This window comes from Xyrauchen texanus, chromosome 40 (assembly GCF_025860055.1).
Source record: "Xyrauchen texanus isolate HMW12.3.18 chromosome 40, RBS_HiC_50CHRs, whole genome shotgun sequence".
NCBI lineage: Eukaryota > Metazoa > Chordata > Actinopteri > Cypriniformes > Catostomidae > Xyrauchen > Xyrauchen texanus.
Window position 1 is genome coordinate 28,070,454 of NC_068315.1, and position 288,358 is coordinate 28,358,811.

General features: G+C 39.7%; 5 protein-coding genes across 8 annotated transcripts; 2 read left to right on the forward strand and 3 right to left on the reverse strand.

Annotated features, from left to right (window-relative positions):
• Positions 1-7,688: 7,688 nt before the first annotated feature.
• LOC127633341 (ABI gene family member 3-like) lies at positions 7,689-32,889 on the reverse strand. Its single transcript, XM_052112378.1, has 6 exons — positions 32,869-32,889; positions 31,526-31,699; positions 14,022-14,189; positions 12,005-12,182; positions 7,940-8,305; positions 7,689-7,795 (listed from the first exon to the last, which is right to left on the reverse strand). The coding sequence occupies exons 1-6, from the start codon at positions 32,887-32,889 to the stop codon at positions 7,689-7,691; spliced, it is 1,014 nt and encodes a 337-aa protein (XP_051968338.1).
• A 12,875-nt stretch (positions 32,890-45,764) lies between these two features.
• Positions 45,765-116,428, forward strand: LOC127633668 (angiotensin-converting enzyme-like). 4 transcript variants are annotated; one of them, XM_052112909.1, is made up of 27 exons: positions 45,765-45,910; positions 48,576-48,797; positions 66,480-66,650; positions 66,733-66,820; positions 69,003-69,146; positions 69,235-69,426; positions 70,089-70,186; positions 70,268-70,440; positions 71,527-71,750; positions 71,847-71,991; positions 82,246-82,344; positions 82,596-82,718; positions 82,841-83,052; positions 83,288-83,424; positions 83,501-83,659; positions 87,137-87,224; positions 87,525-87,668; positions 88,265-88,456; positions 95,782-95,879; positions 96,364-96,536; positions 96,979-97,202; positions 97,750-97,894; positions 100,305-100,403; positions 103,767-103,889; positions 103,983-104,170; positions 109,955-110,101; positions 115,915-116,055. In XM_052112909.1, the coding sequence occupies exons 1-26, from the start codon at positions 45,827-45,829 to the stop codon at positions 110,056-110,058; spliced, it is 3,849 nt and encodes a 1,282-aa protein (XP_051968869.1). In that variant the 5' UTR covers positions 45,765-45,826; the 3' UTR covers positions 110,059-110,101; positions 115,915-116,055. The 4 variants fall into 4 exon arrangements, with proteins under 4 accessions (XP_051968869.1, XP_051968865.1, XP_051968866.1 ...); XM_052112905.1 differs by lacking the exon at positions 109,955-110,101 and having other exon boundaries at positions 115,915-116,428; XM_052112906.1 differs by lacking the exon at positions 109,955-110,101 and having other exon boundaries at positions 70,334-70,440; positions 115,915-116,428.
• A 595-nt stretch (positions 116,429-117,023) lies between these two features.
• On the reverse strand, positions 117,024-194,888 carry itga3b (integrin, alpha 3b). The gene is made up of 26 exons (XM_052112910.1): positions 194,513-194,888; positions 157,864-158,000; positions 146,898-146,974; positions 146,367-146,613; positions 144,030-144,134; positions 143,731-143,932; positions 133,858-134,051; positions 132,021-132,109; positions 131,488-131,624; positions 131,082-131,162; positions 126,863-126,930; positions 126,638-126,774; positions 126,110-126,256; positions 125,908-126,005; positions 124,760-124,928; positions 124,353-124,430; positions 124,080-124,159; positions 123,841-123,918; positions 123,640-123,742; positions 123,190-123,366; positions 122,971-123,078; positions 122,342-122,455; positions 120,641-120,739; positions 120,419-120,544; positions 119,439-119,598; positions 117,024-118,755 (listed from the first exon to the last, which is right to left on the reverse strand). Exons 1-25 carry the CDS (start codon positions 194,683-194,685, stop codon positions 119,488-119,490), a joined length of 3,135 nt encoding a protein of 1,044 aa, XP_051968870.1. The 5' UTR covers positions 194,686-194,888; the 3' UTR covers positions 117,024-118,755; positions 119,439-119,487.
• Positions 194,889-234,434: 39,546 nt separating this feature from the next.
• Positions 234,435-237,138, forward strand: dlx3b (distal-less homeobox 3b). The gene is made up of 3 exons (XM_052112940.1): positions 234,435-234,907; positions 235,845-236,029; positions 236,260-237,138. Exons 1-3 carry the CDS (start codon positions 234,586-234,588, stop codon positions 236,563-236,565), a joined length of 813 nt encoding a protein of 270 aa, XP_051968900.1. The 5' UTR covers positions 234,435-234,585; the 3' UTR covers positions 236,566-237,138.
• A 7,379-nt stretch (positions 237,139-244,517) lies between these two features.
• On the reverse strand, positions 244,518-250,909 carry dlx4b (distal-less homeobox 4b). The gene is made up of 3 exons (XM_052112916.1): positions 250,314-250,909; positions 248,921-249,114; positions 244,518-245,766 (listed from the first exon to the last, which is right to left on the reverse strand). Exons 1-3 carry the CDS (start codon positions 250,633-250,635, stop codon positions 245,515-245,517), a joined length of 768 nt encoding a protein of 255 aa, XP_051968876.1. The 5' UTR covers positions 250,636-250,909; the 3' UTR covers positions 244,518-245,514.
• Between the last annotated feature and the right edge of the window lie 37,449 nt (positions 250,910-288,358).

The window sequence follows — 288,358 nt, forward strand, 5'->3', positions numbered from 1 at the left end:
TGAGCTTATCATTGCCAGTACTCCTTTTGATGCTTTAAGAAATGACCTATACAGCAAGCCAAAAGGTCACCCCATTGCCAATGTACTAGCAGAGGGGCGAAAGTATGAAGCCTTAGCAGCTGGTAATGAACAGATACAACAGCTTGGAATATCACACACTGAAAATGTCCATGCTGTAACAAGAGGACGAACATGTCAGAACTTTGACAGAAACCACAAGCCAAGACAGTGCCCTGCATACAATGATACATGCTCAATGTGTTAACAGAGGCCACTGGGGAAAGTGCTGTAAAAAGAGCAGGTGACAGAGACAGCTATCCAGCCAATGCAGAAGTCAGTCATGAACACGCAACAGATAACAAAGCCATGCTAACCCAAGGAAAGACTACAAACACAACGATGAGCCCAGCATTAATGTTGTAAACAGCATTAAAGATGACAAGTACCAAAAACACTTTTACTCCATCACTATCAGTGCAAAATGCATGCATAGCATCCATGTGAACCGAGATAAGGTATATACAACTCTGAATATTAAACCACCTCTCCTGCAAGGACATGGGCTTTGCCTTAAAATAGATACTTGGGCATCTGGAAACACACTTCATTACGTACATTTAAACAGATGTATGGTGTATCACCACAAAGCAGGGAATGTATAAAACCAGCATCAAATGTAAAACTAACTTCATTCACTGGTGATGTTATCCCCTGCTTTGGAACTATCAACATGCCACGCCAGTACAAAAAGTCCAGATGGATAGATGCTAAGTTCTATGTCGTTGATGTACCTGGACCAGCTGTAGTCAGACAACCCACAAGTGAGCTCCTCAGCCTTGTGACAGTAAATGTTGATGTGATGGCTGAAAAAGAAAGCAATGAACATGAGGGAAGACAAATAAAAGAGAGTACCCAACAACACATAAAAAGCATCAAAGAACTAAAAGAGAAATACCCAGACCAATTTGATACAATAGTTTCAATGGCACAGCAAATCTCATACTAAAGAAAGGTGCCAATCCATTAATTGACCCACCATGCAAATGCTGTATCCACATCAAAGACAAATTTCAAAATGAGTTGAACAACCTTGTCGATCAAGGAGTCCTGCGAAAAATAGATGAGCACACGGATTGGTGTTCTAGTCTTGCCTTCAGCACAAAGAAAGACGGATCACTTTGAATCTGCCTAGACCCACAGAAACTAAATGCAAGCCTGAAGAGGTGCACTCACAAAATTCCAACTGTGGAAGAACTTAACCCAAAATTTGCAAGTGCAAAAGTGTTCAGCAAGCTAGACGCAAAAGCCAGATACTGGTCGATACATCTTGAAGAGGAGTCACAAATCCTAACTACTGTTCCGCCTCCTTTTGGTAGATACTGCCGGAGATGATTACCATTTGGTCTCAGTGTGTCCCAAGACTTTTTCCAAGCCAGAATGGACTACATATTTGAAGGTCTTCATGGTGTAATCAGCATAGCAGATGACATTGCAGTATGTGGAGATGATGAAGAGGATCACAACAGGAATCTAATAAGCCTAATGGATAGAACTGTGGAAACAGGTTTGGTATTTAACAGTGACAAGTGTATCATCAAGCAACAGAGCATATGCTTCTTTGGTAACTTGTACACAGACAAAGGCATCAGACCAGACCCAGCCAAAGTCCGCAATATACAAAAAATGCCAAAACTACAAAGCAAAGATGAACTTCATCGATTCATGGGCATGGTAAACTACCAGTCTCCCTACATACCAAAGTTTGCAGACAAAGTCCACAATCTGAGAGGATTGCTGAAAAGTGACTTACAATGGATATGGGACACTGATTATCAGAAATACTTTGATGACCTGAAGACAACAGTGACTGTTGATGCTTGCTTAAAGTACTACAATCTAGCAGCCACCCTCACACTGGAGGTAGATACATCACAGAAAGGCATTGGTGTAGCACTGGTGCAAGACCACAGGCCCATTGCTTTTGGTTCAAAGACTCTAACTGAATGTCAGTCAAGATATAGCAACATCGAAAGAGAAATGCTTGCTATTGTGTAATGGTATGCAGCATTATCACACATACTTGTATGGCAAATCATTCATCGTAGTAACTGACCACAAACCTCTCATCACCATATGCACAAAGCCTCCCATATGCTGCTCCCCCCCCAGGCTTCAAAGTATGCTGATCAAAACACAGGGATATAATTACAGCATCATTTATTGTCCTGGAAGACAAATGATTCTAGCAGACACTCTCAGCCGCCTGCCAATCAACTCAATGAGCGCATTGATGGGCTGAATACAGAATTTCAAGAACCTGAGCATCATACATATTTATATATTATATTTATGCATTTGGCAGACACTTTTATCCAAAGCGACTTACAGTGCACTTATTTCAGGGACAATCCCCCCGAAGCAACCTGGAGTTAAGGGCCTTGCTCAAGGGCCCAACAGTGGCAACTTGGTGGTACTGGGGCTTGAACACCCGACCTTCTGGTCAGTAACCCTGAGCCTCAACCACTGAGCCACCACTGCCTCATACTATTGCAATTGTAAACTTCTCCTGTAAACTGAGACTGCAAAGAACACCAAGCTCAGTGCATTAAAATAAATCATCCATCAGGGATGGCCAGACAGAATTCAAGACCTGCCAAAAGACCTACGCAGCTATTAACCTTTCCGTGAGGAACTTGCCATATAAGCAGGAGTTGTATTTAAGGGCAGACAAGTGCTTATTCCAGAATCTATGACCGATGACATTCTGACTCTACTCACAAGCAGCCCACCAAGGTATCAAAAAAACACTCGAGGTTATCTTGAGAAAGTGTATATTGAACAAAGATAAACACAGACATTGAAAACATTTGTAGATCTTGCTGTACCTGTGCAGAACATCAAGACGCACAACCAAAAGAACCTCTCATTCCACACAAACCATAAAGCAATCTTGTTGTTGTCTTAGTTGTCTGAGATGTTTATACACTTATGTTAAACGGGGGGGATGGTGTGATACGTAATACACTGTGTATTTAATACGCTATATGTGCATGTATCAGAAATGTATGCCATATGGTTGATCATGTTGAATCCCCAGTAAAGATGTTCTTATCCATCAAGGATGCTGTCCAGTAATACTTCGTGTTGTAAGGGACTGTCTGAAAAGTCCACAAAGAAAAGTTTTTTCTATATAAATGTTCAATAAGATCAAATAATGTATGAATACAATCATAAAAACAAGTACTGGTGAAGGAAAAAAATAAAATAAAAAATTAAAAATATTTTAGTGACACTTATTTTAAAACTTCAATATTGGCATCCTTAATCACATCAGTAACGCTTGAGTTGCAGCTAGCGATTTGTAACCTGTCAGCAACTGTCAGCCAATGGTTCAAAATATATATATATATGAATGAAGTCATGATGGTGAGGATCAGAAGCATCAGTGAAGTTTGTGAGTGAAGTTGTCCTGAGGGAAGTTTGAATTACACTTTTTTTAGGGTGAAAAATGCATTTTTTTATTTTTATGGATTTTCACGGTTCATGCTGGTCAAATTTTTAGGTCAGGAAAAAAAACAGAATTCCGGATTAATCTGGAAGATATACATCCCTGCATAATTTTGATAACCTAAAAATATTATTTTGACTCATCCATCAGTTTTCTTTTGAAAAAACAAAAATCGTTGCTACAGTAAGGCATTTACAATGGAAGTAAATGGGGCCAATACATAAATGCTATAATAGGCTACACACTGTTTCAAAAGCATAGTCACAAGACGTCAACATTATACATGTTACAGTTTCTCAGTCGATTTGGCACATTTACTGAAACAAACTTTTTTCAATTTTCAAAACTCTAAGTACAATCCTCACATCATGTGGTAAATTCAGCACACCAATCTATGTGACCTGCAAAAGATGAATACTTAAAAGAATTAACTCAAAGTTTCAAATGTAAATAAATCCATCAATGACTAAATCATTGTCAAAAGGTCAAAAGGTTCCTTTATCATTGCTTAGACCAAGACAGCTTACATACAAAATACAAAGACATCTTGTCAAATGACAGTGTACTCTGAAAGTGAGATAGTTACCCACTATGTAATATTGCCCAATCGCTAACATTGTATATGTAGGCAGCTGAATAGTATTGATGTCAAAAAGTCATGGCACACACTATACTTTCAACAAAACATTTATTCAAACATTTCTCATCAGTGTATGTACACACTTTAAAATACTAACAAAAAAAAAAATACAACAACAAAAATTCAGGAACTACAATATGTGCAAGAAAATGTAAAATATACTTCAAGTTCATCAACCTCATGGGTCTTCCGATCTCTCCTCTCTGTCTGGCCACAACATTACATTTACATCCCACCTGATATCCTCCCTTGCCAAAAGATTTTTCTCTCATTGCATTGCATGACGCAGCCACCCCCTACAACAATCTGCTGAGATATCTTCACAACCAGCATCCATTGCACCCAGTAAGAACAACTGGTCATGTGGACGTTGATCAAAGACCTTCCATCTCCATGCAGAAAATAACTCCTCAATGGGATTTAGGAATGGGAAGTATGGTGGGAAATCTCCATCAAAAAACGTGGGTGGGCAACAAACCATTCCCTGACTGTATTTGAATGATGGAAACTTACGTTGTCCTAAACCATAAAATACGCTGGCAAGTAATTTCTTACCAACCTCCTCTCATTTTCAGGAATGAGATCCCTGTAAAAAGTTTCAACGAAATTGAGACGTTGTGTGTTTTAGGGCCCAGTGATGGGAATGTGGCAGGGTACACCATTCCCACATGCGGCAGCACACATTGTAATGTTCCCTCCAACTGGCCTGGCACATCAACAGTGGCTTGTGACCAATAATATTACGGCCACGTCTCCTGACTTCTGTCAAGTTGAATCTTGCCTCATCAACATACACAAAAATGTGTGGGGATTCATCAGCCTCCAGCTCCAATCACTCTCTATAAAAGATAGTGGGGCCACCACAATGGGGAAGATGCTCAATCCTATACAGAAAATACGGCACAATAAAGTCAGTGTATTCTACATAAATTCTGGCTAAACATGTGAAGGAACATTGCAGTACAATTTTTGATTATACACCTGTTTTCTCTCCTGAATGTCTGGACTATTGATGACACCGTGGACGGCCCAGATTAGGCGGCACTCTCCAACCAGCCTCTGTCATACTTAGGCCATGGTTGATGACATGGTCTATAATTGGTGCCCGTATCGCATCCATCTATCATCTATCCATCTGTCTATCCATCTGTCCGTCTGTCACAGTCACACACTTTGGCTGTTGTCACTCTAAGGCTTTTGGTTTGTTGAGGAACACACCAGTTTACCCCACCCGAGTCCTCTTCAAAAGAAGCTCTGGAGTTAATGTCTGGAGACATTTAGTACCATTAGGTATGGATAACTTTATGATGGCTATGTTTGCTTTTTGGAGCTTCAAAAACGTGGCACCCATTCACTTGCATTGTATGGACCTACAGAGCTGAAAAAAAAGCTAGTGGGCTTAAAGGTGTAACAATTCTAGGGGCCCAAAGGTCCAGGAGGGCCCACAACAAATTTGTAACTGTAATTGTTTTATTTTACAGTTTTTCTTAATTGCTTTGTCTAATTTTTTTACTACACAGTCTTAACATTCTGTTATTGAAATTGTCACAACTGTTTTATGGGACTCTATTGCATGTCTGCAAAATGTAGCAACTCACCCAAAACATTTAATTCACGCTTCAAAACCTAGTTATTGTGTCAGTAAATTGGCTAATTGCACCAACATGAAAAAAACAAAAACAAAACATTTTGTCATCATGTGAGCCATACTGGTCAAAATGTTTAGATGTTTTTAGATAATGATTTCAACAGTATGTAAAAGTTTACTGGGAAAGGTCAATACTGTACAATACTATAGTACACAGAAAAAGGATATGCACGTCTGTACATAATACAGTACATTTATTTTTGCAGCAATGTGTTACATGTAAAAATTCACATTTGCATCTCCATTTCTACACATTGCTTACATGTAAAGTCGTATATAGTAAACAGAAAATTACCACAAAATGACATCCACGTTTCCATTCATTTTCTGTACCCTTCCCCAGACAAGGGCCTTGACACAATCCTGTCCTGGAGGTCTACAGACAACTCCTTGGACTTCATGGCTTGGTTTGTGTTCTGACATGCACTGTTAACTGTGGGACCTTATATAGACAGGTGTGTGCCTTTCCAAATATCCAATATCCAATCAACTGAATTTACCACAGGTGGACTCCAATCAAGTTGTAGAAACAACTCAAGGATGATCAGAGGAAACAGGATGCACCTGAGCTCAATTTTGAGTGTCATGGCAAAGGCTGTGAATACTTATGTACATGCGTTTTTTATTTTTAATAAATTTGTAAAGATTTCAAACAAATTTCTTTCATGTTGTCATTATTGGATATTGTTTGTAGAATTGTGAGGAAAATAATGAATTTAATCAATTTTGGAATAAGGCACACATAACAAAATGTGGAAAAAGTGAAGCGCTGTGAATACTTTCCGGATGCTCTGTAAATGTACTGTATACACTGACAGCCAAAGGTTTGGAATAATGTACAGATTTTGCTCTTATGGAAAAAAAATTGTACTTTTATTCACCAAAGTGAAATTCAACTGATCATAATGTATAGTCAGGACATTAATAACATGAACAATTATTATTTCAATTTGAAAAAAACTTGATACACCAATAAAATAGATACACCAATTCTGATGTTATACTTAAATATGCTTAATAATATAAAACATTTAAAGCAATAGTTCACCCAAAATGAAAATTCTCTCATCGTTTACTCACCCTCATGCCACCCCAGATGTGTATATCTTTATTTCTTCTGCAGAACACAAAGATTTTAGAAGAATATCTCAGCTCTGTAGATCCATATAAAGAAAGTGAATGGTGACCAAACTTTGAATCTCCAAAAAGCATATAAAGGAAGCATAAAAGTAATCCATATGACTCCAGTGTTTAAATCCATATCTTTAGAAGTGATATGATATGTGTGGGTAAGAAACAGATAATATTTAAGTATTTTTTGCTATGAATATCCACTTTAACTTTCACATTCTTATTCTTTTGGCGATTCACTTTCTTCTTGCATATCACCACCTAATGGTCAGGGCTGGTCAAATGAGTGTAAGGTATTAACTCTCCACGGGCTGGAGATTTATAGTAAAAAAGGACTTAAATATTGATCTGTTTCTCACACACACTTATCATATCACTTCAGAAGACATGGATTTAACAACTGGAGAATTAATTTTATGCTGCCTTTATGTGCTTTTTGAAGATTCAAAGTTCTGGCTACCTTTCACTTGCATTATATGGACCTACAGAGCTGAAATATTCTTATAAAAATATTTGTTTATGTTCTGCAGAAGAAAGAAAGTCATACACATCTGGAATGGCATGAGGATGAGTAAATGATGAGAGCATTTTCATTTTTGGGTGAACTATCCCTCAAACTTTGTTTAAAAGCTTTATACCATAACAATTTATACTTGTAAATGTGAGTTGCATAGTATTTAATATAAAACACATCAATACAATTCTTATCAAGTAAATTGTTTTATAGTCTTCCAAATAAAGTCAACATTAAAATTCAACATTCAAAATGGGAGAGGAGGAGGAGGTGGAACAAATTTTCCACCAATATTTGGAGGTGGAGAAGGGGGACGTGGCACCATGGAGGTATTTTGGGGAGATGGCAGTGGGGCTAATGATGAACAACTGTACCCAGAGCTAGGAGCAGGAGGAGCTGGTGCAACAGCCATCTTGCCCTGAAGTGGAGGTGGAGGAGGAGTGTTGGCATTTTGGGGAGGTGGAGGTGGCGGAGGAGGTACAGTTTTGCCTCAAGGACTAGTTGGAGGAGGTGGTGGAATAGAAAATGGCATGTTGTCCTGAGGAGGAGAGGGAGGAGGTGGAGGGGGTGGAGCATCGTCCATCTCATCATCTGGAGGAGGTGGAGGAGGCAGCATAGATAACTCTGGATAGACATATGGCGGTAGAGATGGGGAGCAGGCAGATATGGGTAAAGGAGACGGTGAAGCTGAAGAGAGATCAGGAGGAGCTGTGACATTAGAACCCACCCAGTCAGGTACTGACGGAGGAGGAACAGCAATACCCAAAAAAGACCTGGAACCACAATAAATACTCGCATTAAACAGGATCTTTACACAGTTCTTTTTCATACAACAACAGTTCATGATGACCATGACTGTGTAGCCTTAAGGACAAAAAAACACCATAAAAGTAGCATATAAAAGTAGACCATAAGAGCCATATGAGAAGAAGTCCAACATTTATCCAGGTGGATGCTGCACCCTGGTGGTGGTTGAGGAGAGTCCCCTCTCCTCTATGTAAACAGCTTTGAGTGTAGGGTCAGAAAAGCGCTATACAAGTGTAAAATGCATTCATTAATTTAATACTGTTGGCGGACAGTTATTCTAAGAGCACGCGCTACATGGACGGCTTTCCATACTGATCACAGTCTCTGTTTTATATCAGCGTATTCCTCTGAGCGCGTTCAGATGCACTCCTCCCATCGTCAATGGCCACCCGTGCATAACTTTAATGTGTGATGTGTTACATTCATAATTTTTTCTAGTAAGACCTTTGATATTAGGGCATAAATCGCATTCTTGATAATCATTTTTGATTTGTTTTCCTTAAAAATATATATTTTTTAAAATCCTTAAAACAAGATAAATTTGATCGATCTTGATTTAGAAACAACACTGCATAAGATATTTATGTTTTTCAGAGAATGTATTTTTAACATGTGTATTTTGTCTTTGGTAGTTTTTATAGTCAAAACAAGTGAAAAAAATCTACCAGTGCTGAAGAAGTAATCCAAAGTATTTAGAATACATTGCTGACCTTGAGTAATCTAACAAAATATATTACATGTATTCTGTAATCTGTAGTGGAAAACATTTCAAAAGTAACCCGACGAAGGTTAATGCCCGACGAGGTGTCCATTGTCAGGTTTTAATGGACGACGGCGAGGTGTGAACCGGCCGACGCGCAGCGGATGACGGTTGCCTCCACCGTCGTCCATTAAAACCTGACAATGGACACCTCGGAGGGCATTAACCCGCTTATACCATGGTCACTTGCCAAATAAAACATTTTTAAAACATTAGTTTATATTTTAATTAGGCTAAATCTAGTTTTTACAAATAATAACTTGCCTGTAAAACTCCCGCAGGGTCTCATTCAGAGCAGCAGCGGTGTAATTTTCAAAGCTGGAGTCCATTTCTTTTTGAACAATAAAGTCTCTGAGTGTATTTACTGCCCATTTCAGTATTTTTTTTCGTGTTGATCTCATCTTTTTCGTCTTCTATTTGATTCAATTCTCCGGTGTTATCTCTTTGTGTCGTTTCTCCGTTTTATTTACATTTTTTCTTTCTTCAGCAGCATCCCAGTCGTCAAAGTTGTCATATTCTCCTAAATGTTAAAAGAAATAACGAAGTCAGCTCATTGTTGTATTAGTAGGCTATGTAATATCTAACTAACGTTAGATGTTGTTTTGATAGAGCAAATTGTTAACGGATACTTTGACTGCCTGTTGCTATGGTTACTCACAGCTGTTGTAGGCAGCGCATTTATTTATTAATTTCGAATGGTAAACAGGCAGTTTCACCAGAACTACTTTACTAGGTGTCCTCTATCACTTTTTAACGGACACCCTGCAGCCAATCAGAATCGAGTATTCACCCAGACCATGGTATAATACAACATAAGCGATTCATCTAAAGGAGACGTGCTGCATTACAAAGTTTAAATTGCATCAGAAAAATACAATTCAAGACAGATTAGTGTGGAACAAGCTTCATAATTGTATTATTATTATTATTATTATTATTATTATTATAATTGTTATGAGTGAATGGTCAGTTGTATTCATTAGGCTATAGGGATTAATTAACTTCTAACCGGTTCATCAAAACCGGTCAATTTGACATAAGATGCTGATTTAAATAATTTTGGATGAAATGAACTAAATACATTTAAGAAAATACTGTTTAATGTGTCTCCACAGACCCCTTTGGGTACCTTCAGGGATACCTGAATGAAAACTCTTGATGTGTTTTTCAGAATAGTCAGCTTAAACAATGTCTAGTACTTACAAGTTGAAGGTGCTGGTCTCCAGTATACCGAATTGTTGGAAAGAGTCAATGTTGTTGGTTTCCTCTTTTGGCTCCACCTTGAAGTCCACAGATCAACATAATAAGATCAAATTAATGCCTCAATCGCCAGTAAGAGTTTTAGATCAAACATACAGTGCAAGATGTGTATAAAGTATGTAATTAAGAAGCATATCAAAATAGCAAACATCATTCATTTGTTAGGATGGTCAGTTTTTCCCAGGACAGTCCTGTATTTAAGCACTTTTTCTAGTGTCCTATTTTTCTCTATCGCCTATGCGGCTTTCACAGTCACGTGAGTATTCTAATCAAAGGTAGCCAAGGATACGGCCTGTGAAACCAATAACATCACACTATGTTATTTGAAGTACATGATTGGATTAAACTATCCAATCACAATTCCCTATCAATAGACATCCAGTTAGTGAACTGATTGAAGAGTCAGTTTGAAAGAGCACACAGATGAAATTGCGGCTGGAAAAATGTCAAGGAAGCATGCATGTACATTTAATGAGGAGGTTCAAAAAGAGCTTACATTTCTAAAAAAGAAGTCACAGGCCAAGTAAAGTGAAGTGTGAGATTTGTGGAAACTTCTTTTCTATTGCCCATGGAGGCCGCAAAGACATCGCACAACTTATTGATTTGAAAATGCCCACGGCCATAGCTTTGCACATTCATGACCTGAGAAAAGTCTTGCAGGCCAGGCTGGAGGAATCATTCATGCCCTCTGACATTAAAAAGCAGTTGGATCAGTGGCGGATTTAGGCATGGGCAACATGGGCCCAGGGCGGCAACTTGCTGGGGTGCGGCAACTTTGGGGGCATTCTCATTTCTCATTTAGAATCACCCTCACTCCCTGGTCAACAAATATGGGGGCGTGTTGAAGCGGGTGTCACCCAGGGCGCCAAACCATCTAGAACCGCTACTGAGTTGGATGCCCTGGTTGAAGCTGGTGACATGTTAGCGGATTATTTATTTTGTGCAGTGAGAAAGTTTTGTTCAGCATCGGTGGATTACGTCCAAAATTGGAACCGCTCATTGGAGAACACAGAAAAACTTGAATGGACCCTACTGAGAGACATCCCAGAGTGGAAAGACATTCAGAGCAGCCTCGAGCACTTGTACTCCAGAATCCCCGCTCCCAGTTTGACTGACGAAACCATGCTCTTTGATGAGTGGGCTTGAGCAAAAAACATTGTCACTTGTCGCATCACTGAGTGGAACATGAACAAATGGCTGTGTCTGAGAGATGGACAGATGTTTTTCGTGAGCTGGAGAGCAAGACCATCAACTTTGGAGTCTTAGCCAAGGTTGTGGAGTTTGTTTTATGCCTGCCTAGGACATCTGCATTTGTTGAGTGTGTATTCTCATTAATGAATCAGTGTAATAGTCATGAAGACAATGCTTTTTTTACATCTTAATATTGGACTTGACTGCTCAGCATTTTATGATAAACTCTTGAAAGACAAGAACACACAGAGAAAAATGGCTCCCAACGAAAATACAAGGTGACAACAGTTACTGATGTGGATGCACCATCTACTTCGCATTGATCTGTGCCTAGGTAAGGATACATCAATTTCGTTTTTTGCTGGGTGGGGTCTGTCCTGTTTTCCACAAGCAGGAATCTTGCCACCCTACTCATTATAGTATCAAACATATCTGAGTAATTTCTGGGCCACAAGTGGCACAAAATATAAATGTAATTTTTTTTTTCAAATATGTTTCCCAAACACCTATCATAAAAGGTTATAAATGTTTTGAGATATATTTGCTTAAAGTTTTGTTGGTTTCCCAGTGGCCATGTCCCAGTTTGTCTAAGCAGGTGTAGCGATATAACAGCTCCAGTCCACTTGCTGGTGGAATCATCTTTTGAGTCCGGGGAATTTTGGTCTGTTTGGTCAGCACTCCAATCTCTCTCCATGCAATATTCTCCTTATGTATGCCAACTGTCTGAAAGTGAATATTAAGATTAACTGGCAATTTTTGGAATCTTTGCAACTTTGACAACATTATTCAACATCAAACATTATGTTACACATATGCAACATATGCAACATAGTGCGTACTCCAGGTAGGGAAGGAGGTATTGCCCCAAGTGAAGGAGTTCAAGTACCTCAGGGTCTTGTTCACGATTGAGGGGACAGTGGAGCGGGAGGTTGGCCGGAGAATCGGGGCAGCGGGGGCAGTATTGCACTCGCTCTATTGCACCGTTGTCACGAAAAGAGAGCTGAGCCGAAAGGCAAAGCTCTCGATCTACCGGTCAATTTTTGTACCTACCCTCACCTATGGTCAGGAAGGCTGGGTCATGACTGAAAGAACTAGGTCACGAGTACAAGCGGCCGAAATGGGCTTCCTCAGAAGGGTGGCGGGCTTCTCCCGTAGAGATAGGTTGAGGAGCTCAGTCATCCGTGAGGAGCTCGGAGTAGAGCCGCTGCTCCTTTGCGTCGAAAGGAGTCAGTTGAGGTGGTTTGGGCATCTGGTAAGGATGCCCCCTGGCCGCCTCCCTAGGGAGGTGTTTCAGGCACGTCCAGCTGGGAGGAGGCCTCGGGGAAGACCCAGGATTAGGTGGAGAGATTACATCTCCACACTGGCCTGGGAACGCCTCGGGGTCCCCCAGTCAGAGCTGGATAATGTGGCTCGGGATAGGGAAGTTTGGGGCCCCCTGCTGGAGCAGCTGCCCCCGCGACCCGACTTCGGATAAGCGGTTGAAGATGAATGGATATGCAACTTGTACATAATGCAAGATGAACAGTAACATGTAATGTACAGCCATCATCACAAAATACACAGAAAAGGTGATTATTATGTGATAATGACTGACAGACTGTCTCCAGTTTATTACACAGTTACTTACCAAATATATAAATAAATGGACATAAAATATTGTTTTGCATTGAAATTATTTTATTAGCTTACTTTTAGAGACAAAACAGAAGCACAACTACAGTTTCCTAGATGAGCCATCAGTTATATATTGTTACGATAAGGACAAAAAAGCTGCATGCTGTGATTGAAAGATCTGAATCAAGTTTCATCAAGAATCAATTTCACTGAGATGTGCTCTAAAATGTTATATTAGTACAGTATTTCTAGTGTTGTTCTAACTTGCCCATTATAATGACTGCCATTGTTTTTCAAGAGATTCTGTTGCTTTCCATGAAACGGTAACCTCATGTAGCGGGGTACGGCCGGTCGAGGATAGATAGGGCGGCGGCACCGGCCGAGGGGGGAAGCTCGCCGCCGATGCCATCACGAAAGCGACAATAAAATGAGCAGACTACGCCACCCTGTATTTAACAGGGAAATAATAACCCAAATCGAAAAGGCACACAGGTTCGTTGTTTCAAGACAAGAGGGCAAGAGACGTGAATACCAAGGTACAAAATATTTTATTCATCTATACAGATTAATCATAATGGGCACTGAATGCTCATTTCGTGCTTTAAAAGTGTATTAAAATTATGACTACCACAATCAGCTGTGTGGTTTGTAGTAGGCTTCACACACCCATAAACTTATACACTGACGCGCATCTAGGCGGCACATAGCCGCCCTAATATACCCCACGAATGCACGCTGATAGGCTATAAACGAAACCACCGAATAAGGGGCGGGATATAATAAAACAGACAGATGCGCTGTTCTTATGCACGCCGCAGAATACAAAATCGCATTAAAAAGTTATTATGCATAACCGGGAAAATCATGGTTACACCCAAATTACAACATTAGGAAGGGGGAAACTGCTACAAGACATTAGTCTGTCTCACTACACTCAGACAGACTTACCAGCGTCAAAATGTTGATGGAGGACTCCATCTGTTTGAGCTGAACAGTCTGAGCATCAAAAAGCTTCAGTACAGAGGTGGCCAGATTGTTTATCTGGTATGTGACACTGGCCAGGGCCTGCGTGGTGAGAGCCTTGGACTCTTCAATGACACTTTTGGTGTCCACCACCTAAAAATAATAAAGGAACCATTTGAAATTCATTTAAACTTTAAACTGTTTTAAGGACAACTCCAGATGATCCATCCTGTTCTTGTTGATCTACCACCAGAGATGTATAAAGTACTAGAGTCCCAGACTTGAGTAAAAGTACAAGTGCTCTATCAAAAAAGTGACTTGAGTAGAAGTTGAAGTGCTCTTTAAGCACCATACTTAAGTGGAAGTACTAAAGTATTCAACAATTTTTGTAATTAAGTATTGCAAGTAGTTTATTTTAAAATGTACTACTCAAGTACTAAAAGTGAAAGTACAAGTATTGTGTTATGTAGTTATTAAAGAAAGCAGTCAAAAGTTTGAACATCATATTGTTTATTTAAAATGTTTAGCCAGTAGGCCAAAGTGGCCACATTCAAGTATTTCTTATGTAAAAACAAAAGTGATTAGAGCACCTAAAAACGCTGAGCTTAACTCTTTGAATACAAAAACAGATCAAGTATGCCCTTCCCCCTTTAAAGCATCCCTCCCCTCTCTTCCCTGCTTGTGCTTTATTTTATCCACAGCTTATTCCCTTCTTAAACTAGTGTGCATAAAGCAATCATTTTTTGGAAGTTACACATTTACTTTTCATCCTCAACTTGTTAGGGCAACTAAATATCTCAAAGGCCAGTAGGCCACATTCAAGTATTTCTTATGTAAAAACAAAAGTGATTAGAGCACCTAACACTGAGATTAACTCTTTGTAAACAAAAACAGATTAAGTATGCCCTTCCCCCTTTAAAGCATCCCTCCCCTCTCTTCCCTGCTTGTGTTTTTTTTTATGCACAGCTTATTCCCTTCTTAAAATGGTATGCATAAAGCAGTCATATTTAGGAAGTTAGAAACCTTTTGTTTATCCTCAAAAGTAGTTGGTTTTCAAAATTTAATGTATTCAGTCTCGCTCTTCTAGGGCTAAAGACTAATCCTGCGATACTAAAAAGCCTCTCGCAGGCTGCTGATGCTGGAAGGGGTGTGTTTAACTTAACAGACAACTTGCACACAGCTGGAAAAGACTTGAGCAAGTCCATGTTATCTGCTGAACAGGACAAGTACGCATCTAGCTGTTTGATGCCGTCTTGTGCCTTCGAACCCTGCATGCCAGAAAAGAAGTCGTCCTCATCGGATGAGCTGGACCTGTTGACCTCACCGGACTGCAACGAGGGGTCTTCAATGCATCGTTTGATATAGTCCATGCCTGAAATATAAGAGTGTTCTATAAACAATAATAGTTTCAACCCATCATGACAGTAACCACAGATTTGACATGATGACATTATCAGTAAGAGAATGATTTTAATGGAAATGACGACTCTATACTTTAAATAATTCCCTTAAACAAAAAGCCAGCATTTACAGCCTGGCAGACCTTAGACAGGAAGGCTTGGCTGCCACACTACTAGGCTAAGGAGGAAGGCTCCCATACCCACACAATACTTTGTGGACAGCACTTGATTGGGGGATAGGAAACTGGCCCCAACCGAGTGCTGTCCGCAGGGTATGGCATGAAGTGGGTTTAGTAGCCTACCTTCAAGACCCCTTTTCACTCTATACAGATCTACAATTTCACCACCTCAGACGCAAGACCAATGCTTTAAGCTGTCTATCAAGCATGGTGGAGATAGTCTGGGGTACCATCAGGTCATCTAGAAAAATTGAAAATTATAATGTCTATGGGTCTGCCAGGCTGTAAATGCGGCAAAAGGTGGCTTTTTTGATGAAGGCAGTGTTTGAAATATAAAGACATAATTTCCATTAAAATCATAATTTCATACTCTAACATCATAATGCCCTGTTTATAGTTATGTTTGCTATATTTTCTATGCAGGACAAGCTCGTGTGTGTTTCCATTAAAAAAAAGAAAATTCAAAGCAATCCCAAACTTTTGAGCGGTAACATGTGTGACTCGTGATTGCAAATTGGTAAAATACACACATAATGCACCCATACACTATTATTTCTTACCTATTTTGATTGTCTCATCTTCCTGTGTCCAATTTGTCTTGAATTTTGGAAGCAGAATAGCAGCGGCCACCAGCTCTGGGTCTTCCAACATAGGGCCAAAGCGATCCTCAATGCCCACCTGCAAGGCATCCACAAGCGGCTTGCAGTACTTCAGTGGTAGCTTGATCCTGTTCAGCTTGATTTTCAGGAGCTTGACGGTTGGAAGCAGCCACCCCATCTGGACATTGGTTTCAGCTTGCAAAATGTTAGTTGCTTGGGCGACTGGAGTCATAACAGCAGCATACTCTGCCAGGAATGCAAGTTCAGCTGGATTAAACCTGTGATGAAGACAAGAATAAGAGACAATAATATATATAACAGCAAGAGACAAAAAAAACAGCATTGCTAAATGATCGGATCATTATCATGCAATGATAATGCATGATATCATGCAATAATAATGCATTTTGGATATCATGTAATGATAGTGAGTTCATCATTCAATGTTAATCATTCAATTCAATGTTTTACAAGTAGACAATATGGACCAGAATTGAGTTTGACAGAAAGAGTGCCATATGAAACATTTTTAAACTTACATTGGAACCTTCAAATCTGTGCAGAAAACTCTCATTGTTGCCTCTCCCTTTTCTTTCACTATCCTGAGCAGTCTCTCCACAGCCATGAACACAGAGTTCCACCTTGTTGCATTTGGTCGCACAAGCTGGAGGGAGCAAGCATCTTCCACAGTTTCAGCAGCTATTGAGGATCTTGAACACTTATTCCAAAGTGCATTGCACTTGCCAAATGTTGAGTAGCATAAGTTCTTGTACGCGTCATTGGACACTGCCTTGCTGGCATCAGCAGTGGCTATTAGGTTTAGAATGTGGCATGCACAACGCTGGTGTTTCGGGAGCTGGAACTCAAAACCATCATCCTCATCCAAAAGTGAAGATACATCGACAAACTCTACCTCCTCCTCATCTTTGTCTGCTTCTTCTTCGTCCTCCTCTTCCTCCTGAACTAGAGCACCAGCATTATTATTTCCATCTTCACCAAAGACTTTGAAGGCTTTGATGAAGTTGGAGCCATTGTCCGTTGTTGTTCTGACTATCTTCCCCCGAATTTCATACTCAGCATGGATATCATTAAGTGCATTTGCCAGAAGGTCGAAAGTGTGAGAGCCTCTTAATCTTTTACAGGCCAGGGCCACTGAGCACCTTTTTAAACTTTAGGGGTCAATCCAGTGAGCCGTGACCCCAATGAAACTACGGCGCCTGGCTGACCAGCAGTCAGTGGTTGTTGCGATGTGGTCAACAGTTTTCATGGCCTCAGTAATCTTGATCTTCATCTGTTTGGCAGCATCATCAATCATAGATGTGAGTGTGATTCTTGTCATTATTTTGTTATTTGGGACCAGGTCTAACACAAAGTCGCGGAAAGCTTCTTTCTCTACAATGTTGAAAGGCTGAAGTCCTTGGACAACAAACTTCATGATTGCCTTGTCGATAAATCTCTGGGGCATCGTGGTCCAGCTACCCATTAATGTGGGCTGCTTGATGGAGGGGGAGGGAATCGCAGCCTTCTTCTTTCGCTTTGCAGATGTGAGTTCCTCGTATCTACTCAAGTGGCAGTTATGCTTACTCTGAAAAGAGACAAAAAATATATAGTTTTACCTTCACAGAATTATACCATGAGCAACATTATAGGTGAGTGTAATAACTGCTGACACACTATTGATAAAAGCTAAATTAATTCAATTAAAGTCAGTTATCCACCATAATTTGTCAGCACTTTGGTTTCATTACCAAAAAGTCAGAAGAGAAATGTGGTCACAAATTGGCCTAGTCTACATGTATCACAAAAAGCATGTAGCCAACACAGCTCTAACAAGCCATTAGCAACTTATAGTGGATTAACAGAATGTAAGGTTCAAGGTTGACATTCACTAAGACATGTTGGGGCATGCTGGTAGCTTGAACGGATAACTCACTTGATGCTACATTACACTAAAAAATCGGTAACACTTTACAATAAGGTTCATTAGTTAACATTAGTTAATGTATTAACTTACATGAACTAACCATGAGCAATACATTTGTTACTGCATTTGTTTATCTTTGTTAACGTTATTTAATAAAAATACAGCTGTTCATTGTTAGTTCATGTTAGTTCACAGTGCATTAACTAATGTTAACAACATTTTAATAAAGTATTAGTAAATGTTGAAATTAACATTAACTAAGATTAATAAATGCTGTATAAGTGCAGTTCATTATTAATTGTTGTGGCAGCGGGGGCGTGGTCAAGCGCCCGTCCGGGAGAGAAAAGCGGTAAGGGCGCTCACACCTGAGCTAAATGATGACTAACACCTGTCTCTGATTGCAGTAACATGAGGAGAGCGGCATAAAAAGGGCAGGAGCGACGGAGCACAGGAGGGAAAAAGAAGCAAAGACTGTCTCTGCAGACCCTTTAAAGAAAAGATTAAAAAAGACTTACCCTTTAAGTTGACGCTGGTTTCCTTGTCTTGTGTTACATTGGTGCAGAAACCCGGGATCATTTTTTTCTTTATGATGGAACAAGGTCGCCCCATAGAGTCCTCCCAGCTGGCGGAAATCCTCCAGTCCCTCGCTAATCTCCATCAAGGCCACCAACAATCCCTGCTTGAGCTCCGGCAGGATCAAGATCGGCGGTTCTTCGAGATCATGCGGGCTCAGGCGGAGGACCGACTCGCTATCCGGAGCCTCCTCAGCCAGGAGGCTGCGTCAGCCCCGGACACCCACGCTACGCTGCCCCCGCCCATGTTACAAAAGATGGGGGTGGCAGATGATCCTGAGGCCTTCCTCGACCTGTTTGAGAGGATGGCTGAAATCTGGGGCTGGCCGCCCGAACAGTGGGCAGCCCGTCTAATTCCTCTCCTGTCCGGGGAAGCACAGCTCGCGGCACAACAACTGCCAGCGACGAACCTCCTGGCTTACTCTGACCTGAAGAGGGCCATTCTGCAGCGGGTTGGTCGGAGCCCGGAAGAGAATCGCCAGCTCTTCCGAAGCATGAAGCTGGAGAAGTCCGACCGCCCGTTTGCGTTTGTTCAACGGCTCCGGGACGCTTGTCGGCGGTGGCTGCTCATGGGGGACCGCGACGTCGAGGGAGTCATCGATCAGGTGGTACTGGAGCAATTTACGCAAAGACTGCCCAGGAGAACTGCGGAATGGGTCCAGTGCCACCGCCCGGCGTCGCTGGAGGCAGCTGTTCAGCTCATGCGGAGGACCACCTGGCGGCGATGCCGAGGGCAGATGAGCCCTCCCCTTTCTCTCTCTCCCTTCCCTGTGTCTTCCCCTGTTTCCCCCTGTTCCCTCTCGCTCTGCTCTCTCCCCAGGGCCCGTTCCTGCCCCCGTAGGCGTGGAGGATACATCAGGCCAACTTCCCGGCCGTGGGAGAACCCGCCTAACCCTTCCCCGTCCTTCAGCCGCTCTCCTCCTCAGGTGGTGGCGCCCGCCAGCACGGGTGCGGCCGTGGCGCCTGGGCCGGTCTGTTGGAGGTGCGGAGACCCGGACCACTTCCGGGATCAGTGTCCGCTGATGGAGGTGGGGACGGTGGTGCAGGTCTCCGATGTCCCGCAGGCTGCCCCCGGTCGGGCTGGAGCGTACCGGGTCCCGGTAAGGATCCAGGGGGGTACATACCAAGCATTGATGGATACCGGCTGTAATCAGACCACCATCCACCAACGCTTGGTTCAACCCGAGGCTTTGGGCACAGCTAAACGGGTGAGGGTGAGGTGTGTGCATGGGGATATTCACAAGTACCCCATGGTGACTTTAGCAATCAAATTCGGGGAGAAAAACATAGTGTGGAGGCAGCGGTTAGTTCCGCCTCACCCATCCGCTAATCTTGGGTACTGATTGGCTGAATTTTAGAAATGTATTAGAGGGAGTTTGTGCGGATGGGTCCTGCATGAAAGTGAAGAGGTGTGTGATGTGCGATGCTTTGGCAGGGAGGCGGAGCCGGGGCCGCCCTCGGCTGCTCCGAGTGACGAGGGAAGGGGCGAGGGGTCACCCCTCCTCTCAGGGAGTTCCCTGAGGGGACTTCCCCTTGGAGCAGTCGCGGGATGAAACCCTTAAGCACGCCTTTGACCAAGTGAGAGTAATCGATGGTCAACAACTCCGGCCGGTGTCGCCATTTCATATCCGTATTTTTCGCTTATTAAAGATCGGTTATATAGAGTGACGCAGGACGCTCAAACAAAGGAGGAAGTGACACAATTGTTGATCCCACGGAGCCGCCGGAAATGGTTTTCCAGGCGGCTCACTATAATCCTATGGCCGGTCACCTAGGGGAACGGAAAACACTTTTCCGTCTAATAGCCCGTTTCTATTGGCCGGGCATTGGCGGCGACGTCCGCAGGTGGTGTCGCGGCGTGCGCGAATGTCAGCTGGTAAACCCACCGGCCACCCCAAAAGCGCCTTTGCGCCCCTTCCGTTGATCGAGGTTCCTTCGAGAGAATTGGAATGGACCTCGTCGGGCCATTAGAACGGACGCCACGCGGACATCGCTTTGTGTTAGTCCTGGTGGATTACGCAACGCGATATCCGGAAGCAGTGCCTCTGAGCAACATCTCAGCACGCAGTGTTGCCGGGGCACTCTTCAAGATAATCTCCGGGTGGGGGTTCGAAAGAAATCCTCACCGACCAAGGCACTACGTTTATGTCACGAACACTTCGCGAACTTTACGAATTATTGGGCGTTAAGTCGATTCGCACTAGCGTGTACCATCCGCAGACGGATGGGCTGGTGGAACGATTTAATAAAACACTCAAAAATATGATTCGTAAATTCGTGCACGAAGATGCTAGGAATTGGGATAAGACCCCCTGTTATTCGCAGTACGAGAGGTCCCGCAAGCCTCCACGGGATTTTCCCCATTTGAGCTGCTGTACGGACGACGCCCACGCGGGGTCCTCGACGTCATCCGTGAAACTTGGGGGAGGGACCTTCTAGTGCCAAAAATGAAATTCAATACGTTCTTGATCTTCGAGCAAAACTCCACACACTGGGGCAATTAACACAGGAGAATTTGCTCCAGGCTCAAGAACGCCAACGCCGGCTGTATGACAGGGGTGCTCAGCTACGGGAATTTGCACCGGGAGATAAAGTGCTTGTATTACTCCCAACATCGAGCTCTAAATTACTCGCCAAGTGGCAAGGACCCTTTGAGGTCACACGACGAGTTAAACGTACCGATAGAGGGGGCGCGCGTCAAATATATCACCTCAACCTCCTGAAATTGTGGAGGGAAGAGGCGGCCTCTGTGACGTTGGCAACGGTAGTTCCGGAGAGGGCGGAGCTCGGACCGGAGGTAAACAAAGCCTGCGATCCTAACACCCCGGTTCCTTGTGGAGACCACCTCTCACCACGCCAACTCGCAGAGGTTTCCGAACTACAAAAGGAGTTTGCAGACGTGTTCTCTCCTCTACCGGGCCGTACAGACATCATACAACACCACATCGAGACCGAGCCGGGCGTAGTGGTACGTTGTCGCCCTTATCGCTTGCCCGAGCATAAAAAGAAAATAGTTCGGAAGAATTGGACGCGATGCTGGACATGGGAGTAATAGAAGAATCTCACAGCGATTGGTCCAGCCCGGTCGTCCTTGTTCCCAAGAGTGACGGGTCTGTACGTTTCTGTGTGGATTATAGAAAAGTCAATGCGGTGTCTAAATTTGACGCGTACCCAATGCCCCGTGTTGATGAACTGCTCGATCGGTTAGGTTCTGCTCGGTTTTATTCGACCTTGGATCTAACGAAGGGTTATTGGCAGATCCCTTGACACCAATATCCCGTGAAAAACGGCCTTCACCACGCCGTTCGGATTACACCAATTCGTGGCGCTTCCTTTCGGTTTGTTCGGGGCACCAGCCACGTTTCAGCGCCTCATGGATAGGATCCTCAGACCGCATACTGCTTACGCCGCTGCTTATCTAGATGATATCATCATTTATACTTGCAACATCTGAGGGCCGTCCTGAGATCGCTGCGGCGGGCGGGGCTCACGGCAAACCCGAAAAAGTGCGCGGTTGGGCGTGTGGAGGTACGGTATCTGGGGTTCCACTTGGGTCATGGCCAGGTGCGACCCCAAATTGACAAGACCGCGGCGATTGCGACTTGCCCTAGACCCAAGACCAAAAAGGAGGTGAGGCAGTTCCTGGGGCTGGCTGGCTATTACAGACGGTTTGTACCTAATTATTCGGATGTCACCAGCCCGCTGACTGACCTTACTAAAAGGGGGCTCCAGATCCGGTCCAGTGGTCAGAGCAGTGCCAACAGGCGTTTACAGAGATTAAAGCTGCACTTTGTGGGGGCCGCTTTTGCATGCACCTGACTTCTCTCTCCTTTTGTTTTGCAGACGGACGCTTCAGACGGAGGGTTGGGCGCCGTGCTCTCGCAGTTGGTGGAGGGAGAGACGCCCGGTGCTGTACATTAGCCGGAAGCTCTCCTTGAGGGAGACTAAGTACAGCACCGTAGAGAAGGAGTGTTTGGCCATCAAGTGGGCGGTCCTCACCCTCCGATACTACCTGCTGGGGCGGGCCTTCACCCTCTGCTCGGATCACGCCCCACTGCAGTGGCTCCACCGCATGAAGGATACGAACGCCCGGATCACCCGTTGGTATCTGGCCCTCCAGCCTTTTAAGTTCAAGGTGGTCCACAGACCGGGGGTGCAGATGGCTGCCGCTGACTTCCTCTCCAGAAATGGGGGGGGGGAGTGGTAGGCAGGCCGGATGACGCCCCGGCCTGAGTCGGGCGGTGGGGGTATGTGGCAGCGGGGGCATGGTCAAGCGCCCGTCCGGGAGAGAAAAGTGGTAAGGGCGCTCACACCTGAGCTAAATGATGACTAACACCTGTCTCTGATTGCAGTAACATGAGGAGAGCGGCATAAAAAGGGCAGGAGCGACGGAGCACAGGAGGGAAAAAGAAGCAAAGACTGTCTCTGCAGACCCTTTAAAGAAAAGATTAAAAAAGACTTACCCTTTAAGTTGACGCTGGTTTCCTTGTCTTGTGTTACAGATATATTATATTATATTATAAGTATATATTTAGTAAGTATATTATATAACTTACCTTGATATGTTTCTTGAAATTCGACGGTGAATTTTTGAAGGCCATTATTTCGCAATCTTTCGGGAGGCAGAGTAAGCACTTCATTCGATATGAATTGTCTTTCACTCCGATAAATGAAAACATTGACTCTAAGTAGGGCCAGGGGTGGTCTCCTTCCTCACCGCCATGATCACTCGAAGTGGAAGGTGTTGAAGGTGGTGTTTCTTTTTCTTCCATCACGAAACAAAAAGCTTCTCTATGGATGCAAGCAGCAGAGCGAAAGGCAGAACGGGAGCGTGCGCGGTATCCTTGATCGCTTGATTCGCTCAATGATGAGCCAGCTTCATGATCAAACCTGGTGACAGAGCCATCTACTGCTCTGGCAGTGATAATGTGGGTTTGTAATGATTGATTCGTAACATTTTATAATAACGAGTAAAGATGCAGCACATAAAAAATGTATCGGAGTAAAAGTATTAAACTCATCGAAAATATGTACTGAAGTAAAAGTGGAAGTAGGAGAAAAAAATAATACTCTAGTAGAGTACAGATACAGCCTTTTAGTACTTAAGTACAGTAGTGAAGTAGTTCGACTTCGTTACTATACATCTCTGTCTACCACATCTAGAGCATCTAATCCAGGCCTTCAGCTTTATTTTTCATTCATATTGAATCATTTAGCAGATGCTTTTATCCAAAAAATTTTTATATTGAGCATAGCAAGCAATTTGTCATATAAAGGTCAACCGTATCTGCAGAATCACACTGCTAAGTTCTTACAGTTGCTAGAGTTGTAAAGAAGCTAGCGCAGAAGGAGACAGACAAGTTTTTCTTTTCTTTACTTTTTAAATTATTTTCTATTTTTAAAGGAAGAACAATTAGTATGAATTTTATAAGTGCTTGCGGAACAAATGTGTTTTCAGTTGGTCTTTGAATGTTGAGATATTTTCAGTAGATCATGTGAAGGTTGGAAGCTCATTTCACCATAGAGGGACAGAGAAAGTGAGTGATCGTGAAATGGACTTTGAGCCTCTTTCTGACAGGACCAACAGCAGTGCTAATTCATTGACTGCAGAGAGTGAGTTGGGACATGAAGGAGTGAATTGAAGTAAAAGGGTGCTGTTCCATTGGATGTCCTGAAGGCCAGAGTCAAAGCCTTGAATATGATGTGGGCAGCTTCATGTAACCAGTGGAGTGAAATTAAGATTGGGGTGATGTGAGCCCTCTTTGACTGATTGAAGACCAGATGCACTGCAGCGTTCTGAACCATCTGTAGCGGCTTAATTGTACTAGCTGGTAGGCTGATCAACAGAGCATTGCAGTAGTCCAGCCTTGAAATGGCCAAAGGTTGGACCAGGAGCTGTGCAGCATATTCAGACAGGAAAGGTCTGATTTTCTTGATGATGTAAAGTGTGAACCATCAGAACCAGGTGGTTGAAGAGATGTGGGAGGTGAAGTTAAGCTGGTCATCCACCACTACTCCAGAGTTCTGGTCTCTCCTGGTTGGTGTTAGTGTTGTTGAACCAAGATGAATAGAGAGAGATTGTGATAACAGATGGGTTGGCTGGGATCACGAGGAGTTCTGTCTTGGCATGGTTGAGTTAAATCTGACGTCCCTTCATCTAGGCCGAGATTTTCAAGAGGCATGCAGAGACACGATCTAAGATGGAGGGGTCTTCAGGCTGGAACGACAGGTGAAGCTGCGTATCATCAGCATAGCATTGGTAGGGAAAGCCATGTGCTTTAATGATTGGTCTGATCATTCATTTTAATTGATAATTATAGGTGTACATATATGTGTGTCAGAGCAGCACTCCAAAATAGATTTTTGCTCCTTGTTGACTTAAGTGTGATACAAATAATTTTTTAGGTTCAGTACAAGCTAAATGTGGCAGGGCGGAGGGCGGGGCCGGGTCTTGATCATACACACCCGGTCCCGTATTAGGCTAATTATGCCTCTGTGAGGGGTAAAGGCTGACTGCAGGGGATCGTGCGGGAGAGAGAGATCGTTAACGGACATGTCCGTCATGTGTGTGTTTTTGATGTCTTTTGAGTTTATCATTAAACTATTATTTATATCGTCAAGCCGGTTCTTGCCTCCTCCTTTCCATTGATCACTTTACACTAACCTTCTTGACAGCATTTGTAACAAAGTTGATTAACACTATTGTGGAGCGGAGAGGGGCGGAGCCGGGCTAGAATGTCGCAGGCTCGGTCCCCAATCGGCCTGATGGGGCACGCGAGGGATAAAGGCGGCTGGTGATGACGGTTCGAGAGAGAGAGAATTACGGGCATGTCCGTCATGTGTGTTTATGTGTTTTGGTTTAAGTTTTCATTAAATTATTATTTATATTTATTATTATTCGCAGAGTCCTCGACACTGCCGTCCACCCAGGGGAGCGCTGCTGCCATCTGCCGGGCGACTGAGTAGCCCGACCGCCCGTACGCGGGTGAGTGGGGACTGGATTCCCCGACCGCCTGGAGTGAGGGAGCCGCTGCCGGGGGCGGAGGAGTGCCCTGCTGTCCCCAGAGACGTGGAGGGGTCGAGAGAAGACCGCCATCCACGAGGGGAGGAGGGAAACAACTCCCCGACTGCCTGGAGTGGTAGGGCCGCTGCCAGGGGCGGAGGAGTGTCCCCACGTGTCGCCAGAAAAGCGGAGGGGCGTTCTGTCCGCTGGGGGTCAGAGGTTTGACTCCGGTTCGCCCGGAGAGGAGCGGCTGTCATCCGCCAGAGAGTGTGGAGCAGTGTTCGAGGACCACGCGATGGTACATCAGAGAACCGGTGAGTGAGCTTTTCTCTCTCCTCTCTCTCTCTCTTTCGCACCGTGTTGGCCTTTTCCCTCGCCTATTTTATTTTTTTTTGTTGCTGTTTTCCCCTCCTGTCTCCTCCCAGGTCGAGGAAGGCAGGGATGACCTGACGGGGCGCAAAGCACACTCCTCTCCAGGGAGCGGAGGGGGGCGGAATGTCGCATGCCCGGTCCCCAATCAGCCTGATGGGGCGCGCGAGGGATAAAGGCAGCCGGTGACGGCGGTTCGAGAGAGAGTGAATTACGGGTATGTCCGTCATGTGTGTTTATGTTTGTGTGTTTTGGTTTAAGTTTTCATTAAATTATTATTTATATTGACAAGCTGGTTCTCGCCTCCTCCTTGCCCATCTTAACCCCCTTACAACTATTTTTTTATTTAAAAGAAGCAAAAATTCGGGGATACGGTGAGGCACTTACAATGAAAGTGAATGGGGTAAGTTTGTAAACATTACAATACTCACTGTTTTGAAAATATAGCCACAAGATGTAAACAATATGTGCAATTGCATGTTATTATTAAATACAAATTAAATACAAATTATTTTGAGGTGAAGTAAACAGAAGAAAGACTAAGTACATTCTACATTGAACAAGTTAGTTTAAGCCTGAACTTGAAAATATTAAGTAAATTCTACATTTGTACTCAATTCAAACATGTATCAAATAATGCTCTAGCTTAGAAGAAAATATTATTCATGATTTTTTGTTATCTTTTACAAATTTACAGTAAGTACATTTCACAAGTAAATATAATAAGTAAATGTTACTTAACTTTTTGAAGCTGGTGTTCCCAGTATGCACCGGGCTTGAATAATTAATGAGCTTGCATGGTTTCACTGTTTGTAAGTTGCTTTAAACTGTTTTTATTATTGATTTTGTTTTTAGGTTCTGTGTAAAGTCTGAAGACCAAATTACCCATTCATGATCAGAAAAATTATTTGTTGATTGTTACGTCATCCTGTTTTTGTGCGAGTGTTCGAGTCTCTGGAACTTATTTTTATCCTCATTAAAGCAAGGTGATGTTTTCTATTAGATCACACCCTCCCTGTGGAAGGCTTCTTTGTGTCATGTAGTACATGTAGTAATAAGCATTGAAAAGCTAGTACTACACTTTTAAAAGTATGGCTTAATTTTACGGAGCCCTTAAAGGGACATGGTGGTGCAAAAATTATGAGATGGGAGGAAAAATATTTTTTAAATCTTTTGCGTTCTCTCGCAAAACTTTTGCGTTCCCCCGAGAAACTTTGCGTTCTCTCGCAAACATATTTGCATGCTCTCGCAAAATGTTTGTGTTCTCTCGCAAAACCTGTTGTGAATTCAGAAAACAGTACTTCTGGTTTAATTTCACGCTGGCAGCCGAGCAGTGGTTCAGAGATCACACGTTCACAATGGAGCGGTTCATAGAGTTTTACTTTGAGCTTGGACTCAAGTATAAAGAAATAAGGTCAGTGCTAAGTTCAAGGCATGGTTTTCACTTAAGTGAAAGACACCTAAAAAGGATACGCGATAGAGGATTATGTCGACGGAAAAATTACTCGGATTTAGTGGACCTTGTTGAGTTCATCTGTAATCAGCTGCAGTACTCTGGACAACTTCATGGGTACCGATGGATGTACGCCAAATGTAGAGAAAAGGGTCTGCGTGTGAGAAAAGAGGATGTGCGCTTGGTGCTGAAGGAATTGGACCCAAGAGGAGTTTTCGTGAGGAGAACCAGACGTCTCAGACGGCGCAACTACTTTGCTAAAGGACCCAACTTTATTTGGCACTTGGACTCGTACGATAAATTAAAACCATATGGTATTTGTTTTAATGGTTGCATTGATGGCTTTTCGAGGAAAATGATCTGGCTTAATACCTACACAACTAGTAGCGATCCGAAGGTGATAGGAAGTTACTATATTGAAGCGGTGCAGCGTTTGGGGGGATGCCCTAGAGTTGTTAGGGGGGATCTTGGAACTGAAAATGGTCATGTTAGAGACTTTCAGCGTTTTCTTCACTTACATCACGCAGATGAAAGTCTTGACAGCTATTTGGAAGGTGCAAGTACTGCCAACCAAAGGATAGAATACTGGTGGGGGTTTCTGCGAAAGGAATGCATGGAATTTTGGATTTCCATGTTTGCTGACCTCAAGGACGGCGGATTCTTGGACAAAAGTCTGCTCCAATTCTGCTGCATGGGACTCATCCAAGTGAGTTCGTCTGAAATTATGTTTTGCTGTTTGCGTGTAGAGAGAGAGAGAGAGAGAGAGTTCAAGATGTTTGGATCAATGAGGCATTGAGAAATGACGACAGGATTTCATTTTTAAGTAAACTTTTCCTTTGAATTTATTAAAGGTTTTGCGTAATTTTATTGTTACGTTTTGCAGGATGTGCTGGATGACACTGCACGGGTTTGGAATGCACACACCATTAGGCCATCAAAGAACATCAGCAGCCCCAGTGGACGGCCCAGTGTGATGTATGGACTGCCTGAACTCTACCTCACCAGAGACTTCCTCACCTCAGCTGACACTGAAAGTGTTCAATTGTGCAAGAATGAATGCACGTTCCGACACCCATACCATGTGATCCAGATGTAAATGAACTGTGCAACGTTATCATTTCTGAGTCTCAGTTGAATCTTCCAAGAGACCCATATCAAGCTGTGAACTTATACATGCATTTAAGAGATGTGATCAGGGCATTACTGTAACAACTGTTTTTTATCATCTGAAATGTGCTTACATAGCTAGTAGACAACACTCCTGCAGAAATCCTGCAATACTGTACAATGTTTTAAAGAAGAATTAGAATTTACAAACCTCGACATTGATACATGAAGAATTAGAACTTACCACATTACAATATTGATACATAAAACTCATTAAAGATGGAAACCATAATTTGCTAAATTGTTTATTGTTCACAAAGTTTTGTATAACTATGACTATTTGTATAACATTTATCTTTTGTCTGTTTAAATAAAAATAAATAAAATGTAAACAACATAAATAAAATCAAATAACAAAAATAAGAATCATATAACAATGTATCAGTATTAATGGCTGCAGCAATGTGTTTTTAATGAAAACAACCTGACCACTTATTGTTTGTGGTTCAATGTTACATTTTATGGAATTAAAGGGATAGTTCACACAAAAACTAAAATTCTGTCATCATTTACTCACCCTCAAAATGTTTCAAACCTGTATGAGTTTCATTCTTCTGTGGAAGATAAATGAAGGTATTTTGAAGAATGTTGGTAATCAAAAAGTTGCTGGTCCCCATTTACTTCCATAGTATTTTTTTCCATACTATGGAAGTAAATGGGGACCAACAACTGTTTGGTTACCAACATTCTTCAAAATATATTTATGTTCCACAGAAGAATGAAACTCATACTGGTTGGAAACATTTTGAGGGTGAGTAAATTATGACAGAATTTTCATTTTTGGGTGAACTATCCCTTTAATTCCATAAAATTAAAGGGATGTGCCAATATTCCATATTATAATTCCCAAAAAATTTAATCTTTACTTGTAATTACAGTTAAGTGCATTGTGTGGTCCCCAACCTGCAGACTACATGAGTTCAGGTATCAAAATAATTTTATTTAGAACTGCCCTATATCACACAACATATATTTACATCTATTCCATAAGCATAATAAAAATAAAATTATACAATGGTTCAAAATGTTTGTTATTTTGATGTTGATGGATTGATGATGATTAATTACTGTTTTTTTCTTTCTGTTACACACGTCAAACCCCTACTTGTATCTGTCCACTAGTTACTTGTAGTTGCTTACATCAAATTTAAAGCTTTTAAGATGACCTTCAGGTCTGCCAATGGCACCCTCTTACCTAAATACACTCCTATAAGTGTATGAAACCTCTGAACATCTATGGTCAGTGAACGAGCAGTGCCTGGTTGTTCCTCCAGAACAAGGGACAATATCACTTTCAAGAACCTTTACTCTCACTATTCCTTTATGGTTTCCAAACTGCACCCGATTTGCTGTGATTAACACAACTTTCAAAACAGTTTTTAGACACACCTTTTAAACAATCACTTAACTGATTCTTTAAACCACTATTATTCGTTCTCATTTCTGCATTTTTAATTGTGCTCTAGCCTAGTCTAATTTGCTGCTACACAAACTTGTACTGCAGATATTGTTAATAGCTCTTATGATAAATGTATTCATTGTCACTTCTGCTGAATTAATAAATGTACATTTATAGTGGTGCACGAGTCTTTCAAGTAGTGCCTATATGAGGTTGAGATGCAGCTTTCACACTTTAAGGGACACATGCACAACTATTATAAAAGGTGCAAACATTCATTGATGCTCAAGAAGGCAACACATTATATAAAACTATGGTCAAATAAAACTTTTCAGTATATGATCTGTGTAATTAATGTATGAGATAAATTATTATATTTAGTACTGTCCTTCATATTTCTTAGGAACAGTAAGCATTTTTACTTCTCAGGACAAATAAATAAATAAAATCACAAAAAATACTGTACACTGATTATCTAAAAAGCCAAACATAACAATAACCAGGAGGATGCAAAGTTTTGAACAGGCTCATTGTCTCATTTAGGTTATTGTGAATTAAATGTAAGTATCTCATGTAAAACAGCTTCATCAGGACAGTACTAAATAAAAATAATGCAATTTTAATGACCCCTCTTATTAGATTTTGCAAGGACACCATAATGACAACATTATTAGTGAACTAGCAAAGTATATAAGGTATCCATTCTGATTTAAAAACAAAGATGAGACTTAAGAAGTAGTATGGATACACGCAAGCTTTGGTTTCCTTGGTTAGTTATTACAATGCAAACGTGTATAAATGTGATCATGGTTTTTAACGATAATATTAAAACCTTTACACACATAGGGATACACGTCAACACATTTGGTTACATAATTATCATTAACATATAAGCAAAATGTAGGCCCATTGAACTATAATGACACATTATCAACCTTGTCCCTTTTCATGTGAATGGTGTCCTCTTCGGGAACATGTCGTTACCATAAAAACTGTTGAAGATCCTCCTCCATCGTTGAGCTACAACAATTGTTACAGTGTGTGAGTATAATCATATGGAAGTTTGGTTTATTCCTCTATATATGACTTAAATATATATTCATTTAACCGTGAAAGATGGACAACGTCTTTCACCAGTGCGGGAACCACCAGACAGGAATGTGATTATCATTCAGGTGATGCTATGCAAATAGAGGAGTAAAGTACCGCGTAAAAGTCTCTCGCGATGACACACATTTCGCGAGAGAACATGACAGGTTTTGCGAGAGAACGCAAATATATTTGCGAGAGAACGCAAACTTTTTGCGAGAGAACGCAAAAGATTCCAAAAAATTTTTTCCTCCCATCTCATAATTTTTGCACCACCATGTCCCTTTAAGGGCTCCGTAGAAAGCAATGATGTATGGAAAAAATGCATAGCTCACATTTAGGTATTTGTTCTGACAGTAATCGGCCACCTTGTGCAGATTGCTGTAGTTGTCTAGAAGAGCTTTTCTTGCAGTCGGAGCCTCTTGAAGGATTTTTTCTATGCGCTCTTTGTAACTGTTGTCTCTCATTATGAAGGTCTCTAGAGATATTTGAGAATAAGATGGAGAATGCTGCTGATAATGGTTTCTTTTCACTCACTCTGGTCAGACAAAACTAAGGTGGACTATTGAGAGACGGAAATGAACATGACAGGTGCAAACATTTTGAGAGAGGGGGTTGTGTTTGTAATGCATATCTGTGCATACCTGCAGATCTCAAAGTGCCTTTAGTGCAGACTTAAGTTTCACAAGTGCTTTTACAGGATATGATGTTTGTATAAAATATGTCCATCCGTCTGTCCATCCATCCATCTTTCTGTCCGTTTCTTCAAAGTCAGGCCATTGGATGTGTCATAGGTTGATTTTCATCACAACCAACAGATTTCAACCTTTTCCTTTTAATTATATGATGATCTTATTAAAACTGACTTTGAAACCTTTTACAAAGTCTAATTTTTGTACATTTTTAAAATGCATTTTACAAATAGATTAGACTATGTCAGCCTTGACCATGACTTTTAATATTAAACTATAAAAGTTGTTTATAAAAATATTTATCAATAATTTAAAATTATTATACATGCAGAAGAATTTAAACAACGTCATAAATGGAAAGACGTTGGTGCCAGTGAGTCGCACATCTGGCCAATAAAACTAACAAAGAGACTTGTCTTGATCCCATATGACTCGAAAACTTCTCTGCAAAGAGGCCCTAAGTTCAAAGGTCAAAGCAATAAAAGACAGAACACACACTCTTGGAGTTCCAGAGAGACTCTTTGAACGTTGGTAACATGTATAACTGACAAATGAATGATCATAGACTGATATACCTTTTTAAAATGTGTGTAATGTTTTATCCAGGTTGTATAACCAATGAATTAACCAGTACAATTTGTAATCAGGGATTTTCATTTGTTACCTACATGTATAATATCCATGAAAAAAATGTCATGTTTAGTATGTAAGCGTTCACTGGCTTATGCAGAGAAAGCTGATGACAACGAATATCATGTCTCTTGTACATTCTCAAAATATAAAAGTTCATGATTAAATATGCACTATTTTTGGGAAGGAGATTTGTAAGAATCTGAAACAAAGGACCATAAATCAACTGTCAGAAAAGACATCCCAGTTGACCACGTGACTCTGAAAAGTCACTTCTGATTGGCATAGGACACCTTCGGGGATGTGGCCAATTTCAGTTCTAATGTTTCCAAACAGGAAGAACACTCTTTCTTTACTCTCTTCTCTTCTGCCTCCATGCTTAACTCCTGCACCGCTGACTGCTCAGACTTCGCTCTGACTCTTGCCTCATGGTCTTCTCTGGATCTCGTCGGAACCAGATCCATGCCATGTGAGGTCCAAGGAAGCTCGGGACTTTAAGTCCCGAGTAAGCCTCTCACTCTCTATTGTCCATGAGAAGGCCCTGCTTCAAAGCCAACCTCATCATCATACAGACAATAACTTCGATCTTACAGCGGTCCAAAACATCGACGGAACAAACTTTTGACCAAGAACCAAGCAACACAAAGAACACAAGGAAACACCACTACACGCAAGTACATCTCCAATTTTGTGCTCAAAGTGCTGGTGTATTTGTTAAAATACTTTGGGTAATCCGATAGCAAATCGATGTAGACTCAAATAAGGTTAAATGGTTTTTAAGGCATTGTCAACAGAGTCCAAAAAGTTCATTTTCACTGTACTGATCATTTATTTCACATTCTGTCACTCTTTTCACCAACCTGTCTTATGTATATATGTGTTAGATTAGATTTATGTTTAGAATAGCAATAAAGTTTGTTTGTATTCAAAGATGAATGACTGTGGTATATTTTGATAAATAATCTCATCCCTGTTTCTAAAAGATTATACTTCAAAGCTGTACCTAAATATGTGTGATATTATTTTCAATAAGCCATGAGAATAATATCACTCCAATAAGTGAATTAATCATAATTCACTTATTAAAGCTAATTCCTTACAGTAGAAATTGGGAGCAATACGTTGTATTATGATATTAATGGTGGAGAATTTATTTAGACAAATAATCTTGTTCCCCGTCTGTCGCTCACTTCGACATTGTGTCGAAGAAGCAACACTAGGGGTCTCTCTTGAGCGCCGAATATACCTCTGATCTATGAAAAAAGGCCATTGAGATGTTGGCAGACAGAATTTGCATGTCCCACACCTGGACATCTACCCTGTACTGGAATAGGTGCTCCACAGGTCAGGGCTCCTACGTGGACTTCCCCCCTGTGTGTATTTTCCGCGGTACGGTCCCCTTACGAGCGGACCCGCGTCTCCCTTGGGCAGTTCCCACTGCCCCCTTGTCGCCGTGTCTGTAGCAACTCCTCCCTCAGAAGAGGTGGGATCTACCACCGCGCCACTTCCCACATGTGACCTAAAGCCCATGTGGTGTATTTCACCATTCTTACCTCCCCCTCTCTGGGCAGGTGTGGTCTCTGCAGGGTCTTTTCCCCCTGAAAGAATAGGAAACTGGGTAAGACCCCCTTCACCGATGCGGAAACTATAAGGATTCCGGTGACTTTATGGGGCACTGGGGAAGGGTACGTGCAGTCTGATACAGCTGGTCGTTTTGGCACGTCAAGTACCTGCCCGCTCCTGTGTCAGCAGTACACGTACACGGCTCAGCACATGGCGTGATTTAAATTGGACCCCTAGTGTCTCTTCTTCGACACAACGTCGAAGTGAGCGACAGACGGGGAACGTCTAGGTTACGGATGTAACCTCCGTTCCCTGATGGAGGAACGAGACGTTGTGTCCTCCTGGCCACGTCGCTGAGCCGAGCCACTGTTTTGGCTGGACCCTTTCTAGCTCCTCAGAAAAATCCTGAATGAAACAGACGTATTTCCCCGCCTTTATACCCATATGTCCAGGGGTGGGACATGCAAATTCTGTCTGCCAACTTCTCATTGGCCTTTTTTCATAGATCAGAGGTATATTCGGCACTCAAAAGAGACCCCTAGTGTCGCTTCTTTGACACAACATCTCGTTCCCTCCATCAGACTTTATTTGTCATTTATCTAATTTGTAATGGTTGTCGAACACGACTAATTCCATTATACATTTCATGACCTCATAATGTACAATAAGGACAGTTTCATTTAGTTCATAGCTCACATATTTCGAGACCCGAAATTCCCTTCTAAATTTAGCATACCAAATATCCTTAAATATAATGGTATGAGAATGAGAGCATTTTAAAAGTTCCCTTCTAAATGTTGCATACCAAATATCTTACAATATATATATATAAATATACATATATATATATATATATATATTGGGGCAAAATCATTAAATATTACCGCAAAGAACACATGCGATGCACATATTTCTCTGAAGGCACATTTCATGATCATGTTCACAAAAAAAAAAAACAATCATTCACATTTGAGAGACATGTAATGAATTAGTAGTTATTTTAAATTAGCAATAGTTAGTTAATAGTTCTCAATGAGGCTAATTATTGTCTGTAATTATTGAATCCATAACAGTGAACAACCTCAGTCATCAGTTCACTATTACTTACTGATTGGTTAATCATGTTTCCATATTAGTTAATAGTAGATACATGTTTATGTAGTACTACTCATATGTCCTACATTAATTCCTGCATAGTTACCTATTAATGATGGAGCATTATTATAAAGTGCTACCCCATGCAGGCAGGATTTATGATATTTTCAATTCAAAATTAATTGATTTAACTCAATTAAATCAATTGTACTCACAGTGTCTTATCAGAGAGCATGTTATTTTATCTGGTGTAGACGAGAGAGTAAAACTGCTCTGCACTGTTCCAGAGGAAGACCGTCCAGCATGGACAGCTGCTGGAATACTTAGCAGAAAAAGAAAAAGAAAACCCTTCAAAAAATTATTCTGAAACTATATTGCCATTGCTGGCAAAAGGCCCTTCAAAGGTGCTGCGAAACAATCCATCTGACCTTTAAACGTAATTACATTTGGAGGTTGAATTCAGCAATTTAAACAGTAGAGCAGAACAATAAAGGTAAATCTCAGCATGTAACCAGTTAAAAACAAAGAAAAAAAGGGCAGTCCCCTGAATGTTTGACTCAGTTTACTGCCATAGTAATTCTTTGTCTATCTATCTATCTATCTATCTATCTATCTATCTATCTATCTATCTATCTATCTATCTATCTGTCTGTCTGTCTGTCTGTCTGTCTGTCTGTCTGTCTGTCATCTAATTTTGTATTTTATTGTTATATTTATTCTGCTATCTGTTCATGAGGAATTTGCTGAGAAATAGCACTTGGGTAATTTAAAATTGGCGCTCATAAAATATGACATCATCCATAGTAACAAGGTCAACTCCGTCTTACTCTTCAATTAAGATTTCCTTTGTAAAACTTGCTCTCAGCAGATTTGTGAATAGTTGTTTCACCCCTTTTCTCCCCAATTTGGAATGCCCAAATCCCAATGCGCTCTAAGTCCTCGTGGTGGCATAGTGACTTGCCTCAATCCGGGTGGCGGAGAATGAATCTCCATTGCCTCCGTATCCGAGACCTTCAATCCACACATCTTATCTTGTGGCTTGTTGAGCGCGTTACTGCGGAGACCTAGCACGTTTGGAGGCTTCACACTATTCTCCACGCCATCCACACACAACCCACCCACGCCCCACCGAGAGCGAGAATCACATTAGAGCGACCACGAGGTGGGTACCCCATGTGACTCTACCCTTCCTAGCAACCAGGCCAATTTGGTTGCTTAGGAGACCTAGCTGGAGTCACTCAGCATGCCCTGGATTTGAACGTCTGCCAACCATTTTAAAATGAAATTTTGCATGAAACATTATGAACCTGATTAGCATTGTCCCATGTCTGCCAAACATGTTGAGTGGTACAAACATCATCTGCAGCCTGAAACTGAACTTTTGACTGGATGTTAGGAGTGAATGCACTTGGCTGCATAGGAAAGATATAGGATGCTCCCTTGCTCCATTGCTGCATAATTAGGGAATTACTTAACATCCAGTGTGCTGTCTGTCTGCACTGTTCTCAGAACAGTTTATAATGCATCTTATTTTCATACAAACTCTAAAAAAAACAACTTTTAATAAAAGTTTTTTACTACTGTTTGGTCACCACTTGAACATGTTCAATGTAAATTCTAGGGTGTGAAACAAAACCAGTTGAGAACCACTGCTATAAGTAGCTTTGAATTTATGTTCAATTGATGAAAATAAGATACAGGGTTGTACAGTTATGACATTGCAATCCCCCTCCTGACATAACATATATTTGATGAATATAATTAAAACACATTCCAAGTAATGTCAGTGAGAACCCCGGTGTTTTATGATTGATAACATACCAGAAAATGCTGGTGTGCAGTGCCAACCATTGGTCTGAGATGACTTCATTTTACAAGAATATGAACAGCATGTATTTGTGCCAGGCTTGCAACAGTTCTTCCACAGTTGCAGGTTTTCCAAAAGCACTCCAAGAAGAAGCAATGAGCATTTATGTTTTCACTCAGGAAATCTGCAGGGGAGTTTCAGCCAAGTGGTTCCCTCTGTTTCTTTCTTCATATGCCCAGTTCACTACAATTTCTAACTAATACACCATAAACAACCCTAAATCTCCCCATTATACCTTCACATTATAAACATTCCTGCTCCAAGACAATAAATAATTATTTGCAAAAACAGGAGCCTGAAACAATCTATATCAATAGTGTTTATCTTTATTATTTCACCTAGACAGCATACATTAGAGAGAAAGCAAACAGAGACTTTGGCTTCACAAATGTACTGTATCTTGTTTGAAAACAGTCTTTATTTTTGCAATTCGGTTTCGTGCAGTCAAGAGCATCAAGGGAGATTAGTGAAGAAGAAGAAGAAAAGAAGAAGAAAATGAAAAAGAAAGGTGAACTAAAGAATTCAGTCTGCGATAAAATGTATAATACCAATACACAATTCTGTCAACATCACAGGATGGCGGAATCAAAGAATGTTTTTGTGCATGAGTTCATAATAAAGCTGGTCAGATTCACTCTGTATGGATTGTCCCCACTATACCTCTAACACATTGACAGTGTTGTGCTGGCCAAAGCTACCTCTAACCTTATCTCTGCAGATTGGATGTTGTGAGCAATCACAGCTCTGACACACTTCACAAAGTTCCATTACAGCTGCAGGATTGAATTACTCAGCTGAAGTCTTTGTGAGCGAGACACAGCTGTGTATGTGTCCATGTGAGGGGATAAGTGTAAAGTTCATTCAGTTCACATGGCCAGGCATCACTGACTTTAGTTTTATTTCCAAATCAGAATGTTACGGCATCGATTGAGAGAAAACTGGCAACCAATATAACAATTATAAAATGAAATCTACATATGCACTGTAGTTGCACTCATATGCATATGCACTCGACGTTGTGTTGATAAAGTGACACTAGGGGTCGATCTTGAGAGCCCAAAACACCTTCAGATCTTTGAGAAAAGGCCAATGAGAATTGGCGAGTTGAATTTGTTATGCCACTCCCCCAGACATACGGGTATAAAAGGGAGGCCAGCAGGCAAGTTCATTCAGATTTCTTCTTCAGAGCCAAGCTGTCGCACTACACCAAGCTGAAGTCGTCTGCTCACCCTAACCATTAGTGGGGGAAAAATTTAATGTAAGAGGTGAAAATGCAACGTCTGAATCACGCTCATCACTGATTATGCGAACGCGATTACTCCCTGTCTCGACATGGGATCCGAACCCTGATCTGTTCCGCTGCTAATGCAATGTGCTTCTGGACATGACACGTTTCCAGGTACAACACAGGGTAAGCAATCTGCCTTGAACTGATGCAAACATATCTGATAGGAGATGACAGCGGTCCATGAGTTGGCATAATGATGCTGATCCTAGTGTACCAGAACTGTTGGAAACAACATGCCAACCTCCCGTGTGATCATGTTGACGCCCAACAACACTTTCTGCTTTGGCCACAGGGGGCAGTGTTATGAATTTCGGTAAGTATAGGCAAATTTTAGCTAAAAGAAAGTCAACCTAATCTTTCCCATCTCACTGAGTGATCAGTCTGGATTGATCAGTATCCCATATGCATATTACATACAGTTCATACATATTATACATGCTATTTGTTACTCAATGTGGCACTGGTGTTTCAGTCAATGACAAAAAGGAAGCAGCAATGCGAAATTAAACTATAGCAAGAGCAACACATGAACAGTATGGGTGTACTACTAAAATTAAGTTGGATGTCTATTTAGACTCAACAAGTGCCTGAGAAAATAAATATGCTTACTGTAGCTTTTGTGCAGATTACAGTATGTGTTAAGTGTAGCTCAACATGTGTTTGTATGTATTTTTTTATATAGTTTTATTTTCAGTTATGATACATGAAACAAAACATATATACATAACATTACAATTGTCATTTTTCTTTTACATAATCAGACTACATAACAACCCTCCCAGCTTCCCGAAAAAAAACAACAACAAAAAACAACAACAACAACAACACGCAATTCAGACCTCACTTATTTGGCTGTACTAATCATTAATATAAAATCTAAAATGTAAGGAATGTAATTGCAATTAATTTGCAATAAGAGAAGGTAAATGCTCCAGAAAAGGTCCACAATTTTTTCAAAAGTTTTCAGGACTCAGGGGTGCAATATGAAATGAGTTCATTGATCCATTGTTTTCTTGATGGAGAATGAGTCGACTTCCAGTTCACTAATATACATTTTTCCCCCGCAGTTCCTGCCAATAGTGTGAAATACTTTTTATGATAAGAGGAACCTAATAAATCAGTATCCTCTAATATCCAAATTATAGGATCATTACTAATTGGGATACCTATAACCTTTGAAGATATATCAATTATATATTCCCAAAAGTCATTCAAAATAGGACAATTCCAAAGCATATGGAGTAAGTCGCCTTCAGACCTTTTACACCTTTGACATTTTGCAGATATTTCAGTATTTAACATGTGAAGTTTCTGAGGAGTATAATATGTTCGATGCAGAATATTAAATTGGATTTGTCTATGTTTATATTAAAATAGTTTGCATTCTTTCCATAACACATTCCCACTCTACCAGATCATATGCACAGTCAAGATCTCTTTCCCACCTCTGCTTCAAGATTACGTTGTCAAATGGTTTAAAATTATCTGTTAATGTGCTGTATCCTACAGAAGCAATACCTTTTGGGGAGGACACAATCTTGTTAAACATAACATTTTCAAACAGCGACAGTGTTGGAATTTTAGGAAATGTCTGGGGGGTGACCTCTTTGATCCAATGCCTGACTTGCAAATATTTGAAGAAATTATGTTTGGGGATTATATATTTCTGGGATGACAATTCAAAGCTCATTAAAGAGTTATTGGCATACAAGTCGTCCAGTGTCTTTATACCATTACTCGCCCATGCTTTTAGGCTCCTATCAGCAATACCAAGAGGTATAATAGGGTTTTCACAAAGGGGTAAATGCCTAAGTGGAGCAATACTAAGGCTGCATAGATTATGCGATTCCATCCATGCAGAAAATGTATGAAGTATTAACGGATTTTTAGTGAATGTAGACAAACATTTTTTTGACCCCAAAAAAGGAATTACCTTTAGTGGGATGGAACCCATCTCCCACTGTTCTATCACTGTCCAGTTAGTATCAACCTTATCAGGTGCAACCAGATCCATATAGGCCGAAACTGCGAAGTTAGGTAGTAGTGTCTAAAATTGGGAAGGTTTAGCCCACCTTTCTTATACGGTGCTTGAAGTTTAAGAAGTTTTACTCTAGGGTTTTTGCCTTTCCACAGAAAGCCAGAAAGCGCTTTATCTAGTTCCTTAAAATAAGACTTGGGGATATTCAAGGGGAGACACTGAAATGTATACATATATTTAGGTAAAATTATCGTTTTTATAACATTGACTCTGCCAATTAATGATAAGGGTAATTCTTTCCATTTTAGCATATCATCCTTCACTCTTTCCAGAAGTATGGAGTAATTTTTTTTTAACATGTCGTCATGTGTTAAATCAATCTGAATACCTAAATATTTAAACCCATTAGTGCACAGTGTTAGTGGTGTAACCATATATTTTAACTCATCTGGTATATTAATAGGAAATGCTTCACTCTTGTCATAATTCAATTTATAGCCATATATATCACTGTATTCCTCAAATCCACGTAATAAGGGGGAAATAGAGAATTGTGGATTGGTCAGGTATATCAACAGGTCATCAGCATAAAGAGATAATTTGTGTTCATTAGTACCAATTTTAATTCCCTTTATTACAGTATGGGACCTTATTGCAATACCGAGAGGTTCAGCAGCCAGGGCAAATAATAAGGGAGATATAGGGCAGCCTTGCCTACAACCTCTAGATAATGCAAAGGTGCTTTAGGGGAATTCAAAATAGTTTTTAAATATCCAATGAACTTAGACCCAAAGCCCATAGTTTCTATGGTTGCAAAAAGAAAAGTAGGCTCAATTCTGTCAAAAGCCTTTTCGGCATCCATAGACAGAATAAACATTGATAATTTCTGCTTTTGAGCGATATTAATTATATGTAAAAGCCTTCTAATATTATCGGAGCCTTGTCTATTCTTAACGAATCCTGTCTGATCTGGATGTATTATTTTTGTTATAACAGTTTCTAGTCTTAGGGCAAGCAATTTGGTCAAAACTTTATAATCAGCATTAAGAAGACTTAACGGCCTATAAGACCCACATTTTTGCCTATCTTTCCCTGGTTTAGGAAGTAGTGTTATTATTGCCAATTCCAGGGAGTGTGAAAGTGAGCCTCTCTCAAGTGATTCTTTAATCATGTTTGTAAAAGGGGTTAATAATATATTTGAAAACGATTTAAAATACTCAATCGGGAAACCGTCTGGTCCAGGGGCCTTGTTATTTTCCAAAGCATTAATGGCTTTAAGTACCTCATTCTCAGTTATGTCTGAATTCAATAGTTTATTATCTTCATCATCAATCTTAGGTACCTGTATTTTATTTAAAAAAGATTTACCATCAACATTTCCCTGACCGTGATCAGTTTTGTACAAAGTTTCATAAAAGTCCTTAAATAAAGTATTAATTTCTTTAGCGACTTTTATATATCTTCCGTCATTTGATTGTATCATGTGAATATACCGATCTGATTCTTCTTTTTTAATTTGCCATGACAATAATCTGCTAGTCTTATTTCCAAATTCGTAGTAATGATATTTTGTTCTTGCCATAATAGACTCAACCTTCTGGGTGCACATGTTATAATATATTACCCGTTTTTGAGTAAGTTGTGTCAAACATTCTTCGTTATTAGTCAATGAATGCTCTAATTCCAATGATCTTATGTCTTTTTCTAACTCTGTTAAAACAGCTCTCTTTTCTTTTTGTTTGTATGCCCGTATGAGAGAATATGTCCTCTCATAAATGCTTTAAGTGCCTCCCATATAATTGAATGTGAGGCTGAATTAGCATTAGCCTTAAGAAAAATTTGAATTTGAGTTGTCATAAACTGGATAAAGTCTGGGTCTTTCAGCATATAAGTTCTAAATCTCCAGTTTTTAGAGTAGGGTAAAGCCATTGTTGGTTCCCACGTAAGCTTGACAGGGTTGTGGTCAGAGATGGATGCAGGAAGGAAAATACAGTCCTTCACTTGGTAAGCTATTGATTGTGATGCTAAGAAGAAATCTATTCTTGAGTAAACATTATGTACATTTGAATAAAATGAGTAGTCAGTTTGGTCTGGATAGAGATTGCGCCATACATCATACAGCCCCACGTCAGTCATTCCCTGACTCAAAATAGCTGCTGCTTTTGATTTAGGAGATTTTTTTGAGGATCTATGCTTAAGAGGATCTAGAACTAGATTAAAGTCACCTCCAAGAATACAGTTGCCCTTAACAGTAGCTAATCTTAATAGTAATTTACTAAAGACTGGATCATCATGGTTTGGACCATAGACATTTACCAAGGTTATATGTTCCCTGTTTAACTCACATTCAACAATTACATATCTCCCAGTATTATCAGAGTGTGTATTAATCAAGTTTAATTGTATTTTTTGTGAATTAATAATGCTACACCTCCACTACTAGATGAGAATGATGAGTAATAGACCTGACCAACCCATTCTCTCCTAAGTTTTCTATGCTCCTGATCTGTAAGATGAGTCTCCTGAATAAAAGCTATATCAGTGTTTACCCTTTTCAAATATGAAAGCACCTTCTTTCTTTTAACTGGATTATTTAAACCCCTAACATTCCATGATACACAATTTAAAGTACTAGCCAATCGACGTGAGCTTTAAAGTAACCGTGTCGGTCTCCATTAACATAATGTGAAATGTAGTACATCTTGCTGCGTAAAAAATAAAAAACAAAACAAAAGTCACCCAAGCTAAACTTTTACTCAAAAAACAAACAAAAAAAAAACAAAAGGCAAATTAGATAGCCTTATTAAAACCCTTTGCTTTGCTACTGAACTTGTAGCTGACACTGACGAGCCATATATTCACCTATGACGTATCAACACTCCACCTCCAAAAATAAATGAATAAAATAGAAGTGTATATCGTTCAGTATCCTCTATTATCATTATACTTATTGAATCAATTAACAAACTTAAATTCAAAGGACTTATTACACTAGACTAGCTGAGCAGTCAACACAACAGAGGTAAAATTGTAATCTAGCAACACTGAGTGATGTTATTTGTTATGACCTTCTGTCGACGAAATTAAAGAAGAAAAAAAAAGTCTATTTTCTTAACTCACATGGCATGGGATTTTTATATGAAGGCCATTAGAGAATAGCATCTCAGTTCTCACTCAGGAGTAGAAGCTTCTGTGTCCTTGGTTTGTGAATCAATAAAGTTCTTAACCTCAGATGGCGTGGAGAAGATCTTAGCTTTACCCTTGTGCAGGATCCGAAGCTTGGAAGGGTATACGAAGGAGTACTCGATTTCCCGATCTCTCAACATTCGCTTCACCTCCGTGTAAGCTTTCCGATCATTCTGCAGCTCCGCACTAAAATCAGGGAAGAAGTGAATGCGCCGGTTTTCAAAGTATACCTCTTTACGTTCTCTCGCCAATTGAAGGATTCTCTGCTTCTCTCTGAAGTTCAGGAGTTTTGCCACGATTATCCTTGGAGTCGTTCTGTTCGACGAAATATTTCCCGTTCTGTGCGCCCTCTCAATTGTCGGAGAAGATGGAAAGTTTTTGGCGCCAAGTATCTCTGGAATAATGCGTTCCAGAAACGAAACCATATTGCCTCCCTCGGACTTTTCCGGCAAGTTAACAATACGAATGTTAGATCTCCTGCTTCTGTTCTCCAGGTCTTGCACTTTATCTTTAAGGTAGGAGACATCTTTCTCCAAGCAACTGACTGTCGAACGAGTGTCTCTCAAATCGTCCTCTGTGGCGCTTACTCTAGCTTCGACCTCGACCATCTGTTCAGATAATGTTGTCATAGAGGTTTCGATACGGGTCAATTTGACCTGAATGTCAATGGACATCCTGTCAATTTTTTTTGCTAATGTCCTCTTTGCTGGCTTTGATCTCCTTCCACAGAGTCTGTAGTGATATTTCACCTTCCACATCTTCGGCCATGGTTAACGTGTCGAGATCGCTAGTTTCGGCAGTGTTGCTAATTGTTCGTGTTTTACATCCTTTTTGGCGTATATTGTGTTCTGCCATAAACAATAATGGTTCTCCAGATACTTAATAGCCTCAAATTTCTTCCAGTTAGGGAGATTAATGAAGGATTTTCGATTAATAGTATAGCTAATCAGAGGAGCTCACTAAAGCACGTCTATCCTCACCGCCTGCATCACGTGGCCCCTGTTTGTATGTATTTTTTGTGAATTTATGTGTGGAAGTAATGACTCTTGCACACACCATCTTTCCTTCGTGGCCAATGAGGATGTTTTTGTACAAGAACTTGAGAGGAAATCCCTAATTGCAGGGTTGTTATGTTTTTCTGCAGCAGGTTATCTATGATTTGTGAAAATGTTGCTAATTTTAATGTCTGTGCATTGGCTGTCATGTAACAACAACAGTAGGTTTTGCAAATCAGACTAGTTCATTCTAGTCAATTCTAGTTAATGAAAGTTAGAAGTGGAGCTGGATGTCATATGCTGTAATCTATTGAACTATATCAGTCTCAACTTTGCATTAAATAGTTAACAGATACAGTTGACCATAGCAACAGAATGTTTTTGGTCAATAAACAACGCCTGGGCATCAATTATCTGAATCGCTCTCTGTCAGCGGGTTCAAAGCATTTTATGTCTAGGACTAGAAGGGAATACGGAAATCATGTCAGCAAATTCACTGAAAGTTCTTCCCATAGTTCTTCCCAGCATGGTGTGTTTTTTAGGAATGCAGATGTCTGCAAACACTTGCTCTGGGAGAATCAAAAGATTTGAACCACCATTTACAATCAAGTATATATGCAACTCATTGAGACTGTAAATGTACAATTTGGAAAACAGCTTAAGAAGATACAACCAATGGAATTATTAAGGGATAAGCAAGCATTTATGGTTATGTGCATGTGAGTTAGGCCTTTGTTAGTCTCAAGTAGCCAGACCTTTCACTATTGGTATATAGTCTGGTCAACTTTGTAACTTATTCTGGCAAGAATCATTTAGACAGGACCAACCATGGTTTGTTTTGTTTTTATATGCCATTTAGGAAATGGTTTATCTAAAATTGTTGTTACGACAATAACAAATCAGCATGGAAAAACTAATTCAAATAATTGCATAGCAGTTTCGGCCAGTGACAGACTGTATAGAAAACACTAAAATGATACACTAAAATAGTGAAAATGTTTGAGTTTGAGTTTGTGTAATCCAAATTTTGGTCCATTCATAAGAAATATGTGCTGATTATTTGACATAAACTCAGAAAACTAAGCAGAATATACAAAGTTATACTTGCAATGAAGTATCTCCAACAAAACTTTGAAAAATTTAAAGTGTACAAAAAGTGCAAACATGCTTATTGTATCAGCGTAGGCTATTTCCCATGTTCCCCATTGTGTATACAAAAAAGTCATGAAGCATGTTTTACCGATGAGCAACCTGCTGACTCATAAGTCAGAGAGAATGGAGGCGGATACAGAAAGCCAGAGACCATTTTACTTTTAAATTCAACAAATGATGCAACATAATAATGCAATGCAATCTGTTTTTGCCAGCAAGCAAACTTCTATCTGCATCAAAAGATTCAACTTCTAACCTGAAGAAGCACCTTGAGGTAAGTCTTTCTCAGTTTACAATATTTTAACTATAAATGAAAATTCTGTCATCATGTACTCACTCTCATGTGGTTCCGTATGACTTTATTTCTTCCGTGGAACACAACAGGAGACATTTTAAACAGTATTCTGGTTGTTCAGTTCCATCCACTTGCAAAGGCTTGAGCTTTCAAGCTTCAAAAATGATGTAAAAGGACAATTAAAGTCTAAACATCAGATTGATGTGATTCTTAAGTTCAGCAGCCGTCGGAAGCTGCAACTATGCTGTAAAGAAATGAACTACTTTTGTTTGTTTTTTTGTAAAGAAAATGACATGAGGGTCTCTAATCAGTTAACAATAAACTACACTTTCATCAAACTTTCTGTTGTTTTCCCCTTAGACAATGTAAGAATTTAGATCAAACTTGTGACATATACAAGCTCGCGGAATAGAGTTGGTGTGTTTTTCAGAAGCATGAGATTCGACTTTTGATTCATGTGCAATGAAGTTTAACTTGCCAAGTGTCCTTGGCACAAGATGTTACTGTGGATATTTCACTATGGCCACTTCAGAGGACCATGCTGTTTTCTTATTTTCTCACAGCTTTTTTTTAAAAAAAGAGGATAACTGCAGGTCATGCAGTGCAGATCTTCCAGGAGTAGACGATCAGTGATTAGATCAGTCACTGATGCACCTTGGACATGGTCATGACACCATAAGCTGCTACCTCAAAAAAAAAAAAAGCACATAAATTCCAGGAGGACGACATTGTTTGCTCAAGGATTAGGGATAGATTCTCCAACACATGCTCAGCTGGATTTGCCATTACGGCGACTGTGAGTCATGTGCAGGAATGGACTGTTCATTTTGACACGACTGGCAACACACTCATTGTGTAATACAAACCCCCTTTTCCACATTCTCTGTACTGGAAGGAAATAGCAACATCTTCCTCACTAATTTAGCCTGTTTGTAGTGCAATAAAACTCTTTAAATTCTATCAAATCCAACTTTCTTTTAACTGTTTCAATGATGAAAAACAATTAAAAAAGAATTACAATGTTACTGTGCATGTCTGGTCCTGAAGCATATTAGCTGCATTTTTTAAAAATTTAAATGACTAGCACATACTTTTTAAGTAGTTAACAGAATAAATAAGATATATACAAAAATAAATAATTAATTAAATACATAATGAGGTGTCATCATTAGATGCAGTGGAAACAATTCAAAGAACATCAAACCAACCTGAAGTGACTTATACAGATGTGTTCCATTTAGGCCAAAGTGCTGTATTCATCTTACAGTATGCATACAGGATGAGTGAGTTCAAATTGTCATTAATATAATACTCAAGCACTGAATGTATGCAGCCTGATTTTTCTAACTGGCATACTCTGAACGCACAGTATGTGCATGCGCCTGGAAATATTAGCACTAATCATTGAGTCCACAAGGGGGCAACATTCATAATTGACCCACTGCTTTTAAAAAGAAGTGCAAGAAGATGTAATCACTGGTAAAAAAAATAAAAAAATAACAGGAGACAAGGTGGAAACAATAACAGTGGATGTACAGTTCAAGGAGGAGGAAGTCAAGACATTTGTATAACTCGTATAACTTTTATAAGGGATTATAAAAGACATCTTCATGGGTCTAAACTCCTGAAGAGAAAAAGGAACCAAACCGCCTGTGTCAAATTAAGTATACTTTGAACGGCTGAGCATTTGACTGTATGCATACGATAAGCTTTCGCGTCAAAGTCGAAGTCTACTTTGAGCTTGATCTTGTTGACACTCAGCGTGTCTTCACGAGAGAAGGAGATGAAAGCGAAATTGTAGTTTAGAGATACTTGCAATTAATTCCTTAGGGGAAAGGTCAGGAAAATTAGATCACTCTCATCATAATCGATGAAGCTGTTAACACTGCAAGCTTCTTTCCTTATAATGGGAGTGATCTATAAGGCCACCAGATCAATGCATTTTCTTTCAAATTGATTTACTTAGCAAACAGAAGGAAATATTCTCCCTCTCCAAAGAATTTCTGATTGTGATGATTAAAGAGGAATGGCAATGACTTAATTTAAACATTCAAGACCTATTTCATCACTGATTGCACCTGCTTAAACTAGATTGTGAGTGGTTAGTGAACAAGATGCAATTTTTCTAGGCTGAAATACACATACAAAAATTGTGCAACTGCTTAGTGAATTCACCCCTTGCTGGCCAGTTGCTAATGTTGTGTTTTGTGTGTTGGTCCCCCAGCATTGGTTGCTGAGAAAATGGAGACTCTCCAAATTAATTTTGTTTAATTTGTTTGACTTCAAAAGAGAAACCACGGCGATATTATATAATTTATGATTTGTTTCTTTCATAAGGGTCACCAGAATAAGATAGGAAAGGCTCACAGGTGAAGACAGATCATGGGAGAGAGAAGGAAGGGGAGATTAGCAGGGACAGGGAGAGAGAGGAAATGTGTGTATCCTTCAGGAGAGGGTTGGGTTAAACTGACACTTAAAAAGAACTGGCTGTGATTGTTCGGTGCCTGATATACAGGGGAAAGTGTGAGAGAAAAGCAGCCAGAGAGAGGAATCCACTGTACTTACAGCAGTGAGTGTGGCATCCATTGCAAGACAGCACCTCTGTTAAGTTTTATTAGGTCTTTTTCTGTCCTTCATACTGCAGATGTGGTCCATTATGCATTGGACAGTGGTGCTGCTGGCTTTCATCAGCACAATCACAGCTCTGAAACCAGAGTGGAGCCCTGGGGAATACCCTATGACAGAGATCGGGGCTGAGATGTTTGTGAACAAGTACAACTCAACCGCTGAGGAGGTCTTCTACTTCAGCACAGAGGCCAGCTGGAACTACAACACCAACCTGACAGAACACAATTCCAAGCTGCAGGTAGAAGTTCATTTAAACTGGCTAATAATGTATAATAATGTAGCTTCCTTTTGAGATATTGTCTATTTTGTGCCATAATGTTACTGAAATGTATGGATCTACAACAAACATGAGGTACAATACATGTTTTTGATTTTCTGTACACTTTGTTGCAAATGAACAAATTGTAGTGTCATATAATTTGTGCTTTGCCTCCATATGGTACCATTGGTGTTAGGTTGTGGGACCCTATTGGAAAGCTCATTTTGGAAATGCCACAGAAATACTTTATAAATTCAACGGCTGTTTGTGCAGCCTGTACTAATTTAACAGCTTGCTAGGATGCCTCCATAATGTTGTTTTCCAATGGAGTTTTATTATCGTTATGATTTATAGTTTTAGGACTCCAGTAATATTTCAGTGAGGTGAGGGAATAAGGATTGTGGGATTATTCAGTAAATTTGTCTAAACATTCTACAAGTGTAAAAGTATTGACAGACAAGACAAATCATTAAAAGACTCACATGTGTGATTGTTTTGCTCAGACTCTACTCTTGCAGAGACCAGGGGATTTAAAAGAGTTCCCAGCTGTGTTTAATTTAAGTATCAACTTTGTCTCAGAAAAAATACATAATGAAACCATTAGCATACTGTCAGAGAACAAATCCATGAAATTAATGTGGATAGCATAGCTCAGATAATTTGGTTTTGAATAATTTGACGAGTTCATATTGCAATCTCTGACATTTGATTGCAGACTTCACAGATCTTGGCAAATCTTAGCACAGTTCGAGACTGTTGAGATCTCTTCTGAAACTCTAGAGGAGACACATGTGAGATCACTGGGGTCTTTTTCTCAGGATACAAATCTGTGAAGTTGAGGATTTGCAAAAAAGTCTCCATATGCTATTCATTTGATCTCATTGGGTGAAACAATCTCACATGAGATTTCTCTTTCTGATGGGATGCCAGGTCTTCTGTGGAAAATCATACCTACATTATGTGATATCAGAATCTTAGTAAGGAATTTTTGGCCCCTTATCTTTAAAAAATCATTTTTTTTCTCCCATTTTCTCCCAATATAGAATGTCCTGTTCCCACTACTTAGGCATTCCTTGTGATGGTGTGGTTACTCACCTCAAGACAGGTGATGGAGGACAAGTCTCATTTGCCTCCGCTTCTGAGACAGTCAATCAGTGCATCTTATCAAATGGCTTGTTGTGCATGACACCGTGGAGACTCCGCATGTGGAGGCTCATGCTACTCTCTGTGATCCACACACAAATTACCATGTGCCACATTGAGAGCAAAAACCACTAATCGTGACCACGAGGAGGTTACCCCATGTGACTCTACCCTCTCTAGCAACCGGGCCAATTTGTTTGCTTAGGAGACCTGGCTGATGTCACTCAGCACACCCTGGATTAAAACTTGTGACTCCAGGGGTGTTAGTCAGCGTCAATACTCGCTGAGCTACCCAGACCACCTAAAATCTAGTTTAGAAATTTTGGACCTGTAGCCACATCCCTGTGCAATACTATAAGTTACTGGTGGAAAACAAAAGCCATCCAAGCGTGGAGAAACAATGCTGATTCTCTATATAGTATGTATAAGTAAAGGACATACCAGATAGTTCAGCATTTACATACAGTAACTCTGGCAGATGTTTCCAAAGAGACTTACAGTGCATTGAATGGAAGGTATACATTTGTCATTTCCAGTTTATTAAGACCCCAAACCGTAGAGTTCCTAGTGGAAAGCTCTACCAGTTGAGATACAGGTTCAGCAAAAGTAATATTCGGATGGCATTAGTTTACCGGACATATGTCTATAAAGTAATTGTTACTGTGGACGTCTGTAATGTTTACTGTTAATTTGCATGGTATAAGCAACGTCTGTATAAATTTCAGAGATGGGCGTATCTTTTGCATTTAAGCATTGTCATCCTTTTGAAATGCATTTAGTTTATTAACTATTTAAGCTATTATGGGTCATTTATGTATTGGGAGATGCATATGCTAGGCTAGGCTAGCTAATGTAGAATACATCTTACCTAAAGTTGCCACATGTCTCAATCCTCTGATGAGTGGTTTGCATTCTCATGTTGCAACTTCAGGCTCTGCGTCACCACACTATACTACCACACTTCAGAAACAAGGTAAAAAGAAAACCAGCATCCAGGAGCACCTCATACTTAAAACAAAAATACTGGGGAAACTCCTTTCTTACAGGAGATTGGTTAATATTTAGCCTTTATGCAGGATTAGTATAACCTGAGGTTAATTCGTATGAAATTAAAATCATGGAGAAGCTCTCTTAATTATTACCCCACCTCCCCATATAAAACTAATCCCATGAAAAACAATGAAAGTGAAGGTGATATAGATTGTGAAAGAAACATATACCAGCTGACAGTGTGATCAATGCAAAAGCAAAGTGGTCACCATTGGACACCTCCTTTTCCACTGTGGCACACACACCCACATACCTCTTTCAGACAGCTGTCTCAACACTGTTTCACAGCTGTCTCAACTCTCTATCAGAACTTTGAGCATCTGAGCGGACCCTGAAAATAGCCTTTGAAAGAGTAATAGAAAGCTGGGCAGAACCTGAGCGATGCCTGGCGCGATGGCTATTATTTCAGACACATCAAACAAGGTTGATCAAAGAGCCTCCGTTTTTGGCATCTTGATTAGACGCGGCGGGCATAGGGCCAAGTTATTGCTGGGAGCAGGGCTCACCCTCACTCTATACAATGACAGAGCACCATTGTATCAAAGCAACATACTCCAGCGGACTCATTCCACAGAGACTGTGGTCACTGGGCATCAGTTATGGTAGCTGGAGCAGGAATTTTTGATTTGCAGTGGAGTTTTATTAAGAGGGCAGACGTCTTAGGGGATTGTAAATGCAACAGATGGCTTACAGAAGTTATGCTAATGTAGCATATGCTAATGTGCCTGCAGTGCATAAAATGTTCCATGCACTGTTGATAAGAGCAGCGATTTAGAACAATGTTGGTGAAAAGTCGGTGTATTGAACAATATATGCATTGTTTTTTTCAATTTGCTTTTTTGCATACTTTACAGTCCATGTTGGTCAAGTTACTTACAAAATGGCGCTAGCTAAGCAACCAACTACTGTACCGAAAATCTTTTTTTTAGATGTGTTTTAAAGTAATAAAATAACATAAGCATATTACAGAGTGAGAAATGTATGCAGATGATTCAGTGCATGCATGAGCAGTGATGTTGTTGTAGTCAGTTACATGAGTAATTTAGATTTATTCACTAACTGATTCAGACCGTTATGCAATCACGTGTGTCCAATTCATTGTAAAGAACCAACTTAAAAGTTTGATTAATTTGTGAATCGGATAGGCCTACCTTTAGTTAACTAGAAATAGCATGATGCTAGCATGTTTAACCACTTCGCTAGACATTGCTAGCAAAAGTTAGCATGATGTTAGCATGTTGCTATCATATTTTAGCACTTTGCTAGGCATTGCTAGCAATAGTTATCATGATGCCAGCATGTTGCAAGCATTTTTTAGCACTTAGCTAGGCATTGTTACCATGTGTTAACATGTTGATAGCATGTTTCTAGCATGTTTTAACAATTCACTGATGCTATATTGTTTCTAACATGTTTAAAATGTTGTTAGCATGTTGCTTTGCTAGGCTAAGCTTTTGCATTTGGTTGCTAGGCAGTAACCAGGGATATCCTAATAAGGCTCCTTGCTAGCCTGGGTCAAATTAATGAACCAGGAAGTCTCTATGATGTTCTGGTGCAGAGATATATGTTTTGCTACTTGGTTGCTAGGCAGTTACCAATGTGATACTCAAAAGGCTCCTGGCCACACTGATTCAAATGAATGAATCAGGAAGTATCTATGATTTTCTGGTGCAGCGATATGTGATTTATAGCTTGTTTGCTAGGGTAACCCCATGTGGTTGCTAGGCAGTTACCAAGGTGATAATAAAAAGGCTCCTTGATACCATGAGACAAATGAATGAAACTGGAAGTCTCTTCGATGTTCTGGAGCAGAGATATGTGATTTACTTGGTTGCTAGGGTAACCCCATCTTGTTGCTAGGCATTTATCAAGGTGATACCCAAAAGGCTTCTTGCTAAATGAATGAAACCGGAAGTCTCTACTATGTTCTGATGGAGAGATATGTGATTTGTCACTTGGTTGTTAGGGTAATCCCATCTGGTTGCTAGACAGTTACCAAGGTGATACTCAAAAGGCTCCTTGCTTCCCGGGATCAAATGAAAGAGACCGGAAGTTTATACGATGTTCTGGTGCAGAATTGTGTGATTTGTAACATGGTTGCAAAGGTGCACTTAATGGTTGCTAGTGTGTGACTAAGAATTTTACATCATGATATTTAAAGACTACTTACTAGTGTATGTCAAATAAGCCAAAAGTTGAAGTCTCTACGATGTTGTGGTGCAGAGATAGATGTTTTGCTATATGGTAGCTAGGCAGTTGCCAGGCTGATACTAAAAAGGCTGCTTGCTGGACTGAGTGTAATGAGTCAAACTGAAGTCTCTATGAAATTCTGATCAGGTGATATCCATCTAAGCCATTTTTAATGGAAGTCAAGAGGTTTTGGTTGCTAGGATGCATTCAATGGTTGCTAGGGTGTGGCTATGTATTTTATAGCATGATATTTAAAGACTCCTTGCTGGTCTGAATCAAATGAGCCAAGTTAAAGTCTTTACAATGTTGTGGTGCAGATATAGATGTTTTGCTGTATGGTTGCGAGGGTAAGTCCATCTGGTTGTTAGGCAGTTTCCAGGGTGATACTAAAAAGGCTGCTTGCTGGACTGAGTGCAATGAGTAAAACCTGAAGACTCTATGACATTCTGATCAGGAGATATTCATCTCAGCCATTTTCAATGGCAGGCAATGGGTTTTGGTTGCTAGGGTGCACTAAATGGTTGCTAGGTTGTATGCAGTTGCTAGGGTGTTAAAGTGAAAGAATAAAAAGAGTGGCGTGATGGCAAGATAGAAAAGAAAGTGATGCAGTGATTCGGAGTCGAGTCAGCATCCGAATGAATCTGTTCATGAATCTGAAATCAAATTGTAACCGTAAACTCAACTTCAATATTTTCAGCTTATTTTAAACTTGTTTGAAAAATTGTTTATCAATGTAAAACAAAAACACCTCTGTTTCCTATATATATATATATATATATATATATATATATATATATATATATAGGAAACAGACCAGAGTGGAGAGCACTATATAAGCCACCATTAACAAAACAATAGGCTGATATTCAGTAGGAGGGTTTTACATGTAATAATTTCTGCAAACGCTTTTATTTCTGTATTAAATCCTGGTTTAAGAATGTTAATTTTGTTTTGAAAAAGAGACTGCTTTCCATTGTTTTATGGAATGTTTTAGGTCAATGCCTTTGTTTGACATTTTAAAGAGTCTTTTTTATTGTTTTAATTACGATTTTTCAGTACAGATTTTTATTTGGGGTTTTAAATATGTTCAAAGCAGATGTGATGAATGTCAATTGTTGAAATTCCTTTTGGGAAAAGAAAAACATTTTCATAATATATCAGTAGAAAGAGCCTGATTGAACAGAGAGGTGATAGTGATTTTGTAACAGTAGGCCTATTCACAGTTATGATAAAATCCAGATTTTTTTTAAAATTAAAACAATGAATAATGATTTCTTTTGTCACTGAGGAGCTCTGCTGTGAATGATGAACTCATTTTTGCACATTATTTGTAATATTTTAACTATTTTGTAGTTATTTTTAACTGTTTATAGAATGATTGTGTTTAAATCTATCTTAATAAAGGTTTTTGAAAATTCTAAATTCGCTCTCTCTCTCTCTCTCTCTCGCTCTCTCTCTCTCTCTCTCTCTCTCTCTCTCTCTCTCTCTCTCTGCTTTTTTCTATGGTAAAGTGGGCAAGTATAATTTAATGTAGTGTAGTGAGTGGGACCAGTCATTGCACCAGATCAAACAGCAAAAGCTGCTGGAATCAGTAGAGTTATTTTAATTAGACTCCAAATATAAAGCTCTAAAAAAAGAGAAAGAGATCTAAAAAGTCCACTGGTCCCTTAAAAACACTAACAGTTTGTAGGAAAACTGGTACAATCTGCTCTGAAGGTTCACATTCCATACCCATCAAATGTCTGCTGATTAGAAAAATAGAAATGAATGTTTAGGGAGTTCATTTTTCAGAGAGCTGATAGCTTAGTTTCATTGTGTCATTCTATAAAACGGGTGCCAGATTTGGGAAAGGAGGCTTTTAAAGAAAGAAAAAAACGAATTAAATTCCAAACTAATTGTGGAGCGGAGGGGGGCGGGGCCGGGTCGGAATATCGCGCGGCCGGTCCCCAACGATGAGGCGCGCGAGGGATAAAGGCGGCCGGTGACGATTGTTCGAGAGAGAGAGAATTACGGGCATGTCCGTCATGTGTGTGTTTGTTTATGTGTTTTTGAGTTTTCATTAAATTATTATTTATATTGACAAGCCGGTTCTCGCCTCCTCCTTGCCCATGCTTTAACTGTGTTACATTGGTGCCAAAACCCGGGAAGGAGGAGGGATGGCCGTCGCAGAGTCCTCGACACTGCCGTCCACCCAGGGGAGCGCCGCTGCCATCTGCCGGGTGACGGAGTAGCCCGACAGCCCGGATGCGGGGTACGGCCGTCGTCCGCGGGGCAAGTGGGGACTGGATACCCCGACCGCCTGGAGCGAGGGAGCCGCTGCCGGGGGCGGAGAAGTGCCCTGCCGTCCCCAGAGACGCGGACGGGTCGAGGGAAGACCGCCGTCCGCGAAGGGAGGAGGGAAGAAACTCTTCGACCGCCCGGAGCGGTAGAGCCGCTGCCAGGGGCGGAGGAGTGTCCCCATTTGCCGCCAGAAAAGCGGAGGCGCGTTCTGCCCGCTGGGGGTCGATGGTTTCACTCCGGTTCGCCCGGGGGTGGAGCGGCTGTCGTCCGCCTGAGTGTGGAGGAGTGTTCGAGGACTACGCGACGGTACATCAGAGAACCGGTGAGTGAGCTTTTTCTCTCTCTCCTCTCTCTCTCCCTTTCGCACCGTGTTGGCCTTTTTCCTCGCCTATTTTGTTGTTGTTTTTCCCCTCCTGTCTCCTCCCAGGGCGAGGAAGGCGGGGATGACCACGCGGGACGCGAGATACACCCCGCCCCAGGGATGGGGGGGGGGGGGCTGTACGTCATGCCGGTGGCACCCCGGCCTGAGATAACGTCGGGAGGAATGTGGAGCGGAGGGGGGCGGGGCCGGGTCGGAATATCGCGCGCCTGGTCCCCAATCGGCCTGATGAGGCGCGCAAGGGATAAAGGCGGCCGGTGACGATTGTTCGAGTGAGAGACAATTACGGGCATGTCCGTCATGTGTGTGTTTGTTTATGTGTTTTTGAGTTTTCATTAAATTATTATTTATATTGACAAGCCGGTTCTCGCCTCCTCCTTGCCCATCCTTTAACTGTGTTACACTAATTTAAAAAGAAAGAAACAGAAGCAGATGTTGCCAACTTTCAGTTAAATTGTCTTGTTTAAATTCAAGTTTAAATCTAATTCAAATAGGACACATAATCTTTTTTCCATGGCAAGATTTGGTGTTGAAATCTTTTTTATTTTTATTTTTTTATGTATAGGTATTGTAAATTAAATGTCTATGACTGGCAATAGGGACAAATGCATATATGCTGCTTTATTTTAAATATTTTTTTCATATTTTAAGAAATTACACTATCATCAAGAATTTTTTTTTAATTATATTTAAGCTTTCAAATAATTTGAAAATTCAAGATCCTGTCATATTATTTACTCAGCCTCATGTTGTTCCAAATAATTTTCTTCCGTGGAACACAAGAGAAGAACTTTTGAAAAATGGTGATACTGCTTTTTTTTCCTACAATAAAAGTGAATGGGGACTGAGGCTGTAAGATCGTTTCACCAAACATATTTTGGGTTTGGAAAGAGTCATAATATGTTCTGGACTCATGTGATACTTTTTTACATGGACTGACTAACCTCACCAAATTTTAAATATATATATTTTTTTCATTCCATACTTTGAACTTTTCTCCCTATTATGACTTTAACACATATCATAATACAATTCTTGCATAAGCATGACACGATGAATTAGACCTTAAAATCAAGAGGTGAAAAAACAAGAAACTAGATATATTTATCTCTGCTGTTAAGGAAAACTGTGAAGATTGAGAACAGAAAAATAAATCCACGTCACCACCATGTTATATCAGTAATACATTAAGTAATTCATCACAGCACACGTCAACAAAGGCATCATCTCACCAACTAATGAGTGCAACTGTTGTGACAGAGGCAAAGCTCCCTGCAGTTATCATTACAGAGGAGGGGTGCTGGGGTCAAAGGGTCCAAAGCAGGACACTTCAAGAATTAAACAAACTGTGACCCACCCAAGACCAGGATACAAAGAACTTCCTGCAGGAATGTGTGATATTTTGTTAACATGATGGAGATTTAAGCATTTTGACAGCCGTCTTTTTTTTGTAATATTGATTACATTTACTGCTGTTAAACAGTGCATTATGCAAATTGGACAGCCTGATTTCAAGAAAATTACTTGACAGTGGCAACTTTTTTTGCAAAAAGAAATTACGTGCTTCATTACATGTTAGGCTGCAGTTTTCTACTGAAATTCCAGCGGGGGGCGCAAAAAGTGTTTTTAAGTTGAACACACCGATCAGCCACAACATTTAAACCTCCTGCCTAATATTGTGTATGTCCCCATCATACCGCCAAAACAGCGCCAATCCGCATCTCAGAGTAGCATTCTGAATGCTATTCTTTTCACCACAATTGTGCAGAGCTGTTATCTGATTTACCGTAGACACTGTCAGTTCAAACCAGTCTGGCCATTCTCTGTTAACCTCTCTCATCAACAAGGCATTACCATCAGCAGAACTGCCAATCACTGGATATTATTTGTTTTTGGCACCATTCTGAGTAAATTCTAGAGACTGTTGTCTGTGAAAATCCCAGGAGATCAGCAGCTACAGAAATACTCAAACCAGTCCATCTGGCACCAAAAACCATGTCATAGTCCAAATCAATGAGATCACATTGTTCCCCATTCTGATGGTTGATGTGAACATTAACTGAAGCTCGTGACCTGTATCTAAATAATTTTATGCACTGCTGCCACAAGATTGGCTGATTAGATAATCGCATGGATGATTGTTGGTGCCAATAGGGTTCAGCAACGTCTATGGTGCTTGGACTTATTTTATGACACATATGGGTGCCTTTTAAGCTTTAATGTGAGTCACTATCAGTTGCTATTGTATTGAAATCAGCTAACAGATCATACTTAAAATCTCCTATTGTGTTCTGCAGAAGAAAATCATATGGCTTTGGAACAACATAAGGATGTCAGAAATGTCATTTTTGGGTGAACTATATCCCTTTGAAAGACACTTCATTCAGTTCATCCTACAAAGCTTAGAAATATCCAACTCCACCTACAGTATACACTACATTGTGTACACACAAGTATTTTCAAGTGTACACAGCATGGGGGAAAGAGAAAAAAAAGTATCATGGTCCCTGACCACTGGTCCATAGCCACTTTCTCAGCTCTGTGATGTGTAACATGGCTAAAATCCCTCCACTACAGGCACAGAATACTGCTTTTATGATGTTTGAGCTAGCATGTGGTTTATACCCCAGCCTGGATTGTTTCAGGTGCTGTTCACATTTCATAAAACATGAAATCCTGGCATGATTGGAAGGAGAAAATAATGGATGATGCTAAGGCATCCACATCTATTTTATACAGTATTCCATGTTGCTGCAAAAGCAATCCAAGCTCTTATTAAAAACATAACAAGAGAGAAAATAAAAATCAGAGATGCTAGAAATGATGGACATAATCAGAATGGACTTGAATATAGAACACTTGAATATTGTAACACACTGGTCTCAAATGTGTAACAAATATATGTATATTTCAACAAGCGGTTATTAATGTACACATGATCAACCATCCATATAACTATTTTTAGCGTGCACATTTCTAAATATTCCTCAGCTGCCTAATCTCTTCTGCCACTGAATTCAGGGCACCTTATCTGTGTGGAAACATTGAACAGATGCCCCAGAGGTCCGCAGGTCGATCACCTCATATTATTGAAGCGATTACTCATGTAATCTCATGTAACCACACCCCATAGTCCTTTGCGACCCGAAATCTTGAATCGAGTACCTTACTCGTAGTCTTAAAAAAACTCCCATCTGTGTTGTTCAAATGTTTCCACCAGATATTCCTAATGAAATAATTAAACTACCAACCATAGTTCAATAAGTTTGATTAAAGGCTTCATCAAATTTGCCCACATTCTCCACCATTTAAATGGAAATACAGTTATACCCAGTAAAGAGACCAGTGTGTTCAATGAAGACCCGGAGTCTGTTTTAGGTTAGAAGAGAGTTTACTGAAGACAAAGTTCTCCACATTTCCAAAGGCAAAAGTCAGAAAGATAAAATTAGTTCTAACCTCGAACTAATAACAGTAATTATAGGCATATGCAAATAAATTGTGTATCCCAGATTACCAAGGGCTGGTAGATACAGAAAACTCAAAAGTGAACAATGAAAAATAAGAGTGAAAATAATATAAAAGTGAGAGATGTAATCATAGTGATGATGTGACTGATGAAATTCAAATGAAAAATATATATATATATATATTTAAGACGAAAGGAGAAATAATAAATGTGAGTTTTAATTTAGTGAACCATCAATAATAATGAGTTGCATATCTGCAGTGTTCAATGAGATTATAGAGCAGTGTGGGACTTCTGCCATTGCGCAACCCTTACAGAGTGGTAGTTGCATGGGCTCACTCTTTTCGCGATTACCCGATGAGAGCGGGTGTCTTTTTGTGCTCCTGGGAATTAACTTTCCAGTGTTTGACCATGGATGCAATGATAACTTTAAAATATGATTTTGACTGCTTAAATTATATTTGTGCTTGAGAAAAGTTGGAATGATTAATCCGATGATACCAATTATATATTTTGGTTAAAATTCCAAAATGCAGATGAAATGCAGATCTTCTTTGCATTAATGTAATGCTAACATGCTTTATGGCATATATTTCTGTAAAAGGAATGAAAGAGAAGGGAAGCACACCAAAGAGAGCCAATTTACCAATGTGTGATCAAGCCGAAGCATTCCTTGGATTTTCTGTATTGGATGAGACTGAAACTCACACTGATTTTTGTCTTGCAACTGGTAGGATCAAACTGAAAGACATTCTCAACTCTTCTTCCTTCAACACAAGTGGTTTCAATTATAGTGAAATTGAACAACAGATACTCATAATATAGAAAATAGAGTGATCTGGTGCTTTTGAGAAGACAACATCTTTTGAGTATTTGAAGAACTGACAAAACATTGTGAAACTGAACTATTTTGGTGATACTTCAGTGAGGTTTCATTGAACTCATTAACATTTAGCTGGTTTACAGAGTGAGTTTATGTGTATTTTATTTTGTTTATTCTGTTTTGTGTTCGCAACTGAATGTTCATCCTATGCAAAGAGTTTGTGGGTTTTGTTTTTTTGTGGCATTGCAGGGAAATAAATTTCATAAATAAGATCAAACCATAACAGTAATCCTCTAAAGAGATGGTGTCAAAAGACTTGGTAGCTAAAATATACTTTTGAAAAATAGAACGAGTCAACAACTTGCCATATTAAGAGCAAGAAAAATATCGAAATAACCTGTAAAGAAACAAAAGCAGAGTGAAATTGAATGTTCAAAATCAAAACCAAAATGATGAGGTTGTTGTCATATTTTTATTTTATTTTTTATAAAACACTGGTGGACAAAAGTTTGGAATAACGTACAGATTTTGCTCTTATGGAAAGAAATTGGTACTTTTATTCACCAAAGTGGCATTCAACTGATCACAATGTATAGTCAGGACATTAATAACATGAATAATTACTATTACAATTTGAATTGTTTTTTCAGAATTACTTCAAAAGAGTTCTCATCAAAAAATCATCCACATGCAGCTATGACAGCTTTGCAGATCCTTGACATTCCAGCTGCCAGTTTGTCCAGATACTCAATGCCATTTTACCCCACACTTCCTGTAGCACTTGCCTTAGATGTGACTTGTCGGGCACTTCTCACACACCTTACAGTCTAACTGATCCCACAAAACCTCAATGCGGTGAAGATCCAAAACACTCTTTTCCAATTATCTGTTGTCCAATGTCTGTGTTTCTTTGCCCATTCTAACCTTTTCTTTTTGTTTTTCTGTTTCAAAAGTTTTTTTTTCTTTGCAATTCTTCCCATAAGGCCTGCACCCCTGAGTCTTCTCTTTACTGTTGTACATGAAACTGGTAATGAGCGGGTAGAATTCAATGAAGCTGTCAGCTGAGGACATGTGATGCATCTATTTCTCAAACTAGACACTCTGGTGTACTGATCCTCTTGTTTAGTTGTACATCTGGCCTTCCACATCTCTTTCTGTCCTTGTTAGAGCCAGTTGTTCTTTGTCTTTGAAGACTGTAGTGTACACCTTTCTATGAAATCTTCCGATTTCTGGTAATTTCACACATTGTATAGCCTTCATTCCTCAAATCAATGATTGACTGATGAGTTTCTAGAGGAAGACATTTTTTTTTTTGCCATTTTTGACCTAATATTGACCTTAAGACATGCAAGTCTATTGCAGACTGTGGCAACTCAATACCAAACATAAAGACTATGTTAAACTTCATTTAACGAACCAAATAGCTTTCAGCTGTGTTTGATATAATGGCAAGTGATTTTTTTAGTACCAAATTAGCAATTTAGCATGATTATTCAACGATAATGTGTTGGAGTGATGGCTTCTGGAAATGGGGCCTGTCTAGATTTGATAAAAAAAAATTAAAAAAAATAGTGATGGTGCTATTTTTTACATCAGTCATGTCCTGACTATATTTTGTGATCAGCTGAAGGCCACTTTGCTCAATTAAAATACAAATTTCCTTCTAAAACAGCTACATTTGTACATTATTCCTAACTTTTGGCCACTAGTGTATATCATACCTGTTCTTACTTTAAACAATGTCTCTGCCTGAGTTTGTTCACTGTTGTTGCTGACTGCCTTCTACAAAATTTGATCTGGTCTTCTGAGAGAACTGGTCTATAAATTAAGGTTTTGTGTCAAACTGATTCACCACAGTAAGTAAGTGGTGTATAAGCTACATCATTCCTTATGAGTACAGAGATATAATAGATGAACAGTAAATATTATTCTAGAAATCTTATAAACATGACGTTCTGTTAAACTACTTTAATGCAATCATTCAAAGATTGTTTTCTTAAAACACTAAGTTGGAAAGAAGAAATGGGACAGAGGTCATTCTTCTCTTTAGATAAACTGGCATCCAGTTCCTCTGACTTAATCACATGATTCTCAAAACTACAAACAATCTCTGCAATGACATCATTAGACAGAACACAAATTTTTCTCAAGGTTGAGAGCCTCACTGGGACACAGGCCTTATCAGCTGGAACAAATAAGTACAATACATTCAAACGCAACAGAAAACTTAGGCAGAAATATACTTTTAGTGATGAATGCTAAGAATATATTTTTGTCAGTAATTAATTACCTAAAATTAAATACAATAAAACTATCAGAGATAAAATACAAAAATGACCTGTAACATAAACGGAATAAATCCTCATGACTAAAAATGCTTTGATTACATTTTGATTATAACAATTGCTAGTAAGTGTATTCAACTCATTAATTGGCTGAAGAGACTCAATTGCTTTTTATTATTTTGGTTCTGGAAACTTTTATTTACAGAGTTGGGCTTAATCCCACATCTCCCACAGCTCAATGTGTCAGAGCACATGCATGAACCGATATAGGGCATGTCTTCAGAAATCTACTGATGATTATATCCATGATATTCAGAGGCGTCATGGTCATTCAAATCTAAAAGGTTGTTGCAGAAATCAGTCCTGTCGAGTTTGCTTTGAAGGAGAACTTAATCCAGTAATTTTTGGAACATGGAACAGTTATTTAGCAAAATGACCTAGTTGTTCTGTTCTATTCACCAAGTTTTTACATTTTATAAATTGTAATTTTTTTATAACTTTGCTTTAGCTGTAATTGGTCTGTGCTTACCGAAATGCATAACACTGCTCCCAGTGGCCAAAGTGGTAACTGTTGTTGGGTGTATGGGCACGTGTGAGCTCCGTTTTCTGGGTGAAATGTTCACAGAGGGACACCATAAGAGAGTTGTAAAGCAAGTTTTTTTAAGCTGTACAGGATTTAAAACAGTGAAGGGGAATACATATTTAATAAACTGAACCCTAAACCCTGAACTTAAACCTAAACCTGTCCATAAGTGCAGTAAAACAGTAACAGTAGAGGGAAAAATGCAACGTAACTAGCATAGGAGCAGGCCGCGCCAGCCGGGGTACTCTCTCTATGTTTTCTCTCCATACAGTGTTAGATGCGGCTGGGCCATCTAACACTATAACATGCACCGAGGCAGGTGTTCTTTTCCTATCCTATTCTTTCAGGGGGAAAATACCCTGCAGAGACCACATTCTGCCCAGCAGGGGAGGTTAAAGTGTGGCAAATATGTCACATGGGCTTACCAGCCACATATGGAAGTGGTGCGGTGGTAGGTCCTGCCTCGATGGGGAGGAGCTCTACAAACACAGCAGCCAGGGGGCAGAGGGAACATTGCCCAAGGGAGATGGGGTCCGCCAACAGGGGGACCGTACGGCAGAAAATGCATTACAGGGGGTTACCGGAGTAATCATTACCTGTGGAGCACCTGTTCCAGTACAGGTAACCCGGTGCCAGTGACTTGTGGACTTGACTGGGGGAGTAGAGCGCACGTCTTCACCTCAGGAGAGGGGAAAAGCGCTATGCTCAAGTGATACACCTGGCCAGCTGTTCCGTATTACCAAATTCTACGTGTTCGGACCTGAGAAAGCACAGGACGAGACCACAGAGTCAAGAGATTGTAAAATCTTGCAAAGGTATTGGGTGTTGTCCTGCCCACAGCTCTGCAGATGTCTGCTAGAGAGGTGCCATTGGCCAGTGTCCGCGAGGATGCCACACTCCTCGTAGAGTGTGCTCGAACCCGCAAGGGGGCGGGCACAGCCTGGGTCTGGTAGGCCAATGCAATGGCGTACACAATCCAGTGGGAACGCCTCTGTTTGGAGACATTCCCTTTCCACTGTCCACCAAAGAATGCACTGGACACACCACAGCTAAGGCTGGGTCTGCCTATTCCTATGCAGCACTTGCTGTTTCACTACCTGACACCTGAAAGGGGTGGTAGGAACCTTGGGCACATAGCCCGGTAGGGGTCTCAGGATGATGTGAGAATCTGCCGGACCAAACTCTAGGCAAGTGTCGCTGACAGAGAATGCTTGCACATCCCCAACCCTCTTGTTGAAAGTGATCGCAATCAGGAGTGCCATTTCAAGGAGAGGGCCTTTAGTTCAACTGACTCTACCAGCTCAAATGTGGCTCTCTGAAGGCCCGAGAGGACCATGGGAACAGGCATGGCCTAGGAGGGTTCAGCCTCCGGGTGCCTCTACGGAACCTGATAATCAGGTCGTGCTTCCCTAACGACTTACCACCCACTGTGTAATGGTTAGCCGCTGTGGCAGCTACATAAACCTTCAAGGTGAAGGGGGACAGCCACCCCTCCAGCCTCTACTGCAGGAATGAGAGCACTGATCTGACCGTGCACCTCTGTGGGTCTTCAGATTAGGAAGAACACCAATTTTCGAATAAGCGCCATGGCGATATATATATATATGCTACTGTCGCTGTTGTCTGAGAAGATCAATACGTGCTTGCCACGGATCAGCAGCAGGAATCTGCACAGGGCAAGTAATACAGCCAGCAACTCTAGGCAGTCGATGTGCCAACCCAGCCTTTCCAGGAGCCAACGCCCAATGTGCCCATTGCACATTGTGCCCCAGCCCAATTGGGAGGCGTCTATAGTAACATCAACACATCTGAACACCTGCTGTAGGGGGATTCCTACCTGTAGAAAACAGAGGTCTGTCCAAGGGCTGAATAATGGTGGCAGGAAGGGGTGAGGGTCACACGGTATGTGCCCATCTCGGGACTCGAGTCTGAAGCCAGTGCTAAAGTGGTCTCATATGTATCAATCCGAGTGGCGCAACCGGCGCTGAGGATGCCATATGCCCCAGGAGCCTCTGAAATTGTTTCAGTGGAACCGCTGTGCCCAGTCTGAATGTATTCAGGCAGTTCAGCACCGACTGTACATGCTCGCTTGTGAGTCTAACGAGTCTAACTCCATCACGAGCAAAGAGATGGTCTGAACCGAGGAGAGCTTGCTCTTTTACCAGTTGACCCAAAGCCCTAAACGGTTGAGGTGCCCGAGCACAAGGTCTCTGTGTGCACAGAGCAACTCTCGTGAATGTGCTAGGATTAGCCAGTCATCGAGGTAGTTGAGTATGCAAATTCCCACTAACCTTAAGGGGCCAAGAGCTGCCTCTGCGACTTTCGTGAAGACACGAGGGGACATGGACAGACTGAAGGGGAGGACCTTGTACTGATACGCCTGGCCGTCAAAAGTGAACCGTTGAAAGGGTCTGTGACAGGGTAATATTGAGACATGAATGTATGCGTCCTTCAGGTCTACCACCGTGAACCAATCTTGATGCCGAACGCATGTCAAAATAAGTTTCTGCAGGAACGGGAGTCTGTGTAAGGCCCGGTTCAGAACTCGTAGGTCCAAGATTGTCCACAACCCACCGCTTTTGTTTGGTACGATAAAGTAGGGGCTGTAGAACCCCTTCTCCATCTTGGCTGGAGGGACAGGCTCTATCGTGTCCTTGCTCAGAAGGGTTGCGATCTCCGCATGCGTTTTCACCCTGCACCAAGATGAAGCGGATGCCACTGAAGCGGGGCGGGCGCCTGACGAATTGAATCGTGTAGCCGAGTTGGATGGTCCTGGCCAGCCACCACAACGGGTTGGAAAGCGTAAGCCATGCGTCCAAGCTCCGGGCGAGGGGCACTAAGGGGACGATCACGTGCGATGTACCTGGAGTTGTGGCCTTGCGGCTGGGGGGAGCAGGCGGCATCAAGTCGGGGAGTGTTGCTTCGTCCTGAGGTGGTTGTGCCGAGGAGAAGCTCAAAGCACTCACCTTGCTCCGTGGACCCGGCCCGGGGTGGGTAGGCGACTGAGGAGGAGAAACATCTTGAGAAAGATACGTCTTTAAAAAGACATTCTACATCAATCTGTACTCTTTTAGAGAAATATACTCTTTTAGAGGGCTGTCAAAGGGGGCGTAGTCTGCACTGGCGTGCAGAAGAAGAGATAAGCCGTATATAAATGCACCGTATCTCCAATAGTCTTATAGAGGTGAGTGGAACAGCAGTGAAAAAAATCTGTCTGAACAGATGAACACTTCCCTCCTTTTATACCCATATGTCCGGGGGAGGGGCATGCAAATTCTGTTCACCAATTCTCATTGGCCTTTTCTCAAAGATAAGAGGTAACTGAGGCTCTCAAGAAAGATCCTTAGTGTCACTACATCGACACAACGTCGAGTGAGTGACAGAAGGGGAACCAACTTTTTTAAATGCTGAGATTTAAAGCTTGAGGAGGAAATAATAAGCCTTTTCTCACTTTCCTGTCAGGTGTCTGCATCTTTGGAGGAGCAGGCTTTCACAGAGGCATGGGGTCTCAAAGCAAAGGCTACCTTCAGTGATTTAGTTGTGGACACATTTGTTAACCCTGAACTGAAGAAAATCATCAAAAAAATCAAAGTTCTGGGACCCGCCAACCTCCCCACCACAGAGAGAGAGAGGGTTAGTGCACATACACTGTTAAAACTGTGGAAAGAGAGCTATTTGATGTCTTTATTCATTATCTTTCTCTTTGTTTTTTCAGTATAACACCATTCTGAGCCAGATGGATAGCATCTACTCAACGGCAAAGGTGTGCCCAAGTCTTGACGAATGCTGGTCTTTGGAGCCTGGTGAGAAACCATCCCAGCACTTTGTAATACGTGTCAGTAAGGGACAACATTAATGTGGAAAGTTTAGGAATTTGTTTGAAACCGATTTGTTTGAAATTGATCATATCAAATAAAGTAGATTTTCTTTTCCTGAAGGAACATCAGTGCATGCAGTACAGCAGGAGAAGGGTGTTTAAGTTTTAAGAAAGCTAACAATGAAGCAATACTTAAGTAAAAGGAAGGAGATGACAATCTATGTGTATGAATGTGACAGATTGTAATGCCAAACATGGTGGCTGTAGTTCCACCTTTTGGTTAAAAGAGCAAATCGAATTTATAGCTGTATTGCAACACTCAATATACAATATGGTGGCTGTATAAATAGAAGTTCCATCTTACAATAGAAAATAAAGCCAATTACCTGTTTTTTGTGTTTTTTATTTTTATTTTTTTACCTCAAGAATGCACATCATATATAGACCAGCATGAAAAATATTTTGAGCTAAAGAAGCACAATATTCTATGTCAGATTTTATTTCTGATTTCCAAATATTTTATTGGAATGTAATCTTGAACAACAGTTTTAGAAATGTCAGTCTTTCCCACTGCATGTAGATAGGAGCTGTACTGCATGAGTGGAAATAGCTGCACCTATCCCTAACCTAACCCTGACCTGGCTTGCCTTGAATGGACTTTGTCGGCCATGCAAATATCATGGTTTATGCATATACTTTGGAGCATAAATCAGCTATTATGGTGAAATATATTTCAGTAAAGACCAGTCACAATTTAAAATTAAAATACCTGTAGATACAAGAAATAAGACCAATCGCAATTCAGTATACATTTAACACAATTATATAATTACAGACAGTTACATGTTGAATGGTGAACATTCAGTGGGAGATTTTTTTACATTTAAATATAAATTTTCTTAAAAAGTTTATTGAAACCAACAATGGATAGCACTCCTTAGGCTAAGATCTGAATGAAAATTGTGTGTTTACCTGTTGCTATATCTCAAATAGTAACATGGTACTAGTACCACACGAATTGATGAAAATTGTTCCTTGAATGCACTTAAAGTTAATTTGGATAGAAGTATCTGCCAAAATGCACAAATGTTGATGAAGAAAAAGTAGTTTGAGAATAAAATAAATGGAGAAGCATGGAACTGAAAGTGCTGCTTTGCAAGCACAATTATACATCTAGAGAAAACAACATCAGGAAAAGAGACAGTAGTCTAAAGTGGTCTTAAATGCAGACCATTGGAAATCTAAACTAAATTCCACACATACCTTATTTTAAAACATTTCACAAAACACTTTAGGTAACATTGGTAACACTTGATTTATGTTTGTTTGCCTAATGATTGGAACTATGCATTTGAAGTGTTCTGCGTATCTTTAGCTTTATTGCAACATGTTGCTCTGATATATGAAGTTTGGACCGTTAATCCTCTGTCACATTCAACACAACATGAAATAATCAAACAATTGTTAATGACATAATTCATCTCACTATAATGGTTAAATATTAATTCATAATATCCATAAAAATCTCATTAATGCCTCTTTAAGATGCACGTTTGTAGATTGTTTTGCCATGGTTTGGTTGTTTGGGCGTACTTGTTTACAACTGAAATGGATGTGTATGGCAATAAATCTGACTGAGCAACAGCACACACTAAACAAACACTGAATTGCTAGTCACTAGCATTTAAATGAGAGTGAATGTCCTTCAGTGTAGTTGGTGCATACCCTATTAGTATAATATATTTTGTTCAAGTAATGAATTACTTGACTGAGCAAACTTATGAGCTTGGGCATGTTTACATTTTCTATGGAATTGTCACAACAGACAGGTACACACACAACTGGGTCTGTCCCAGGTAAAGCAGGATGTCTGATCACCCTACTCTCCCACTCTCCATCTCACAGATCAAGATATCAAGATCTAAGTTCCAAAGCATATGTCAACATCTACTGTATTCTGTGCTCCTAAAAGCTTCCATTCAAGCTTTTTTTTCTCTAAGATACAAAATGCATTATGCCTCTGTGAGTCTAACCAAGAAACTAATTTGTTCATTTGGGGTTTCAGGCTTGTTTGCAAGACTCAGTATAAACAATTCCTGTAGAGTCAGTTTGAAATATAATGCATTTTGTTCAGTGCTTTGTTAAGTGTTATTTTGGTGTCTTCTCAGAACTTACAGAGATCATGGCTACCTCAAGAAGCTATAATAGACTTCTGTATGCTTGGGAAGGTTGGCACAATATCTCAGGAGTTCCACTCAGAGCCCTCTACCCTGAGTTTGTAGAGGTTAGCAACAAGGCATCTAGGATGGATGGTGAGCAAGTAATTCTTTGGAAGAATGGATGGGAGGAAAGAGATACAGGGAGAAAGATTTGGCACTACCTTTTGTCTGTTTTCTTAAGGCTTTGAAGATACAGGCGAATACTGGCGGTCCTGGTATGAATCTCCAACCTTTGAGAAAGACCTGGAGAATCTGTATACACAGTTGGAACCCCTTTACCAAAATCTGCATGCATTTGTCCGCCGCAAGCTCTTTGACTTCTATGGTCCTAAATACATCAACCTCAAGGGTCCCATCCCTGCCCACCTTCTGGGTAAGTCAGCCAGATTGTGAAAATCTTTACTTTCTGCTATTACTGTAATCAAGCAACTAGTCTCACACAACCAGGCTTTTGACTTGTTGCTAAAAGCCTGGTTCACATTGCATTCTGGCCAAAAACTGCTCAAGAAGCAACATGATCACATAAGAAGTCGACATGCTGCTTCCGAATGATCATGAAATTGACTATATATCTGATCGACATATACTTTTTGATTTGAAATGCCATTTAGGACTGGCAGTGGAAGGACACAGTGGACTATTATTCTATGAACATGAGCTAGTTGGATGGCTTTCTCTGTTGTGCAACGTCGCCACTTATATTGCAGTATCTCCCACCGAACATGTTTCACGCGTTCCAGGACAGTGGACAGTGGATGGGGGAGAATAGGGTGGCGAGGGAGCCCTGGCAGTTGGGGGCCCTAGGCTTACGTGAGCCAATTTAAGCCCATGCATTAATTCGGCCCTGCTCCCAGAAGCTGCGTAAAGCCAGCCAATCAAATTTTAACTCGTGATTTCAACTAGATCTTGCCATTTTTTGTGCAGTATGCATCAATTGGCCAGTGAATGGATTCTGGGTGGTTTGTGGGCATGCCATCTGTGGCTGAGTCTAATATGTCCTGTCCTAAAGATGTTAGTTTGCTTGGTTTCAATTAGGAAACATGTGGTCACAGACTTGGAACAATATCTACAATATGATGATCCCTTTTCCTGGCAAACCCAATGTAGATGTGACTGACACCATGGTTGCTCAAGTAAGCTAACAGTCCAATTTCTCAATTTCTGAATAATATCCTAATGACTCCAGAAAGTGATAAAGTCATTTGTATCCATAGGGCTACAATGCCACTCACATGTTCCATATTGCTGAAGAGTTCTTTACCTCTCTGAATTTGAAAAAGATGCCTGATGAGTTTTGGAACAAGTCCATGCTGGAGAAACCTGCTGATGGAACGGAGGTGGTCTGCCATGCCTCTGCCTGGGACTTTTTCAACCGCAAAGATTTCAGGTACATGTCTCATATCACTGTAATGGGCATTCACACATACAGTGATTTTTATGGAGGTCACAGAGGGGCTGTATTGTTGGTCGTAGTTGGCATTTCAAATACTGTGCAGCAAAACTGGTCATTGGTTTTTTAAAATCTGAGCACAAATGTGATGTATTTCTGGTATGAAACAAGACGTTCGATTTTCAATTAAAACTCAAATAACTTTTTCTTAAAATTAACACTCTGAAGGGGGACAGCCAACAACTTCTGACACAGTTTACACCACATTTGTATTATTTTTACAAATGTATACAAATTATATAAAGCTCACAGTGAAATTGCTCACAGCGACATTATCGATCCATCTTGCTGCATTTGAAAACAATCTGTTAGATTGGACAGCAAAACTCTCTTTTGTGTCTTTAAATTCATCTTCTTTAAATCACCACCTCAACAAAATGGTTGGTTTCTGATTTTGAAAGTGTGTCTTGTGGTAAATGCCCTCAAATATATTGTACCTTTGTGACAGAATAAAAATGTGTATTTCTTCTAAATACTTAAGAGCCCCTAAATTCATATGGATTTTCATTTCCTCAAGAAAAAATCCTGACACTTAAACGTTTTTGAAAAACCTACTTTCTTAAACCTGTCACTGGCATAAGGCCAGTTTACATGGAATTTGGTATGAATCAAATAGATATGCTCTATGCACATTTTTTGGATTCACTAAGTCCTTCAAAAGACATGAGCCAATACATTTTTCAGGTATGGCCCATAGTGACTAATTGGCCTGTCTCTAGTGATCGCAATATCCAAAATTAACAAAAATTGGTACACATGAACAACAGGACATTCTGATGACATGTGCCAAATTTAATGCCCCTGATTGTGCAAATCTATTGAGCAAGTTAAAATTTGACACCAAAACAACTATCTTCACAGGATGTATTCTTTCAAATTTAACTACTTTGGTCATGTACTTCTCCTTGTGCTACATGTGCTTGGACCCTGATAATTGCTGCTTGCAGCTATTTTTACATTTGCACTTTTATTCAAAATGATGATTGTCTTATTAAAAGCTAAATCTGTGTTTGTCTTGGTCAGAATCAAACAATGCACCACGGTGACAATGGAACAGATTTTTACTGTGCACCATGAGATGGGCCATATTCAATATTATCTTCAGTACAAAGACCAGCCGGTTAGCTTCAGGGCAGGAGCCAATCCTGGCTTCCACGAGGCCATAGGAGATGTTCTGTCTCTTTCTGTGTCCACACCTAAACATCTCAACACCATTGGCCTCCTAGACCAAGTGACCAATGATACTGGTAGGTAGAAGAATTTCAGAATGATTCTTAGCATTGAACTTGTAAACCTCCAACATTAGATTAATATGGACAACTAATGCATTTGTAATTCTGTAGAGAGCGACATAAACTACTTATTGAAAATGGCTTTGGAGAAGATTGCCTTCCTTCCCTTTGGATACCTTATTGATCAGTGGCGCTGGGGTGTGTTTAGTGGACGCACACCACCTGAGCGTTACACTGCAGAATGGTGGTACCTCAGGTAAATACCAGTGTCTGATACTCCCAGAGAAAATTATTCATAGCTCAAGAGAAATAATTGATTTCTCAGTTATGTTTCTTTTAGTTATAATGTTTGAGATGTATCTTCTAAAGTTCTATGAAGAAGTAAAAAATTGAAGAAAAAAATTGATGAATTTGTTGAGAGAATGATTTAATACAATAAACATCTCTGACTTTTGATTGCAGAGGTGACACTGTTAAGATATCTTTTAAAAATCGTATATTGGATTAAGGGCCTGGCATAATTCATACGAAATTGAAGAATGAACGGGTGTGATGTCATTTTGAGCAAAATCTGGCCATAACTAAGGTTTTTGAGTTAGTTAAGGTGGTTCGTAACCACTCGTCAGTGCAAACTTTCAGGAACACTTCTTACTGCCATTGGTTCACCTAATTACTAGTTGTGACCTAGAGCTCCACCTACTTTTGAGGCCAACAACTAATTCCAGTTATGTTGTTAAATCAGTTTAGATCAGTCAACATGAACACATCAGCATGCAGAGTAATTAGTGAGCTGGTGCCAACTTACCTACATCTGTCCGATCGTTCACGTACAGAAATTGTCCAAGAACATGTCATACGATTGTTTTTTAAATTAGTCTACTAAAGGAATCAAATCTATACTCACTCTGTTGTTTGATATGCTGCTTCACTCATGTGTCATCTGCAGCCGAAAGCCATTCACGCATCTATCTAAAGTGAGATATACCTTTCTTATCATCATTATTTTATCTGTATTCTACCTACTAACACACTTTTATACACCCATCTTAGCAGTAGGATCAGTGTCATCATAAATGAAAATAACAAACTTGATCGGTGAATATTATGGCCGAATACAGCATGTTAGCACATTAGCAGAATGCAAAATGTAAACATAGCATGACCCATTATCTAATGCATGTACTGTATATATTACTTCAAAGAGAAATAAGAGGTTAAAACAACATGACATATTACACATTATCTACTGCAAAAACTGTATTACTTCAAAACATCATTGAGAAGTTAAAACAGCTTATTTTACTGGTCTCTAGTGAATTCTTCTAATACAATGAGGCATGAAGTCAGAAGTTTACATACACCATAGCCAAATACATTTAAACTCAGTTTTTCACAATTCCTGTCATTTAATCTTAGAAAACATTCCCTGTCTTAGGTCAGATAGTGTCACGAATGGTGTGGAAGCAGGACAAGACAGACGAGAGGTGCGGATCCAAACGCAGTTTTATTAAATAAGAGGAACACAAAACACTGGAACAAAAATAAACGGTCCACGATGGGAAAAGTAACTCAAACACAAACTAACACACAGGTGAAAAGAACACTAACACTGGAACAAATTAAAGGTCCACGATGGGAAAATGAAATAAACACACGAACACGAAACATCCACGAACGATCAAACAAACAAGGGAACAAGAGAAGGCATTAAACATTGGAAACATGGAACATCACATACAACGACCGACAAGGGAATGGAGGAACAAACAGGGTTTAAATACACAAGGACACAATAAAGACTAAACGAGACACAGGTGAGAACAATGATGAGTGCAGGCAGTGAGGGAGGCCGGGAATTGTGGGAATTGTAGTTTTCTACAAGGACAGTGAGACTCGGGCGGACAACAAGGAAAACATGACATGGAATGTGATCAGTGAAGGGTGAAATGGAAAACACGGGGCAGACAACAAGGAATCGTGACAGAATCCCCCCTCAAAAGGACAGGATTCCAGACGGTCCTAAGAAACAAAAAGATAGCAAAAATAAACAAATGTTCAAGGAGAGAGGGGCTAGAAAAGGGGAAAAACAGACAGACCAAAGGGGGCACAAGGGACACAGAGAAAGAACAAGGAGGCACAGGGGGCACTGAGACAGTCCAAGGGGGCACAAGGGAAAATTTGGCAGTCCACGGAGGCACAAGGGGTGGACAGGCAGACCAGGGAGGCCAAGAGGGCAGACAGGCAGTCCACGGAGGTGCAAAGGGCAGACAGGTAGACCAGGGAGGCTAAGGGGGCAGGCAGGCAGTCTATGGGGGTGTGAGACGGGGTCAGGGTCAGGTGGCCTGGGGGGCGTCCACTGGGTAGGGACAGGTTTAGGAGACCAGGGAGGTGGCCTCAAGGCAAGGCCCGGTTCAGGGTGCCTGGGAGGAGGAGTGGCCACTGGGGAAGTTGGCGGAGCCAAGGAGGACTTCTGAGGCGGAGCAGTCGAAGACTTGGGTGGCGGCGTCGTGGAAGGCGTAGGCGGTGAACGCACGGAAGGCGGAGCTGAGGGAGCCACTGGAGGCGGAGCCGAGGGAGGTTCAGGAGGTGGAGCCGGGAGAGGCTCGGGAGACTCCAGAGGCGGAGCCGTGGTTGGCAGAGCCGTGGGAGGCTCAGGGGGCGGGGCTGAGGGAGACTCAGGAGGCAGAACTGAGGGAGGCTCAGGAGGCGGAGCCGAGGGAGGCAGAACCATGGAACCGTAGGAGGCTCGGGAGTCTCTGGGGGCGGAGCCGTAGGAGGCTCGGGAGGCGGAGCCGAAGGAGGCTTGGGGAGAAGAGCCGTAGGACGCTCGGGAGGAGGAGCCCTGGAAGGCTCGAGAGGCTTGAGAGGCGGAGCCCTGGAAGGCCCGAGAGGCGGAGCCCTGGAAGGCCCGAGAGGCTTGAGGGGCGGATCCCTAGAAGACTCAAGTGACTTGAGGGGCAGAGCCCTGGGAGGCTCGAGAGACTTGAGGGGCGGAGCCCTGGAAGGCTCGAGAGACTTGAGGGGCGGAGCCCTGGAAGGCTCGAGAGGCAGAGCCCTGGGAGGTTCGGGAAGCTCGAGAGGCAGAGCCCTGGAAGACTCAAGTGACTTGAGAGGCGGAGCCCTAGGAGGCTCGAGAGGCGGAGCCCTGGGAGGCTCGAGAGACTCGAGAGGCAGAGCCCTGGGAGGCTCGAGAGGAGGAGCCCTGGAAGGCTCGAGAGGAGGAGCCCTGGGAGGCTCGGGAGATTGAGAGGCGGAGCCCTGGGAGGCTCGAGAGGAGGAGCCCTGGAAGACTCGAGGGACTTGAGAGGCGGAGCCCTGGGTGGCTCGGGAGGCGAAGCCCTAGAAGGCTCGAGGGCCGCTGGCTCTGGGACGGTCATGGCTACTGGCGCTGGCCCTTGGACGGCCGAGGCTACTGGCGCTGGCCCTTGGATGGCCGAGGCTACAGGCGCTGGCTCAGGGACGGTTGAGGCTACAGGCGCTGGCTCAGGGACGGTCGAGGCTACAGGCGCTGGCTCGCTGACCGGGGCTGACGAGAGCTCAGGCTCGTTGACCATGGCTGACGTGGGCGCAGGCTCGCTCACAGTGACAGGCGTGGGCGCAGGCTCGCTCATCGTGACAGACGTGGGCTCTGGCTCGCAGACCGAGGCAGGCGTGGGCCGGGAGATGGAAGCCTGTCTTCTCTTCCTCCTCCGGGCAGACGAAGTGGACCGTGCAGGCTCATTGACGGCGACAGGCATGGGGGTTGGCTCGCTGACTGGTGGGGCAGGCATGATGGGAAGGGCCATAGGCGAGTGGAAGGTCACCACTGTGGGAGGTGAGGTTGGGTCCTCCTCTGCCATGCCCACAGTGAGTGGCGAGCCGCTGACCAGCAAAGTCTCTTCCACAAAATCGCGGAGCTTCCAGCCACGCGTCGCCGGTGGCAACAGCTCCGTGAGCGAATCGGTCAGATTAGCCCAGAAGAACACCACCAGGGAGGAGTCTGGGAAGTCGGTAGCCCACGCTAGGTCCAGGAAGTCTCTAATGTGATCCTCCACCGGGCGGCTTCCTTGCCTCAGGTTCAGGAGGCGGCAGCTTGCCTGAAGAACCGCTGGATCCATTGGGGTCGGTCGTTCTGTCACGAATGGTGTGGAAGCAGGACAAGACAGATGAGAGGTGCGGATCCAAATGCAGTTTTATTAAATAATAAGAGGAACACAAAACACTGGAACAAAAATAAACAGTCCACGATGGGAAAAGTAACTCAAACACAAACTAACACACGGGTGAAAAGAACACTAACACTGGAACAAATTAAAGGTCCACGATGGGAAAATGAAATAAACACATGAACACGAAACATCCACGAAACATCCACGAACGATCAAACAAGGGAACAAGAGCAGGCATTAAACATTGGAAACATGGACCATCACATACAACGACCGACAAGGGAATGGAGGAACAAACAGGGTTTAAATACACAAGGACACAATAAAGACTAAACGAGACGCAGGTGAGAACAATGATGAGTGCAGGCAGTGAGGGAGGCCGGGAATTGTGGGAATTGTAGTTTTCTACAAGGACAGTGAGACTCGGGGCGGACAACAAGGAAAACATGACATGGAATGTGATCAGTGAAGGGTGAAATGGAAAACACGTGGCAGACAACAAGGAATCGTGACAGATAGGATCACTACTGTATTTTAAGAATTTGAAATGTCAGAATAATAGAACCGAGAATGATATATTCCAGCTTTCTTTCATCACATTCCCAGTGGATCAGAAGTTTACAAACACTTTAGTATTTGGTAGCATTGCCTTTAAATTCTTTAACTAGGGTCAAATATTTTAGGGAGCCTTCCACAAGCTTCTCACAATAAGTTGCTGGAATTTTGGCCAATTCCTCCAGACAGAACTGGTGTAACTGTGTCAAGATTGTAGGTCTCCTTGCTCGCACACACGCTTTCAGTTCTGCCCACAAATTTTCTGTTTGATTGGGGTCAGTGCTTTGAGATGGCTATTCCAATACCTTGACTTTGTTGTCCTTAAGCCATCTTGCCACAACTTTATAGGCATGCTTGGGGTCATCGTTCATTTGGAAGACCCATTTGCAACCAAGCTTTAACTTCCTAACTGATGTCTTGATTTTGTTTCAATATATCCACATAATTTTCCTTCCTCATGATGCCATCTATTTTGTGACGTGCACCAGTCCCTCCTGCAGCAAATGGTAAATGGTAAATGGTCTGCACTTATATAGCGCTTTTTTTAACCTTAGAGGTTACCAAAGCGCTTTACACTGTTTCCCAATCACCCATTCACACACACATTCTTACACCAATGGCGGCAGAGCTGCCATGCAAGGTGCTAGCCTGCCATTGGGAGCACATAGGCACTGAGTTTGAAAGCAGGCCTTAAAATACAACCACTTGTACACATCCAATTCAGTACATCTCCTTTCCCAAGGCGAGCCGTCGAGGAGAGATATTAGCTCCGAGAACCATACCCTGTTCAGCCAGCACGGCGCTATCAGTAAGAGGCAAGACCCTTGCAGGCGAACTCTGGCCAAGACTCCCGGGGGCAGAGAAACCGGGGAAAAACGCATACAGACGCATTCAGGGCCATGTATGTGCCATCACGTCCAGACCCAGGGGGGCTGGGTGACTCAGGGAGAAGTAGAGGAGACATTGCGCTGTTCATAGAGGCGAAAAGGTCCTCTTCTACCCTGTAAAATCTCACCCAGATTTGTTCCACTACCTAGGGGTGGAGTTTCCACTCACCCGTCGGTATTTTCTGTCTGGACAGTAAATCTGCTCCCACATATCTGCCAGAAATTTAGCTGACGTGAACGTGGACCTCCTTGATGGTTTATGAAAGAGACTACTGCTGTATTGGCACCAAGACATGGTAGCCTCTGGAGGAAGCATTTCAGGGCCAGAAATACCGCCATCAACTCGAGACAGTTACTGTGACAACCGAGCTGACGACCCTCCCATCACCTTGAGCTGGATGACCACCTAAGACCGCTACCCAGCCCATCAGGGAGGCGTCTGTCGTTAGCAGCCTGCGATGACGAGACGCACCTAGAGTGGGACCCAAGGTAAGAAACCAGGGTCTGAACCACATAGCAAGGGAACGAATCACGCGGCGCGTAACCCTTATTAGCCCTAAGGGACTGGCCCTTGGATGAAATCCTCTGGCTTTTAGCCACAGCTCAAATGGTCTCATATGGAGCAGGCCCAAAGGGATCACCTTGGGCGCAGACACCATGAGACCTAGTATTTGTTGATACTGGTGAACAGTGCAACCTTGACCTAGCCTGAGTTTGCTCAGGGTGTTCTGAATGGACGTGATACAAGCGGGAGACAACTGTGCCTTCATCATGATCGAATTCATATAACCCCCAGATAGGTGATTCCCCGGGTGGGAGAGAGAACGCTCTTTGACGTTGAGTCTCAGACCCGGAGAAACCAGATGAGCTAAGACAATATCCCTGTGCTGAACTGCCAGTTCTTGGAGCTGCGCTAAGATCAGCCAGTCGTCTATGTAATTCAGAATGCGGATGCCGCGAAGGAGCCAGTGCTGCATCCATGCATTTCGTGAATGTGCGGGGTGATAGGGCTAGGTCGAATGGAAGAACCCGATACTGGAAGGCTTCATCCCCGAAAGCGAACCTCAGGAACTTCCTGTGCTGTGGCAGGATTCCAATATGGAAATATGTGTCCATGAGATCAATCGTGATCAGCCATTTGTAATTTTGGATCTGAGACACGACCGTCTTGACAGTTAGCATCTTGAACTTGAACACCCTGACCGAGTGGTTCAAGCCTCAAAGATCTAAAATCGGATGCAACCCCCCCCCCTCTTGGGGACCAGGAAGTATCTGCTGTAATAGCCTGACTCTTTCTCTGGAAGGGGAACACGTTCATGGCTCCTTTGACCAAGAGATTTTGCAGCTCTTTCCACAGTAGACGTGTCTGCTCCGGTTTCACGGTAGTGTGAAACATGCCTTTGAAACACGGATGGCGGCAAGCAAATTTAATTCTGTAGCCTCTTTCTACTGTGTTCAGAACCCACATAGAAATGCCTGGCAGAAGTTTCCACGCTGCCAAGTTCTCTGAGATGGGTATCAATTTTGACACTTTTTATTGAGGGGATGTTGAGTGTTCCACGTCCTGGATAAAGGCAGGAAGCAACGGTACACCCAACTCTTTGTTGGAAGCCTCTGTCACCCGAAACACCAAAGGCAGCGGGAGTGAAGAGGTTTCGTGAGGGTATCGGGAGGGCTGAAGTGGATGGTACACGCGCCCCGTCCCGAGAGGAACCACCCCCATAAGGCTGGGTACAAGACCGTCAGGGTTTCTTTCTTTTAGAAATCACGACCCTGAGGTGCTGCTTCGGGGGCTGCTGAGGGCGACGAGCCTGTCCCCAGTCTTTACGAGGGGGAGCACGACTCGCCACGCTCTGCCTAGCAGAGTCGGGGCGGGACTGGGTGGCCGACGGCCCCGCCCCCCTGAGTGCGGCGAGGAAAAAACTGCCCGAAGGCTTCCTCGTGGCTTTTCGCCTTCTGGAATCTGGAGATAACCGTATTCATGTCGTTTCCTAAGGCGAAAACGGGGCATTGAGTGGGAAAACTCTGTCCTTATCCTTGATGCCTGAAAGGTTAAGCCATAAATGCATCTCCGTGCTGACTAAAGCGGACATAGACCGACCAATGGCACGGGCAGTCTGCTTGTTCGCATGGCCAGTCTAGCTGTATTCTGGCCACAGCCCGAGTAACCACCTGAAGTAATTTCACAGACGCTTTATTATTATGTACAGAGGGTCAGCGCCCCCTCGTGAAATGAAGAGGTGCCGAGGCGCGCTTCAGCTTACGAGAAGGATCAGCTGGATCTGGGGAGAGAGCGAGCGATTGGGACGGACCCGTCTCTTGCTCCTCAGCCAGATATATGCGAGAGCCCCACGATGAAAGAGTGGGCGCTGACTCCCGGAAGTAAGCGAGGCGAGCGCAAAGCATTTCACCCGAATGTAGGTCGCAATGCGCGCACTCGCCCTGCCCCAACGCGAGAGCAGCATTCTCTTCCCCCAAACAAACAAAACAAAACTGATGCGTGTCCCTGACATTCATAGGACGTTGTCAGGGAAACACGCATCGTTTGCTTTGCTTCACTGACATTTTTCCACCTTTTTCTTTTCTATTTTATATATATATATATATAGAAAGAGGGAAAGGAGAAAAGATTCACTGCGCACTGCCTAACAAATTCTAAATCCTAGCAAAGGAAAGAAAGTTTCTGACAGGCTTGTGAGACACACAGCACAGTGGGCTCTGAAGAAAACGGATCTGACGACAGGCTGGTGACGCATCTATTTATAGCCTGGCCACAGGTGATCTAATGATCTCACCAGCTGAGGCTATAAATTCCGGTCAATGTTCATTGACGTGTTACACACATATTCACAGCTGGTCACAATGCAGGATTATTCCCAAAAGCGCTTAGCAAAGCGCAGCATCATAGTGAAGCTTTTTCTAAAGGGAACTATAGTTTGCTAGTTTTAAATCTGTGGAGTGGTTAAATTAATTTTTTTTTAATGACTTCAACCTAAATTTACTGTATGCAAACTTCTGACTTCAACTGTAAATGTCACATTAGTTAAGGTTTTAAACATTTTCTTGTGCGTCCTCATATTTAAAAGCTCCTTTAAATGCCTCCTCCAACAGAGTAATGATGAGTAATGCTTAACAGTTTCAAACTTTTTTGTTGTTGTTGTCTCTGAGCAATGAAAGAAGTAGGTTTTCGCTATGAGTATGCCAGGATCTTTACTAAGGTCTTTTCTTAATGGAAAATTTTGAAAAGAAGGAGACTTCCATTTTCAGAAGTATCCATTTGGTATCCTTTTATTAATTGAGATGAATTTCATTTAGATCAGTAGTTCTCAACATTTTTTGGATGAACGTCCCCCTCCTTCATTTCCTTACCCTTATGCCTCCCCAACACCCCCCCATAACATACTGACATAATTTGAAATTGGAGACTTTGTGTTATCAAAAAACCAAAACAAAAAAACTAAATATATGTGTTTTTTATTTGCTTGATGCAACTTTTATACATTGCATAATTTAAGAGTTTTGTTAATAAATTCAGTAGGCTAATGTGTCATGAATGTGAGACCAAACCTTGCATTTCTTTTAATTCAAGCAGATGGAGGGCTATAATCTGGGGCCTATAAAATTAAAATGTGATGATAGAAACTAATAATACAAGTGATGTTTTCATTATATTTCAAAAATAAGAGAAAAGACCAATAATATTGTATAATTTCTTGCACTGAAATGCTCATTCTACAGAACAGCATTGATTTTGAGTTGGATGCAGATGTAAATGTCCTGGTATTAACAACAGTAAGGCTATCTATAGCATATACTGTATAAAAAGTACAAAGTTAATACCTAATTTTTATTATTCTGACAGTGACAGTATTGGAACTCCTTTCATCAGGTTCTTATTGATTCAAATTCTGTAATCTCTTGGAATTTCTGAAGGCAAACAAACCAGTTATACTGTATTTTCTTAAACTCAAACAAAATGTATTTTAGCAGTTTTTTAGGAATTAGTATATAGATTTCATCTTTAAAAAATTGTGTGTTTCGCATATGCCCTTTATGAAAATTTTAACTTATTAATTAATTAATTTTGTTATAGTTATAACAGTGGTATTTGTAACAAGACAGTACGCATATGGAAGCATGGATTTTCACTACCATGGTTAGATGTAACATGACTCCTATAAAACAAACTATGGAATTTCTGTAATTATTAACAGTAGGCCTACTCTAAATACATTTTAAAACAAATAATACAAAATATAAAAATGTATAAGTTGTAACATAAATTAATGATATTCCCTCACTCCCCTAATGTACCCTATTACAAATTGTATACAGCAAAACTGAAGAAGTGATATGATGATATATATTCTGAATCGATTTCTGCTTAAAGTACAATTTGTTAAAAAAGTAATTTCAAGGGTGGTGATGCAGAATTCTGTGCCGAATTCAAATGGTTTCACGTGATGCTGCTCACTGGTCCTGGCAGCGCTGTACTGATAAACGGTGCTCGAGACCGCTCTGCGAGTAAAAACGCACACACTTTGCATGCGCGCTGCTCTGTTCATTGTGCCGTATCCAACTACGGAGCCATACAGGTGTATTAACGGAGGTTGTGTCTCCGGTGCTTAACCAGATACTTCAGATGTGTCGCTAGAATTCAGAATCAGATGAACCGTGGTACAAATGCGTACCAACCCGTATAACAGAGAACTGATATATTGCAAGTGTAGATAAACGTTTTCATGCGAAGAGGAACTGCACAACAGATTTGAGTAATATGACTGACCCCCCCCCCCCCCATTTGTAACCTAACACCCCATGGCATCCTTTGAACACCCCTAGTTTAGATGGTACTTTTTGAATATAGTTTTTTAATACCTCTTCTTAGTATGCATTCATATTTATTGTTCTTTGTATTAGGGTAAAGTACCAGGGAATCTGTCCTCCAGTTAGACGTACAGAGGAACATTTTGATGCTGGAGCAAAATATCACATTCCAGGAAATACTCCATACATTAGGTGGGATTTTGATCATGAACTGCTGCAAAACTGTGATGTAATGTACATTAAATTTGCAGATGCTTTCCTCTCCAAAACAACTGGGTGCTTACAAGTTATACATTTTTACCAGTTTGTTTGTTCCCTAGGAATCAAACCCATTACTTTGGTATTGGTATTGCTAGTGCATTGCTCTATCAGTTAAGCTTCAGGAACATAAGAGACAATAATAATTCTTGTCTTATTCCTTGTCTTTGTTTAATCTCTTGCAGATACTTTGTGAGCTTCATTCTTCAGTTCCAGTTCCATGAGAAATTGTGTCAGGAAGCCGGACAAATTGGACCTCTCCACAAATGTGACATTTACAGATCAACAGAGGCTGGGGCTGTTTTACAGTATGCATTTATTGGGGCTCAGATTGTATCACTGTACCATCATGTGCCATCAAGTCTCTATAGACACTAGAGTGGCAGTGTTTTTGGAAATACAGTAAGTGTTGTTTTATTCTGTTTTGAAGGAAAGTCTTGCAGGCTGGCTCTTCAAAGCCTTGGACAGAAGTACTACAAGAAGCTATTGGCACTAACAAAATGGATGCCAGCTCCTTGATTAAATACTTTGAGCCAGTTATTGAATGGCTGCGGCAACAGAATAATAAAACAGGAGAGATTCTGGGCTGGTCCGATTTTAATTGGGTGCCACCAGTACCAGAGGGCTACCCTGAAGACATTGGTAAGACTGCATGCAGAGGAGGTTACCAACTACATTTGATCATTTTGTTTAACACTCAGAACATCCCTACTGGTACAAATGGGCCCTAAAACTAAGCTGCAAAATGACTATATTTGAAATTCCAAATTTGTGACTCAACATGGATGTATATATTTGAACATACTACCATTTATGTTGACCATTCATGATTAAAGGTAAGAAGAAAACTCATTCTTATGCCTTTTGAATCCCACAGGTAAAATAACAGATGAGATTCAGGCAAAAAAGTTCTTAGATGAATACAACAGCACAGCTGAGGAGTTCTGGAATGCTTACACTGAGGCCTCCTGGAGCTACAGCACTAACATCACCGAGGCCAACAAGGAGATCATGGTGAGTTTCTAAGACTGCTCTGTATTTTACAACACAGCTCATTCTCAGTGTCTCATTTAGCATTTTCTGGCTTTAGCTTAAAAAGAACTTGGAGATGGCCAGTCACACAAAGATGTTTGGACTCGAGGCACGTACGTTTGACACCAGTGACTTCCAGGATGAATCAGTGAAGAGAATCCTGAATAAACTGAGTGACCTTGAGAGAGCTGCACTTCCTGAAGAACAACTCATAGAGGTAATAAATATAGAAAGAAAGAAAAAAAAAGGGAATGAAATGTTTTTATTGATAGAACTACTTTAACTCTTTTGTTTATGGTAAGAAACTGAAAGCAGTGAAACGTTTATACTTGAATGTTCCGAGTTCAATATAACTGAAGATCAATCGACAGATGTAACCAGATGTTCATACAACTGGAATAGTAGTCCCACCAATTTTAGCCAAATTACTTTTATGTGCCAAACACTGTTTCACTGCAGTTTCCTGTGGAAATTAACACTAGAGACGCCGACTGAGCATTTTATTCACTTTCACACAAATCACGATGTGGTGATGGAGGTGTGGCCGAGCGACATTTGCAGAGAGTGAGGCTGGGAGAAACAAAATGTTAAGGATTGACACATGTGGGAAATCAACTCTAACAGCTGTTTTTTGTTTGCAGTGAGAGTAGAGAGGGATAAAAAGGGCATTTGTGCATTTAATGTTATGCTGAAAAGCAGGTCTTTGTGTGTGCAATAAAGTATTTACGTTGGACATTTTATCCGGCCCATGCTTCGTCCTTCAAAAGAAAGCTAGAGACATATCACTGTGGTGCTGAAACCCGGGATGAGGAGGAAGTAAACGTCATCATGGAGTCCGCGCCGCTGGCCGAAGTGTTCAAGTTCCTCGCTGGCATCCACCAAGCATAACATCAGGCTCTGCTTGACCTGTGCATGGAACAGAAGCAGTGGTTCCAAGCTACAGAGCTTGGTACACAAGGAGGGGTCATCAGCCATGGCATTGGACCGACCTATGGACATGCTGCAAGTCACGCTCATGCTTGGCAAGTACGGCCACCGGTTCTCATTCACTGGTGCTACTGGCTGTGGAACACGACACTGAGGGAGTGCTTGATCTGGTGGTACTGGAGCAGTTCATCAGCCGGCTACTGAAAGGACCACATGGTGGCATGCTTGGTGGCCGACGAGCCCGCTTCTTCTCTCTCTCTCACTCTCTCTCTCTCTCGCTCTCTCTCTCTCCTCCCTCCCCCTCTCCTTCCCCTCATCCTGTTCCTGTTCCCTGGAAATGGGAAATTCCTACCCCAAACCGGTTCCCTGGTCCTGTCAACCCTATCCCTCTCCGCGGTTGTGAAGTTTGGTCTTGTCTGCTGGAGCTGGGGAACCTGGGCATTTCCAGGACCGATGCCCCTTGTATTACTCCCCACATCGAGCTCTAAATTACTCACCAAGTGACTAGGGCCATTTGAGGTCACATGGCGAATCGGGGAAATCGATTATGAGGTTAAACGAACAGATAGAGGCGGAGAATGTCAGATTTACCACATCAATCTCCTAAAACCGTGGAGAGAGGTGGTCCCCTAGCTATTGGCGATGGTGGTTCTGGAGAGGGAGAAGCTCCAACCGGAGATTAATTTAAAAGCCACCAAATGAGTCACCCTGGTCACTCTCACCATTACAAGTCACGGAGGTTGCCAGGTTGCAAGGATAATTCTCCGACGTGTTCTCACCCCTTCTCGGTCGTACAAATCTCAAAGTGCACCATATCGAAATGACCCCAGGGGAAGTGGTACGCAGTCATCCCTACTGATTACCCCAACACAAAAAAAGTGTTTCGGGAACAATTAAAGGCCATGCTACATATGGGGGTAATAGAAGAATTCCACAGTGACTGGGCCAGCCTGGTGGTGCTGGTTCCGAAGAGTGATGGCTCGGTCCACTTCTGTGTGGATTATAGAAAAGTTAATGCGGTGTCTAAATTTGATGCATACCCAACTGCTCGATCGGTTAGGTGTGGCTAATTTTTATTTCACATAGGATTTGACAAAGGTATTTAGGCAGATCCCCTTAACTCCAATGCCCCTTGAAAAAATGCATTTTCCATACCGTTTGGCTTACATCAATTTGTCACCCTTCCTTTTGGTTTGTTCGGGTCCCCGGCTACATATAAGTGGCTCATGAACAGATCCTCAGACCGCATGCCACAGCAAGTCGGGCAAGACTCATGGCAATCCATAAGAAGTGTGCAATTGGGTGGGTGGAAGGATACCAATGTGCGAATCACCCGTTGGTATCTAGCTCTCCAGCTTTTTAAGTTTGAGGTGGTCCACAGGCCGGGGATCATATATGGCTGCATTTCCTCTCCAGAAATGGGGGAATTAAGTTACAGGCAGGATGGCTCCTCGGACTGAGACAGGCGATGGGGGTATGTGGTGATGGGGGCTTGGCTGAGCGACATTTGCAGAGAGTGAGGCCGGGAGAGACAGAACGGTAAGGATTGACACCTGTGGAAAATCACCTCTAACAGCTGTTTTGTGTTAGCAGTAAAAGTGGAGAGGGATAAAAAGGGCAATCCAGACCGCCGGAGGAAGAAAGACGTACACAGCAGTGATCGTGTGCGCATTTAATGTTATGCTGAAAAGCAGGTCTGTGTGCAATAAAGTATTTACTGTACGCTGGACATTTTACTTGGCCCTCACTTCCTCTGTCAAAAGAAAGATAGAGACATATCACACAAGTCTACACCGGCTGATTATAACTTTATAAACACTTTTTTTTTGCTCTATTACTCACACACCATTATGTTATGCTATTGAAACACTTTTACTTGAATGTATTATTTAAAAAATAAGATACATTCTAACATAATCTCTCGCTCAGAAATATGCTTGCAAGGGAAGAGACTCAAAATTTACATCAAAGCATCTTAAAAAGTTTATTGACAATCAAACATATTTATACCAGAAAAGTGCATCAAGGAAAATCATCATGCGTCAATAACAGACATCTCTATCTGTGTACCAGTCTAAGAGGCGCTCTCTACTATCGGAATACAATTTTGTACTAAAAGACGAGCTCGAGAAAACCTTGAGCTTCAGATAAGGAGAGCAGAAGGAACAGAAAAACAAGTGCTACGTGTCAGTAAAGACTAGTGACAATGGAGGCCCAAAATGAAAAAGTAGGCCTGTAACTGAGAGCAAATCTATATTTCTCACACTATTGGTTCCAACTAATATTCTCCTTAAAAACCTTGTCTTATTATGATACTATTTCACTCACTTTTTGGCGTCCAAACCTGTTGGACATTTCACTAAGAAACTACAGCCAAACATGTCAACACATGCAGTTTTGTTTTGTAATAATATTCATGAGATCAGGCTGAAAGAAATCCATAAATTTGTATTGAGCAACTTTTATTAATTTAATTTTGTTAATTTTGTTACATAATTCAGTTTGATGGAATTTTGTTGTGAAATTCAAATGCATAAAATCTTAAAAATAGGGTAAAAGATTTTTTGTGTGCATTTTTGTATGAAACAAGAGTTTTTAATTTTAAATGCTCAGTAATGCCTGTCCATAATAAACCAGGGATGAGTCTAAATATTTTTTAAAGACACTTTCGACAAAGCTTAACTTGTTTTGAACCTGAAACTTTACTTTAAAAGAGAGTCTATTGAAAGATTGAAAAATGACTTATTGAAATTTTTCATATTTATAGTACAACAATTTAATAGCATCCATGGAGACCCTTTACAGTGTTGCGACAGTCTGCAAGGATGAATCAAACCACCTGTCTTTGGATCCAGGTAAGTTCAGTATGCCTGCTTTTACAATACATGTGTTTGCATATACAAGCAAATGATTTCTGACAACTTATAATTGACCATGTAGCATGTTATTAAAATATGTTAAAGTAAAGTAATGTGTAGAAGACTAAAAAGAGCTAAAGATAACTCAAATAACTCAATAAACTCACTGTCTTTTACCCATTCTTTTGTTAGTTAAGCTATCTGCAAGCTGTTTGTAAGTGCACATTGAATAAAGAGAGTCTGATTAGACGTTTTTCATACTGTTGCTGCATAATTGATTGCTGTTTTGTTTTCCAGATCTAAATAAGATTATGGCTGAGTCCAGGGACTATGACGAGCTGCTGTTTGCCTGGCAAGGTTGGCGTAATGCCTCGGGCAGAGAGCTCCGCAACAGTTACAAGAGATATGTGGTGCTCGCAAACTTAGCTGCACAGAGCAATGGTGAATGCCATATAACAGCACTTTTTGAATGAAGGTTTCATCCAACACAATGCAGTTCAGTGAGGCAAATATTTAATATCTGAGGAGGATTTGAGCAGTTCATTGTTAAATCTAATAGAGGCCAGCACAACATGAAAAAAATCTGTCATTATTTACTTTTTTCGAACCCATATAACTTTATATTTTTTGTGGAACACAAAAGGAGATGTTATGCAGCAGAATGTTCACGCTGCTTTTTTTCCCCATAAAATGAGAGTGAATAGTGACCAGGGACTGTCAAGCTCAAATGTCATTTGTGCAACTTGAATATGTGCATATTCAATTTGGTGCATCATGATTGGTTATGAGGCACATGAGAACCAGTTACATTTGGTATCATTGATGTCAAACCTGGCATAACACATCTTGACATATCTCACAAAAGGGGGAGAAAACGATGAAAACATTTTAAATTTTTAAGGGGAACTACAGTATTTGAGGGCAAATATCGAAAGTGTACAAACGTTTTGTAAGTGGCAGTGGACATTAATTGTGAGTGACTCATGGGGAGAGTCATGTGAATAAAGCTTTAATACTGATTGTTCGTTCGATATCAGGTCACGCAGATAATGGGGCATTCTGGCGTTCTCTATATGAGACCCCCACGTTTGAACAGGATCTGGAAGCCTTGTGGAAAGATCTAGAGCCACTCTACCTCAACATTCATGCCTATGTGCGCAGATTCCTGTACAAGACATATGGACCCGAACGCATCAACCTTAAAGGACCAATTCCAGCTCATCTACTTGGTAAGATTATATACATTATACTTGTTTAAATTAGGGCTGTCAATCGGTTAAAATTTTTATTCGAATGAATTACACGGTGTCCCGATTAATCGCATTTAATTGCATATACAAATATTTGCTGAGAAAGCCCCTCATATAACAATAATTTAATAAATAATGATGAAATAATTATACATAGTTATCTTTAAATATTAAAAAAATTATATATATATATATATATATATATATATATATATATATATATATATATATATATATATATATATATAATAAAAAATATTCAGATAATTTAAATGCGTTACATTCTTGTAGCAGAAGAGTTAATCATTGATTAGACAATACAAAAAGTGGCTTTAGAATACAATGTATTGTTTACTACCATATAATTCACAGCAATCCATTTCACAAGTGAATTTATCAATCAGTTGGAGATTTATTATGAGGGCTTGTTTAAGGACCCGACAATGTGCGTCAGACATGCATGTGTAGCGTCTCGCGTGAGTTGCGTCATAAACATAAAATGTTTAATTCACTGTTTCAAGTTAAATATAGTTTAATACTCAATCTTTAAACACATCTTGTGATCCCTTAGTTCGGATTTGCGCTCCTTCAAGTGTTTTAAATGCAAGAATGTAATGCATGTTTTTGTTGTATTGCCTACTGAAGTATTTTCTTCACTGTATAAACTGTGTGTTGCTCATACAGCTGAAATTTCACTTACTGCCCTCTGGAGTAAACAGGTGGTACTATAAGCTTGCATTTCTCAGGAATCTTCCATATTACAGTCTGGGGGCATTGCGATAACTTTTTTTAACGCATTGTTTTTTGTAAAATTAATCGCACTGAATTATCCTGTTAAATCGACAGCCCTAGTTTAAATATTAGAGCTGTGATTCCTTTAAAATATTTTCACCAATTAATTGCACAGTTGTCTGTGATTAATCTCGATTAATTATGGTATTTGGTACATTAAAACAAACATAAAATATAATTATAAATATATTTACTTTCTAATTTGTCTCAAAGAATTTGCAAGAAATTGGTTAGTCAGCATCATTTATTATGCAAACAAGAAAACTAAGGGCTTATATACACAAAGGAACAAACAAGGGAATGAGGAACACCTGGGGATACAATCAGTGAATGAGAACTAATCAGGGGAAAACCAATCATAAAATGAAACTTAAAAAGGACTACAAAAACCAAACAGGAACTAAACTAAACTTCAACATAAAAGCACAAAAACAAAAGACAACAGAGAACATGACAGCACAACCTTAGTTTGCAAAGAAAATCACAAAACCTCTATTGCAAAAATTTGTGAGGCATTTACAAGACTACAAATAAATGTACCTTGTAAATACCTGATGAAGACGTGTTACTGAAACGTTGCAATAAATGTAATGAATTATTTAAATATGTACATTCTTTATACATTTTTTTAAGTAAAGGATAAAGTTAATTAAACACATGTTTTCAGGCAAAAATCTTGCAGTGCTGCTCTTCCCTATTGGCAAACTTAACAAGTTGTTTAGGGCCCACGATCAACCAGGTGGCCCACACACTGTGAAAGATATTATAAGTAGTGTTACCACACACATTTTTTCTTAGGGCCCCCAAAAGGCTAGGCACTGAGTATTTGTTTACATGCCATAAAATCAGTGCACTTGATGTATTTACAATTTGTGCAAAATCGTCTGGGTTACGTATGTAACCCCCGTTCCCCGATGGAGGGAACGAGACGTTGTGTCAGAGAAGCGACACTAGGGGTCTCTCTTGAGCGCCGATATCCACCTCTGATCTATGAAAAAAGGCCAATGAGAGTTGGCAGCCAGTATTTGCATGTCCCGCCCCCGGACATACGGGTATTTAAGCGGCGCAAATACGGGAGTTCATTCAGGATTTTGGAAATGGTCCGGCCACAACAGTGGCTTGGCTCAGCGACGTGGCGGGGAAGACACAACGTCTTGTTCCCTCCATTGGGGAACGGGGGTTACATATGTAACCCAGATGTTCCACTTCTGTCGCTCTCTCCACGTAGTGTCAGAGAAGCGACACTAGGGGTCCACTTATAAAAGTGCCATGTGCTGAGCCGTGTACGTGAACTGCTGATACAGGAGCGAGCAGGTATTCTTACATGCAGGACGACCAACTGTATCAGGCTGCACGTACCCTTCCCCAATGCCCCATTCAAGCCAACGGAATCCTTTTCATTACCCTGAAAGGGGGAACAAGGTGATGGTCACCAACTTGGGAACGGGCCAGCCTGGCTGGGCCTCTTTTCTCTCTATGTTTCTCGCATATAGTAACTACGGCCGGGGCCCTTACACGCATTGAGGGAAGGGGGTCTTAGCCCTTCTTTCAGGGGGAGAAGACCCTGCGGAGGCCACACCTACCCGGGAGGGGAGGCAAAATTTAGTGGCAAATACATCACATGGCCTAACTTAGGACCTATGTGGAAAAGTTGGTGCAGTGGTAGATCCAGCCTCGTAGAGGGGGGAAGCATACAGCACGGCGACCGAGGCAGCTGTAACTGCCTAAGGGAAACACGGAGTCAACTCGTGAGGGGACAGTACCGTGGTATTACACACAGGGGGAGTCCGAACAGGAGGCCTTACCTGTGGAGCACCTATACCAGTACAGGGTAGCTTGCGGTACCCGCAGTGGTTTGGGTCGGCGAGTTCCTCCGCAGAACTGCGACCCACGAGGGCTAGGGAGGAGTCAAGCAGTGTACCAAGATGGGATCTCCTGGGAACAACGGTGCACTGTTTTCCCTTGGTTAGGGGGAAAGGGCGCTAGGTGCAAGTGATTCACCTGGTCAGAACGTCAGCGTGTTACAGAGTTCTACGGGCTCGGACCTGAGAAAACACGGGATGATACTGACTCAACACGGAGGTTGTAAAACCTCGAGAAAGTGTTAGGTGTTGCCCACCCTGCTGCTCTGCAGATGTCTGCTAGGGAGGTGCCCCTGGCCAGTGCCCATGAGGACGCAACACCCCTGGTGGAGTGAGCTCGGACCCGCAAGGGGGGGGCACGGCCTGGGTGTGATAAGCCAATGAAATGGCGTCGACATCCCAGTGGGCAAGCCTCTGTTTGGAGACAGCGTTCTCTTTCCGCTGTCCCCCGAAGCAGACAAAGAGCTGCTCAGAGCATCTAGTTCTCTGCGTGCGGTCCAGATAGATACGCAAAGCACGTACTGGACACAGCAATGCAAGGGTTGGGTCTGCCTCCTCCCGGGGCAACCTGATCTCTGAAGGGTGTGGTAGGAACCTTGGGCACATAGCCCGGTCGCGGTCTCCAGGCAAGTGTCGCTAACAGAGAACGCTTGCAGGTCCCCGACCCTCTTGATGGAGGTGAGCGCGATCAGCAGGGCAGTCTTGAGAGAGAGGGCCCTGAGTCCAGCTGAATCTAGCGGCTCGAAGGGGGGTCTCCACAGGCCCATAAGGACGACTGAGAGATCCCAGGAGGGGAACAGGTTAGGCCAGGAGGGAGTTAGCCTCCAGGCACCTTTGAGGAACCTGACAATTAAGTCGTGCTTACCAAGAGACTTGCCGTCTATCGTGTCGTGGTGAGCTGCGATGGCGGCGAAATACACCTTGAGGGTGGAAGGGGACAGCCTCTCCTGAAGAAACACGAGCACTGACCTAACCGCGCACCTCTGCGGGTCTTCAGCCCGGGAAGAACACAGTTCACGAACAGATGCCACTTTAGGGCATAAAGATGCCTGGTCGAGGGGGCTCTGGCTTGGTTGATAGTATCTATGACAGTCGGTGGTAGGCCGGCTAGATCTTCCGCATCCCGTCCAGGGGCCAGACGTGGAGGTTCCAGAGGTCTGGGTGCGGGTGCCAGAGCGTGCCCCGTCCCTGAGAAAGAAGGTCCTTCCTCAGGGGAATTCGCCAGGGAGGGGCTGTCGCGAGGAGCGTGAGGTCCGAGAACCAAGTCCAGGTGGGCCAGTAGGGGGCCACCAGAATGACTTGCTCCTCGTCCTCCCTGACCTTGCATAGCACCTCAAGAAGGGCCAGCTGTGTGCCAACGCGTCTGCCCCGAGGGGAGCCTCTGTCCGGGCATACCAGAGTGGGCAGTGGGAGGTTTCTTGGGAGGCAAACAGGTCTACCTGGGCCTTGCCGAACTGGTCCCAGATCAGCTGGACCGACTGGGGGTGGAGCCTCCACTCTCCGCTGGACAAGCTTTGTCTTGACAGCGCGTCTGCTATCACATTGAGGTTGCCGGGGATGTAAGTGGCGCGCAGTGACTTGAGTCACTGCTGACTCCAAAGGAGGAGACGATGGGCGAGCTGTGACATGTGGAGGGAGCGTACTCCGCCTTGGCGATTTATGTAGGCTACCACTGTGGTGCTGTCTGTCCTGACTAGGATGTGTTTGTCTGGAATTAACGGGAGAAACTTCCTCAGGGCAAAGAAAACAGCCAGCAGCTCTAGGCAGTTGATGTGCCAACGCAGCGGGGCCCGGTTCCAACGGGTTTGGCGGCAGGCGGTGGTAACTTTCACATTGTGCGTGCCGCGGGTCTCGGGACTCGAGTCTGGAGCCAGTGCTGAAGTGGACTCATATGCATCAACCCCAGCGGCGTGGCCGCCGCGGAGGATGCCATATGCTCCAGGAGCTGTTGGAATCGTTTTAGAGGGACCACGGTACCTGGCTTGAGGGAAGCGAGGCATTTCAGCACCGACTGAGCACCGACTGAGCACGACTGCCCTATCCACCTGGGGAATCGCCGTGTACCCGTGGCGCACTCCGCCATCGAGGGTGGTGAGGGCGGATGAGCAAGTGGCGGTGTGACGAGTGGAGAGGGGTGCTCTCCACGAAGACGTCAGCTCATCATGCACTTCCGGGAAGAACGGGACTGGGGTGGGACGAGGCTGTGAGCAGCGTCCAGACCCCAGGAACCAGTTGTCCAGCCGTGATGGCTGTGGGGAGGATGGAGGGTTCCAATCCAAGCCCACGCTAGTGGCTGCCCGGGAAAACATGTCGGTCATCTGCACGTCGGCCTCAGCCTGGGCATGCAGGCCCGAAAGCGGCAGCCCAGGGGAGTCCTCAGCGTCAGATACCGCGCCCTCCGATGCCGCGGCGAGCTCATCGGCTTCGGTGTCAGGAGGGTAGGCGGACTGGCTGTGAGGCGAGTCGCCACTGCCTCGAGGACGGACGGGAGTCAACGAGCGTGCTGGGGAGCGGGTGGTCCGAGGGGGCGTACCCGGCGGAGCTGCACCCGCTGCCATCCCCAAATCGCCTCCATCGCCAACCGCATCGTCCTCAATCCCGTGGGAAGAAGGAGCGACGCGGGGGGCGGCTGGAGTGGCTCGCTTATGGTTGTAAGCAAGCCGCGACCGCAACGTTGTCATGGTCATGTTCTCGCAGTGAGAACATGAACCATCCACAAACAAGGCCTCGGTGTGATCGCTACCCAGACACATGAGACAACGCCTGTGGCCGTCTGAAGCGGAGAGCACTCTACCGCATCCAGGACCAACACAGGGGCGGAAAGGCATCTTTATAAAGACGTGTCCTTAAAAGGACGTTCAACACTGCTGTGTTTTGCTCTTTTAGAGGAAATTACTCTTTTAAATAAAATCACTCTTTTATGAAAAAAACTCATGAGAGTTCTTTTAATCTGCAACTGTCGATGCGCCCAGGGGCAGGAACGCACAGCCGTGCAAACAGGAGAAAGCCGCTGTTGTGCGCCGTAGAATCCAACAGCATGCAGCAGAGGAATGTCAGGAACTCGGTGTGTAACACGCAGCAACTGCAGACACGACCATCGGCTCCGAAGAAATTTTCTGAATGAACTCCCGTATTTGCGCCGCTTAAATACCCGTATGTCCAGCAAATACCGGCTGCCAACTCTCATTGGCCTTTTTTCATAGATCAGAGGTGGATATCGGCGCTCAAGAGAGACCCCTAGTGTCGCTTCTCTGACACAACGTGGAGAGAGCGACAGAAGGGGAACTTCTGGCACATTCCACAAGACTTTTTTAATGGGCAGGTTCAATTCATATAAACATGTTATTGGCAAGATAAACTAATAATACATTGTCAATGCATTATTAGAGACCATGCATAAATATATAAAGCAAATTGATCACTTAAGTTTAATTTGCTGAAGGTTAAAACCTCAAAAATATGATTTGCTTTGGCTGCCAATCAGTCTATATCATGCACACACTGGGCCTCTTTCACGCGGCTTCGCTTTTGATATCCCGGGTTAGATGACGTTGAGTCAATGTTTTCAGGCGATGTGAAGAGATAGGGCAGCTTGCCCATATCTCTCCCACACGTAGCTCAGCAGGTGTAACCTCCATTCTTCATAGAGTAAATCCGCTCCCATATTTATTATGCTCAGGTTTCTGTGCTTGAATGTGCAGTCGAGCCGAGCGTGTACCTCCTGGAAATTTATATTTGCCAATTTTAGCCACAGGAAGTAGGGAAAAACATTAGTGACATTTTAGGAAGTAAAAAAAAAAAGAAAAAAGAAAAACAGATGCTGCATTAATTGCATTGTTAAACAGTCAACTATTAATCACAGAAATTAATGCGTTCAATTTCACAGCCCTATCAAAAATATAAACATGATCTGTGCTTTTATTGCAAGCCGCTTTGGTCAGAAAGTGTCTACCAAAAACATTGTTTATTATAATTATTAACATGAATTAATGCTATTTATTGAACATTCTGAACTTTATTGAATGTCCTTTATAATATTGATGTCATTATATATATATATTTTTTTTTTTTATTAATTTTTTTTACGTTTCTCCATCTTGGTCATCAAAGCAAATAGCCGCTCAAAGTTGTGCATTATAATTTTTATTTTAGCTACCAGTAATATCTATCCACGCGTAATCATTATACTCAAAGCTTCCTTTAACTGACTGTGGCAATTTAATGAAAATTAGATTTAGTACTCAGTAAGAGTAAAGACAAGGCACAACTAGCTGAAATGTACAGTCTTTTGGCTGAAAAAGTTTTGGCTATGGTGTGGATCTTTATTCTTGGGGGTGCACATTGATATTCTGCAGTTGCTTGCGGCAACTCCAAAGGAACCGTCAGGATTTAATGTGCTTTCAAAATCATCAAGCGTGACTATGTGTGTGTGTGTAACTATTAGTGCCTGCATTTGAGTATGCACATGTTGGAAAGTTTGTGTACTTGTGTATGTGTGTATGCAACTATTCCACATGATTGGAGATTAAATGACTTGAAAATTCAAGCGCAGTGGTTTCCTTTAGTGCCAGTGGACAGAGAAAACGAAACCATCTCTTACATCCTTCCATTCAGTCGACTTATGTTTCTTTTCTGCTGTGTTTTTCTCAGGAAACATGTGGGCCCAAACATGGTCTAACATCATGGATCTTGTCAGTCCTTATCCTGATGCCACACAAGTAGATGCCACACCAGCCATGGTTGCTCAAGTAAGATTAAAATGCTGTTGATTTAACACGTTAATTTATCATTATTAATTATTACAAAATATTGCAATTTAATCCTGCCCCTTGACCGTACTTAATATATGTTATGAGGACATTTTTCTACCACAAAATTCAAGCTTGAAGTACCACCTTTATATGTTTGCCAGTTGCAGTCTGCAGGGGGCAGTAATTTGCTTAAAGTATGGCTTTTACATTCAATATTTATATTTTACTATCATTAATGGGGAATGTGTGTATCTGTGTTTATATACGCTATATAAATATTAAGTACAAAAAAATGTCTATACAGTATTGACACATATTATTGGCTGGCATCAGCTTTTCATTATGACAGTAATTTTTTAAACATATGTTGGTAGATCTTATGGCACTCGTTTGTAGAATATCCCAATTATCTATATATTTATTTCACGTCTATGTCAATAATCATGATACAATGTATAAGTAAGGTCCTTTGGTTCTTCAGGGCTGGGAGCCCAAGCGAATGTTCGAGGAATCAGACCAATTCTTTACCTCTCTGGGACTTAAACCAATGCCTGAAGAGTTCTGGAACAAATCTATGCTAGAAAAGCCAACAGATGGCCGTGACGTTGTGTGCCATGCATCTGCTTGGGACTTCTACAACCGCAAAGACTTCAGGTACATGTTTCCCTAACACAGATTTGAAATCTATTTTGCCAAACAGCATTAAACACCAAAGGAAGCACTTTAAAAAATAATATAGTAGAAAACTAAATTCACTATAAAACGAATCTATACGACTATTTCTAAGTCTCTTGAAGCCGTAAGGTAGTTTCGTGTAACGAACAGACCAAATTTTAATTTGTAATTTAATCAGAATCTTGCTGTACCCCTTAAATTAAGGCACCATCAGATGCACCGTGACAGATTTGATGTCATGGCTTCAGAAAACTTAGCGCACTAATATGTCTGCCAGGCCAAACAATCCACAATTTCACTTACTTTTCTTGTCCATATGATATAGTGAGGGTGTTAACGCTGAAATAACATCTGTTTTCCTTTCCATGTGTTATCTTGTGAACCTCATTGTGGGCCTTTCCCATCCTGTGACCATCTCTAGGATCAAACAGTGCACGGTGGTGACCATGGCTGACCTCATCACCGTGCACCATGAGATGGGCCACATTCAGTACTTCCTGCAGTACAAGGATCAACCCATCTCCTTCCGCGATGGCGCCAATCCTGGATTCCATGAGGCCATCGGTGATGTATTGGCCCTGTCAGTGTCCACCCCTAAACATCTTCAGAGCATCGGCCTGCTTGACAAGGTGGAGGACAACAAAGGTAACTCTATATAGGGAAGTTAAATATGTCAACAATTAGACTAATTAATCCTGCAGGCTTTTACTTGTAATAATAATATTGTTATTATACATATATTTATCTTTATTGGGCTAATGCCATTTTAAAGTCAACATTAAATCAAAATTAACCCTATTTACTTTCTTAAAACACATATTCTTGGAGTACGATTAATCTGTGCACGTTATTCCAAATAAATAAATAAATGTTAAATCAAAATGAATTAAACTGCTCTTCCTTTCATTGTTCGCTGATGTCACAAATGCCTTTTACTTTTCAAATCTTTCACTTCAACCACCTGGCTCCATTCTACAATACATCCAAATTTTTGATGATCCAATCAATTCCCAATGGATGAAATCAAGTCCTGTCCTAGAGTTTTCTTTTTAGTATCCTCAAAAATGTGTCACATATCAGAAGTTAAATGAGTTGTGTATATCATTTCTAGTTGACTTTAAAAATCCTTTCAAAATGTGCAAAAAAACATATGCTACATGTTGATTACTAATTGGTCTTCACTGGTCTGTAGAGAGCACCATCAACTTCCTCATGAACATTGCCTTGGATAAGATTGCCTTCCTACCTTTTGGCTATCTGATGGACCAGTGGAGGTGGAAAGTATTTGATGGCCGGATCTCAAGCTCAGAATACAACAAAGAGTGGTGGAACCTGAGGTGACAATTCTGTTAATACTTCATAGCCTTGGGGGTTTTTGAGATAAACAAGTGCCAATTTGGTTTTGACCATATTGATGAAGTTACTGTTTACAACAAATGCTCTGCGGCAGCACTTCCGGATTCCTTTGGCACCCTAGGAAAGAACTGCTTTCAATAAGCATTTCACTCAAACTGAACTGAAAGTGCCCAAAAAGTTCTGTTTGTTGTGTTAAAACACATTTACATTTACATTTATGCATTTGGCAGACGCTTTTATCCAAAGCGACTTACAGTGCACTTATTACAGGGACAATCGCCCTGGAGCAACCTGGAGTTAAGTGTCTTGCTCAAGGGCCCAACAGTGGCATCTTGATGGTGCTGGGGCTTGACCTTCTGGTCAGTAACCCTGAGCCTCAACCACTGAGCCACCACTGCCCCCTAAAACACCCCATATCTAAAAGTTAAGAGTTGGGTTTCTTTAATTTTCCACCAGTATATGTGGACCAGGACAAACTCATGATTTGCCATTCATTATTTCATGAATCACTGTCATTGTTATTGCATCTGCTCTATTAAGACCCATTTGCCCCACAGCTTCTGTTGGTAGATTTGAAATCTTCACGGATCAATTGCACAAACTCTGATAGCAAATGGCTGTTAATTTAATCTCCAAAGTATAATTGCTGTAACAGAAATGAGGCCAATTATAACGATGATCTCATATCACCATGTAATATCGAATGGGACCCCGTCTCCTTACTGTACAGCGCAAACTGTTTGTGAAAGGATGTGCGAATAAAAACAGTGTAATACTAATATTTATTTTCACATACAAAATTAGCTTTTTGTCAAACTTGCGGCAAAGTGTCCATTGTTGCCAAAGGTTTTCAAAGGTTTTCTGCAGCTCTTCACTAACATCTAACACGTCAACACACACAGACATACACACTCTACGCGCACTTTAGGGTCTCCAATAAACTTGCATGTCTTTTGGACTGTGGGGGAAACCCACATGAACACAGGGAGAACATGCAAACTCCACACAGAAAGACCCACTTGAGCCGGTACTCAAACCCGGGACCTTCTTGCTGTGAGGTGCCAGTGCTACCCACTAATTACTTTTAATATTTAAAAATAAATAAACAAATATGTCACATAATTAATGTGATAAATTCAGTTCTAAATATGCTACTGTCTGTTGTGGGATATTGTTAGCTTGTGGTAAAATACATCAGTTGGTTCTGCTACTAAGAGCTTGGTCTAGTGGTAGTAATATTGTCATTGATGAAAAGAGTGATTTAAAATGTTTTTTTTATATAATCCGAGATTACGCGCACTCATTATAACATCCAAAATGACACATTGTAGCACCAGATCACCACTTATTTTAAAACACAAGAATTAAATGGTCTTCTTCTCAAGAACTGGCAATGTTCCCAAATCCCCCTACACGTGGTGGAGAAAGTACAAGCCACCCAACCAACAAATTTAAAGTTATATGTTCCTTAACATGAACTTCTGTCAAAACAATACTATACCCTAGAAACATGGCATGCATATGTGATTTCAATGGCACATGTGATCATAATAATAATACATGCTTTTATCATAATCTAAAGCTATTTAAAACAGGTAACAAAGACTGTAAGTGTAATAAAAAGACCATAACAGCAACTAAGACATGATATATCTTTAACATTCTAACATTACTGAAACTGAACAGGATTAACACTACCAGTTGTACAAACAACACAACAAAAAGAACAAAACTTTATACAGTGCTACACACACAAATGCATTCATCAGCTCAGCATGACTTATACTTGGAGACTTAAAGTATTTAATGCTCGGCATCATTAATACGCTGAAAGACTAGCGCAGGAAAGCGCATGCACGTAAATGTTGACATGAGAGGGTTACCTTCGAGTCACAAAGTTTTGTGAGTTTTTATTTAGAGATGCTGTCTTAGGCAAGTAATTGCCTAGCAACAGCCTACTGTAGCAACCACCCAGAACACCATAAAACACTTAAGATAAAGTAATGCTCTAATAACAATCCAAAACACTTTTCCAACCACCCTAGCAACTGCCTAGCAACACAGTAGGAAATGTCCCCAAAGAACCCCATATTTACTACCAAAGGTGTCCTTAGCAACATCACAGAACACATTAGCAACTACTTAGTAACACTCTAGTAACCACACAATCACCTTAGCAATGACCTAACAACTCTCTTGCAACCACACCCTTGTAGTGATTTTGTTGCCCAAAAAAGTACCTCTCACATTTTCACAAATGTAAAATCTAGCTCATATTGTTATTGATCTATGCTAGTTAATTAACATGTAATTAACATGTAAAATGTGTAATGTGCAACCTCTAACCAGAGCTGCATTTATTGAAATGATATCACTGTGTCGCCTTTTTAGAATGAAGTACCAGGGATTGTGTCCACCTGTACCCCGCACTGAAGAAGACTTTGACCCTGGTGCAAAGTTCCACATCCCAGCTAATGTGCCATACGTCAGGTAGATAACCATTTGTTGATCAGTTGATGCACATATCTTCGGTTATGCCTAAAACTGGAGTTAATATCACATATATCCTTCATGTATATGGTGGATTCCTTTGTGAGCATAAGTCAAGGCAAACAGAGGGTTATTCACATCACATGCCATGTAAAAGTGACGCTGAACGAAAGTGCAACCTATGAAGAGCATTTAAAATCAGTCACTCCTGAGGTTCTGCTTAGATTAAAATGCTGTTTATGGTGACAATTGCCCATGTATTAGACATTGAGTCAGCTCACAGGATTTTGAGATGCAGCCAAGATTAAATTTTTTTGTTGCAATATTTTGCACTACATAATCACACAGGAAGTTAGCAAACTGTTTCTGAAACTTCTGGTACCCTAGGATCAGGTACAGTATGCCGACGCGTTCTCTTATTCAGTAACGAGTATGATTCAGAGGTTGCACTTTTCCCCTAACCTTTAATTTTGTCTCCACTAATGGTTAGGTTTAGGTTTGGGTTGGGGGTAGAGTCCATAAAATATACATTCCTCTTCACTGTATTACATCATGTACAGTTTAAAGGAACTCGCTTCACAATTCAAACGTGCCCTACAACACTTCCCGCCTTGGTCACTGGGGGCAGTGTTTTAAATTAAGATAAGCATATACTGATTTTTGCTAAAGAAAAGTTGTCATACTCTTTCCAATTTCACTGTGAAATCAGGCTGATTTTAATAGCACCTGCCACACAGCGTGGTTATTTGCACTCCTATGGTCTGGTGGCAACATAGAAAATTCAAATGTTTTGCTACAGTGGCGTGGGGTGTAACAACAGTATGGATGTGATATTTTTTGTGTGGAAGACCTGGGTTTGAATCCACCTTATGCCTTTTTTTTCCATCCTGTTTCCTGTCACCACTATTAATATATAGACTGATTTCACAGTGAACTGGAAACAGTATGCTGACTTTTGTTTCGCTAAAATCAGTCTGTGCTTACCAAAATTCTAAACAACCAAAAGGTAAGTGTTGTTGGGTGTATCTGGGTGAAATGTCCATGAAGGAGTGCCAAAAGCAAGTTGTAAATTGAGTTGTCAAGATGTAATTCAGTGAAGAGGAATGCATATTTTATAAACTCTACCCCCCAAAGCTCCAAATCTAAACCTAACTATCAGTGGAGAAAAAACCCTAGTCAATCCTAGGTTACCTGAACTATAGTGAACAACATGCTAACTTCCAATGTGATTATGTTGCACTATTTCCTTCAAAGGGTTAGTTCACCCCAAAATGAAAATGAAAATTCTTTCATCATTTACTCACCTTAATGCCACCCAGATGTGTATGACTTTCTTTCTTCTGCAGAACACAACATTTTCTTTTTAGATATATAATATTTCAGCTCTGTAGGTCATTTCAGTGCAAGTAAATGGTAGCCAGACATTTGACGATCCAAAATGCTGATAAAGAAAACATTAAAGTAATCCATTAGACTCCAGTAGTTTAATCAATGTCTTCTAAAATGATCCAGTCCAATCTCAAGGCACGATCATTATTTCAAGCTTTATTACACTTCCAAACTTGATGGATGTGCAGAGTGCTAGATAGTACTATAGGAAGTGTCATTGAGCTTAAAATCAGGATCACCAAGGAGACTGTTGTCAAGATTTATAGTGAAAAAGTACTTACATTTTTGTCTGTTTCAATCCAAAATGGACTGGATCACGAAAGATGACATTTATTCACTCATGGGAGTCTTATGGATTATTTAATGTTGCCTTTATTTGCTTTTTGTAGCTTCAGTGTTCTTGCTACCATTCATTTGCGTGTATAGATCTACAGAGCTGAGATATTCTTTTACTTGTGTTCAGTAGAAGAAAAAAGTCATACGCATCTGGGATGGCATGAGGGTGAGTAAATTATTAGAGAATTATGAGGCATGTTTGGGTGAACTAACCCTTTAATACTACTTATAATAAATAAAAATGAGAATAAACGTTAATTGATTTGGTCACAATGAAGGACGGGGAATTGAGAGAGGTTTGATCCGTGTAAAATAAACCATGGTTTTACTAGAGTGTGAAGCTTTTCCACTAAGGAAGACACGGGAAACAGCGTCGGCTTCAAAGGTAAGATTGCCGTCGCCGCCAATGCCCGGCCAATAGAAATGGGCTATTAGACGGACAAGTGTCTTCCTTTCCCCTAGGTGACCGGCCATAGGATTATAGTGAGCCGCCGGGAAAACCATTTCCCGGCGGCTCCATGGAATCAACGATTGTGTCACCTCCTCCTTTGTTTGAGCGTCCTGCGTCACTCTGTACAACTGATCTTTAATAACCGAATTTTTAATAACATAAATATGGATTTGAAATGGTGACGCCCGGCCGGAGTTGTTGACCATCAATTACTCTCACTTGGTCAAAAGCGTGCTTAAGGGTTTCATCTCGCGACTGCTCCAAGGGTAAGTCCCCCTCTGGGAATTCCCTCATCATTCGGAGCAGCCGAGGATGGCCCCTGCTCCGCCTCCCCCGCCAAAGCATCGCACATCACACATCTCTTCACTTTCATGCAGGACCCATCCACACAAACTCCCTCTAATACATTTCTAAAATTCGGCCAATCAGTACCCAAGATTAGCGGATGGTTGAGGCGGGAACTAACCGCTGCCTCCACACTATGTTTTCCTCCCTGGAATTTGATCGCCAAAGTCACCATGGGATACTTGTGAACATCCCCATGCACACACCTCACCCTCACCCGTTTAGCTGAGCCCAAAGCCCCGGGTTGAACCAAGCGTTGGTGGATGGTGGTCTGGTTACAGCCGGTATCCAACAATGCTTGGTATGTACCCCCCTGGATCCTTACCAGAATACGGTACGCTCCAGCCCGATCGGGGGCAGCCTTTGGGACAGACCCGCACCACCGTCCCCACCTCCATCAGCGGACACTGATCCCGGAAGTGGTCCGGGTCTCCGCACCTCCAGCAGGCCGGCCCAGGCACCACGGCCACATAGAGTAATAATTACAGTTAATAATTTTGCGGTTACTATGATTTTACTACAAAATACTATGGTGATCCTGTGGTTACTGGAGTAAAACCACAGTTCATTTTTGTTAGGGAATTTAGGGTTTAGGTTTTGGGGTATGGGTTGGTGTAGGGTGTTTATGGGACTCTAAATAAACACAATAAACATGCTGGAGTGATGCCCCTTAAATGTATATACTGTATTTAATTAGGGCACATACTCTTATCTCATGCAGTAAAAACATAAGTGGATTTTCAAAATGTTTCTGAAAATATCAGCACCTTGCTTTTTACTCAACATATGAAATAGCCAATTGAGACTTTTATTTGATTGTTTATTTGCTTTGGCTCCAATAGGTACTTTGTGAGTTTTGTAATCCAGTTCCAGTTCCACAAGGCCCTGTGTGAAGCCGCCGGTCAGCCAGCACCACTCCACAACTGTGACATCTACAAGTCCAAAGAAGCAGGGACGCTCCTGGGGTCAGTAAATCACTGGCAAACTCAGACTGTTTCAATTATATACAAGCACAAAGAGGACAAAGAGGAGTAAAAAGGTTTGTCCTTCCCCTTTAGCAATGCAATGAAGATGGGCTTCAGTAAACCCTGGCCAGAGGCAATGACTATGATTACTGGCCAACCCAAAATGTCTGTCCAGCCACTGATGGAGTACTTCCAACCACTCATTGAATGGCTGGAACAGGAGAACAAAAAGAATGGTGACATCCTGGGATGGCCAGAGTATGACTGGACGCCATACAAAAGTAAGTGTGGAGTTTTTATAAACTCTATGTTTGGACCGTTTCTAAACACAGAGCGAGGAATTCACTAAGAATGAATTTCATTCACTAATAGCCTTGTTTATTTGCACATACTGTCTGCATTCTTTTAGCACCCGATTCTTTGAAGGGATTACGCAATCAGGTAATTGATCAAATGCCCCAAAATCTGTACTGAATGTATTTTACACAGCACAATTCTCAGGTCGGTTCTGAGTGGTTGTGGAGGATGTAGCAGACTAGTTATCCAGGCACCTGAGACAGCACCTGCTTATAGAAACATGTTGCTATCCATTTTATTTTTCAGTGTAACTAGGATGCTGCCATTATCAACCTTGAATGTGGACCTGGGCAGTACATTGTCAGAGCCAAAGCTTCAGATTTAGACCAATTGACTCTGTATCCTGAGAACTTAGAAAAGGAATTAATAATTCTAAGGAGGCAAGTTATAGATATGATGGGGTTGGAAACTAATAATAAAATATCATATTTGTAAAGCAAAAGCTTATGCGCCACACCTCCCGCCACCACCCCTGGAAAATCATCTTCCCTACTTATCATGGCTGCTAATGGATCCAGGGCAAGTCAGAACAATAATAGGGAAAAAGTGCAACCCTGTCGGGTGTCCCTATCCAGAGTAAAATAATCTGAAATTAATCAATTTGTTTGTACCGCCGCTACCGGGAGTCTATAAAGTAACTTACACCATCCAATAAAGGTTTTCCCGAATCCGTACATTTCCAAAAAAGATAATCCCATTCTACCATATCAAATGCCTTTTTGGTGTCAAGTGAGATGGTCGTGACTAGAGTCTGATCATTCACCACTGACCATACAATATTGATAAATGCCTAATTTTATCAGAAGAGCTGCGGCCCTGAATAAACACCACCTGATCTATATGTATAAGAGATGTCATAACTTTACTTAATCAGTTAGCCAGAATTTTTGACAGTATTTTTACGTCAAGCTGGATCAGGTAAATTGGATAGTAACTCTTACACTCGCTTGGATCTTTATACTTTTTAAGAATCAGACTGATCCAGGCTTGTGTCATGGTTGGTGGTAGCTTTCCTTTCTTTAATGATTCTGTATACACTTGCCAGTAGGCAAGGCCTTAATTACCTTGCCAAGCTCCATCAAGTTTATCTGAGAATCAAGATAATTGTTTTGCTCATTTGTCAATTTAGGGAGTTCTAATGGTTCCACAAATTTTCTAATGTCTTCATCAGTAGACGAAGACGTGGAACTATAGAGATCAACATAGAATTCTTTATAAGCAGTATTATAATATCAATGGCTGAGGTAAATATTTCACCACCAGCAGATTTCACTGAGGGAATGGTTGAAAAAGACTCTCTCTACATTATAAATCTAGTCAAAAGCTTCACTGCTTTGTCCCCTGACTCAAAATATGTCTTGCCCTGAATAGCCAAAATTCCACCTTCTACGACAAGATAGTATTATATCTGTATTTCATTCAGGTCAATTCTCTGAGGCCATCAGGTGACATTTGGCATTTCAGATCTGCCTCAGCACTTTTAATATTCCCTTCCATCTCCATGAGTTCTCCTGCTTTGTATTTTTTGATGAATGAGGCATACTGTATGATCCAACCCCTGAGAACCGCATTAAGTGCCTCCCAACCAAGACCACAGAGGATACTGAGGACCAGTTGGTCTCTATATAGACACTGATTTCAGCCTTTAGCATTTGTTGGAGTTCAGGATTTTGCACAAGGGATACATTAAAACGGCAGCTATATGATTTATTTTTCAGCGTATGTGGCAACACCTATAAACTTACCAGTCTAGACAATCTAACAATCTAGAACATAGTCCCTTCCAGATGGGTTCAAACGTCTGAAAATATCTGTAAGAAGAATATTTTTACACATCCTGTGAAGCGTCAATGTTGCTCTAGGGGGCTTACACACATTTGCTTCACTATGATCAAGGACTGAGTCCATCAAAAGATTAAAGTCTCCTCCCAATATTATATCATGAGGGGTGCCAGTGGCTTGCAACAAGCTCTATAAAATCTTGCTTCAAGATCTATAAAAAAGCCCTGATTATCAGCATTAGGTGCGTAAATATTAGCCAAGATCAGCCTTTGCCCCTGAATTTCTGCTAAAATAATAATGACTCCTCCTAATTTATCTTTAATCCGTTTGAGACATTTGAATCGTAGATGCTTATCAATGTAATGACTCCACTGCTGTTCCTTCAGCCAGTACTAAAGAAAACATATACACCCCATAGCTTCCCTAATTTTTCAGCTTCCTGTGGGGAAAGATGTGTTTCTTGAAGAAACACTATATCATATTTCTTATGTTTAAGAAAATAAATAAGCTTCCTTCTTTTTATGGGTGCCCCAACCCATTAACCTTCCACGTGGAGAGAGACAGTCTACTCATATTAACATCTGACATTTTGACACATTAGAAAAAATGGATTGTGTGTCAGGACATTCTTGCTGTGGGCATCCTTAGTATCTATTCTCAATTTGGCTGAGAACATCAGTGCAAAAATGACTTTCCGTTGATGGATAGTGAGTTTCTTCCATTCCTTGAATTGATCACATTTCTCTCTTGTCGAATGCAAAGTCTGGAAACAAGAAAATGCTGTGGTTCTTCCAAGAAAGCCTTTCTTCTCGCCTCAAGTAACATGAGATTTTTATCGAATGATCGGAGAAATTTGGCCAGAATTAATCGGGGCCTGTCCCCCTCCACAGATCTCCGAGCCAGAACTCTCTGAGCTCGCTCGATTTCCAGCTTATGGCCTGTTATGTCACACAGACTCGGAAAGAGCTCATCTAGGAATTTCAACATATCTCTGCCTTCTTCATCCTCAGGAATTCCAACAATTTGGATGTTGTTTCGCCGGGTTATGATTCTCCAAGTCTTCCAACTTTTCACAGCCGTGCTCCAGGTCTGCCGTGGTCACTAAAGGGTAGCAGCTAATTCCCTCTCCGATGACACCAGATAATCGATCCATTTCTCAGGAAAGCAGCTCTTTTGAAAATATAAAACAGTAAACTCAAAATTAACTTAATTATATTTCATAACTTCAAGGTGATATTCAACACAGTCATCAAAATGCGCTATGCTCACATTGCTATAAAAGTTCAAATTGATTCAGAATGCTAATGGCTGGTGTGCACTTAGTGATTTTTGCTGCTTGTTCAAATAACTTAATTTAAAATAAATAAGCTAATTCTACACAATTTTTTTGCATTTTGTCTCAACTTAATTTAATTATCTCAAATAAACCTTTTTTGACTTAATCCAATTGTTTTGGGACTATATGAATAATATTTGTTGCATCAATGTATTGCTGAAACCGGGCAAAGCATTTCCAGTTCCCAGCTTGTTTTTCATGGGACTGAACAAGTCCATTTTTTAATTATGTGTTATTTAAATGTATTTCTATGCAAATGAAAGAAGTAGGGGACTTTCGAGTGTTTAATGTTCTAATTTGTTGTGATTTAGAGTCATTTCTGTCATGTTGGATCTTTTTTTGAGATTGCCATTGTGGAGTCAAGTGGAGCTTAAGGTTAGGCTGAGGACAGGGTTTTGTTAACAGTCAGTGGCATTTGAGTAAAGCCTACATTTGAATTTCATATCAAGAAAACACATTTTTTTGTGTGGACACAAATTAATTAAGGTAAACCAACGATTTTTTTTCCAATGTAGAATTTCAGTCCAATGAACTGAAACAGAATTAATTAAAGTACTGTTACGTCTTGAGTGAAATGTGTTAGCCCAGGGGTTTTCAAACTGCGGTCCGCAGAAATATATCCCAAAATACTCTGCACTATTTACGTTCTGTACTTATAGTAAGGTGAACGGAGCAATTAGTGGCATTTTTACATGCTCTACAAATGATGGATCGATTTTTGAATAAATCGCGCTCCTGCAAGCAGTTCGTGTCAATCTGACTTGGCGAACGCTAAACAAAAAAACTAGAAAATATAACAAATCTTACATTACGTTTGGTTTTACCTGTATGTTAAAGAAGGTAGTCAAGAGACCCCAGTGTGTTCTCTGTCAAGAGATTCTCTCCAATGAGTGCATGAAACCATCCAAGCTCTGTGATGTTCAAAGAACAGGACTGTTTCATTAAATGTCTGAGGTTTTATTCCGAAACAGCTTGCTCTACACAGGTGACATGTAACTCTTCAGTTTAACGCCTAGCTCGTCTCTACCAATAGTTGAGCACCACAGCTCCCCCATAGGGTTACTTACTCATTACATGACATCACCCCTCCTTTTGAGTTACTTAACACAGTACACTTTAGATATTAATGTTTGTTTAACCTACTAATACTTAATTGAACCTTGTAACATGTATAAAACTGTTAACCAACAGTTGATACAACTTTTTCTTAACATTCTCTCAATGATCAATACACAAATTTACAATTCAACAGTATGTCAATGAACATACTTATTTTCTTCACTTTGATTAACATACAACACAAAGTCCTCATTAGTGAATTTGTGTTTGTATATATTAATTACAAAAGTCTCTGTATCTCTCTGGGGGTTTAACGATTCTACCAGACATTGTTTTCACTTTTGGTGGTGAACTGCTAGTAGCATGACTGGAATTGAACTCTGGTAAGTTTTGTCCAGGTTGTTCTTCCTGCACTAGAATGTCTGGAGCATTATCAGGGGAAGTTGTCACAGGTACATTCTGACCAGGTTGTTCGACCTGTACAGGTGTGTTTCGTACCTGAGCAGATGCTGAATCATTATCACCAGGTATGGGCATTAAGTGTCGACGATTTCAACGAAATATTCCTGTATCGGATTGGATTAAGTTATACCGTGGGGTGTCACTTTTCTTAAGGACAGTTCCAGACCAATTCCACCCTCTTTCATCATCTAGCTTAATAGCAACTACAGTTCCTGGTGAAAGTTCAGGCAATGTTCTGACACTATTCTTTTTGTTGTAGTACCTGCTGTAGTTCTGTTTGACCTTTACATCCGCCTTTCTCACTTTTCTCAAATCAGGCCATGCTGGTTGCAGGTGTGACTCCAGTGTGGGAACTGTTGTTCTGATTCGTCTGCCCATCATGAGTCGTCTGCCCTTTCAGCTTCTCCATTTGACTGGGCATAACGGGGACTCGAAGTAATATGTTGAAAATCATAGTCTTTAGCAAAGTCTTTGAAAGCAGATCCACTGAACTCTGGTCCATTATCAGTAAAGAGAACATTGGGACAGCCCCATCATGCAAATATGTTCTTTAGACATGCGCGTTTTGTTTCACCTGACAGATTCTGAAGATGAGCTACATCTATGTATCTAGAAAAATAGTCGACTGCCACTAAGTAATGCTGCTTGTTCACTTCACAGATATCAGCAGCAACTCTCTCCCAAGGATGTTCTGGTAATGGAGTGGTTATGAATGGCTCTTTCTTTTGAGTAGGTTTTGACTCTTGACATTCCATGCAGCTATTAACTAACTGCTGAATCTCCTTACCAATGCCAGGCCACCACACACTCATTTTTGCTCTCTCCCTGCATTTCACTATGCCTTGGTGACCATTGTGCAACCTATGAAGTATGTCAGGCTGCATATTTTGAGGAATTACAATCCTGTCATCTTATAAAACTAGATTTTGTGAGATTGACAAGTGATGACTTGCACTGAAAAATGATTTCACAGCGTTGGGGACATCAGATGCATACCTGGGCCAGCCGACATTCACGTACTGTTTCACCATCTGTAGTTCAGGGTCTAACTCAGTTTGTCCTTTCACAGATTCCAGCTTTGTTGCAGAAATCGGCCATGCACCTTTGACTGCTTCCTCAAAAGCTTCTACTTCCTGCACTAATTCAAAAACATCAGATGAAATAGCTGTCTGAGGGTGCCGTTAAAGTGTGTCAGCAACTACCAGCTGCTTACCAGGTACATACTGTGCAACTGGATTGTAGTGCATCATGCGTAGCAGCAGTCTTTGGCATCTCAGCGGAACTGAATCAAGGTCTTTGGCATTGATTAATGGAATGAGTGGTTTGTGATCAGTTTGTAGGGTAAAACTTTCCAGCCCATACAAATATCTTGAAAATTTCTCACAGGCCACACAGATGCCAGGCACTCCTTTTCAATCTGCACGTACCTTTTCTCAGCATTGTTCATCACCCTTGAGCAGTAGGCCACCGGTTTCAGCTTTCCATCATGGTTCTGCAGCAAACCCCCCAGGGCATAACTGCTAGCATCTGCACTGACTAATGTGGGCTTTGTAACATCATAAAATGCTAAGACAGGAGCCTCTGTGATTAAACACTTCACCATTCTGAATGCCTCATCTTGCGCAGCTCCCCAGCACCAAATTGTGTCTTTTTTCAGAAACTCGTTGAGTGGTCTAGTTACCATTGAGAGATGAGGGACATACCTGCCTAAGTAATGAATCATTTCTAGCATTCTTCTTAGGTCTGAGATATTACATGGCTTTTCAAGGTGAGTTATGGCCTCAACCTTGGATATGTCTGGCCGTATGCCGTCTTTATCTATGATATGTCCTAAGTACCTGAGTTGACTCTGGCGCAGCAGACACTTCTCTGTGTTTAGCTGGAGACCCGCTTCCAGTGGCTTCCAGAGCTCTCTGTAATCTCTGCTCATGTTCCTCAGAGGTATTGCTACATACCAAGATGTCATCCATGAAGACTGCAACTCCGTCCAAGTCTTTGAGGATTGCAGACATCTCCTGCTGGAAAATGTCAGGTGCACTGGTGATACCGAAGGGTAGCCTGCGGAAGAAATATCTTCCAAAAGGAGTTATGAAAGTTGTTAATTTAGCACAGTCTTTATCTAGTGGCAACTGCCAGAAGCCACTAGCTGCATCAAGAAGTGAGAAAACCTGAGCATGTGCTAGTTTTGGAAGAATATCATCAATTGTTGATGGCACATATTTCTCCCTCTTTACTGCTTTATTAAGTTGTTTGAGATCAACACATATTCGAATCTGCCCCGTCTTCTTTGGAACGGCCACCATAGGAGCGCACCACTCTGTAGGCTCAGTAATCTCTTCTATAATGCCACATTATACCATCCTTTCTAATTCCGATTTAACCTTTTGAAGCAAAGGCACGGACACCCAGCTTGCATTGGGCACACTGTATTGTACAACATCATCTTTCAGGCAGATTTTTATAGGTTTAGTCTTTACCAGTCCCAGTTCAGATGAAATAATGGGTTGAAGCTCTTCTAGCCTCTTGACTAAACCCATTTCTATAGCTGCGTTGTGTCCAAGGAGATTATTTACATTGGAACCAGCCACCACAAATACAGTAAACTTGTACTGCCTATCCTTGTGGGTAGTCTGATGCTGATAATGCTGATGTCTGCGCCAGTATCGATTTTAAAGTCGATGTCTGTGCCTTTAATCGGAAGTGTCACTATCCATGCACCACTTTTATCATTAATTTGAGTTAGCTCACCCAGGAAGTGTTGCAATGCTGCCCTCTGGTGGTTTGCTAACATCGTGGACTTCTCGAGTTCTACAAACTGCAGCAAAGTGACCCTTCTTTCTGCATTTGCGACATTCAGCACATTTAGCTGGACACATTTCCCCTTTTCCATGATTCCTTCCACACCTTTTACACTTCCACTCAAAGATTTGCTCAGACTGGCTTCGTTTTGTGGCTTGGTACTGTTTTCCTCTTTCATTATAATGAGTTTTCCGCCTAGCGCCAGCCACTTCACTGATCTGTGCACTGATGTTAGAAGCCTGTTCACTGACATGTCCTCGGACTTGTTCAGATTGCCTCACAAGCTCTATGGCGTTACTGAGAGTCAAATCAGGCATTAACTGGAGCTTTTCTTATAACTTTCTGTCCAGAATCCCTATCACGAGCCTGTCATGTATATTCTCATCCTTAGTGGCACCAAAGTCACATGTGTTTGCTAGCTCGTGGAGACTGCGAATATATTCCTCTGCCACGTCGCCTGGCTTTTGGACTCTCATGTGAAATCGTGCTCGCTCGTGGATGACATTGACTTTTGGTACAAAGTAGTTGTCAAGCTTACTGATTACCATATCATAGTCCTCCCTTTCTTCATTTATGAATGTGAATGTTTGATACACATGTTCCGCTTAATTTCCCAATGAATAAAGCAACGTACAGACCTGCACCTCAGCCTCTTCTTTATTGAGCTTGGTAGCTATTCTGTAGCGGTGAAACCTCTGCCGCCATTCTGGCCAACGTGCAGGGTGGCTAAAATCCAAACATTCTGGAGGATGAAACTTTGCCATAGTTTTCCGACTGCTCTACTTCTGACACCATGTGATGTTCAAAGGACAGGACTATGTTTCATTAAATGTCTGAGGTTTTATTCCGAAACAGCTTGCTCTACACAGGTGACATGTAACTCTTCAGTTTAACGCCTAGCGCGTCTCTACCAATAGTTGAGCACCACAGCTCCCCCCATAGGGTTACTTACTCATTACATGACAAGCTCAAACGCCATCTACAGCAGAAACATCCCAGTGAGGCAGGAAAGTCCATTGACTATTTCAAACATCAGGAGTTGTGTTTGGCCCGGCAGACTAGTACTTTCCGGCAGCAAGCGTCGGCCCCTGAGAGGAGTTTAAAGGCATCATATTTGGCATCACTCCACATCGCGTGTGCTAAGAAGACGCACACGATTGGCGAAGCATTAATATTACCAGCTACTAAAAACATTGTCAGGGAGTTATTTGGAGAGGAAGCGGCACGAAAAGTAGATTGTGTGCCTTTGTCGGACAATACAGTGAGCAGACGCATAGGTGACATGTCCAATGATAATGCTTCGCATCTTTTAGAATAAGTGCAAGCCAGTGAATATTTTGCACTGCAGTTGGATGAAAGCACTGATGTTGCAAATCAACCACAGCTTATGGTCTACATTCGTTTCCTCAGGCAGGACAAATTTATCGAGGAAATTTTTTTGTAGACCCCTTGAAGGCAGAACCACAGGGCAGGACATATTTAATATGATGGATCAGTTCATGACGGTCAATTTAATTGACTGGTCTCGGTGTGTTGGAGTGTGTACTGACGGTGCCGCTATGACCGGTAAGCGCAGTGGTGTGGTGACCCTGATCAAAGCGAAAGCCCCCAATGCTGTTGCCACACACTGCATGCTTCACCGTGAGGCTCTTGTGGCCAAACGCATTGATGATGATTTGCATCACGTGCTGAGGGATGTTGTTAAAACTGTGAACTATATAAAATCACACCCCTTGAAACACAGACTATTCGGTTTACTCTGCAAAGAAATGGGTGCTGATTACGAGAGCTTGCTGCTTCACTCAGAGGTACGCTGGCTTTCCCGCGGCGCTGTGTTAAATCGCGTGTATGCGCTGCGCAAAGAGCTGAGAGAGTTTCTCTCTGGTGAAAAATCAGAGCTTGCCAGCTGTTTTGAAGATGGCTCATGGATACTGAATTTGTCATACATGGCAGGTTTTTATCCATTATCTCAGTGTCCTCAATCAGAGCATGCAAGGGCACAATGTTCACATACTGAACGCACAAGATAAGGTGCGCGCGTTCATGCAAAAATTATCTCTGTGGGAAAGCAAACTGAAAGAGGGAGTTTCTAGGTTCTCCCAGATTATTTTCTGTGACTAGGCAGGCAAAGAATGATGATCTAAGTGCAGCTTTACTAAAATAAACAAGAAAACTCAGAATAAAGAAACACACAGGGGACCTAGCACAGAGCATAACAAAACATGCAAGAACTGACAAATGAACAACTTCTTCTTCTTCTTCTTCTGTGGATTTATTGGCAGGTTGCATACCAACTTTATGGTGCATACCGCCACCACCTGTACTGGAGTGTGAAGTGATTTCAGTCTAGATGTATGTTAAAAGATGTCTATATTCTATTCCTAAGACCACTATGCTTAATGAATTTTAAAACTGACCTTACAATTTCCCCGGATCCTTGTTTTGTGTTTAATATGTTATTGATTGTAAATTCTTTGCATCCCATTTCCTGTAGCTCTCTTATTAACTCATTCCTTTCCTGTTCATACCTAGGACAACATAACAACACATGCTCAACTGTTTCCTTTACTTGGCATATTTCGCATAAGCCTGTACCATGTTTCCCTATAATATGAAGTGTAGAATTAAGTTTAGTATGTCCCGTCCTTAGTCTTGTTAAAATAACCTGATAGTCTCTATTTAAATTTTGTGTAAATATACTTTGTCTTACAGTATTATGTATATTATAAAAATGTCTTCCTGTTTTACATTCATTCCAATTTCTTTGCCATTTCTGGTTAAAAGCTTCTTTAATGATACTTTTTCCTTCCATCCTACTTACTGCAACTGTAATAGTAGGGATGTTTAGTTTAAGTGACTCTTTAGCCATTTTATCAGATCTTTCATTTCCTGGTATATCAGCATGTGCTGGTACCCAAACAAATGTTATTATTGTTCCAGCTTTCCTTAATCTATACAAAATATTCAATATATCTATCTAATATATATATATATATATATATATATATATATATATAATATCTAACAGTTTGATATGTTTGTAGGCTTATAAGTGATGCCATTGAATCTGAACATATCACAACTTTATTTGGCATCACTTTTTCCACCCAACTAAGAGCCATCTGAATTGCCACCAATTCTGCTGTATACACTGAAGTCCCATCTGTTAATCTCCCATATTTTCCTATTTTAAATTCTGGAACATAAAATGCTGATCCAGTATGACCTATCTCTGGATTTCTTGATCCATCTGTGTATATTGGAAGAAATGCATAATAAACTGTTCTGATATATTCAATTGTATAGCTCTTAATATCAATTTGTCCTTTTTTAACACTCTCATGAATTTGTAAATCAACTTCAGGTTGGCTAAAAAAAAACATGACAAATGATCTGGGGGAAACAACGGCTTAAATATACAAGGGAACAAACAAGGGAATGAGGAACACCTGGGGAAACAATCAGGGATTGAATAAATAATCTGGGAGAACCAATCAAGGAATAGAACTACAAAGGACTACAAAACTAAAAGTAACTAAACAAGAATTTCAGCATAAAAACACAAAAACAAAAGACAACTGGGAATATGGACAGTGAAATGCGCCTGGCTCTCACTAAAATGAAACCATGCATTGACAAACTGTGTAGAAGCCACCAGGCTCATCCATCCCATTAGGACATCTTGAATCAGTGAATGTGGTGTTGTTTAGTTTGATTGACATGTTTGAATATGTAAATGCTGCCCTTCAGGTTTAACTTTTCATCTAGCAGTGCATTAATACTGTGAAAAAATGTACCCTGTTCAGTTAATGTATATGTTGTTCAGAAATACAAAAAACTGCAGAAGCTACATATAATTGTTAATTGTGAGAATTATTTTTGGCTATAGTGAGTTGCCAAATAATAAAAGAAAATTGTTATTGAAACAGCATTTCATATTTACATTTATTGTAATGTGAATTGAAATATATCTTTACATTATATACAATTATTTATTCAAAAATACATAGTTACCTTTATATTTTAGGTAAGGGGTCCCCAGCATGGAATCATCATATTTGGGGGTCCTTGTGATTAAAAAGTTTGAAAACCCCTGTATTAGCCAGTCCAAACCACAGATACCTCACACATCATTTTTAATGCACTGGATTTGTGGTGTTTTACATTCTGGTGGTACTTAATTATTTTAACAGAATCTTTACACATTTATTTGTATTCAATTTTTTTCAGTTCTTGCAGTTACTACAGAACCAGAAGAGAATCCCAAAACAGTCAGCTTCCTGGGTTTGAATGTGGATGAGGCAGGAGCTGTAGCTGGTCAGTGGATCCTCTTGGTTCTGAGTCTCGTCTTCCTGCTCGGCATCATTTTTCTCACTTACAAATACAGCAACACTAAACGCTTGCAGGACAAATCTGTGTACCAGATGGAGCTCAAGTAAAAATCTTCAAAAACTATACATTCGTTTCTTACCATACTGTCATTAAAATAGTTGTATTTTTTGACAGAAAAAAAAATCACCTTTTTGAATGTAATGTTTACTTATTATTTTTGGTCAAATTGGTTTGACCATGCAAGGTGACTGTTGTAATTTATTTGAAAAAAAAGAAAAAAAAGAAAGAAAATCAGTTTTGAAGGTGTTGAATGTATGCGATTATTTGTAAAGTTTTAACTTGGTGTGCATATCTGATTTATGTCTTTACTGGAAAACTTTTGTCTTAATAGAATATAAACAAATGTACATACGTTCTGGCTTTGTTTGTTGTCTGAGATCAGAGATATTTCATAAAAACTTACAATCAGCTGCCTTCTGTTTCTACAAAACATTTAAATAACAGTATAGTATAAAACAAGACATTGAATACCATGTTTCTTTTCTCTCTGTGTGGACATATACACATAACTGAGATATATAAGCACTCAGATGTAGTTTTATTTGCTCGAAGTAATGAAGTCTTATATGGTTCAACCCTATCTGCTCTAGTACCCAACACTATATCATCTATACATGCATCGTTATATGGCACTATCCAACTCAACAGAAAATCCAAGCGATGTTGGCTTCTCTCTGACAACACTCTTTAAGTAATTGTTTTTCACTTAGTTGGGTTCCACTTGATGTATATTAATTGTATATTGCTGTATATTAAATTCCACTTTGAATATTTCATTTGATCCTAAAAGCAATTAAGATTCTTATACCATCTACACTAAGAGACAGGCACAGTTGTCCAGTGTGCTGAATGTTTGAACTGAAACCAGCAATCCACGTGATTTGGGAGTACATGGTGCTTTTGAAAAATAATACCCGAGTCCCAAACACTAAATGATAATTTATCTCTTTTTATAGAAAATTTTATAGCATTTGTTCAGCATAAAATCTACATTCTTCACTCTGAAATATGACACCAACAGGACAGTACATTAGTTATCAACACAATACTCTTTGACAGTAACTATGAGGCAAATAAAAACCACCCTAAAAACATAAGAGAAAAATTTGTGAAATTGAATATGACTACAAAATTACTTTAAATCTGTAAATTTAAACTAAATTGAGAAATACTAACTTGGTGAATTTCACAAAAACTCCAGATCATAGTTCATCCCAAAATTAAAAGATTAAAAAAAAAAATGATATTGAAATATGACCTGGACATCATGAGATTCACCACACTAATGGTGGGCAAACACTCTACACACTTAAAACACTTTGGTCTGTCAATATTCATGGAAAAAGGGATATTTCTCTTACATGGCTATTACAAACACAGCCACCCAGCCAAAAAATAAATCTGATTTAATTGAACTGGAAAGCCTGTCTATTTCCTTAAGTGTTCACAATTGGTGAAAAGTAGGAATGACATAAAATGTAACACATTTTTGAGGCATCAATATTTTAACATTAGTCAACATTTAAATTAGAAGTCTAATCGTGTGCTTTTTAAATCTCTCTAAGTTGGCCTTCCATTTAATGTGGCGTAATAGCTTTGGGAGACCACAACGGGGTCACGGGAAGAACAAGGCACAGGTATCACACACAGGACGCATCAATGCGGTGCAGGTGGCAGTCCAAAGTTGAGAATCTAGTCACCAAACACACCAAACTTACAAAGGTTTTTGTACTTCTTCAAGAATGAACAAAGTGATGTTGATGAGTTTGCAAGGTAGTGTGTGAAACAAATTACAAAATGTAATTTTTCTCTATGTAACTTTAAGGGACTTTAATAATTCTCTTATTATTTACTCACTCATATTATTCTAAAACCGTATGACTTTTCTTGTGTGGAACATAAACACTTGATTTATCCATACAATAACAGTGAATGGTGACTAAGACTAACATTCTACCAAATATCACCCTTTGAGTTCCACAGAAAAAGAAAGCCATAGGGGTTTTGGAACATCATGACGGTGAGTAAATATTTGTATGTAATAAGCCAGCATTCCTGTCTGCTTTTGGTAGGTAAACTTCTGACTTCAACGTAATGGGGAAAGTTAGTAGTAAATCCCCTTGATTATATTAGAAAAAAGCTATCATAGTGGAATGACAAATCAGGTTGAAATAAAGCATGCATGTTGAACCAAGCAAGGCAAAAAAATAAAAATTAAAATTACATTCCAAGCAGTTCATGAAAATTAAGCAATTGGAAAATAAATCAATTCATCAGAATGATGAGGTGTGTCCCAGATTTCATCAAATGCCCCAATTGATCTTGACAATACCTTTAATGTTTTTCAAGCAATTCATGGGTCAATTCAAAACAAAATATTAATAGCTCAATGTGTGACAGCTCCAAGAGCCAACATTCCAGTGTCTGTTTAGTTGAGGTGGGGTTAATAAAGGAAATCCTCCAATCGCCACACTCCCGTGGCTCTGTGGGAGGGGTCAGGTGAAGAGTTCAATAGTAATATTCTTGTGTTTCCATCCAGTTGGTGACCCAGAGTTTCTTGCTCAGTTCTTGCTCGGGCTGAAAGGCCAGGTTATACTTATAGTGTTCCTCTCTACGTACTTTCACTCCGTGGTACTTTGGCATGATCTTGTAGTAGACAGCCCTCTTGAAGAAACCGCACTGGTCAAGACAGACAGAGAAAGAATGAAGGAAAGTGAAATGATTCAGGTAGGACTGAGCACTGTGTATTGTGATCAATCTTTCGGTATACAAGTGTTTTTGTACAAACAGGATAAAACATTGTGGAGACATCACAGCACTTAACAGTGTTCAATTAAAGCTTCTCAGGGATTGGCAAAAAGCACATTTCTGTTCTAGTTAATGCTTATTAGTGCATTATGAAAGGAGTGCAAATTGATGCTTAACATACTTAAAAAGTGTTAATGTCTTCACCAAAACATGCAATAAGTAATCCAAAATATATATGCACACACACACATACATACATACATACATACATACATACATACATACATATATAAACACACACACACACACACAGTTGAGAGGACTATTTCTAGCAAGAAATAGCAAGAAACGGTTATTTCACAAATATAACATACAAAATTATTTAATTATTATTGGAAAAGGGTGCATGAAGTTTCCCATCTTACCACAGATCGCAAGCAGATTGGGAATAGTCAGGGTTAGGCCAGAATAAGAAAAATGTGATTGTTATATCACTGTGAAAGCATTATGGAGTTAACGATTTAGGAGTTAAAATCAGGCTAAGAAACAGGCTTGTGAAGAGAAAAGTCAAAAAAGAAAAATGTAACTAGAGAGAGCTCATGGATCTGCTTTACCGATGGGCCCTAATGATGCTGCCATAGAGGCCGACAGGCCCCTGCAGTGTTAGTATTCCTCCGTCAGCCTCTCTGTCTCAGAGGGCTGGATCTTTATTTCTGCTTTCTGGGATTTGGCCTCATACATCTCTCTCCTGTTGGCCCGTCGGAAGAAACCGCACTGTAGAGGAGGGGGCGGAGCCCAAGGCAGCACATTTATTACTGATTTCAATAACGAGAGGCGGTGACATTTCAGATCAAGGGAGTGTGGGGTAAAATGCTATTTCATGCACTGCAAGCATGTGGTTGCCATGGTTTAAGTGTTTCCTGTCATTGGCTTTTATTTACTGTCCCGGGATAAGTTATAGTTTATGGTAAAATGCTTTGGAAAACATTACTGGCCAAGGGGAGGGTGGTAAGACTAAAGTCCTATATGATGGTACACAGGGTTGGGAGGGTTACTTTTGAAATGTATTTCACTACAGATTACAGAATACATGCTGTAAAATGTAATTTGTAATATTAGATTACTCAAGGTCAGTAACATTTTCTAAATACTTTGGATTACTTCTTCAGCACTGGTAGATTTTTTCACTTTCTTTGAAATATATTTAAAAATATATATATATTCTAAATATTAAATTAAACAAATAACAATAAAATGCAAAATAATCTCTTCAGTAATCAAAATACTTTTTGAATGTAACTGTATTCTAAATAAAAAGTATTTAAATTGTAACTAGTGGAATACAGTTACTTATATTTTGTATTTTAAATTACGTAATCCCGTTACATGTATTCTGTTACTCCCCAACCATGATGGTACATATAATGAAAGGTGCTTCATCTTATTTGATTTTTGTTTTGCTTTCTTCATTTTGTTTGGTATTGATGAATGAAAACCAAAAGATACAATTATTCTTAACAAATCAATGACAAGTCTGGACCAATATCAGGGTTAATAAGGGACATATTTTCTATCTGTCATTTTTCACAAATACCTTCCACAGAATTAGACTGATAATGCCTAATAACAGTATCCCGGCAACCGCTGCAACAATGATTATCCAGAGAGGAACTTCATATGGCGTCTCCTCTCCCAGCACTGGATCAATGTTTACTAAAAACTACAGAGAGACAGAGGGACATTGAAATAGATGGGCTTTTAGCCATGTCAATAATTTAAATTACACAGAAAATATTTAAAGATAATCAGTGCTGACCTTTCTGGTCTGACTGTCCATTTTGATGGTCGGTTTATTCGTAACCAGTCTCAGTACGGCCTGACCCCTTACTTGCACTCGCAAGGCATTGGTGTAATCCTGCGACACAAATGCAGAGTGACCAGTGAATGTAACAAAAATGATTTTGAGGTGTACAAGTGAATTTTTGGATGTTTTGTATTTTCCTTTACTGTTTAAAGTGTTGATGTAGTTTTATTTAAACTGAAAAACTATGAGTTTTAAATATTTTAAATATGTAATGAACATTATCGAAAGTAACTTTATGAAGACTGTTCTTGACTTCTTTACTGATCAATACTGCAAAAGAGATCAGGAAGAATCTAGAACAGGATTAATGACTTTCACAATTAAATTTCATGAGATGCAACTGTCCATCAAACACTTATTAAGTCTAAACAGACGTCCAACTTACATAATTTCAGGAGTACACCCAAACGAGAATAGCCAAATCATACTGTTCATGTGTTACACTTGCTATAGTTTACTTCCATGTTGTTTCTTCATCAAACAGCTAATGCCAAATGTAAATCAAATCAATTGCTGAAACAATGGCACCACCTCGAGTAACAAATAGCATGTATAATATGGATGAGTATAAGCATACGGGATACTGATACTGTAATTCACCATTGTTGCACAGAAAATTTGTGTGATATAGTATTTACTTGTATGAATATAATACTTATTTCTCTTGAAATAAACAAATAAATTGATATCATATGATAGTAATCTTATATATATGTGAAATAATATATATATTTTTTAATTTACAGAAACGCAGAAGAAAATATACTTTTGGTACTTAAGCCAATATAAAAATATATTTTTTTGCAATTTTTAAAATGTTTTTTTTTTTTTTGGGTGTGTCACTATTTATAAGAGAACAATTGAGGAATAATTAAGAGGTTGGGCACAACTCCAAAAAATGGATGTGGTACAGTTGGTGGAATGAGGTCCCAGGTCACTTAAGGCCCGACGTAAACGTTTAAAAATGAGTCAATTATTCTTTAAAATCTTGGTTGGTGTGATATTACTAGAGAAGCAGAAGGTTAATACTGTGTTTTTTCAAGTGTTACAATGACTTGTATAAAAACTGTTATAATATAATATTTACTTCCGATCCTGTTATAATCCCATTGGACAGCAGCATTCCAATAGCGCTGATATTTATTATAACAGCACTGGGAAAATATACTGTTTGTATCACTCAACTTGTCTGTGTTTGATCCTGATTTGTAACATTTTCATTAGTGGAGCAACAATAGACAAAAACAGTTAAAAAATAACTATTGTGTCCAAAATGTCAGTTACTTGATATCAAGTTCTTGTTCTTGTTTGTAGAACTGTTCTATAATGTAAAGTAATATCACACTAGCAGTAGTGCTGTTGTACTAAAAATCAGCATGAATCACAGCCATGCTGATATTCAGTGCAACAGTAATCTTGCTTCTATGATATTGATTGATAAAAAATAAAAAATAAGTATTTTCTCAATGTAAGCCTATTCATGGTACCGTTGCCTTTTGCACATACAAAATAAATGTATCTTATACCAAAATGTGGCAGGTAGATTTGTAGTATTTTGTGAGTTATGAAGTAAAAAGTAAAACAAATATATTGCTATTGGCCCAGATTTCATCTACTTATGAACCCAATCCCCTTAAGAGCTATTTTACTGACCTCCAGCATGGTGCTGTTCCACACACGTGACCTGACTTTGATTTCCGCTAGAGTTGACATGTTCCGCAGTGGGCAGGAGAAGGTTAGACAGTGCGCTGTCTGCTTTGAACACTCCTGAAGAGATAAAAGCCATGCTCAGTCCAACATTCACATTTAGATAAGGCAGTGGGGTGGGATATTTTAAAACTGGTGGGGCACAGATGTTTTGAGTAGGTATGGGTCACGAGATCAACTTTATAGTGCTTAAGGGCCTATATATATATATATATTGGTCTGTATCTCACCCAAAACTGATTGTATTGCATCAGAAGACATGGATTAAACAACACAAGTGGTATCAATAACTTTTATGCGGCTTTGAACTTACATTGTGTGGTATATATCATGCATCTATGAAAATATCTGTGTGTTCTGCAGAAAAAAAAATATGTCATACCAGTTTGAGATGGCATGAGGGCGAGTACAGGTTGAGAGAATAATAATCTTTTGGGTGAATGATTTCTTTAAGATTGATTAGTCAATTAGTCGTTCAGTTATATGTACGAGATATGTACAGTCGTTTTGCCCATCCCTAGTTTTGAAAAACCATCACTAAAATCATTCCTCAGATAGTAAAATGTCCATCTCACCAGCAGATGGGTCACTTTACGAGGTTTCAGGATAGTGACAGCGGATTCTGCATTAGGAAAACTGACGTCCACATCTCTCTTCAGTCTTTTAGTACCTTGATCTGACAGCTGAATTGAGAAAATAAAGTGAAGCAGGTGTGAATGCACCGAGATCTGATTGAGTTCTGACTGAATCAAATGGAAAACGAGTAACTGTGGGCTGTATGTCATTAGACTCACTGTGAGGTTGAGTGGGTTCACAATCTTTCCCTGTGGGACACACCGCGACTCTGACGTTCCATTGATGACAATCTCTGTGAGATACAGCAGCCATTTCCCATTGGTTAGCTCAAAGGGCCATTCAAAGTCAATCATCAGTGTTCCCATGTCTCCCAGAGGTTCTCCTAAAACTCTAACCTGGAACAGGGTAACAAATAACATTTTGTTCCATAAATACTTCCATAAATATAATTTTTTTTTTAAAAGAGGGAGCCGGTAATTCTTTTTATTTAATCAATTACATGACATGCCGATTAATTTACAGAATAATCGCAATTAATCGCATACATCATTATTTGCTGAGCAAGGCCCACAAATAAACATAATTCAAATGTTTATAAATATAATATGTAGGGCCTATAATAAATACAAAATACAGATTGCTGCCTGTCTGAACAAAACCACACTTACATGAAACACAAAGTCCACTGAACTTCCCACATCACTGGTGCTGTTCATGGCAGATTCTCCAATCACAGTGCCACTGAAGGACGTGTCCACCACAGGCCGTTCTCTGCACAGGACGGGATGTCAGTGAGTATTACAGCAAAACTTTTCAGTCTTTAAATATTTACATATCTTCTTATTTTAAAATGATATCCAAGCACTTACAAGGAGAAGGAAGTGAGGACAGTGTTCTTCACTTTCAGAGTGACAGGCACCGGATACAGATCATTCTGCTCACTTATACTAATGGGAGACACAAACACCATTCTATCAGCCACATTAAATGGAAAGCAGCTGAAGAAAATACTTCAAATCACTTTGTATCACTATGCATAATTCATCAAACATTATGCATCGAGGGGAATCTGTAAACTAGCTCAGTTATTACAGACCGCATGACTTACGTGAACAGCTGAAGCTGAGAGTCAATTTGCTCTGTGTAAAGTGTTATTCCAGAGGTTTCAAAGATGAAGATCAATGAAGCCTATAAAGATGTAATCGAGATTGAGAACAATTTAGTAAAATAAATCCGCTGTATGATCTGATGAACGTTCACTTAAATGGCCCATGGAAAATAATCTTCTTGAGTCATCTGAAATGCTTTTTTTAATTTATGTACAAATCTTCAGTCGTAGAAAGGTCACTGGACATGTTTTTAGTAAGAAAAAGCTTTTTACCTTCTGACTGCTTTTAAATGGGTTTCCCAGATCGCATATAACTGTCTCGTCAGAGCTGCACTCAATATCAAAACCAGACTATAATGAAGAAAAATAGAGAAATTTAAAAGAATATTCAATATTGAAGAATAATAATATTGAAGAAAAACAACAGAGACAATCTAATTCGTAACTAGCTAGAGTCTCTCACAAGAACCTGAATTAAAATGAAGTATTAAATATTGTTGAAATAACTAGGATTTTTATTTCTCAGGAGAAAAATTTAAGAATCAAAAAACCCAAGCAACATTCTCCATTTGTTCTCCATTTAATCCCATTGCTACAGTATGGTACAATAAAAAGAAAAGTGATTTTGATGAACAGCCTGGTGTGAAGTGGAGTGAAACAGTGCCACCATATGGACTCACCTGAGCTCGAACCCCTGAGTACTTGAGTGAGTGGGGAATGCTGATGTTGAGCATTGCCTGATGGGCATCCTCGGCCTCTCTGTCTCCATCTGGCATGTTAGTAACCTCCACCATCATCACCAGCTTTTTAATATTACTGTTGAACTCCATGATCTGACTGTCTCCCTGACTGAGAACACACCAGCATATCCCATAATATAACATGATATCATATATCATGTGATATGATACATTTGAATAATATTATACATAGGAGATAACAACATACAGCCAGCCAGTTATTAATAGTGGGACACTAGTGGTCAATAGTGATCAATCAATATTGGATTTTATATTTATTTTTTTTATTCTGGATTCTTAAGCTTTTTATATTTGGTTCCCAAAAATCTTGACTATTGGCAACGTCCTTGTCTTGTATCACTCTGAAGGAGCAGATTTTGCAATGGTGACTAGATGATGGTACATTATCTCTCTTATTACATGGCTACTCATTGATAAATAAATAAACGTGAAATATTAATTTGTGTGATAAAAGAGATTTAAAACTACCATAGCTATGTAGGAAATTGGTTGCCTGGGACAATGGTCAGTTATACAGTTTAGAGGACATATAATTGAAAAAAAATAATATTTACCACAGAATGGGTAAATTGACCAATCAGAATGAAGTATACCAGAGTGTGGATTAACAATGAAATAAAATGCAAAAAAAAAACGAAAAACAGGTCAAAATTATTTAAATTAAAATAAAAAAATATAGATCAAAGGTACTTTAAAATCAAAGAAAAATATAGATCAAATGTATTTAAATAAAAAACAATAAATAAAATGTAGATCAAAAGTCCTTCAAAATAAATATATATCAATGATAATTTAAAAATAAAATTAATTACAATAAAATAAAATATAGATCAAAAGTACTTAAAAAAATTAAATAAAAAAAAACTATAAATAAAATAGATCAAAAGTTCTTCAAAATAAATATATATCAATGATAATTTCAAAATTAAATTAATCAAAAGTCCTTTGAAATAAACAAGCATTATTTTACACAAGAATTGACTACCCATCAATTTATTCTCTTATTCATCTATTCACCCTTCCACCACAATTTTCTTCTTCTGTCTTTCATCCCAATAAGAACTCACCTTGGGAATGGAACATAATTCTCATCTGCAAACTTGATCTTCAGATGCAGGTTACTGCTACACCTGTTATTAGCACCACACTCCTTGTGAAAGTTAATCTGAGGAAGAAAAACAAACAGACCAAAGGTCTTACACCTAACAACAAAAACTTTCAGGCAGACGTTTCTTTCCAGCTGAGATGGAAATGTTGAGTGGTTTGTACCTCAGTTCTGTCTGTAAGGATCTGTTGTCCGCTCAGTACCGGAAAAGCATCCAGATTTTGTAATGTTTGTTGTGCTTTTGGAGTTTGTTCATTTAGGGACACGTTAAGAGAGAACACTATAGGCTGAAGTTTGTCACTCACAGGGCTCTATAGGGAGGAGAAAAAACATTCTACACTTTAACAGCCCTGTTCTTTCACTGAGCAGTTTATGTATTTGGAATGGCATACAACCCTACTACTCACACTATATTTGCAGTGTGCAGTATGTTTACAGTGCACAGTATGCTACATTTCTGCATGCATGAAATGACCTTCTACATTTTCCAAAATGCACAAAATACAATAAAACTCAGTGCAAGGAATAATGTATCCCAAAATGATCTCAGAAGTCTTTGAATTTGCACAAAAAAACAAGTTTGAAATGCATTTTTTTTAATTATATTAAAATACAGGGTCTGCATCTGTGTGAATAAATGTTTGCACACTGTATGTGCATGTTAATGGTGGTCTAAGCGGGTGGTCTCTCACATTAACACTAAGTTCTAGCTCTTGACACATGGGTGCAGAGAAGGAGAGAAGGCCTGTAAAAGTGCTCTGCTTGTTGTCAAGGAAACGGACTCGGGTGCCACGGCGATTGTAGTCGGCCTCTACGGTGTATTTCACAGCTGAGAAGGAGGAAGAGACAAATAGCGTACAGTTAATTCATCTTGTTTGCCGACTATTTAGGAGTGTTTCAGCAGAGTTTCCACTTACTGATGTCCTTCTTGAAGGCTTTGTTTCCATTGCTGAGAGTGTACCAGAAACACACCTTCACCTTTATGCTGTAAAACATTAATATAATTTGGTTAAATGGCACTAACAGACAATTAAATTGTGTATCAATGTATTTAAAAGCTTGTTTGTATCAGAATCAACATGCAAATAATTGATTTGCATGGCACACATTTTACAATAAGTGATGCATAATGTGTCAATATAAAAAAATTTTACATCAAAGTTTTAGTTTAAAATGTATATGCATGTATAATGAAAAGTGTGCTTTGCACTCGTTTTTGTTTCTTTGAACCTTTACACCAATTTAAATCACCCCTTTGCCTTTGCTAGTTCATTTTGGTAACACTTTACAATAAGGCTCAATTCGTTATGTAAGGAATAATTGACGGCATACCAATGAATTACTGAAAACTAATGCACACCCAAGGTGGTAATGCAATTATAATTTTTATGAAAACGTATTATTCAGCTTATGGCACATGGCTGGTTTGGGTCGATTAAAATGAACTCTGGTGTAATTGCTCTGTTAGTGTGAACACTCCCATCTGAACCTTGCTCTGCTTCCAAACAACCTCTGGTGTGGTTTGATTGATATATGAACACAACATGGACCAAAGACGTCTAAACGGACCAAAAACAGGAAGTAATTTGCCTAATACTGACCTCAAGCATACCTGGTTCTTCTCCTCATAGTAGCTATGTTGCTCATTACAGAACGATACAGGCATCACAACTGCCTTCAGCCGTCCTTGCATCATATCTTCGTTTATGTGTGCAACGGAGGAATTCCTGGTGCTGTTTTGACTCCTTTACACATTTTCTTATCTCTTTGTTTGTTCTCAGCTGGTAAAAATACCACCCTATATATACATATATAAATCTAACGAGCACATTTCACCCAGCAGTTAGCATTGTTTTGAATGTTTGGCAAATTCCGTCACAAAATATACGTGGTAAAAATCAGGTTGTGACTTTTTCCTGATGCCTTTTGTTTTGTAACTTTAGGTTCAGTGTTAAAAATGCCAGTGATGATACAGTCTGAGTCTTCGTTGCCATTTAAAAAACATCACTTTAGAACTAGAAACGGAGGATAGCGAGGCTCGCGCTGGAGGAGGACTTACTGGAGGACTTACTGGAGTAATAATTTAATGCTTTTGTGTGTGTGTGTGTGTGTGTGTGTGTGTGTGTGTTTGCAAGTTCGTTTTTGAGGGATCGAAAGAGAGAAGCTCAGAAACTGAGAGAGATAGCCTGTGGAATTACCTTTATTTTTTGCAGCTCTCATCAAAAGTAACTTTTTTTTAACAAAAATTACTTTTAGGCACTTCTCAGCAGCAGTGAGTGTCGCCATATTTCCGATGTAAACCTTAACAACTGTTTTCAACCTTACTGTGAGCTGTTATGATACTGTTACTTAGGTGTGCGCTGTCATGACGGCTCTGTTTTACACTCGTGAGTAAGTGTTCATAATGCTTATAATGTATGTGTGTCCACGTGTGTGAGTGTGTAAAGAGAGCTGGAGGGGGAGTGCAAGGGTGTTTTACCACAGATAATATGGAAACTGATATTGATCAAGTGTATCTAGCTTTGATACAGCTCAAGCCTTCGTTGCTAGTTTGGAAACGTCACTTTAGATCTAGCAACGGAGGATGTGCTGCTTTTCGGCATTGGAGTAACAAGGTCGTGTGTGAGTGAAAGAGAGAGAAAGAGAGAGAGAGAGAGAGAGAGAGCCCAAGGATGCTTTTGAATTTAAAATTAAACACATTTAGGATATTATAGACATTGTTTGTCATTCTTATCTGATGTACTTATCCAATGTATTTGTTTTCATTTGTTATTTTGTTGTGGTGGCCTGTAGAGCTCTTTGAAATAACAAATAATTTGGCAAAGTGATATGGAACCGTTATGCGGTCAAGACATGGAACTACTTCATAGCCGTGCTTTTACTTGAAATATAATTGCACACCTTAGAACGTCTGTCAGAACGTTCTAAGGAACGTTCTAACGTTCTAACCAATCAGAATCAAGTATTCAACAGAACCATGGTATAACTAATATGAACAAATGGAACCTTATTGTAAAGTGTTAGTAAAATTTTACCTCACATGTTGTCAATGCTTAATACCACTTACAAAACATTAGTAATCTATGAAAATGTATGTTGATGTAAAGTGGACACATTAGAAGCATTTATTAAGCAGTTGCCAACATTAGAAACCTATTAAGTTCAGAACAATTGAATGGTCATCAGGCTTCATTATATGATAGATACTGTAAATGAGCATGAAGAACTGAGAAGTGCAGATTACTAAAGGTAACTAGGACTAGGTATGTTGGGACAGCACTCGAAGAAGCACCATTATTTTGACATCAGTGTGACAAAGAACGTGACAACACAAGTGAGTCAAGACATTACAGAAATGAATAAGAACACAAAGCGGACCTTTGCAAAATGACATAATCCCACTTTTTAATATCACTATAACAATATATTTTATGGTCCTAATAATCCTGAATTAGGGCATTTTATGTTTTTGATTAATATAAGTATGAATAAGTGTATTTGTTAAGCATCTATAACATGGTAACTTGTTAACACTTTATAAATGCTTAATAAATGCTCATTAATTGGCAAGTATTTCTTGAATGTAACACTTTTTTCATGTTGTTATAACCGATCGATATTCCGATATTATGTGCCTATTTTACATAATCAATTAAAAAAATGTTGCCCTCAAATGCAACCAAAATATAATTTTATTATTTTTTTCAGTATTCTGTACACACATTGGGACATCCACAACAAAATTAGGTATTTCAGAGGTTGAAAAATATTATATAGATAAATAATATAAAAAATACAGTCACCTACAAGTGATCATCACTCTATTGATGACAGCTAATTTTTCAGTTTAGTCCAATTAAAGAAACGTACATACCCATAAGTGCAGGAAAGGAGGTATTGCACCAAGTGAAAGAGTTCAAGTACCTCGGGGTCTTGTTCACGAGTGAGGGGACAATGGAGCGGGAGGTTGGCCGGAGAATTGGGGCAGCGGGGGCGGTATTGCACAAGCTCTATCGCACAGTTGTCACAAAAAGAGACCTGAGCCGGAAGGCAAAGCTCTCGATCTACCGGTCAATTTTTGTTCCTACCCTCACCTATGGTCATGAAGGGTGGGTCATGACCAAAAGAACTAGGTCGCGAGTACAAGTGGCCGAAATGGGTTTCCTCAGAAGGGTGGCGGGCTTCTCCCTTAGAGATAGGGTGAGGAGCTCAGTCATCCGTGAGGAGCTCGGAGTAGAGCCGATGCTCCTTTGCGTCGAAAGGAGTCAGTTGAGGTGGTTTGGGCATCTGTTAAGTATGCCCCCTGGCCACCTCCCTAGGGAGGTGTTTCAGGCACGTCCAGCTGGGAGGAGGCCTCGGGGAAGACCCAGGATTAGGTGGAGAGATTACATCACACTGGCCTGGGAACGCCTCGGGGTCCCTCAGTCAGAGCTGGTTAATGTGGCTCGGGATATGGAAGTTTGGGACCCCCTGCTGGAGCGGCTGCCCCCGCGACCCGACTTCGGATAAGCGGTTGAAGATGGTTGGATGGATGGATGGACATACCCATAACTTGTTTCCAACTATCCGTGCCATCCACGGTTTTCTTGGCTTCAAATGGGTCACATGCACAACAATATCAATGGAAGCCCAAATGAATCATGCATGTAAGCCGCTCTGCATTTGTCATGAGAGCTCACATTTTAAGGAGTGCCTGGTTGATGCGCTTGCACGGATCCTGGCAATGGAGCTTTCATTTTGCGGGAAGCTCGGTTGACACGTGAGTACGCCACATGAATAACAGAGCACAATTTGCTTCAAAGACCCTGCGCCCATCCATGTCCCACATGAAAAGCATATTTAGGTTGCTTCATCACCTGACGGAAATGAGTATGGACGCGGCTGACAAATAAAGACTTCTTAAAGAAAATTCTATATCGATATTTACGCATATCGATAAAACTGGATCGTTGGTCATTGGATAGATGAATCGTTACACCCCTAATGTAAAGTGTTACAAAAATAGATGGAGTGTAGCATGTCGCACATAATGTCACATGTTAACTTCACAAAGGTATTTCATGTCAACTACCTAGTTATGAACAGCAAGTGCCTATCCACTATTTAGGTAACATGTTAAGGGTTATGTGTTCTTACCAGGGATCAACACACTGACTTGGGATCACAATCTTGGGCTCCACTGTCAAGTTTTTAGACAGGTGGATGACCGGACGTGCCCTGAAAAACATCCATGAAACATCACATACTTAAGAATATCTTGACAATTTAACATCTGTGCCAACCTCAGATTGTACAATACCAGTTAAAAGTGTGGACATACCTACTCTTTTTTTATTATGGCTATTTTCCACACTTTAGTATAATAAAGTCATCAAAACAATGCAATCAGATTTTATATTTTAGCTTCCTCAAAGCAGCCACTCTACACTTTTTGCACAGCACACTCTCTCAAACAACTTAATGAGGTGCATCCTGAGATGAATTTTAAATAATATTCTATGTATGGACACTATCTATATCAAACACTATTGAAAGACTGAACCTTAAAAGAGCGATGCGGTCGTCCAAGGAGCCCACCAAAATGTCAGGGTAATCATTTCCATCCATATCCATTCCTCCATTGAGAGAGTAGCCAAACGTCTGAAAACCACTGGGACCTAATGATTTTCCCTCAATCACCTAATAAAAGGCAGACGCATTACAGATAATAGAGCAAATTCTGGCAATCCCATATTAACTATAGGAAAGAACATATATTTGAGCTTTTTAGTATTTCCTTTAAATATTACCCCTGTTTTACATAAATCCCCACCAGTGTTTTTGCCAGTGCTTATTATAGCTACATGTCATTCAGCAGTCTAGATATCATTTTCAGAAGTCAACTGCTCTTATTTTTATGGCACCTAATATGTGCTTAGAAAACGTGCTCAATTAGTGATCTAACAGGTAATAATTAAAGAAAAAAAAACCAGATGGTGATGTAGAAAAACACAAATAATAATAATAATAATAATAATAATAATAATAATAAAATACTCTATATTGGCAAAGGTGTTCTGTAATGCTTGGCTTTACCTGGCTGGATTCATTAGCTATTCCTTTTTTGCCTCCCATCCATATATAGACTTTTCCAGAGTCATGGAAAGGAGCACCGACCGCAATATCTGAGTGTGGAAACCAAGACACAAAACCTAGAGTATAAACCTTCCATAGCCACTTGATGGCAGCATTGTGACACAAATTACATTCATTAACTTTCAATTTCTGCACCACTAGCGTCACAAGAAAATTTGCAGAAATTATTCGTTAACAGCACCACAGAAAGACAATGTTTACACATTGTCTTTGAAATCATCCTACAAATCACTTTACTTATAACATAACTTATAGTTGTCTTTGCATATTAATTTAAAAAAGGAGTAAGTATTTTGGCATTGAAACAATTATACATCACTTCTTACTATTTCAGGGTTCGTACACTTTTTGAAGTATAAAATTACTATACTTTTCCATAGACAAGTCTTTTCAGTTGTTTGTGATAACTGGATAAGGACTTTTAAAAACCTTTGAAATTCAGGCTGTTTAAGAACAAGTTGGACTGATTAATTGAAAAGAATCAATTGAAATGGCCAACAAAGTCTCAGAATAAACGTAACTACATTTTTGCAAACAGACTTTTGCATGTCACATTCTACATTTCGCTGCAATTTGTTGGTGAAATTAACACAAGAGGCACAACAACAACTGTGTGTTTTACTGACTTTCAAATCACACCTACAAAGGCTGATTATAACTTTATAAACAGTAATTTTTCACACTGTTACTCACAAACTGCTATGTTATGATATCAAAACAGTTTTATTCTAAAGCATCTTTTGAGTATCAGTCAACATCATAGAAGAGACACAAAATTATGTGGTTGCTTAAGAAAATGTGCTTATCGTTTCACATTTCGTTTTTTGGATACTATTGGACTACTGAGATGCGGGTTGGCAATGTTTAGGTGGCACGAGGGGGACCTACAAAATATTAGGCAAGTAGTTTTAATGTTGTGGCTGATTGGTATATATATATAAATATATATATATATATTAGTGCCCGACCGATTTATCGGTCATCCGAAATTAACAGCCGATATTAGCATTTCACAGATATAACGTATATGCATATATTCTTTCCGATATGCAATATTAAAACCTATTTTTCAGAACATGTAATGCAGAAAACAATTCTTGGGGTGATTTAGAATTGGTGTCATAACGTACTTTGTCCAGCAGAGTGCGGTCCAACTCCATTGTTTACAGAGCTGAGCTGACGGTAACAGTACGGAGTTAAGCGGTGTCTTCACGGTAAGTTGCTAAATAGTTTATGAAATACCTACTGGAAAGTCAATAAATAATGACCCCATCATTTTCCCTTTTCAATATAACTATTATAACGTTAACCCTGTTCCTGACAACCATGTCACTCATGTTTATCACATCTATTTGCTATGTTAGCCATTTAGCTATAGTTTGTAAGTACAGTCAGTAATGTAGCAGATTGAAAGGTAAACATCAGAGCATTTTTTTGCAGCTCAGTAGACAATGGCGCAGTGGTACATTGTTACCTAGTTGGTGAGACGCAATGCTGGAAAGTAAATAAACAATGTCTGTCTTTTACTCTCCGTGACAAATAGCTTATAGCTAACAAGCTAACGCTAATGCGTAAACATGTATTCACCAAACTGTTTTGTTCAGGAATCGCAGTTTGGTAGCCCTTTCAACTGAACAATTCCATACATGCATACATACATACATACATATACATATACATACATACACACACACACACACACACACACACATACAGTGTTGTATTTGCCCAAAAATTATGATGTTTGGTGTGTGGCACCCAGATCCAACCGTGTTACCTTGAAATCCATCCTGATTGACGTCCCCCACTGCGGCAACAGCAAATCCAAATGCTGAACCTTTTTTACCCTTCAGAACCATGCTGGCTTTTCCCCGGAAGGACCCGTTTTCATTCATAAAGATGTAGACAGCTCCGCCCTCCTCCTTGTAGCGGTCAAAGTAGAATGGCGCCCCAACGATTAGGTCATTCCAGCTACATCAGCACACAAATGACAGCCACAAAAATAACATGTTATGTCTAAGATAAGGCTGTTTATTATCCTTGTTTATACCAGTATTTTATAGCTATGGTAAAGAATCAGGAACCTGCAGAATAAAAGCATTCAGCCGTTTACCCATTAACAATCTTAAGTATGAAGATGTACAGTACCGTAGAAATTTGAGGGAGCACCTAAGAAGCTTGATAGAAAACAAATTTGCTTTGGTCTACGTCCTTTCAATTTACATTCAAACTCAGTGAAGCATTGTAGAGACAGGTCTATGTGATGATAACACAATTTTGTGTTTGCAAACAGTGATATTGGGAAGTTATCCAAAAGTCAGGGCTATGCATACTTTATACTGTTTTTTGTTGCAGTGATTTATTGGTCTATAATCTAGAAGGGTTTGTGCCTATTTGCACAAACATAATGTTTAAAAAATTTAATGTTGAAAGTCCAAAAAGATTCTTCATAGGGCCAAAAGTCCAAAACATATTTACACAGAAAAAACACTAATAAAGATGACAAAATACAGAAGAGCATTTCCTCAAAAAAAAAAAAAATAAACTAGTGTATTCAGAATAGGGAAAAGCCTTAATATTCCAGTTGTTGTTCAATGGATAACAAAAAACACTTTGGATCAATTTTGGCCAATTTTCCCTGACAGTGCCAATGCCCTTTCAATTACAATGTGAATTCTAACACTAATACTACACTTCAATAAAAATTGCCTCATGTATAACAATCAAAAAACGTTTCTTGCCCCTATAGTGTCTGGGATTTTTTTCCACTGTGATGAAGGGATGAAACTCGAAAAATTAGAATATCGTGCAAAAGTTCATTAATTTCAGTAATTCAACTTAAAATGTGAAACTAATATATTATATAGACTCATTACAAGCAAAGTAAGATATTTCAAGCCTTTATTTGATATAATTTTGATGATTATGGCTTACAGCTTATGAAAACCCCAAATTCAGAATCTCAGAAAATTTGAATATTGTGAAAAGGTTCAGTATTGTAGGCTCAAAGTGTCACACTCTAATCAGCTAAACACCTGCAAAGGGTTCCTGAGCCTTTAAATGGTCTCTCAGTCTGGTTCAGTTGAATTCACAATCATGGGGAAGACTGCTGACCTGACAGTTGTGCAGAAAACCATCACTGACACCCTCCACAAGGAGGGAAAGCCTCAAAAGGTAATTGCAAAAGAAGTTGGATGTTCTCAAAGTGCTGTATCAAAGCACATTAATAGAAAGTTAAGTGGAAGGGAAAAGTGTGGAAGAAAAAGGTGCACAAGCAGCAGGGATGACCGTAGCCTGGAGAGGATTGTCAGGAAAAGGCCATTCAAATGTGTGGGGGAGCTTCACAAGGAGTGGACTGAGGCTGGAGTTACTGCATCAAGAGCCACCACACACAGACGGGTCCTGGACATGGGCTTCAAATGTCGTATTTCTCTTGTCAAGCCGCTCCTGAACAACAAACAACGTCAGAAGCCTCTTACCTGGGCTAAAGAAAAAAAGAACTGGTCTGTTGCTCAGTGGTCCAAAGTCCTCTTTTCTGATGAGAGCAAATTTTGCATCTCATTTGGAAACCAAGGTCCCAGAGTCTGGAGGAAGAATGGAGAGGCACTCAATCCAAGATGCTTGAAGTCCAGTGTGAAGTTTCCACAGTCTGTGTTGGTTTGGGGAGCCATGTCATCGGCTGGTGTTGGTCCACTGTGCTTTATTAAGTCCAGAGTCAATGCAGCTGTCTACCGGGACATTTTTGAGCACTTCATGCTTCCTTCAGCAGACAAACTTTATGGAGATGCTGACTTCATTTTCCAGCAGGACTTGGCACCTGCCCACACTGCCAAAAGTACCAAAACCTGGTTCACTGACCATGGTATTACTGTGCTTGATTGGCCAGCAAACTCGCCTGACCTGAACCCCATAGAGAATCTATGGGGCATTGCCAAGAGAAAGATGAGAGACATGAGACCAAACAATGCAGAAGAGCTGAAGGCCGCTATTGAAGCATCTTGGTCTTCCATAACACCTCAGCAGTGCCACAGGCTGATAGCATCCATGCCACGCCACATTGAGGCAGTAATTAATGCAAAAGGGGCACAAACCAAGTACTGAGTACATATGCATGATTATACTTTTCAGAGGGCCGACATTTCTGTATTTAAAATCCTTTTTTTTTTATTGATTTCATGTAATATTCTAATTTTCTGAGATTCTGAATTTGGGGTTTTCATAAGCTGTAAGCCATAATCATCAAAATTATATCAAATAAAGGCTTGAAATATTTTACTTTGCTTGTAATGAGTCTATATAATATATTAGTTTCACCTTTTAAGTTGAATTACTGAAATTAATTTTAATAACTTTTGCAGGATATTCTAATTTTTCGAGTTTCACCTGTATATGCAGAGTCTTTAATTAACATCCAAAAATAGACAGTGAGAAAACCAGTAGGCAGGCAAGGGTCAAAAATCCAAGGGCATGTAATGTACAGACAAACAAGTCCAAAATGACAGGCAAAGACAGTAATCCAGAGAAAGAAAATAAATCCAATATAAAGAAGAGTAGCAATAATCAACTGCACTCGATTGAATAACAAGACTTCACAAGGAGCCTGGAAACAAGCCAGCACTTACATGCATTGATGCAGATTAACACATCGAGCAACAGGTGCAGCGAAAAGAGACTTTTTTCAATATTGAGGCGATGTCGACCTCCTGTGGGGAAATAGGGTACTACAGCATAGGATGTTACAGAGCCTCAAAGTATAAAAGACCCTGTAGAAATGTGTTTAATGATTTTGAACAGACCCACATACCTAGGACAAAATTTTCTCAATGGCAGCTTGAGGCATACATCCTGGGCTTACAGCCACACACGTTGACCAGGTTTCAAGGAGGGAGCCGGTCAGCCGCAGTGATCGGCTTGAAGTTTTTGATGTCTTATGGCATGATGAAGGTGTACATGAGCCGTGATCAATGTTTGCTCACTCCTCCTCATCCAGTCATCCACAGCCTGACAAGGGAGAGTGGCAACTGGAAGCCTAGGTTGCACTGAAATGGATTAAGTCCTGTAGAAGTCTTTACCATAGAATTTTGTGCATATTCGACCCAAGAAACAACTCCAATCATGTTGATTGCCATGACAGTAAGATTGAAGGGAATATTCAATTAAAGTTAAGTTTCTCTACTTGCCTATATGACTGAAGGTGGTATCCAGATGTGACACTGATGTTTTCATTTAAGTGTTGGTAGAACGCTTTTCAGATGTGTGAAGTGAACAGAGGGACACTGTCAGACACAATATCCTCAGGCAAGCAATAAAAATAGAAGACATAGCGGAAAATGCTTTCAGCAGTTTCTGAAGCAGTGGGAAGTTTCTTGAGTGGGATTAGGCGCCTTGCTTTTTATAAACTGTCGATAACTACCAGGATAGTGGTGTACAACTGAGAAGTTGGTAAGTCAGTAATGAGGTCAAGTGTTAAATGGGACCAAGGGAGTTGAGGCACAGGTAGTGGCTTTAGCAAGCCAGTGGATGCTAGTTTGGACACCCATTGGATGAGGTGTGTGTGTACAGACTTGGGAATATATACCTTTTCCTGTGGACAGTTATGATGTGGGGTTCAGTAGACTGGGCATGCCAGATTCATCCAAAATCTCCCATCTCACTGGATCAAGCATTAGTGCGGGTGGAAGTATTGTCTCTGTATTTTCTCTGGCAAGGTGAAGTGTTGAATCGACTGAAGAAAAGAAACCAGCGTGCTTGACTGGGGTTTAACCGTTTAGCTGCTCAAATATATTCCAAATTCCTTAGATTCATGAATACTTGAAATGGGTGTTGAGCACTTTGACTGCTGCTTTCATTGCCAAAAGTTTACGATATCCTACGTCATAGTTTTGTTCCACAGGCGTGAGCTTGAGCAAATCAAAAAGGAATAGGGGTACAACTTAAGGGGTGTACTGTGTCTTTGGCAGAGAATAGCCTAAGCCACACACTGATGTATCAACCTCAACCACAAATGGCAACTTGGGATCTGGATGATGGAGGATCCAGCAAAGTGATGAGGGGTTACGAATGAATTGTCTATAGAAGTTTGCAAAGCTCAAGATGCGTTGTAATCTTTTAGAAACTTGGGGCGAGGCCAGTTTAGTACCGCTTGAACCTTAGTGTTGTCCATCGCTACCGTCCATCGCGTGTTCAAGAAAGAGACTGTGGTGTATAAATCTCACATTTTTCAGCTTTAGCTTCACTGATGTAATCCTCCATGGCTCTCGTTTCTGGTACAGAAAGGGGAAATACTTTGCTTTTAGGAGGAGTTGTGTCAGGTAACAGCTCTTGCACAATCGTGGGGTCGATGAGGGGGAAGTTGTTCTGCTAAAGGCTTCGATGAGACCAGAGTAAACAGAGGGAATGCCTGACACATAATCTGTTTAGGAATTTTTCATGTGAGTGATTCAACAAGGGATGGCAGCAATGGCATGTAGACATTGCTGATTGCATTGATGGCTCCACCTTAAAATTTGTATCCCACTCCAGGAGATCTCAGGATTATGTTTAGTGAGCCATGAAAACCCCAAGACTATGGGGTTGTGTGGAGTGTGAAAGGGACATATTTAAGTGTATTCTTTTGTTTAATTACATCTGTGGATGTATGGCATTGGCCTTATTATAGTTGAAGATTTTGCCCGCTTTGTGCTGTGGTTTTCTTGCTTTGTTGGGTCTCTCTCTCTTTCTCTCTCTCTCTCTCTCTCTCTCTCTCTCTCTCTCTCTCTCTCTCTCTCTCTCTCTTCCTCCATCCTCCTTGCAAGCTGATTAACAGCAGGTGTCTGCAATGAGGAGTACCAATCACTCCCCTGTCTAGATTGGTTGAAGAGGAGAGGGAAACAGGATAAATCCCAAAAAGATCTTCACTGTAATGGAGCTTCCCTTTTCACCATCCCAGACAGTTGTTCACGTAGTGCGTCTACATATTGCAGTTGCTGTAGTAATAGTAGTTTTTGATTGCTTTAAGTGATTGATGTGATGGTAACTGTTGTTGAAGCAGACCTTAGCCATTTAAATATTGTTAATCCCTCTTGAGAGCAAATACTGTAAATAGTAAACTAATATGGAAGTGTAGGGAGGTGGGTGCCATTTTGTTTAAACTTGTCTTTTCTCTTGTTTATGGCCAGTGAGGGATATAGTGTAAGTTTATGTGGTTTGTTTTGTTTTTCTTTTCACATATTAGTTAGATTTTACTTCCCATTAGGCAGAGGGTTAATGCTTGTTATTTTGGCCTTTGCCCCCTCCTGAAGCCTTTTTGGCTTTCTTCTTCTGTTTTGATTTAATAAATACTTCGTTTTAAACTCGACTGGAATGGGAGAAGGAAACTCCAATGGCTTGTTACTCCTCTCTAACCCCTAGTCTGGAAAGGGGATGTAACAAGGGGGGAAAAACTCACTGTCCGCAGCGGGTTTAGAACTGTCAGGCTGTCAAGAACATTGGGGCAAGTAGCTAGCAAATACCTTGCTTGGCCACAGTAAAGACATGATCCCTGACAGCAACGCCGCAGTCCCTCCTCCGCTGTCAGATGGGTGCGCCCGACCTGCACGGGTTCAATTTGGGGGCTGTCGGTCAGGAAATCATGGGTCAAACGGAGTTCAGATATTGTCTGGTGGCACAAAGAGGATTATCAAACTTGATGGAGAGGTTGATGTATTGATCCAAGCTGAGATTTTCATCACGACAGGCCAGCGCTGTTTCCAGGGATATACTTAGGCCACTGCGATATGGCAAACCAGTCTGAGCAGCCAGTGTACAGAATGTGAGTGCATAATCAGCAGCTGTAGATCTTCCTTGTTTCAAAGTGAGTAATTGTTCTCCAGCCTCTTTTCCACCAGCTGGGTGTTCAAATACCTCACAGAATCACATTTTAATTTGCTCGATAAAGAAGCACAGATTGTTTCCCTTTTCCACATGGAGGTGTTCTTGTCTAGTGCTCTCCCAGACAGAAAGGAAGTAATAAAAGCTGCTTGTGATTCATCTGTGGGGTAAGCATTGGGCTTTTGGGCTAAGAAAATTGTATAATGCTTTAAAAGTCCTTTGCACTGAGCAGGGGAGCCATCACATTTATCTGGTAGTGCTAAACGAGGATTTCCAGTGGGCAATGGGGCAACTGGATTGAGGGTGGATAAAGAGGTGTGGTGACTGTGGGGAAAGAGACAGCTGGAGGGGCAGAGGACTTCATATACTTAACAAGTTCCTCCGTAATTGCGGTCAGCTTGCATAGCTGTTTGTGATGTTCAGTGAGAACAGGTGCTTGCAAAGCTAAATGAGCATGCAGTTGTTGAAGCTCCGCTGGATCCGAATTAGGCAAAGTCTTCTGTGATGAAGGGATGAGATAGATGGGGATTGGATCCATATGCACAGTCTTTAATAAACATCCACAAACAGAAGGCAAGAGAGCATAAACCAACAGGCTGGACAAAAGGTCAATAATCCAAGGGCATGTAAATGTACAGGCAAACAAGTTCAAAATAACAGGCAAAGACAGTGATCCAGAGAAAGGCAATAAATCCACTCACAAGTAGAGAAGAAGGAACAAACAACACTCAAAATTGCACAAGAGTGAATAACAAGACTTCACGTGGAGCCTGGAAACAAGCCGGCACTTATATACACAGATGCTGGTTAACACAATGAGCAACAGGTGCAGAGAATAGAGTGTTGTGTCGGTGTGTTGAATTTTTACCTCATGCTTCTGTTTAATATGAAATAATTGTGCTCACAAAGAACTAGAATAAAACCTAAGGATAAAACTGAACAAAATATCTTAAGTCACTGATAGTTAATATTAATATATTCAATAATCAGTGCAATTTATGCAAGCACAACTGTCAATTATCAGGCACAGGGGAGACCGAGGATAGTTGTCACACTTTTTACTCCAGTGAATATTTCTCAGAGTAGGTTTATTTTTAAGAGCCAATTTCTGCACAATGAATGAATAAATGTTACACTTACAGTATATAACACTTTTCTGACACTATACTCAAAGCGCTTTAAATAGTGAACAGGGGGTTCTCTTCACCCATGACCAATATGCGTCATTCACCTGAATAATTCAATGGCAGTCATAGTGCGTCTGTTGGTGGAGAGGAGTAAAGGGATAGAGCCAATTTATGAATGAGGATTATGATTATGATGACTGATAAGTACATAGAATTTGTTCAGGACACAGGGGTTACACCCCTACTATTTTACGAGAAGTGCCCTGGGATTTGTAATGACCACAGAGAGTCAGGGCCTCAGTTAAACATCTCATCTGAAGGATGGAATAACAACATCTCTTAAAGTATTGTCTACAAAAAAAAGCTATAGAACATTTTCACAGTCATTGCTCAAGTAAAAGATACAGTCCACTGAACAAGTAAATAATTGTGTGGAACCAAGTGGAGTTGGGGAGGAGGAGGGTTTCAGAGAAAAACTGAGCATTTGAAATTCTAGACAAAGAGAGACATAGCTGATTGGCTTCCTGATTACACAATAAAGGGCCTATCAGCTTACACGATGCGAGCCAACTGGCTTAACATATCACATGTGAGTGAGCCGATTGGCTAACAGACAGCAAGTTAAAAGAACCTATCAGCTTGTGACATTTAGAGTTCCATGTCTGAACTTCAGTCATTTTTTTTAAATCAACATACAAAACCTCTGCTAGAGAAACATTTGCGCAATTGTACTCTTGACTCCAAATCTCATCGTTACTGAAAAACACAGATCAGCAACAATATTAAAGCCACCTGCAAAATATTGTGTAGGTCACCCTTGTGCCGGCAAAACAGTGCCAACCTACATTCTGGCATTTTGAATAGCATTCTGAGATGATATTCTTCTTGCCACAATTGTACAGAGCAGTTATCTGAGTTACCGTAGACTTTGTCAGTTTGAACCAGTCTGGTCATTCTCTGTTGACCTCTTTCATCAACAAGGCATTTCCATCCACAGAACTGCCACTCACTGGAGATTTGCTGTTTTTGGCACCATTTGGAGGTTAGCAGTCTTCCCCATGATTGTGAATTCAACTGAACCAGACTGAGAGACCATTTAAAGGCTCAGGAACCCTTTGCAGGTGTTTAGCTGATTAGAGTGTGACACTTTGAGCCTACAATACTGAACCTTTTCATAATATTCAAATTTTCTGAGATTCTGAATTTGGGGTTTTCATAAGCTGTAAGCCATAATCATCAAAATTATATCAAATAAAGGCTTGAAATATCTTACTTTGCTTGTAATGAGTCTATATAATATACAGGTGAAACTCGAAAAATTAGAATATCGTGCAAAAGTTCATTAATTTCAGTAATTCAACTTAAAAGGTGAAACGAATATATTATATAGACTCATTACAAGCAAAGTAAGATATTTCAAGTCCAGAGTCAACGCAGCTGTCTACCGGGACATTTTAGAGCACTTCATGCTTCCTTCAGCAGACAAGCTTTATGGAGATGCTGACTTCATTTTCCAGCAGGACTTGGCACCTGCCCACACTGCCAAAAGTACCAAAACCTGGTTCAATGACCATGGTATTACTGTGCTTGATTGGCCAGCAAACTCGCCTGACCTGAACCCCATAGAGAATCTATGGGGCATTACTAAGAGAAAGATGAGAGACATGAGACCAAACAATGCAGAAGAGCTGAAGGCCGCTATTGAAGCATCTTGGTCTTCCATAACACCTCAGCAGTGCCACAGGCTGATAGCATCCATGCCACGCCGCATTGAGGCAGTAATTAATGCAAAAGGGGCCCAAACCAAGTACTGAGTACATATGCATGATTATACTTTTCAGAGGGCCGACATTTCTGTATTTAAAATCCTTTTTTTTATTGATTTCATGTAATATTCTAATTTTCTGAGATTCTGAATTTGGGGTTTTCATAAGCTGTAAGCCATAATCATCAAAATTATATCAAATAAAGGCTTGAAATATCTTACTTTGCTTGTAATGAGTCTATATAATATATTAGTTTCACCTTTTAAGTTGAATTACTGAAATTAATGAACTTTTGCGCAATTTCTGAAATTAATGAACTTTTGCACGATATTCTAATTTTTCGAGTTTCACCTGTAAATACTCAAACCAACACATCTGGCACCAACAATCATGCCAAGCTCCAAATCACTTAGATCACATTTTTCCCCATTCTGATGGTTGATGTGAACATTAAATGAAGCTCCTGATCCCTATCCACATGATTTTAGGTATTGCACTACTGCCATACGATTGGCTGATTAGATAATCGCATGGATGATTGTTGGTGCCAGATGGCCTGTTTGGGTATTTCTGTAACTGCTGATATCCTGGGATTTTCACACACAACAGTCTCTAGAATTTACACCAAATGGTGACAAAAACAAAACAAAAAACATCCAGTGAGTGGCAGTTCTGCAGATGGAAATGCCTTGTTGATGAGAGAGGTCAACAGAGAATGTCTGCATCAACTCTGTACTATTGTGGTAAGAAGAATAGCATCTCTGAATGCTATTCTGAGATGCAGGTTGGTGCTGTTTTGGCAGCATGAGGGGGACCTTCACAATATTAAGACAATTTAAGACAACTTCCCGGTGTGATAACTAGCCTTGGTCTCCCCTACATGATGCTTGAGATATAAAAGTGACCTACTCATCGTTGTTGAGGTCTGTTGCCGCCAAGCAGCTGCCAAAGTATGACCCTACTTGTTCCCCTGGAATGGTCATCAGTGGTTCAAGAACTGTGTCTTGTTTTGCCAGGATCACTGAGCCCTTGAAGTTGTCTCTAGGAGCTCCTGTAACTACAGTATACTTTGTGCGATCCAGTAACTTTATGTCTTCAAGCACAGAGTATCCTGCAAAAAAGGTTGAGTATTCTTATACTGTAATTGCTTCTGTGCAATGAACACTGATATATGCCATGTGTTTCAAAACAGAAGACGCAATACATACCAATGTAGATGTTTAGCCTGTCCTCCCCAAGCATCCCAAAGCTTTTCTCACTGGCATCCCCAGCAAAATCTGAGTCAGTGTCCCTGCATTTCATATGGACATTACCTGGTAAAAGAAACAACCCCTTAGCCATATTGCATTTCCATTTCCTACTGTATAATATATATATATATATAGATTACATCCTCAAGTCTTTTTTGGGTATGATGTGACAAGCTTTGCACAACTGGACTTGGGTCTTTTATGCCATTGTTCTGTGCAGATCCTTTCAAGCTCTGTCAGTATTGTGCACAGCCATTATCAAGTCTCTCCAGAGATGTTCGATTGCGTTCAAGTCCGGAATCTGGCTGGGCCACTCAAGGACATTCACAGAGTTGTCCCTAAGCCACTCTTGTGTTGTCTTGGCTGTGTGCTTAGGGTCACTGTCCTGTTGGAAGGTGAACATTCAGCCCAGTCTGAGGTCCTGAGTGCTCTGGACCATGTTTTCATTAAGAATATCTCTGGGAGCCTGGGTAGATGGGACGCTGACTACCACCCCTGGAGTTGCGAATTCGAATCCAGGGCATGCTGAGTGACTCCAGCCAGGACTCCTAAGCAACCAAATTGGCCCGGTTACTAGGTAGGGTAGAGTCACATTGGGGTAACCTCCTTTGTGGTCATTATAATATGGTACTCACTCTTGGTGGGGTGCGGGATGAGTTGTGCATGGATGCCGTGGAGAATAGCGTGAAGCCTCCACGCACGCTATGTCTCTGAGGTAATGCGCTCAACAAGCCATGTTAAAAGATGCGTGGATTGACTGTCTCAGACACGGAGGCAACTTAGATTTGTTCTCCGCCACCTGGATTGAGGCATGTCACATCTTATCATGTGGCTTGTTGAGCGTATTACCGCAGAGGCTTCACGCTGTTCTCCATAGCATCCACGCACAACTCATCACACACCCCACCAAGAGCGAACTACATTATAGTGACCATGAGAAGGTTAGCCCATGTGACTCTACCCACTCTAGCAACCGTCGGTTGCTTAGGAGAGCTGACTGGAACTGAGGCCAAACAGTTCAAACTTTGTTTTATCAGACCAGAGAATCTTGTTTCTAACAGTTTTATTTTTGCAAATTCTTTTCATGAATGGTGGCCTCGCCCAAGACTGGTGACGGACTCCACCCTATTATCACAGATCCTCCCCTGAGTGATCTACACACAGTCTGCCATTTTGTTCCACGATGGAGCAGAAACAGTGAGAAGAATAATGAACATAAAAGTCTTCATGTACTCCTGGTATCAGAGCCACTGAAGATGCAGTGGGAAAATGTGCCCCCAAGAAAATGTAACATTTGTGTATGTTTGTGCAAATCATTTTACACCGGACTGCTTTGTGAATGAGTGTCAATATAAAGCAGGATTTTCAAAACATGGATCAGTACGAAATGTTTGTGTTCCAGCTTTAGGTATCGCACTTTATATTTTGTGAATCTTGTGAAAAGGGGCTGGGGAGCAGCAGCTCATTTGCATTTAAAGAGACACACATGAAATTTGCGTGTTTTTTATTCCACCCAAAAAGAGGCATTTACAACATGGTATAATAAATTATCTGTGGGGTATTTTGAGCTGAAACTTCACAGACACATTCTTGGGACACCTGAGACTTATATTATATCTTGTAAAAAGGGGCATAATAGGTCTCCTTTAAGTCAATGTGATATTTCAGTTTTTTATTTATAATTAATTTGCAAAGTAATCATAAATCTGTTTTTTCTTTGTCATTATGGGGTATAGAGTGTAGACTGATGTGATGAATAATTTATAATTTAAAGCATTTTACAATAAATGTGCTATATCTTTTTTCTCATGTGCATCTCACAATCAGAGGCAGCTGTATATGATGGGCTCATTAAAAAATGATGGCCATGGGACATATATTTATATTTATTACATGGCTCTCTGGACCACATGATTCTGATTGGCCAATCAGAGCATTAAGCAATTAAATATTTATGAATAATGACACTTCTCCTTTGCAAAATTGTATAACTCAGTCTCTACAAGTAAGCTAATAAATTCATAATCGACAATATTTCATCTGCATGTTTTTTTTTTTATATTGTTTTTTTTAGTTGTTAAGTAATTGTGTAATTCAGTAAGTGGGATAATGCACATCAGTTGGTAATTAAAAAAAAAAAAAAAACATTCAGTTGGATTCAAAATCCCTCTGCTTTGAGTCAGAGTCCTGATGACCCTCTAAGGGTTTATTTTTTATATTGACCAACTGACTGTACATTGCGAACCACTTTGCCTATCGACACATCTTACTCCAATCTCCCCTACCGTCACTCACCTTGCCACACGAAGCTGCCAGTGGTCCCAAAGTACACATCATTTTCCGTCATGCCCCCTGAGATGCCCATGTTACACATGCCTTCCAGGTTCTGATCATAGTTGAAGTCACACAGCTCATAAGTTTCAGACTGCCAGTAATCAGAGGAGTCGTAGGTCAGGTCGTTGCCCCGCACATAACACTTGCCAACCATACGCTGCTGTTCCTCTGAACCCTGAAGTTTTTTTACATAGCGATGACCACATGCCTGCCAACATGAGAGGACAGTGCAAATTTTGGGGATGAAATTTCAGGGCAATTTTTTTCAAACTTGATCACATGGTATATTGATAAGATAACATTTCATACTGTACACTGGGTGCTTTTCCTTTTTATGCCTATGAGGAAAATGGGGTGAAACATCTGATAGGTGTGGCTATATTAGAACACCGTAGCTTCAACCCTAATCAAACACACTATGAACCAGCTAATTTGGCTCAACTTGTTGACTTAATGCAAGTCAACAAGTTCTTATATCATAAAAAATCTCACCAGCACACGTCCTCCATTCCTTTGACTTGCCACAGTCACTCCCAGCCACATCCCCTCCACCATCTCTGTTGAATCAGCTATAGAAAAAAACAATGATTATTTGTAGAATTTCTCACTGTTAGCCTCCGATAACTACAGGAAAGAACATGTTACTTTGGAAGCGGTGATACATATTCAGTAAGGTTACAATGCTAAGAAAATTCCATGCTTAGTATAATATGCTGTAAAGCAGAACAGACCAAAGGACTGACAGTGCACCAGTGTGTCTTCGCAGAGTAACGTTTAGGTTACACAAACACCCTCAGGTGTTTTCTGTGCTGAAAGATCATAAGAACTAAACTAAATATCTGCCTGCAACACGAGGCAATCATAACTGGCTTATCTGATAGGGGAAAGTTAGACTATAAATTAGAAGGTAATTTGAATAACCCAAGATGAGGCAGCACTGAGGCTTTGAATTTTTTGGTTGCTGTCAGGGCCGTTTCTAGCTCTAAGCAGTATAAGCAGCCGCTAAGTTCCCCCAAGCCATCAGCAGGCCCCGCAAAGCAAGGTAGTTTCCAAGGAGGGTTTTGCTTAGGGCCCCCATATGCTCAGAAACGGCCCTGGTTGTTGTGTTGAGGCTTGTTTTACTGTAACATTCTCTAATGCCTAAAAACAAGAGCAGGGATTTTTGGGAAACAGATGGTGCTGTCTGAGTCACCAGTGAGCTTATTATTTTTAGACTGATATGATGAACTCATTACCTAATCTATGAGCTGAAACTCCAAAAGTTTGCCTTTTGACTTGAAGCTTCTAAAGCTAAATATGAACTACCTAGTTCACAATTCACACACACACACAAAAAAAATATTTTTAGAACAATATTTCAGTTCTGTTGGTCTATTCAATGCAAGTGTTAAAGTAACCCTTAAGACTCCAGTGATTAAATCCATGTCTTTAGTAGTGATATGATAGATGTGTGTGAGAAACAGACCAATATTGAAGTCTTTTTTTACTATAGATCTCCACTTCTAATTTTAATTCCACATTTTTACTTAATTTTACTTCTTCTTCTTTGGTTTTTGGCCATTCACATTCTTCATGTATATCGCTACTTATTGGAGAGAAAGGACAATATATAGGAAAATAGACTTCAATATTGATCTGTTTTTCACCCACACCTATCATATCACTACTTTTTCCAATAAATTCTCCTTCCTGCCCAGTAGTTGAAGATATACATGAAAAATGTGCATTGCCAAAAACAAAAGAAGAAGAATGTGGAAGTAAAAGCAAAAGTGGAGATCCATAGTAAAAACAAAAGACTTAAATAATGATCTGTTTCTCACCTACACCTACTGTATAATATCACTTCTGATGACATGAATTTAACCACTGGAGTCATATGGATTACTTTTATTCTGTCTTTATGTGCTTTTTGGACCTTCAAAATCCTGGCCAGCATTCACTTGCTTTGAATGGACCTTCTAAAAATCTCAGTTTGTGTTCTTCAAGCAAGTCATACACATCAGCAAAGGCATGAGGGTGAATAAAAGATGAGAGAATTGTAATTTTAGAATGAAAATATATATATAAAAAGAGGAAATGAATATTAAATAGTGTGTATATATATATATATATATATATATATATAGATATATATATATATATATCTCTCTCTCTCTCTCTCTCTCTCTCTCTCTCTCTCTCTCTCTCTCTCTCTCTCTCTCTATATATATATATATATATATATATATATATATACCACAGTTAGATCTGGTCCCCAAATCTGATTGGACAAGAGACATTCCATGAGCACTGATGGTCTGACACCATCAGCACTCCGATGCTTCACTGTGTGTGTATCACTGCACTTGTGTTCATGCTGTTTTAACTAATGTGTAAGAGCAGTGCAGATCTGTTAGGAGTTACAGCCTTTATTTTTTAAATTACATATGTTAGCCAGCAGGTGGTGTTGGTGACGTAAAGTGTTTACATAGAACAGCGCTCCGTGATCGCTTGTATTACTAATACATTACCAAAGCTAGAAAATAGCTTTAAACAGCTTTAAATGGACAACTTCAGGATTAAGGCTCATCACAGCTGAGAGACACAACTGATTTATTACAGAACTCATGGTGCTTACCTTTTACCTGAGTTTGCAATTTCTATAGGGAATGACACTTTTGCACTGGCTACCGCGAAATAGGGAGGAATACCCCCCGCTTGGATGTCTATTTTCCACTGAGAAAGCTGACCTTCAGAAAGCAGACAGCATCTCTGCTTGGGTGTGGCAAAAGGTGATTGCTCGCTCTCTCTCTCTCTCTCTCTCACTCTCTCTTTCTCTCACACACACACACACACACACACACACACACACACACACACACACACACACACACACACACACACACATCCATCTGTCTATCCTTGTTTATCCAATGACTTGTTAGAAACAGCACAAGCCGTGATACTATTTCTGAAGTTAACTTTTGGAATTACTAACAGAGGCTTGGACACATCATTTGATTTGAACCAGTAACGGCAGATTCTGATCCGTCACGTAAGAAAGTAGTTCCATGCACAATTGCTTTTTTATGACCTTACTCTGTTTTTCTTATTTTTTTATTTTATTTACTTGTTCATTGAACTGTTGTATATAAGCAATATCACACGAGGAAGAGTGCGATATGGTCCTACATCAGTGCAATATGGCCCTACACCTGTGGCTGAATCACAGCAGTGTTGATGTAGGGCCATATCGCACTCTTGCTCATGTGATACTGCTTAAATATATATATATATATATATATATATATATATATATATATATATATATATATATATTAGGGCTGTCAATCGATTAAAATTTGTAATCGAATTAATTACTGCTCACGTTCACTGTTGTCTTTTGTTTTGTGCTGTCATTTTGAAGTTTAGTTTAGTTCCTGTTTCCTGTTTGGTCTTTGTAGTCCTCTGTAGTTTCTTTTTATGATTGGTGTTCCCCTGATTGCTTCTCCTTCCCTGATTGTTCCCCCCAGGTGTCCCTCATTCCCTTGTTTGTTCCTCTTGTATTTAAATCCTGGTTCAGTCCTTGTCGATCGTTGTTTGATGTATGTTGTAAGTTGAATGTTACATGTTGAATTGCATGTTGAATTGCATGTTGAATTGCATGTTGAATTGCATGTTGAATTGCATGTTGAATTGCATGTTGAATTGCATGTTGAATTGCATGTTGAATTGCATGTTGAATTGCATGTTGAATTGCATGTTGAATTGCATGTTCGCTGCTCTTGTTCCTCTGGTTATCTGTGTTCGTTCGAGGTCTCCCTGCCCTTCGTGGATGTTTTCCCCAACCTGTGTAGCCCCTTTATGTTTTCCCGTATTTAGTTATTTTTCCCATCGTGGACTTTTCATTTGTTCCTGAATTTGTCTATTTCTTTATCTGTCTCATGATTGTCAAATAAAGCCGCTTTTGGATCCGCACTTCCCGTCTGACTCTTCCTCACATCGTTACAGAACGATCGACCCAAAAATGGATCCAGCGGTCCAACAGGCCAACTATCAGCTGCTTTGTTTAAAGCAAGGGGACCGACCGGTTGAAGACCACATCCAGGACTTCCTTGAGCTGGCACACGTCTCGGACTTCCCGGATTCAGCTCTGGTGGTCTTCTTTAGGGGCAATTTGAACGCGATGCTGAAGGAGCGGCTGCCCCCGGCGACGCGCGGCTGGACCCTGCAGGAAATCGTGGAAGAGACTTTGCTGGTCAGCGGCTCGCCACTCACTGTGGGCGTGGCAGAGGAGGACTTCCCACTCGCCCATGGCTCTTCCCATCACGCCTGCCCCACCTGCCAGCGAGCAAACCCCCACACCAGTTGTTTCCCATGAGCCTGCACGGTCCACTTCGTCTGCCCGGAGGAGGAAGAGAAAACGGGCTTCCGCCTCCCGGCCCACGCCTGACCGGTCTGCGAACCTGCGCCCACGCCTGCCCCGGTCTGCGAGCCTGCGCCCACGCCTGTCACCGTGAGCGAGCCTGCGCCCACGCCTGTCACCGTGAGCGAGCCTGCGCCCACGCCTGTCACCGTGAGCGAGCCTGCGCCCACGCCTGTCACCGTGAGCGAGCCTGCGCCCACGCCTGTCACCGTGAGTGAGCCTGCGCCCTCGTCAGCCATGGTCAGCGAGCCTGAGCCCTTAGGCCCCGATGTCAGTGAGCCAGCACCTGTAGCCTCGACCGTCCCTGAGCCAGCGGCTGTAGCCTCGACCGTCCCTGAGCCAGCGGCTGTAGCCTCGACCGTCCCTGAGCCAGCGGCTGTAGCCTCGACCGTCCCTGAGCCAGCGCCTGTAGCCTCGACCGTCCCTGAGCCAGCGCCTGTAGCCTCGACCGTCCCGGAGCCAGCGCCTGTAGCCGTGACCGTCCCGGAGCCAGCGCCAGTAGCCGTGACCGTCCCGGAGCCAGCGCCAGTAGCCGTGACCATCCCTGAGCCAGCGCCAGTAGCCGTGACAGTCCAAGAGCCAGCGCCTCTCGAGCCTCCCAGGGCTCCTCCTCTCGAGCCTCCCAGGGCTCCTCCTCTCAAGTCCCTCGAGCCTTCCAGGGTTCCGCCTCTCAAGTCCCTCGAGTCTTCCAGGGCTCCTCCTCCCGAGCCTCCCAGGGCTCCGCCTCTCAAGTCTCTCGAGCCTCCCAGGGCTTCGCCTTCCAAGTCTCTCGAGTCTTCCAGGACTCCTCCTCCCGAGCCTCCCAGGGCTCTGCCTCCCAAGTCTCTCGAGTCTTCCAGGGCTCCTCCTCCCAAGCCTCCCAGGGCTCCACCTCCCAAGTCTCTCGAGTCTTCCAGGGCTCCTCCTCTCGAGCCTCCCAGGGCTCCTCCTCTCGAGCCTCCCAGGGCTCCGCCTCTCGAGCCTCCTAGGGCTCCGCCTCTCGAGCCTTCCAGGGCTCCGCCTCTCAAGCCTCTCGAGCCTTCCAGGGTTCCGCCTCTCAAGCCTCTCGAGCCTTCCAGGGCTCCGCCTCTCGAGCCTCCTAGGGCTCCGCCTCTCAAGCCTCTCGAGCCTTCCAGGGCTCTGCCTCTCAAGCTTCTCAAGCCTTCCAGGGCTCCGTCTCTCGAGCCTTCCAGGGCTCTGCCTCTCAAATCTCTCAAGCCTCCCAGGGCTCAGCCCCTCAAGTCACTCGAGTCTTCTAGGGCTCTGCCCCTCAAGCCTCTCGGGCCTCCCAGGGCTCCGCCTCTCAAGCCTCTCGAGCCTTCCAGGGCTTTGCCTCCAGAGCCTCTCGAGCCTTCCAAGGCCCTTCTCCCCAAGCCTCCTACGGCTCCGCCTCCCGAGCCTCCTACGACTATGCTCCCAGAGACTCCAGAGCTTTCTAGGGCTCCGCCTCCTGAGCGTCCTAAGGCTCTTCTCCCAGAAAATCCCGAGCCTCCTACGGCTCCGCCTCCCGAGCCTTTCACGGCTCCGCCTCCCGAGCCTCCTACGGCTCTGCTCCCAGAGATTCCAGAGCCTCCTACGGCTCCGCCTCCCGAGCCTCCTACGGCTCTGCTCTCAGAGACTCCAGATCCTTCTAGGGCTCCGCCTCTGAAACCTCCTACGGCGCCATCTCCCTCGGCTCCATCTCCTGAGCCTTCCACGGCTCCGCCTCCAGAGCCTCCAGAGCTTTCCATGGTTCCGCCTCCCTCGGCTCCGCCTCCTGAGCCTCCCGAGCCTTCCTCGGTCCTGCCTTCCTCGGCTCTGCCTCCTGAGCCTTCCTCAGCTCCGCCTCCTGAGTCTTCTACGGCTCCGCCTCCAAAGTCCTCCTTGGCTCCGCCCACCACGGTTCTGCCTCCTGGTCCACCCAAGGCCTTACCACCTGAGTCTGCCATGGCTCAACCTGCCTCTGCTCCGCCCACAGTGTCTCCCACGGCTCTGCCTAACTCTGCTCCGCCCCCAGGGTCTCCTGCGGCCTTGCCTGCGCCTCCTTTGGCGCCGCCACCCAAGTCTTCGACTGCTCCGCCTCAGAAGTCCTCCTTGGCTCCGCCAGCTCCCCTAGTGGCCACTCTTCCTCCCAGGCCCCCTGAACCAGCCCTTGCCCTATGGCCACCTCCTAGGTCACCTAAGCCTGTCCCTGTCCTGTGGCTTCCTCCCAGGCCCCCTGAACCGGCCCTTGCTCTACGGCCATCTCCCAGACCACCTAAACCTGTCCCTGCCCGGTCGACGCCTCCCAGACCACCTAAACCTGTCCCTGCCTGGTCGATACCTCCCTGGCCTCCTAAGCCTATCCCTACCCTGTGGACACCCCCCCCAGGCCACCTGACCCGGTTCCCTTCACACACCCCCAGAGACTGCTTGCTTGCCCTCTCGGCCTCCCTGGTCTGCCTGTCTGCCCTTTGTGCCCCCGTGGACTGCCTAATTGCCCCTTGTGCCTCCTTGGTCTGTCTCTGTGTCCCTTGGGCCCCCTTTTCTAGCTCCTCTCTCCTTGAAAATTTGTTTATTTTTTCTATTTTCTTGTTTCTTAGAACCGTCTGGAATCCGGTCCTTTTGAGGGGGGATTCTGTCACGTTCACTGTTGTCTTTTGTTTTGTGCTGTCATTTTGAAGTTTAGTTTAGTTCCTGTTTCGTCTTTTGTAGTCCTCTGTAGTTTCTTTTTATGATTGGTGTTCCCCTGATTGCTTCTCCTTCCCTGATTGTTCCCCCCAGGTGTCCCTCATTCCCTTGTTTGTTCCTCTTGTATTTAAACCCTGGTTCTTTGTTCAGTCCTTGTCGATCGTTGTTTGATGTATGTTGTAAGTTGAATGATATCGTTGCATGTTCGCTGCTCTTGTTCCTCTGGTTATCTGTGTTCGTTCGAGGTCTCCCTGCCCTTCGTGGATGTTTTCCCAAACCTGTGTAGCCCCTTTATGTTTTCCCGTATTTAGTTCTTTTTCTCATCGTGGACTTTTCATTTGTTCCTGAATTTGTCTATTTCTTTATCTGTCTCATGATTGTCAAATAAAGCCGCTTTTGGATCCGCACTTCCCGTCTGACTCTTCCTCACATCGTTACAATTACATGGTGTCCCGATTAATTAATTGCATTTAATCGCATATACAATTATTTGGTGAGAAAGCCCCTCATATAACAATAGTTCAATATATAATGATAATTATTTAATGATATATTTATATCATTAAATAATTATATATTATTATCTTTAAATATAAAAAATATATATATATATATATAATAAAAATATTCAGATAATTAAAATGCATTACATTCTTGTAGCAGAAGAGTTAATAATTGATAAGACAATACAAAAATCGGCTTTAGAATACAATGTATTGTTTACTACCATATTATTGATCATAAGTCAGTCATTGGCATACAGTTAACAGCAATCCATTTCACAAGTGAATTTGTCAATAAGTTGGAGATTTATTATGAGGGCTTGTTTAAGGACCCGTCAATTTACACCAGCGTCAGACATGCTTGTGTAGTGTCTCGGGTGCGTTGTGTCATAAACTTAAAATGTTTAGGTCACTGTGTCAAGTTAAATATAGTTTAATACTCAGTCTTTAAACACATCTTGAGATCCCTTAGTTTTGCATTTGCGCTCCTTCAAGTGTTTTGAACGCAAGAACGTAACGCATGTTTGTGTTGTGGGTTGTTTTCTTCACTGTATAAACTGCAAGTTGCTCAAACAGCTGAATTTTCACTTACTACCCTCTGGAGTAAATAGGTGGTACTACAAGCTTGCATCTCTCAGGAATCTTCCTTATTGTGGTCCGGGGGCATTGTGATTAATTGCGTTAATTTATTTAATGCGTTATTTTTTGTCAAATTAATCGCACTGAATTAACATGTTAAATCGATAGCCCTAATATATATATATAACATTTCTCATTATCGTAAAAAGATGATATTCTTGAAATAAAATAAAACAATTGCATAAGTAGTTTGGTATAATCTTTTAATATTATTATTTCTTAAAAGATATAAACAGTGTAGAAATGTTATTCAAAACTACACTGCATGACCAATTATTAGGCAAATTGTATTCCCCAGGATTAATTTTATTGTTGAACAAACACAATGCTCTCAGTCAATCAAAAATGTTATTGAACCTGAATGTACAGGTGAAGTGCACAATTATTAGGCAACTGAATTACAAAAATTATTTCTCCCAACTCAATTGTTTATTCTTAATTTTTAGAATAGGTGCAACAAATAAGTAACACAAAATGACTATTTATTAAAATTTTTGGCATTTCAAAAATATTCAGTGACCAATATAGCCACCCTTCTTTTCAATAACTGCCATGAGCTTCCATCCATGGAGTCTGATCATCTTTCACTTAAGTAGCAACCACAGCCTCCCAAATGCTGTTCAAAGAGGTGTTTTGTCTTCCCTCACTGTAAATCTCACGTTTGATAAGGGCCCACAAGTTCTCAGTAGGATTTAAGTCAGGTGAGGAAGAGGGAAAGTCGTTGTTTGGGCATCTTTGAGGCTCTTGCTGGCTAGCCAAGCAGTGGAGTGCTTGGATGCATGTGATGGAGCATTTTCCTGCATAAAGATCATGGCCTTCTTGAATGCTGAGGACTTCTTCCTGTACCACTGCTTGAAGAAAGTACTTTCCAGAAACTGGCAGTAGGTTTGAGAGTTGAGTTTCAGTCCATCTTCAACTCGAAAAGGTCCAGTACCCCTCCTCCACCTTGCTGGCACCTGACTCGAAGTGGTGCCCTGTCTCCATTAGTGATCCTGCCACGGGCCTTTCATCTGGTCCATCAAGAGTCACTCTCATTTCATCTGTCCATAAAACTTTAGAAAAATCTGTCTTTATGTATTTCTTTGCCCAATCTTGATGCTTCAACTTGTGAATATATTCAATGGTGGTCATGTGGTGTTCATGTTTCAGCCTTCTTGACCTTGGCCATGTCTCTGAGCACTTGACACCTTGTACTTCTGGACACTCCAGGTAGGTTTCAGTTCTGGAATATGGTAGCATTGGAGTATAATGGGTTCCTGGTAGCTTCACGTTTAATTCTTCTCAAGTCTTTTGCAGTTAATTTGCGCCTTTTCTTCTCCACGTGTTTTTTGCTCCACAGTTGACTATTCGCAAAAAAAAGTTTGATTGTCTGGTGGTCACGCCTCAATAATTTAGCTATTTCAAGAGTGTTGCATCTGTCTAAAAGGCATTTTTACAATATTTTTCTTTTCAGTGTGGCAGCAGTGCAGTGCATAAAATCATGCAGATATGGGTCAGGAGCTTCAGTTAATGTTCACATCAACCATCAGAATGGGGAAACATTAATCTCAGTGATTTGGAGCACAGCATGACTGTTGATGCCAGATGGACTGGTTTGAGTATTTCTGTAACTGCTGATCTCCTGGGATTTTCATGCACAACAGTCTCTAGAATTTACTCAGAATGGTGCTTAAAACAAAAAACATCCAGTGACTGGCAGTTCTGCTGATGGTAATGCCTTGTTGATGAGAGAGGTCAACATAGAATGGCCAGACTGGTGTGAACTGAAAAAATCTACGGTAATTCAGATAACCGCTCTGACCAATTGTGGTGAGAAAAATATCATCTCAGTATGCGTATGTGCAGAGGATCTACACAATATTAGGCAGATGGTTTTAATGTTGTGCCTGATTGGTGTGTATATATATATATATATAGTGAATCATCGGACCAGATTACATTCTATAAGCCAGTTTATGGCAGAACTCCTCTCATGGCAGGACCAACACAAACAAATGCCAAGCCCAGCCATCAGATAAACTGCTCGGACAACTGCCAGACACTCCTCACAATGATGGAAAGACCTTCCATTGGTCCATGCGTGGTTTCTTAGCAACCTCTCAAACCCCCCCACCCTAAGGCTATAGGTGAGAAGTACCAAAACATTTTTCAAGACCTCTTGAAACAGCATTAATTTATCATGTGGCAAAAGCTGAAACAAAGCCACAAAGACAAATCTTTACACACAAATTTTTATTCCTAATATAGACACCAACTGCAACATATCCACTCCAAGTTTGTTCACATAACTGTTTATGTATATTGTAGTTTCACACAAACTGAACTATGGTGGTATAGATTAATGCATGTGTAATATTTAATCTTTCAATATCATGTTTGGTCTTATATCTTCAGAAAAATGCCAAGAGTATTTTTTATGAGTTTTGGGAAAGGAACAATGCATAGATGAGACTTTAAAGACATTGTTCTGTTATTCAAATATTGTTCTGTTATGTGGTTTTTCAAATATTACCTTTCATGTAGTGTGTTATATAGCTGTTTGTGCATGTAAAAAATTCTACAAAGTTTCAAAAATCAAAGTGCAAGACAAATGGAGTTATTGACTCCCTAAAGAAAGAACCGATTTTGAACACCTGAAATGAGTCATTAGTAATTCCAGACTTACTTCCTGCATTAACCTATGTAATTTGCAAACAAAATACCGCCTCTGCTCTTCATTGGCTGCTAGCGAACAACTTTGACCCACTCTCAAATACTACACTAAGCGGTAGGCCAATCACAACAGACTGGGACATCTGACCAATCAGAGCAAAGTAGGCTCTCTGAAAGGAGGGGTTAAGAATTAATCCTTTAGACCTTTAAAACAACATTAGCCATGTTTAAAAACCATAATAGGTGCTCTTTAATAATCACACATACATACACCTTAAGTGAAGTGTGATCAAAAATCACCACATACTTTGGTGTCTTGTGTGAGGACCAGTTCATTTCAATTGGTGCCAGGGTGATTCTCACCACACACACACACACACACACACACATACATATTAATATATATATATATATATATATATATATATATATATATATATATATGAGAAATTTTGACTACCGAAGTCAGGTAGTGTAACCAGCATGCAAGTAGCCATTCTGTTGTCGTGTGAAAAAAGATTTGTCTTTATTATCTGGGATATCCGAATTTGCCATAGACCGATACACTATCCAGTGAATAAGGAGGTAGTAACCTATGAATAGTACAGGTAGTGGTCATATGAATACCTACGTGGACTGATGAGGTCCATCCTTCTGCAGTCGTCCTGTTCGACAGTGATGGGGCAATAATACACAGCGCCAGTTTCATTGATGTTGAGTTTGCTGAGTTGGGGCTGGGCTTTCTCTTGGGGAGCTCCAACCAAGAGCCTACAAAAGAACAGCAAAGACTGAATGAATGTCTTTTCCACTTGGCTCAGATGAAGCTAATTCAATTAAGACAGGATGTTTACGCTGCTCTTTGAAAGTGAATTTGAACATGAAAGTGAATGGCGACCAGGGGCTCTCAGCATCCAGAGATGGAAAAAAAGCACCATAGAAGTGTACATAAGACTTGTGCGCTATATTGCACGTCTTCTAAAGCCAAATGATAGCTTTGTGTGAAGAACAGATGGAAATTGAAGTTGTAATTCACAGAAAATCTCTCAAAAGAGATTTGAGAGATGCAGAAGAGGAGAAGATTTTCAGTGGACAATGGCTTACATTGCTCTCAAAGCTATCAATTGGATTGAAAAACAGTCCTATGGACTACTTTAATGGTGACTCCATGGTGCTGTGCATGTGGGAGTGTAATCGAGTGCTGATCTGTGGAGAGTGAGGTCTGGCAATACTGAGTGGGTAAGGATTTACACTTGTGCTAACACCGTTAGCACCATTAGTGAGCTGTGACATGGAGATAAAAGGGGAGGAAACGGTGGCAGATGAGATAGAGCTGAGCTTCCAGCGAGTGTGAGTGTGTGTTAAAAATGTTTTTGCTTTTCTGCAGAATGTTTTGCAATGCACACACACACACTCGATCACACCCCAACCTCCACAGGTGTTTTTTGTCATTTTTGGAGACTGGCAGCCCTTAGTTACCATTTACATTCACTATATGGAAAAGAGCAGCATTAACATTCTATTAACTTTTTTTCCTTTTTTGGGTGAACTATTACTTTAAGAGACGTAGAGCATGCATATTACAAGGTCAGTCCACCTGAAGAAACATTAGGTGCCATAGATTGCTGATTCCTTGCAAGGGTCGAGCCAGCAACCTTCAATTCAGTGGCCAGCCCTGAGCTCAATCCACTGCACACTACACCACACCAGTCATTTGATACAATCCCAGAGTTAATTAATTATGCATGATGATAACCTAAGAGAGGATGAATGTATCTCAAAAGTGCCAGTGATTCTTGGAAACAACGTTGAGATGATTTATGATTGGACTCCTGATTTGGATCCAATCAGGGCATAAAGCAAAAAAAAACACTATCCCTAAAACCATGAAAGTAGAAAAGTCAAACAAGCCCAGACTTGAAAAAAGGTGGAGGAGAAGACTGTATATCATTCTTTCTTTTTTCTCTCTCCTACTCCCTCCCGAGCCTAAGAACATATATATGAAATTGCCGCCTCACAGCAAAAGGTCCTGGGTTTGAGTCCCGGCTCAACTAGTGCCTTACTGTGCGGAGTTTGAACGTTCTCCCTGTGTTCGTGTGGGTTTCCTTAGGGTGCTCCAGTTTCCCCCACAAGTCCAAAAACATGCAGGTTAAGTGATTTGGAGACTCTAAATTGCCCCATTTGTGTGTGAGTGACAGTCCCCCAGCCACTAGGGTTGCATCAGGAAGGGCATCCGGCATAAAACCTGTGCCAAATCAAATATATGTATATATGAGGACTATCACAAAGCGGACCCTCCACCTACGTGGGACAAAAGCTAGGAAAGAGAGAGAGAGTGTGTGTGTGTGTAGTGGTTCCACAAAACATTCCTGAGTAGTTCTCATATGCCATGGCTCAATTGTTTGAACTACAGAAATTGAAGTCAATTGGAACAGAAGCTCTGAGTAATGCAAACCATTTGGAAATGTTAGTTTATGGTATTGGTTTGAATCACAAGTTTGATTTCTGCCACACTACTGTGAGTGGCACAGAAATAGCTTATACAAAGCGATATAATAGTGATCTTTTTTTCATGAACGAATCAGTCTTTTTGAACGAATCTTTTAAGTGAACAAAACATTCTCATTCACCTCCATACACTGACTCATGTTTCTCATTCACTGACGTATCTCCCTTTCAAAGCCAATTATCTTTAGTTTGAAGCGCGAGACTGCTTTGGTGGCTTTTCATACTTGAAAAGACTGACTTTAGCATGAGCCAATAGGATTAGGAGCATAACATTGGATTCATTTGCTGAATAAATACGCCCTTCACTGCACCAGTCGAGTTGGTCATTTGTGTCTGAACAAGATGAGAAGTCTCATTCATCAAAAACAAACTGAATGTACTGGTAAACTCATTGGCAAACGAAATGAATAAATAATTCAGTCATCTCGTTCGTGAACAAAGATCTGCTGACCGACTGAACGAAAGGAGGTATGTCATTCATTCAGTTCGGCATGCGTATCAATCACGTTAAACAAGGAGAGAAAGGGGTGAAATGCACTAAGACAAGTTTATAGGTGTGCATAAAACACAATCCCCAAAATATGAATGTGTAAAAATAAGTTACAGAGGATGCACAGTTAAAATGACATGAATTAAGAATGGAATTTATACAAACAAAATGAAATGACTCATCTCATTCGTGGACGACGATCTGCTGCTCGACTGAACTTGATGCGCTGCATGTCATTCATTAAGTTCGTCAATCTTGTTCAACAAGAAAAGGGGGCCAGATGAATTATGAATAAATGTGAGTAATGATCACACATAACAATGACATACGGACATCAAAATAATTTTTTAGGCTAGTATTGTTGTCTTTTTTGTATAGCTTGATAAAAAGTCGTGCTCAAAAGACAGTTCACAGTATGATGATATGTTTGTTGTCATTTGTTGGGAAACGCTTACGATGCGTTTACACTCTGTAGTGCTTAAGTCTCTTAGTAGATTTACAGATGCGCACATTTAAGATTAGACTTGTTTCAGTCGTGAATGACTTGTGCTTTTGTGATGTTCTTTGGGTTCTATGAAATTACTCGTTCAAAACATAAATTATGCTAATTTGGCACCATCTACTTGAGCAAAGGTGTAATTGGCAGAAAAGGTCAATGAACAAATCAGTTAATGGAGATGAATCAAAATACAATATCAAGTGCTGGATATACAGCGTTAAAGTAATAGTTCACCCAAAATGAAAATTCTCTCATCAGTTTCTAACCCTCATGATATCCCAGGTGTGTATGCCTTTCTTTCTTCAGCAGAACACATTTGAAAAAAAAAAAATAAAAAATAAATAAAGAACATTATGTTAGCTCTGTAGGTCTTAAAAATGCAAGTGGATGGTGACCTGACTTTGGAAGCTTTTTTCTTTTGAATTTAGTCAGCATAAACTTCATCCATATGGTGATGGTTAAATGAACGTCTTCTAAAATGACACGATCGATTTTGGTGCAAAAATATTTAAGTACTATACATTTACTGTACTTTTTAACTGTAAATCATCGCTTCCGGTCAGCAGCAGTATATGCATTTACGAGAGCGCTGAGTTCACGTGGTCTCTCGTGTGACGAATTCGCATGGCACGTTACGGACTTAATCTCATGTTTTTCTCTTGGTTGAGACATCCAGGAAAATCACACAAATGCACCATTGTGAAAACCAAACTAATACAGATCTAAACCAAAACCGACCAAGCTTCTGTACAGCGTTCCTCCTAGTCAGTTGTAAACAGTGCTGCTCTTCCGGGTGTGTCGCACGTGCGTCAGTTCTTGCATGAACATGCCAATGCCAATTAAGTATTGATCTTTTCTGATTTATTCTGACTGTCTGTGATTTTTGGAGCTTCAGAGGTCTGGTTACCATCCACTTACATTTTAAGGACCTACTGAGCTAAAATATTTTCCTATTTTTCTTAAAATGTGTTCTGGTGAAGAAAGAAAAACATACACACCTAGGATATCATAAGGGTGAGTAAATGATGAGAGAATTTGTATTTTTGTGTGAACTATCCCTTTAAGAAGTCCACCTTAATCTATGCTCGAGCTCCATTATTCACAGTAGTAGTAACATTACAGAAACTCTTCTAAATTTTAACATAACTAACATTAAATATTAACTAGTCTCCTCTGGCATCATCATGAACAAAAACAGAAGAAAAAAACCAAACACTTAATTTCAACATTTACTCGATCCATCTAGTTCCGTGCAAAGCATGCTGGGAACTAGAAATTGTTGTCTAGACAATTTTCATCAAGATTTTGTTGTACCAACAAAAAATGGATTAAGTAAAGCTGACACAATACTTTTTAAAAACACATTTATTAAAACAAATTAAGTTCACTACATGCATTTGTTGAACAACATGAACAAGAGATGAAAGTGAAAGTACATTTTTTGAGTGAAAGTAGTGGAGACTTTCTGTGATCAAGCACATGCTACAAACGACAAAGCAGCATTTAACTAATAATGTACAAGAAGAATTTAAAACATACATTTTATAGAGTATTATAAATGTGTTGATTATAGCAGGATATCAGCCCTATCTGCTATTTGTTGAATCTGTTATATACCATCAGTATTAACTGTTGGGCATTGAAAGATATTGTATGCACAACAACAACTGTCTCGCAACCATTGTTGCACTTCGAAAGTTCAATGGCAAAAGGGGTCAGATGTCACGAGTCATGTGGAAAGTCCTTAAGGAAAGTATCACTATTACTATGGCACAGATTTATGGTAAGGGTTTTTTTGTTAATCCCTGACCAAAGTACTAAACTTCACCATGTAATTCACCTGTTGTGCTACTGCTACAGACATGAATATTATGTCAAATTGTGTGGCTTATTAAAGGAATAGTTCACCCAAAAATGAGATTTACTCATCATTTACTCACCCTCATGCTATCTAATTTTTTTACTCAAAGACGAGATCCCTCCAGCAGAGATGAAGAAGGGTTTCTACAGCCCTTACTTCATCGTATGACTTTCTTTCTTCTAAAGAACACATCAAATTTCAGCTCTGTATGTTCATACAATGCAAGTGAATGGTGACCAAAACTTTGAAGCTCCAATAAGAAAATATATGCAGCATTAATGTAATCCATATGACTCCAGTGGTTTAATCCATGTCTTCTGAAGCAATATAATTGATTATGGGTCAAAACAGACCAAAATGTAACCCTTTTTTTCATTGTGCACTATTTGCCACTATGCCATTGCAGTATCTAGGCACGATTATGATTGCAAGCTTGACTACACTTCTAAGTGAACAGTGCTAGATGGTGTTAGGAAGTTTACAGTATGTTTAGTTTGACATTTTGGCCTGTTTTCAGCCAATCGTACTGCTTATGAAGATATGGTTTAACCACTGGAGTCGTATAGATTAATTTCATGCTGCCTTTATGTGCTTTTTGGAGCTTCAAACGTTTTGGTCACAATTCACTTGCATTGCTCTGCCCAATTCACTTGCAAGTCTTTGTTTGTGTTCAGCAGAAGAAAGAAAGTCATACACATTTGAGATGGAAAGAGGGTGAGCAAATGATGAGAGAAATGCCATTTTTGGGTGAACTATCCCTTTAAGGTATGGACATTTGTGTAATCTGCCACATTCTACAGTGAGCTTTCTCGTTCAAGCCAACTACTCTCATGGTGGAGCAACAATTTAAAGAGAAATATGAGACTTGCTGAGTAAGTGAGGTAAAGTCAATTTATTTATAGAAACTTCCCAGAATAATAAGGCATCCTGTTTAATGACAGACTTTAGAAGGATAATCGTAAAAAGTTTTTTTACCCCCACTGTAACGCAAGAAGGCATGTTTAACTAGACTGTACATTGAGATGCGGGACGTGGACAAAGCATGCTTCCTCAATGCCCCTGTTTCCCAGTTCGGTCTCTTTGGCGACACCGTCGAGGACTTTGCCCAGCAGTTCTCAGCGGTGAAGAAGCAGACGGAGGCCATCTCTCATATCATGCTCTGTCGCGCCACCAGCACGGGCCGTGCTCTGTCTGCCCGCCGAGTGCGTCCTCCTGCGGCTTCCAAAAAACGTGCAGCTCCGCCTCAACCTGGGCCCAGCACTCAGCCCCAGCGTTGAGCGCCCCTCAGGAAGCGTATGCCCCCCATCTTACGAACACCCTCCAGGACCCAGAAGGCTCCTAAGCGTTCCAGAGACGGATGACCCAGAGATCGAGGCGTTTGCTCCGGAGCTGGTAAGCAGACCACTCCGTCCCCCGTTGGAGGGCCGGGAGGAGAATCCTCAGTTCAGTTTGTTTTCTTTGCCGGGCTGCGGTACCCACATTCTCAATGAAATAGCAATTTCCTCTTTCTCTGGATCACCTGGCCCATAAATGCTGTTCTCACGGCACCCCAGTGCCACACCTCAACAGTCCCGGCACATCGGACTGGACCTCCTGCCTCCAGACCCATGACTGTTTCCCCCCGGCTGGCCGGTTCTGACGAATCTAGAGGACGCCTCCATGGGACCTCCTCCTCAGTCACTAACCCGCCCCCTGCCAGGTGTGCAGAGCAAGGTAAGTGCTTTGAGTCTTCCCTCAGCACCAGAGCCTCGGGACGCGTTTTTGCCTCCCGACGCCGTATTACCTGCTCCGCCCCGCTGTGAAGCCCCGTCGGGTACGTCAAATATTATCGTCCCCTTAGTGCCGCTAGCACAGAGCTTGGATGCGTTGCTTTCACTTCCCAATCCATCATGCTGTCTGGCCAGGACCATCCGACTCGGTTATGCAATTCAGTTTGACAGGCCTCCACCCCCATCTTTTACCGCGGTGCACGGCGATGACGCCAAGTCCGTGAGCGCGGAAATCGCGACCTTTTTACTCAAAGACGCGATCCCTCCAGCAGAGATGAAGAAGGGTTGAGCCCTTTCCCTCCATTGAGGTAATATCATGCGCTCTATTCCCAGGAGATCCCACTAACTCGGCTCCCTGGATGACTCCTCCCAAGCCCTCTGGTCCGCGAATTCAGCGGAGGAATTCCCTGACCAGACCCACTACGAGTACTCAAATTACTCTGTACTGGAATAGGTGCTCCACAGGTCGGGCCCCCATGTGGACTTGTCCACCTGTGTGTATTTTCCGCGGTATGGTCCCCTTGCGAGCGGACCCACATCTCCCTTGGGCAGTCCTCACTGTCCCCTGGTCGCCGTGTTTGTAGCAACTCTGGTAGGACCTACTGTAGCAAATGAGGTAGGATCTACCACCGTGCCATTCTCCACATGCAACCTAAAATCCCATGTTATGTATTCCACCACTCTTTACCTCCCCCAGCCTGGGCAGGTGTGGTCTCCGCAGGGTCTTTCCCCCCTGAAAGAATAGGAATTGGGAAAGAACGCCTTCCCCGATGCGTGTGATAGCGTTAAGATGGCCACAGCTGCTTTAACTCTATGCGAGAAACATAGAGAGAGAAAAGGCTCGGCTGGCGCACCTTGCTCCCATGTTTGGCACATTGCCTTGCTCCCCCCATATCGGGGTCTAGGGAACCAGAAGGTTATGATGATCGTTGGGGAAGGGTACGTACAGTCTGACATGGCCTGACGTTTTGGCATGCTACTGTCTGCCCGCACCTGTGCCAGCAGCGCACGTACATGGTTCAGCTCATGGTGTGACTAAAATTGGACCCCTAATCTAGCTTCTTCGACACAACATCGAAGTGAGAGACAGACGGGGAATGTCTAGGTTACTGTTGTAACCTCTGTTCCCTGATGGAGGGAACGAGACGTTGTGTCCTCCCGGCAACGTCGCTGAACTGAGCCACTGTTATGGCTGAACATCAATGTCGGCTCCTCGGGCAAAATTCTGAATGAACAGACGCATTTCCCTCCCTTTATACCCATATGTCTGGGGGCGGGACATGCAAATTCTGTCTGCCAATTTCTCATTGGCCTTTTCTTAAGTTCAGAGATGCGTGAGGCTCTCAAGAGAGATCCCTAGTGTTGCTTCTTCGACACAATGTCTTGTTCCCTCCATCAGGGAACGGAGGTTACAACAGTAACCTAGACGTTCTCAATGAGGCTAATCAAATTCTGTAATTATTGATTACCTAACAATTACTTACTGATTGGTTAATTGTTTTTCCATATTAGTTCAGTAACTAAAGTGTTAATGTAGTACTAGTCATTTGTCCTGCATTAATTCCTGCATAATTATCTATTAATGATGTACCATTATTATAAAGTTTAACTTTATAAACTTGTTAACTTTCTCCTTCTGTGCCGCCAACCCAACATATGTGCCCTTGGAGAGAAAAATTCAGCATTTGCTCTGAGAGCATGTGAATGATGTCATGAGAGACAGGGGAGCTATTTCTGAACCCTGGGGGTACTCTCTATCACCAGCTGTCGACGCATTGAGTTTATCAAGAAGAGTTTGGACATGTAGAGTTGTAAAACTTAACCTATACTTCAACGATAGCACAAAATAAACTCAAGAGTTGCCAGGTGGTCTGTGGATGCACTGTATTCTTTTCTTAGACAAAGTAGAGCATCTACAAACATGCCATTTGAGATCCTTTTTTGGTAAAATATTTATTTAGATAAGACGAGTGCCAGAAAAGGAAAGTGTTACTGCAAAAATAATTTTCTAATACAGTATTTTTGTTTTATTTATAAAAAACAAAAGAGGAAACGTATAATATATATATATATATATATATATATATATATATATATATATATATATATATATATAATGTATGTGTGTTTGTGTGTGTGTATATCTTGTTTTTAGAAAATACGTTTTATACTTTAATTATTAGCATTGCATTCACAGTATTTCTTTCTTTTTCGAGTTGTATGCATTAGTCTAACAGAAATTGACGAGGTTTAATCTTCGCCAACAGTATAAAAAATATACAATTAGAGACATATCCTCTGAAAACAAGTCTTATTATCTAGCAGCTTAGCTTCTCAATTTTTCTTGTTTTAAGGATTACATATATTTTACAATTTTTTTTATTATGAAGCAGTTTATTAACACCTTTCTTGTAGTTTAAATGTTCTATTGGACATTTATGGAAGGCATTCAGTGATAAAGTGCCTATGGCCACTATAATGGGCAGCTAAAATCTCTCAGTTGTAAAGGAATGTGCAAAAGCAGTTCGCTCATGTTCAGACAAGACCCCCACAGTAAAATTCCATTACCGGAATTTTTAGCAGGTGAGAGTGTTGACGAAACCTGCAATCAGTCGTGGCTAACATTTGTTAGTGGTTTTTGCAGGAATTTCTCTCCTCCTCCAGTGCTGGGTGAGTTCAGAGTATCTGTCTCATACTAGCACCAGTACTCTACTATTGACATCAGTGTTTACACAGAGCAGACCACAGAATAGAAAGAGGATTTCTATCACTTAGAGAATTTAACTGAAACAAAAGCAGAAAAGCTCTGTTGCTCACTCTTTTTTAATTTTATTTTCACCCTGGTCCCATGAACATTTCCTAACCATGGTAAAATGGACCATAGATAGAAAAATCATCCTTCACTTAGGGGCATAAACAAATGTTCAATTTATTGATTTATTTATAAAAATTCAATAAATAATCCAGTATCCTCTCTGGAATGATCCCATCTGACACTGACTAGCAATAGCAATTAGCAAATCATGGTTCACTGCTATGATGGAAACTGTATCGGAACCTTTGATATCTCATGCCCCAACTTCCTGCTTCAATAAGCAATATACAGCAAAAATAAATGTAATCTCTATTTCTCTAATTCAGCAAAAATCTAGGTTACAGGGAGGCACTTGCAACGAAAGTGAAAGGGGGCCAATTTTTGGAGGGTGTTAAGGCAGAAATTTGAAGCTAATAATTTAATAAAAGCACTTGAGCCGTAAAGATGTTTAAATAGTTATTTGTACAGTCACTTTAGGGTTTATAGCGTTACGTCATCATTGCAACAAAGTTGCAAAATTGGATATTAAATTACACAGAAAAGGTTAGTATTCGATTTTATCATCCTACAATCATTTTAACACACATATTGTTTACTTGAGTATTTTAATGTTTACAGATTGGCCCCATTTGCTTCTATTGTAAGTGCCCCCTGTTTTTGAGGGATGAGGGGCCTGGGTAGCTCAGCGAGTATTGACACTGACTACCACCCCTGGAGTTGTGATTTTGAATCCAGGGTGTGCTGAATGACTCCAACCAGGTCTCCTAAGCAACCAAATTGGCCAGGTTGCTAGGGAGTCACATGGAGCAACCTCCTCGTGGTCGCAGTTAGTGGTTCTCATTCTAAATGTGGCGTGTGGTAAGTTGTGCGTGGATCGCAGAGAGTAGCATGAGCCTCCACGTGCTGGGAGTCTCCACGGTTTCATGCACAACGAGCCACATGATAAGAAGTGCATATTGACGGTCTCAGAAACTGAGTCAACTGAGACTTGTCCTCCGCCACCCGGATTGAGGTGAGAAACCGCGCCACCACGAGGACCTACTAAGTAGTGACAATTGAGCATTCCAGATTGGGAGAAAAGAGGATAAAATAAAAAATTATAATAAAAAGAAAAGGACATTGAGCATGTGTGTGATTAAGGGGCGACATGTATGTTTCAGGTGTATTTTGCTGAACAACAGTGTGTGTAAGAAATAAAACATACTGGAAAAATGTTTATGACTTGATTGTATTATCGTTTTATCAACGTATGAAGATGATCCAGTCTACAGCTCTTAAGTCAACAGAACATTGAGTCGTTCGCAGCAGTTCTCGAGTCAACAGTACACTGATCCGAGGACAGAAGCTCTTGAGTCAGCAGTCGATCACAGCAGTTTGCGAGTTACCAGTATACTGAACTAAGAATCGCCTCTTTCAGACATTATACTGAGAACTGCTGATCAGTGAGCAGCTGATGAGCATGCATGAACCGAGGACTTGAATGAGTGGGCGAAACGGTTCAGTTGAGAGGTGTAAACAAATTTTACTATTGAGTATTTTGCATGCAGATTATATCTGAAGTTGTGATGAGCTGGATCATGGTTTCTGTAAAATAAGGTAAGTTGATTAAGACTAGTTTAATCACTTTGTATGCTTTAAACATGTAAAGAACATCTACGTTTGTATAGCAGTGTCAGTATTGTGTGCTTTATGTGCAAAACTTTAATGTAGGATGTATCGTAAGAGCACTGAATGAAACACTGATGACAATAAACACCTTTAACTTAACTTAATTAAATAATATGTTATAATCAGCAATATGCCCTTACATATGGCTTTATTGAATGTGTTTGTGCGTGTATTCTACGATGGCGGCATATTAGCATTATATATAGTGACGTCATTTCATGATGACGTAAATGAACTTGTGAATCTGTTTTTAACCCAGTTCATTGAAACGAACCGTCCGAAAGAACCGGTTAGCAGAAAAGAATCAGACTTCCCATCACTACTGGGAACATTTCACACATGGAGAGAAATAGTCCTGAAACACAGACATCTTGTGTGCGAGTTGTTTGAGATATCTGCTGTTGAACGTTACATGCAGGGGTGGGCTGGGAAGAGAAATTGGCCTGGGTTTTTACATAGAAACTGGCCAAAAAGTTGTTGAGCATGGGAGGTGTTCACTGTCCTTTTCTGCATACTGTTGCCCCCTTCGGCATATCGCGTTGCCATTTTGTGGTTCTTTCCGCATAACACGCCGGCTCATTTCAGCTTATTGCGGCCCGATCGTCCCCAAAGAGTGTCGACCCAATGGGAAAATGTCCATTTTGAAAGATTACCAATCCAGCCCTGGTTACATGGATGCTGCACTTGAAAGAAGCTGCTAAGGGAAAGACCAAGTAAGATCAATGAAAATCAGCGCACATCTTCTGTCCTTTTTTTCCATTCAATTTCATCAAAAAGCAGGAGAATTTGGTCAAAAATATAGCAATTGAGAGCATGATAATTGTTTCTCACCATTGTGATTCCAAAATGCCACGCACCTATTCAGGACATGACATTACAAATTCATATGTGACCTATTCACATGCATGTTGCACATGCCAAAACTACAAAACTGTGATCTAAGGAGAAACTGCCTAGACTATTTCATGTTAAGCGTTTTCTCTACCTTAAGACAGTGGCAGTGAAATGTTAAATGTATGATTTAGTGATATACATTTTTTAGCACAATAGTCATATATTGTTTACAAACTGATGAGTCCACATTATTAAATGGAAAGCATGTTTTGAAAAGGCTATTACGGTGAAGAAATGCTTAATGGAAAAATATTGTCTCCATTGATTGTAGCTTGGTTCTTTTGGTAAAAGGTCGTGTTTATTAAAAGTGAAGATAGATAGAAATTTTGGGTCATTGTTTTTTTTTATGACACATGCTGGTGGCCGTTCACACCGAACGCATTTCGATGTCAGTCTGCACCATTTTTGTCAGTTGTTCTCCTATGAAAACATGCTCTAGATTGACCTCTCTGACCTCTTTTGTGCTGCATCTTTCGGTTTTTCTCAGCGTCTTGCATAGGAGCGCCTGATTTTTTAAACAGCTTGTCTACTTCAACTTCAGTTGGGGGTTATGGTTGTCCCATATTTGGCAGGTAGAAAGTTGGCAACCCTAGATACTGGTCTGATCTTTCCACTGTGAAAGCCAATCCTCATCCGTTGGTTTGGTTTGGACTTGTAACAAAATATTACAAGCATTGACACACTTTGCTTTGCTTTCAAAAGTACAGACACCATTACATCTTTTTTCTCATCCAACACCTCGAAGACACACATCCGCAGTGTCCACCCTCATGTGATTCGTCTCGTGTGGATACTGGTGTTGAGTCCAGACAAGACAGCGAAGTAAATGTTACCAGTGATTTCACTGTTTAGTATCATATCTCTGTAACCGCATACATGGATATAATAAAACAATGATGTGTTGAAAACCATATCAGAAACAGTCTGAGTGAGTTGGATTTGAACGTTGATAGATCGTCTTGTTCATGATATGGTGCATTGAGTACTGCTAGGGAAAATAACTGCTTCCTTATCAAATTAGAATGATATGGCAGTCAAACCCCCCCAGTTGGGCCAGTTGCCATGTAAAATCACGGGCCGTTTCTCTTCCCAGTCCAGCCCTGCCGGCAGTACATCTCATCTGTGATCAGATTTATTAAAGCTATGGCCAGTTGTGCAGTCCACCAATAATGTTAGAGCTACAGCTGTAGGAATACCCACTGGCGACTTCACGATATCCAATGACAATGTCTCTAGCGATATCCAATGACAATGTCTCTAGCGGTTTGAACAGGGCTTATGTGTGTAACCACTAGCATCTCCAAACGCAATTGCAAAAATAAAAACGTCAAAAAGTTAACCTAAACAGATAGTCCCACATCAAAACTCACTAACTCAGATATTGACTTCTCTTGGACATTCATGTGCAGGTTACTCAATGTTACAATACTTTGACTACATATTTAGGTACCAAAGAGTACCATTTTATTTTGGACATAGTACCATTGTAATACCATGGCTTTTGAGGCATGTACTACGGTTATCTGTTGTTGTAATTATGGTATGTTTTTCGTAGAGTTACCATGGAGTATGTAAATACCATTGTATGATTATGGTAATCATTCAGCAGCATAGTGTACTGTATTGTGCCATGGGATTTTAACCTGTACCATACTATGGCAATACCTGTGCTGTACCAGACACTGGAACACAGAGAAAGGGTTTGACTATATGTGTGATTTGGGCGTAGTTTACAGAAGTTTGATCCCAACTTGTGGGAGAGAAAGAGGTCTTGGCTCTTTATCTGGGATTCCACAGGCACTCCCAAAGCAGAAAATCTGAGATATGGGCAACACCACAGCTATGCAGAAAGTGGCAAGTGTGGGTGTGTTATGTGTGAGAAAGAGATAGAAGTGGAAGATGACTCTTCACAAGAGGAAAAAAATCTCAATTGTTTCTCATAGACAGCAATGAGAAGCAATAGTGCTCTGAGCAATTGTTTAATGGAAAAGCACACAGAATATGTCCCTAAAACCCAACCGATATCAATGAAATGGGTGTCCTGAGATCCAGATCTCTGACCTGTCTCCATGTCAGCACTAGCTTAGCTAACAAACATATGTTCTTAAAGGGATAGTTCAACCAAAAATGAAAATTCTCTCATGATTTACATGCCATCCCAGATGTGTATGACTTTCTTTTAAAAGTCTAAAGAATGTCTAAAAAGATTTTTAGAAGAATATTTCAGCTCTGTAGATCCTCACAATGCAAGTGAATCAGGCCTTTGTTGCACCAAAAATCACATAAAGGAAACAAAAGTAATCCATAATACTCCAGTGGTTAAATCCATATCCTTAGAAGCAGTCCTTTTTTAACTATATATCCACAACACTTTGACATCTAAAAGTTACGTGGTGCCTGTTTAGTTTCACTTTCATATCTGAAAGTGAAAGTTAAAGTGGAGATTTAGAGTAAAAAAGGACTTAAGTATTGATCTGTTTCTCACCCACACATATCATATCGATAATTGATAAGAGACTTTTCATTTTTGGCTGAACTATTTCTTTAAAAAAAAATTCAGACTTTAAATTAAGGTTGTGGGAATCGTGAAAATTTTCTTAACTTGAGTGAAATGTTTTTTTTTTTTTTTTTTTTACAGGTTTTAAAATGTGACTTATACCTGATAATTTAATCAGCCTCTTTATCAGTTTACTGTTTCTTTTATCGAAGACATATAGTTTAAAGGTCATATGAACAATATTGCACAAATAATGTTTTCTATTAACATTGTGAGAACTTTTATAGAATACTAATAACATGTTGTTCAAATGTTCTATTAACGTTGTTTGAATAATATTTGTTCCTAAACCTTTACAAAGCCAAAGTTGTTGGAACGTGTCGCCACGGAAGGCAGTGGCCTATAGGCAGGAAACAGCAAGGCAGCTCACTAGGTTTTGGAGCTGAGCTGTGAAGTAGGCTAACTCCACTTGGCATCTAAATGGAACTGTCATCATTGCCCATGCAGACGTGGCTGATCCAGTGCCAAGCAGGACAATTAGTGTACAACACATTACACTAACAATGAAGAGACAACTGAAGTACTTCATTAAGAAGACTTAAACTTTTGCTACTGAGCCACTCAAACATAGACCATAACAAAAGACAGTTTCATGACCCAAAAGAGACTCTCCATGATGGACAATAGCACTTATTACATAACAGATAGTTCAGAATTTAAATTGTGATTGGATAAGTGACATACAGAGCCATTTTAAAATGCAGATAAATGCACAATTGTTGCTGCATATTCTGCATTAATGTGACAAGTTGCTTGTCAACTGTAAATAGCTTACGGCTAGGCAAATTAACTATATTACACGCAGATTAATTCTTTATGGATTATTATTTATAATATACACTCAGTGGACACTTTATTAGGTACACATGTACACCTACTTTTTATGCGATTATCTAATCAGCCAATCGTGTGGCAGCAGTGCAATGCATAATATCATGCAGATATGGGTCAGGAGCTTCAGTTAAAGTTCACATCAACCATCAGAATGAGGGAATTCGGTGTTCAGTGATTTCGATCCCAGATGTGTATGACTTACTTTCTGATGAACACAAACAAAGATTTTTAGAAAAATATCTCAGCTCTGATGGTCCATTCAATAAGCTCCAAAAAGCATATAAAAGGCAGCATAAAAGTCATCCATATACCTAGAGTGGTTAAATCGATGTCTTCAGACACTATATGATAGATGTGGGTAAGAAACAGATATATATGTCCTTTTTTCCTAAAACCTTTTTTACTCATTTTCTTTTATTTTTGCCGATTTGTATTTTTCAACCAACCGTGATGTTGAATTTGAGACTAACCGTCTTGACGGTTAGCATCTAGAACTTTAACGTCTGACTGAGCGATTCACGCCTCGAAGGTCTAAAATCAGACGCAACACCCCATCCTTCTTGGGAACCAGGAAGTATCTGCTGTAGTAATCTGACTCTCTCTCTCTGGAAGGGGAACATGTTCTATGGCCCCGTTGACCAAGAGATTTTGCAGATCTTTCCACAGTAGACATACTTGTTCCGGTTTCATGGTAGTGGGAACCACGCCATTGAAACGTGGAGGACGGTGAACAAATTGAGTTCTGTAGCCTTTTCCTACTGTTCTCAGGACCCAGATAGAAACACCCGGCAATAGCTTCCCATCTCAGAGCCAGGTTCTCTGAGATGGGTATCAATTTTGACACTTCCTTTTGAGGGTATGTCGAGTGTTCCGCGTCCTGGACTATGGCAGGAAGCAATGGAACACCCAACATTTCGCTGGAAAACGCTAACTCCCAAAACACCGGAGGCAGCGGGAATGGAGAGGTTTCGTGGGGGTATCGGGAAGGTGCAGGTGAATGTCTCACGCGACCTGTCCCAAGGGGGGGCTACCCCCCACAAGGCTGGGCGCAAGACTGTCAGGACTTTCTCTTCCTGGAGATAACGGTCCTGAGGTCTTGCTTTGGGGGCAGCTGAGGGTGACGAGCCGGTCCCCAGTGTCTTTGAGGGGGAGCGCGATTCGCCACGCTCTGTTTTTGAGCCTCCCTTCTAGAAGGACCGAGGCGGGGTTGGGTGGCTGGCGGCCCCTCCCCCTGAGTGCGGCGAGGAAGGAATTGCCCGAAGGCTTCCTCATGACTTTTTGCCTCCAGGAATCCAGAGTCACCAATCAAGCCAGAGGTGAAATCGGGGCATCAAGAAGGAAGACTTTGTCTTTGTCTCTGATGCCCAACAGGTTCAACCATAAGTGCCTCTACGTGCTGACCAAAGCAGCCATAGACCGGCCAATGGCGCGGGCATTCTGTTTGGTCACCCGGAGAGACAGATCCGTGGCTCGACGAAGCTCTGAAAACAACTCCTTGTCGACCGTACAGTCCGCACTCAGGTCCTTCATCAGGTCAGCCTGGTATGCCTGCAACACTGCCATAGTGTGCAGGGCAGCACCAGCCTGACCTGCTGCCTGATAAGCTTTCCACACAAGCGTAGAGATGGTCCTGCATGGCTTTGTGGGTCTCTTTAGAGATGATGCCGAGCCAGGCGAGAGATAACCCGCAAGTGTCTCTTCTACATGCGGCATGATGGAATACAACCGTGTCTCCTCACCCACGATAGTCGAATATGTCGACGTCGAAGGCACGAAGACACGGGAAGTATAAGGTGTCCTCCATGAGAAAGCTCGTCATGGAGGTCATCAAAGAAAGGAAGGGACTGATTAAGCATTCCCTTCCTTTGGCCACCCCACAAATCTGTCTTCCAATTTGGAGCGTTTGGGAGGTCTCTTATTCACGTGGCCAGTCTAGCTGTAGTCTGACCATCACCAAGTAACCACCTCGAGCAATTCCTCAGCCGCTTTATTATTATGTGAGGAATGCTCAGAGGGTAGCTCAAAGTCTGCAGACTCAAGAGATTCGGCATCCCCCTCATGGACCGAAGAGGCTCCGGAGCACGCTTCAACATCACAAGAAGGACCGGCTGGATCTGGGGAGAGAGCGAGCAATAGGGAAGAACTCATCTCTCGCTCCTCGGCCAGATCCATACGAGAGCCCCACAATGGAAGAGTGGGCGCTGACTCTTGGAAGTAACGAGACGAATGCGAAGCATTTTGAATGAAAGCAGAAAGCAATGCTTGCACCCGCTCCGCCCCAACGCAAAGCAGCATGCTCTTCCCCCAAACACACAAAACAGAACTGGTGTGTGTCCGTATCAGCCATAGAACGTAAACCGCTTGCTTTGTATATCAGTCATTTTTCTTTCTTTTTATTTTTAAAGAGAAATGTTTCTGCGCACTGCCTAACAAATTCTAACTCCTAACAGAGGAAAATAGAAAGTTTTTGGCAGGGTTGAGAAGCACAACACACACAGAATGGTCTGAAGACAAAAGACCTGACGATGCACAATTGGCGCATCTATTTATAGCCCCTGTACTGGCGCATCCTGATGATTTCACCACAGGCTATAACTTCTAGTCAATTTCATTGATGTGTTGCACACATATTCACAGTTGGTCACTTCTAAAGATGTTCCCAAAGCGCTAAATCAGCGCAGCATCAAAGTGTAGCTTTTGATAGGGAATGTGTTTACTGTACATAAGACTTGAAATCATGGGGTTATCCACAGTTTTTCTGACCCACCCCTGCGCACCGCCATGATGATTCTGATTGCCACTGTACTTTTTTCTGATTCCAGCCTGCATAAAAGCAATGTAAAACTTCAGAAATGTGTGATCCATATGAAGGACAACCATTTTAAGTGTTAGTTAAGGTTAACAATGAGTTGAGGCTCAACTTATGCAGTTGTTGGCAGTCATAACAACATGTCAGGAAATATAATGAAGAACAAAAATGATGGGAGAAGTCTTTATTCACCTATTATCCATATTAAATATAATGTGAAATGAAACATCAGGCCCAAGATGAGTTTGTCCAAAAATTGGATCTTGACTTTAGGAAAGTAGGCTATACCTGGACACAGCAGGAGGACTGAAAAGTGTGAAGCGTAGTAGATTAAAAATACATTTATAATGGTATCTGATCTAATATTTTCTGTTTTTATTTTCTGTTTAATTTTATGTAATGACTAAAGCAACTCTCACTTTCTTTAGTCTATGTTTGAGTGAATGGGAGAAATCAACAAATTATTGAAATGTCAACAGAACACATAAGTAGTGTGTTGAAGGACAGTTTTGCCTTCATACATCTAAAGCATACAAATCACAAAATGTGAATATGAAATGCAACAGAGTTGTTTTTGTAGCATTTATATTGACAAATTGCTTTTCTTATTTGTGAAGTTTAAAATAAGTTTAAAATATGGATCTTTAGTTTACGATTACAATTTGAATTCAGATTCATGAACAGATTCATTCGGACTCGAACTCGACTCGGACTCGCCCTGTTATGGACTCGGTCTTGAGTCCGACTCAGCCCCTTTTGGACTTGGACTTGACTCGTACTCGATTAATTAAAGACTTGGACTTGACTCGAATAAGGTGGACTTGAACCCTACACTACTAAATATTACATAATCTGCTAAGAACATGCGCCGATGCAAGTGAAAAATCTGGAGACCAAAAAACAAAAACAGGCTTCCAGTATGAATAGGTGGTCAGATGGAGAATCTGTACTTTTGACGCCAAAACGTAATCAATGAAGTGGAGAGTGTTTGGGAAACCTGTTTGGAAACAATCTTTATTTTTGCAATTCCTTTTGGTGTTGCTACTGGCCCTTAAATTACACACGTCAACTGCAGAGATGTTGAAAGATATTGCAGCCTTTTTGCTAACGTTCATCATTTTGCAAACTTTAACCACTCGCATTCTATCCAAATCCAAGTGGGGGTCTTGTTCCAATCAGCCCTCACAGAAGCACGATGATAAGGTAACTCCCAAAAGAACCAGCATTACTTGGCATCCTGCACTGCTCAAGATTCCACTACTAATGCTCACTTTAACCTCTTTAGCATGGGTGATGATCTTTAAATGACATGGAGATATGGCTGAACTGATAGTGAGATGATATTACAAAGTTTAAACATGCCAAAACATGCATAAGTCTTATTCCACCACAAAAAATAAAAAACAGTATATCATATACAGAAAGTGAATACCACTTAGATGTGTATAGACCATACATAAGATGATTAATCACATCCAAAATCTCATCACAGTAATGCATCCACTTTTTACTTTGCAGTCATTTCGTAAATGTAAATATGTATTGGGACATATTGAATTACAAAGTATTTACACAGTAATTATGGTAGTAGCTATTCTTGCTACACGTTAGTTTATAAATGAGTGTGAAGGGCAGAAAGAAATGGCCTTAAAGGAAGACAGAACAAGATCTGCTGGCACAACAAAAGAGACAGACAAAAGTAAAACAGAATAGAAAAACATGGCCACACCAGCCCTCCTCCTCCACACCTCAGTGATGGATTTGTCAATGGATTCGATTATTGGTGATTTGATTATTGGACAAAGTTACCCTCTGACCAGATTATAATTTCACTACAAATATCGTAAACAAGGTAATACAGCCACTTAACTGGAATATTGAATTTGACAGCACAAGTCGGGAACAAAGTCCTTAATCTATTTAGCACTGTGCAAATGATATAATATCTACTTTGAGCAGGAGAATTGCAACCTGATTATGGAGCATCTATCAGCATTACTGTCATACAAATGTACATACATTCTTAAAAGTAAAGTAGTAAAACTAAACTAAATCTCAATAGTACAGTTCCTGAACTGGTTATGTTCTGTGACACATGCATATTCTGTGACACTTTATATTGTTAGAAAGATAATTTGACACTTAAAATTGTTCTATAAATAACTTAAAAGACCAGAATATCACAAGATCTAGGGTAGATACACAATATAGTATATTCACAAAATCTGAAAATGTGTTGTCTCTATTAATAAATAATCATAACCTTTGGTCATTTCTTTCAATCTAAAACATGCATTGCAACTGGCTAGCAACTACTCAGAACACCTTAACAACAGCCTAGAAACTTAACCTAGCAACCACACAAACACATTAGAAACTGGATATCAATCCCCTAGCAAACATCCAATAACATATAAACCACCTAGTAACCACTTAGCAATGCCTTAGCAACCAATTTAGAGCAGCAACCTCCTAGTAAAGCCCTAGCAAACGCTTAGAACACATTAGAAGCCTTACTGCCAAACAACTACTCAGAATACCTTAGCAACCACAGGAAATGGAAAAATGCAAATGTAAAAAGGTTTAATTACACACTAGCAGCCAGGTGTTGTACGATGAGTTTGGCTGAAACTCATGTGGAAAAGGAGTGATGGAGGTGCTGCTGTTCAATGAACATCTATTTGATTTAATGTAACGTCTTACACATCTTACAACACTAAAACATAAATGGGGCTTTTCCACTGCAACTAGACTCGACTCTGCTCACATTTTGGGGGTTTTCCACTATGGATAGTACCTGGTACCTGCTACTTTTTTTAGTACCACCTCGGTCGAAGTTCCAAGCGAGCCGAGCCGATAATAAATGTGACGTCAAAACCCATCTGATCACTGATTGGTCAGAGATAATCGTCACTACCAGCTTCACTGGATTTTCGACACGGGACATCAATCCGCTAGTTTTAAAGTTAGCTGCGGCGATAGCAGTATAATTTTTTCAAGCGACTTTCGAATTGTAAAAAGAAATATCTGTGCGCAAAACCACACAGTGGTCATTAAACAAGGTGCAGATGTTCCTCTTGTTAGCGATGAACAAAACGAAAAAGTCTTTCAGGAAGTGTCTCAGCTATTGGCCACACAGCTGAGACACGGCTACCACCGGACCTACCAACAGTGTAGGGAAAATTAAAAAAAAAAACATAAAAGTGACTACAGAAACATCAAGGAAAATGGAAGTGGTTCGACCAAACGGACGCTATCTAGACCGGCGAGCAATGGGAGGGAGAGTGCCCTGGACCAAGCCACGGCTGGAGTCTACAATGGAGGATGGTACGTTAACTCTATACTCTGCTTGAAAGCTTCACTTTATTTAGTTGACCAGCTACTGGACGCTTGCTTCTAAAACAACCAGGCCTGTTAACTGTTACACTTATGTAAAATCACCATGCAACAACTGCTTTATGCAGCACAATGAGCTAGTAGCTAACAGCTAGCATTCTTGTTATGGTTTATTTTTTTGTGTCGCCTTTAAGATGATGTCACGGCAGTAGAGGTGCCACAACTATGACGATCAGCCTATAATCCCACCCACGTTGAGGCAGGACTAAACAGCAGTGGAAAAGGAAGCTCAGAAACGTAAAGCGAGTAGATTCGAGCTGAACAGTAATGTGCAGTGGAAAAGTGCCAATAGTTGACCCACAACACTTACTTAGTTTACTCATTTTAACCACTCATAGTTCTAAACATAACTAACTAATATTGTCATTATATTCATACATTTTCTGTTAGTGGCCTACCATAATTTAATGTAGAGCTGCTTTGAAACAACACCTGTTGTGAAAAGCACTTTACAAATAAATTGGACTTGACTTTACACTATAATAATCACATTATAGTACTGTTTAGTAATCATGCAGGACTATGTTGCCATTTTTAAAGCAAATAATTGTACAGCCTTCATGAATACCAATGTCTCAGGCATCAAAGTCTGCAGGTTTACATAGTTTTACATGGTTTCCCCCTCACCATGTAGGTGAATGTAATACAGGGAGCACCAGGAGCGAAAGAGAGAGACGCGTCTTTTGCTGATTATTATGTATAATATTGCTATGTCGGAAAATATAATCCTATTATTAAATTTAATGTCTGATTTGATTTCATCAGTAATTTTAAGAAGGAGCATTTTTCAATTTGGTGTCACCATTACACAGTTCTGGGCTGATTTTAGTCCCAGTACATTTCTGATGGATCATTTAACATTTTAATGAACAGTACTTTTAGTTAAGTTTTATTAGTAAAGGATCGAAACTGTTTTGCAAATGTCTTAAAAGTAAAAAAATAAAAAATAATAATAATTAAAAAATAAGTGAATTGTTACACCCCTGTTAACTACTGTACATTAGGCTAATAGGCTATGACCGTTGGACTTTAAAACCCTTTTCAAACTGTTTAAAACTTTCTCACAAGGCACAGTTGTTTTGACATTAGCACTGAGATCATCATTACAGTACTCCAACTGATTATTTACTGAAAAAGACTCTTTCTCCAAAGTTTTTTAATGACCACATGGACAATAAGATGCTTCTGTCCTAATGTTGACTGGCTGCTAACATCATTCATCACTTCAGAGCTGCTGTTTTTCAAGTGTGTGTGCGTGTGCGCACATCTGTCAGTGACATCTTTAGCAGACAAACATCCTGTCAGAGAGGCACCAGCTGCCATTAGTAAAAGATGCCTGTCATCAAACACTCCATCAGCAACCAGAAAGACAAGGAGCTCCAATGAACACACCTCTAACAGGTTCAGTTTGTAGTCCTAAAACCCGGACAACATTTAGCATTTTCGAGCCATGGGGTTGTCTTTTGGAATTTCCAGTGGGTTTTTAGAACAGTGATGTCGATTTATGAGTAAAATAAGGTCTGTTGTTGACATGATTTGAACAGACTTGAAGACACGCTTTGTTCTACAACATAAATTAAATAGAGCCATGCCTCAAACATGAATTTTGAAATCATTGTGTGCTTTATATAAACATTGCTAGGTTGCTAAATAAGGACTACAGCAACCGCAATGATGTGAGTTTACGTGCCTAATAAATCAGACGCCCATTTTAGACCTTATGCAGCAACGTGTTAACAACTCACCTTAAAAAAAAAAGATTCTTGTTTGAGGTATGAATGTGTGTACTTTATGTTGTATAACAAAACATGATCTTCAAGCGAGATAAATTGGGGTGGATCGGTCCGGAATGGCATTCCGACAAATCTTCAGATTTCAAAAAGAAAATCAAAATAGTTCAGTCTCTGTTATGTCGGAGCCTGTTCCACTGTAATTCGCCTAGAGCGGCACTGTTTTAAGCACACAAGCGCTCCACTGTCCACTTCAAAAAGAACTGTGTAGCACAACCCCACACACCCCACGGATAGGGTTTGGCCACCTCGCAAATCCCAATTTAACGCCTGTCTTCAAGAAATGTTAACCACAGACCTTATTTGACTTATACATCAAGAACCGCTATTCTTAAAAACCCATTGGAAAATCCTGAGGGAATCAGACTGATCAAACTGTGAATTTGACGACAGTCAGTCGAAAGTTCTTCAAATGAAATCAGTCTGAAAATCAAAATGTTGCACCCCAGTGGCTGAAGCTGGAAGTGCTGTATGGGTGTGTCTGAACTCCAGTTTCCGGGTGAAATGTCCACACAGTGGCACCAAAACAGAGTTGTTTTTAGTTGTAAATTATGTAATACAGTCAGCAGGAATTTATATTTTATTAACCATATGCCCCAACCGCTCAACCTATCCAGTGGGAAAATGCAACCTCCAAACCTCTGAATTGCATTTAGCATTGTTTATAGGAATGCTATTACTACATGTTTTCTATGGGATCTGCATGTGTCTGCATTTTTAGGGGATAGCCTTCCAGTTTGGCCTACTGTACAAATTGACATCATGACTAGACAGGTCAATAGACAAAATGCTGAAGAGAATGCCTGACACTATAGTACAGTCCTTTTGATGCACATTTAAAACAAACCCTTTGTAGAATTGCCACAACAAATGCATCCTGACTTTACACATTAAAAAGTTACTGCTAAAAAATAAGAAATATCAGCTAAAACGTATTTTTCAGTTATTATGAAACTATATGAATTGATCTTTCCACGGTTACCACTAGACTTAGATATCTGTTTAGTATGTAATAATTGTCATATTTTGTCAATTAGTTTAATTCATAATTGTCACTTTAATCATGGAGACGAAGCCTTTACATCCTGGTAACAGAATCATTTCACTGCCAGGGGTTGGGGTTCACGATTTTTAACTAGTCCACTTGGAAATAAAGTAATGTTTACAAGGTATCAGGTTGATACAAGGACCGCTTTTGAGGAAGAACTAATTGTTGTATTTGCAAAAGTTTGTCAAGCTAGTGGTATCAAATCTTTGCAAGCAGAACTGTATATTCCACTTTGTTGTCTGAGTTATATCTGTTCAGTAATTAGTCCTTAATATTTTAAAAGGACATAAATTCTGATTATAAAGGCTACATACATTTTCTGCTAAATTGCCAATGTTTTCTATTGAGCTAGTTGCAGATCACCACTCCTGTGCAGTTTTGAATTGTCATTCATATAACCCCAACCCTTAATGGCAACTAACAACAAACTTAACTGCTGATGGTTGCTTTACAATCCCGTTTCCACATGGTATAGAGTCGTATGGATGACGTTAATGCTGACTGTCTGTGATTTTTGGCGCTTCAAATGTCTGATCACCATCCACCTGCATTTTCAGGACCTACTGAGCTAACACATTTTGTATTTTTCTTCAAATATGTTCTGCTGAAGAATAAAAGTCAAACACACCTTGGATGGTATGAGGGTGAGTAAATGAAGAGAACATTTTCCTTTTTGGGTGAACTAACCCTTTAACTTTGAAAGTATTATCAAATAATGAGTCCATATAAAGATGTTGAAGAAAGGGAATAAATAAGTCTAGTTCATTCATCACTTTGAAAATGGAAGGTCACGGCAAGCTTATTCTATTGTGGGATAGAGTATTCTATTCATCGGGCTTTATTTACTGCACATAGAGCGACTTACCCCTTACATTCGTGACAATAGATGTTCCATATGTGATGTCTTCATTTCTGCCAAAATACGGGACGTCCCGGGACTCCCGGCTAATACGGGACAGTTGGCAACCCAATATTGTGCACAGTATATACTGTATACTACAGCACGGAACTCTTTTTTTTCCCCCCACATCTTTATTGTGAGCAACAAATGAAAATGATGGTCTGGCAAACAAAGACCACTGTAAACCTCTAAATGATAAATGTCGTCGCTGCATGCAAATCCCTTTCATCAGCTCATCAGCCAACAACACAGTGCAAAATCCTACAGGGTATCATCATGGTGCAGCTTTGAAAGACCTGCACCTGAATCAAACAGTGAAATGCCAAGGATGAAAAATGATAATGCTTGGAGGTTGCCAAATTTCACAAATTCATGCCTTAGTGAGGCACTGTGAACAGATTATTCTCTGTTTATTCACAGAATGAAGTGTTCCATAAGCATTTTGCTTGTTTAAATAGAGTGACATGAAATTGATCTTAATAGTGAAAAAGTCCAAGCACATATTTGCCCTTGAGGTCATTCATTTTGTTTCTATCTTATGAAACATACACAATAAGAAGGAGGTATGACAAGAATTTTGGGAGTTGAGACAGAAAAACTATTTGAAGTATTTTTGTAGCAAGAATGATGTTTTGTACTAGGAAGTTGAAATGTTTGTGGACACTGATGGATCTAAACTCTCATTATTACATAGCTCTTTGGATAACTTGATTCAGATTGGTCAATCACCTGGTCAATCTTCATATGGTCAAATATTTTGAATGGTGATCTTATACATTATGTTTTGCATGCTACAATTATGATTTTGATACTGATACACTATAGTTGTCCAGGAAACTTGTAATGTCTCTCATATCAACATTATCTCTTTTATATATCCTTGCAAAGTAGCTGTGTAATAAATTGGATAAATGTCAGCTGGAAACATTTTAAACTAGCCAGTGCTGGTTTGCTAGGCTTAGCTGGTCTCCCAATCTGGTCAGTCTGGTCTGGTTTGCTGGTTTTAGAGGAGTTTTGGGCACTTGTTAGCAGGTCAGGCTGGGAGACCAGTGTTCAAATTGAGTTAAGGGACCCCCTATAAGGCCAAAATAATGTAAATGGGGGGTCATCAAAACTAGAATACTATGGTGACACAATGTGACATTGTCCAGTATCTGCTCCAGATTTGATAAATAATCCAAACCAGATTTTTTACATCGGAACATCCTAAAAACTCTTGAGTGCGCCACACGCTGTTTTCTGAAGGAACTTACACCTCACAAAAATTGTAAGATATAAAAAATATATACACCTAATTTACTAAATTTAAATAATCTTTTATCTTAAAGCTAAACCATTGCTAGATGTTTAATGTAATATAATGCACATAGTTTTGCCAGTACACACTACAGTATATGTTAGCTCATGATCAAACAGTGGTAGTTATTGCATGAAATATCTTGCTTTATTTATTAAGCTGTGCCTGTGACAAGTGATCTTCCCATAATATATTTAAATCTGCAAGCCATGCCAATAAATGATAGCAAAAAAAACTAATATATATTATAAACATTATAAAATAATGTAGATGAGCTACTTCTTTTTTATAAATCTACAGGCCTTTTCACATCAAATGCGACGCGATTAAAAGAGGCGAATCGCCGGCGAATGGCTCTTGCACATAAAAAGCGGCGCATATGACCACCGTAAACACATTCACGCCTTTACAATAGATGGTGCTAATTGACAATCAATTTTACCCCTATAAAGTAGGTGGTTCCATGCCCCTTTGAGCTGGTCTGCCCTCCACCTATGAGAGATGAGTAGAAGTATTTCACAAGCAAAACTGATTTCTCTACAAGCTGAGGAATTGATGAAGAGTTTGTTGTAGAGTTGTTCAACGAGAAAGAAAACATTTGAGACACTTCAGAAAATAAACTCAGCAAAAGAAGAAACATTCTCTCACTTTCAACTGCTTTTATTTTCAGCAAACTTAACATGTGTAAATATTTGTATGAACATAAAAAGATTCAACAACAAAGACATAGGGGGGTACAGTCAAAGTAACAGTCAATATCTGGTGTGGCCACCAGCAGCATAAAGTACTGCAGTGCATCTCCTCCTGATGAACTGCACCAGGTTTTCCAGTTCATGCTGTGAGATGTTACCCCACTCTTCCACCAAGGCACTTGCAAGTTCCCACACATTTCTGGGGGGAATGGCCCTAGCCCTTACCCTTCGATCCAACAGGTCCCAGACGTGCTCAATGGGATTGAGATCCGGGCTCTTCGCTGGCCATGGCAGAACACTGACATTCCTGTCTTGCAGGAAATCATGCACAGAACGAGCAGTATGGCTGGTGGCATTGTCATGCTGGAAGGATATATCAGGATAAGCCTTTAGGAAGGGTACCACATGAGGGAGGAGGATGTCTTCCCTGTAACGCACAGCATTGAGTTTGCCTGCAATGACAACAAGCTCAGTCCGATAATGCTGTGACACACCGCCCCAGACCATGACAGACCCTCTACCTCCAAATCGATCCCACTCGAGAATAGGCATTGTGTAATGCTCATTCCTTCAACGATAAACGTGAGTCTGACCATCACCCCTGGTGAGACAAAACTGCAACTCGTCAGTGAAGAGCACTTTTTACCAGTCCTGTCTGGTCCAGCGAAGGGGGGTTTGTGCCCATAGGCAACGTTGTTGCCGGTGATGTCTGGTAAGGATCTGCCTTACAACAGGCCTACAAGCCCTCAGTTCAGCCTCTCTCAGCCTATTGTGGACAGTCTGAGCACTGATGGAGAGATTGTGCTTTCCTGGTGTAATTCGGGGAGTTGTTGTTGCCATTCTGTACCTGTCCCGCAGGTGTGATATTCGGATGTACCGATCCTGTGCAGGTGTTGTTACACGAGTTCTGTCACTGCGAGGACGATCAGCTGTCCTTCTGTCTCCGTGTAGCACTGTCTTAGGCGTCTCACAGTACGGACATTGCAATTTATTTTGCCCAGTCCTCATGCCTCCATGCAGCATGCCTAAGGCACACTCACACAGATGAGCAGGGACCCTGGGCATCTTTATTTTGGTGTTTTTACAAAATTATCTTTAAAATACAGTTTCCTGAAAAAGGGATGTTTCTTTTTTAAATGTGTTTATTTCAGTTCACCTGATGGACAAGTTGACCAGCAGTATTATCATGTGTACACAGTCTGAGGGGTAATTAGAAAGAAGTGAGTGTAAAATGAAATAATATTGCTGGTTAAATTAAACATGTAATCAATTGGAACAATGCTGATTACATGCCACTGCCAGACATTCTCTATATTCTCTACTTGTGTCAAGTACATTTGCTTAAAATCACTGTGCAATGCACACATATTATGACTGTTGTATCAGATGTTGTCAATTTGAACTACTGATTGTATCTTACTGCATGTGTATCTAAATTTGCTCAAAACATGTTACTAATTAAACATGACAGTGTTGTGTCGAACTATGTGCTGTATTTCCCTGTCATGATCTGTTTCCCCCCAGCAGATCTGTATAGGTGAACAGTATCTGACGGTAACATTCCCCACTGTTAGAATGTGTTCCACCATGCACAAACCTAAGTCTAACCCTTCCCTACCATACCCTACCTACCCTAACCCTAACCTACACTCAGGGCCATAGATAGAGGGGTGAAAGGTGGTAACGATTCTAGGGGCCCAAATGTCCAGGGGCCCCACAACAAATTCGAAACTGTATTTTTTGAATAGGTAAGGGGCCCAGAGCAATATACAGTCAGGGGGCCCTGAATTTCATTACTATGGCCCTGCCTACACTACCCTACCTACCCTAAACATAACCCCATACCCTATTGGGGCTTGGGGGAAACACAAAAAATACAACACTTCACCCAAACAATCTTATGACCCATTATTAGATGCTAATACTTGCCAATGACAGCTGTTAACGACTATTAACAATTGCAAAGAAATAACGATTTTGAGGATACAATACCACGTTTTTGGTCTACAAAGGCATTTTGATTCAAAGACATACAGTCACAGCATTAATTATAATAATATTCTGTGAATAAAAACATTTAAGAGCCATGCAGTTGTTTATTAAAAAAGGTGATACAAAGGGAAACACATGATAAGTTATTGTAGAGATATAAGAGAACTCACTTACGATTAAATGTAAAGGGGAATACATAATGAAGACAATCCATGTAAGATCAGAGAGCTTTTTAAAGGGGATGCAAAGCATTGATGCAGCAAGAGGACCCTCCAAGAGCACTGGCTCAATTCAAACACTGTGGGAGACCAGCTGACCAACTTGGCCAGGCTAGGAGACCAGCTAGAGCAGTATATACCAGCTAAGACCAGCAAACTAGCTTAGGTAAAAAAATATTTTAAAGCAGGACTGTACAGGCAGCCAGTCAGTATCTCAAAATAAAACACATTGTCTAGTTCTTTGATCATCCTGTCAGGGTTTATTTTGCGATAGTGACTGAATTATCCCTTACTTAACAGTCAAAGTACAATTTTTTTTTTTAAGAATGTTAAAAACAGAAAGAGAGAATCTATCTGCGGGTATCACGCCAGCAGGTATCAAATGAAAACATCGCCTTCAGCCATTATTTGCAGACAGTTGAGGGCTGGCTCAGCAAAATATCTTCCATCATTTAATTAAATGCGTGACTAAGAGGATTCAGAACTATTGATTTGCTCCAACTCTCAGTCAAAAAATAAAAGCACAGCATTTAATAAACTCTCTCTGAGGCACAAAACTACTTTGCAGGTCTGGCACCATTGCTGTCTGGTTTGCACGTCTCTAATAGAATTCTAATCCTCTTTGGATCTCTGTCTGTTTGAAGGGTAGCCTGCTTCCATCTCAGTCCTATCCCAACCTGCAACCTGGCAGGTCCTTCAGGGAAGGATGAAAAATTCTCAGCATTCCACAGGGTCAGAGGACTGGAATAACCAATCAAAGAGCAGAACACAACACTGCAGCCTCCTTCACAGGAAGAGCTGAAAGAACCACTGGGCACTCTCAATGAGGTGTTTAAAAGGGGTTGTAAGAGGAGTATTTATTTGTTTTATGTATTGAGGGGCTGCAATCCTGGTTTTATGGTTTTTAAATTGAAATGTAGTTTATATTTTAAATGCATCTTAGTTTATCTTTCATTCTTTAAATTTTATTGTAGTTTTAGTGTTTTAAGGCTGCCAAAGTTCATGCATTGCATTGACTGATTTAATTTTAATATAATAAACAATGTTACATTTCTCATGACCATTAAGCATTATTATTATTTTGTAGCATTTTTGTGTTTAAGGAAAGTGGGTTGTTAAGGTTTCAAATTTTAGAATATACTTAAAGAAACACTAAAACTAAAAGTAATTCAGTAATTAGTATTTATTTGACTTAAGAGTTAAAAGTTCATTCTAGCATGCTAAAGACAATCAGAGTTTTATATGAGTCTTAAATGAAAAAATTCTAAAATTCCATCTAGGTCATGGTTTACTTTACAATTATTATTATGTTTAAATTTGTAAGTCTAAAGGTATTTTTCCACCTGTTGTCATTGAGACACTGCAAAATGTGCTGGTGGAAGAAGTTGGAGAGAGTAAAATGTTTGGAGTTGGTAGGCGATTTTTTGACCACTTCAAATTATTTTGATAATATTTAAATTTAGTTTGAAGTGCAATTTATAATTATAAGTTATAATTTTTCAATAAATCCATTTTATTTATCAAAATCGACCAGTAGAAGTCAAGTGCATGCCGATACAATCACGGTTAATTCTACACTGTAAAAAAAAAAATCTGTAAAATTTACAGTAAATTACCGGCAGCTGTGATTTACCTTGAAAAATACGGTAATCACGTTTTAGGCTTTTTATTTTTTTTATTTTTTTCAAAAGCTAAACACCATCAGGTTAACACATGTGAAATTAAAATAAATGCAATAAACATTAACCAAACTACATCAAACATAACACAGAACACCCCAATGTACATAACTGATATTAAAAATAAGGAGAAACAACTATTCCCATAAATATAATTAAATGTAATGGGTTACGCCGAGAATTCTGGGAATGCTTATGCTTTTTTGCCGTGATATTAACAATAATTTCCCGTAAAAGTACATGCACTCTATTGTTAAACATAATATACATTTTTACTGTTAATTGTACAGGAAAATCATAATTTTTACATCTAAAAGAATTTACATTAAACAGCATTTTTACCGTAACTGCATTTTTACAGCATTTTAAGGTAACTTTTTTTACTGTAGCATTTTGCAGTCTTTTACCATTACAAATCCAGACATTTCTTTCACAGTGTAGTCATGATTAGTGTGTCATTAGATGAAATTATTAATAATAATTAAATTCTCTGTAATTTAACGGAGCCTACATCCAAATTCACAATCACATTTTCCATGCATATAAAAGGAATGTGTCACAGTCATAGAAATATGCCAGACAATCATCAGGGACGCATTTTAATTAATTGCATACAGTCCATTTACACTACCAACTTCTTCTGAAAGTGCAGTTTTGGTTTATATCGCTGGAGCTTGAGGGAATGAACTATATAATTATAACCAGAGAAAACCTCAGAATTAACTTGCACTTAATCCAGCCAATTTATGCTTTGCGTGTGCAATTTTGCCAAACCTAGACTTTGCGCATGCTTTCACAAAAATACCAACATTTCATGGCCATGCCCACTGACTTTGCACTTATAACTTATGGCATAGTGCTGTGCTTAATGCTAGCACTCTTACAATAGGGCCCTAGATGTTTTGTCCTGATGTAAATACATATAAAGACGCTCATTGATGAGTAATGTGTATGGTCATGAGCAGTGCTGGGTGTATTCTGATTACAAAGTAATTAGTTACTTTGATCTGTGTAATTCACTGCAATTTAAATTCTTGGAATCAGATTTCAGTTACTAATTTCAATCAAGTTAATCACTTTTAAGTACATTAATTGGGATACACGTCTTTTTAAATAATATTTGTATATAGAATACATTTAAAACATTGAGTTATGTTCATACTTTATGTATGTCTATTTGCATTCCTGTGTCAGCTGAAGGGATGGTGTAAATTAAGTACTTTAGGTACCTTAAAATAATTTTGATTACATTTACCAAGTAATTTTGTGGCATTTTCATGTTTAATGAATGTGGGCTCAATCTGGTTACAATTTTACAGACGTAATTATTTATTTGTAGTGGATTACTATTTATGAGTAATTTACCCAACACTGGTCATGAGATTATGAATTGTCTTGCATCAGAAAGTTGTAGAAGTACAGAACGAGTCAAGTTGTTTTTGGACTGGGGAGGAAGTTTCTATACCTGAAAGTTGTAGTTTCTTTTCATACATCAATACATTTTCATACATCAATACATTCATACGTCAAAATCAGATCATCAGATACGACTATCAAAGCAAAACTTATTCCTCATTATATAACCCCTTTAAATGACCTCTTCTATTCTGGTCCAATTCATCTTTAGAGAGGATTGTTGCAAAGTTGCAAACACAAATCTTCACACAGCAGTGGGACACAATGTGCTATATCCCCAAGAAAAACCCCAAAAGACACACATCCAAGTTGATTCTGCCTCTTTCTTGCTTATATTTCTCAAGCTTACACTTAAAGCAGTGTTTAGGTATGTTGGTAAATGGATTGTACAGTAGGCCCTACTCCTGCAATATTTAAAATTCTCACACTCCTCAAGAACTGAAATAACTATACAAACAAAGATATTTGGTTTTGCTATAAAATTCAGACAAACACAGAAAAAAGACAATACAACAGAAATATATCCCTCTCTTTACAGCTAAAAAGCTCCAGTGTGAGACACTACATTCCATCTCCCATATGATGAGAGAAGAGTGAGGTCTGGGCAGTGTCATGCAAAGACAAACATGGCCTACAGTAAAAAGAGATTTGATTAAATCTCAAGATTGTATAAGGTACAGGAGTGCCCTGAAAGCAGCTAAACCATCTACGGTACTTCAGAACAGCCATGAAGCACCTCAACAGTGCTCAAACAGTCAAACATAAAGAAACCATTCTTTCTTCCCAAACATCAAATGTCCGAAAATAATTGTAAAAACCTTCTACAGCAGCAATATTTCTTCTCAGGGTGAATCACACAAAGAAATGTTCAGGTCATTATACAGTATTTTAATAAATTATATATAGTGTGTATGTACACTCACCTAAAGGATTATTAGGAACACCTGTTCAATTTCTCATTAATGCAATTATCTAATCAACCAATCACATGGCAGTTGCTTCAATGCATTTAGGGGTGTGGTCCTGGTCAAGACAATCTCCTGAACTCCAAACTGAATGTCAGAATGGGAAAGAAAGGTGATTTAAGCAATTTTGAGCGTGGCATGGTTGTTGGTGCCAGACGGGCCGGTCTGAGTATTTCACAATCTGCTCAGTTACTGGGATTTTCACGCACAACCATTTCTAAGGTTTACAAAGAATGGTGTGAAAAGGGAAAAACATCCAGTATGCGGCAGTCCTGTGGGCGAAAATGCCTTGTTGATGCTAGAGGTCAGAGGAGAATGGGCCGACTGATTCAAGCTGATAGAAGAGCAACTTTGCCTGAAATAACCACTCGTTACAACCGAGGTATGCAGCAAAGCATTTGTGAAGTCACAACACGCACAACCTTGAGGCGGATGGGCTACAACAGCAGAAGACCCCACCGGGTACCACTCATCTCCACTACAAATAGGAAAAAGAGGCTACAATTTGCAAGAGCTCACCAAAATTGGACAGTTGAAGACTGGAAAAATGTTGCCTGGTCTGATGAGTCTCGATTTCTGTTGAGACATTCAGATGGTAGAGTCAGAATTTGGCACAAACAGAATGAGAACATTGATCCATCATGCCTTGTTACCACTGTGCAGGCTGGTGGTGGTGGTGTAATGGTGTGGGGGATGTTTTCTTGGCACACTTTAGGCCCCTTAGTGCCAATTGGGCATCGTTTAAATGCCACGGCCTACCTGAGCATTGTTTCTGACCACGTCCATCCCTTTATGGCCACCATGTACCCATCCTCTGATGCTACTTCCAGCAGGATAATGCACCATGTCACAAAGCTCGAATCATTTCAAATTGGTTTCTTGAACATGACAATGAGTTCACTGTACTAAAATGGCCCCCACAGTCACCAGATCTCAACCCAATAGAGCATCTTTGGGATGTGGTGGAACGGGAGCTTTGTGCCCTGGATGTGGATCCCACAAATCTCCATCAACTGCAAGATGCTATCCTATCAATATGGGCCAACATTTCTAAAGAATGCTTTCAGCACCTTGTTGAATCAATGCCACGTAGAATTAAGGCAGTTCTGAAGGCTGAAAGGGGTCAAACACAGTATTAGTATGGTGTTCCTAATAATCCTTTAGGTGAGTGTATATATATATATATATATATATATATATATATATATATATATAACTCTGGAAAATCAGTTTTCAGTTTCTCTGGATTTACTATGTGTTTGATTAAATACTAACTTTTGTTTTATTCTATGAAGTACTGACAATATTTCTCCCAAATTCCAAATAAAAATATTGTAATTTACAGCATTTATTTGCAGAAAATGACAACTGGTCAAAATAACAAAAAAGATACAAAACCTCAATAATGCAAAGAATACAAGTTCATATTCATTTTTAAACACAACACTAATGTTTTAATTCAGTATTTGGTGGAATAACCCAGATTTTCAAATCACAGCTTTCATGTGTCTTGGCATGCTCTCTACCAGACTTTCACATTGCTGTTGACCTAGCAGTGTTACTAGAGCGGTGTACAAATCGTACACCAATATTCACAATAAAAATTATCCACAATACTGCCCTTTACAGTATTTGAAAACATTCTCAAGAACAGTTGTGTTTAAGTATAGATTAATGTTTGAAATGAGTCTAGTCCACTATAACAGGTCAATGAACTTAACTTTTCCTTACAAATAAGAACTGTGATCACATACTGTGATGTTTCAGATGTTAACGTGGTATTTTGAGATGTAGGTGTGATACTCCTGTTCTACCTGCTCCGTACGGGACTCGAGCCGACTTCTCTGGCATGGGAGACAGGTGCGCTAACAAGGAGGCTAAAGGCTACAGCCCTTAGCGTCCGTCGCTAGTGCACCTCTTGAGGTCATGAGAGTGAGGTTTATACACATTGCACAGCGATCTATACGCTGGCTCCCGTTCCACTCACCCCCCTAAACCTCACTCTCATCCGGGTCACGACACCATTGTGACACTCCTGTTCTACCCGCTCTGTACGGGACTTGAACCAGCGTCTTTGGCATGGGAGGTGGGTGCGCTAAAAAGGAAGCTAAAGGCTACAGCCCCTAGAGTCAGTCACTAGTGCACCTCTTGAGGGCATGAGAGTGAGTTTATTGCACAGCATAGCTATCTATCAGTTGGATAGGCTCCCATGGTTCTAAATAATTAGTAGGCCTATGTATTGGCATGGTACTCCAAGGTCCTTCAAAGAACACTATGGTGCATGTCCAAAAGCTGTACAGTACCATATACCATGTGAAACTTGGTAGCACTAAGCATCTTTGTACTTTTTTGTTTGTGTTAGCACAAGGGAATACATCATTTTAACAGAGGCCAGAAGGCCAAACTGTCTAAAGCAGGACAAATCAATAGCCTATGGTTTGAATAAAATATAGAATGAGTAAATAGGGGTGTCTGGGCAGTTTGTGAAAGAAGAAGAAGGAAAAAAAACAGGCTACATTTTGAGCAAACGCTACGTAATAACAACAGGTTGCGCTGCGTGTAGCGAGTCGTTCGATTCATTTGAGCCTTTCAGGACGGTTGGTTTAAAAGAACCGGTTCAAAAACTGATTCACTGAGTCATCACTCAAGGGTGTTCCTCAGAGGTTCCCGCGGGGTATTTTATGAAACATTTTTGTAGTAGCCTAGGTCTACAAATGTTACATATCACCCTGTTTTTAGGCTATACATCGAATTATGTGTATTTTTGTGACAGGAGGCTATTATTAATTTTAAATATTATTTACAATATTGGTCCCAACCTGGCAGTTTTTTGTCCTACATAAAGAACTCCTTCGATCTTTTCTTTTTTCTTTTTTTTTTTTTTTTTCTACAAACGCGTTGCTAATCGGTTCGATCGAGTCATCAAGTAGGATTCGTTCACCAATCAAACGTCACTACATCGCTGTAGGTGCGAAACAGAGATTTGTTTCAGTTGTTCAGGTGCTTTGGATGTTCTGCATCCAAAGATCTTGCATAGGCTATAATGGTTTGTGATCTTTGAATATTAGTTTGTCATTTGTAGCTATTCCTTAGAATGTCCGATATCATCACAGAAAGACAGAAAAAGCTCAACAATATAACTTTATAGCATAAAGTGATCTAAAACATCAGCAGAGGGTACTCACAAGTTCTGCTTTGTCTTTGCGGTCTGTTTGTGCAATGCAACAGAAAATCCAAAGAAACTGCCCTTGGTTTTTCCTTCTTTGATGACCGGGAACTGCACGTCAATGTTAAATCCAATGCTCGATCGAATTACGCAAATTACAAATGCGTACAAGTGCAGTGTCCTTCCAGCCATATTTCAATAATCCTCTTTCTCTGCCACTAGCACAACCAAAGCCAATAAGAATGAATGTCTCAATCACAATCCATAGAAAGCGTCTCCTTTCACTGTCTTGCATTGAGCTCCAAGGTGTATCTTGGTGTTCGCTGTTCCCCGCCTCCACACACCCTTGCAGCGAATTCCAACCTGCTGCTGTCCCATCCACACTTTTACTGGCCCTACAGACAGAGTAGATATGTGACACAGGTCTGATAAGGAGAGAGATAGAGCTCTTTAAATGCAATAGAAGCCAAAGTCAGTTTCTCTCTCCCTTCCTTTCTGCGCGCTCTCTCTCTCTCTCACACACACACACGCGAGCTTACACTTGTTGCTATCCTGCACATAAAGTATAGCAAAAAATTATTGTAATAAACAAAATTAAGCATAATTTATGGAGCCATGAGATTTTTATTTTTACATTATATTTGAGATTTTTAAATTGTTTTTAACCCTTTCATACTTACATCACTAATATGACGATTAATAACTGGGCCCCGCAGAGTAACGTCACACATGTGTTTCTGCAAAAGCCAGTTACTTTATAAGCTGCCATATAAAATTGGTTTTCGTGCTGACACAGGCTGTGCTGGTCAAGCGTCTGTTACTTATATTAGCTCAAACAATTACTCAGTCTTAAAGATTACAGTCTTTAAACCCACAGAATAAGTTTATTTTATATACAGATGTAGGGAGGATGTTATAAGGCTTCCACACTCTAGGGGCAGCTGTAATTTCTTTGGTTCCAAATTGTGTTACTGAGCCTTTCATTAGAGAGTTGAAGCTGTTGCTATGCAACAGATTTGTGTTCCCTCTGGGAAGGTAAGAGGTGTGCTCTTTATCTGAGTGTTAATCGAATTAATTTCTTTATCAATATTGCCCATCCATGTTCTGCAGTACAATTATTCATATGTTAAAATGTAGAAAGGTAGATCGTAGATGTTATTATTTGTGGCAGATGCGTGTTCAAATTAATTTCTTTGTACTTTTTGAGTAATTCCATGTGGCTGATTGCATTTCAGTATATCTAATCCTGTTTCTGAGACTCATTTAACAATTACTCTGTCTTTGTTTTTGTATAACAGACTATTTATCTTTGTTTGCTTTCCTTTTGTGAACCATATTTAATTGTAACCTGCTTCACTTTTATTTAAATTGTTTTATAGGGAAAATGCTTATTTGTGCTGTTACAATTATTATGTGAACTAAACAGATTTGTGTTCCCTCCGGGAAGCCTGCTGTTCCCCTTATGCCTGATTTAGAGAGAGGGAAAATAATAAAAGAGAGCTGCCCTGCTTCAAACACAGGAATGCCTGGTGTCCCCTCTGCTTTCTCACTCACACCCTAACACAACGCAGAGACTAAACTAGTGAAGAAGAGGGGGCCTATGGTGCAGACATCGCAGAACAAGGGTTACACATACACCCAAATTGTCACCAAAGAACCACGATAAAATGTTTACAGCTCATATACGCACAGCCAATTCATCAAACGCAATCTTCCTCCGATGTGTGCTGCCATTTGTTTACATTAATAGCAGTTGTCATTCGTCAAACAAACAGCTACTCAAAGAGTCTTTTCAAGCATATAATATGTATATTTTATGTAACAAACAGCCAAATGGCATCAAAGTACCACAATTCAGTCCTTGGTACACCTGGACACTTTGGTTTTTCTTGGTATTTGACAGATAGGATGTTCCAAGCATTTTGATGAATTTGCCATCTATTTCGCATCTATTTAGGCTGCCCCAATTGCCTCTGTCTCTTTATGTAATCTCAGACTGACTCAATAATGTTGACATTTTGGCTTTGTTGGAGCCATACCACCTTGGCTCCTTTTTCTTCTATTCAGTTTTACAGTAATTGCAAAGGGATTGTTGAAATCTAAAACGGATATTTCCTAATAATACACTCAAAGCAGAATATATTAAATAACCATCTTAAGATTTTTTTTTTTTAGCAAAAACGTTCAGATCCTCATGAGAATTCAGACTCTTGACTCCTCAGATAAGTTGATTTGAGCAGCACTGCCCTCACACGAGAGTCCTGATAAGAGCAATACTTAAGTACCAAACGCTGACCTCAGTTCAGTCAGTCAGTTCATTACAGAATTAACTGCCCTGATTGTAGATTTGGGACGGATGAATAGATACTGAAAAAAATTTGTGTGTCCCCATATTTGTTCAGTAAATTGTTGTGATAGCATTACCAGAGTTTTTCTTGGTTTATTGGCCTGCTTGTGTTTAAAAGGTACAAAAATCAATTCCATCGAACCTTAACATTCCCAACCTCCCACTCTAAGATGTCTGTCGTTTCTTTTTTCCAGGGAGGTGGGGGGTTGGAGGTGTGGATGGTTTGGGGGTAGAATTTTCTCTCTGAACTGAAATTATAGCTTTGTAGATACCAGATCACAGGAAAATGACAGACTCTCCCAGCTTTCTATAACAGGGAGGAAGGCTCCAGCTCATGGGAAAACATTGAAGCAGATATGAACCTCCAAGCAGATCTTAATAAATTAAAAGACGACAAAAATGTCTTTTATAGGCATTTTTATTATCAGCTAAATGTATATTCCATTTTAATGTGTTTTTGGCCCTGTTCAGATTTTCCTAAGCTTTGAACTGTGTGCTCATTAGATTGTTTTAGAGTTATCCATTTTAGGTAATAATAATAAGAAGAAATAATAATAATAATATTTTGGGCAAAGATGGAAATTGGAAAGTGGAGCTAGAGCCCAGAAAAGAACAAAGGCCAAGCATGGCAGCTTAATCAGCTCTAGAAAAAACATTTGTAATGAGGACTTTTGTTTCAAACTGCATGTCCCATATTATATGAACCAAGCTACCATAACCAGGTTTAAAGTTAATTTCATTGCAATTGGTTATACATAGCATTAGAAGTTTTTCAAAACCCCCAACCTCAAATATGAAACTTCAGGGCATACATTGTCCCACACCATGAATGAATGACACCTAAAATATGTGCTATTATTTTTCTAAGCAATCAGACTTGATATTTGCCTCGCAGACAATAAAAAGGATGAAACCCCCCACTAAACTTACATTGAAGGAGGAACTGAAACCATATCCGGGGATCAGAATATCATAGAGATTTGGGGTGGGCTCTTTTAATTTGGGCCAGTGAGCAGCTACCTAGCAACCATCCAGAAAACCCTAGAAACCACTCAGAACACTTGAGCATAGTGTTGGGGACATTTGTATGGGAAAGCACCACTCACATTGTCCTCAAATAATCTAAAAATCTAGTTCCAATTACTGTTTTCCTGTAGACAGGATTTTCCCCAGGAGTAGATCCTCTGGCTTTGCACTTCCTTTGTCTTTGTAAGTAAAGCACACAGGCTTGTAAAATGGTCTAGGGTTTGGTTAGGGTCACACCTGCCATTAGAGATTACACCCCCTCCAGCTTCTCATCACACCTGAACCAACCAGACTAAACATATATAAATCAGTCTATTCAACCTGACAGATGATATCACCCGCTCCTCTATGCACTCTGTAAGACTAGCAGGGATCTGTTCTCTTATGGATACAGATATTAATCTTGACCATGACAAGAACATTTTTACATATTCATGAAGTGAATGTAGAACTGGATTCGTGAGTGTGAATATTACATAGAAAATAAACCCTGGCAAAGTTGGATGCTAAGAATCAATCTATCTATCTATCTATCTATCTATCTATCTATCTATCTATCTATCTCTCTCTCTCTCTCTCTCTCTCTCTCTCTCTCTCTCTCTCTCTCTCTAAATATAAAAACACTATTTATTACATAAAGCACTACTATCTAGGACCTTTATTCGGTGTATATCAAAGGAATACTCCATGTTCAACACAAGTTAAGCTCAATCAACAGCATTTGTGGCATACTATTGATTACCACAAAAAATTATCACACTACAATTATCAACTTCATGCCTCAAATGCCTGTTGATTAAGCTTAAATTGTATTCAACCTGGAACATTTCTTTAAGGACTATAACAAAAGACATAGTCAGATGTATTTGTTTCCCAGGCCCAGACCCTCAGTAAACCAACACCACTCTGACTGCTCATAGGGAACAAAACCCCCTAGTGCCCATGGGGTCTACCATGGAGAGACCTCAGACCAACCACAATATACATTCACATGTAATCAGCACTATACCCCCAAGCTACATTATCCTCATTTAATGTGTCTTTTTGCGGCAAGGTTCTAACATACTTATCCTATGCAATAATTTGCATACCTTATTTGCAAACCTTAAGGAATAGTTTACCCCAAAATTAAACTTTTATCATTATAATATATTCCAGTTGCTGCTGGCACGCTGCATGAGTCTGTGTTTGTTTGTAGCCTGCTAGCTTAGCATTGCTTATTCCCCTACGTTCATCGTTTTATCCTTTGCCATTTTACTGTTTCAACTACATGTATATTACTGCGAATAGGGTTGGGAGGGTTACATTTTAAATGTATTCTACTACAGATTACAGAATACATGCTGTAAAATGTAAACATATTATAAATACTTTGGATTAGTTCTTCAGCACTGGTAGATCTTTTCACTTGTTTTGACTATAAAAACTCTGTCAGTACAGTAAGACAAAATACACGTTAAAAATACAGTATCTGAAAAACCTAAATATCTTAGACAGTGTTGTTTCTAAAACAAGATGAATCTAATTTATCTTGTTTTATGGACTTTGATATATTTTTACAGGAAAACAGTACAAAAATGATGATCAACAATATGATTTTTGCCCTAATATCAAATGTCTTACTAGAAAAAAACAAATTATGATCCAGCATGAATTTCCTTGATAAAATGTTTTGATCGTGCCTGGTAACATGTGCATGTAAAATGGCTAGAAATACCATTTTAGCTTGGCGTAAAGTGACAATTTACACAAGGTTTATTTCTATTTCTTCTGCTCAAAAACTTACTTAAAACATACTTCTCTATCTATTCGTATGAATGTAATAAGGAAGTGTTTCACCACTGTTCAAATGCACTTTGGATTGCATAATTTCTATGTATAAATGTTTTCCATCTGAAAGGACTAAATATTAAATGAAATTAATTACAATAAAATGCAAAGTAATCTCTTCAGTAATCAAAATACTTTTTGAATGTAACTATTCTAATGACCAATTATTTAAATTTCAACTGTAGTGTAATACAGTTAATTATATTTTTTATTTTAAATAAGTATTCCCATTACATGTATTCCATTACTCCCCATCCCTGACAGAGCACCTGTTTTAATTTTTTTTCCCCGATTATCTACATCTTACATTTTGACTGCATGCATTTGTTTTCTCCTCTGTGTTATTGCATCAATCTCTTCTTCTCCACGAAGAAGAACCCCGCCCCAACCGAAGAGGAAGAAGGACGAATGATACCTGCTGCCAGAGAATCACTGATATACCTCTCCATGGCCTCCCTCTCAGGAACGGAGAGTGAATAGAGGCGACCACATGGTGGAGAAGTACCAGGAAGCAGGTCTCCTCCACGTGATTGCTATAGATGGTAATTGTGATGGGCACAGTAGTTTGCATGACAATGGTGAGAGGAGTTCCACACAAAGTACTGGCAAGAATGGAATCTTTGAGAGGATGAACAGGGATTGACCATCTGGAAACCAAGTCCAAGTCCATAAAGTTCCCTTCGGCTCCAGAGTCCAACAAAGCTTGGACAGAGTGGGAGACATAGTAATCCTGAATCTTGGCCTGCAGACGAGTCTTGCTGTCAGGGGATTTGTGAAGTGGTTTCACGCTCACCAATAACCACTTGACTACTGGTTAGTGGGGTCTTTTACATGGGAGGAAGCAACGAAGTGCCCCGGTCGACCACAGTACAGATATAACCCATTGACCAGCCAATGATAGCGCTTTTTGGGGGAGAGTCGAGCTCTCCCATCATGCATGGGCTCCTTCCCAACACATATTAAAAAGAGGCGCTTAAGGAACCAGACTGCTCTGACCGGGAATAAGTGGATCGGCGCTGTCGGTGTCGCATAGTGAGACGATTGTCCACCCTGAGTGTGAGGTCAATTAGGCTATCCAGATGCTCAGGGAGGACTAGAGAGTAGATTTCGTCCTTTAACCGGTCGAAGAGCCCAGCCAAGTCAAGTCAAGTCAAGTGGTTTTTATTGTCGTTTCAACCATATACAGTTAGTACAGTACACAGCAAAACGAGACAACGTTCCTCCAGGACCATGGTGCTACATAAAAACAACAAAGGATGACAGTTTCTAAAAATACCAAATGTAAACATAACATACTATGAGATAGTGTTCTATGCACATAGCAGTTATTGAGGTATCAGCCAGTTATAAAGTAACAAAATTAAAGTGCAACTCAGGACATGTTTGTGTGTGTCAAACCAGTCTCTGAGTATTGAGTATCTCCACCGGATGCAGAGTGTTTTTTGTAAATGTCTTTGATGGAGGGAAGAGAGACCCCGATGATCTTCTCAGCTGTCCTCACTATCCTCTGCAGGGCTTTGCGGTCCGAAACGGTGCAAGTACCAAACCAGGCAGTGATGCAGCTGCTCAGGATGCTCTCAATAGTCCCTCTATAGAATGTAGTGAGGATGGGGGGTGGGAGATCTGCTTTCCTCAGCCTTCGAAGAAAGCAGAGATGCTGCTGGGCTTTCTTGGTAATAGAGCTGGTGTTGATGGACCAGGTGAGGTTCTCCACCAGGTGAACACCAAGGAATTTGGTGCTCTTGAAGATCTCCACAGAGGAGCCGTCAATGTTCAGCGGAGAGTGGTCACTCTATGCTCTCCTAAAGTCAACCACCATCTCTTTTGTTTTGTCCACATTCAGAGACAGGTTGTTGGCTCTACACCAGTCCGTTAGATGCTGCACCTCCTCTCTGTATGCTGACTTGTCATTCTTGCTGATGAGACCCACCACGGTCGTGTCATCGGCGAACTTGATGATGTGATTCGAGCTGTGCATTGCTGCACAGTCGTGAGTCAGCAGAGTGCACAGCAGTGGACTGAGCACACAGCCCTGGGGGGCGGAGCCTCGATTCCTCAGCAGCGCGTGCACCTCCGCAGTCATCCACGGCTTCTGGTTGAAGCGTGTTGTGATGGTCTTGTGAGAGAAAGTGACATCATCAATGCACTTGCTGATGTAGCTGGTCACTGATGCTGTATATTCCTCCAAGTTGGTAGAGTCGCCATATGTTGCAGCCTCCCTGAACATTTACCAGTTAGTACAGTCAATACAGTCTTGAAGAGCAGAGATGGCTCCTGCTGGCCAGGTTTTCACCTGCTTCTGAAGCGGTTTTGTGCGTCAGACGAGCGGTCTGTATGCTGGAATTAGCATAAGAGATGTGGTCTGAGTAGCCAAGGTGGGGGTGGGGCTCCGCCCGGTATGCGCCTGGGATGTTTAGGCACAGGAATGTCCAGACTGGCGAAACTGGGAGAGAATAAAACAAGATGAGACCAACAGACAGGCAAGACCAGAGATCAGCTCGGAAAATGGAGCACAAGTGGAAGAATACAAAATTAGAGCTATTTTGTGGTGCGTAGTGTCTGTAGCTACAGACAGGCACCAAAAGCTGCCAGGTCAGCATATTTTAGCAAGCTTATGAATTGGTTAGGAATAAAGCCTCGACTGAACCAGATATTCTGTAGAAGAACAACAATAATGACTTCAAGAATTTCATTACTGATAAAATGTAATAATCAGAAATACAATTTTAATTATGCAACCGTCTGTCATAGTACCTCAGAAAACAGTGTCTCATAATTTTCCTCAAGAGCAAATTCAATCCTTTGCTGTCATAAGTCATGAAGAGCTAACAAAAAACATTGAAATATTAAAAGCCACAACATGTATGTTAGATCCAATTCCAACTAAGCTCTTAAAAGAGGTATTCCCTGTAATCCCAGAACCTTTTCTTAATGTTATTAACTCTTCACTATCCTTTGGACATGTCCTAAGAAACTTTAAAATGGCAGTTATCAAACCACTTATTAAGAAGCCACAGCTTGATCCTGGAAAAGTTGCTAATTACAGACCGATTTCAAATCTCCCATTTCAGTTGAAAATACTAGAAAATGTAGTGTCCTCCCAACTATGTTCATTTCTACAGAGAAATAGTATATATGAATAATGTCAGTCAGGATTTAGGCCCCATCATAGTACAGAGACTGAACTTATTAGTTACACCACAGATCACAACATTCTCTTGAACGGGTTTGAGAATTATATTGGCATTTGTGGACTTGCAATAGCATGGTTTAGGTCCTATTTAACAGACTGCTGCCACTTTGTCTGTGTAAACAAGGAATTGTCAAATCAAACAAAAGTTAAGTATGGAGTTAGTTTCAGGGCCTCTGCTTTTCTCCTTAGATATGCTTCCCCTGGGAGATATTATAAGGAATCGTGAAATAATTTTCCACTGTTATGCCGACGATACCCAACTTTATATTTCTTTGTGAGTGTCTCAATGAAAATATAGATTGGATATCCAGAAATTTCCTAATACTCAATTCCGACAAAACAGAGTTACTAATTATTAGACCAAAAACCTCTAAAAATACAATTTGACTCTCAATGGATGTACTGTGTACTATGTAGTGAAAAACATAGCGTTATATTTTATACCAATCTGTCCTTCGAATATTAAATTTCCAATGTTTGTAGAACAGCATTCTACCTCAGAAATATTGCCAAGTTATGACATATGCTCTCTGTTACTGATGCCGAAAATCTAACTAATGCATTCATGACCTCAAGACTACATTATTGTAATGCATTATTGGGAGGATGTCCTGCAAGTTAAAAAAATTAACTTCAATCGGTTCAAAATGCAGCAGCCAGAGTAATGACTAGAACCAAGAAATATGATTATATTAGCCCCATTTTATCATCATTACTTTAGCTACCTTTTATGTTTTGTATTCATTTTAAAATTTAGTTAACTACGTACAAAGCTTTGAATGGTCTAGCTCCACAGTACTTAAGTGATCTTCTACCATGCTCAATTCCATCACATTCATTACAATCGCAAAATTCTGGCTTGGTAATAATTCCTAGAATATCAAAATCCACATTTGCAAAAGGAGGTAGATAATTTCCCTATTTGGCTCCTAAACTAAGTAACAGTCTCCCTAACATTGTTTGGGACACATACACCCTCACTCGGTTTAAGTCTAGACTAAAGACTCATTTATTTAGCCTGGCATACACCTAATTTTTCCATCAACTCACAATTAGGCTCCTTTAGTTAGGTCTGCCGGAACCAGAAACATTTATCATGATGTGAAAAATACGCTAATATTATTCTATTTGTTTCCCTGTCTCAACTTCGGGATTCATATCTAAATTTCTGCTTGGTGTCACACTCCACTGCTACTTGTCTATGAGTGATGATGACTAAATGCAGGCGGTGCCAGCCAGACATTACTTCAGTCTATTACGATGGACTTCAAAGGATGATCTGATACCAACTCCTACCATAAGACATGGGATACTTCATATGCCATTGCCTGAACCTTGGCCTTATGATAGACCTCACCAAAATTACCTGCCGATAAAATTGCGATGCACCTCACTGATCTCTGCCTGCATCACCTTGGTCAAATGATGGACTACACTCTTAAAATGAAATACATATACTATCAATTAATTCTCAACAAAAGCCTACATCAGCCAAATAACAAAGGACAATGCAACTATCTGAACTTCTGCAGTTAATCCAGGATGAACTTCAAAGACATTAGTCATTAAAGTTACAGTTCATACAAAATTTTGTTTAAACACTGGCCCTTAACACTTACTTGGTTTACTAATTTTAAACCATGACTTGCACTGCACATAAATAACTAATATTGACATTATATTCTTGCAGTTTAGCCAGAGGGTAACTGGCCCCCACAGTGAGCCTGGTTTCTCCCAAGGTTATTTTTCTCCATTAACAAACTTCTTATGAAGTTTTGTGTTCCTTCACACAGTTGCCTTCGGCTTTGCTGTGGTTCACTGGGGTTCGAAATAGATGTCTTTATTTTTATACAACATTTACAATCATACTTAATCAAACTACACAATGATGACTCTAAGTTTTGTACAGTTTTGTTTTCTGTTAATGCACGATTTTCTATAAAGCTGCTTTAAAACAATGTGTGTAGTGAAAAGTGCTATAAAAATAAAAATGAGCTGACTTGACTATTTGATGTCATATCGTTCCATCCCTGTTTGTGGATATATTTCTCTCTCCATGGAACAGAAAGGGAGAATTTTTACACGGCTCTTTTCCGAACTGCAACATTTTGTTGTCACAGCTGTCAAGCTCTTAAAAGGACCTTAAAAACATTAAAGTTAGGTTAAAGGTAGGTTCACCCAAAAATGAAAATTCTCATCATTTACTCACCCTCATGCCATGCCAGTTGTGCATGACTTTCTTTATTTACCAGAATACATTTGAATATAGAAACATTTTAAAATAGAAAAATATCTCAGCTCAGTAGGTCCTTAAAATGCAAATAGATGGTGATCAGACCTTTAAAGCTCCAAAAACCACAAACAGTCAGCATTAACATCATCCATATGGGTTAAATTAATCATCACTATAAATTGTTGCTTATTATCATTGTATGCATTCACGAAACGGTGGAGTTCTCATGTGATGTATTAGCGATGGCATTTACAGACATAACCTAAGGTTTTTCTCTCGGTTAAAACATCCAGCATAAGCACACAAATGCACCATTGTAAAAAACAAACAGATACAAATACGGGTCTAAACCAAAACCAAAACCAACAAAGCTTTTATACAGCGTTTCTCCTAATCAGTTATAAACAGTGCTACTCTTCCAGGTGTGTCGCACGTGCGTCAGTTCTCGCATGAACATGCCAACGCTATTATGTCACATGCGTATACTGCTGCTGACTAGAAGCGATGATTTATTATTAAAAAGTACTTAAATATTTATCTTTTTTGCACCAAAAGTGATAATTTCACTTAAGAAGACCTTAATTCATATAGTCGTATAGATGACGTTTGTGCTGTCTGTCTGTTATTTTTGGAGCTTCAGAGGTCTGATCACACTTGCATTTTTTATTTCTTCAAATGTGTTCTGCTGAAAAAAGAAAGTCATACACAACTGGGGTGGCATGAGGGTGATGTTCATATTTTTTGTTATTCACCGTATGTTCATGGTTCTGATGGACCCACAATGTTATTGGGTTTTTAAAACAATATAACAGACCCAAAATCCACATAAGGGTTAAAAGAACCATGGGTCTTCTGGATTCATATTTTACAAATGTAAGTCTTATTCACTAATAATCTCCCCTCCTTCGAAGATCTAAAATCTCATTCCCATTCCCATTCAGATTAAAAATAGATTTCATGCCATTGACCTCAAGACGCCATTGATTTTCACAAGAGTCGTAACTGAAGGTATTGCAGCAATTTGAACATGCAGGATGGAGAATCAGATTTGAGAGCCGAGAGATTTTGAGAAGAAACATTTTCCATAAATAGATTTTGGTGAGATTCTCGCCACTTGTATGACATCAGAAGACTCTGAATATAGCGCACAGGTTAAATGGACTACTTTTATGGTCCTTTTTGGAACTTGACAGCTGTGGTCACTCATCTTTGTATGGAAAACAGCTGCATGAAAATTCGTTACTTTTGCGTTTCATGAAAAAAAAAATAATGACAATTATGAAACAGAAATGATGGGTGAATTTCTTTGGTCCAAACATCTTACAGGTCAAGACAATTCAAAGAGGCATGTCTCAGTGACATCACTTTAGCCACTCGGTTCAAACCACTAAAGGGGATCCTGCAAGAAATCTGATCTCTGATTAGCACTTGCTACATTGTTCTTAAATGTCTTGCTGTCTCATGCCCCCCAGGGCAGAACTCTATATCCTCTGTCTATTTCTTTAGGTCTTTAAGGGTTAGCAGTTGTAAAGTCATTTTAGACTTTGTCAGGTGGCGTAAACATGGTTAGCAAACATTGTCCAAACACAACAGTATTAAAAGTGACAAGAGCATTCAAGTGTGAACAATTATTCATGGTAAAAGTAAACATGCAAGTTAACAATAGAGTCATGTCTAGTAAAAGAAAGGCAAAGAAAGGCGGTTTCCTCCAATAATCTAAAAATAAACATTGTCTGGCCAGTGAAAGGGCAAATACCTGTACACCTGCAGATAAAACATATACAGTACATAAGATCTACTTTAATCTCAGCTCTGGTTAAAGACTTTGAGAGAGTGACTTAAAAGATGAAGTGGTAGGCAGAACATAATCTATTTTTGTGCAGACTTCTGATTCACTGAGCAGATCTGCAGTGCGTAAAGGTGTTGGGATTTCGGTCACTGGCTTCACTCCTGTCCGCACCTAGATGGCAAGGCCTGCTGTTGTCATGGAGACCCTGGTTGCCATGTTTGCAATGCTTTCCAAATGTGTGTCACGGAGGGAAGACACTGAGTTCTTTTAAAACCCTGCCAAGTTTTTCAGCTCTTGTATGACCTTCACTAATTTTCTGCACTATTGCAGATGAGAAACTGTGCAGTATGGCTGCAACTTATGACTGACAATTCAAAAAGGCTCCATACTGTATGTGAAACATTTATTTTTATGGTACTGAAGCTCCTGAAATTAAGGGAAAGGAGGAGGTGGGAACCGGCTTGGCAATATAAATAATAGTTTAATGATAAACTGAACCAAAAATACACAAACATAAACACACAGAGCAGCTGTCTGTCATTCTCTCTCTCTCTCAAACTGTCATCACCGACCACCTTTATCCATTGCACGCACCCATCAGGCTGATTGGGGACCGGTTGTGCGTTTTTCCAGCCCGGCCCTGCTCTCCTCTGCTGCTCTACAACATCTAATATCTTCTTCTATACAAATATGTTTCTCTAGATCTTTCTTCTTACATTTATATCTAGCACAAATAGTATCTTGCAGTATTATTTTTATCTCATAATTCGTCAACAATATGCTTTAATAAAATCGTTTAGTTATCGTCATTATGCACCTTTTTCATCTAGTCTTCGTTACAGCTAACTAAATAAAAAATTATTGTCAATGAATGTTTTCGTCAGTGATTTAGTTGATGAGATTAACACTGACATCTACGGAAACAACCCCTGTCTGCCATTGATTGAGTCAATGTTGTTGTGTTGTGCTGGACGGGTTGCTCAAAACAAAGGATTTTATAGCATCACAGAGACAGGGTTTACAGTTTTTACTTGCAAGTAAAATTTGGTTTTAAAAATAGGCAAAAACCTCTAGAATCTCTAACCAGGATAGAGAGGGAAGTGGTCGGCCCAGATGCACAACAAAAAGACAAGTGAATCACAGTCTCTATTTTGAGAAACAGACTCCTCACAGGTCCTAAACTAGTAGCTTCGAAATGCCAAAAACCTGCATTGCTGCAAGAGGATTCTTGGACAAACAGAATTTTTTTAAGAATAGAAAAAAAAAGAATTCTTTTTTTAAAATAGAAATAGCCATTTGTCACTTTCTGTAACATAAATCATCTCTAAACTACAAGTATTTTAGCTATGGAGTTTAAGTTTACAAAACTAATATAATATTATAATATTATAGAGGAGGAAATGTATCCTCTATGATATTGCAGCAAATATCCATATATGAAATGAGATTATGAAACAAACTGTTATCAACTCCTACATGCCAACTGAATAAAATAAGACAAAAATTTAACATTTCACACTGTGTTTAGTGAGAGATATGATTGATTCAAACACTAAAATGATTGTTCTGTATATGCATTATTGTATTACAGTTGTAATAATAAAGTTTAAATAAAAATGATGGTTATTTAACATACTGAGATATTATTATTAAGTAAATTGTAGCACTTGTTTACATTATGTTTTGTGATTTCTCATACCTTCTTTATATAACATCCATCCTTTGCGCACTTTTGGCCTCTAGCGTGCGAGGCTTTTCAGACAGATAAACAGCAGCACAGGGCAGGGAAGTTCAGTACAGCACCGTGAGTGAGAGTGTTACCCGCTAGGACAGTTTATTTTGAACAGGAGGGGTGATCAGTTATGGAATTTAACGCAGGAGTACAACACCCAACTGATGCGGATTGTTAGAAGAGTAGCACCCATCTGTGCGCAGAACCCGACGGTGGGGAAAAAAATTATGCTCAGTGAAAAGTCAAAAGAAGATTGCAGTATATGTAATTGTAACTATATCAGATATTATTAATAAAACACGGGAACCCGTTGCAGGGGCATTTTTTGACCACATATTTGGAAATTCAGGGATATTTTTGTCAATTTCAGTGGCATTTTTGGGATTATATCTATTAGACACTGTTGGGATTATATCTTTCTAAGGTATTTAAAAGTTTGTTTTAGACATATAGTAGCATATAAGTAAACAAGACATCCCCACATATATCTCAAACTACATTGTGTTCATGTTTGACACAGTTAAAACATTGCCTACCTTAAAAACCAGTGACGTTTGGTTAAAAGTGTTCAGACGGTTCCATCATACCTGAATGAATAGCTCATTTCCAGAATAAAAATAAATATGCAGAAAAATCACAGTATCACAGTTCTTGTATAGTGACAGGGCAGAAAGTCTTGAAGAAGCTAGAGAAAAGAGGACACCAGCGACTATTTATGCAAGCTGCTGTGCTCATGATGCTGTGCCCTGCTGGTTTCCATCATGCTGCACGGGTTTAGTGCTTATAACTTGCTGATTTCTTTTCCCAAAAAACATCCTAAAAATTCTGAAATATTGTGTTTTTTTGTAATTGTGGAGAAAAATAACTGTAATAAATTTGAATACTTAACTTTTAATTAACTCAAGTAAAAGTACTATTATTTTAGTGTTCATTGTAATTGCATGTAAAAGTGTAACAAGCAGTCTTAAAGGGGTAGCGACATGCCTTTTTATTATTTTAAAATACTCCAAGTTCATTTATTAAAGTTTTTGCAAAAAAAAAAAAAGAAAAACTCATATATTTGTAAAACATAAATTTTTTCCATTCTCATTTTGACCCCTGTCAGAAATGCTTGGTTTTGGTGCTGCTTCTCCTTTAAGACTTGACAGTAAGTTCCCACTGATCTGATTGGCTCTCTGCTTGCCATCTCACTGCACACAACTACTGGGCGGGGCTACAGAAGTCATAAGGTAAAGTAGGCTTTGATATGATGTTGTGGAGGAGGTCAGATGAAAATGTCTACAGTAAATTACACACAGATGTGTATTCCAGTTTTGAGGTACAGCTAATAAGGATCGACATCGGGGGTCCTGTACTATGCGCACTGATATACAGGCCTCCTAAATTTTACAAGGACTTCATTCATCAATTTTCTGAGTTCCTCTTCAAATTTCCTCTCTTAACTTATCACTGAAAATGCAAACAGGCCTAGAGTATTGTTAAAGACAATTGACTCAGTGCTAAATCCCCTATCAGTTCCTTGTTCTTTTCCTTCTCGGGAAACCTGTGAGAAAAAAATTTGATCCCCCTATGATATGTTCAACAACAGGTTTGTTAACTTGTTTTCAACCAATCACCTCTGCCCAGCTAACTGATCTTGTTTCTAAGGCTAAATGTTCCAGCTCTAAGACAGATGTTATTCCAGCTCATCTTATTAAGGAAGTCTTTGAAACCTTGAGCCCAGCTGTAACAGCTATTATTAACAGCTCTCTAGTAAATGGAGTTGTACATGCTAGTTTTAAACATGCTGTTGTTTACCCTCTGCTTGAGAAAACTCATCTTGACACATCAGTCATTTTAGACCTATTTCTAAATTACCTTTCATCTCAAAGCTCTTGGAGGGAGTTGAATTCTTATCTTAGCATGTTTAATATTTTAGATACATTTCAGTCTGGTTTCAGATCTTCGCACAGTATTGAAACTGCACTGCTGAAGGTCAGTAATGACCTGTTACAAGCATTCGATACTTGATCGCAACTTGTTGGATCTCAGCACTGCATTCCATACAATTGATTGTAACATTCTTTTACATCATTTGGATAGCGTGGTGGGCATTCGGGGTGTCGTTCTGCAGTGGTTGGCCTCCTACCTCAAAGACAGAACCTTCTCAGTGAGCATTGGGAAGCATTCTTCTGCGTCGGCTCCCTTATCGTGTGGTGTGCCTCAGGGGTCCATTTTGGGCCCTCTTTACTTTTCGCTATACATGCTCCCCCTTGGCTTGACTTGACACAGTGTGACATCACAGTGGAGGAAGTAGAGAACAAGTCATTTTGGCAGCATGGTTTCAACAAATGCTCTTTTTGCAGTGATGAGGAAAAAGAAGAAAGAACATAAAGAACAACAGACCAATGATGCATAGAGGCAAACATAAAGAAACAGAGTTTACCAACATTTCTTCTTTCTCTCTGTCTGATTGTGTAACCAACATTAACTTGTGCATTCCTTCATTTTCTTGGTGAAGAATATAGACAGTAATGCCATGGAAAGGTACACACCATAAAATGCCATCAGTGATTTTAGAGCTTTGAGGCTTTCACAGTTTCTGCATGGAGAAAGTTAATACCATGTTTAGAAAATAGCTTTTGTTTTACTTCAAACTGTCTTTTATCTGATGACACTCATGGAGAAATGCTCTTGTGTTTCTCCTTGACCAAGTGTGATTCCTTCAAAAAGAAATGGCTTTCCATATAAAAACATGATAAATCCTGAGATTTAATTTTTTATAAGGGAAAACTTGAAGCTGAAAACCAGCTGAGAGACACTAATCTCAAAGGAGTCCAGTAAAGAATTGCTGTAAAAATGTGACAGGTAATTTAAAAATGTACTTCATGTAAAATCTTAATTACCTAGTTTTATTCAAGTTAAAACTATTATTTAAAATGACCAAATCTACCTGACTACACTAGGTTACACAAACAAAAGCAATGGTCCCAGTTTATATCAGGTGTATTTAACAACTATGTACTAACATTTAAATACATACATTGTTCTGCAAGATTCACATTTGTTGCTAATGAGATTGAGGTTGAGGTACTGTATGAGTAGGGTCAGGGTTTAGGGAAAGGGTTGGGGGTTCTCAACTCATTTTGTTCTTAGGACAAAGAAATTCCCATGATTTGCAAATTCCATAATCGTATTGCCTGGCAAAGCAGCTCAGGATCTAACTTCTCATGTTTTTGGTTGTATTTTGGGTTTACAGCTGAAGCTATTCTAACCAGCCCCCCAGCTCTGGATGTGTGCTACATATGTTTAACATATCACATATTCTACAATAGGGGACTGTTATGTGATACATGTTCTGAGAACTGTGTGAGGAAATCACATCACACTGTTTCAGCCCACTTTATGTACATTTTCGACTCACCCCCCATCTCTCTCTGTACGATCAATCCGTGGGTCTACAGAGAGGAAGGAAAGTGTAGGCACCGTGAAAGACATGATCTCATGCATAATAATTTGAAATAATCTTCTGAATCAGAGAAAATAAAGCTTTGAAAAGTGTCAAGGTTTTTGTTTGTCTTTGTGGAAAATCTATAATAGTCAACATCATTTTAATCATTTTGAGATGCGAGGAGTGATAGTAAGGTTTTAGCAATCTTTTTTTTTTTTTTTGTAACCATATAAAAATATTTTTATTTCAAATTTGCTATCAGTTGTTATTATAATTTAAACTGATGTAATGAGCAATATTAAATATATAAAGGTATCTGAGGCATGAAGCACAAATTTAGAGACCAGAGCACAACACATATCAACCTAGATCTGAACTAGTTCATCTAATTTTTTACACATTCTTTTGTGTTTGTGATAAAAGCAACTGAGATGAATTTGTATTACCTTCAAAATGGCAAAACATATTTACAAAACTGGGGGAAGTGGTGCCCTGTAGTGACACTGATTCAAAATAATTTACCTAAGCCTGAGACTCTATTTGCCAACACAGTTTTCTTTCCCTCTACATTCTTTGACTGTGATATATATAATATATACAGTATAGTTCCTATTTTGACATCATAGAAGCACTATTTTGACATCAAAGGGGCACCATTATGATATCATAAAGACCCCATTATGACATCATAAGAGGCACCCTTATAAAACAATAGATCCATCATTATGCCATCATAGAGGCACTATTATAACATCATAGATCCACCATTATATCGGTTTCTTAATATCCATTCTTTTTTTGTTCTTACGTTCTTGTGGACTTGATTGACGCATCACAGATTTCCAAAAAAATTAAATAGTTAAGAAGTTGCTGAATCTACATATCACAACACATATCAAAACTTGCATAGATATGTTTTACGTCTTCAGAGTTTGCCTCTTTCAAGGTAACAAATCTGATTTCACAAGAATAACAAAGGAGTGTGAAGAGAATGTGTTCGTTTCATTAAGCAACACCATATAACTTCATAGGAGGTCATATTATGGTATTATAAAGTACCATTTATAACATCATAGAGGTCCCATTATAACATAATAAAGAACACATTATCACATCATAGAGGCAACATTATAACATGATAGATCCACAATTATGACATCATAGAGGACCCATTATGGCATCATAACACCACCATTATTATATAAAAAAAGATCTACTTTAACGTCAAGATCCAATTATGACATCATATAGGTACTCTTATGAGACCATAGATTCACCTTTATGACATCATAGAGGAAAAAGTTTATGAAATCATAGAGATACCATTATTACATCATAGAGGTACTATTATGAAATCAGAGAAGCGCCATTTTCACATTATAAAGACCCTATATTCATAACAGCACCATTATTATATAAGCAAGGAACCATTATGACTATTTTCTGCGTTACGGTCCCCTTGCGAGCGGAACCGCGTCTCCCTTGGGCGGTCCCCGCTGCCCCGCAGTCACCGTGTTTGTAGCAACTCCTCCCAATCAACAGGTAGGATCTACCATCGTGCCATTTTCCACATGCGACCTGAAAACTCATGTGATGTATTTCACCACTCTTTACCTCCAGTGTCATCTCCGCGGTGTCTTTTCCCCCTGAAAGAATAGGAATTGGAAAAGAATGCCTTCCCCGATGTGTGTGATAACGTTAAGATGGCCCCAGCCGCTTTAAACTCGAGAAAAATAGAGAGAGAAAAGGCGCGGCTGGCATGGCTTGCTCCCAAGCTTGGCACGTCGCCTTGTTCCCCCCTTCAGGGTGTAGGGAACCAGAAGGTTATGACGATCTCATGGGGCATTGGGGAAGGGTAAGTCCAGTCTGACACGGCCTGTCGCCTTGGCACGCAACTGCTTGCCCGCACCTGCATCAGCAGCGCACGTACACGGTTCAGCACATGGTATTATTAAATATGGACTCCTAGTGTCACTTCTTCGACACAACGCCGAAGTGAGTGACAGACAGGGAATGTCTAGGTTACTATTGTAACCTCCGTTCCCTGATGGAGGGAACAAGACGTTGTGTCCTCCCGGCCACGTCGCTGAACCGAGCCACTGTTACGGCCGAACCCCTTTCTCGGCTCCTCAGGGCAAAATCCTGAATGGACAGACACATTTCCCTCCCTTTATACCCGTATGTCTGGGGGCGGGACATGCAAATTCTGTCTGCCAATTTCTCATTGGCCTTTTCTCAACTTCAGATATGCACGAGGCTCTCAAGAGAGACCCCTAGTGTCGCTTCTTTGACACAACGTCTCGTTCCCTCCATCAGGGAACTGAGGTTACAACAGTAACCTAGACATTTTGGACCATGCTGTGTAGGAGACAGTAAAGTTAAGGTGGGTAAAAAATAAATCACAAAATGCTTGTCTGCAATTCAGCTGCTTTTCCCCATGAATCTATGCTAAATTTGTATGATTGCTCAGCACTAAATAAGGATGTTGAGCTCCCTCCATCCAGTGCCGCCATTACTCAAATGCAGATTTGATAGCCAGAAGCTCATGATTCCTCACATCATAATGTTGCTCTAAGTTTGAGAGTTTTCTTTGGGGAAAAAAGCGCAGTTTAGATTAACTATAGTTTTAGTGGAAGTCCAAGTCTCTAGGACAGAACTACCCCAATGCCATGTTTGGAAGCATCTACCTCAACAACAAAGGGCAATGTTGAGTCGAACGTTTCAGTAAGGGTGCGCATGCGAAGTGCTTTTCAGATTCTCAAAGGCTTGGTTAGAAGTTTCTGACCATTTTAATTTCTTAGGTTAGCCCTTTAACAAAGAAGTGAGAGGCACTGAAACAGAGCTAAAGTTGCAGATACATTTTTTTTTTAAATATCAAAGCCCAGAAAGCCTTGCAGCTCTTTAGTAGACTTGGGTTTAGGCCAGTTCTGTACTGCTTGTACCTTGGTGTTGCCCATGGTTACACCTTGTGGGGTTAGAATGTACCCTAGAAACGAGATGGTATCTTGGTGATACTCACACTTCTCTGCCTTGGCATACAGTTGATTGTCGATAAGCTGCTGAAGTATCTGCCATATGTGTTGGATGTGAGAGTCAAGAGAGGGAGAATAGATCAGATATCATTAAAATCAATTATTACCCATCTATTAACCATGTCCTTGAAGATGTCATTGACAAAAGCTTGAAACATTGAAGGCGAGTTGGTAATTCGTAATGCCCCGTACTGGTGGAAAACTCTATCTTCCATTTATCACCCTCGTGAATTCTGACCAAATTATAGGCATTTCTGAGATCCAATTTGTCTTCACGTAACTGCTCAAGTGCTGCTGGGACTAAGGGCATTGGGTGCAGTGTGGGTACTTGACGTAATGGAATTAAGACCCCGGTTATATATGCATGGTATCAGGCCCCCATCCTTCTTCTCAATGAAGAAAACCCCAGCAGCAGCAGGAGAAGTGGAAGGGCAAATGAAGCCTCTGAAACATACTCCTCCATGGCCTGGGTCTCTGGGGCTGACAAAGGATAAACTTTACTCTTGGGGAAACTGTACCTGGAAAGAGTTCAATGGCACAATCATGTGGTCAGTGAGAGGGTAGTTGCATTGCTTTAGACTTACTGAACGCTTCAAGAAATCTGAATACTCAGAAGTTATGTTATCCTTGCAATCCTCAACTAAATTTGTAATGTGGATGTAAAAAAAGGAACAAGTACCTCGTGTTTCAAGCGTGTGGTGACAATGGGAATCCCATCTCTGAATCTTCCCCTCACACCAAGAGATTTCCAGTTTGTTTTTAAAGAGCCAAGGAAACCTAAAACAAGTGGATTCTCAGGACAGTGAGTGACCAGAAGTTGAATCTCCTCAAAGTGCAAGGCTCCAATTTGTAGAGTGAAGGGAACAGTGGAAATGCGGATAATACCCAAGCCCAGGGTTGGCCATCTAACACTGAAACATGAACAGGAGGCACAAGGAACGGTAGATAAAGTGAGTTGTACAAGTTCATAGTCAGTGAAATTTCCAGCTGATCAATTAGTGCAGAGATGGTTATGGTTTTATGTTTTACTTTTCAATTGAATAGTAGCAGGGACAGACAAATGTCTATTTTCTAGCGAGACACATGACTTGTCACACACCATTATGGTTTTTGTGGGAGTGTTGGGGAAATTAGGGAAGGATGTGAGGAAATTACCAGATTCACAGCAGTACAAGCACAAGCCTTTAGCCAATGGCATTGTCTCTCCTCAGTACTCAAATGAGCTCTTCCCACTTGCATGGGCTCAACAGCATTGGTCACTTAGGGAGGTTCAATTGATGTGCTGTGATCATAAGTGGGTCTGCAGGCTCTGAGATAATCAATACACAATCTTAATAGACAGTTGGATATTTTGGTCCAACGTGAGATTTAGTAAGTGCTCTTCCACCTCCTTTCCTCCCAGGGGATGGTCAAATATTGCTTGAAGTTATATATGAAAAGTTCCAGTGAGTAACAGACCTCTATTATTCTCCCAGACTGCTTTAGCCCTCTCTAGAGCTCTACCCATTAATAGGAAAATTATATATGCCACCTTGTATTCATCAGTGGGAAATATTTGGGGTTGCTGGCAAAATAAATAGAGCATTGCAAAAGGAAGCCTCGACATTGATCCAAAGAACCATCAAATTTATCTGGCAGTGCAATGCGGGGGTTACCTGAAGATTGTGGATGTGTTAGTTGCGGCTCTGGTGGTGGGGCAGCAGAGGCTGCTTCAGGTGCATTCTGCTGTGTAGTGGTCTAAACAAATTTAAGGATCTCCTTCATAAGGTGGGAGAGCCTTCCTAACTCTGCATGGTGTGCTGAGAGAAGGGAAGCTTGTGAGGCAAGAACAGAGTTCACATACTTAGTCTCCAATGGATCCATGTTACGCGAAGTATTCTGTAAGCCAGATGATGAAGGCGAAGGAGTTAGATCCATGTGAAGAGTATTTTATTACCAAAACAGTATGTTCAAAGACAGAGACATAATCCAAACTCAGAGCAAAGGGTCAAAACACAGAACATAAATCCAAAAGAAGGGAAAACAAATCCAATACGTGAGACAAGAGCTAAATCCAGGGCAACAGGCAGAGATGATAAAAAAAAAAAAAACAGATAATCGCTCATAAATTTCAGTGTATAAAAATACAATAATGTGTACAATAAAATGACTGATGATGAGAGCTGGGTATTTATACACAAGCACAGTCTGATTAGAATATAAGCAGCGGGTGTTTTGAACGAAGTCCCATGTGAGCAGTCATCAGGAGACAGAGGCCTCTGGTGACGAGACAAGTGTGTAGCAGTGGATATGACAGTTATATCCAATTTTACAACTTGATTGCCATGACGAAGTAACACTGTTGTAAAAAAGCCCATGCTCAGTTCAAGTTCACCTCATTGTAAGCACCATACAAAGAATAGATTAGTTACTGACTTGAGTTGGTGGGCATGGCTTGGTTGTGGTTTTCTGCGAGTGTTGCTGTCAGCAGAGCGGTTCGGTATTTGATGACGTCTGAAAGAAAACTTACTGTTATTGTCATTTTGCATTAATATGAAGCGAAATAAGGCAGAAACTAAGATCTCGCTCAGCTGCACATTCATCTCGTGAACGGAGTAGAAAAGACAAAAAAGCTATGAAAGACAGATGGTGGAGTCTGTGTGCCTCAAACATCTCACTGTTGCTTTCTTCGCATGTGTTATTAGTGTGCGTCATTGAAGATTAACCACACGCATACACATATACATCTTCCTTCGTCTATCTGATGAATTGCATTGTGATCTACACAACACCTGCCTCCTACCTGCTTCATTGTATGACATAATCATTTGGAACATGTTTCATGCACGTCTGTTGTAACTGTACACCTTAATTTTGTTCATTATTTTGCATAGGCCTATGCTCTTACATGTACATTTCTTTTTCCTCAACTTATACCCATTCTTCATCACTATTTGAACATATTGTCATTTTATTGACCTACTTTGTTGTCACCTTGTAATCCAATATATATTTAAATAGATAAATCTGTATTTTCCTTTCACTGTCTCCAAGTCATAATTCTTTTATTCCCAATTGGGCATTTATTGTGGTAATTAGACCCTCTGAGGTGATTGACGCCGGAATATAAACTAGTGCATTTTATTTCCTCTATACATTATTTGGCACTTCGAGCCGGATTGGTCGACTACCTCAGCAAAGATGTCCAAGCCCAGTGGGAAAGTTTTAGAGCAAGAGGCAGCTCGCCCACGCAGAAACAGTCAGCTGCCATTACATCTTCAAGATTATTAGGTTAGTCATCTGCAGAAGCACCTCACATCTGCTGATGAGCAGGTTCATGTTGTAACATCTGCTGATGTTCTCACCTGTATTCGTGATATGAGAGAAGTAGGCAGCTGCGACAAGATGTGCAGCGTATTTCAGACATAAATGCTACCTCTCCAGTGTTAGCTCCACAGCAGGTTTAATCATCTCTGCAACATTCGATGAGTGTTGAAGATGGGATAGCATCTACACCAGTGCCCACTAGTAGGCTGGCATCATATCGGGATGATCAAGATTCCGGCCAGTCTAAACATTCTCCATAGGTGTCTCCTAGAGATGAGTCCTTACACCCATGGTGTGATAGACAGCAAGACCTTATTGATGAACTTACTGACAGTTTAAGGAGAGGAGCAAGACTGGGCAGCAGTGATTTCACTTCATATCAAACTTAATGGATGAACCTAATAACAAGAACAGAGATGTTAAAGCTTTCAAGAGATTTGCACTCCAGGTCCATGCATTAGTTGGGATGTTGAATCAGTTAGGTAGCTCAGGCTGGACTGAGCTAAAGTGCGGCTCACATGTATCTCATCTCTTAGCTAAGTTGACTTAAGAGCAAATTTTATGAGATCTGTGAACCCTCTTCAGACTCCGATTCCTACCCTACTTGACTTAGCAGACTGGCTCAAATATGAGGTCTGTGGTCAGGTAGAAGGAATGCAGTATGGTACCTACCTGGACCATGAGAAACAAGGCCCTCACAAAGATAAGCAGACTGGATTCATACCTCGGTAGCTGACTACTGTTCTGCATAGGGGTGAACAGAAAGGAGTTTTGGTAGAGAATGTAAGTACCACTTTATCAGCTTCAAGGAAAATGCAGGAAAAACCCAAGAAGTATTGCCCATTCTGCAATACTGTCCAACATTATATGAACCAGTGCTCCAATTTTAAGCTCTTGACAATGGAACAAATCGAAAATTGGATCAAAGCAGGCCATAGATGTTGGAGATGCAGTCGTGAGCATCAGACCTTGAAATGCACGCTAAAAGCAAAGTGCAAGAAATGTGACAGGAAACATCTTGAGGTTCTACATGATGTTAATGCCGGCTCAAATTCTGGAGGAAAAGGCAACATCAAAGCGACGGAAGTGCATGCTTTGCAAGATCCACATCACAGACCCTGTATCTGGACCGCCCAACAAGTAGCAGCCAAGTGTTGCTGAAGCTGAGTTGATTTATAATCCGAAGTGGCGATAGGTCACTAGAAACCTATGCGTTACTGGACGATGGATCCGTACGGACCATCTTGCTGTATGAAGCTGCTCAACATTTAGGCCTCAAAGGTAAAATGGAAGACCTAGTTCTTCGTACTGTGCGACAGGAGGTTCACACCATATGTGGAAGCTCAGTGTCTTTCTCTATAGCTTCAGTCTCACATCCTGACAAATTGTTCCAGATTCACAGAGCCTTAACTGCAAAGGAGTTGGGTCTTGCTCAACATACTTATCCCATCAATGATTTGCAACAGAAGTATCGCCACCTAAAGGACCTTCCTTGACACAACATCCACATCGCACAACCACTAGTGCTTATCGGTTCAGATTATCCTCACCTGATTACGCCTGTGGAACCAGTAAGATTGGGTCCTCCTGGTGGACCGGCAGCAGTACATACTCGTCTCGGGTGGATATTGCAGGGCCCTTCAAGGTTTCGGCAACAGCATCTCCAGCCACAGGAATGCCTCTTCTTGCATCTCTGCAGAGGCCGAACTCCTCAGCCAAGTTGAAAGACTCTGGAAACTGGACACTTTGACATATAGACCAGATAAGATGGTTACACAGTCACAATAAGATGCAGAAGCAATTTGTATCCTGGAAGAGAAGACAATCAGAGTTGAAGTAGATGGAGTAATGCATTACGCTACCCCACCACTTTGGAAATAATCACTTCCCCCGTTGAATGCTCCAAAGGAGGCCATCTTGGCTCTTCTATGTGGGACAGAGAGACGACTAACCAAAGAGCCTCAAAGAGCTGCAGCTTATAAAGTAGAAATACAGAAGTTGCTAAAGGACGGTTATGTCACCCCACTATCACCAGAAAAGTGTGACCTGAGCTCACCTTCATGGTACATAACCCATTATATGGTCCATCATAATGGGAAGAAACATATTGTATTTAATTGTACCAAGTTCAGTCTCTGAATGAACACCTGTTACCTGGGCCTACTCTAGGAGCAACCCTACTGGGAGTCATTCTTCGCTTAAGAGAGCACCCCATAGCTGTCTGTAGTGATGTGAGAATGATGTTCCATCAGGTTCGTCTACTTGAAGAAGACAAACCCTTCCTCAGGTTCCTGTTCCAGGATATGTAGACAACAGAGCCTCCAACAGTCTACGAGTGGGGAGTTCTAGCATTTGGAACAACTTGTAGCCCTTGTTGTGCTACCTTTGCTCTTCAGTTGCATGTACGGAGCCACCTCGAACCTGAAGACGATGTGCGGCAGTCCGTTGAACGTTGTTTCTATGTGGTCTACAGCGTGTCCCAAATGAAGAACAGACCAAGAAATTAGTGGACAGGCTGCAATGCCTCCTCATTGATGGTGTATTTGAGTTAAGGCAGTGGGCAAGTAATGTTCCAACTGTCATTCGCCATCTATCACCAAAACTTCAATCAAAGAGCAGTGAAATTTGTTTCAGTATGACCAACCCTCAGGAACGTACCTGACACCTTGGCATACAAACCATATCAGAAACAAGAAGGTGAGGTCACTATGCGTAAAATCTACTGCACACTTGCCAAGCAATTTGATCCCCTTGGGTACATTATTCCATATACTACAATGGCAAAGATCACTGTGCAACTGCTGTGGGACAAGAAACGAGGATGGGATGACCCTTGCCTCCCAGATGATCTGTTATCTGCCTGGCATCAGTGGGAGAGTGAACTCCCACAGTTGTCCCAAATCTTTCTGCCAAGATGCTACAGCTCTAGTCTACATTGTGCTGCCAAGAGTCACAGTATTAATGTATTTTGTGATTAATCTGAGAGAGCTTATGTCTCAGTAGCATACTTGTGCACTGAAGACACCCTGAATAATATCCATGTAGCCTTCATGCCTGCAAGATCCAGGGTCGCTCCAAAAAAGAAACTTTCCATCCCTCGACTGGAGCTCTGTGCTGCTCTGACAGGAGCGCAGCTGGGTATGGTCTTGAAGAAAGAACTGACTCTAGACATTCACAATGTCCTCACCTGGCAGCAATCTGACTCTTGCAGGTACAAGGTATTTGTAGGAACTAGAGTCACTGAAATTCAGGAATTATCTGACCCAGCATCCTGGCACTATGTTGATTCATTGGCTAATCCTGCCGATGACATTACACAGGGCTTGACCCTGGCCCAACTAGCCAATGATTCACTTTGGAACCAAGGTCCAGCTTTTTTGAAACAGCCTGACTGCTACTGGACAAAAGCACCAGAAGGCCAAACTCCAGAAGAAGTTCAGGAGTTAAAGAGACTTGTGTTCTGTGGATTACTGAATAAGGTGAAAAATCCTATTGTACCGGATGCCCAACAATTCAGTAGCTATCAAGAGCTTAGGAAGCTACAGTACAGACCTTACCCAAGGTGACTAAGTATTGTGATCAGCCTAAGGCTGATGACTATCATGTGGCAGAGTTGACTCTTCTGAGGCACTGTCAGATGCAGGATTTCCCTGAGGAGTTTTCCTTAAGGATGGAAAGAATGTTCCAACCCACAGTTGATTAATGAAGCTTGCTCCTGAACATGACAAAGACTCAGACCTGATCAGAGTAGGAGGTAGGCTTCGAAGGTGTGATAGCCTGTGCAAGGAAGTTCTACATCCTGTAGATTTGTCTCCAAGTCATCCAGTTACAAAACTCATTATTAAGCACTACGATACACAGCAGCATCACCCAGGAGCAGGAAGTGTGTATGCAGAGCTACGAAAAAAGTTTTGGATCTTGAGAGGGAGAGGCGATTAAGAAACATCAGCATGGTTGTCTTGAGTGCAAGAAGTGGAGAGGCAAACCAGAAATTCCAAGAATGTCAGACCTTCCTCCATCAAGCCTTAGGCTTTTTCGACCTCCCTTTTATTCCACTGGAGTGGATTGATTCGGCCCTCTCTTAGTCAAAGTAGGACGTCGTACCGAGAAAAGATGGGGCATTCTGTATAAATGCCCTACCACTTGTGCGGTTTACCTTGATCTGCTTGATCACATGGATTTAAATTTTTGTTGTCACTCAGGTGATTTATCTCATGCAAAGGAAAGCCGTATGAGCTCCTCTCTGATCAAGGAACAAATTTTAAAGGAGGATGTAATAAGCTGGAAGTGGCATTCAGCCAGATTCAACCTACCCTCAGAGATCAGCTGGCCAAAGAACACATTTTTAGATTTGTAACTTCTTTCATGCACATCTGTTGTAACTGTACACCTTAATTTTGTTTGTTATTTTGCGTAGGACTACGCTCTTAAATGTACATTTCTTTTTCCTCAACTTATACCCATTATTCATAACTATTTGAACATATTGTCATTTTATTGACCTACTGTTATGATGTGGTGTGGAAACTGGGGAAGGCAGACAGGTGATTAGGATCCAGTTGCGGTTTTATTGTAAATAACTAAATAAATAAACACAAAGCAAAGTCCACGATGGGAAAACTTAACTCAAACACAAAAGAACACACAGCAGGGAAAACATCCACGAAGAGAAGGGAGACCTCGAACGAACACAGGTTCCCAAGGAACAAGAGCAGCGAACATACAACGATGACATTCACGTTCACATACAATCAACGAAAGACAGGGACTAAACCAAAAACCAGGATATATATACATGAACATAGAACCAAGGGGCCAATGAACAAACAGAACACCAAAAAAGATAACGAGGGAAGAAACAGAGGCAAGTGGCAAGTTATCGAGGGACAGGTGAAAGCAATGACGGAAAACACGAACGCTAACAAAGAGACTATGGAGTTACATAAGGGACAAAAGTGAAAACTAAGGAATGCAAAAAGTGACGAAAACGGTAAACAAGAGGGAACAGTGAAACAAGACAGGGTAACCGTTACACCTACTGTGTTGTCACTTTGTAATCCAATATATTTTAAATAGATAAATCTGTTTTTTCCTTTCACTGTCTTGAAGTCATAATTCCTTTATTCCCAACTGGGCATTTATTGTGGTAATTAGACCCTCTGAGATGATTGGCGCTGGAATACAAACTAGTGTATTTTATTTCCTCTATACAACTGTAAACCCTAAAACAACCGTAAAACATTTTTTTTTTTTTAAAGCTTAAATAATACATTAATTTTAGCAAAAGAATTAACATAAATGCTTTTATAATATTATTGGCACATTTCTGCCTTTAAACACAGCAAAAATTGGACCCATTCAATTCCATTGTAAGTGCTTCACTATAACATTGAATTTTATTTTAATTTTTTTTACGGAAATGGAGCGATGAGTCTAAATTAGTTTTTGTGGTAATGAACATTAAGTGGTACATCTTGCCCAAGTCTAGGGTTGGGAAGGAGTACAAAAAAGTATGGGATTTCCTTTCTCCCGTCTCAGCACTCAATATTAAAAATTCAACAGAACTTTAGTTAATCCAAAACAAGTCTCAAAGGCATAAAAAAAACAATGTCACCAGTTGCTGAAGGGGAGTCAAAACTAACTTATCTACAACAGAAAATGCAAATAAACAACATAAATCCTCTAACTCCTTTCTAACTAAAAAAAACAAGAGAAAAGACAATATTAAACAAAATGGCACCCACCTCCCTACTACGTCCTTATTTTAATTCTACCATTCACAACCATTCACATCCATGGATGTAATGAAACAAGAGAACAAAAAATTAGAACAAACAAATACTTCCAGTAACATAACATATGGAACAAATGATTTTGACTAAGCTAAAGTTGTATTGAACCCGTAATATACCTTTAAGATTTCTAACGTTGAATATAGCTGTTGCTTCACAAAATGCCACCATGGTAGCGGTTAACAGCTTGAGAGGCATTAATGAATGAGAAGTGAAGCAATGATGGAGTTCATTAAAAGAAGAGGGACCCCCTTCTCTCCTTTGAGGCACTCCCACCACAGCTGTTCTGTCCACCAGTTCAATATCCAGAAAAAGTCTTTCTGGCTAAATTAACACATTCCTGTGAAGCACGCACCCGTTACCCAGAGAAACCAGCTGCTTCTGTGTCATTTATTCCTAAAGATACCAGTTGGAAAGCCATAGAATGGGATGAACATACACAGCATTGATAAAATGCAGCTGAGGAAACACAACGGATCCTATTCTTGCTTAAAAGAAGCAATGTCAAAAAAAAAAAAAAAAAAAAATATCATACTGTACTTCAACCATTGTTTCATGTGTGTCTATTTTTACTTCTCACAAATCTTTCTCTGTTTTGCAGCCTTCTAAAAAAAATTGCAAGTCTGTTTATGATCTTGAAGAACTTAATATACTCCTGTTTTCTCACAGAATGTTTATTTCTTCAGAAGAACATCAGTGCAGTAAAGATGCACCTGCTGTGCACTGGGAGGACGCAGTGCAAAAGTTTAGGCCAGTTGTACTTGAAGGGGGCAAAGGAGACATAAGTCACAGAAACATACTGACATGGTTCACCAGCAAGAGGAGAAATCATTAAATCAGTCTTTACACTTATATTTGTTAAATAGTAGTGGGCACTTTCCTCTGTATGCACGTGTGCTTGTGAGTATTTTTTTGGATAGAAAGAGGTAGTCAGTTTTATGGCATCCAGCTCAGACTTCATTCACAATGTTCAGCCACAGCTGGCAGTCATTTGCTAGCTGACTCCTTTGACAGCTGTGGTCCTCTGGGAGTGTATTAGGCCGCATTTACTGAGAGCTTTTCCTCCCCTTTTCCCTTAACACCCCATGCACTGAGCTCATAACCCCAAAACTTCCTCCCATGGCAACCCAGCAACTAGCTACATTTACAAAAAAAAACAAAGAGTCCTACAGTTACATCTACATTTACTCACCTGGCAGATGCTTTTAACCACAGTGACTCACAGTACATTCAAGGTAAACATCTTACTAGGTTCCATGTTCTCTGGGAATCAAACCCATGACCTTGTCATGGTTTGCATAATTCTCTACCAGTTGAGCTACAGGAACTAAAAAATGTATCCCAAGAATGAAACAAAGATAATTCACACTCAGAGGCCACATAACACATTTCTAAACCTACATTTTGGCAAAATTCCCCCCTAGATTTGCCTCAAGTCCCACAGAAACTTCTGCTGGCCCCACTCTGACTGACAGTAAAAACAAACAACGGGCACTCCACCCCCTGGATTGATGGCAAAGTGATCAACGTTGCCCCTGCCAAACATACAAGTGTCCCACCAAAGATTGCGTCCTAGTACAGACCCTGCTTGAAAGGCAATATTTTTTAAAAACAACCGATGGAGTGTTGCTCTCTATGTTTCTCAGACTACATTGTAAGGCAGTGGAGCTTTTGTACTCATCATTCACGTACATCAATGTTTAGATTATTCTCATTTGTTGTAAAGTCCCACCTATTTAGGAGCTCAACTAACCATCATATCAGGAAGCTGGGCTTAGATTGTTTTCCCAATGTCCAACAGGCAATCAAATACAGATCCAATGCACATAGCACTCATAAAGCTCCTATACTCCCAGAGAAGCACAACATTAACATTTCAGAATGTGCACATTATTTAAAAAAAAATGTTTTAAATAAAAGATATTTCTTCTTGTCTGTATGAGTGTACTTACAAAGCTTCTGTTTTTTAGGCCTACTGTTGAGTCTGAGCTTGAAAGCGCTGTAGAGAACCTTGAACTTTATTATCTAAAAGTGCTCTCTGAGGTTTTTCTAAAAGAAATTTAATTGAGTTGGTTCTGCTGTGCACCAAAAAAAACATGAGTGGGAGGGCTATTGTTTCCTGTCTCTCAAACCTTAATTACATTCCAAACTTCTTCACTGTGTGTGTGTGTGTGTGTGTGTCCATGTGTAAGAACATGTGCACACTTGTTCAGACACATTTTGCATCAGATGGTCAGCTATTAGCTTTTAAAACAGACCATGTGCATCGTGTATGCCATGACATGACCATTTGTATCTTATGTTCTTTTTCCCAATAAACACATCCTTCCTATGAACGCTCTGTTATTTTGTCTGCCATCTCTCCAGTGCTGTGAAGTTTAGTGCTGAAATATTACAGACTCAGAGGATGTTTGTGTTTCTTTCTGCCTCTGGGCCACGATATGTGTTCTTTGTCGGCCTGTCTCACCTGCGTTCTTGACAGTGTTATGGTATGCTTTGCTCTCCCCTATTGTTCAGTCTACACAATGGGGCTTTATCACAAATGTTAAAATAATTATTAAGTGCTTCATTATTCAAGTTTCTGCACACAGTTCATTTCTGCATCTGCTGGTCAAAATATAAGCTCTCCATTAAGCTCTCTAGTTAGTCTAATAACATATGTGTTTACTATACTGTATGGGCTTGTGGTTGGGGCAGTACTATTTAGTAGCAGGTACATAAGGTGTTTGTATTACTTTATTGGGATAAAAACAGTGCTGGGAGTGCAAATGTGCTGGCAGCATATATATGTGCTGTCCAGGCGCTGCAACTGCCACATTTTCTTGCCGTGTGACTAATGCGGCATTTAATATCCCTTCAAAGCATGGTTTATCTTTGCAGGGGTATTGCACAAATAATGCTTGCCCTCATCATAGGGCTCAAATGCATAACGTTGGTTTTGAATTTACAGGGGCTCTACAATTCACATAAGCTAGCCTACCATTCTGCAGGGTATGGCACAATAGTAGCATGACTTAGCACCATATAAAAGCTTATGTTTGCATCTTTAATTTTTTTTCTTTTTCTTTCAGATTTATCCTTGATCTTCTGAAGACTTGGTTGTTGTACTGAGTCTTGGCAGTATAGGTTAAATTTAGGTACTGATTCATTTTGGGGTAAGCTCTGCTCCCCTGCTGGATCGTTCTGAGGGTGGGTGCTTCCCGTTTCAATTTCTGCCTGTAAGCGTGGTTCGATTTGTCAAATTGTGGGCAGGAAAGGGATTTGTAGCCATCCCGGAAGGGAGAGTAGCAATGGTCCAAAACCTGGACCCTCTTGTGTTGCATCTGATGTGTTGAAAGTATTTTGGTGTGATTGACTTGAAGTTGGCTTTGTTAAAGTCCCCCACAATGAGCATGGCCTCAGGGTGCACGGTTTCCTGCTAACTTAGACCAGGCACTCAAGGAACTGTATGAGAGTATGTGTTGGCTTGTGGGGGAATTTCCTTGATTGCTAGAATGGACGACACAGAAGCATGAGGAATTCCAGTTCAGGAGAGCAGAATGGACGACACAGAAGCAAGAGGAATTCCAGTTCAGGAGAGCAGAAACACTTGATAGAATGTACGTTCCTCTGATCACACAAGGATGTGTTGATCATAAAACATACAACACCTCCTCTGCTTTTACCTGAGAGGTCTTTCACTCTGTAGGCTCGGTGTACTGTGAACCCCACGGATTCGATGACTCAGTCTGGAACCTCAGCAGACATCCAAGTTTCTGTAAGGCAGATATGCAGCAGTCCCTCGTATATCACTGGAAAGATATATACGCGCTGAGCTCGCAGAGCTTGTTGTCCAAAGACTGAACACTTACCAGAAGAATGTTGGGTAGCGGAGGTCGATTTGTGCAACATTTTAGTCTGACAAGAACGCCGGCTCTCCGCGGCTGGGCAGCCCAGACAAAGGGGTCCATTGTCATATTTGAAAAACTGACCTGAGCAAGTCCGGTTTTCGGTGTGCAACTGAAGATCCAATGTCCAAAAGTGTTTGTCTGTCATAGGCAATAAGTCGTATGACATCCAAGACGAAAAACATAAGAATTGTAGACAAAACAAAAAACTTCAACACTAGGTCGGAGCTCGCAGCCCAGCAGCCATACTCGGTGCCATCTTGGTCTCTTCATTGTTTGCTTACTTCCATGTTTTCACCCCCCACCCCATCTCCACCAGTTTAGGTCCTGTCCTGGACCTCCAGCAGGATCTGACGGTTCAAGCAAGCATCGGAGCACTGAACCGTAGGACAGGACTTTAGGCAAATGACAGAAGCTTTATTCCTATTAATTTCAATAATCTCAAGCCTTTCTGATAGAACTTGTAAAATATGTATTCAATTTCACTGCATTACAGCCTGAACTGCTAAAAACAACTCGCCCAAAAGGCTATTCAGAAAAATTAACAATTTTGAAACAAAAAACTATTTATGAGTTTGTCAAAATGTATCATACAGACATAACAAACCATTGATTTAATCAATACATGTTGTAGATAATAAATTGTGTACATTTAAACAATTAAAACATGTGACAAATTGCCCTGACCAAATATTTGTAAAAGTAAAAAAAAAAAAAAAATTTAAAAAATTAAAAAAAACACAATACTTGTCCTGAGAACAGCTGAACCTTTGGGTTAAAATCTACCTTCATTATAAAGGCATAAAATACACATTTATATATTTAGGGCTAACACAAAGATATGCAACTTCATCTCACAGTGAAGAGTGATACATCAAAGCACATAATTCTTAAATAGATTGTAAGTGGTGCATTTCTAAAACAGCCTCTCAGACACTGTAACAAAGTTTCCTGTTATCCCTGTAATCAGCGCTTAAGTTCATCAATAATTTAACACCCATTACTTGCCAAAAGCACTGTGTAAAGGGGCAGCTGTGTGCATTTTCCGGTGGATTTGAGAGTGCATAATGGAAATTATGCACTTTGAGGAAAGAGGGAACCATTTGTAATTGTCACAACAAAAGACTGTGCTAAACCTGGCTGACCAGTGGAACTGGACACTCATCCCGTAATTGCAGGCTTACCCGAAGAACTTCAATGCTTTGGCCAAGCCACAAAATGGAGGGTTTAAACACTTAGGACATCAAACAAGAGAGCTACAAGCCCTGCCAACAAAGAAGGTCTAATAGAACTCCCATCAAGACTTTCAAAACAGACAGAGTCATTTTTTTTAAACATCTTTCTCAAGTCTCTGGTAAGGAAGATTTGATCGCTCTCAGAGCTGTTTTCTTAAGAAAGGAAAAGTGTGAACAATGCATCTTTCATCCTTTGCCAGTCTCATTCCAGACATGTATGTTATCTGCCCACTCCATACAGATAACACAGCCTTCTACCAGTGAGTCTACCAGTCACAATGAGCACATGGATAAGGAGGCAAAGGTGTTCTCACATTGTCTCTTTCTATTGTTACATTTGCTGAAACAAATAAATCAACAACAAAAACAAAAATTATGCATAATATAATAAATACTTTAATAAATTATGCTTTACAAATTATATTTTACAAAACATTCATAAATTCACTTTTTTTTCATAAAAAAATATAAGGTGCTTTGCGATGCTTTCAATATATTTGTATTGCGTAAAAATGTAACAAAACTTAAGCATTATTTATTTTATTAAACCATAAAGTATAACTCGTACATTAAAATGAAATTCCCTGAGGATTACTGTAGAGAGGGAAAACCTCAATACAGAGCAAGTTGGAAACTTTTAGAAAACGTGTGTTACTGGCGCCACCTGCTGAATGCGTAAAACCATTACATGACGATTTACACCAAAAAAAAATTACATTATTGAAACACTTAATGACACCCTCTTGAGACCCATGAATGAATGAATGATTTCTATTATTAATTAATACAAAGTACAACATTCTGAAGGCATATTGATTTTAAAATCAAAAGCATCTGCAATTTTATACTGTGCAGATTGGGTAACCTATCTGTCACTATACACTTTTACATATAGGCTATCTTAGCATAAATTCACTGTCCATCTATTTAAAGGAGTAGTTCACTCAAAAATAAAAATTCTCTCATCATTAATTTACACTCATACCATCCCAGATGTGTAAGACTGCAGAACTCAAAGTAAGATTTTTAGAAGAATGTCTCAGCTCTGTAGTTCCATACTCTGTAGTTCCATACAATGCATGTGAATGGTGACCAGAACTTTGAAGCTCCAAAAACCACATAAATGTAGCATAAAAGTAATCCATTTGATTATTAAATCAATATCTTTGTAAGGGATATCATTATTTTTACAATAAATCTCCACTTTCACTTCCACGTTCTTCTTTTGGTTTTTGCCGATTTGCATTCTTCATGCAAATAATCATCTTCTGGTCTGTGCTGGTCAAAGGTGGATATTTATAGTAAAAATAACTTAAATATTAATCTGTTTCTCACCCACACCTATAATATCACTTCTGAAGGTATAATAATATATTTTTATATACTTTTAATCACTGGAGTCATATTAAATTACCTTTATGCTGACATTATGTGCTTTTTAGAGCTTCAAAGTTCTGGCCACCATTCACTTGCGTTTAATAGACCAACAGAGCTGAGAGATTCTGCAGAAGAAAGAAAATCTTATCTGGTATGGCTTGCAGGAATAGAAAATAATGAAATAATTTTAATTTATGGTTGAATTATTCCTTTAAGGAGGATTTCTTTTTTATTTAATTTTTTGCTAACTACTATCTTGGGCCCAATAAGGTTGCAACTTACACTTTTAAGATCGTAACTAATATTGTATGCTATGTTACAATGGAGTAACACATGCTTCCCTACCTATAGGGCCTATTGACAAGTAACTTCAAAGAGATTAAGGTGTCTCAAGAAAATGCATGGCACGTGTTTTGAATCATATTTTGTTTCATTAGTGATTCAGGCATAAGTTTGAAACTATTGTGGGGTCACATAAAGTAGTCTTCTTGTGAGATCATAAAATAGAGTCTCTGTTGTCAACTTAAGTTATGCTATTAGTTATCAATTGTTTACAACCAGAAAAAGTGCAATTTTTTTGTTTGTTTTGATAACTGTCATTTGGTTTTCACTTGTGGCAATTTATATTTAAGATATTTGTAATGTTAATGTAATTAGTAACTTTACTATATTTTTTTTTAATTATTATTAATTATCAATTATTTAATCATGATCTTGCAATCAAAAATCCAAGATATCTGAAATAGGCTACAAAAATCTGACATTTACAGATATACACATTTTGCATTTTTAATAGCCTAGTTGTGATTTGTTCATATCAGGAATGGACGTTTTAGTAAAACATTAATTATAGGTAGGGGAGATCGGGGATGGTTGTAACATTTTGTACATTTCTGTCTGTCTCTTGGAGTTCTTTTAAGCCAGTGCGTTAAAAATTTTAAACAAATAAGTATCTGCTATTAAATGATGTAGTGGTTATCTTTGCAGCACTAACAGAAAAAGCATGGTTTAGTTTCAAACAGGAGAAGTGAAATGTTACAATTCACCCCATAGTCCGGGTTAGTTGTAACTCTGGGGTGAGATGTAACATTATAATATCCACCGGGGTGATATGTAACATTATGGATTTGTGGATTATGACAAAAAACTGATTTTGAAAGCTTTTTATTCAATACTGACTTTTCAAAATAATTAGTGTGTGTGTGTGTGTGTGTGTGGTGTGTAACAAAACGGAATAAAATGAGCAAATGTGCACCAGCTTCAACAATTGAACACTATTAGTGTGTGCACATTTTATGTTACCATCATAATAATAATAATAAAACTGAATAACGTGCATGCATGTGTTTAAGCATGTTAATTACTGTCAGTCATATTAATTGGCCATAATAAAATTAAACTTCAATGCGTGCGTGCGTGCGTGTGTGCGTGCGTCGTGTACAAGGTTTTAGTCACCATCAGTCACAGTGGTGATGGATGTATGGCACACCTGGAGTGTCAGAATCAGTACAAGGTTACATGGCATATGCCATACAACTTTGCCACAGATCTTACAGACTTTCCCTGTTCTTTTACATCATCTGATGCTCTCTTCAAAATGCTGAGAGACACCCCTCGGTTTGTCTTTCTCTTCCAGGATCTAGGCATACTGAAATTCAAAGAAAACAAATAAATAAATGAAAAATTGCTTAGGGTAGGTTGTAACATTTCATTGATGTTACAACTAACCCAGAGTCATGTAGCCATGACCTAGCTCACCTTATAGCTAACAGACAAAACATTAGCACTAACAACTTGGATCAAAAATATCGATACAGACACACAATCAACATGATTTAACTTTGATGAGTTTAACTACAAAGCAGGCATTGCCATCACAAAAATAAAGTAAAAAGTTACTTTCTTACCTCAAAATTAGTTTTTCTACTCTATGGCTGTCACTGCCATAGTGCTTTAATTTCTCATATGTCGAATAAGGACTAAAGTGAGCATGTGTGAAGTGAATCAGGTGATTTGTAACTTGTTCCTGATTGGAGAGATTGGAAGTGTTACAACTGACTCGTCTCCCCTATGTGGAATTGCATTTTGAAGAGTGAATGACAGATCATTGTGAAATTCTACTAGTGAAAACTACATATAGTTAAATATATATAAACAATTCACGGCTTTTACTTGTTTAAATTACATGTATGATATCCACTATTAACGTTTTTTACTTTCTAAAAATAATTACTGATATCAAAAAATTACATTTTTACATTAAATCATTGCTGATATGAAGAATTTGAATTTTAACCAGCGAAAATTGTAGATATCTTTCATTCATATTGTGATACAAGCGACACGTGCGGATAACGTTCTTTTTTCAGGAAACCCAGTTTGGCTCAGTGATGAATTACTGCAGTTTTGCCGCATGGAGGCAGTATAACATCAACAACAACATTAACAACATTAGCCTGTAGCCGTGACGAAAGGGTGAAGAAGAGCTACACACGCCTGCAGCAAATTACACTAAACGTGTCACAAATAAGATGGACTGTAATAACCCCAGGATTACATACACTACACTAATATATACAATATTTTTGATCATGTGATCATTGCGTTTTTTATTGTTATTAATTTTCTCAGCAACTATGTTTTACCTTATAGATTTCTACTAAAGTACTAAAATACAATGAATCGAACATTCTTAGAGTTATTAAGAAATGTCTTAGAAAACTAGTGAACACCAGACAATGACATCGTTGGACAGAATGTCCAAACACTCATGCACGTCTTTCAAAAAAATGTAATTTGACTAATACTTTGGAATTTGTGCACATCAGGTATGTGACAAACTTTGTCTTGCGGCTGAAGTTCACACTATAGGAGCACGTGTAGGCCCACCAAAATCATGCATTCACTTGCACACCATTTGATTACTTGGAAGAAGAAAAAAGTGTGAGAAGCAGTCCTGCATTCCAGTGCACATAAATCATAAATAGGTCAGTGGCTGCTAAAAGTTATTTGGGAGCTAGAGGTTAAGACTTCTGGTACCACGCCTTGCCATAATAAAGAGAGCACACCAGTCAAAGCCCCAGGGGTGATCACTGGGGCAGATAAACTCCTCTCTTTCACCAAAGCATCAGAGACCACTCAGAATCAGAAAAGAAGAATACAGACGAGTTAAAAATGTCTCCAACAGTTTAGAGACTGCTAAGAAAATGACCAATCGTGAACAAAATCTTGACTTCTAATTAATGAACATGGTTGCATTGAAGTTGTAATGTGCAAAACAGGTCCAGTGTGTCTGGCCGTGACCTGTGTGATTATTTAAGCAAAGCAGAACGTGAATTAAAACATATGGAAGAAGTACAGATTATTAAAAAAACAAAAATAAAATGTTTTTGTTGTGCAGTAGGTCACACTACTGAGTTGTAAAGTGCTTCTATTTCAATACAATTGAAAAACGTGCAGTTCGTTGTTCCCTATGCTGGTAGCTATGTCAATATTAGGCTACTCTAATACAATGTAACATTTCAGTTTTCCATTGTCACTATAACTGTTAAAATCCTAATTCTGAAGTTTGGAGACGTTAAGGCGCAAGGCGGAGAAGATTTCTATGCTTCGCCCTCAGGGCAGAAGAGAGAGGGGGGAAACGAATTGGGAGCCAATAGGAGCCAAGCGTCCACCCATATGCTCTATAATTCAGAGTTTCTCATACTAGATCTCTGCAATTGCTTTCAGTACTTCAGCCGAGGGAGTTAAAGAGCAACCAGCTCACCGAGGATTTGCGTTACAAGCATCATCCTAGACCACTGCTGGTTTTGTTGCACGAATCTGCCCTGGAAATATAAGAGGACGATAGTTTTTTCTCCCCCCAAAGGGACACGACCCCACGATGAGTGGACCGACCTATGACAGGAAGATATCTGGTATTTCCACCGATCTTTCAGGCTCTATGAGTTGCCATCCGACTTCTAAGGACTCTCCGACTCTTCCAGAGTCTTCGGTTACGGATATGGGTTTTTACAGCAGCCACCACGAATACTACCAGACTCCTCCATACCCTCAACAGATGAATTCATATCACCAGTTTAATCTGCCTGGGATGGGGGCATCAGTAGGACCTTATCCCACCAAGACAGAATATCCTTACAGCAATACTTACAGACAATATGGACATTACAACAGAGACCTACAGACGCCACCCCACATTGCAGGTAAAAAAAGTGTTGTTGTTTTTGTTTTTGTTTGTTGGTTGGTTGGTTGGTTATTTGCATTTATTAGATGACTTGTGTCATATGCTTGAAGTAAATGGTTTATCCTCTTAATATCTGCAGAAAAGAGGCATTTCCCCAAACATAGGCTGAAAAAACGATATGTGCGCTTCGATTATTGAGACTTGAGAAATTAAAAATCGAGTCGCCGTTGATAAAAATGATTTTCATTGGCATTTGCCAGTGTATTTATTTATTTGGTTATTTTCTTATTAAAGCATATTTTTAAGGCGTATTATTTTCCCCTGCATGTCATACATAAATAAGTAAACGTTTTGATATAAAATACATTTTAGCAGGGTAGAAAAGTTCTTGTTGTCTAGTAATAACCACAACACACTTGCGGTCGCTGTAAAATAATTATGACACTTTTATTGCAACTGTAACACGATTAATCATTATTACCCAGTGCTTAATCTAGGCTCGATGCCACAATATATTTTATTGATGGAGTATAGGCCTGCAAATAACACGATACAGTCATTCCCACAAAACCCTAAGATTTATGAACTATGTAGCCTATGCTGCTAGTCATGGCACTATAAAATAATAATAATAATAATATTAATATTAATAATAATAATATAGCTCTCAAAACAAATGTGTAATTTCAGCATTTCTCTGGAACTGCCTGTAGAGCAGACATACATTTGTAATATAATAAAAATACAATTTTGCAATTTTATATTATAGCGGTTAGTTCTTTTTGGTTTATTACGGTTTTATTTTTGGTTTCATGTAAACGTAATGATTAAAAAAAAATAAATAGCGTTACGATCCCCAAATGAGGCCAAGCAGCACTGCAATCCGAAATCGTTTTTCTTGAGCTCCTACATTTGAATCACTTAAAATAACGTGTTTGTAATTTTATTCTTCACAGTCAAAGAGGAACCAGAAACTGAAATTCGGATGGTGAACGGAAAACCTAAGAAAATCCGCAAGCCACGCACCATTTACTCGAGTTATCAGCTCGCCGCACTGCAGCGCCGCTTCCAGAAGGCGCAATATCTGGCGCTCCCGGAGAGAGCTGAACTCGCCGCACAGCTGGGACTCACACAGACACAGGTAGTATACTGAGCTTAAATTCATTTACAGTACTGTTGCAGAAGTAGCAGTCTGGCAGTTGGCATTGTGTTAACAACTTAAAGTTATTACTTGCACTTTTATCGTTCCTTCACGTTGAAACTCTGACCCTTTTTTTTTTTTCAAATGATTTTTTTCATCTGATCATAGGCTATATTGATTTAACTGACGTGATTCTTTCTTTCTTTTTTTCTTTTCTTTCTTTCGCAAAGGTGAAAATCTGGTTCCAGAACCGGAGATCCAAGTTCAAGAAGCTGTACAAGAACGGCGAGGTGCCTCTGGATCACAGTCCGAACGCCAGCGACTCCATGGCCTGCAACTCCCCTCCATCCCCGGCCGTTTGGGACAATAATGCGCACTCCAGCCAGGTCAACCGGGGGCAAATCCCCCAGCCACCCCTCAGCTCCTCACCCCCCTACATAGAAGATTACAGCAATCACTGGTACCAGCAGGGATCACATTTACAGCATCCAGTGCACCACCCGGGACTACCACAGAGCGTGGGGGCCGTGTATTAACAGACACTGATGAGAGTTTAATATAAGAGAGAAAAGACTCCGCAAAATAAGCTGAGAGATAACCTACTCTGAGAGTGGCCTATCTGGAGTGAAACAGCACGCTTGTGTTGGCATTTTGTTGACTGTTTAAACGCATGTTGAACGCATATCTGTCGATATGAATGATTTGTGTTGGAATAACAGCATTATATTAACAATGTTTAAATGTTTCCCGGCTACTGGGACCTATTTCATATGTACATAGGTGTAGGATCAACAGTCTAAAGGAAGTTTAGCGTGGTTTTAAATTATTATGTTGTATTTGGCTTCCTTTATTTTCATTTTGTGCGAATAAAAATAAAATAAAAAAATGTGTGAACCCTAAATTCTGTACCCTATAGCGCGCGTCAGAGACTCAGGACATAAGTTATATTGTACAAAATGTTGAAATCTGTACATATGTGTTTTAAATAAAGCAGAACCACTAAATTCGTGTCCTTTCGAAAGACAGACTGCACGGTGGTACTTGAACCATTTTATATTCATGTAAGTAGTTCTATTGTTATTCTGTTAAATTGAATAAATGCGAATTGAAACGAATGTCTTCGTTTATAATTATTGCTTTATGCCAAAATGAAACAAACTGAAAGTCTTTCTTGACCATATTAGTAACAGAAAAAAAATATATATATAAATAAATAAATAATAATAAAAAATAATAATAATAATATATATATATATATATATATATATATATATATATATAGGACTATATATATATATATTGGTTTATAAATTGTGTATAGATGATTTGTGCTTTAAATAATGTATGCAACATTTAATTGTGAGGCTTGCAGTACTATTGTATTGCTTTACGCTCTTTGGAAAGGGTTAAGTCAGACCGATGTTATTTTTTGATGTTGCATTCATAAGCCTGGTAGGGCTCCGTGCAAAGAAGCTGCAGGAGGCGACAGGCGAGCAGACATGTTGGAGTCACTGGATTTTATTAGTATTCTTTTGGCAGACAACAAGACAGACTACAGCAAAGGAAGTGGATGACTACTGAAATAAAGCCTTGAGCTTCAGGGATTTTCAAGCACTACACGTATAAACACAGCAAACAAAAGCATCAGAGGTAGGCCTAAGCAAAAACCCCAAGAGGTTAACGGGTATATGCAAATTATAGCCTGACGGTATTTCAAAGCGTCACTTAACCTGTTCTCTGCCAGACCCCGTCTTCCCGCAGTTTTTGTTTCTTTTCATACCACTAAATATGATCTTTCAGTAACAATTTGTACTCTAATCATTTTCTGTCATTTTTATTAACATATAAAATTCTTCACAGATTAATAGTTCCTGTTCATTCAAACTTGAATAAGCAGCCTATATTTAGAAATACAATTTAATAAAATGTATAACTTTGAATGCGAGTATAACATAATGAAATAATTCTTGTTAACGTTTTTCATTAATTTGACTACAGTCTATGCACACATTCAGTTGGGGAGCGTCCATATTTACGGTTCTTTCGTTCATTTTACCCTTTTGTAAATTAACCCCGTAAACGCATTATGTTCTTATGATGGACATTTTTTTTTTCATTCGATTTTATGACATAAAATAGATTGTATCACAAAAATCTTTTTTTCTTTTTTATTTTTATTTTTTATAAATACTTCATATATATTCAGTACTGTGTAAAAGTTTTAGGCACTTAATGTCTTCGAAAATAATTAAATAATTAATTTACATTTAACACTTAAAGTCATACAAAGTCCAGTAAACATAAAAAAAAAGATAAATCAATATTTGGTGTGACCACCTTTGCCTTCAAAACAGCCTCAATTCTCCTAGATACACCTGGACACAGTTTCTCTTGGTTGTTGGCAGATATGATGTTCCACAGTTCTTCTATATATTCAGTCTGAATTGCTTCTGTCTCTTTATGTAATCTCAGACTGACACTATGTTCAGTGGGGGGTTTGTGGGGGCCATGACAACAACTAAAGCTGAAGACTTAACCATCTTAAGACAAATGCTTTTGTGAAAGACTTTTGCACATACATTTTTTTTATAAAAAATTATAATTTATATATATATATATATATATATATATATATATATATATATATATATATATATATATATATATGTGTGTGTGTGTGTGTGTGTGTGTGTGTGTGTGTGTGTGTGTGTGTGTGTGTGTGTGTATAATATTGAAAATTGTAATAATAATAATAATAATAATTCCTCTTTTAATATAATTATAATTTTTAATCAATGTTTTATACATTTTAAACTTCTAAAACCAAAACCAAAAAAATTTAATAAATTAAATCAAATATGAGTGAATCATTATCATGCATTTTTTTATATTGTTAATTATTTTCACTGTCAAAAACGCAATTATATTACTGTAAACATTTTCTGATTAATAAACAAGTGCAATAATATAATAGACACAACTATTTATACTAATTTCCATTGTGAAAATGCATTGGTGCAATTCCTTTGTAGCACAGGGTTGCTATATGCATCAGAGCAGTTTACCCATTGTGTACGACATTGCCATATATTATACGTTCCTATTTTCTAAATTTTCTCTAAAAGAATAAACCTATCATATTTGTTAAATCAAAAAGATAATTTAACAACAACATCTAAATAAATGATCAATGACGGAGATAAAAAGCATGATGTAGAAAAACATACAGAAAAGTGTTTAGTAGAGAAATTGTGAAGCATTCAGCTGGTGCCTTTGATACAAAATCAAATGTCATGTGGCTTAAAAACAACATATTATTACTTTTAATACTGCTCTTCTTTATTCCAATAATACATTATGTTTTAGATTTTTTTCTGAAAGGTGATAAAATGAAAGAAAATAAACTATTGATATATGACGACACCGTACCATACAGGGTTAAAATGTAAAAAAGCAAAAAAAGAAAAGGGTCCAGCGGTCTCACTGTATGTCCGCTCGAGGTTGGTGTTTCTGGTGGTCTGGAGTTTACAAGCATACAGAAGTCCCATAATTCTTACTGAAAAAATGTTTTGTTGATGTTTATTAAGATAACTGGTGTGAACGCGTCCAACTGTTGCCAAAACATTCAACAAAAACTAGGTATGAAAAATGACATCATCCACAAAAAGAAAAAAAGAAAGAAAAATCCAGTGGTATAATACAATCTAAAATAGTCCTTAAATCTCGCAAATAACTGACACAAAGCTTCTGGGTAATACTTTATGATAGGCTATTAGTAGGCCTATATTAAATAATGGTAAACAAAACGTTTTGCATTGAGATTAATATAAATGAAAATACAATACGTATAGCTCGTTTTTAAACTATAGTTTCATAACAAAATGAACCCTTCTTGATCAAACTTTTTCAACGTACACTGATGATGACCTGTTAAGCTTTATGTGTCTGATAACGAAGATTTGTCAAACGTGTTAAATCAGATCTGTGGCGGGACTGTTATTCTATTGGTTGCAAATAGGAATGACAATGAGCGATGTTTTCAATTTTAATTACATTGTCAAAATGTTATGTTCGCATGGACCGTCTTTTTCATGCGATGTTGCTGTAACAACTTTTTAAAACGGAAAACTGCTGTTAAAATGAGAGATAAAACATATAAAGACGAGTTTACTGCCATTCCTGGACGTCATTAAACTCACAGAACACGTAGTGTGGCGTCACCATGTTTTGTCTTATTGTGCTTTCAAAGTCAAAGACAATTTGTTTTCTTACATCATTTTGTGTTTTAATGACTAATGTCCATCATTTAAAATGGACACTTCATCTCAAACATAGACCTTTGGAAAATTGTCATTGTAAGATGTTGCCTGAAGTCCTTGAACTCCATGTCGGCCTACTTACAGTTGTTCTTCATTAATTCATTAATCAAGTCTGTGAAATCACAGTATGAAGGGACGGTCTCCTTAACGGAATTGTTGCATGATGAAATAAATATAGGAAATTATGACGACCAATTGTATCATGACTGTACAAACATTTTAGCATGCCCGGTTTGAGGTGGAATGGGCACATAATCATCATTTGAACCCTGGAGACCATAAACAGTCTCGTTTCATGCAGATATGATATGCCTAACCGCCAATGTTGATGTCCGTGTCATCATTCATATCCCATAAAGTAGCCTAAATGCAAAACCGTTGTTTGGTGTGGTTTGTGTCCTAAATAGTAGCCTAAATGGTCTTTATTGATTATTAATAAAATGTAAACAAAGCTACCAAGCAAATTTGACAAAGTTCAAATCTCTGTGCAATATGAGTATGGAATAAAATATTTTTTACACAGGACCTCTTTAATATCGACAGGGCTGCTTTAGGACAAAGATTGGTATAATAATAATAATAATAATAATAATAATAATAATAATAATAATAATAATAATAATAATAATAATAATAATAACTACAATAACAACAATATAAACACTACTACTACTATTACTACTAATGATAATAATATTTTGTTACATTATTGTTAATATAATAATAATAATAATAATAATAATAATAATAATAATAACAATAACAATAACATAAACACTATTACTACTAATGATAATAATATTTTGTTACATTATTATTAATATAATAATAATAATAACAATAACATAAACACTATTACTACTAATGATAATAATATTTTGTTACATTATTATTGATATAATAATAATAATAATAACAATAACATAAACACTATTACTACTACTAATAATAATTTGTTATATTATTATTAATATAAAATTCATTATTATTATTATAATTATTATTATTATAATTATATAACTTTGGAATCTGCACATTTTCAGAAAGTTTCATTCTGTATAAAACTCTTTAACATGAAAATATGGCAAGTAGCTTTCTCAAAAATGTCTAAACAGCCCATCTGCATGACCAGTGTTGAGTCAAGTGTCCAAAAATACTGTATGAATCCAAAGATAAAGCTTGGATATGGATGCTTACAGGGGAAAAACATTTTTAAACAGCCTGTTCCAGTAGTTAGATCGATGCCATGATAGATAAAGATGATGGTTTGGTTTGGTTGGTCAAGTGTGAGTCATTTCTGGGCATTTCATACCTCATTTTCTGTGGAATTAGTCATGAAATTCTTCTAATTCCCGCCTTACTGTTGTATGAGATTGAGGTACTCCTTTACCTCCAAAAGAGAATAACGAGTCATATTCACACCTACAACCTGTCAGGCCACTTTGTTCTCTTTAAAACATGATAAGTTCATCATCTGTCTACAATAGCCATATAACTCAAAACTGAAATCATACGACATTTTATCCCCTCTTATGTGTTTACCACTTTAATCTGACGTAGTTATGCCATAGGGTCCATCAAGAAAATGCCTGCTTTCTGTTTGATACAATATAAGCAGTTGTAGTTGGGCCATTTGTAGGATATCTGCTTTCTGTTTGGCTTGTTCATGGTGTGTGGCCTTCAGTTATGGGGTATGATCTAAGCTGCATCGTCTTGGGACACATCACTCACTCAAAGACGCTGGTACACCAGCAGGGCCAAGACTGGGTGTGTGGGCTAACAAGGTCACCTCAGAGACAAGCACATAGCCCTGTGCGCTCTGCCCAGGCCTGAACTGTTGAACTTGAACATGATACTGAGATTTGCTGCACCGCAACACCCTAAATAAAGATAGCCAGGGCCAATCTTTGCCCATTTGACGAGAAACTATATCCAAAAAATTACACTGGAGGCCTCTGCGGTGGCAAATGAGAGTTGAACAGGAGGTCAGCAGTGGTTGGGACATGCACATGTTGCCATGTAAAGACAGGGGGCAGCTGCCTGACACCCTCTCAAAGCTAGCGAGGCAAAGTCCACTGCCTCTAAGCAGGCTTCACTCAGCAGCATCATTCTGCTGGAAATGTAAATAAGATCAAATGAGAGAGGTATTCTTGACAGCTGTGAACCACTGAACTCTCGTTCACCCCAGAAACGGTGGAAGATTCTGGGAACCAGTTTCATCCCGATGAGCGGGCCTTGCCCTTCACAATGCTAGTCTCACCTCCAGGCCCCTGAATCCATTCCAATTTACAGTTATGAGGCATCATCGCTGTATGCCATACACCACAATTAATCTCATTAAACACCTCTAATGCTATCAGATAGTGCTCAGCCATCCAAAACCATTAAAACGTTTTCATCTTCAGCCATCGTCCACCATCTTATCCCTTTATACTCCCATCCATCGACCCATCACTCTTTAGTGCTCTCCCAAATCAGCTTGCTATGTAATTGCCCTATTTGAAAGCCCCTTTTCTCTGCTTGTCCAACATGAGCACCGATTATTCTAATCTTGAGATTTAAAATTGCTCACAATTTCCCTTGTGAGGCCTCTTTAATTCATTCAAATACACTTGTCTACTCTTCCCATGACTTTCATCTTAAGGGAGCAACATAAACTGCCCAAATCGAACTCAGAGATGGGAGTATATAAAGAGGTGCATGAGGATGCTAAAATGAAACCATACATTTGGAACATAAACTACAGGGAGATGGTTTGCATTTACAGAAGTGTGATGGGTTATTCTGTGCGGTTTGTCTGGTGGCTTTGAGCATTACCAATCGAGCGAATCATTCAAGGTAAGTGACTTTATGCCCTGGTTTCTTCTTGTGTTGCTGACATGAGCTGGGTTTAAAGTCTAAATTAATAGGAGGAGAAACTGTTGTGGGATTGTATTGCTGTCAATCGCCAACAGATGTTGCAGAGGCTCATAAATTTGAATTATTATGCTTGATATTCAGATTTAGTGCAATAAAAGCTTTTAGAAGATATTTTTTAATTACTGTTTGACTAAGGAAATCTATTATTTGCATAAGGATATATGATTTTTTCTTGCATGTACACTTTATGTTCATAATAAAATACTCACTCAATAATTTACATTACATTATGACAATATGATTGATGAAAACAGATTTCTCTCATGCTCTAAGAGCCCCACACCATGCTGAATTGTGTTGGCTCTGAAGGGCTCTTAATGACAGAGATGCTTTGTAATACCTCAGTTTAGACAAGGCTATTTAGACAAGACTCAGTTGAGTGAACCGGGTCAAAGTCAGGTCAAGAGGACCTCGCAACCCTCCAGGTGGCATCTTATTACGGTGGATCATAGCAAAAGCCTCACCCTTTATTTTATGACGGTTCATTCATTTCAAGTAGGATAATAAGTGATCTTTAATAAGTTGCTTCTGAAGCGTCTATAAATGTTGACAGGTTTCTTGTAATGTTTCTTTTTTTAATCGGTGTAGTTTTTTTAGATGGCGTGTGAGTTGCCTTTAAAAATGCCTTACTAGGCCTAAATGTAGTAGGCTATTCGTATAAGGTTGCGTTTTCATAAGCAACCATTTATTAAAATACGCCTTCTAATAAACATGCGCAAATGGGGATGAGATGGCAATTATCAATTGCGTTCGTCATTTTATAAGCCTAAAGTGGGATGATTTAAATAAAACTGTTAAAAATATATTGTTCACGGTTTAAAAAAAAAACGTTAAAGCACTGAAATGTACAAATCAGTAAAATTGATATTTATAAGGTTGCATTTCTTGAGTGAATGCAGTCGTGCTTTATCATTCCGAGATTTACCCAATCGATTAAGACGAAAAAATCAAAAAAAAAAAAAAAAAAAAAAAACAGTAACGGAAAACCGATAGGCCTATTTAACGGCGCAGGTGGGGGGCTTTCAACCAAAGCGGTGGGGAAAGCAGATGTTCTGGGGTTTTTGAGATTTAACTAATGTAGAAAAAATATTGCTTTGAGACTGTATGATTAAAGAAGATATTTTAATATAAATTAATTCTTTATCATTCTGCTAGTTAATCCATCCAGCAGCCAGTGTCCTCTAAATTTCATTTAGCAATAAAAGTCTTCGATTTTTCCCCAATATTTTGTTAATCAAATAATTGATTTAATCTATTGTTTTATTGCCACACCCATTATAATAAGGGCAGCCCCTTAATCAAATGAAAAGTCATATCCAACTAATGGGGTAAATCTGCACCTGAAATATTGTGCACTCTTTATCTTCTTCACGTACTGAAAACATGATTTGGTTGATTTAATGATATTGAAGGAAATACAATCAGAAAACAAAAGTACAAAAATGTATAATACTAATAGTTATGATGATGATGATGATGATGATGACGATGATTATTATTATTATATATTGTTTCCAATAATTGCAAGACACCTTTTTATATTAATAATAAAATAGTTTCTTCTGAAAATAGAACATATGTTTCAGGTGACATGATATTTCAAAGAAAATCCTGTTCAGAACCCAATAAAAAAAATAGCTCAAATTACAGTCATTGTCTTAATTATTCATAAATTTCAACCACCAATTGGCCCGCGCGAACTACAAGGAAAGTCCAAAAGTTGCTCAAACTTTTGCACATTTCTGAATGTGTGACGTCATTGCGTTAACTAAATATACTGCTGTAAATAAAACATCTCAGTTTCATTCATTTCGACCATAGCTGCATGCCATTTTTGAGCAATTTGCACTGCAAAAAGACTATTTTATTTGTTTTGTCCTTATAACAATATGTTATAACCTAATAACAACAATTATTATTATTATTATTATTATTATTATTATTATTATTATTATTAGGCCTATTAGCATTCTTATTTAGTAAATATTTCACAATAAAGAAGACTTTCCATACATCCTTTATTAAAGCAAACATTAGAAAATCTGACCAAGTTAGAACTCTACTATTGTGCAATATGGGAGTCACGGTCACCTGCTTGCATAAAGAGTAAAACCCAGTCCTTCCAAACACACAAAGTAATAAAAACCAATGTACATCGTAAAGGAAAAGTCCTTCACAGGTGTAGCTCTACAGATGAGCAGGTGTCAAGACTGAATGGAGTCTCTGGCTCCTTTTTTCGAATTTGAATCACATCATCTGAGGTCTGGGCACAGGATCATGATGGTGTGGTTGATACCAGTGTCCATAATTGTTCATATAACTGCCAGGGTGCATGGATGGCACTTTGTTGGCCATGGAGACCTCCCAGAGCTGCGACAGACCCGGAGAGCAAGGAGAGGATGAGGAAGTGGTGTGAAACATCTCCCCTTCATGTCCACTGGACCCATGTTTCAATATCTTCTTATATTTCGAGCGCTTGTTTTGAAACCATATTTTAACCTTCAATAAAGAGAGTAGAAAATGTGTGTTAAAAAACTTTGATGATATAAAAGATCATGTTTATTTCTAAAGTGTGCTTATAAACAACTAGACCCTAAAGTGTTATACAGCTGTAACAAAATGTCAAGGACAAAGAATAGAACTTCAGGAAAGAAAATGGTTTGAGTATAGAGGCTATCAGGTGACAGTGGTCCATTTTACAGATGCGTTCTGTGTTCATAATAACATTACTGACACTCTGAAGAACTTGCTAGACAGCTCCAACAATCCTTGCTTGAGATGGACTCAGTGACATTACATGCATGCTGTGCAATTGTTCCGCCATGCCATATTGATGAGGGCAGTGATGCATGTGTCTGACAACAACAATCACAGTGTAAAAATAATTTAACTGAAATGACTCCCAGAGAGCTAGTTTGGAAGAAAACACTGTAAAAGTGATATTGTTTTCCCGCTTATTCTGATAAAAGAACAATGTTGGAATACATTTAGCATGGAGTTGCAACTTATTCTTAATATAGCCACCCACCATTTAATGTTTAAAGCTTGTTTATGATTTGGCCAGAACTTTAAATGTCTTTCTTTCATTGCAAATACATACAAATGTTGAGACGTGTCTTAAATGATGTTGGAGTTTATGGTTTGCTTGCACATGTGCTAGCAATGTGGGTCTGACCTCTGTATTCAATTTAGAATCGACACCTTTAAGAGTGAAGCCTTAAATTTTGTCTTCAGAAGGATTTGGCTGAACCACGGCATGAAAAAAAAACCATTCACAGATCCCCTCGCACACTTCTTGTCTGACTCAGAGAGCCCACCTAACATAGTTTCCATAACCTCAGACAATCAAAATCTATGCAATGGTTTTGAAACAATGTTATTAGTTTGGCTGTCAACAGATTTAATAAACACATTTCTTTTTATTTTCAAAGATTGGTTTGCAAAACAGCTTTTATGGTGAGGTGATGGATTCCAGGCCAGATGTTATATGTGTGAAGAGGGACATGGAAGATCCAGAACACACTCTGTGTGGCACTTGCTTACGTGCCTTCAATTATTTTAATGGTTTAAATGGAAAATGGCTGCATAAGATTGAAACTTTTGACACAGAGCCACCTATATAATGAGACTTTTCGCTCAAATAAATGTTTATTTTCAAATAGTCGGCTAAATCTCCAGTGTGAGGGATTCTTTAACAGATGACATTGACAATTTTAAAGACTGAGGCTTAATCAGTCAATTAACCCCTCATAATTGTGGGACAGACTGAACTCATTCTCCATGCCCAAAATGAGGAGCAACCTGTCACAGGATGGAAAGCGTGCAAGACAAAGATCAAGAGGAAGGGGAAAAGTGTGTAAAGGGAGCACAATTTTCACTAGTTCTTCACTAATTTTAACTAATGTTTCATTTTTACTCAATCTTCCCACGTTCATATCACTCAAAAAATAAGTAAATAAATAAATAGAATCATGTAACCAACGGAACTTAAATTCAATGAGATGATTCAGTTTAAAAGTTGTCTTGTCAGCTTTAATTAATAAATTTCCACTGGGACAACATTAATATTTTTTGTTTGATTAACTGAAACTGAGTTCCCAGCATGCTTTGTGTAGGACTTGAGAGTAAATGTGAACATTAAATGTTATTATATGTGTCTATGTGCAAGATTAATATAAAGGGAGAGACTTATTTTGTTGTGTTGAGATTTAGAGGAATTTCTATTATGTTAGTTTTGGGGAATGCCATGTGTGTGTGTGTGTGTGTATATATATATATATATATATATATATATACACACACACACACACACACACACATTTTTCTTATACACTGGTCCTGAAACAACCATATTGTGTTAAATCCATTGCTGCAGATATTATTAAGCTTATGGCTTAACCAAAGAAGAAGAAAAAAATCCTTTGGATGACTGCTTAAGCACTGGGGAAATGTGCTCTCAAACTCACACTAAAGACTAAAAAACACAAACGTTGTGCAAACTCAATGTGCAAACTAAAAATTAAAGTAAAGGTTGGATTAAACAACATCCTGCCTTAACTTTAACAACAGAGAAACGAATCAGCATTCTTGCGTACCTATACATGAAGGACACAAAGTACATACAGTACAGTACATGCCCAGAAACCAGTAATGACTGACTCATCAGGGCCTCGTTTGAATGTTCTCTCGATCTTATGACACTGAATTGGAGCCCCACCTCAGCATAATTACTTTCTGTTAGATTAATTAATTAACACAAAGCCTAAAAAAAATGTGCCGCTAAAATGCGCATTTCCTTTTCGAAATTAATAATGTTTTCTGAAGATCACAATCTTATGGTCTAACCCTCAAAAATACTTTTTTTTTAAATGTATATATATATATATATGCTTTTTAACGGTATTAAAGGATATATGTATACTACCGGTCAGACGTTTTGAAACACTTGACTGAAAAGTTTCTCATGATCTTAAAAATATTTTAATTAATTTTATACACAAAAATATAATTGTGCCACCATATAAATTTATTTAATTGTAAAACTAAAATGTAGTAATTTTTTTGGTTTTTAATTGATGACTTGGACCAAATAATATAGAAAAGCAGCCAATAATTGCCCAACATAGATGGGAACTCCTTCAATACTGTTTAAAAAGCATCCCAGTGTGATTCCTCAAGAAGCTGGTTGAGAAAATGTCAAGAGTACATGTCTGCAAATTCTAGAAGATGCTCAAATATAAGACAGAATTTGGTTTATTTTGGATATTGTTTAGTCACAACATAATTCACATAGTTCCATTTATTCCATAGTTTTGATGACGTTACTGTTATTCTAAAATGTGGAGAAAAAACAAACAAACAAAAAAAGATATATACATATATATATGCATTTCCCCCCAATGTATAGTTATGATGTCATCTTACATGTTAATAAGATGCGTCATACCTGGCTGATCAAGAAAGAGGTCATACTGTAATGCGTATCTCTAATAAACTAACCCATATAGGCCTATCTGCCCTTCTCAGCAATTTTAATGCTTGGTCGGAATGCCATCTCAACGACTAGGCCAAATATGGATCAGCAAGAATATGTGACATTGTACAGAATGTTATATATCGTCACAAACTAACATGAAAATGCTTGGACGTTTACCTGTGTTTGCGTCAACCCCAGTTTCGCGGCTAGATCGGCGCGCTCGGGTAGCGCAAGATACTGGGTCTGCTGGAACCTCTGGTGCAGCGCCTGCAGCTGAAGACTGGAGTAAATGGTTCGCGGTTTGCGGATCTTCTTCCCCTTACCATTAAGGCGAATTTCCCCATCCTCAATGACCGTTGGCTCTTCGTGGTCTTCAGGCATGCAGACGAAATAAAACGATATCATTATAGCAGAGTAAATGATAGCAACATCTGACGTCATAACATATAGGCCATTAGCGTTCAGTCGTGAGAACAATCGTAAATTATAGCGCACTAAACAGAATCACTGTAACTGTCTGCTTGTTTTAGGGGTCACAATGTTTAAGATCTGTAAACCATAATTAACGTCATTTTAAAGTGAGGTTAAGGCTGAAGTTAGCCTACAGGCCTGCATAGCTTGTAAGAAAAACTAAACTTGAGCAATGGCATTTAACAAAGCTATGCTGATATTAACAACGTTATCGTTGGAAGAAATAAATCAGACATAATTTTAATTCTAATTATGTAGGTCTAGGTCATATATATATATATGTGTTTGTGTGTGTGACCTAGACCTACATTATAGCAGTTGATAAACATGTTATTATCCAAAGGTAACTAATACTAATACTAATAATAATAATAATAATAATATATATATATATATATATATATATATATATATATATATATATATATATATATATATATATATATATATATATATATATATATATACTTTTGTTGAAAACGACTTGAAGGACGCATTATTCGTTTTTATTTTTATTGTTATAGGCTAACAAAAGTTCCAAAAACTCGTGTGAAATTGAAGCATTTCGTGAGGAGGACTGAAAAGGTTTATGTTTAAATCTTAAAGACACATTTTTAAGACTTAAGAAACAAAAACCTGAATGACTATGGAATTATTTTATTCTTATTATAATAAATGAAAGGTCAGGACGTATTTTATGCAATACTCAGAGACTTTTATGTTTAACATTTGCAATTGATTTACCTTGACTACTGACACAAGAAACTCGTGTCTGTAAAATTAAATAGACCCAACGTGCCCCTTTAAACGAAATGTGTTCGACTATTTATTTAAAGCACACTGTGCATTGAATTACGCAGACTTGTAGGGATGCAAAAATGCTACTTTTGAAATATTTTATTAAATATTTTATAATTAACAAAAATATGCATTAACAAAAGCTTTAACAAAAAAGTCGTTATCCTAATGTTCTAATAAAAAGCATAAAAATAATAAATAAAAAAGACGCATGTATACATTATTCCATATAGGCTATTTCAGGAAATATAGGGGACGCACTGTAAAATCGTGACTTTTTAGCGTTTCATGAGATACTTACTCGTTTCTTCAGCCCTGGTGTGCCCCAAAGTACTGCCGTGGTTGGTTTGCTGATAGGGCATGTAAGCACTCGGGGCAGGAGCGCTCACCGGGCCAGGGTAGGCGTATCCCAGCGGCCGGCTGTAATGGGACGCGGTGGAAGAGTAGGGACCATCGTGCTGGTGGTGTCCGCTTGAGTGCAATCCATGTACTGGGTAAATACTATGTGTGAATCCAGATAAATGCTGCTGGTTGGTTGGAAGTCCGTGGCCAAACTCTAAAAATGCTGATTTGGAGGGATCGGAACTATTCAGAGCATCAGACATGAAACCCATAGACATCATTGACAGTCAAGTCCATAAAGCCCGATGATGTCTGAGAGCTGCATTGAACGTTCACTGTGCACGAGAGAGACCTAGAACAGGATCCATCTCAAAACGAGCGGGGAGCCAAAAAATAACCACGAACTCCTGAATGAAAATGTACTTCCAAAAGTCACCGAAATGAATCTAGTAGGTAAAAAAGAGAGTATCTTCCTTAAATTTTGTCAAAACCGATCCGCGCAATGCCTATCTGCGGTCACCTCAGGTTCGCGGTCCTGCTGTGTGTTTCTCTGACTCACGCTCCGCGAGCGCGCGCGCTGATTGGTGTGTCACGCGACACCAGAGAGAGCTAAATTAGGTTGATGAACATTTGTCAATGAATGCTGCTGAGCACTGATACTGATCATGTCTCATCATAAACAAATGCAAAACAACAGCTTTACAGAAATCACTTTGTGCGAAAGCAAAACAGAGCTGTAAAATATTGATGTGGGCTAAAACGTAGTGTGAATTACAGCTGTATATAGGCTACCTTTAATATAGCCTATTCGGAATTTAGAAATTTTGCAGTATAGGCTACAGCTATGCAATCGGTGGATGATGATGCATATGAGATAACGGGGTATTTTACTCTAGTAATATAATTTTAGGATGTGTTTATTTTTGAAAGCCAGTTTCTGTATAGGTTGGCTACATCCTTTAAAAACGTCTTGTCTATAGAAAAAAAAAAAAATAGCTATTAAACATTTCCACCGTTGTTGTACAGGAAAATATATGATAGACTATTTCAGGCTTTTCAGCAACATTATAACGATTATGAAGCACAAACGACCCATGAAACAGCAAAACTTATGTAGCCTATTTTAACGCAAAAAAAAAAAAAAAAAATTCTACGATTAACTCTGCCAAAACTACATTCTCTGATCGCATCATTTTATTCATTATTATTATTATTATTTTAATCTGTGATTATGTCTCTTCATTCGGACTGTGTATCGGTTGGTTGGTTTGCGAGCAGTGCGACATTTTCCCGGAATGGAGATTCAAAACCTTATAAATACATTCCTGTATGTAGGCCTATGTGTGATCGATTATAATGGTCAGTATAATTTTGTGATACAGCCTAATTAGTTTAACGCACATGCAGTTTGATCTTAACAAGCCTTTAAATACATGACAGCAAATAGTTTACCGCAATGTCGCACTGGCAACAATGTGCAAGTCTCGATCATTAATGCGTTTTATTAGCCCCATGTCATGTTAAGTATTGAGTATATATTATATTAGGCCTATATAATGTATATACTAATATTGGTTTTCAAAATATTTTTTATTTAATTTAAATTGCGCATTTCTTATCCAGGTACATATAATAGGGAGAATCAGATGTGCATCGCACAAAAGAAGAAAAAAAAAAGAAAAGAAAATTAATAAATAAATAAAAAACAAAAATAAATAAATAAACATATATATAGAGAATACATATGTACTGCATATACTGATGAGTACTATGACTAACATTTAGATTACATTCGCGAATTGATATACCCACAGCTGTATATAAACCATAATTTATTTAAGGACACAGTGTGCATTTGCAAATAATTACATTCATTCATGTATGGCCTATATTTTTCTGAATCCAAACAACAAATATCTCCAAAGATTGGAGACAGAGTAGGTCTAAATAAATAGAAAGAAATAAAAAGGCAAAATAATTCTATAATATTTATTGTTGCTCTTGTCTGAAGAGCCCACAAAGACAGTGACCTCAAAACATTCATAGAGTTTACACTGTTTTGGCCAGGAAGTTTCGACCTCCCAGAATAACCTGCATTAGGTGGCTTTCAATCACACCCTAAAATCCCAGCCATCAAATCTAATTCACTGCATACTGATCCCTACCTCTTTATAAGCTCAAGTTATCAGTCTCACAATCATTAGAGTGCAGCACGTTCCATATGCTGCTTCCATAAGTGTTGTGTGGTTTTGGTGTGCCACTTGTTCATTTTGGTCGTGTTTCGCATTGCAAGTGAGTTTTCTGAGCCCGTAGGGGACCACAGTGGGCTGAGGTGCAAGCCACTGCAGCTCATGGTCTCCAAGTCCAATAGACCAAAACACAGCCACAAATTATTGCCATGGATAAACCACATTCTCTGAAATGATGGCGGCAACATGAAAATTTCACTGTGAGAAGTATATTTTTAAATTTATTTATTTCTGTTTTGCAAGTACAGCAATTAGTTCTTTGGCAAATAATATGCCCTATACGTCCTTTATTGAAAATAGCATAGTAATGAAGGGTAGGATACTAATTAATGTAGGAACATATAGTGGCCCCAAAATATGAGGCATATACGTATAGGCCATGTCAAATAAATTCATTTTGTCTGCATTAGATACAATAATCAAACAAAACAAGCTATTGTTGCAATTAAACCATCTCAAGGTGACATTTAGTGAACGTATGAAGTCAGTATCCTTCAAGTTCACTCAGGTGTCACTGCAGAGTAGCCACAGGTAGTTCATCACATTACTGTAACAGTTACTGTCCTGTCCATACCTCCTCTTAATTTTGAACTATGTCTGTTGTTTAATCATTTAAAAGCTAACAAGCCTTTTTAAAATGCTTAAAAAGTGTGCTTGTGCTATCTTTCTCCAAATTAAATGCCATTCAGTTTGGTATTTGTTATTGGATGCAATGGCAGTCATGCATTTTAAGTATGGCTTAACTGTCCAAATAATTTTTGGGGCTACTGTATGGAAATATCTGCTCTATTAAAACTTAAGAGATGTCCTGTTGAACTGACAGTATTTGATCAAAATCGTGAGCTTGAGAGCAAAGTTGGTGCAGTTCCCCGGTGCCATAGCAGATCCTTGTGAATAGCTGTTGTTATGGTCTGAGGTGTGTGTTAGAGTGAAGAGGGTGAGAAGGAAATGTAGACGCTCTTTAAGGTTGTAATTATGCCTGCGTTATGGTGAAGAACAAAGTGGAGCCCTGGAGTCATAGAGCAGGGATGTGTCCTCACCGTGCCTTAATATACACGAGACAGAACGTTAATAACAATACACCAGAACGTGGCCCAGACTGGCTGGAGTCTATTGCCCTGCAAACGTACGGCTTTGTGAATGTGCGTGTGTGAGACATGAGAAAAGATTGAGAATGTTCATAGGTAAGTGGGTGTGTGTGTGTGCATCTTGGACAGTGCTGTCCTGTTCAGAGTGTCAGCATTCCATTTTAATCAAATAATTTTCATCTTATGCCTCTGGCACCCTGGCTATATTTATATATACTTACTGTATATAACCTAATAAGCTGAATAAACTAGTTATCTCAATTTAATTGAGTAATGGATTCATCATTTACTTACCCTCATGTCATCCCAGATGTGTATGTCTTTCTTTCTTTTGCAGAACACAAACAAAGGTTTTAGAAGAATATTTCAGATATTTAGGTCCATACAATGCAAGTGAATGGGTGCCAACATTTTTAAGATTCAAAATTCACATAAAGGGAGCTTAAAAGTAATCCATATGACTCCAGTGGTTAAATCCATGTGTTTAAACACAATATAATATGTGACAGGTGAGGGTGAGAAACAGATCAATATTTAAGATTTTTTTATTTTTATAAATTATCCTCCCTGCCCCGTAGGGGGCGATATGCAGGTAGAATATGAATCACCAAAAACAGAAGAAGGAGAAAGTGAAAGTGAAGGAAAAAGGACTTAAATATTGATCTGTTTCTCACCCACACCTATCATATCACTTCAGAAGATATGGATTAAACAATCAGAGTTGTCTAGAGTACTTTTATTTTGCCATTATGTGGATTTTGAAGTTTCAAAATGTTGGCACCCATTCACTTGCATTGTATGGACCTACAGAGCTGAGATATTGTCTAAAAATCTTAATTGTGTTCTTCAGAGGAACGTCTCACACACATCTGGGATGGCATGAGGGTGAGCAAAAGAGAGAATGTTCATATAGAATGAACTTGACTATTTATGTTAAAGTAACTTCATGCAAGAAGACTTAACTCAGATTTTGTTTTACTTAATTTTAGTTGAACTGATTCAAATGTAAATTATCAAAGCTTAAAAAAAACAGATTTGAGGTAAATCACTAGAATACCTAAGTTGCACAGACACAAGGGTAACTGAGATACAGTTAACAGGGTCCAACTTGACCAAAATAGACACAGATCTCCCTAATGGTGACATCACAAGGGACAACAACCTATATCACCCTATATGGTTGACTTGGTTGATTCTATAGAGTGTACACCAATTATAAACCATCTTTTTGTGTCTATAAATATAAAGGTGCGATGAATCCAGGACATGGCACAGGATACAAAATTCTAAAGTTAGTAAACTGTGAGACTGCATCAACACTACTTTAGCAAAATGTCACAATGTTAGTTATTGTTATAAATGAAAGGTGTTATACATGATTATCGAGAATTTTGACAATTTTTGTATTTCATGTCCCTGCTCTAAAACAATAACAATAACAATAACAATCAAATCAATGTTAACGGAATATTCCCAGTTCAACGCAAGGGTCAGTTAACAGCATTCGTTGCATAATGTTAATTTCCACAAAAAAGTAAAATAAATAAAAACAACTTAAACTTGACCCTCCTTTAATAAAAAGCAAAAAACGTGGTTGCAGTAAGGCACCAACAATATAAGTGAATGGGGCCAGTCCATAAACTCTAAAATACACACAGTATAAAAACAATAGCAACAAGCAAGGGCATAGATTTAGCTTGAACATCGCTAGTTTTTATTATTGGGGGGTTACCTCCCCTCCATCCCTCCTGGAATCTACGTCCCTGGCAACAAGAGATAAACATCAAACTGTTATATTTTAACATGATTTAAGTGTGATAAAATTACGCACTTACCTTATCTGTATGAAATTACATCCAATATTACAACTTCGTTGTCATGACTACGAAACACTGTAATCCTGGTACTGGATATAACTTTACATAGAAAAGGTTAGTAAGCGATTTCATGTTAACACATACTGTTATGTGTATGTCTTGTGGCTGTACTATTGAAACTACGTGCATTTTAGTGTACTGACTGGTCCATTCACTTCCATTGTAAGTGCCCCGCTGTAACCACTTGTTTTTAATAAATCACTGGTTGCTTTAAAAGCAAAATTTTCATTGGCTGTCTACTTGCTTGGGTCTTGAAAATAACAATGTTTACACCAGGATTTGACTTCTTCCACACATGTTTTGGCCCGGGGAGATTGTGGTTCAGAGGAAGAGGTACTGTAGGTGTGCTTGTAGGATTAAGATTGTTAAACTGTGCTCTGGGCGACTGCTTTCTGTAGTACACCCTCAGGACTCATTCCTCATGTGTAGACAGTTTAAACACCATAGTGCCTCGCGGTTTCATCCTGAAGATCACCCATGACATATACATTTGTTTTTTTGGCAGGAAACGGTGCATGATGTTTTCATATTATGCATATTATTGATCAGTTAATAATTGTGCAAATTAGCTGATTTTCTTCAGGTATACCGCCACACGTTAACTAAGTATTTCTTATGAGATAATCACCCCAAATCATCAAAGAGCTGCCTTCAACCCTTTTGCCACTCCCTGTACATGAATAACTCAGCACTGCTCTGTGTCACAATGTTACTAAGAACGGATTAAACAGTTAAAAATTAATGTGAGATGATGACAGATGAGAATAAGAAGGTGGAAGGATAATTACAAGGAATCATTACAAATTCCGAGGCCTTCATGAAATGAAACTAATAGAAGCTAATTGAGAGTAGGTATTTATGGAAATCTTATATAAATTTTAACCCTAATTTTCTGTTGAGATTGACTATACTGTTTTTATTTTTGAGGTCCAAGAAACCGCTATGATGTACGTGTAACAATAATTAGAATGATAATCCATTTTAGAAAGGTTTCTGTTTGGGGTCAATTTGACCCCAGAAACACAATGTAGAAAAGTTAAATAAAATAAATCAAAGTGAGCAACTGGCAGTGGTGTATTGCTGCAGTGTATGAAATAATCGAAATACCATAAAGACCCCAAGTTCAAATCAAGTTCAAATTGTTTACATTGCATACAATTAGTTTACAATCAGTTCTTATAGGATTAGGAAAAGTCATGTGGTGTCAATCTGATACTTTATGTTAAGTATAGTTTTGAGCTAGTAAAATATTATAGCGATAAAGAAAGCAGCATGTGCAGAAAAGAATATTGCAATCGCAGTTTGATCGACAAGTTAAAACTCAACCTTATTTAAATTCTATATGTATTCTTGAATAAAATGTAAGCTTTCCAAACACAATTAAACAATTTATTGCAATTTTGATCTCTATATTATCCTAATTCTGTAAAAACAAAACAAATTAAAGCCTTTTTCTAAGATCAGTCAGATGTTACACTGAAACTAGTGAAAATGTCTTAATTGTAGGCCCTTATGGTTACCTTCAAATTTCATTATGCGTCTAAGTCCGCTTGACACTTTTCAAAATACTAATGATACTCTGATGGGATTTGATATCACTCTACAAATGTTTTGAAACTCTCATGTTAGGTAACCTAAACATTTTATACATGTAACATCTAAATTAAATTTGTATTCAAATCAGAAGTGTTTAATATGACTGAATCAATTAAACTAATGTTTAAGAGTCAGCTCAAGTAGAAATAGCTCCTTAAGGTGACAATTTTTACTTTTTACATTGAAGAAAGCAACAGACACCTGCATAAGTGAGAAAAATAATCACATAAGCGGAAGGCAATCTTTCCTTTTTTGTGGGAATTGCATATGTATGTGTCTGGTTTTTGGCTTAGGCTCTGAATTCATCACTAGAGTAATTGTTGCCAGACAGAAATGTGCATGAAGGAGCTAGAATCTCTGCACGAATGACTTGACCAACTGTTTAAATGTTTGTCTTCGAGTGTGTATTAACTGACCACTGTTTCTGAGATTAGACAATAAAAATGAAAACCAGGAGTAAAATAGTACATATTTGATTACTGAAGTGGTCAAGTAGATAATTTAGCCTTAATGATGCCACAAAGTAGAAAACCCACAAAATGCTAATTTACAGGAATGTGTGCAGATGTGAATATGAATCAAAATCTAATAAAAAAAAAAATATATATATATATATATATATATATATATATATATATATATATATATATATAAATAATGAACAATTATGCACATTTTAATGGCAAGTTTGAAATTTCATCCAAGAAAAAAAATATTCAGATTCATTTGAAAACAAAAATACAATTATTTCCAAACCCATTTCTAAACATTGTGATGATTTTCATTTCAGCATCAAATTCAGCAGCAACACAAACTGAAGGACTGGATGAACATGAATAAAGCAAAGAAAATAAGAGAGAGAAGCAGAACAAGAATGACAGACAGATCGAAGTTTTAAACATTCACATCTGGACAGCAGAAAAACCGAACTCAAATGAGTAAAAAGCACCATGAAGCTGTTTTCTGACACTCATCTACAACCAGCAAAAGACACATTCCAGAGGACGAGACGACACTGGGGAGGGGGTGTGGGCTTTTTCCACTGTAAATGTCACCATGTACCACAAAAAAAGAAGAAATGAGCTCAGATCAGCTAAGAGCTGTGGTCTAGGCGTTGCAGCAGCCGCAGATGTCTAGGAGATGCGTCTGGGAGGCTTCGGTGCGGCTGGTGGCAGAGATGGCACAGTTCAGCTGAGGTCACCAAAAACAGGCCAGCTGGAATGTTGTGGGGGGGTGGCCTTTAGAGTTTGCACAGAAAATGCAACACTACTGCACAATATGTGCTAGCTACTAGCCTGCTACAGTACAGTGGTACAGTTAAGGGTTTAACTGGACACCTTGGAAAGCCACACTAAAGTAAAGAAATTATGACTGGAATACTGTATATTCCAATTTTATTCAATGAATGGGAGTAACACAAGGCTTTTAGCAAATGAAACATCAAATGTGACCACATTTGTTGTTTTTGTTACAGTATTATGACTAATTTACCATGATTGAATGTTGAATTTTGCCTCTAAATACAGCATTTTACCCTGTGGAGGTTGGGTGTTGAGGGTTTATTGGAGCATCAATGCAGCATCTGTTGAAAAACAATGGTATTTTTTAGATCAGCATTGAAGAAGTATCTGAAGGAAATGGCAGAGGAAGTAGAAAAAGATAGGATACTGACTGTGGTTAAAAAGGAAGGATGAAAAGTGGGGTGTGCAGAAATGAGAAAGTAGAAATAGGGAACAATTGAGATACAGTATGTGGTGAGGTAGCATGTAGATGAGGAAACGGGTAGGGAGGAATCATTCACACAGTGTGAATGTAAAATGGACTGAGATCCTATAACATTTACGTTACATTACATTTACATTTATGCATTTGGCAGATGCTTTTATCCAAAGCGACTTACAGTGAAATTATTACAGGGACAATCCCCCCGGAACAACCTGGAGTTAAGTGCCTTGCTCAAGGACACAATGGTGGTGGCCATGGGGTTAGAACCTGCAACCTTCTGATTAACAGCCCTGTGCTTTAGCCAGCACGCCACCACCACTATAACAGGTAAAGTGCACCAAAAAATATCTGTTTTTGTGGAACCCAGCCCACTTTTTATAATATAATATTGATGATTATATGGCTGTATTTAATGTTAGATTGCAAATAGCTTTACACATTACCTAATAAAATTAAGTAAATTGGATAATGTTAGACTATTCATATTGAGTCACATGACACCATGCAAGGTTCGGACATGTGAACGGCGAGCTCTGCTCACTTTGCTAGTTTTAATACTTTTTATGTCATAAACTGGTGAGATTCGATACACCTTGATCCTTATGACAATATGTCAAAGAATTCAAAATTCTCAGGCTCTGGAGACTTTCTAAGACATTTAAGTGCTCAAGCTGATGCCCCAGAGCAGCAGGCTGCAAGCTCGGGAGCTGATTTGGCCAGAGAAGTGAGGGAAATTCGGCAAGAATTGTTGAAAGTGTCGGCAATGCTGACGATGGTTGTTGCTGACTTGGAGGATTTTCCTGTAATACGTAGATCGATCACTGCCATGGAGACGGAATTAAATAAGGTGGTTACAAGAGTGGGGGATGTCAAGAAACGGATCGATTATCTGGAGTCATCGGACAGGGAATTAGCTGCTAATCCGCTAGCGACCAAGGTGGATTTGGAGCGCTTCTGGGAGAATTTGGAGGACTTGGAGAACCGTAACCAGCAAATAACATATCACTTTTGCAAAATCCTGAATTTCAACAAATGTTAAAGGCTGAAATCAATGTTTATATGGAGACCAACTGGTCCTCAGAATCCTCTGTGGGCATGGCTTGGGAGGCACTTAAGGCAGTTCTTAGGGGTCGGATCATACAGTATTCCTCATTCATCAAAAAATCCAAAGCACGAGAACTCATGGAGTTGGAAGGGAATATTAAAAGTGTTGAGGCAGAGCTGAAATGCCGAATGTCATTTGATTGCCTCAATTGACCCGATTGAAATACAGATATAATACTAACTTGTTGCAGAAGGTGGAGTATTGTCTATTCAGGGCAAGACATATTTTGAGTCGGGGGACAAAGCAGTGAAGCTTTTGGCTAGATATATAATGTAGAGAGAGTCTTTTTCTACCATTCCCTCAGTGAAATCTGCTGTTGGTGAAACATTTACCTCAGCCATTGATATTAATTATGCTTTTAAAGAATTCTATCTTGATCTCTATAGTTCCACATCTTCATCTGACTCTGGATAGGGGCAACTGGCAGGGTGCCCTCTTTCCCCATTATTGTTCCGTCTTGCCTTGGAACCATTAGCAGCCGCAATAAGAAAGGACGATTATTTTCCATGGGTGGTGGTGGGAGGTATGGCGCATAAGCTTTTGCTTTATGCAGATAATATTTTATTATTTGTCTCCGACCCCACGAGATCTGTGCCTTGCCTCCACAGAATCATTAATTCCTTTTCTCAGGAAAAGGATACAGTCTAAATCCGAAGCTTTGGCTCTGATAGTGTACTGCTAAGTAACAGCTTTTCATCCATGTGCCTTCCAGTGGCCCAAACAGTGTATTAAGTATTTGGGCATTTTATTCCCAGCAAATTTGTGTGATTTAGTTAGAGTTAATATTGACCCCTTATTAAAAAGGTTTTAGAGCCATGTGGGAAAGTAGGCTTCATTACATTAATCTATGATTGTGAAGGTTAATGTAATAAAAATGAATTGTATTCCAAAATTCAACTTCATGCTACAATCTCTACATGTAGATGTCTACCACTTTTATTTCAAGCAATTTTATAGCATAGCAAAGTCCTTCATTTGGAATAGTAAGCATCCCAGATTACATTACAATAAGTTACATAGAACGACTGACAAAAGGTGGGCTAGGCCTAACCAAGATTTTGTTTTATTATTATGCATTCAGTCTCAGACATTTGCTCACTAGTCTCTTCCACCTGAGAGAGACCCTCCCTGATTTTGTAGTGAACAGGAAGTTCTTGCCCCTATTTCGCCATTGCAAAGCCTTTCTATCAAACTAATTGAAGAAGTTAGGTTACATCCTGTAATCACGCATTTGCACTCGGTATGGACAAAAGTGTCCAGACATTTATTAAAATGTTGCCTCGAGCATATGGCTGAATTATGTATTAATAAGACCCCTTTCTGTTGGTCAGACTGGATTGTGAGGGAGGTTAATATGCTCTGTGACCTATATGAGTGTTGAGATTCTATGAAAATTTGGTTCAACATTTTGGGATTCCTAGATCTCAGTTTTTTAGGTAAATTACTGCTGCACCACCTGCTCTGTTCTATGTTGGGGAGAAGCATACACCCTCCTAAAGCGGTAGACACTCTGGGAGTGATGATTACTGCTTTTGGAAAAGGTCATGAGGCATCAGTGTATTACTCCCTTCTAATTCATAGTCTGGGGGATTGGAGATTTAACTTCTATCAAGAGATTATGGGATAAATATTTAAACTTGGTATTGGAGAAGGGAGTGTGGGCTAGGATTCTAAACAACGTAACGTCTGTATCTAGATATGCAAGGGTACGCCTTATACAATTTAAGATTTTACATAGATTCTATTGGACCACCTCTAGATTGTATAGGCTTGGTCTTAAAGACACACCCACCTGCTGGCAATGCCAATCAGAAGATGGAGACACAACTCATGTTATTTGGTGGTGTGTTAAGATCCAAGAATTTAGTTTGAAGGTTCAGAGTTTTATGTGTGACGTATTGGTTACTCAAATTCCATTTTACCCCAGACTCTATATTTTGTATTTTAGGCGATGGGGCAGTCATCAATATAGGGGATAAACACATAAAAAATTGGGTTTTGACCAGTGTTTTGATAGGCACTGATTAATTTAAGGGGATGGAAGTCGGCTGGCGCACCCTCATTTTGGGAGGCAGCTTTCGAGGAAGTGTCATGTAAAATGCTGGGGACCAGGGATTCATTTGATGGTAAATGGGGCAGTTGTTTTGTGTTTTGGGGGGGTAATAAATATGTGGGGGTTAAATATTGTTTCAGTTTAGATATGTTTTGTTTTTCTTTGTAATCTGTACGAATCAATAAAAAAATTTATTCGGAAAGATTAGTCATGTTAACAATAATACATTTTAGAAATATTATTAACAATAAATAACAATAATAAGATGGATTTTTTATGTACTGACAGCCTCAGGCTACATCCATTAATAGGATACAACAGTAATATACATTGTAATTCCTTAACATTAATGCTGCAATTAAAGGAAGTATGGTTAAACCCTTGAGTCTTTATTATTTGAAACGTGTCTGAGATCATTTAGATCACATATGGGTAAAATATCCTTCAATCCGATCTCAGACACCTGAAAAAAAAGTGTGAAAACAACATTGAGTGTCCAAGGTTGAGTGTACTTTTTAGGCCACTACAAATATAACATACCCCTGATCAATTAATTAATCATTAGGATAAACAATCCAAATGAAAGAAAATATTTACGATTGGCGAAATAATCTAGCGGAACAACCTTTTCACTCCATTAAGAGTCATTGATTATTTAATCTGTGAACTGTCCATTGTACAATGAAGGGTCTGGCTATAAGGACAACTGACAGGGGAGAAATAGTCTGGCCTACAGTAGAAGGCTTATCCCAAGGGAGTGGCCCTGAGCACATGCACAGCCAATCAACAGACAATACTACAAGTCTTGAGTTTGCCAGGTATAGACTGGGAATTTCTAAAGACCGGTTTACCAGGTCCAGGGATTATCCTTCTGGGGTTTCCCAACCCCTCAGTAACGTGACCTCCCCTAGCCCAGGGTATTGTGGTCTAGTATGCCCAGAGCATCCGCTGAGCATTATTATTAACCATGTCGACTTAGTCCATCTGTACGGCCAGTATTAGAGGACCTGACATCTGTCTAACCAAAACAACAGTGTTTCCTGCATGAGAAACATGAGAACATTCTCACTTATTTGAGTTTCAACTCAGACACCTCTCTATGACTGATTGATATTCTAGACATCTCAAGATAACCTGTGCTCTTGCAATGAAATTTATGATTTTCCTTTCACTCCCACGCATAAAATATTAAGAAACTGCCTCCCCCAGGTCAAATCCATCTCTCCAATGCTCCTCAATAGAAACAAACCAACAGGATCAAGTTCAGCTCCTGACAAGACGCTCCCGCTCTGTCAAGTGTTAAGTTCCATTGTGACCTATAATGGCACACAATGGCCCTCAAAGCACCCAGCCTGTCCAATAACACAGGATCCCTCAATGTGAACACGGGGCGGGTTACCAGATAGATGTCACAAATCACTGATTCTTGACATATGGGACCAAACATATATCAAATTTTACCTGCCATTTTACCTGCAATTAGTATCGAAAATATTTCCACTTTAATCAGAGATGATGACTATAATGTTCTGAACACAAAGGTACAGTTTCCATTGATCTTTTCTTCCTTTTATCAAAAATATGACGTTATCTCTCAGAACCTCTAATACCATGTGACCTCAGAGTATGACTTAATAAATCTTGTAGATTAAAATATTCACTATGCCTCTGTTGACTATATGTCAAATCCAAAATGTTATTTAAATAATAAAAAAAAACTTTGTTTATAATATTTTAGCGTTAAATAGTAAAAATAATGTTTATCGTTAGTGTCTTGTTAAATATACTTTGTCACCATATTGTAAGGTTTACCAGTTAACCAATTAACCGCTTTTAATGTAGCATTTGAACATTCTTTTTCTATTAAATTTGCAAAGATTTATACAGTGTATATTAAAATGAAGAATAATAGCTAAATAAATGTGTACAGCATTGTAAAGGGAACAAGGGAAAGGAGGAGGCGAGAACCGGCTTTACGATATAAATAATAGTTTTAATCATAAAATTAAACAAAGACACAAGCACACACATGACGGTCAGCTGCCCGTAAACGATATCTCTCTCGCACCACCATCCGCAGTCGGCCTTTATCCCTCTCGGAGGCTTAATTAGCCTAATAAGGGACCGGGTGTGTATAATCACGACCCGGCCCCGCCCTCCACCCTGTCACATTCCTTCCTTACGCGCCAGTTCTCTGATACGCCTTTAGCTTGGTCCTCGGCCACTCCTCCACCCTCTAACGGACAACAGCCACGCCTCCCCGGGCAGATTGGAGGCAGTCCTCCAGTCCTTGTTCCCGGGGAACAGAAGGGGTCTCCCCGCCCCTGGAAGCGGTTCTCCTGCTCCAGGTGGTCGGCAGCGAGCCCCTCCCCGCTCACGGTCGGTGGCCTCAGACCCCGGCGTGTTTCAGCGGCTGGTAGGGGACTCCTCCGCCCCTGGCAGTGGCCCTGACTGCTCCAGGCGGTCGGTTTGGAGCCCCTTCTCCCCTCGCGGTCGGCTGCTCCATTGGTGTGGGTGGTAGTGGCGAGAACTCTACTATGGCATATCCCTCCACCTTCCCGGGTTTCGGCACCAGTGTAAAGGGAATAAGGGAAAGGAGGAAGCGAGAACTGGATTGACGATATAAATAATAGTTTTAATGATAAACTTAAACAAAAGATACAAACACACACATGACGGTCAGCTGCCCGTAAACGATCTTTCTCTCGCGCCACCATCCGCAGTCTGCCTTTATCCCTCTTGGAGGCTTAATATGCCTGATAAGGGACCGGGTGTGTATAATCTTGACTTGTATAATCTATAATCTTGAATCTTGAAACATTTCTACATTGTCCTGTAACCTAAAAAGATGTTAATTTAACAAAATAAAACTTCTATATTGTTTCTCTGTTGTGTCCCTGTTTTATGAGTTCAACAAGGCCACAAACTCTAGTGAGTTTCATAGGTTTTTTTGTTTTGTTCTCAAAGTAATTGTGTTGATACTTTCTGTCACAGTCAATCAAACAAAACCAAAAAATATTTTATTGTTATTTTTTTTTTTTATTGTTATTTGCATAATTTTAATCTGGTGATATTTGTGTGTGTGTGTGTGTGTGTGTGTGTGTGTGTGTGTGTGGTTGGGTTTGGGTGGTTTACGATAACTTTTTTTACAGTATAAAAATCATGTCTATGTAGAGTACTCATAGCTGTACCAACATGTGTGTGTGCATGTGTATGTGTGTGTGTATTTATGTTCAATTTATTTTGTATAAAATGTATTTAGAATATTTAATTTTTAACTTTGTTAACTTTTTTTTAGTGCCAGAAAAATGGGCTACTGCTTTAATTCTAGAATTAAATATTTCATCTGATAACTATGATTTAAAATGGTAGCTTGGCAGTAGTTTTACTTTATTTAAGTAGATTGGAAAACTACAGTTTCATCCAGTAGTACCTTGCCCAACATTGGATTTGTCTCAGTACTCAAGAAAAATCTGTGAAATGCACTCTGTACCAATAAGCCCTGAATAGACCAAAAGCGTTGGTACAACTCAAAGGCTGGCAATCCATCAACCAGTGTGTTGGTTTCAAATTCAACATTGTTGGGTACAAAATAATATTAGACAAGACTATGCAATGTCACATGATACATGTGAAGGCATTCTCTTAAAATTATGTGTTTAATCTTAAATGGAGAGGCAAAAATGTATTTTCTTAACAAGTAAAAATACATTGCAGTGTTCCTCATGACCCCAGGGTGCTGAGCTTGTCATATTTAAAAGCTTGTTGCTGGGCCCTGGGCAGAAGAAGATAAGGAATGAGAGAGGTGGAGCTCCTCCCCTCCCTCTGCTCCTCTTTCTGTGTCTGCTAAGTGTCAGATTGTCTGCTGTTTGAGGGACAAACGCTGACTTCAAATCATTCATATTTTTGCTGCTGTCATATTTAAATGTCATGAGACACGCTTCAGACAACTAAGCTCGATGACAGAAAAAAGACATTCGGCTCTTCCAACAAATATACACTAAAAACCTAGTGAAGTGCCTATTTAAGGTATCATAGTGCATAATCATGCTACCTCCAAAGATAACTCTTTTTAACCATATTCTTAGGCAGAATCACATATGGGCTATCCTTTGCAGAGAGGGAAATACGAAGGCTCAGCGATAAAAAGAGAGACATTTAAAGAAATATATAAATATATTTAAATAAAATGTATAGTTCTGAACCTCGAACCTCGAGTCGCATTAGAAACTGTTTTAAAAAGACATAACAAGCTTTTTTGATATATAATCATGAGCCATTTATTTTTGATATCAGTAATTTAATTACTAGTGAAAGTGTGATTTTTATATTGGCTCTGGTAAATCTTTCATTTTTGATACAGAAAATTACATCATCACTTGCTGAAATATACAATCTTGATATCAAAAATGGAATTTCATCTAGTAAAAACGTCATGGTTACATGGAACATGGCGTTGTGTCAATGTAGTGACACTAGGGGTCACTCCTGGGAGCCCCATACATCTCTGATCTTTGAGAAAGGCAGATGAAAATTTAATTTGCATGCCACTCCCCCAGACATACAGGTATATAATTAGCTGGAATGCACATTCCGGTATCGCACTGAGGAGCCGAGACAAGGTCCATTTCAGCGGGTAGTTCAGTTTTGTGGCCCGTCCCAGGGGTGCTTCGAAGCCTTTCTCGGGTCCTTGGCGGCTGGCCGTGAGACGGGTGGTGTCTGCCTCCGTGCGGGTGCCTGCATGCTGAGGCCGGCCCACTGGGGCGGGCTGTGGCGGAGCCGGTGTTACCTCTGCAGGGGGATGCCCTTGGCGACAAGCAGACAGAGTGTGGGATCTTGAGCCATGCCGGGGCAGGATGTGTTGAATAGCCTCTGTCTGCTTCCTTACTGTCGAAAACTGCAGGGACCAACGGTGTCGTCCCCATCAACCTGGGAGATGGGGGCGTCAAGGAATCGAATCTTGTCAGCCTCTTTCGACTCAACCAGTTGAGCCAAAGGTGGTGTTCCTGGACCACCAGGGTAGACATCGCCTGCCCTTCGTCGCTCAGATGCCGAGATCGGTCACTGGTCCCAGGTCAGGACTAGCCATGTGCAGTTCTTTAAGTGCCTCCAGTAGCGACATAGGCCCTAGCCAATAACGATGACATAAGCCTACAGGCCCTGGATGGGAGCCTTGGACAACTCTGCCAGGATGCACCGTGACCACCTGATCCACCTGAGGAATCACTGAGTACCCACTTGCTGCCCCACCGTCGAGGGTAGTGAGAGTGGAGGAGTTTGCGAATCAGGTCCAGGCAGTAAAAGGTGCCCACTACGTCCGTGTAAGCTCCTCGTGCTCCTCCGTAAAGAAAGGAACGGGGGTGGAGCGTGGACGTGAGCAGCGCTCCGGCCCCAGGAACCAACCGAGTCTTCCACGTCAGACATGATGAGCCCACTCTCCTATGCTGCAATCGATAGCTCATCCTCTTCGCGAGCCCCGAATGAGGCCGTTGACCCCCTCTGAGACCGGCCAGCGGTCCCATCCCAGAACTTGACCAGGGCATACGAGCGTGCTGGGGAATGGGAGGTCTGTGGGGGGTTTCCCGGCGGAGAAGCTCCCACTGAAGCTCCCGTCTCCGCATGGGTAGCACCCAAGCACGTGAGAGAGTGATCGTAACTGTCAGAAGTGGAGAGATAGCGACCGCAACCAGGAATAACACACAAATAAAAAGGAATCTTGAAAAAGACGCTTTCGTAAGTGCCACTCTTTTAGCAGAAATATTTTCTTTTAGAGAATTATTTTTATTTTAGAATATATGCTCCTTTTCGCTGCTGAAGCACCCAGGGGTGTTTCTCTGCACAACACCAGTGCGAGAGGGGGAGAACCACTGTAATGCACCGTAGAAACCAACAGCTCGTAAGAGCGAGAGATGAATGGCTGGCAGAGTAATTCAGCTTAGTGAAATACAACCGCTCAGCTCCAAAGAAGTCTGAATGAGTGTTTGCATTCCAGCTCCTTACATACCTGTATGTCTGGGGGAGTGGCATGCAAATTCCACTTGCAAATTTTCAATGGCTTTTTTTGTGATCAGAGATAAGAGCGACCCCTAGTGTCACTACATCGACACAACGTTGAGCGAGTGACAGAAGGGGAACTGTAATTCTTGATCTCTGTAGTTGCATTTTCACTATATTGCATATAAAATTTGAGCCTTTTGATTTGTTGTAATATGTGGTGGAAAGAATACTGATTGTTTTTCTTAAGTAAAATACTGCTATTGAAGAAAGGATTCACTAGATTCACAAGTAGAAGTACTGAGAAATATGACTCAAGTAAGATTACATAAGTAGTTTGCCGAAAAACTACTCAAGTAATTATGTTACAAGTAACTTTATGAAAATTATCTTTTATATAGTATTTATGCTTCCATTTTTAGAACACAAAGACATTTTTGTTCTTGAAAGAAATGTATGCTTCTTTTCACCAAGTATGCATACAAAATTAGGATGGGTGGTGGAGTAGTGGGCTAAAGCACTGAACTGGTAAGCAGAAGGTTGTTGGTTCAATCCCAACAGCCACCACTATTGTGTCCTTGAGCAAGGCACTTAACTCCAGGTTGCTCCGGGGGGATTGTCCATGTAAGAAGGGCACTGTAAATCGCTTTGGATAAAAGCGTCTGCCAAATGCATAAATGTATATGTAAAAATACTGCCAAAATCAGTAATTGCAAATTATTATTATGGTTTGAAATAATTGTTTTAAGTGGTATTTATTCTTTTATTTTTTTCACTTTACCCATTATGGCAAAGATATACTGTGTCATTTATTTCTTACAAAAGCATCCTAAAGTTGTAAATGTTCTTATTATTAGAACAATTGAAAATGGTTTCTCTACCATGCGGAAATCACAATACAGTAGGTTTTTTCCCCATTTTCTGAGGTACTGAGGTCTTACAAGGTGCTTTAGTTGAAAATAGAATTCTTTTTTTACCTATTTTTAAAACAAAAATTTGACTTAAAGTCCATTGTATTAGAGAGATGAAGGCTATTCCATGCATTACTCTTCTGAAAAAAAAAAATATCTCTAACCAGGATAGATAGTGAAGTGGACAGCCAGATGCACAACAAAATGTTGCGCATATTAATGCAACTAATATAATACAATATCATAAAGTAGTAAATGTATCCTCTATGATATTCCAGCAATTATCCTGATATGGAATGAGATTATTAAGCAAATGATTTTCAACTCCTACATGCCAACTGAATAAAATAAGGCAAAAATTATACATTCCATACAGTGTTTTGTGAGAGATATGATTAATTCAAACACTAAAAGTGGTTGTTCTGTATATGTATTATTGTACTACTGTTGTAATAATAAAGTCTAAATTAAAATTATAGTTATTTAACATATTGAGATATTATTATTAGGGCTGTCAATCGCTATTTTTTTTAATCAAATTAATTACACGGTGTCCCGCATATACAAATATTTGCTGAGAAAGCCCCTCATACAACAATATTTCAATATTTAATGATTTTACATATTTATATCATTATATAATTATACGTAGTTATCTTTAAATAGTTACAAATTATATATATATATATAAATATATAATAAAAAATATTCAGCTTATTACAATGCATTACTTTCCTGTAGCAGAAAAGTTAATCATTGATAAGACAATACAAAAAAGCGGCTTTAGAATACAATGTATTGTTTACTACCATATTATTGCTTATTAAACATTGGTGTCTTTCCTGATTTGTTATAAATAATTTTATCACTGTAAAGCACAATTTGTTGTTGCTTTTAGAATTCATTCAATACCGAAAATAATCACACACAAAAAATAAAAATAAAATATTAAATCTATGCTATGATTTAATAACAGTGTCAGCTCGTCAGCTTAGTAACATGCTAACACAAGACGCGATTGGGGGTCTATAGAGTGTTCTACATTGGTCACTTACAGTATAAGGTTCCATTTTAGGTAGGATCATTTTACCTCAGAAGGTTCAGAAGCTGCTTAAGCAGCTCAATAGTTTTGGACCAGAGCCATAGTATTCTGTTTGTTGCAAAAACACAGTACAGCAGTGTGCAATTACCCTTTGTGGTGAAGACGAACATGCCAAACAAGCAGTTATGCACTAATTGATCTTTTACGTTGTCTCTGTAATTCGGTTCACTGTGATGTCTGTGGCTCCAGTCACCTTTTAATATGTCCACAAAAAGAACTGACTTATTGTTTAAAATTAAAGACAGTGCCCTCTACAGCGGCTCAGGGTCGCATGAAGATTGATGTGAATGGATCAGTGACCTTTGAAGAAGATCAAAGTCACACAGGTAACACACATCTGCCCGTTTAACTCTTTCATCTTTATGCAGCTCCGGGAGTCATGACCTCAGCCTGTTTATCTAGCCCACTAGTGGAAGTCTAAGAGATGCACCTGCATGCTTCCTTTCGCGGCAATAAAGAGAAAATATCTCTTTTCGTCTAAAGTACAGATCTAAATTCGCTGAAGATTTCTCTTTTCACTGTTGAACCATTTTTGAGACCATAATTCACCAGTAATAGCATTATTATAGAAGTAAAGTGATGGTTGTTTATATGTGTCATTGACAACCAAATTTCTTACAGGTATAAGTCTTGAAATATCCTGTTCATACAACAGCTTACAGTAGCGGATTGAATACTGTCTGTAAGAATGAATTCGAATTCTATTCTCACAATAGAGTACAACATCCTGGTTCATCCCGGAAGTAAAAATCCCATTAATGTTTTCCCATAGGTGAACTGATTCTTAATGATAGCTTATTAACTATTCAAGACAGACCTATTGTGAGCGCTGAGGTTGTTAACTGATGGTATTTGCTTCTATTGAAGCCATTAGTCCAGTTCAGGGATTCCTCATACATTACATATGTCGCTGAGAAGGTAAATCCACCAATCAAAGAGCAAACAAACCACACCAGAGACCACCCACATTCATGCCACACTGCAAATGACGCAGTGGAGTTGGTCTCCCTACACTTTCTGACTTCTCTTATATTTGCTAATATCTCAATATTTCCAGTAGGGCAGTATACATCATTATATTTAATCTGAGTGAAAAATCTGGTTACTTTACACTAATATAGCAGGTTATCAGCAACCAATAATCTGCAAGTGCATCATTTACTGAAATAAACACAGGACTCAGAGCAGTTCAGCAGACTGACTAAATCACAGGAGCAGGGTTGGCAAGTTAATGTGTGAAGATTTTGCCTCGTGGGTGGGTAACAAAGAGCTATTGCATTCCAGCAGTGAGAGTGAGGTCAATTAAGCCATTTCCCCTCCAATTTATCTCCCTGCAGCACCTAGATCAATTGGACTGCAGCTGCACAGGCCATGTGTGCCTGGGAAAATGAGAAGATTGAGGTAAACCTCGCCTGGCCCCTAGGAGAAAGACTGGCAAGATTGTCTTCATACCTGTTTCACATGAATAGGGTTTCAAGTCTGGCTCTCTTTAGGGTGTGTGTGGGTGAAGTAGGAAGGGGGTGGTTAATACAGTAAAGTATTGTTAAATTCTTTTGTCACAGGACCCACATACTCTGGTCTGGTACTATCTGTTCTTGTTGCATTTCAAAGCATTTTTTTGTCTTCGTCTGAGCACTGAACTCATATTGACAAAATGATGTCAGTTTACATGCAAGATGCCCAGAGGCACTGAGTTGTTGAAGGTCAGCTCACCTTGAATTTGACATTGATACAGAAAAGAGCTGGCTTAATATGAGCCATTGCAAACCATGCCACATGACTGTCTTTCATACTGCAGTCAAATAAAAGAACAGTTGACCCCAAAATGAACATTCTCTATCATTTACTCACCCTCAGGCCATCCCAGATATATACACATTTCTTTCTTCTCCAGAACATAAACAAAGATTTTTAGAGGAATTTCTCAGATTTGTATGCTAAGTGAATGGTGACCAGAACTTTCAAGTTCCAAAAGCATATAAAGGCAGCATAAAAGTAATCCACAAGACTCCACTGGTTAAAGCCATGTCTTCTGAAGATACAGATCAATATTTAAGTTATTTTGTACTCTAAATCTCCACTTTCACTTTCATATTATTTTTCTTTTTTGCCAGAAATGGAACATGAGCCAGGGGACTTTTTTGCCATTTGCTTTCTTCGTGTATATCGCCACCTGCTGGTCGGGCTGGACAAAGGAGGACACTTATGGTAAAAAAGGAGTTAAATATTGATCTGTTTCTCACCCACACCAATTATATCGCTTCTGAAGACATAGATTTAACCACTGGAGTCGCATGATTAATTTTATGCTGCTTTTATGTGCTTTTTGCAGGTTCAAAGTTCTGGCATCAATCATTGCTTTGTATGGACCGTTATTATTATTATTATTATTATTATTTGTGTGTGTGTGTGTGTGTGGTAACATCTCAGTAAACTGCCTTTAAGTCTAAAAATATTATTCAACCCTAAATGTTAGGCTACAGCAACAAAATAAATGTTCATGGGTTAAATCGGATTGAACTAAAACAATTGCAGGTTACAACTGTTGCCTTTACAAATTAGGGTAACTTTTGCAGGTTACCACTTTTTACAGTGTAGCAAGGCTGTGAGATCTCCTTAGAACTGAATCTTGAAAACCTCTCACTTTTCTTTAGATGCATTCATCTGTAAACATTCAGCTTCACACTGAAACCATCTGGAGCATTTCCCCAAAGGCACTCTGGACTTCCACTCCAAACCCAATTAGCCAAATCACATTTCAAAAGTGCTTGAGTTTACCTTCCAATGGTCAAATCCTTCAGGTGCCAAATAGAAGGCTTACACCTGGAGGACAGGACCAGAGAGGAGAATGGAGTGGGATTAGAGCTAACAAAAGGGCTAAAGATACACTCCGACACCTGTGCAGGTACTGTGGCCAGTGGAGTGTCTACTAATTGGAAAAGCCTTTGGTCCATTTTGCAGGTGCTCAGAAACTAATCTCCCTTCTCTTAGAATAGGCCAGGTATCTGTTTTCCTATGTACTACTTCTCCAGACTCAGTCTCACATGATAGGGAGAAGACTTCCATCCACCCTTGCAGCATAATCAAGGTGATCAATCATTTACGTCAGTAATTATGGCCTGGTGTCAAAACAGAAATGGAACATGAGCCAGGGGACTTGTGCACAGCGGGGTTGACATCAGACTTGGCAAGTGTTATGGGTAATGCAGGTCTGCGTGGGTGAGAGTGAGGCAAGGAATGGGTGGACATCTGAATGCCAAACGGTGGTCCTGAAGCCTGAGGTGAAGACATTCCACACAATCTGATCCATGTTTAAGAATCACATTTGTTCTATTTGATACTAAAGGCAAAAACTACCAGACGAACTCTATTAGTATTGCAATGTGTGAAACCTAACTTTTTTTTTTATTTATTAATTTTTTTTTTTGTGGCTAATATTAACTGATGGCAGCCGAAGGCAATACATTCCAAAAGTGTCCACATGAACAGAATAGTCACTGAGTATTTGGGGGAAAATATATGAATAATGTTGAGCACAATTAGTTACATTAGTATCACATTAATATTTTAGATCCCTAACCCAACCCTACCCCTAAACCTAACCATGTATAAACAATATAAAACATGTAACAGGCAGATAAATGTAGTCTCAATAAGTAACATTAGAGGTAGATTTATAGTGGATTTTGTAGATACCGATAACTCAGGTGGGGGGAAAGGCAGATAACCGATTAATCGGCTGATAGTTTATAAAATTATTGAAATGTTGAAAACTTTCTTTGTCTTTCCCTACTTTGACTGGGACATCCATTGAGGCTACAAGAATCCAAAATGAACAAAGTTTATTGTGCAACCAAAATTCCAACAGTAACCAGAAAAATAATGTAAGAAAAAAAAGAGATTTGGTGCATCACACAGGACTTTTAACCATGAACAAGCCCAAAATACAACAGGGACTCTTATTTTGAAATGTCTGTGCTTTTAGCTCACACAAACACAAAAGGTAAACAAAACATGCACTCTTACAATCATATACAACTTATTGCAATAGAAACAATATAAAGTGAATTTTGTCCTGTTTATTAAATACTTTATGAGTAGTAATTCATCAACATTAGATCATCAGGCTAACATGTCATAATTGTCGGAATATTGGTAATCCGGTATTATATAAAAACAAAAAAAATTTCCTTTTCTGTACAGACACTATCAGTCAAAATCAACATGAACTCAACACTCAATAAAGGTTTTATACATAGGCATTCAATGAAGCAATGTCACAGGAGCAAGAGTGCTATATGGCCCTATATCAGCATAGCTGTGATTCGGCCGTAGGTAATCACAGCCATGCTGATATAAGGACATACAGCAAGATTGCAGGTGTAATATTTCTTTAATGCAGTGGTTCAATGAACAAGTAAATAAATAAATGAGGAAAAAGTAAGGACTGTCACATAAAACGCCCTTTCTTACGCCACAGATCAGGATCTCCCACTGGTAAGTTTAAAAGATGCACCCAAGCTTGATTCAAACGTCACTATAGAACTAGTAATGATAGTTGTAGTGATTTTGATTCATTTCAGTGATTCAATTCTTTTAATTCACACTCCAAATGAACAACAGAAAGGTTAACAACATGGAGACTGTTGTTGAACGGTCTCCTTACTTTTTCTTGTATCAATAAAAAAGCATTAGTTACGTGACAGTAATTGGTGCTTCATTTCAAGTCATATGGAGAGGCTATAAATGAGAGAATCAAATATCGCTATAAAAATTTTTATATAAAAAACAGACAACAGTACTGGCCTATACAATAATTGTGAGTTTCAATAAAGTCCGTTTTCATTGCAATGTGTGATCATCACTCACTTTCATTCATAACGGAGGGGTGGTGGCGTAGTGGGCGAAAGCACATAATTGTTAATCAGAAGGTCGCTGGTTCGATCCCCACAGCCACCACCATTGTGTCCTTGAGCAAGGCACTTAACTCCAGGTTGCTCCGAGGGGATTGTCCCTGTAATAAGTGTAAGTCGCTTTGGATAAAAGCATCTGCCAAATGCATACAAAATAATTAATCCAGAGCCTTTCCTTGTTGAAAAAGATTAGTGAACTGCATGAATCATATGCAGCTCCTCCTCCTCTCTTTCAGCCAGTCAGCACATGATCCTCATTCGCGATGAACGAGATGACTGATTCATTCGCCTCATTCGTGAATGTGTGCTCCATCACATTTGATTCGTTCATGAATTAAATGACCGACTGGTTCACTGAAGGGATGTATTCATTTAGTGGGATATTCCACTGATATGCACCTTCACAGTCAGCATGCGACAGCTATTTGCTCACGCTTTAGTCATTTAAAAGCACCACAAATGCAAAATGGACTATAAATGTATAGACACTTTGAAACTGAGTTTAAACACCATAAACATTTTAACCATAAAATGGTCTTATTTTTATATATATGGTCAAATAATGGGCTTAACGTTTAACAAGACATAGAAAAAGTTAAATAAAAGCCTAATAATATGTACCTTGCACCAAAGCACAACACTTTTACATTCATATTTCATGTTATTTTATCTGTGTACCTTCAGTCATTTTTACACATTCATATATATTGGGGATTATGTTTTATGCACTCCTATAAACTTGTTTTGGTGCATTTCACCCCTTTCACTCCTTGTTGAACATGACTGACTCACATGCCGAACTTAACAAATGACATGCCTCATCTTGTTCAGCAGGTCCTTATGAGAGAGCGAGATGACTGTGATTCATTTAGTTTGCAAACGAAAATGCAAGTACATTCAATTCGAGATGTCTCATCTCATTCAGACTCAAACAACTGACTCGACTGGTTCAGTCAAGGGTGCATTCACTCATGTGAATCAAACAAATGATATGCTTCTTATCAGCCCGCACTGTAATCCTATTGGCTCGCGCTATAATCTGTCTTCACAAACTTTAAAAGCCACCAAAGCAGTCTCACTCTTAAACTAGAGCTCATTGGCTTTGAAAGGGAAAGACGTCAGTGAAAAAGAAATATGAGTCAGTATATGGAGGTGAACGAGAGAGATTTGTTAACTTATAAGATTCGTTCGAAAGGATCGATTCGTTCAGGAATGAAACATCACTAGTAATGATGGCTTGGGCTGTTTCTTACAAGTAATTGGAAAAAAAAATGTGCGGGTTAGGTTAGGGTGTGTGTGTGTGTGTGTGTGTTTGAGAGAGAGAGAGAGTGCGTGTGTGTGTGTGTGTGTGTTTGAGAGAGAGAGAGAGAGTGTGTGATTACCTGCATCTGTCGCGACTCCCAAACAGTAATGAACAGTAAAGCTGAAGCTGCTTAACTTTATTCCTCAGCTATAGTGTTAGTCAGCTTGCTGAAGATAATGGAACTTTGGTGAAATACATCCTATTTATAAAATAATTGTCAGAGTGGGGTCCTCGATTCGGTCGCAGTGACCTGTTCGTTCTCTTCTTTGCCATGTTGAATGTTTACATCTCCTCCAAACGTGGAAACTCTGGTAAAATAAGTACCTTGATTATGTTTGAATATTCCATCTGTCATGTCTCTCAGCTGTGATAAGCCTTAATACTGAAGCTGTTAGTTTAACTTTATTACGCTGCCAGCGACTTTGCACGCGACAGCGACTCCATCCCATTCATTTTCAATGAGAGCACAGCGACTTCCGGCAACACGAGCTGTCGCGACCGTTGGCGACTAGATGTGGGTGTGTCCAGCGATGTGACAAAGTTGAGACAAATTCAACTTTATTCAAATGAAGAGCGACTAACGGAAGCGACTGCCAATAGGAGAGAAGATGGGAGAGCTCACGTGATCCTCTCTCTCTCTCTCTCTCTCTCTCTCTCTCTCTCTCAGCTCCTGCAGTAATGGAAAGATGGATGAAAGGCTAATTCTTGCTGTTAGCAATTTTCCAGTGCTCTATAATATGGATATGGTATATCCAGCCACAAATCTTGCACCAGCCGGTGGTACTCGCCTTACTGACTCCGAGATTTAATGGTTTTGTGGACCCAGACAGATCGGCGTTTGCGTTTTCACCACAGATAAACAGCCGCTATGGCAAAGAGCACGCCTTGTTTCTCATTCATCCTTGATATAAAGAATTTTATGTACTGATTCCATTCATATTTAGTCTTTTCCCTCCAAAATTGTTGCTTTTAGCACCAAGAAAAGTGATTTGCTGTCAAGAGCAATGGAATGACATCCGTGAATGTCATTTATAAAGTTACTAGGCAACCAGTAGTGGGAACGCGTGTCACTGGCGACCTGCAGCGACAAAGTCGCTGGCAGTGTGTACGCAGCTTTACATAGCCATAGTGTAATAATACAAGAGATCATTGAGTAAGAGACAATACCGATGACTTCAAAGAAACCTCTCGCTAAGTGGGAGCACTCGCTCAAATGAATGTCAACTGAACTGACTCATAACACATAAAAATTGTATTTTGTCACAACCTGCTGGCTAAAATCTTTAATTTCATAGTTTGTAATATGGTTTGTAACCATGGCGACATAACATTAAGTAAGCAGAGTGAGCTATAGCGATTAAAAACATTTTAATCAACTTAGAGAATATAATGGAATACAGCTTGTTTTGCACAGAGGGTGAAAGAAGGAAATCAGGATCTATTAAATACGTATTTTGCTGTCCGGCAAGGCGATGTAAGATGATTTATACTTTAATGCGTTGTGTATGTTATGCTGCTGTGCTGAAGTGCCACCTATAGCCACTAGAGTTCCCCCTGTGCTCACACACCTCTGACTCAAAGCTGAAGGAGAATCTCTATTTGTTTACAAAATGCAGGCAGCATTTTGACTACCGTGCAAGGACAGAATGTGATTTAATTATTAATTTAGTCAATTGTGCAGCCTTGATGGATAAAATACCAATGTCTCAGTGGTCAAATTCTGCAGGTTCCATAGTGTTTTGAATAGTTTGCCCCATATCATACAGTAAGGGATACGTTTACCTCTTCATTTCAGGTGGTACTTCACCTCCACGTCGTGCATTTACGTCCTAACTTACGTGAGAACTTACACAGAGCTGGTGCAACCCTACCAGGTGTCGGCACACAAGTAAGTCAGAATTGAGGTTGGCTATGAAAACATGATGCAACTAAAGTAAGTTTCTAAATAATACCGATGGTCTTATTTTGACATACATTATTGGCTCCTTTATACAGATGGACACCAGAAAATTATTTGAATGAAGCAGGGACAGCAAACAGAAAAGAGAGATGAGTTTGTGGGAGGTAAACAAACAACATGGTAAACAAACTACATCCTTAGCCGTCAGAGTCAGGTTTCAGACATCAGATGAAAAAGCAACAAGTCTCAGGAAAACCTCTGTCAAGTCTCTGGAATTGCAGAGAAAATAAACACATTTTTGTGTTCTGTACTGTCTTTGATTATGATAACATTGAATCAATCTTTTGGATATGAAATTAATCATTTAATTCACTAGCGCTAGTTTAGGACACTGCATAAACAGTTGGCAGTAACTATGGCTGCTGTGTGCTAATTAACTTGTGACTAAAAAGGACTATAGTTTGGCTTGTTTTGAAATGTTGTTGCAAGCAAACGTCAGTTTAAACTAACACCAATTATGTTAGCTAGCTAGTTATTAATTTATAGAAACTACACTTCTGCATTTATAAAGTTAGAGATAGCTCAGCTAGTTTCACAAGCTAGTAACCAAACTCATGTTGATAAAACATGTTGATAATGTTCATGTTTAGTATGTTGAAGATACATAAAAAAATATTTTTATAAAGATTAATATATCTCCATGTTTACCTTACCCAGTTGCAGTGTAGAAATAGTGGGTAAAGCAAGGTTTTGAATAGTGCATTGTGTTGCACACTTCTTACACACAGCAGGCTTTCAAGAAAGAAAAAAAAAAGCGATATGAGTAATGGGGGGCCTGTGCCCTAGTAGACCTTTATGTCTAGCAACGCCCCTGTCTTCCGCTATTCAAAAGTGACAACAAACTGCAACTCTATGTAACGTTATCTTAGAGATGGAATCCAGCAAACATCCAGCTCCTAGCACAACACCGACTACTACACAAACTCTGACTAAGCCAAAAAAAAAAAAAATGTATCTACTGAATCCAGTCTGGTTAAGCGGGAACTAGATTGTGGTCAAGCAAAAACTAGAGTGAACATCGGCAGGGCATTTGATTCCTGGACAGACCTTTATTCGGATTTGGGGATCAAAACCGACCCTGAATTGGTGTTCTTCTTTTTGGATAGGTAAGCTTACATAACTGCAAAGCATGCGAAATATAGTGCCATAAGGATTGATCTGTGTAATTTTAGCTAACTTGATCTTGCCTGCACAGTAACAGTCATAAACAATGTCAACCTGTAATTATTCAGCAAGGTAAACTACAATAACACATGAAATGACAACGAAACTAGACAATGTTCAAGATAATACAAAAATACCCATTCATAAGTGTAAAGTAACTATTATTAAAAAAACAAAATAGTGCATCGATATATCAAAATTACTGTTGTGATGGAAATAAATGCAGTCAATGTATCATACAAAGAAAAATTATTACTTTAAACTACAGTCTTGCATAGTTAGGCCTATATCCACACTTTGTTTTAGCCCTATTCCAACATTAGAGAGTCAAATATAAAATACATTCTCAAAGTTTGTATTTAAACAATTATAACTGGGTAATTTTAATTATGCCACCTCATCTGTCAGCATTATGCTGGTGAATCATGTTGTCTCTTTGAACGTTACGTCATTGTTTTGGATGCTCGCTCAATCACTTCCCTATGGAGTGTATGCACGAGCACGAGCAACAGGTAGCTGGCTGCAGTTCACTTAACGGCCACAGGTGTCATTAATAACAAGGGTTTCTGCACCTTTAGCTGAGTTGATTTAACAAAAAAAGTGTTTTGTCATCTTTAATCAATCCATTTGTGTTGGGACAACATGTTTTTAACATTACAGTTTGGTTAACAGAAACTAAGCAGATGTTTTCTAGTTCCCAGCATGCTTTGCATGATACTTTACAGAGAGATTACATTTTAAAATTAAGTATTAATTTTATGCGTCTTTGTGCAAGATAAATATAAAGGTTGGGACATGTTAAGTGTATAATGTTTTGTTAAATTGAGATTCAGAAGAATTTATGTTATGTTATAGTTTTGGTGGTATCCATCATGGTGAAGAGTGGAGCTTGAGCTTAGTCTCAGTACCAATACATTATATGTATATCATTTCTTAATCCATTGTGCAATTGCTGTGCTAACCATGGCATTGTGAACAAGCTGCACTCAGTTGTGCTTTCACCAGCATGTATTTAGCATGATAACAGTTCCTGCCACTAGCTCACATATCAATAAAAGATATTCAGTCATTTTGAAATGTTACATATTGTTGGGTTAACTTGATCCAGTTTGGTTCCCTCTACTTGAAGTATTAAAGTTAAAGTTACATATTAATTTTAATTTAAGAAAACTCATTTTAAATATGTGGAAACACTGTCCATGATTAAATTAAACTAAGCCAAATAGTTATTTTTATATATATATATATATACATTTTTAAACATGTATTCGCAAGTCTGTTTTTCTAAAGTTAAACATATATTTTAATATGTATTAATTACTAATTAAATATTAGGAGGTTTCAGGGGGATTGAATGATAATGTTATGTCATAACGTCCATAAAATCAACAGAAGGTCAAATGGAACGATACATTTGTGTCAAGAAACATTCAACTGATCATCTCTGAAGTGGAAATGTTGCTTTCAAAACTAACTGGTCAGTGAAATGCTATCAAACTGTGTATGGAAGCTGGTGATGCCAGCTGATTGAAGTTTATTACCCGTGGGAAAGTCTGTTCTTACAATGATAACACCACAACCCGAGGAAATGTAGGTGTTTCACGTTAACCTTTCACGCTAAATACCAATCCTGTAGCCCAAGGGATGGCGAGAGTTTAAAAGTCTAAGAATGTGAAGTTTCTCAGCTAAGCTAAATGCACATGCTTTGAAGAGGTGGGACAGAGCCATCAACTGCTCTAATAATGAATTAGTCCACTGGAAGAGGTTGTACGTGGGTGGGGCAGATCAAAGTATGTTTCTTATTGCCTGCTCCTCAGGTAAAGTTGAGGCATGCAGCCAGTTGGGTTGATACACTGTCCCAGATCAACAGGAATGCAGAACAGTTCATCTTCCTCTAGAGTCGGGTTTCATCGCGAATGTGAAAGATATAATTACATGCATGCATTGAGATCAATCACTATGAAATATTACTGTGGTCAGTACACATAAGCTACTATAATAAAGAAAGAATTCCTTAATCCAGTTAGGATACTCTTGGTGGTACTTTGGAATTACAAAGTATTATTTTGCAGTATAAACAAAAGAACATTTACAGTATTAAAGTACTATCTTTCAACTATAAGCAGACAACTAAATGCTAAGATTTTGATTGGTTTTAAGTCTGTTCAGCATTAGTCAACATTACTGAGCTACTGTGATGTTTTATAATTTTGTTTTAAATACTTTCTCCAATCCTAGCTTAATATGCAGAGACGACTATAAATAAGTAATTCCTAAATTTCTTCAGGTTTTCGTACACCGTAGATCTGTGCTGCTATCAAAACTTTAATCTGATTGTTTTAATAGCACAACATAGCAACTTTGGCAAGAGTTTTGGGTGGGACTATCTGTTTGTCGATCAGTGGAAGACAGGACAGAATCACATTCCTACAGTGAAATGAACACTAGAGGCACTGCAACAACAATGCATGTGAGTCGAAGCGTGATTCAATTGCGTCATCGAGCGCCACAAAACAACATGGCTACTTCTGCAATTGTGTATTTAAAGTGCATTCAGAAAGTATTCAGATCCCTTCATATTTTTCACATTTTATGTTGCAGCCTTATGCTAAAAGGCTTTAAATATTTTTTTCTCATCAATTTACACTCCATACCCCATAATGACAAAGCAAAAAAACTGATTTTTCATAACTTTGCAAATTTATAAAAAATAACATTGACATAAGTATTCAGAACCTTAACTCAGTACTTAGTTGAAGCACCTTTGGCAGTGATTACAGCCTCAAGTCTTTTTGGGTATAATGTGACAAGCTTTGCACACCTGGATTTGGGGATTTTCTGCCATTCTTCTCTGCAGATCCTCTCAAACTCCGTCAGGTTGGACAGCAATTTTCAGGTCTCTCCAGAGATGGTCGATTGGGTTCAAGTCCGGGCTCTGGCTGGACCACTCAAAGACATTGACAGAATGGTCCCTAATACACTCTTGCGGTGTCTTGGCTGTGTGCTCTGGGTCATTTTCCTGTTGGAAGGTGAACCTTTGGCCCAGTCTGAGATCCTGAGCACTCTGGACCAGGTTTTCATTAAGGATATCTCTATATTTTGCTGCCTTCAGCTTTCCTTCAACCTTGACCAGTACCCCAGTCCCTACCACTGAAAAACACCCCCACAGCATGATGCTACCACCACCATGCTTCATCGTTGAGATTGTATTGCGCAGGTGATGAGCGGTGCCTGGATTCCTCCAGACAAGATGTTTGGAATTGAGAACAAACACTTACATTTTTAAGTGTTTGCACTGATGAGAGGCTTCCATCTGACAAGCCCAGGACGGTGGAGTGTTGCAGTGATGGTTGTCCTTCTGCGAGTTTCTCCCATCTCCACACATGATCTCTGGAGCTCAAACAGAGTGACCATTGGGTTCTTGGTCACCTCTCTTACCAAGGCACTTGTACTCTGATTGCTCAGTTTAGCTGATCGGCCAGCTCTAGGAAGAGTTCTGGTTGTTCCAATCTTCTTCTATTTAAGAATTATGGAGGCCACTGTGCTCTTGGGAACCTTCAATGCAGCCAATTTTTTTGTAACCTTCCCCAGATATGTGCTTCAACACAATCCTGTCTCTGAGCTCTGCAGGCGGTTTCTTTGACCTCATGGCTTGGTTTTTGCTCTTATATTCATTTTCAGCTATGAGACCTTATATAGAAAGGTGTGTGCCTTTCCAAATCATGTCCATTCAATTGAATTTGCCATAGGTGGACTCAAAACAAAGTGTAGAAACATCTCAAGATGATCAAGAGAAATGGGATGCACTTGAGCTAAATATTAAGTGTCATGGCAAAGGTTTTTTTTTGTGGTGCTCGATGATGAGGCATTTGCTGTTTATGACACTATTGGCTAGGTTTAGGTTTAAGGCATAGGGTAGGAATCTAGATTGTTTTAATTTAAAGGTACAGTAAGTTTTTTCCCCATTAAAATAGTATTACTCTTAAAGAAATAAATTGTAATTTTGAAACAAATGTATAAAATCATTACCACTCACATGAGATGAGTACTATAGTCATGTCAATGTCTATAGTGTCTCATATAGTCATATCTTATAAAAGCTGTTTTTTTTTTTTTTTTGGCATTCCCAATTCCCAATGCGCTAAGTCCTCGTGGTGGAGTAGTGACTCACCTCAATCCAGGTGGCGGCAATCCACGGCAATCTCCGCGGCATCCACGCAAACGAGAACCACATTATAGCAACCACGAGGAGGTTACCCCAACATGACTATACCCACCCTAGCATCCGGGCCAGACTGAAGCCTGACTGGAGTCACTCAGCACACTCTAGGTTTGAACTTGCCACTCCAGGTGTTGTAGTCAGCGTCTATACTTGCTGAGCTACCCAGGCCCCACATAGAGGGCAGGGGCACCCTCATGGAGGGTGCCATTTTAGAATCACATGACCAGCTGAATACTGCTCACTTAATCTCAGTAACCGTCCATTTATTGGACACTTTCACACTTGGATTAAATTAATTATGACTGATTGTGAATAGTGAATTACTACAATGGTGTCTGTAACTGATTTTGAATGATGCTGTATCCACACCACTTGGTGTTACTCTAAGTTCTAGATGACACAATCAAGTTAAAGTCAAAAAGAGTGCTCCTTGAAGTTACTTTCTCAAACACTTCACAGAAACACTTTTCCCAGACATAAATGAAATTGAACTTGCTTTCAGCCCCAAACAGTGGACATTTCACCTTCACCCACAAAATTGTCGCCACAGTAATGTAATTTATTTGGATCATAATTTAAAAATGAAAGAGCAGAACTCTTGGTGAAATCTGTAATCATTTATCTTTGGCCTTATGAAAGCACTATAGCATTATAGCATTATATTATATAGCATTTTTCCTCAGCCAAGATCGAGTTGACTGTGTACTCAGTATTGCAAAGCAAAAATCTGAGAAATATGATTTCTGTCGATCACAGCTTCCGTTGGGTAAAAATAAGGCACTCATGTGGAATAATAGCTCCTCAAACGTGCACTGGGATATATAATCCTAGTCAACAAAGAACCACTTTGAAAAATCCACTAAATAGCGCAGTGGCTCCCTTGAGAACTTCTACTGTATGAGACAAACATCAGAGCCCAGACAGAAGAGCCATAGAGACATCATCTTGCAGAGCTGGATTGCTTTCCTGTGGGAACAAGTAGTCAATATTTGCTGGTCTCAATATTTGTGCTGTATTTACTGTGCAACCACCGAGCACTAATGCCATAATCGCCCTGCTCTGCCATTAGTCAGACAAAGTGGGCTGTCCCTTTAAGCGTCCGTTGATACCAGCAATGCAAACTGGGATATATTTACATCATTCCAACACCTGTTTTTCCCACAAGTTCTTGTGAATAGTCTCTCTGTGATGCCAACCAGGGATGCTTGTGAGGCAAATGATCACGAGTTGTGGGACCTGTTGTTGTCTGTTCCTTTTGAGTCAACACAATTATTTGTGGTAGATCAAGAAATCATTATCGCACAATAGCACGCTTAATTTATAAACATAACCTCATGGGTTTAGTCTGGATAGCAGAGGAATAGACCCTGCGAATTTAATGTAATTGAAATGGGAGGTGGTGTTTGGATTCTAGGAGAACATAGATGTTGGTGATGTCTTATGCTTTATATTCAAAACATAAACTCTCATTTATCATCAGAAATGACCAAATACTAAACCATTGATGAAGCAAAGAACGTGGCTAGACTTTGTGGTTTTTGATTAGCCTTAATGACCTACCAATTGGGAAGTTCTGTTAAAATCACATAAGGATGTGGTAGAGACAATAAGAGAGAGTAAACCACAAACAAGACTAATGAGATGATGTCTAGCAATACATGGCCAGATTGAAGAAAAAAGGGAAAAAAAATCAATCAGGTGTCCTCTTAAGAAGTAAGAAAGAGCCACAAACTGCCTATCCAGAAAGAAGAATGCTGAGTGTGTTTAAATGCACAGAAATAAATGGATAACTATCAAAAAAATTAAGATTAATCAATGAAAGAAAAAAAATCAGACAATGTAAGAAACTCACATTTATGTGAGAATTGAAATCATTGGTTTATGCTCTGATTTTGACATCAAAATGTATACTGTCATGCACACAATACAAATTGGAGAAATGCCTGATAAGGTCTTTACATGCAATGCAAATTAATGATGATTGGGAAAAATGTATGTGTGCCAATCGGTTTTTGCTTAAACTTTAATGACCGTAACCCGATGAAAAAGCACAATTTAAGGCATTTACATAATGCATTGTTGGCTTACTAAGCAAAATCAGTGTAAGATTGTGCAATTAAACACACTCACTAATTTGAACTTTGGGCTGAGAAAGAAATAGGGATACACCAATATGAAAGATTTTGACACCAATACTGATATTTTGCCAATTAGTTATTTTGTCATCAGGTCACTGTTTTGCTTGAGAATTTTGCCTTAAAAATGTACAAAGTGGTACAAAAGCTTTTTTTATGGTTCTTATAATGAATAATTTCCAACACAAAAGGCCAAAATGTTAAGAGAGCCATAACGAGTTATACAAGACAAGAAAATATTTAAAACTAAATATTATAACATGACGATTGATGTGAAAATTATACATAAAAATGGTTCGATAAACTGGTAATGAATACTTTCTATTAGAGTTAAAAGTTTACGTCTTAACAGCAAATGTCATGTCCATAACACTGGAATTGCCCTTTTCAACATTCTTCAACATTTTATTTTATTTTATTTTGTTTTGGTAGGGTTTATATATACATATATATATATATAATGCTTTTCACACAAAGATACATTGGCTGAATGAATGTTCAAGAGCAAAACCAAGGGGTTGACAGGTGTGTTCTACCTGTGACAGTTACTCCAGTCAAACCCAACACCTGTTCACCTCTCCTCTCCCACATGTAGGCTGTTAGCCCATCGACATATGTCACTCTCAATCTCACGAGGGCTATTTGTGTGGTTAGCACAAAGAAATAAACACAGATGCTTCTGGCAAAAATAAAATGACCTTCAACGGCCTAGGCTGTGAGTGTAACGTTTTCATATCAGTACTACACTTTGAAGAAATTTGGTTTACAGGCAGCGCACAGGGCTATTTGACAGAACTTTTAAGGTAATATGTTCCCATGAATAATATATATATATATATATATATATATATATATATATATATATATATATATATATATATATATATAAAATGTTACAGGTAGCTCAATGTAATCACAATCATTTCCTTAAAACACTAACAAACAAAAAAGTAATATATATATATATATATATATATATATAGAGATATATATAGATATATATAGATATATATATAAATTAATGATTAAATGATGATAGATTTTTTATTTATTTTAACATTTTAAATAGGGCTGTCTATTTAACGGGTTAATTCAGTGCGATTCATTTTACAATATATAACGCGTAAAAAATATTAACGCAATTAATCGCATGCCCCCGGACAATAATAAGGAAGAGTCCTGAGAAATGCAAGCTTGTAATACCACCTGTTTACTCCAGAGGGCAGTAAGTGGCATTTCAGCTGTATGAGCAAAGCGCAGTTTATAAAGTGAAGAAAACACTTCAGTAGGGAGAACAACACAAACATGCTTTACATTCTTGCGTTCAAAACACTTGAAGGAAAATGTCACAGTGAACTAAACATTTTATGTTTATGATGCAATGCACCCGAGACACTATGCAAGCACGTCTGACGCAGGGTGTGGCTGGATTGAGATGGTGCAAAATTTGAAAATTACCCATAAATATTTAATCACAAATAAAATCAAAGAATTTTCCTAACTTATTTATAAGTACTACCTCACAAAATATTTTCTTGTAGAGAGATTTCATTGTGATATATATAATTTTTAAATATTTAAAGATAACTATGTATAATTATATATTGATATAAATATGTATAATCATTACATATTTAATTATTGTTATATGAGGGGCTTTCTCAGCAAATATTTGTATATGCGATTAATCACGATTAATTAATCGGGACACCATGTAATTAATTTGATTAAAAAATGTAATCGATTGACAGCCCTAATTTTAAAGTTTAATCTTGTTTAAAGTGATACAATCCTTTAAAACAAGTTAAATATGACACCAGACATCACAGAACAGAATCATAACACTGTACTGCAATCTGGCATACTTTACTGGGACTGTACAGCATTGGTCCAACACTACGATCCAGGCACCTCAACCGGCTCTTTAAAATGTCTGCATGACGTTTCTGGATGTGTTCACCTTTCACCTATTATATTTCTATTATTTGATCATAATTTGATGAGTTACTGCTACCATGTTCAGAAAATGTACTCAAACATCTGTTTTAAAATAAATTCTGATTACTGCCATCTTTCAACAGGCGGTAGCGCAATATTGACTGCGCCAAGCACATAGCTCTGACTCCATTTATATAGGTATAATTTGCATAGAAAGATGCGCATTTGCGCTGAAAAGAGTGAAATTGACATACGCATGGTGCAGTGCTATTTTAGCCCATTTAGCGCTTCTTTAAGATGGATTATGGGTTCGATTTTTTTATCAGTTAAATCCAGTGCTTTTCACAAAAAGTGACACAACTATTTAGTGAATTCACCCCACAGTGTTGTCAGAGCGGTAGCTTTCTTTCCTAACATTGCCTGTGTTTACCATCAAGATATGCCCCTGTTTGACCAGAGGCCAGTGGTTGCACTCTTCCTGTGGGTTTGTCTCCTTCCTCCTTTGGAGTCAGGCTAGAGTGAGATCATTTGATAAGCTTTTGGCCTCCCTTTTGCTGCTTTCGGTCACGTTAACATAGACCCATTACCCATTATCTGCTCCCAAGGGCCAAACTTGACAAACAACACTGGCTAACTTAAAATATGTCTAAAAAAAACCTTCTATGTCTG

Coding starts and splice junctions, on each gene's coding strand:
- LOC127633341 (XM_052112378.1), bottom strand. CDS start 32,889: ATGGAGGCAGAAGAGAAGAGA. Junction 31,700..32,868: donor TGGAGGCAGAAGAGAAGAGA/GTAAAGAAAGAG, acceptor CATTATCAGCAG/CATTCTCCATCTTATTCTCA. Junction 8,306..12,004: donor GGAAACCAACAAAACTTTAA/GCAAATATATCT, acceptor TTTGTCCTTAAG/GCTACACAGTCATGGTCATC.
- LOC127633668 (XM_052112905.1), top strand. CDS start 45,827: ATGCAATGCAATCTGTTTTTGCCAGCAAGCAAACTTCTATCTGCATCA. Junction 70,441..71,526: donor TTCAACCGCAAAGATTTCAG/GTACATGTCTCA, acceptor TGTCTTGGTCAG/AATCAAACAATGCACCACGG. Junction 83,660..87,136: donor CTGAAGAACAACTCATAGAG/GTAATAAATATA, acceptor TCATATTTATAG/TACAACAATTTAATAGCATC.
- itga3b (XM_052112910.1), bottom strand. CDS start 194,685: ATGGCTGGAAGGACACTGCACTTGTACGCATTTGTAATTTGCGTAATT. Junction 146,614..146,897: donor GGAATGGAGGACGTGTGCTG/GTGAGATTTTTT, acceptor TCATGTTGGCAG/GCATGTGGTCATCGCTATGT. Junction 122,456..122,970: donor GTAAAGTGACCCATCTGCTG/GTGAGATGGACA, acceptor TTATCTCTTCAG/GAGTGTTCAAAGCAGACAGC.
- dlx3b (XM_052112940.1), top strand. CDS start 234,586: ATGAGTGGACCGACCTATGACAGGAAGATATCTGGTATTTCCACCGAT. Junction 234,908..235,844: donor GACGCCACCCCACATTGCAG/GTAAAAAAAGTG, acceptor TATTCTTCACAG/TCAAAGAGGAACCAGAAACT. Junction 236,030..236,259: donor TGGGACTCACACAGACACAG/GTAGTATACTGA, acceptor TCTTTCGCAAAG/GTGAAAATCTGGTTCCAGAA.
- dlx4b (XM_052112916.1), bottom strand. CDS start 250,635: ATGATGTCTATGGGTTTCATGTCTGATGCTCTGAATAGTTCCGATCCC. Junction 249,115..250,313: donor CACCAGGGCTGAAGAAACGA/GTAAGTATCTCA, acceptor GCATGCCTGAAG/ACCACGAAGAGCCAACGGTC. Junction 245,767..248,920: donor TGGGGTTGACGCAAACACAG/GTAAACGTCCAA, acceptor TCTTTATTGAAG/GTTAAAATATGGTTTCAAAA.